Below are 257,457 nucleotides of genomic sequence, written 5' to 3'. Positions count from 1 at the left end.
TAAAAGAAAAGAAGGGATTGTTTTTATTTTAAAAGGAAGGAATTGTAAGGATAAACTTTGAAAAAAAAATAGCTTGGTATTTGTCTGGAAGAGGGCTTCCAGATCCACTGTTTTGAAAATGAAAATTCATTTCAAAATTCAGATAGGAGAATAATTTTACTTGGAATTATACATACTGTACTTTTCAGAGTATAAAATGTACCTCCCCCCACAAAAGAGCGTGGAAATGTTGGTGCATCTTATACACCGAATACAGCCATTTTTGGCCTCCCAAAGCCCCGCTCCTGCATCCCATTTTTGTGAAAAATGGGTGAAAAATGGATCGTTTTTTGCAAAAACAGGCAGGCTTCAGCAGGGCTGGGGGAAGGGAAAAATCCCCTCATTTTGGTGAAAAACAGGTCATTTTTCATCAAACCTGGGGTGTTTTTCCCTCCCCCCCCCCCAGGAACACTCTGCAGGCTTCAGCAGGACTGAGGGAAGGGAAAAATTCTCCCGTTTTGGTGAAAAACAGAGGCATTTTTGCCTTGCCTCAGCCCTGCTGAAGCCTGCAGAGTGCTTCTGGGGGCCGGGGAGGACAAAAACTTTTTTTTTCTTACTTACCTCTTTGAACTCTTGGTACATCTTATACACTGGTGTGTCTTATAGTCCGAAAAATACAGTATTTAGATACATAATGAAGTTTTTTTAAAAAGGAACATCTAATGTCTTGATATACCACTGTGCTCAGAGGTATCCTCTTTCACAACCAGCAAAATCAAATACAGGCAAAAATTATGTGACTCTGAAAAGAAATAATTAGAGTGCTTTCTAACTTTAACATCATGTAGTTGTGGTTTTTTTGTTTTTTTAATCTCAATAAATGTCTTCCTCTGATGCCCATGTTTTGGATCGCTTGATTTTGAAGAATACGGAGAGACAGCCAGTGTGTTTAATTGCTATTTTTATATTGTCAATGCACATGTTCACTATGCCTTGTAATTTAAAAACACTGCATTTGCCTGAGACACAGAAGTCTGACTGATGGGTAATACGCTGCATGTTTTGTGAAATTTACAGATCAGAACAATGCAGGCATTATTAAGCAATTGCAATTATCTTTATTAAAGTAAAAACTGTAGAGAAGGAAACTGTCGTAAAACCTAAGATTTTGACAACTATCATTTCTCTTAAAAAGCATAAGGATGAAAGACTGTTTGTAATGTAACTTAATATATTTTCAATTAAGCAACACCAGCATGTCGAATATAAAAGTGTTAAACAAAGCCATGATCAGTGATTAGTGACAGAAAACTTTACTCACATTCTGGAGTTCTCTAAACCAGATCTTCCTACCACCAGAGCCTCCTTTCCCAATACTGGGAACTAGGCAGGGGTGGGATTGAAAAATGTTAGCAACCGGTTCTCTGCGCGGTTTCTGGGTGGGCATGGCCATAGTGGGCATGACCTACTCGGCCTCTTGCACCATGGTGGGGGGGGGGAGATGTTTTCACCATCCCTAGGCTCCGGAGACTTTCCTTGAGCCTCCGGAAGGACAAACATGGCCTACTCCGGGCTCCGGAGGCCCTCCAGAGGCCGGAAACAGGCCCATTTTTGGACTTTCGGTACTTTCGTTAGGACCATTTTCACCCTCCCAGAGCCTCCATGCAGGCCCTGCATTACCTGGCATGATGAAGGGGCCATGTAGAGAGTCCTGGGAGGGGTGGGTGGGTGGGGCCAGCCAGTCCTTGCAACTATTGGTTCAGCAAACTGGATATAAAATTAACCAGCTGAATCCCACCCCTGGAACAAGGCCAAGGTTTGGTGGTAGAGCAAAGATTTGAGGTCCTCTACATCTCTTCAATTGTCAGCATCCCTGGGTGTTTCCATTAGGCCTGGGGAAAAACTTACTCAGAATTCCAGACAGCCATTGCTAGGGAGTATGAATAATTGTGAGCTTGGTGGATTAATAGCAGTAGAAATGTTTGGCATGGGAATTTTGAGAAATAGAGTTCCAATTCTTCCTAATTCAGAGAAGCATTGAAACCCTTAGAATCTCAGATCCCAAGATTCTCCAATAGATGTATCACATAAGTCAGGGGTCCACGACCCCTGGGCTGCGGACAGGTACTGGCCCATGACTCCCTGGGAACCAGGCTGTGCAAGCGGTGGGCAAGCGTGAGAAGCCTCTGCGCATGTGCAGGACTTAGGTTGTGCTCATGAAAACATCCCCTCCCTCCTCCTCCCCCTCACTGCTGCCATGGCTTACGCTGCTGGTCCGGGAAGACAGAAAGGTTGGGGACTGCTGACACAAGTGAATAGACATTAACACTAAAATATTAACAATAGAAATACATCTCTCAGCATCATTTTTTTTTCTTTTATTGGTGCTTCTTCTTTATAATTGCTTTTGTTTCAAGAAATTACAACCATGACTCAATTTTTAAAGGGTCATTTTCCATATGGAAGTTTTGGTCCAACATTTCTAAATTTCAGTGGTTAAAATTCTCTGCTGCCACAATTTGTCAGTTACAAGCCTCTGACAGACGCTTATTTATTGTATCTACTTATTAATTTAAAAATTGTACACAAGTAATATCTAAATATTCCTCTTCTTGTTGATGAAGACCAGGGGTGTCAACTCAAATCCTGTGGGGTGCTTAGATCTGGCCTGCAGGCCACCCTGGAAACAGCAAAGGATTGGCCCATGGTGCCTCTGCCAGCAGAAATGGAACTCGGGACGGCCACCTGTAGTCCTGAGTTAATTTCCTACTAATGTTTAGTAGAATTTTGGCTCATTAGAAGTGTAAGAATAAATTATACAATCTATTGTCTAGTTGTGTTTTCCGTCTCACACACACAAAATGCATTTGAAAGGACAAGAGTCCAATCTTTCCTAGACTGCTCATTCACCCAGATAATAATGTCCAGGTTCCTCCTAAGAACTAAGAGTTAAAAATTGATCTTGTTAGAAGATATGGTTAACCCTTCTTTGTCCCAAATACTTTCTCTGCCGCTGCTTCAAGAGATAAGTTACAGCAAAGTTAAGTTTTTGTGGGCCCCGCACAAGTAGGATGTAAGAACTCTACTCTCTATGTCAGTCCTGGGATGATGCTATTAATAGTACAGCTGTTGTTTTCTTTTGTGGTTCTATTATGGGCTCCAATTTCTGATACTGGCACGTTTTAGAGCTGTTTAGTCACTTCAGAATACACACACACACACACACACACACACTGCAAACTGTAGGAAGAGATTTTGACATTTGATGACATTATTTCGGAAGAAAAGGATTTGAGCTGGCTGCAAAGTTTTTGTAGGCTGAGAAGATAATTGCGGCAGACTAGGCTCAAATTCCATGCAGTCTTTGAAACCTTTTGTGATGCTGCTGCTATCAATATACCTGCAAGTCAAGTTAGTACATAACAATGTGGGTACTATAAGAAGGCAATTTTTAATGACTGCTCATGCTAGCTTAATCTGTTATCCCACTTGGAGACATTATGGAAAGACCCAACTCCATGGAGAAGGCTCTAATGCTGGGGAAAATGGAAAGAAGAGATGGTGAAGCATGATGGCTGGCCTCAGTTATATTGGCAACAGGTGCAACATTGGAAGACCTGAAAGACCATGTTAGGGACAGATTATTATGAGGTAGTCTCCAAGAGTCATCACTGACTTGAAGGCACATAATTAATCAATCAATGGTATCTGTGAATTGTGAAAGTTTTTTTTTAAAGCTAATACTTGAAACATCCCTAGTGGTTAACAGTCACATTTATTTCTATTATATCATAGATATATGATATATATACAGTATATCCCTATGCCACCAGGCTTGAAATTTTGAGCTTGGACAACCTGGAACTGCGCCGCCTGTGGTTCGATCTAAACATAGTACACAAAATTGTCTGCTACAACGTCTTGCCTGACAACGACTTCTTCAGCTTCAACCACAATAATACACGAGCGAACAATCGATACAAACTCAAGGTAAACCACTTCAAACTCGATTGCAGAAAATGTGACTTCAGCAACAGAGTGGAATTCAACACCTGGAATGCTCTACCCGACTCCATTGTTACAGCCTCAAACCCTCACAGCTTCAATCTCAAACTGTCTACTGTGGACCTCACCCCATTCTTAAGAGGTCCATAAAGGAGGCATGCATAAGCGCACCAGTGTGTCTACCGTCCCTGTCTTACTGTCTTCATTTATCTGTATTTATTTTTTTTGTTCATGTTTATGTTCATACCTATACTTGTTATCTTGTACATGTTTGACAAACAAACCAATAAAATAAATATCAACCTCTGTTATTCCATACAAATTTTCCTGGAAGATGACAAACTGAATTATCACGTTGTATTTAAGCACAGTTTGTTGAATCTTGTATCACAATAAACTAGGTTTACTAAACTTACTAAGCAAAAGTCATGGACTATTCAGCACACTGTCCTGTTACAGATTACAGTTTTACGCACTGATGATGATGCTATCTGTTAATCATGCCTAATAAGTCTCAACAGTTCTATGGACCAGCAGTGATGTGTGGTTTATTTCACTTGTTTTATTCTCTGGCTGGTGTTAATTTGGATGTTGTTATAGCCTCTGCGCCTTTTGGGCAGCCTCATTCCTTTTTCCCACTGACCAATCTGAGCATAACTGCCTTTCCAGTGAATTTGATCCCATGACATAGCTGAAATAAGTAAGACACAATTTTGTGATTTTGCCTTACTGTGATACGTCTGGTTTTATATACCCTCTAACTTGATGGTTTGCCACCTTTGCTGTCCAGGGAATGCACAGGAGCCTTCTCCAACACCATCACTCAAATGAGTCGATTTTCCTCCTGTCTAATTTTTTCATGAGCCAACTCTTGCAACCAGAGGTAGTGATTGAAAATCATGGACTAATCTGCATTTAGTTGCCAGGCTGGTGTCAATTCTTTGTTTTCAACTGTATGACCCAGTGTGACTTGATGCTTTATTTCTGGACTACATTCACAGCTTTGATCTTTCATTTGATTTCTTCACTGGCAGTTGTCGTTTTGACATTTCCATTCCTCACAGATGTCATGGGTTTCCTTTTCCTTTTGATATTTAAGAAGAGACCCAGTTTCTCACTTTCTTTTTTTAATCCGTTTGATCAGATGTTTCAGACCTCTTTTGGATTCTGACAGGAGAGCTGTGTCATTAGAATATCAAAGATTGTTTATGTTCCTTCCTCCAAACTTTACTAGCCAAAGCAAATGCCATTTTAGGGCCTGGTTGAAAGATGCCCAAGCTTTTCAGGCCAGTGAGAAGCCTTTGAGGGTATGTTTTCAGCACAATCACAAAATTATTACCGTAATGGAATGGCTATACATAAAATACACATCTTTAGGTAAATTTAAAGGTTCCCCTCATACATGTGTGATAGTCGTTCCCAACTCTAGGGAGCAGTGCTCATCTCTGTTTCAAACTTGAAGAGCCAGAGCTATCCGAAGATGTCTCCATGGTCATGTGGCTGCCATGACTAAATGCCAAAAGTGAACGGAACGCCGTTACCTTCCCACCAACAGTGGTCCATATTTTTCTACTTGCATTTTTACATGCGTTCAAACTGCTAGGTTGGCAGAAGCTGGGACAAGTGACGGGAGCTCACTTGGTCACATGGCACTGGGGATTAGAACCGCTGAACTTCCGAACCTTTCTGATCGACAAGCTCAGTGTCTTAGCCACAGAGCCACTGCGTCCCTGTTTACACATCTTTATTAGAAAAGAAAACATTAAAATTGCTCCCCACAAATACTTGCAACCTTTTAGGATATCATTCTATCATTGAGCTTCCGTATCCATGCCTTTTTCTAGGCAAGTAGATACTCCTTCAAATACTACTGTGGGCTGGAATATCATTTTTCCTAAGTCCTCATATGGGGTCTGTTCAGATACCATGAGCATTCTTGAAAATAAAGAGGATATTTGAGGTGGTGCTTCAGAATGCTAGCATTCATTTTAAAATACAACAGTGTTTAAAAAAATGAAATAAAATAAGGTTATACATGGAACCTAGGAGATAGCCTGGGATTAGTTTCATGAATACCTATAGATACCATAATGAGAATTTAGGCTTTAACCCATCTATAAGTCTATCTACTATATAAAATACTGAGACTAATTCTTCATGTATAGCATTCTGAACTACAGTCAAAATACCTAAACACTGGAGGGCCTTTACTCTGGGACGATGTCATGACCTCCCCTTCAGCTGTCTTTGAAAACTGATACCGAAACATTCCTTACCTGGAGAGACAATGTCCCTGTGACTCTGGATGTATAGAAACAATAGAGCATGTGAGTCTTCATTAGCTACACTGCAGAGACATTCATAATAGTCTCATCTTACCATTATCCATTAAACACCCAGAGTGCACCAAACCATTCTACATCTTCCTGCTGCTTTCAGATATCAACCATGCTACAATATACCATTGTTACTAGGTTCAGTGCAACACCACTTAAAATCTGTTGGATTACTGTGCCATAAACTAGATTTAATAATCATCCAGTTTGACATACTAGAATGCTCTATTGCTCTACTACTTGACATACTAGAATGTAATTTGATAGTTGCTAATCTTTATGTTTCCCTATACCCATCCAATGTTCCTAGCCCATCTTTTATATTTTAGGCTCTTTTTAATATATATTTTAATATATTTTATATCTTTTAGCTTTTCATAATTGTTACGTTTAGACTCCCATGTATCTTTTCAACTCTCTGCACCCCATCCTTCTAAACCATCATAAAGATTTGATTTGATTAGGCTGATTATAAAATATTTTTCAGATTAATAACAAAGCTTCTTTTGGCTTAAGCTTTCACAGCGTCTATCTGCTTCTTCAGGTATATAAAAGATTAGCTTTAGGAGGGATTTTAATGCTGTAGTGTGGAGAATAATCAAAGAAGTTCACTGTTTAATTTTTAATAAATTGTGTTAAGCTTCCAATCAATTCAGGTTCAGCAATCTTGTGATAAAACAAACCTTTGTTCACAAATAAACATCTGAAGGACAATAACAGTTTGTACAATGATTACATATACATCTCAGGTGTTAAATTTGTGTGTATACTTTCATTCATTGCTGGCCAGTTTATCCTAAACAGAGTGGAATGAGGCAGGAAGATTATGGACTGGATTAAAGTAGAAAATGACTTAATATATCAAGTCTTCCCTTGCGAATAAGGCTATTAGGTCCTGCTGCCAAGGTAGACATAGCAAGGGAGCTGTGTAATTTGAGGAAAATATTCTTCAGTTCCAGATTTTATAATTTGAGCCAGCAAAATAATAATGACTAATTGGCGATTGAATCATTACTTTCATGATCAGATATTGCATTTTCATGGTCACTACCAGAAGTGGTATTCAGCCGTTTCGGACCGGTTCACCTCAGCTCTATGCTGTCCTATTTAGGCATATTTTGAAGCTGGGCATATGCACGAAAGACCTGTGTGTGAGCAAAGCACATGCACAAAAATGCGCAAGTGTGGAAGGCATGTGTGCGAAGAGAGCATGCACACACAGGGCGAACCTGTGGTAACAAAATGTGAAACCCACCTCTATTCACTACTGTTTACTTGCTTTAGTAAGATGCTGTACAATCTAGAAGTAACGCTATTCACCATAGGAATCTTTTTCTAACCATCATGATCCCCAAATATGATTATATATGCATCATGATCTTATAATTCAAGCTCTTCTGTTTTGTACTTGTGTCACAAAGTCAAAGTCAAATATTCAAGGAGTGGAATTTCTGCTGCAGTGTATGCCCATCCTTGCCCATCATCCATAAATGTCTATATTCTTTATTTAATAAAGGCACTATAAGTTAATTAACATCAGAGCATTTTGTATTATTTCTGGGATCCTCTTTATGGAGCAGGAGGGTTGAGCATGGTTTGCAAAGGAGATTCAAAAAGGTGTTTTGGAAAATGTAATACATAGCTTCCAAACTTCACAAGCCCTACTTTTTACTATAAATTCAATAAACTACAAGAAATTCAGAGGGGTTGTATTTTTTCATCGTTTTGTTTTCACAGCAACTCTACGGTTAAGATGCTCCAAGAGGTAGTGAGTTAAGCAACTCACTACCTCTTGCAGCATCTTAACTGTAGAGTGTTTCAATGAATTTCAGAGTTGTGTACCGATTTCCCAGTCCTAATCTGATTCTTTGATATACGGCATATAAATTCTGCTTGCAGGACCAGAAACATCCATGGACTTCAGTGGCTTTTTCAAGTCAAACAACAGTGATATTCAGACTGCCTGTCCACCCCTGCTTCCAGTTCAGCAGCTTATTTTGTGATTAATTAATTAGATCAGGAGTGTCCAAAAAGGAAGTGAATAGAGATCATTTATGCACTAGCTAACCAAGAACAATGCACTCTTTCTAGTTGCTGCGAGAAAGTTGGAAAGAAAAATCTCTTTTATGAGTAGAAAGACAATATTGATGGCTACTGGACAAAATTTTAAACGCTTTTTGGGTTGCTAAAAATTGTCTCCCGAACCCAGACTTTAGATTTCCAAAGTTTGGAGATGACCAGGTCATTTAACTTTTGTTTAAAAGAGGCTTATGAGAAGAAGTCTACTAATAGTCAAATAATTTCCTCACCACTGTCAAACTATTTACTAAGGCTGCATTACTATTAATCTTCTCATCGTTCCTATCACTCATCTCCTCCCACTTATGACTGCAGGACTGTAACTTTGTTACTTGTATCCTTAACAGTTGCTCCCAGCATTATTGCCAGTTTGGTGTGCGCATGCACATTTGCACAAAAATAGGTCTGCGCATGTGCAAAACTTTAAAAAAGAAAAAAAATAAATTTGTGCAATTACAATTGTTCTGCGCATGCACAGAACCAAAAATCAAGATGGCGGCCCCATCGGAGAACCGGTTTGGGGGCACGGCAGGCCTGGGTTGCTGCCAGTTCTAGTGACCCAGGCCACCAAACCACTACCAGTTCGGCCAAACTGGGCCAAACCAGAAGGAACCCACCTCTGATCCTTATGGTTTATATTGATATTGATTGTTTCCTGATTGCTTATTTGTACTCTATGACTAAGTGTTGTACCTTATGATTCTTGATGAATGTATCTTGTCTTTTTATGTACACTGAGAGCATAAGCACCCAAGACAAATTCCTGGTGTGTCCAATCACGCTTGGCCAATAAAAAAATATAATAATCAGATGGCCTTCTGCAGTTCCTTCAGAATTTCCTACAGGCAATGCCCAGTTTTGCTTCAATATGTTAGAAATAGTGTTAGATCAGGTGAATGGATGAGACAGGATTCAGGCTTCAGTGACAAACAATAGCTCTTTATTAGACAACTATTTACAAATCCAGCGCTGGCATGGAGGACCTTGGTAGAGCCTATTTCTCTGCTGTCAATATGTAACAAATATTGCCGGCAAAGATTTGGTTTTGTTTTGGTTTTGTTTTAGAAAGCATTACAAAAATAATTGCTTTAAGTAGTTGACTTATCAGTAATTCTCATCCTTTTTTTCCCTTTTTTTCTTTCTCCAAATATAATTACTTAATGTAGTAAGGCTTTAGTAAGACAACTCAGAAAAATTGAACAGGTTTGTCTGTTTAAGCTGTGGGTTTTTTTTAACCATATAGGTTCTAATCACATGGAAAATTTGTGATCGATTAAGCTATTTAACATCAAAGAGTTTAACACATGGGAAAGTACACATGCCAAATGTTACAATATGATTTGAGCACCAGTTGGTTTCAAGACTCTTTATTCCATTCTCAAAAACTTAAAAAGGGCCAGGGCCAGTTGCTGTCTTGGCAGGAACCTACTAGAGACTGGGAAGTTGCAAAAATAGTAACAACTTCAAATCGTGTCTACATTTTTGGCCAAAACTCCCTACATGGATGTCAAGCTCAGCTTAAAGAAGATTTGACCCAGAATTTTTCAGGGCTACTTAATTTTGTTGCATCGGACAGTACCAAGATGACCTTATCTGTGCTCAGAAGCTAAGCAGGGCTATATCGATGGTTGTTTTAACATGTAGATCACCAAGAAATCCCAGGCTAATTTAGGAATTTAAAATTATATTATAGAAAAATGCAAAGGCAAACATTTTTTTTTCTTCCATTCAATCGTGTCCAGTTCTCAGAGACTGCCTGGATTTCTTTGGCAAGGGTTTCAGATGTGATTTGCCTTCTTCCTAGGAGGCTGAGAGAAATTGATTGGCCTAAGATCATCTAGCACAGGGCTGTTAAACTCCCAGCTGATGGATTGGAGATGTCACTTGCTGGTCATACCCATACCCGGTTTCGTGAAGGAGGAAAAGTCCCGGTAGGCCATGTGATGCTGCCGTGATGATGTGCATTTGGCACCCCTGATCTAGCTGGATTTGTACCCAAGGCAGCACTAAAAGTCATGGTCTCCCAGTTTCTAACTTGATGCCTTAAACACTACACCAAACTGGCTTCTACATTACATTACATTATTACTTTATTGCCAAAAATCTTCATGGGACATTATATTCGGAAGATTTTGATGGGGGTCTGGGAAAAGATGAGGAAAAAATACTATCTTAGGGTTCCGTGCTGGTTGACACCTTAACGCATCCCAGTGTATTTAATTGGACAAGAAACATAACATATAAAGACATCATGACAGAAGATGGCAACATGAAAACAAAGATGGAATTAGAGCAGCAGGGCAGTTATCTGGAATGGTGGGAATATTTACAGGTTAGAAACAGGTTTAAAAGTGATAAGGTACGTTTTGGGATCTACCCAAACTCTCAGGGGCTAGATAAGATTTTGTTTGGTGGAGACAAGAAAATGTTATTGAAGATTTACCAATTTTTGACCTGCCAAGATGCTAATGAAGAACTGGACAAAAGCCTTCTAATAGCATGGGAGAGAAACTTTGGCTATGAAATTGAAATGGGCAAATGGTGGGATCTATGGAGTAAGACTATTAAACTTACAATATCTACAGCATTCAAAGAAAACATATACAATATGGTTTATAGGTGGCACTTCCCCCCAACGAGGTTAGCCAAGATGTTCCCTGGGTTATCTCCATTGTGTTGGAAATGTGGAAGAAAGGATGGCACATTCTACCATATTTGGTGGTCCTGTACTGAGGCCACGAAATATTGGAAAAGGATTAAAAAATGGCTAAAAGAGGTTACCGGGCAAACATCGAATGGAGACCCGAGAACCTTCTACTAAGCATTAAACCAGAAAACATAGGCAGTTCAATATGGCATTTGAGCCTACATATAATTGTGGCCGCAAGAATAACTTATGCACAATTTTGGAAATCCACTACCATACCGTCGGAAGATGCTATAATTAAAAAGATCTATGAATGTGCAGAAATGGACAGAATGACAGGTTGGCTGAAGGACAAAGGAGAAACGGAACATTATCTTAGCTGGAACTTATGGTATATGTGGGCGACAAGGAGAACAGCAGGGACTTAAAATGGGGAAAGTTAAAAGTGAACATGGGTATTGTAATAGATCCCTGAACTTTGTAATGAGAACATGTGGCTTAGAGACCTAACAATGAGGAAGGAAAGAAAAAAGTTGGGCTGTGAATGACTGTCACCGCGGGCGGGGGGAGGGGGGGTTGTATGTTTAAAATTGTATTTGTATCTGTATGTTTTACTCTTAAAAAAATGTATAACTAATGAATGCCGATACAAAAGGCTGTATATTTACTTTATATTGTTATGTATGTTTTGTCTTTTCTTATGTTGTTGTGTTTTTCTTTCTGTTTTTAAAGGTAATAATGTTTAATAAAAACTATTTAAAAAAAACTCTTCTTGAACCTAGCTAACTGAAGAAAATGATGGAGAACCTTAACAGATGTCAAATTGACCAGCATTTCCTCTGCTTTCCCATTTATATCCGTTGGGAAAGAAATTGATGTGTAGCCTAACAAGTGTGTATTTTACCTACACACTAGTTGATAACCTGGCGTTGCCCGAGTATTTATTTATAGGGGGGAATGTCCGAACCAAAAGTAATTTCTAATGTTGGATTTTTCCCCTTACTAGAGGGAGCCACCTTGTGGAGTACTGTGAAGCCATTACCATGGCAACTCCTCTGCACTGTACAGTAGAAGCCATTTTACCACAGTGCAGGAGAAGCCATTTGAAGGCACACACGCTGTATTGTATATGTATATATATATTTGTAGATTTTCATGGGTGTAGGTATGCTGGTCTTGTTGTATTCGGGTCTTTTCCCATGTAAGATTGAGATTGTCATGAAAAGTTTCAGCGAGGTCCCACTTGCCATCTTCAGGCTGGTGTTTTCGGCTTCATGCTTGCACAAACGTTGTAACCTGCCACATTGGTAGAAACATGATGAAATACCCCTGATGTCAAAATTTATGGTATTCTATGTTGCTGTCTTCATAGCTTTCCAGCTTTTAAGTATCTTTTTCCTCCAGAGGAATAATGGCTTCATTGGAAATGCATACACACGTAATGAAAATGTCAATTTGGGGCTAAATGGATATTTTGTGGGTCTAGAACTATATATTTGGATGCTCTGGGATAAGTAACTCATGCTTTGATTACCATCCAGAGGGATTATTATGATGCACAATATGGGAAACTCTTTAGAGACAACCTGGAAGCTATTCCAGAAGGCGTAAACAAGAGTATTGGAAAGTCAGTCTCATCACTGCATGGCAACATCTCCTCTGAAGCTGTTCCATTTAACAACTGGGTGACACATGAAGTTTTATATGGTGTATAACACTAAGTTGCATCAGACACTGTTGTCAGAACTGAATCTTCTTGTCCAGTGAACCCCCATTAGCAAGGACTATTAAGAAATTGGGACTGTGTAAAGAACTCAACAGGCTTTCTCTATGGGATTACTCATAATTTAAAAGTCTGTACCTCTAAAAGACCATAAATATACTTTGTTTTTAGGAGAATGTTTAAGACATTATTCTTCACTGTGTTTTCATTCCTTGATGAGTTTTATTGATATCCATCTTATGGATTAAAGTTGCTTGACATTGTTTTTATTATTACTGGTTTTTTAAATATTTTTTAGATTAGTTCTATTGTTATATTTATAATAATAGATTAATTAGAATTAATAGCCAGCTGGAGAGAAAGCACTGACTGATTTGTGTACTCAGAATCCCAAAGTTATATGGCAGAAATAAATTTATATCCCACTTTAAATTCCTTTGGAAAAAATGGGAAACAAAAATTGTATTTTGTGGAACAGTCTCATCCATTCTCACTGTAAATGATGGCTAAAAGAGAACACCAAAAAGGAGATCTATCAGATTTAGCAAAACAGCAAAAAAAAAAAATCTTGAGCTAGTAACTCATAGAAGTTTTGAACAGTTAAGACTTATAGCTGTTAAATGTCTTTCTTTTTTGACACCTGAGTAATCTTGGAATGGAACACAAGTACTGAGGTGAGATAAATATTGTAATAATACCTTGGCAGAATGTTTGGCTATTTTACTTCTATTCATGATTTTTTTTTTTTAAAAGGAATTAGCTTTTAAAGAAATAATTTGGCATTCCATGTGAGAAGTTAAAATGACAGGACCTACAAGTTAGTTTCCTGCATCAAATAATTCCTGTTTATTTAACAGCCCTGTGAAAGTAAGTTGGTTACTCATGCCAGAATGAACATCCAGGAAATTATATATATGTATATATATATCCCAAGGACACAAAAATGATGTTATTGTTCAACATTGGATCAGATATAGCACACATTAAGATAATGAGCTGCAAAGATAAACTCTTAATTTTTAAATACACACCCTTGTGTATTAAAGCTTTAATAAATCTTTTTCACACTTCTTTAAACTGTGTGTTTCTTTTATCACCGCCATAAATCATGGCAAAAAATTCCATATAGAGCCATAAATGCTTGGCCTTCTCAAGAAGTTTAGTATAAGGTGGGCTCATTAACCTTTAATGAAATAATAGATAGGAATAGTCTCTTGGCATTATTATTTATTTTAAATACCCCCCCCACACACATACACTGTACCATACATAATTCCAGGTAAATTGTAATAGATAGCAATATAGCTTTAGCCTAAATACAAAACAGCAGCAGGATAACCTATCATTCCTGATGTTGTCTGTTCTAGACATCTAGACCAGTCTCAACTTTGACAGCTTGAGGAGTGTAGACTTCAACTCCCAGAATTCCCCAGCCAGGCAAATGCTGGCTGAGGAATTCTAGAAATTGAAATCCAAACTTCGTGAAGTTTCTAAGGTTGAGAAACACCAAAGCTTTATCCTTCGAAAGCAGCTCTTCAAATCACATTTCATTGCCTGCAGTGATATTATTGGCAATGCTGAGTTCTTTACATTAACTTTCATGTCTTCTTCAAATGAACCTTCAGTCCTCAGGCAACAGGGGTGGGTTTCAACCGGTTCGCGGCGGTCCCCGCGAACTGGTTGGTCGGCGAACCCGGAAGTAAGTAACTTCCGGGAACGGCGAAGAGCCCATCCGCCCGCCCGCGCTCCTTACCGGTCTTTGAAGGCTTCTGCGCTTCCACGCAGGTGCATGGCACATACAGCGCCTGCGCGATTCTCCACGAGCAGCTGGATGGCACATACAGCGCCTGCGCGAGTCTCCGTGAGCAGCTGGAGCATCGCGCAGGTGCTAAGACGCATGCGTGAACTGTGCACATGCATGAGGATGCCGCCGGCCCCGTTCCAACCGAACCGTTTGGAATGGGATTAGCAACCCACCCCTGTCAGGCACCTACTGACTTAAAACACTAGACAGCCCTGTACTAGAAGTTCTACTTGGTGATGGTGAGATCCAGCTAATTGGGATGTGAAGACGACTTTTCTCGCCATGATTACATAGTTGAGTGCTATATTCTGGATGCTCACTTGGCCCTTTCTCTCTGCTCTATATTATTGTTGTCAATGATTAATTATTGTTTTTACAATATTGGACTTTATTTTTATTGGTTCCATTGGAACACTAACTTTTCTTCATTATTGAAAAAAGGGAGCAGATATCCTAAAAATGGTGGCAGAATGTTGCGTATTCTGCCATAGAATACCCAACATTTATCCTTATTTGAAATTAATAAAGCAACTTTCTTTAATGCTATATCATAGAGAGCAAAATTGTCTCTAAGTAAAATATTCAAATAAATGCATTCATTTTCAAAGAGCACAGGTTCAGTTGACATGAGAACAAGGGTTATGTACATTCTCTACTGTATGTAAAAATGAAAAGATTATGGGAAAGACTGAGGTCAGCATTCTTTTCATTAGCAGCATCTTGATCAATCACTTTTCCATCATTTTGGAATTGCAAATACCTGAACTTAGATTTAGAATAACTTTATTGTCACTTCGAATGTACACCAATCTGCACACATTAAAATGAAATTTCATTGCATACTGCAGTATAATCCACTAGCATCGATGTCCCAAAGGTGCTTTTTCAAGAGGCAACTGGATTTTCTTGTTTTCCTTTGAAGACGTTTCACTCCTCATCCAAGAAGTCTCTTCAGCTCTGACTGGATGGTGGAGAATGGAAGGATTTATACTCCTTGCAGAAGCTGGTCATTAAACTTTATAGCACCAGTAGCATTGATGTTTCAAATGTTAAGTTGGCTTTTCTGAATTTCCTGCTAGTGGTACTACATTAATAAAAGTTTAGGCATCTAATTCCAGAATTCAAATTCCTCTTTCCAGAGCTTCAAGATACAATAGTTTACAGGGGGGTTTTCCATACCAAAAAGTAAAGTAAAGTTCTGCCTTAGTTGATAACTTGATTACCAACCGCACAACTATATATTTCCAAAAAAACACTCTGAAGGCATATACCATATTTTTCAGAGTATAAGATGCAGTGGAGTATAAGATGCACCAAGATTTTGAAGAGGCAAATTTAAAAAAAAGTTTTTGCACTCTGCAGACCATGTGAAAACGGCCATTGTTTTTTAAAAAATGGCATGAATAGCCGTTAGGAGGCTTGTAGAGTGCTCTTGGGGGAAGGCAAAAATGAGCAAAAAATGGCCCTTTTTCGTGAAAATGGGCCCGGTTTTTGTCAAAAAAAAAAAGGGGCATGCATAGCCTTTAGGAGGCTTATAGAGTGCTCCTGGGGGCTGAGGGGGCAAAAAACGGCCTGTTTTTCACTCATTGCTGCCCCTTCCTAGCCCCCAGGAGCACTCTGGAATGGCTATGCATGACCATTTTGGTGAAGGGAGCAGGGTTTCAGGAGGCAAAACATGCTGTATTCAGTGTATAAGATGCACCCAGATTTTCAGCCCCTTTTTTGAGCCGAGCCGAGGTGGCGCAGTGCAGTACTGCAGGCCACTTCAGCTGACTGTTATCTGCAGTTCAGCGGTTCTAATCTCACCGGCTCAAGGTTGACTCAGCCTTCCATCCTTCCGAGGTGGGTGAAATGAGGACCCAGACTGTGGGGGCAATATGCTGACTCTGTAAACCACTTAGAGAGGGCTGAAAGCCCTATGAAGTCTATATAAGGCTATATAAGTCTAACTGTTATGGCTATTGCTATTGCTATTTTGAGGGGAAAAGGTGTGTCTTATACTCCAAAAAGTATATATCAGCTACATAGCCATTTATTTATTTACAGACTACTCCAATCACAAGATTCTGCACACTGTATAACAAAGCCAGAAAAGCAGAAAATAATAGAAACAAATAATAATCCAAAAATGAAATGATCACAATTAATTGATTAGCACCAATCAATTCAGTGTCGGCTGGCAACCACAAGGAGGAGGGCCTTCTCAGCAGTAGCCCCGGCCCTTTGGAACGAGCTCCCTGTGGAGATCCGTACCCTCTCCACCGTCCAAGCCTTCCGCACAGCCCTGAAGAACTGGCTCGCCCGTCAGGCCTGGGGATAAGGATAATTGCCCCTCCCGAATGTTGTATGGATGTTGCCTACTATTTTTAGTATATGTCTCTATTTTGTTGTCTGTATCCCCCCTTCCTAGTTTTATGTGAGCCGCCCTGAGTCCCCTCAGGGAAAAGGGCGGCCTACAAATTCTAATAAAACTACATAAAAAAAAAAAAAAAACTACACCAGTGGCACAGTAGAATAAGAATGTTTTCACCAGCTTGCGGAATTCAAGAAAAAAGCACTACATATGTGTACTTCTGGGGAAAGATATTATAGAGCATTGGGGCCACCACACACATCAAGTCTGCCATCTGATTCAGGTCTCATGTGTTTTCTGTGAGCAAGAGGTCTCTCAACAGAGTCATTTGATATATTTGGACCAGATGGACAAGATCAATTTGAATAACACAGATGTAATCCATTAATATGCTGCAGTAGGTCTTTGTAGGGAACAATTTTGAATTGGACAGAGAAGCTTATTAGGAGCCAATGCAGGAATGAAATCAATGTTATCTTGAAATGGTGGAGACCAGCTGTCTGGCTACCACAGCTTCCACATTGCCTTCAAAAGCTGCCTCATGTGCATTGCAGTACATTTGTTTGATAATTCATTTATTAAAAACATTTCCATGCTATCAGTCAAAATAACTCTTGGTGGCCCACCTAGAAAATACTATTTACTATAAAACCTATCCAATATACAAGCACAACAACAGAGTAACAATAGACAGCAGCTAGAAAAGCTGGCAACATCAAATCAAACCAAATCAGATTGTCTAGAATAGATTGGTCTTTAAGAAGTTTTGAATGACCAGCAAAGACAAAGCTAGCCTGATCAAGAGGAGGCCATTTCAGTGTCCATGACCAACAGAACAACATTGCCTTCTTGCCTCAGCTCCCTGAATCTTCTGAAAATGTAGGTTTTGCAGAAGCTTCTTCCTGGTAGATCTAATCAAGCCAAAACCAGTTAGTGAAGACAGTCGTGTAGTATCTGGGTACCAAGTCCTTTAAACTCGGCCCAGAAAGTAATTGGCAACCAATGCAGGGTCAATAAAATTGGTCTTAGATATTCTCAACATCGTGTTTCCAAAAGGGCATGAGCTTTTAAACAACTGTAGTTTCTGAACAATATTTAAGGGCATCCCCATGTAAAGTGCCTTAAAGCACTGTAGGGTGATGGTAATGGGTTTGTGTTAGCTGAGTGCCCAAAAAGAGCCAATCATGTAAGGAACAAGCATATTTTTGGCCCTTTTGAATGTAATTTCATTTCCTCCGCAGCCGCTGTTGCTGATTTTAGGGAAGTTAAAAAATAAATATCGATACAACACAACTGGAAAAAACTAGAGAAAATGGACTGTAGAGCAAGGTTAATAAATTTTTTTAAATGTGAGGATTTCCTGCTTTTTTACCATATTCATATCAATTTTCCTTCTTATCTACACACAAGTGACATGTGCATGGTGGTTGATCAAAAATGTTGTGCTCTCATGCGGCTTCACGGTGTTTTCCAGTTACAAAATATATTGCCTCTACTCCATGCAGGGAAACCTGTAGTTCAAAATTACTTTTTTTTCTTTATAATTCATCCATTCACAGCGACATTCAACTCTTCCCATGATTCTCTTGTATGTTACCTTTTAGCCTCTATTTAATTGTCCAAATTAAATTAAGTCCAAAGTCACAAAACGCCACCAATCCTGCAAAGATATTGGTTCACAGCCTGCATAATGTTTTAATGCACAATTAATTTAATGGCTCCCTCTTGAAGAAATTAGAAACCAGCACTGCCATTCAAGCAGCCATAATATCTCAATTATAAACAAGGCAAGCTGATAGAATGGTAGATGGAGGTGGCTGTTTCATTCAGTCATGGTTTAATGGGGCTCATAAATACTGTAATAAAGTCAATGTGTCTGGCTTTTATGTAAATTGCAGCCCAGGTTCTTTTCTGCCTTTAGCTTGAATTACATAACGCTTTTTATAAGTATGCTAGATTTTTCAGCACGGACACGTGGGAAATACCATTTGGTTAGTACTGCCAATGCCCCCCATTAAATATGAAGAATTAAGTATGTCATCTGTCCAAGGAAATTTCCTGTAGAGATTTTGCAAATTGTTTTTTCTGGCTCACAACCATTTCTCAGCTGGTCTAGGGCAAGAGTAGGGTAGAAAGACTTGAGCTGCAGCTGCAATGTATTCATTTTTGCCATGTATAAAATCTGTGACATTTCTGCTTCTTACTACATTTGTCTCCCTGTCAGACTATCATAGTATGGTATGGTATGGTATGGTATGGTATGGTATGGTATGGTATGGTATGGTATGGTATGGTATGGTATGGTATGGTATAGTATAGTATAGTATAGTATAGCATAACATAGCATAGCATAGCCTTTATTGTCATTGTACATCATGTATACAATGGAATTGGTTTTAATCTCACTGGTCCAATCCATGACAACAAATAAAAACAACACAAATAGTATAAAGAATAATCCCTATGCAAGTAATTGGGGGGGGGGGAATGATTACACTCCTGTATGCTCTTGCATTGTTATAATCCAAAATTGTAACCCACTGTCAGAATTTTGTATCTAAAGCACAATAATTCAACATTTGGCTCCACACAATTCATAAAGTTCACCCATTATAGTAATATTTTTTTAAAAGCAGGCTTATTTAGCAGTCTGGGGGTGGGTGGGTAAGTCATATCTTCCTTATTTCTTGCAATTAATCTCAGCCTGATTTGGAATTACTGAAAGGAATGAAGAAGCATCTGCTTGCCTAGAACTTCACATATTTCTAGAGTTTTGATTGAAATAATGTGTGCTACAACTATTTATTTGAGATTATGGTAAAAAGAACACTTAAGAAATGTAAGCTCTTTAGAAATGTCACCTGAAGCCCAGCACAGCATTTAGCGTGCTGAAGCCTATTCAAGATCATGATTCTTAAGCTTAAAATATACAATTGGGAACTATATGCCTGAGGAAATAGCCTCATTAGCAATTTTTAGAAAACCATTGCAGCCAATTTATGTGTAATAGAATTAATGTTTCCAGAGTTATTGCTTCACTTAAATTGGTTATACTTTTATATCAACAGGCATGCTCACAAACCAATCCAAAACAATGAAGAATAAAACTTTCTTTGGTTTTAGCAATTTTATCATAATTTTTTATATTGTTGCTGTAAATGGAGTTCATTTCTTCAAACTTATATATCCTCTGTAGCAGCCCTCCCCCCCTCTCTCTCACACACATTTTCTTCTTCTGAGAGAAAGGAAGAGAGATGAAGAAGAAGGGAGAGAGACAATATTCATGAATACACAGCATTTCTTCTATATCCAAAATAACAATCTTGGAACTCCATGAAACTTTTTTCTTTGCCTCTTCGAAAGCCTGTCCTTCTTATAGAGATTAAAAGTTGATGGCACTTTGTTCTGCCATTTTGAGTACAAAATGTCATTCTAAAAACAGTTCTACTAACCTTTAAAAAGACAAAAGTAATCCAACCTTAATTCAACCCACGTTCCATTATTCTTCTTCTACTATCATCTTCATTCCAAAGCACAGTAACAAGTACCACATCATCTTCATCATTTTGGGCAAAGATCAAAGGAAAATCAAGCAACTGGCCCTGCAACCCTTACAGTAACTCTTCAAACAATAGTTGAGGAAGAAGAAAATAGTCTGTGATAGAAATAAATGAATTTTAATTCAAAAGGCTTAAAAACTGGATGAGCAATTGAAGAACTAACCTCCCATTACTGCAAGACAAAACTTAATCAAGAAGTATAATTTAAGAAATACTATTGATTTTATGGTATCTTTTGGTTGTATCCTTCATCCTTCAACCCAACATATAAAACAAATGAAACTATGTTATGTTAGAGCCTTATTCCCACCAATAAAGGAAATAAGAACATCAGGACATTGATATTAATTTCCATGTATTGGCTAGCCTAAAGTTAAGATAGAATGTGTTGCTATGTGCATGGATATTGCATATTCTTTGAACTGATTCCATTTTTAATACTCATATATAATCCAGACATACTTAATACCTATCCACATATAGATTGTGTTTGCATATAGGGAGAAATTCTTAGTATATTGTTTTGTATAAAATTCCTGTGCCAGTTCATGGTTTATGAATGTGTCACGAACAACTGAATAGGACATAATTAGATTAAACAAGGATACCATATCATTTTAATAGGTTGTGAATATCAGAAAACTATTTTGACAGTTATGAAGACAGTAATCAAAATAAGAAATGATAGATAAGTTATTATATAGATGTGCCTAGGTGCCATTAATTAATCATGGACTTTAGGCATGTTTAAATACTAACATTTATAAAAAAAAAAAAGAATATATGCCAATTAAATATAGATGAAAGATTCAGATGTGCATCTTTTATGTATAGCTCAATTTATTGCTTTGGAGCATTTTCTCACCTTCATAAATGATGATTTAAAGATCCATCTGCTGCATGTAACATACTTTCTTAGACCACGCGTATATGGTGAGTCAGGTAGGTCTATATAAATTATCATAAATATTGTGTGACACAACACTGTGTTCCTTAAATACATATGTATTATACTTATTTATTTATTTACCTCCACAAATATACTTAGGAATAATAGCTTACATGAAAATCCATGATTGCTGCTTTTATGAATTTGAAGCATAACAAATAATTTTAGAAATGGCTTTGATGCGTTAACCTGTCACAAGGAGTTTTCAGAAAATAATTCTCAACAGAAAATCTTTTGACAACTCAACAGACACTGAACCAAATATATGCATGTGACTTTAGCATCTGCTCTTCACATTGGGTTTGATCATTCAAAGGGAAGGGCATTTCTCCAAACATGAAGTCCATTAGTTATCTTTGCATATGGTGCTCATGTGACTCATTTGAGATTTATGAGTTCCTATTTTGCTATGATTCTAGAAGCGGGACAACCAAATATGGAAGCAATTCATGCTTCTATGAGTTACATTTTACTTTTCAGAAGCCAATCTCTTTCAGTTCATTGCTATTAGAAGTAGTATCTTTATTGGGGAATTGTTCCCATCTAGAAAATAGTTAACAAATTTGCCTATTAAAAAAGGAGCCTAATGTAGATGAGGTGTATCTGGGCTGAATCATGACACCTTCATCTTAAATTGCCTACATATTACAACACAAGCATGACATTCCTAGCTTATATCTTATTCACTTCTATAGAAGCCCATTAAGTGGAATTAAGATTGAGTAGATTCATTGGAAAGTCAGGGAAGATATTAATAAAAAAAGTATACATTCTTATTTAATTAAATAATTTATATGCATAGCTTTAGAAAATATAAAAATTCATATAGTTTTCATATAGCACGATCAAGGCATTATTTAAAGAGTGTATTATTTAATACTGCCAGCATAATTCAGAAATAATGTAGAAGTATTTGGCCAAATGTGAAGCAGTTCCTCATTGTATATCCAGTTGTCAAGTGAAGATTTCTTTTTCCATTGCTTTTAATAAAACCAATTCACTTAAGAGGATTTTGGACAGGGCTGTTCTCCTGTAGCTTGCATTCTAAATCTATTTACTCTACAAAATGCTTGGTTTACTCCATTACAATTATCATGTCAAAAATGTTAAGTTTTTGAATATTCTGAATTCCCCATAATATATTTTGTGGACTGCAGGTTTCAACTCTGTGAAAGAGGACAAAACTCTTACTTTTCTAGAATGATAGTTGATCCGCTATGCAAATCCACTGACACTGACTACCGCTAGTTTGATTCAGAGTTGCAAGTCCATCTCCTCTGCACTGTAGTGAGTAGCAATAAATCTGTGGCCTCTAGGGCTTCTATTGAGCTGTACATGTCGAAGGACTTTAAAGACTTATTTCTGTTTATAAACATGTAGCTTTTGTTATTGTTTCATTTGATATATAAATTTAAATTGATTTTTTTCTTTTAATGACCCTTTAATCTCTTGCATTGAGTAGAGTAGGAACGACTAAACAGAGTTCAAGCATTTACTGGCCAGATGCCTTTCCTGATGCCTACATGGAGTTCACAGCAGACAATTATGCATTGCGCCCAGAGAGAGAAAATCTCTGCCGCTACTTAAGTTCAAACTCACAGCCTTCAGATTGTGAGGCGAGAGCTCCACCTCTAGGCTACCATGCCCTCATGAATTAAACTTGATTGCAATATTACTATATTACTATTACAACTCTAACTCCAAAGAAATCATTATACAGATCTGTACGGGGTTCATTTATTATTTTTAGAGGTTTACGCTTGCTGGTCTTATAATATTATAATATTGAAACCTAACAACTTTACTTTTTTTAAAGGTTTAAAAGAAAAATTCTTTATTTGTCCAACTGAAAAAATACATTTAGGGTCTTAGTTTTTTCTGATAGCATTATTTTGATCAGAGAAATGTAATTGTCATATTGACATTCTACATGCCGTATTTTGGAAAGCCATACGATTAGAAGAAACATTTTGCCAATAGTTAGAGTAGGTCTAAGACAGGGAAAAACTTGTAACGGCACGTCATCACGTGACATATCACATTTTCCTCCTTCGCTAAACTGGGGTGGGTGTGGCCAGCGCATGGTGCATCCGGCCTGTGGGCCGTGGATTTGACACACCCCGTCTAAGATACTTCTGCTAAAACATTGTCTTGACTAATCAGGGAAATTGCAATTACAATTAGGAAAGAAAACCTGCTCAGCTATGCCAACGGTTGTAATGGAATGTATTAAAGATCATCAATTTACTTTTACAGTGTTTCTTTTCAAAGTACTATGCCTTAAAAAGCAATATTTCTGTCAAAAATTATCATATCTATAAATGGTTTAGTCTGAATGTTGCAAACTTTTAATAGCTGAAAAATTGTAATGTCTTTAACACTTAGATATCCTGCAATCTTACCCAAGAATGCCCCTGTGAACTAATGAGACTTTGATCCTTGAATATGTTTTAGAAATAAATATATATAATTAATTGGGTGAGAGGGGTGGTTGAACAGTTTTTAGGAGCACCATATTGTTGACCCCTGGAGTATTGTGAGAAATACAGGAAGAAACCAAATGTGAGTTAAGAAGCAATTTCAGATATGGAGTAAGTTGAGAAATTGAGCTAAATTATTTTGGACTTATAAAAAGTGATAGGTTGGCCACCTGTTTTGTTTCTATCAAGCCACACTGTGAACAGCTGAAGATATACTCATTTTGAGGCAACAAGACAATTTTCCATGGCAGTCCCCATACCTAGGTAGCTTCTTGGGAAGATTAACATGCCAACCATGTGATTGTAATCTGAATGCAAGGGGAGACGTTTTAAATTTTTGCAAATAAGAATTAAAAGATCCAAATTCTAAGCCACTGCAAACTCTCTTTGGATTTTCTACCTCATTCTGCTGCATTTTTGTTGAGTGTTTTTCTCTATGCTATACTGGGCAAGACGGAGTTTTGATCAATCTGAAACGGAACCATTTTGCAAGCCTCCTGCTATGTTCAGGAAACAGTTTTTCTTCCTTATTATGTGGGTTATATCATCTGTCCAGAAATAAAGACAACACCATCTGAAAAGAGGAGAGTGTAGATATAATTTATGCAATAATGTACAGGCAGTCCTCGACTTACGATCACAATTGAGCCCAAAGCTACTGTTGCTAAGTGAAACACATGTTAAGTGAATTTTGCCCCATTTTACGTCTTTTCTTGACACAATTGTTAAGTGAATCACTTCAGTTATTAAGTTAGTAACGCAATGGTTAAGTGAATCTGGCTTTCCCTTTGACTTTGCTTGGAAGGAGACTGGAAAAGGTGACACTGCAACCGTCATAAATATGAGTCAGTGGCCAAGCATCTGAATTTTCATCGGGGATGCTGCAACGGTTGTGAGTATGAAAAATGGCCAAAGTCACATCTTTTAATGCTGTTGTAACTTTGAATGGTCATTAAATGTACCCGTTGGTTGAGGACTACCTATTTAATTCTGGTTAATACATGACTAGTTGTTGTGCATTTCTTTGCTTATGCATCCCAAAACCTATTTTGTTTCTTATTAGTGTCTGAATAAGAGAGGAAAAACTCCTATCATACAAACTTTCCTTGGAAAAATATATATATGATCATATATAAATGATCATATATAAATATGGCTGTGTATGTTCCAGCATAATTCTTGGACACCTCGAACAATTTCAACCAAACACAGATGGCTTTCTGGGAACAAATACGGTAGGGTTAGGGTCCCTAACACGCCTCGAAATCTGTATGCGTGTGTTCCAGCATAACTCTGGAATGACTGGGCTGCTGAAATGAAAAGGACTGAATTATATCTATAGTGTCAAGTCACAGTACTTTTGACAGTGATACGGTGCCTTTTGGATTCAAGTTCTGTTAAGATATAACCTGTTGTGCCTTAAAATGGCTTCTACTCTACAGCACAGTGGAGTTTCCATGGTAACGGCTTCGTAGTACTCCACAAGGAGGCTCACTCTAATACAGGATTGGGATAAATATATACTCGGGCTACGCTGGGTTATCAGCTAGTATATTAAAAAAATAAAAATCCATCAATGCCAAGTTGTGCTGCTGATACCAGTCATGAATGCTTTTCTTTTCAGAAAAGGATTGTTGAAGTCTAATTCTCCTGAATCTGGTAATACTCACATTATACTCATTTTTGCAATTGTGTAAAATATTCTGCAGATGGGGTTTAGAAAGGCAAGGAAAATTACTGGGTCTTAGATATTTTAAAAAGAACTTGCTATTGAACTACCAACTTCTTTTGCTAGTTTAACTATAATGTGTGCAAATGTTATTTCCTCTTACATCTAGAGTTTGCAAATATACAACATATATAAATACATTAACAATAATAATACATATTTATACAGAACACAGCACTACCTATATTAAGAATTGCAGTGCTACTCTTTAACTGCCTTTTGCAATAAGATAATGGGATAAATGTTATTTATACACAGAGAGACACACAAAACACTCTACTTTAAAATTGATGCAGTACAATAATAATGGGTGTATCTTCAACTTGTGACACAAAAGGAGCCATAATCAGCCAATGGAAAACACAAGAAGACATGGATTCAGATGTTGACTCTTTTTAAGGACATTTAGGCAGTTTTTCTTCATAAAGGACGTGTATATCCTCCAATCAGAACCTCCTAAAGCACAGACAATGTTAACCAATGTTAATGGCTTCTTCTGTTTAAGCTTTCCTTGCTATTACAGGAAATTTGAATTATTTATATGGAGATCCACCGTGATTTCACAAAGACAAAGGAGAAGTTATCGATCATCCACGTGTCTCAAATAATATCTATGGACAACAAAAGTCTGTTCTTGTCACCCATCTGTACCACTAATGGTCCTGAGAACATCGGCCTTTCCTCAAACTTATATCATCCAAACCAATTTCCCCAGTTCTTCCTTTTCCTTTTTCTCCTTTAAAAATAACCTGAGAGAGGAAATAAAAAAGACATATGAGATTGATTGGGTTCATATATCACTAACCTGTTGCTTACTTAATAAGTAACAATTGTGACTCATCAAATGCGCGCCCGACAAAAGCGAGACAACAAAACCGTGACAAGAAAAGAGCGAAGACAAAATCGCGCCCACAGAAGTGCGCCGCTAAATGCGCGCCGACGAAAGCGCGATTAAGGTTAAGGTAAGGGTTAGAGTTAGGGTTAGGTTTAGGGTTAGGTTTAGGGTTAGGGTTAGGGTTAGGTTTATGGTTAGGGTTATTACGTTGTTTTCGTGTTGTTTCTTGATGGCACGCTTTCGTCGGCGCACATTTATCGGCGTGCTTCTGTGGGTGCAATTTAGACCTCACTCTTTTCTCGTTGCGGTTTTGTCAACGCACTTTTGTCGAGCGCGCATTTGTCGATGAACCAGTAACAATGGCTTTAGCTATACATAACACCAAACTATGAACCATGATTTATGAAACACAACAATTATGATCACACATTATACTAAGTAACACTGCATTTTAGATAAGTGTAATGTGTGAACTTGGCAACTTTCAGTTTATATATATACCCTAACCTTTTGTTTATTATATGATCTAGGATGTTCAGAGAAATATGGAATATTTTTGAATAGGAATATCCTGTTTCCATAAAAATAAGACCTCCCTGGATAATATGCCTAATTGGTCTTCTGAGTGCATGTGCTAAAATAAGCCCTCCCTGAAAATAAGCCCTACCCCGTAAATATTGCAAAACAGCAGCAGCCATGAGGTGACCATGTTCACCGCCTCCTGCACCTCAGAAATAATAAGATCTCCCTGAAAATAAGGCCAAGTGCTTATTTCGGGGGTCAAAAGAAAATAAGACCCTGTCTTAGTTTTGGGGAAACATGGTACTATGATTGGCATTTACTTATGATGTACATTTGTTCAGGTTTAGCTCTAAGTTAATCACAGATTATGAATGGATTTATAACAGTAAGGGAGGTTTCTAAAGCTATAAAAAGATTAAACTAGGAAAGGTGCCTGGACCAGATGAATGATCAAGTTCTTCTTATAAATGATTTGAGGATGAACTTTTACAACCTTTACGAAACATGATTAATCTTATAGAGAGGGAAGATGCCAGAGAATTGGAAAGAGGCCAATAAAACATTAACATCATTCTAACATCAGAGGGACAAAATTTGCCTTTAAGAGGAAACTATAGGTCGATATCATTATTGAATAATAAAAACTACAAGTTGTTTGCAATTTTTTTGGCTGATAGATTGAAAATAATTTTGCACTGATTTCTTCATTTCTTCATGGAGATCAACATGGGATTTTACTTGAAAGAGAGTTAAAGGACAACCTTAGAAAACAACCCACCAATCTTTCCATAAAGTAATTTTGTGCAGTAATTTTGCTGTGGTTATCATATGTAAGGTTCCCTTAATTTTTCCAAATGTTGGTCCATTGGTCCCAATGGACCTTTGCTCTCAATTGTATATTCATCTTTAAAATCTTCTAAATCAGTCTATATACTTGAATCCACAATATTGTAGGGTTTTTTTTACATGTCCACCAAATACGATAAAACGTCTTTGCTGTTCCTATTTCCAACATGTATTTGAAATGCTTTCACACATTTTAGACAATTTTTCTGTTATCATATACCAGCAGTACGTAATTTTGTAAAAATTCTCTTTAAGATTATAATATAATGTAATTATATTTCAATCCTTTCAACCACTTATTTAACCCATTGTTCCATATATATATATATTAATTACTCTCAAAAGTTTAACTCCCTGTAAACGTCATTCTTTTGTCATTCTTTCACTTGCTTTGTTTAAAATTTCAATTGAAGTGTATACATTTTAAAATTCCAGGTTCATCTTTTGTACACAATTCCATTTCAAACTCTGTCTTACAATATTCAAAATAATGAACTCCTTTTTGTCTAATTTAACTATTTCTACCAACTGTAAATAAGAAAACCATTGGCAATGTCCAGAGGTGGGTTGTTCCCGGTTTGGCCCAAATCGGCCAAACCGGTAGTAACAGCAGCAGGAAGCTCCGCCCACCCACCCGGACACTTCTGCACATGTGCAGAAATGTCACCCGTGAGCGTGCCCCCCACCGGAACCAGTAGTAAAAAAATTGGCAACCCACCACTGCAACTGTCTCTCTGTCATCAATTGCTCTTTTGATTTTATTTTGTACTCTCCTTGACAAATTTCTAATATTTCACGATAAGTTAGCCATTTATATCTGTTTATTCTTTCTTGTCTATCAAATGCTTCTTATTCTGAGAGCCACAGAAGTGTTTTAGGCACAACCTGAAATTTTATCTCTTCAATTTTCTCAATAGGGCACATCTAACATAATTATTTTTAAAATCCACATTAATCTTTCTTCTATCATACCACAAATAACCATGCCACCCAAATTTTGCGCACAAAGAAAAAGTGTTGTAAATTTTATAATCATGAAATCTTGAGATTGAAGTAGGGAACTGCAATTTAAGTAATGCTTTCAAATCTAATCAATACCAAAGAAAAATGGTTATTGTGGAAAAATCAATATTTTGAGGAATATGGGGAAGAAGATATGCTTTATATGTTTCAAGCTCAACCCTTAAGAATTCAACAGGGAATTTAATCCAATACTGGTAACAGCGGGGAAGATTTTTACTTATTAAAAAGCATAATAATTAAGATGATTTAATTTTTATCATGGTTCATAGAAAAAGATGCAATGCAGATACTATTTTGATAATTAACATTAAGCAATCAAGACATTCCACTGAAGAAATTGTAACTCATATATAGATTAACAGAAGGAAATGTAACTCTATTGAATATATTAAATATAAATAATATTGTGTGCTCTCTCTCCCTCCCCCCTCCCTCCCCCCCTCCCTCTCCTTAGATCCCAGAATTGTACTCACGCTTTTGATGCCAGGTCCTTTCAATGTTATATGCGTCTGACTCCAACCGTGACCTCTGTTCCTTCCCCAAATTGCTGGCCCATGAATACCAGTCTTTCTTAGAAAGACTTGAAGCAAACCGGAGTGTAATCCAGACACTTTATGCCTAAAGGATAAACACAGATCTTCGGAGCGAGCTAAATGGCCAAGTGGGAGAACCAAGCGGGCAAATCGACCTGCCTTCCCTTTGGGTTGAGAAATAGATAAGTATTGTCCACCTGTTTAAAACAAAGTGGGAGGAGAAAACAAACTATTTCAACATGCCCTTGAAAAAAGGAACATGATAATAAGAAATTAAATTTGTGGCTGCCAGAAAAGGCTAATACTGACCACCCAGCTGTAACACTGTAAGTAATGTGAATGTAGCACTGAATTGATTGATTTTAAATTATTTATATATTTCCAGGATATGGTCTACCCTAAAGGCTAGATAGATAGATAGAAACATAGATAGATAGATAGATAGATAGATAGATAGATGGATGGATGGATGGATGGATGGATGGATGGATGGATGGATGGATGGATGGATATAAAATTTAGTTAAAAATAATAGAAAAATTGACTCAGATCTGAGAAAGCATAAGTAGAATAACATACTATGTATATGAGTGCTATCATCTACATTTTTCTATAATGTTGCAGAAGATATTTTATCCAATTCAGATAATTGGTAAATGATAAACACTTTAAAAAAATTCCAAGCTGTAATAACTAAATGTTGGGTCTTGAGAAACATTTTTTGCAAAAAAAAAAATCTTTTCTCATCAAAATTCTTTACTTATATCTGATCCTATGATTTCCCATTGATGGAAGGACCCTTTGGGGTTCATATTTCCCAAACAAAACTAGGGCTGCAACTAAAGAAATGATACCAAAGTATTAATAAATCTGCATTCATTCAGTGAACTTCCATTGTTTACTTTAGAATTTTCATACACCATTTATTTTAAGAGGGAAGATAAGATCTTTGCATTTGAAACTGTAATCTTAAAATGTTTATTGCTGGGACAATTCCCCTTTTTTGTATATATACAAACCTGCACGGATCTTTTGGATGCATGCAGGTTTGTATCCATAGATTTCAGATAACTTGTCTATTTATGAAAACTTCATCCCACTTCCTGTAAGCATAGTGTCTAGAGCCATAATTCTAGAAATATACCTAACATTTGCCATTAATTACTCATCCATGCACATCTTCATGCCATGATAAATAATATGTTGTGCAAAACCTATCAATTGTGAGAGGAGAACTGGAAGACTGGAATGAGTCAAAAAGGTAGTAATTTATTTCACCGATGTCTTTTGAGAATTCAAAAGTCTATTAAAGTTGCCATGCCACATAAACATGCCATCAATATAATAAATGCATATATATTTTGAATTTATTTTTAATATTTCAAGTTTGAAAAGTTCTCTAAAGAGTGTATACTTTTATACAAATGTGATACTAACAAAACAAAGGCATAATATTAAAAGGCATAACATCTTAGCTAGCCTTCCACATATACTGTTCTTACTGTACTTGTAGTGTGGCTATATAATTTAGTTGTGATGCCCAAAGAGATTTTTTTCTGACCCCCTTTCAAGTGATTTGAGATGTCTCAATGCAACTAATTATATAAATCTGTATTGAGAATCACAAATTATTAGTAAGTAGTTTTCCCAAGCTTCAGCTTCATAATAGGCCATACATACAGTATTTAGATTTAGTTATACAGCTCTCATCAAACATTATCAATTACAAAGAAAAGAAGTAAATGTTAATATGATTTAGAATCAAAAATATGAATGAATATGCAAGAAAATTTCCTTAAGAGGCATATTACCCTGTCATTCACACACTGCTTTTCATTTTTTTTCCATTCAGGGAACAGTCCAAAGAAAATGGCCCTTGAACATTTACATACACAGGAAAGCTAAAATAAAACTTTACATTCTAACAGAAACACTCCTCAATGCCAAAAAAATCAATTGCCAGAAACTATATGCCAAGATTTTTTTTTCTTATTTCTGATTCTTTGCCTATCATATAACACTATCTTAAATGGAAGGAAATCAAGCAATACCTGAGGAGTCTTTAACAGGTTCCCAGTGTAAATCATCATTTCTTTCCTTGATCCATCGACACAAACCACCATCAAAGTTGCAACTATGAATCAGAAGACCTACAGAGATCAAGAAAAAGGCCTTCAGACTTTAGGCAGGTTAACTCACTCCTCTGTAAACATGCTTTCATTCCAATACTTTGAAGGTACTAGACTGGTAGAGGCTAAGCTAAGTGTGAGGTTATTACGTGGAGTCACTGTTCACACAAATAATGTAAAGAATATATCTATCACATTTGCAAAAAGGAGAAGCTTTTATTAATCCATTAGTTGATGGAATTCTAAGCCATTTTCTTGCTGTGCTCTTCTCTTTATTTCTACTTTTAGAAAAGTATGGGTTACCCACTTTAGTTAAAATTTGCCATATTGGGGCAAATTATAAAGTTGTGTAGATTTCATTAGAGTTATCCTATGACTTTCATTCTGTCATACCACAAATATCCATCCCACCCACATTTTGTGCACAAAGAGGAAGTGTTCTGGATTTTAAAATCACGAATTCTCGCAATTGAAGTGGGGCACTGCAATTTAAGTAGTGGTTTCAAATCTAATCAATACCTGAAGAAAAATGGTTATTGTGGAAAAAATCAATATTTTGAGGAATTTGGGGAAGAATATATGCTTTATATTTACTATATACTGTATATACTTATAATAGATAAAACACACAAATCATTAAAAATACCTGAATAAAATATCAATAATTAGCCTGTCTTATAATATATACTATATATTTACTTGATATATACTTTCAGAATTCAAGGAATGGCTTTCAGTAAGTAGAGTTCTCATTTTATACTGCAAGCACAACTGGTTTGTACCCATAAGTATTAAAGTACACATATGCTCGGTGGAACACATATTCTTAGGAATGTGCTACATAACAAACAGAAATGCTTCCGCCTTAACAGCGCTTTCTAGAATGCTAGCTAGATCCAAAGTGACAAAATGCTTACCTGGATCATCATTTGCTTCATCTTCATTGGCACTTATCCCTTGTTCAATTTCAAACGTTTCTAAGAGATGATTGCTCACTCCAGGCTGGCGGGGAACTGGAAGAGGAAACCATCAAGCCGTTAAAAAGAAACCATAAAATAGACAAGGAAGTCAACTGCAGATTATTACATAGATTACCTACCAGCCTATTGTTAAGCTTCACTGCAAAAGCCATTTGGGTGAGCTTGTAAGAAACACAAGGGGGGAGCAGTTGAAGTCGCGACGACATGGCGTGCGATCTCAATGCTCTGAGATTGCAGTCGACACTTTTGTCTCTGGGTGGTCTAAACAGACCTAAACCGTCCCGTAGAGATGGTGAACAGGAAGAATACATCTTGCTGATCACAGAGGCATCGCAAAGTCTCTGATTGATCCAAGAGAAGCTCTTCAAGCCGTGACAAAAAATACAGCCAAATGGCTGATGAGGTCGGGGTGGCTCCAAAACGGAAGGATACGGAAAGAGAAAGTGTTTTCAGCTGGTGAGGAATTTTTACTGTTTTAAAAGTGACTGCCTACAAAAAAAACCTTAAAACTAATTTAAATTGGAGAACAGAAGAAATAAGCGGCAGAATTAAATTTGGACTGGTTTTGAACAGTGGGTTATCTTACTTTTTAAATGCTATCTTTATGGATGGAATTTATGCAAGCCTTTTTAAATGAATGGATTAAGTTTCCTTCTTCTATTTTTTTTTCTTTGACTATTCTCCATAATATATGGATTTAAACTTTCCTCCTTCATTACTGTGGGTGTTTTTCTAACTCATTTAAGAATCGGACCTTTTTTAAAAAACTTGAAATACAAAGAGATACAAAAATAAACAAAGAAGTGGTAACATTCTAACATTATAACGCTGCTCTCGGAAGCTAGGCTGTTTGTGTATTGGAAATGAAACACTTTTTTCACTGATTATCCTGGCTTGGCACTTCAAGGACTCACAGCTTGTTTATAGAGTGATAAGAAGAAGAAGAAAGGCACACAGACTGTTCCTTTAGAAGTAGATTCTTGGCCAGAGAGGGGTGAAATGTTATTGTGATGCTTAATTCTGCTAAAACCTTCTAAGCTACAGTAGCAGTTTGTCAGCTGGAAATATGGTGCAATTTCAGCATCAGAAAGAAGTTTTAAATCTGCAAAAGATATTCTCAGAAATACAGAAATTATCAAATACAAATAAGAGGATAGAGAAGAAGTTGGATTACTTAGTGCATCTAACAGTAAAATATGATGGAGAAGTTGAAGATGTTCATCAAATGGAAAAAGTGGCGGTCAAAATCCAGAAAATCTAAGAGGAAAATGAATATAAAGAAATTAAAATTGCTGATACTTATGGTGATTGGTTTGTTTCTGAAAATGGAAAGAGTGGAATACTGAAAGAGGAATTAAATGGAGGGGAAACTTACCCCAGATGGAATGATACAGAAGAGGAAAAAATAAAAGAATTTATGGACTTAAAGAGACAAACCTTATAGCAATAGTTTTGATAACACCACCGACAATCAAAGATAAGCAGATTAAGGAACAGAAGAGGGGCATCGAAATTATATGAGAGATCTTATAAGCAAAGAGTTGCTAAGAGGAGTCCATACAAAGCTGATTAAGGAGATGATCAGAGGACTGATGCCACAAATGGCAAAAGAGATGACATGGTTTTGTTATTGGAAAGATACTGGTTGATAGATGGAAGAGTATAATTTAAAACTAGCTAAACCTAGTGAAATTTAGTGATAATAGATATAGTTAAATAAATAATTGATAATGATAATAATGTATACAACGTGTAGTGTTATGATAAGTAATAACTGGATATGAATATTGAATGGCACCCATGAAAGGAAGATTAGAAACCCTTTTGGATTATATCTAAAGGTTAATAATAATAAAAGAATTAAGTTAGATTTAGTTAAGTCTTGATTACTAGGGGGGGGGGGAAATGATACGAGGCAGGATATAGTCAAATAAAGGAGGGATAATGAATATATATATACATACATACATATACATATACATATACAGGGCGGGGCATAACCTTTTCCTAGGGGGTCACAGCAAGATAGACAGCAGTTTACAACTTCCGCGACACCTCATTTTAAAGCCCATAAAAAACTGAATTGAATGAGCTATTAAATGTTAAATTTGCTTTAAGAATGGCTGGAAAATTCGATTCGGAAGAACAAAGGATCATTGACAGAATAAAATGCATTGCCTTTCGAGAGGCTCGCGATGCTGGAGCCAGATCTCAATTCGCCAGATCTCAATCCGGCAGAGAACATTGGGGCCATAATTAAGGATGAAGTGGAAGCTCTGATGATTCAGGAGCAAGGTCAAAATCGATATTCGGTTGAAACTTTGAGAATGAATTTGGAAACTGTGTTGAAAAATCTGGAAAATCGAACGGAACTGTTTGAAGATTTGTTGTGTTCTTATCCACCTCGTTTGAATGCTGTTCGAAGGGCTAATGGTGGTCATACTGACTATTAAATCGTGTCAATAAACTCAGTTTTTGATGGGCTTTCGAATGATGTATGAATTATTTGTGTTGTTATTACAAGTGTTGCTGTGACCCCCTAGGAAAAGGTTATGCCCCGCCCTGTACATACACACACACACACACACACACACACACACACACACACACACACACACACACATATATATATATATATATATATATATATATATATATATATATATATATGTGCATGGGAAAACCAAAACAATTATTTTTGTGGTTGTTTTTTACCAGTAAGGAAAATCAACCAAAAAGTGGAAAAGAACATGCTACAAGAAATAGAAATATTTCAAATTTTGTACAACGTGATACAGATGTTTACACGGTTCTTCCACAAAATGTGTTCTCATTTTTTAATTATTTGACATTTAGTTGTTTGGGAACATTTGTTTTTATATAAGTATAGAAGTCCCCAAGGGGATAAACAGCTTTGTAAAGTTTCAGACATAGATTATCTGTTGACACATAAATAGGGAAGGTGAAGTCATGAATCTTGTCACTTGGCCAGACCAATGAGTTAAAGCAGTTACCAAAATATTATTACTCAGATAAGAAACCCGGGAATAGGGATTCCGGGGGAGGAGGCACAAAGGAGCTGCCCTCAGAGTTCTGGTCTGTATATCTAAAAGATCTATAGATATCTCTCCTTTCAGGCAAGAAAGGGGCAGGGAGGAACTCAGTCGTTAGAATCTCTTTGTAGTTCACAGCCTTTTGTTTTTTGCTGTGAACGGAGAAGAGGTTCAACAAAAGCTGAGTTTTTTTTTTACTCCAGCCAGATCTTCTCAGCTGTTTTCTTCAGCTCAAGGCAGGTCGTCCCCCCCCCCCTCATGACAAATCTAAGCTATTTAAAATCAATCCGAGCAGCGACCATTCCTGAGAACTTTTTTTTTATTATTACTCAAAATACCAGCTTCAATTTTATAAAAAACTCCTTTGTCTAACTGCTTTTCAAAATGGCGATTTTATAGCTTCCGCATTTGATATATGACATATTTAATTAGCCCTGTTTTCCTGAAGACTTCTCTTTACTAATTGCCAAAAGTTTATTGAAAGTATTTTATCTTAAATCAAGGTGAGCAGAGACTTTGTTTGTTTTCTTTTTTTCTTTTATAATGGCTCCCAAGTCAAAGCAATCTAAACGTTTTTTCAACAATACATCCCAAGCAATTGCTATAAAGCCGCAGCTTTTGCCTTCTACGCCCTCTACTGGAGATTTGTTAATGAAAGAATTTCTTTTTGAAACTCTTAAAGAATTTAGAGAGGAAATGAAGCAACTTGTTTCAGAATTATGTGATAAGCTTGATGCCAAGATTGCTCAAACAAAGGAGAATATGATCGAGGTTATAACTGTAATGACAGATTATATTGCAGGAATGGAAGATAAACTGGAACTTTTGGAAGAAGCTAATTCTAATCTGACATCTAAAATTGAAATGTTGCAACAGGAAGTTGAAAATGCAGAAAGACAACTTGTTATGTCAAATTATAAAAAGACTGCGTTTGCAATAAGAGTTAGGGGATTGCGTGAAAATGAACAGGAGAATTTGAAACAGACCTTTTTTGAGGCTTTCAGTCGTTTGGTGGGAAGTCCGGGACTCAACTTTGATTGGCAGATCCAAAAAATTTACCGCCATAATTCGTGGACAGCAAAACAGAGACAGCTTCCGAGAGATATAATTATATATTTTGCTACCAAAGAATCCAGAAACGTGATACTACAAGAGTTTTACAATAACAGGCTGCGAATTGATGGACAGGACTTGATCGTCTTCAAAGAAATACCGCCCCAAATGTTAAGAGCCAGGAGAGACTATGCCTTTCTAACTTAATGTAGAGAATTTATTGATTTTTCCCTTTTTTCCTTTTTTTGTTTTTTTTTATTCCTTTCTTTTTTCCTTTCTTTTTTATCTTTTAATTCTTAATCTATTTGGTTTTAATATACTCCAGACTGTGCTTGATAAAGAGTTATGCCTGGAATGGGATCTGGGAAGTCGGAAGGGGGCTAGGGAGGGGGGTTCATGGGGGGGAGGGGGGAGGGTGGAGATATAGTTTCAATTTTCAAAATAATAACAATGCACTTGTATACTGTTGCTCTTTTTTTTCCTTTTATTTTCCCTTTTTTTTTCTTTTCTTATAATTTTAGTGTAAAATAATGAATAGTAGAAATACACCAAAGAGAGGAGTAGAGGGAAAGAAGAGGGAGGAGTCAAGAGGGAGTGAGAGGGGAATGTAAGGAGGGTGAGATGGAGGGAAGGGGAGAAAGGAATGTCTGAGGGGGAGGGGAAGTAGAAGAGGGGAATGCTGGAGGGGAGAAATGAAAGTTGGAGGGGGAGAAGAAAGGGTGTATGGAGGATTGAAGTGTTATGTTGGTTTTCCATGGTGGAATAGAAGATGTGTTGTGTTTATTTCTCTCTTAATTGCACAGTATATAAGTGATTGTATAAAAAGGAAAATGAAAATGAAATAAAACAGTTTTCAAACATTAAAAAAAAAAGAAACCCGGGAATACACACACACACACACACACACACACACACACACACACACACACACAAAATATAAGAAAATGAGATGTAAACTGCAAACAATGATTTGGAAAGAAGGATAGAAAACCTTGTTATTAAACATTATGGATGTTTAGCTAGAGTAGAATATAAGGAGTTAGTGTCATTGGAGGATTTTAGAAATAGTAAATGAAATGCCAGTATGTGGTTATGTATTAAATCTTGATATATTTTATGATGAAGTACGTTTAAACAATTACAGTCAAATGAAAATGGAGGTATGATGATGGTAACATGTATAAATATCTGAGTTAAAATACTTGAGTTAATCTGAATTGTGCTTGATGACTGTGGAAGAGATGCACAAAAATCTTTTGTAACCAACTGATACACTTTCTATAAGAAAGGAAGATTGTATGTGTTGTGTTTGTTTTGAAAATAAAAAAAACTTATTAAAAAAAAGAAACACAAGGATTTCAGATAAATAATAATTATAGAGGCCACAACCAACTGCTATGACTCACGAAGAAGACGATAGAGCACCGGTGTCAAACTCGTGGTGTCAGGTTGCTGTCACATGACGTATCGTGAAGTTTTTCCCCTTCACTGACCTGGGGTAGGTGTACCCTGAGTGTGACACATCTACCCCGTGGGCCATCAGTTTGACACCCCTGCTATAGAGAGAGAACCATATTCAGGCCCTCTTGCATTTCCGTTCTAACAGCTTTTAAACAGGCTAGTTTGCTTCAATCTTTGTTTCCGCTTCCATTGGCAAACTGCTCTGTTTTCACTTTTTCCTAACATCCATCCACATTACAGATAATCAGCCATCTTGCTAGAAATATTCTTATACAAGTGTGATGTGTCTTCTGATCAATAAATGAATGAATGAATGAATCTTTTTGATGCTTCAACAACTAAGATGACCTTTCCTCACTCTGAAAGAGAAGCGATGATAATTTAAACAACACAATAGTGATGTTTTAATGAAATACTGAATATTGAGATAGACGTTGCTTACGAATTTTGAGCTTGTCAACACAAAGGAAGAAATTATTGTACTTATGCCATTTTAATTTTCTGAAAAAAAAACACCATGAATATTATGATTACAGTACAGCAATGATATTGAATTTGTTTTTGGTGGCACATAGCATTATTTATTTCTTAGATATATGTGCTGTCAGCACAATCTGCAAGGTAGTTTGCAATAAATATAATTGATACTAAAACCAGAAGTAAATAATAAAATCAACTTCTGATATTTAAAATGATGGAAGGTAGTTTGCAATAAATATATCAGTATATAGCCTGCCTTAAAAGTATTGTATAAAATATATATTTTTAAAGATGGAGAGAAAAAAATCTGGAACATCTGCTGTTCTTGCTACTAAAAAGAAAAACTTGAATGATGCCAAGGCCCAGATAATTCATGGAAACTCTTCTTTCATTAAGATAGTTTTGGTTTTTAATTGGAACTGTTCAGAGCAGGCCTGAACATCTAATACCTGATGGGTGTTTTATTTGGTATCTGGGTATGAATTTTGATCTTTAGTGTCCCCCACTATGATGTAATGTGAAGCACAATAGTTTTATTTTACATTATTTTGTATAGCATGCATTTATGTGTTTAAATTAAGATGCGAAAGACAAAATGTACTGTCAGGCTTGGAAGCCATCTTTGTATTGGGATTCATGCCTGCCACATATTCAAACATATTCTACATATTCATATATGGTGGAGGATGCTATTTAGAACCCTGACTTGCCCATCCTATGAACCATTTTAAACAGCAAAGTTTTTCTAGCAAAAACTAGAGAATCAATTGCCTGTGGGCCTTCTCCCTTCCAGGACAATCCCTGCTCTCTAATGCTCCAATCTTCCAATTGTCAAGGGAAAGGAGAGGGACTGTTCCTACTCTACTCCATATGCAGGAATGATCAAATCCCAATCCTGCAATATTCCTCTGAATTTCTCTTTAGTTTCTCCAGTAACAATTAACAGATGGATTTTCTACAGGGAAAAGGAGAATGGAAGGCTGCTAGCTACAGTGACCACTGCTACTTTTCTCTTTTGCCAGTAATGTCTTGAACCTTCTCTAGAGTAAAACTGTATGGAGTTGGCAAACAGACATTTTGGAATTCAATTTATATCAGCTAGTACAAGTATGCTTGTTTTACAATCATTTGTTTAGATCCCTGGTAGCACAGTGGTTAGAATGTAGTACTGCAGGCTAACTCTGCCCACAGTCTGGAGTTCATCTTTCCATCCTTCCAGTAAAATGAGGACCTAGATTGTTAGGGACAATATGTTGACACTATAAATCACTCAAAGAGTGCTGTAAAGTACTATGGAGTGGTATTTAAGTCTAAGTGCTATTGCTATCGGTTTAGCAACCATTCAAGGTTATGACACTATTGAAAAAAATAATTTACAACCAATCCTCACACTTAACAATTGTTGCAGTGGCCCTGTAATCATGTAAACAAAATTTGGGTGCTTGGCAACCAGCATGTATTTACAATGGTTTCAGCATTCTGTGTTCATGTGCCTGCCATTTGAAACCTTCCCAATCAGTTTCTGACAAAGCTTTCCTTCTGATTCAAAGTTAATGCTAGTGTGGGTGCTCCATCATTGGAAGCTTTTAAGAAGAGCTTGGATGACCATTTGTATAGTGCTGGGGTCGGCAACCTTAAACACTCAAAGAGCCACAAAGGTCCTAACAGGAAGCCCCCCCATTGAATTCTGGAGCTGACCGGAAGTCTGGTTCCCTCATCATAGAGTTTCTTCCTAGCACAGCATCCTTTTTCCTCTACCTGTTCTAACTGAAAGCCCTATCAATTGTGGAGACGATCGGCGACAGCAGAAGGATGAAACAGCCACCTGTGGTTCCAGAGCCACAGGTTGCTGACCCCTGGTAAAGGGTCTCCTGCTTGAGCATGGGGTTGGACTAGAAGACAAACCCTAAGCTCCCTTCCAACTCTGTTATTATATTATTTGCTTAACAATTGTGTGATTTGTTTAACAATCATGGCAGAAAGGTAACATAAACTAGTGTGACCCTCTTAATGATTGTCTTAAAGACAGGAGTTGTGGTTCCAAATGTGGTTTTAAGCCAAGAATTACCTGTACAGTAAAACTAACCCTCATCATATGTAACATATTCCCTTATACATGGTCATCATAAAGTTTGTGAATTTGTTAGGAATCCAGATCTGTGTATGAAAAAAGTATACTTGCTAAAGCTAAATTCTTATTGACAATACTATAGAAGAGCAAGCAATACTACAGATAAGTAGAGAGAACACCTTTCCCAATTAAATCATTATGACATTCTCTTTGGGGAAAAAAATCTAGCATCAACACACTTAAATTTAAAATTACTTTTCAATGTCCACAACTTTTATCTCAAAGTTCCTCCTAATTTGGATCTAGGCCTACAAAAGGATCTAAATCTTTTGAAAGAATAATGCCTTAGGCTGTTTGCCACATGAAAGCTTGACAAATTGATGTAATCCAAAACACGAAAGGAATTTCACGTGGCAACTGTAGAGTTGGGCCTTTGATTTCATGTACAACAACTAAAGAATAACATGCAATTATTATACTTTAGACTACTCATATCAATATCTCTAAATGCCAAACTATTTGTGCTGTGTAACTAATATTTCCCAGAGAAACCAGCAAAAAACATGAGCATTGAGACCTTGATATTAAGGTTGTAATTCTTTCAGATTTACAGTCTGGATTTTTAACTTCTGAGCAGACCTGCCTAGGATCTTACAGCCTATGCTGAAATGTATAGTATAATGAAGCCTTTACCAAAAAAAAAATCCCTTTTCCTTTGGCTATAAAGGTAAAGGTTCCCTTGTACATGTGTACTAGTCATTCCCAACTCTAGGGGGCAGTGCTCATCTCCGTTTCTAAGCCGAAGAGCCAGGCTGTCTGAAGACGTCTCTGTAGTCTTGTGGCCAACATGACTCAATGCCAAAGGTGCACAGAGCGCTTTTCTCGTCCCATCAAGGGTGGTTCCTATTTTTATACATTTTTATGTGCTTTCGAAATGCTAGGTTGGCAGAAGCTGGGACAAATAACAGGAGCTCACTCCATTATGTGGCACTAGAGATTCGAACCGCTGAACTGCTGACCTTCTGATTGACAAGCTCTGAGGAATTAGCCACTGAGGAATTCACTATTCTGCACTAAAGACCACTGTAGGTAAAGAGCACCTAGCTATATATAAAAAGGAGAAGACTGTAGAATGAATTAATTTGAGTGATTTATTAGTTAACATTCATTAAAAGGGTTTCCTCAATTAATTAAGCATCCTTGCATCTGTAAGCAATTTAATGGATTTCTAAGTAGCAGGCCATTTCTTCCCCTCTCCCCCACCCTTCAGGCCCTGTTATTTCACCTCATTCTGGTATCAAGTTTCTGGGGCTATGAATGAAAAACACAAGGAGTATATACCAAAAATAAAATCTGGTATGAGAATTCACCTATAGTATAAAGGTCATCCCAGCTGCCTAGCTAAAGCAAGCAGGCCCCCATATTAGACAGTAGCAATGTGGGAAGATGCAGGAGGCATATGGACTTTTTAGAGACAACAGTAAATCTATTATTTGAATTGGTATAAGGGTCACAAGGTAAATGATTCAGAGAAGAAAAAACAGGATGGAAGCACGGTGAAACACTGTATGGTAGAGATGTCAACATCCAAGATACTTTAGAACAGTGTTTCTCAACCTTGGCAATTTGAAGATGTCCGGACTTCAACTCCCAGAATTCCCCAGCCAGCATTTGCGTGTGTGTGTGCATTTGCTGGCTGGGGAATTCTGGGAGTTGAAGTCCAGACATCTTCAAGTTGCCAAGGTTGAGAAACACTGCTTTAGAAGATATTCTCTATTCACAAGACCTGTACAGATGAAAGATGTAATTTGATTGACATTTTGATTATTACCAAGTTAATGACGAGAGAGGAAAAAATGTTCAACAACAAAAGTACATGGATATACGTAATTACAGCAGGATAGGTATATTGTTAGGCAACCTGAAAACTTCAGATGTAAGCAGATTATTCTGGTGGATGTCTACATGTGTGGTTATCAAGATTAGATGCTGACAAGGATGCATCATCAATTGATAAGTCAAAGCATTTCCAGTTTTTCCAACCTCATCCTAGTCTGCCTGGATAAACAGAAAACGACAAATCTTAATGTTCATCCATTACGAAGCAGGATCATCTACACCCATGGAATTGGAAAGATAAACTACTGTCAGTTGTAAGCATTTCAAAAGGCCGAGTATAGTTCATTTCACTGCCCTTCATTTTGAAGGAAAACATTTGCTTAGATTCAGAAAATCAGTCAGAAACTTAAATTGTGAGTTGCAAACCTGTTCCAACTTGATATGTTCTCTTTCCAGAGGCTATAATATATATTATATTGAGACAAAATGTGTGTGTGTGTGATTTTTTTTAACCCAATATAGTGCATGTACCTTCCCTTTTTTTCTTGTTCAGTTATGTCTAATTCTCAGACCCCACCTGGACACATCCTGCAGTTTTCTTAGCAATGTTTTTCAGAAGCGGTTTGCCATTGCCTCCTTCCTAGGACTGAGGCAAACTGACTGGCTCAAGGTCACCCAGCTGGTATTGGGTCTAAGGCAGAACTAGAACTCATGGTCTCCCAGTTTCTAGCCTGATGCCTTAACCACTACACCAAACTGGCTCTTTGACATGTACCTATTCTGCCCCCAAAAACATGATTTACAAACCAGTGGATATATTTATACAGCCTGGTAAACAGAAAATATATATACTGTATTACAAACTCAAGCTTTGATTTTAATATAGCATTTTATCATTTGAAGATAAGAAGCTATATATTAAATTCTGGAAAACTGAATGAATGATTGCAAGATATGCACATGATGAAAGATTAGAGCAAGTAAATGAAATTGTGTACCTATGTGGGATGCTTATTAAAAACAGGGAAATGGGTAGAGAATTTTTTTAAAGGTATCAATATTGATAGAAAGGAATGGGTAGCAACAACTTATTTGATTTATTATTTATGTATTGTCCAAATTCAATATTGGACTAAACTGGAATAGTATGATTAGCATGTACTGTATGTATGCAAGTATAATTAAAGAGCAGTAGGATAGGGGAAATATTGTGATTCTCCTGCATCAAATGAAAATATTTTATAGAGTGCCCAGATTTTAGCTTTACAGATAGAATAGACTAAAATAACAGAGTTGGAAGGGACCTTGGAGGTTTCTAGTTCAACCCCCTGCCTAGGCAGGAAACCCTACACCACTTCAGGCAAATGGTTATTCAACATCCTCTTAAAAACTTCCAGTATTCACAACTTCTGGAGGCAAGTTGTTCCACTGATTAATTGTTCTAACTGTCAGGAAATTTATCCTTAGTTCTAAGTTGCTTATCTCCTTGATTAGTTTCCACCCATTGCTTCTTGTCCTGCCTTCAGGTTCCTTGGAAAATAGTTTGACTCCCTCTTCTTTGTGGCAATCCTTGAGATATCGGAACACTGCTATCATCTCTCCCCTAGTCCTTTTTTTCATTAAGCTAGACACAACCAGTTCCTGCAACCGTTCTTCATGTTTTAGCCTCCAGGCCCCTAATCATCTTTGTTCTTCTTCTATGTACTCTTTCTAGAGTCTCAACATCTTTTTTACATCGGTTTATGTCTGTCTGTCCGTCCAACTATCCAGCCATCCATTTATCTATCTGTAGTTTATATAACCATCCATCTCACAAGCAATGAGCCTGGGTGGCATATAGCAAAACTAAAACAAAACATATCTAAAAATCATTAAAAATATTAAAACCATTAAAGAATTGTAAAAAAAAAACACTAAAAACCAGACTGATAGATGCAGGGATGTTAATAATAATGGAGCTACCTCATTAGTTCACTGTCTCCTGTGGCCTCAGGCCTCTTGGCATAACCAGATCTTCAGGGACCTTCAGAAACTTAGATATGATGAAGCCATCCTTACCTCAGGAGGGAGGGAGACAGTGCAGGGATTGTAAATATTCCAACAGATTTTCCTGAACATTAGCTATTTTGTGAAAATGCCATATTGCCAGTCATAGTTAAGATTTTTTCTATCATAAATACAAAATAAGCATCGACTCATGTTGCATATTAGACAACATGCAGAACAAAACGATGATATCTGTGAAATTTACATAGCATTCATTTTTCATTTGCTGGATTTATTTATTTTATTTTATTTGTTTATAAATTTTATTTGCTGACCATCTTGTATCCAACAACTTTGGGTGGCAGAGTCCTATCCTGAATGTTTAGTAGCAATGTTTGCAAAATAATTTTTAAGAACCCTTAATAATTCTTACAGAGGATTATGATGTAATAGATCTTTTTAAAAAAAAACCTGGATATTCTTAGATAACATCTTCATCTTCTGTAAGCTTAACTGCTGCATTTTCTGTCCCTAATTTATGAGGACTTTATACCTATAATATATATTAAAGGTGGGAGATTCAAACAAACTGTCTTTTTGGGGAAGAAGAAAACTTTTTAAGAAAGTATTCTACTAGGAGTTGCTGAAATACAGCCAAAATCACTCCCAAAGTTATTCAGGAATGCACTTGTCCATGCAAGATAACAAAATTCACATTCTATTAGCTATGCAATGTAACTGTTCTGGGCACCAAATACTTTTTGAGATACACTACAAACTCTATAATTAACATCAGTTGTTAAAGATGCTAAAGATGAAACAGAGCACTGGAGTATTTCTTGGCATGCATTCCAAAACATGCAAGTTATCAAATGTAATTTGTGGCATGAAGCTGGCTTGGCATAAAAGTACTGCAATATTTGTAAGGCATCTCTCTAAATGAGGCTCCCTAATGAAGGAGAACCTTTAGACCCATGAAGCCTAAATGTCTCCCATTTGATGAGCAGGTTCCATAAAGCAGAAATCAACAATTAGTTTTAACTTGACTTTCCATTTGATTCTTGAGCAAGTAGCCACAAGATGATTTTGAGAATTCTCATGATACAACACGTCTCTCAAAAACTAAATTAAACTTGGGTCCAAAATATTAACCCACTACATACTTGGTATTAATTTTGCTTTATTTAATTCATAGCCAAATTTCCCATATCACAGCATTCCATTCAATTTTCAAATGTGCATCTGTTATGATTGGACATGTGATTTAGATTTTCCTAGAACAGACCGCAAGCTACAAGTCCAGCATTCTATTCCCACAAATGAACAATGTCGGAGGGAAGTCAACATGCAAACAAAACATGATGAAAGTAACAGCATCCCCAACACGTGTCCCTTACTACATAATTTTCACATTGCCTCTGATATTGGAAGTATAAAACTATCAAGATTAGCTGCTATAGATTATCTTATTCTCCATAAATGTGTCTACACTGCTTGTGGCAGTATGGGAAATCTTATTCTGAGCACCAGGAGAACATCAAGTTCTATAAGATCATGTGATACAATATTCCAAATAGTAATTATGTGCTTTTAAAACCATCCTCCCAATTGCAATGTATGGCTGTGAAAGTTGGAACATAAGAAAGGATGAACGCCAAAGAATTGAGGTCTTTGAACTATGATGCTGGAGAAGACTACTATGAGTCCCTTGGACTGCAAGGCGATCAAACCAGTCAGTCCTAGAGATCAACCTTGACTGCTCTCTAGAAGGCCAGATCCTGAAGATGAAACTCAAATATTTGGGCCACCTATTGAGAAGGAAGGAGTTACTGGAGAAAAGCCTGGTGCTGGGAAAGATTGAGGACAGAAGAAGAAAAAAGGGATGACAGAGAATGAGGTGGCTGGATGGAGTCGCTGAAGCAGTAGGCGTGAGCTTAAATGGACTTCAGAGGATGGTAGAAGACAGGAGGGCCTGGAGGAACATTGTCCATAGAGTCGTGATGGGTTGGACACGACTTCGCAACTAACAACAACAAAACCATCCTTCAGTGCATAATCCTGGTTTGTACTAGAAGGGGTAGAGAAAAGGGTTTTGCCACGCCAGACATAAATGTATTCATTTTGATTATTCCTATCTTATGCATTCTTTAAAAGTAGTTTGTAACAATAATAGTGATAGTATAGGAAATACCCTGAGACACAATTTAGAATTTTAGATTCTAAAATGTCACATTGTGGAACAATATTAAAAACATGTTGTTTAACCCCCACAAATAGTTTTTGTCCTAACCCATCTCTTTCTCCCTTTCTTTTTCCTATTCCTGCCCCCTGTCTGATGAATTTAGTCTAGTTAATTAACTAGATTTCACATGAACACATAAGAAAATCTAGTGTTACTTACTAAATACATCTCCTCTGGGTTTCTGTGGCTCAATTGGGATCCAATTGTTAACTGTAGGTCCTGGTTGTGGTGTAGTTTCACTAGGAAAAGGCAGTGGCTCCTGAGTTACTACTTTTGGCATTGTTGTTGTTCTTGTTGTTGTTGCTGCTGCTGTTGTTGTTACAGGCTTAAATAATACTGTGGGTTGTTGAGGAGGATTTGTCACTGGTGGAGATCTTGTCACTGGTCTGAAAGCTGGTCTTGTTGTGGCAGGTTGTGTTGCCAATCTGGTGTATGGTTTGTATGTTGGTTTCACGGTTGGTCTTCCTGTTGTCTTCACATAAGACTTTGGTGTATTTGCATATGGTATATATGGCAACTGGATGGGATATCTTGTACCCCCAGATTCAGGTATTCTGTTGTTCATGCCATTGCTTCCTTTCAGAAAAGTTGAATTGCTTTTAAACACACTGTAGGGGTTAGATGGATCAATCATAACTTTAGGAATCCCTGGAAAGAAAGAACCGAGAAATGTGCAAAGTTAAGAAATGATGCAGCATTAACTCTAACAAAAGCAACCACAAAACAAAACAAAAAAGCAGATAAATAAAAGTATTACGATGCTTGCTTATAGCACTGTGGATATCATTTTCTGTCTTTAATTCATGAGTACAATTTCCATATCTACGGTATATGGAATTATCAAATATTCAAAGGGATGCATTTTTTCCCCATAAGTTGGATATGTAGTCTTCAAAATAAACAGGACTTCTACTTCTGTAGTTCCAACAAAACTAGACAGCACCAATTTGTAGAATTGTCTTGAAAGCTACTGCATTTTAACAGTAACAGAAACTATTCAGGTGTATGCTTGTAAATATAGTGGAGGCTTCACAGTTTTAAACTGTAAAACATATAAGCAAATACTCATGGGCTTAAATATTATCTAAATTAAGTGATATTGAGGTATTTGTTCAATAGAAGAAAGCATATTCTTGGTGCGTACATTACTCAAATTATCTGATCACAGAACCTTAGTATTCCAACCACTAAAAATACCCTACCAACTTTGGAAAACATATTTGTACACCAGCCTTTTAATGTTGCTACCAAAATGGTACAGATGTCCTGGTAGCCTCCAGATAACAGCAAAGATTTGGAGTGTACAGTGTTTCCCTATGACTACCCTGTGGTTATCTGGATTTAAGTAGTCCAAATGTCAAAGCCCTAATATTAAGGCTCTTCAAACTTTCAGAATACGCTTCTTTTCTTTACAAGTGTTCTTGAAACTGAGATAACCACAAATGGATCTAAAAATTAGCTTCACAAAGAGGCCATGTCTCATTTGGATTCAGAATACAAGATTAAAAGGATCATTACATACTTATGCAGTTTAATCCATCACCTCTGTACCCTTCTTTGCATTTACATTTGTAAGACCCTAGTGTATTGTAACACTGGGAATAACCGCCACACTGATATTGGCCAAGAGAGCATTCATCTATGTCTGTAACAGGGGGGGGGGGGGAAGACAAATACCATTTTAATCATTACAATCACACATTTGCATTTTCAAATTAACATTCTTTCTTGTAAAAAAATTGAAATAAATCCCATTGCTGTATTAAAATGCTAACAGTGAAAATTAAGATAGTAGGCAAATTATTTGAAGAGCCTTGAATGAATCTGAAATTTTAAGAAGGTCTCAGTGGACTTATACAAGCAACAAAGGTTTGAAGTTTTAGATACTTGAGTTTTGACTTATAAGCTTTTCTGTGATAATAGAATACTGAAGGCTACAAAAAAAAGAACCACATATTCTAGGATGAATCCACATTGCTTGAAATTAACAGCCATGCTGTCTGGTGATCTTAAAAGTTGAATCTTAAATATCTAGATTGCTGGGAAAAATTCTATGAACTATGGTTTAATAAGTATAGCGGCTGGGTTTCCAGTTGATGCTATGCAAAATCAAATATAACCACACTTTATCTTTTTGAGATATTTGAATCCAGCCAAAAAGTTGCCTCACCCCCCACCAGCCCGGTTCTAATAGGACTAGTTTTTAAGTTCCCCTTCACTTCCTCCATAATTCAGGTCTGTCAGATCTGGGCAGAAAAAGCCCATATAATCAGTAGATGGTGATAATGAGTTTAAGTCTTCTATAGCCTAAATGGCTATCATGAATTTTACAGAGTTACATCCTACAACTCTCAACTTAGTTCTAGCATAGATAAATGTGAGTTCACACTGACAATTCAAAAGACTGGCTATAATGGAGATCCAGTGAGTGTAATCACAGAATTCTACAGTTCCATAGCAATTAAAATAATGAAGCGGGCAAGAGATGATGGATAGATGATTCTTTGGGAGGGGGGGTGTTGTTCTGATTTGCTTTTCCTTTTCTCTTTCTTTAAAGCAGTGTTTCTCAACCTTGGCCACTTGAAGATGTCTGGACTTCAACTCCCAGAATTCCCCAGCCAGCGAATGCTTGGGAGTTGAAGTCCAGACATCTTCAAGTGGCCAAGGTTGAGAAACACTGTTTTAAAGCATAGCAGTTAAAGTACTGAAGCGGGCAAGAGATGATGGATAAATGATTTCTCTTTTTTGTTATTGTTCTGATTTGTTTTTCATTTTCTTTTTTTTAAGTGGGTAACATAATTAGAAATTAGATAGGATAGAAAGATAAAGCCTTTTAATAAAGGGTGATAGGACTAAAGCTAGAATAAGTGATAGAAATAAGAGAAGGGAGAATATTGGTGTATACATTTTTACATAATAAAAGTAACAACAAGAGAAAACATGGAATAATTGAATAACGATAGATGGCAGCCTAATATAAATGTATTATTATTATTAAAATATAAGTTGATTTAAACATAATAATTATGATTAACTTTATCAATTTTACTTGTATTAGAATGTATGACACCCAAGTACCATAATGTTCACACATTAATTTGATATATTTTTAAAAAATAAAAAACTTGGGGAAAAAAAGAAAAAAGAATTCTGCAATTTATGAAAGGTGAAGTGAAGTTGCAAATTTGGCTAACATGGTTTGTGGATTTTTGTAGAAGAGGGGTCTCTGATTATACAAAAGACAATGACAATATTCAGGCAAATACAGGTATCAAATCCCTTCAGAGCTTCCCTGTTGCACATGGCAGTTGAAGACAGAAAGAGCAAAGCAATCCTGTTTTCTTATATTTTTCAAACGTGTGAAGTTGTCTTTGGTGCAACAAATGTCTATAAATGGTTTTCTTTTATTGAATGATTTTCATTACCATGGCATTGGTATCTGCCTCCAATGTACATCAAATCAAAGCCTTTATGACACTTGCAAATATAACTTCCAAAAGTGTTGACACATTTCCTGAATCGGGGACAGGTAACGCTCCCAGTGATGCATTCATCCACATCTACAAACAGAAGTCCATTAATAATCTGTAACAATGGGTTTCATATATTCAAATTCAAAAACACATTTATCTTGGATAACCTGAAAGGCTAATAGTCTTCTGGAACATTACTTCTTATGCATTATTAGTGCTGCGCAGAAATTACAGTTAAATTGTAAGATGAATGTATGGATAACTCTACTTTTCCTACATAATATCCATCTTTTCAAATGGAATCTCTCACCCCTAATGTGGCGTAACTTTATGAAAAAGCGGTTTTAAATCCTGTGAAGAACAATTATGTGCAAAACATTCTGAATGTTAGAAAAGGAGTGATAAAGGAAGAATTGGAATGCTGAAATGTTTAATTTAGAAAAAGGTAACTAAAATCTAGTATCTTTCAAAAGGACAATTTATTCTTTTATTCAATTCCCTGTTCTATTATGAATCCAACTGAAAATATCTGTATCTTTATCCAGTTTCTATCTGAACACAATAATATTAACACCATCAAGCAACAACATCTGCCTTTTAATTATCTGTAGTGGTCCCCGTGGCTTTTGGCACACTGGGTGCTATAATAAAAACAGCACTTGGAAAATCAGTGTATTGACAAAATTTCCATCTGTCAATTGCAAAAGGCCACAGTGTTTGGATCCGTATACATATACTACCCTGATACATTATGTTATCCTAGGTTCTTGGAATGAACTTGATATGTATGAAAACCAATAGCAATAGCACTTAGACTTATATACCACTTCATAGTGCTTTTACAGCCCCCTCTAAGCGGTTTACAGAGTCAGCATATTGTCCTCAATAATCTGGATCCTCATTTTACCTACCTCAGAAGGATGGAAGACTGAGTCAACCTTGAGCCTGGTGAGATTTGAACTGCCAAATTGCAGATAGTCAGCAGAAGTAGCTTGCAGTACTGCACTCTAAACACTGCACCACCTCAGCTCAATACCAACTAAATAACTGGCAACTCTGATTTCACATTGTTGTGTTTATAATATAATTTGGCTCACAGTGTGACCAACCACAATAATTTAACTTATATGTCATCTGACTCTAAATGACTCTGGGCTGCTCACAACAATCACACAAAGGAATTACAATAAAATTAATTAAAAAAATAAAAATAAAAGAGGGCTAGAGCGATGAAGGGAGGGGTCCCACTTTTCCTCACCAAAGGTCTGGGTAAAGAGTCATATCTTCATGTCTCTATTAATCAAGAGCAGGTAACTGGTTACTGGTAACTGGTTCTTTGAAGGAACCTCATTCCAAAGAGCAGGGGCTGCTACAAAGAAGGCACATTATACCTAAATCCTCACATCCTGGACATAAATTGTTTTAACGTCTATCCTCAAAACAACACTATAGGGCACTCCACACCAGAACAACTAGGCACAAGGACATTTTTTTTCCTGAATGCCACTCTGCTAAACAACTAATTCCCACAACACTGTCAAATTATTTACTAAGATTGTATTACTATTATTCTTCTCATCCTTCCTATTACCTATCTACGCCCACTTATGACTATAACCATGTTGCTTGTATTTTTATGATTTATATTGTTTTATTTGTTTCCTAATAAAATTTTATTGCTTATTAGTAACCTATGACTATCACTAAGTGTTGTGTCTTATGATTCTTGATGGTTTTTTTCCTTTTTATGTACACTGAGAGTATATGCATCAAAGACAAATTCCTTGTGTATCCAATCACACTTGGCTAATAAAGAATGAAGAATTATATAATTCAATGAATTCAAAGAATTCTTTAAATAATTCTATTCTATTCTATTCTATTCTATTCTAATTATAAGTGGTCATAAGAGGAAGCAAGAAGGAGGAAGGCATAAGATGAACCATACAATCACAAAGCAAACACTGTGCCCCTTGCATGTTACATCACAACACAAGTATAAAAAGGCAGAGATTTCATCTTGATGACCCAACACACATTTCATCATTTTGGCATCATCATAAGGAACAGATACCTATCTCTGCAAAAGTTTCTAAAAACAGTTAATTTTTACTTCTGACAAATATTGTGATATGGAGAAGGTACTTAAAACCATGTGATGATTTTCCTACAGTATTTAAAGTGAACCAATTCATTTCAGTGCTCAAGTGATGTTCTCCATTACCTTAGTATATTCTTTCAATCGTATAATGCTCTTTATTTCCAAAAACTTTTTCTGAATGAACTGTTCAGGTTGGTTATAAATATATGAAGATTCTTTACTTCTTAAAAATCATTCAGGTAATTTAACATTTTCAAGAACCAGAATGATTTTTTGTTTCTCTTTTTCCGCCCCACATCAATTGTGAATAATTCATTCATTACTGTGTTAAAACAAAAATGGCACTTTTTTCACTTTTATCACTACAGATATCACTAACTCTAAGAATGTTTGTATGATTTTTTTCCAATTTTATTCTTCGACACTGCTTTAAAAGTTCAACATGCCTAATAATTAACAGAATTCAAATGCCCAAGAATATTTTAAAAATCCACTAGGATATCAGGAAAGTAGAACTGTTGTTTCTAAGAATTTGATTTTGCTTGAGTATTATTTTGATACAAGTGTGATATGTGCTCAACATTTCCTAGTAAATAGATTATTATGAAGCATGAATATCCAACCTTGGGCACTTTAAAGTTTGTGGACTTCAACTCCCAAATTCCCCAGCCAGTATGAGTTAAAGTGGCCAAGCTTAGATACCCCTGTTATAAAGGCTCCTTTAGTTTCTAAAGTTCCCTCCTTCAAACAAAATTTATTCTGAAAGGCTGCCTAGAATTTCCCCATCTTGTGAAAGAGAGAACATAAATATTGTTTTACTCACCAATGCATGTTCTGCCATCTGGTGCTAGCTGTAACCCTGGTGAAGGACAGCGACAATGTATTTCCCCCTTAACCACATCACAGCCATACTGACAGTTTGCCATTGAACACGTGAGAGCGTCTGTGGAGAAATTAATATGCTAATCAAATGCTTCGGAATGTTCCACGCTGTCAAGTTATTTTTAAAATTGCCATGCACTTTAGCAACAGAAAAAGCCAATGGAAACATTGCTGTGCTTAGTTTGCTGAGATCTTTCCTTCCTGATTGCAGAGAAAACTCTATTATGTCTCTCATTCCTGATGTACTAAAATATAGTAGTCAAATTTATTTTAATAATAGAAAGGTGGAACTTCCTTTCTACTATTAAAACCTGTAGTACCATAGTGGTTAGAATGCCATATTGCAGGCTAACTCTGCATTCCCACTTCCAAGAGTTCGATTCTGAACTGCTCAAGGTTGACTCAGCCTTCCATCCTTTTGAAAACGGTAAAATGAGGATCCAGATTGTTGGGGAAAATATACCAGGACAAAATTTTTCACATTGAGTACCAAATTTGATGAGTTTCAAAGCAGTTGAGTAACAAGGCACCACTGTATTCATCTTTCATTGCTTCCAATCACTCTGAAAATGCATTCAGTTTTCCATTACTTTCTGGATTCTCAAACGTTCTCATTGCCACATGCACATCTCTATCCCACCCATCCTTTCTTGGTGGGAGAAAGGAAAAACACTCAGCACAAGTGCGGCAAGCCTGAATATTTGGAAAGGCTCAAGGACACAGAACATTCTTGGCAGAAAGTAGAAATCGGGTCTTTTGGTAGTTTTGCTTCTGATATCCTCTCAAGCCAAAAATTGCCTGACTGGTTGAGCTTTAAAGTTTTTAAACCTGATCAGGATGAATGAAGATTGAGAAGCAGCAGCAAAAGAGAAATAACTGCTGAGAAAAATACAGGGAATGTTTCACCTGAGACTGAAAGTCAAATTACTGAAATGTGTGTAGGGGGGAGGGAGTTCCTAATGAAGAAAAATAGAGATGGAAGAAGGGGACAATCCCTCACAGCGAGAAAGAGGGACAGGGCAAGTATTTTGTGAGTCATGAGGTGGCGGTGGAGAAGTCAGAGATAGAGAATAGACTTGAGGGTAGAGAGTAGTTAGTGGTTCTCTTGCCTAATATGATAGTCATATAATATAATTCCTTGGCTTCAAGGCTACTAAGCACTACTTTAAGAGTCTGTTAATTCTTGAGTTGGGCAGGAAGAAGAAATAAATTTATTTTATTGAATGTATATGCATAATTTGCAGAGTCTGACCAACAATGATTAACTACTTTGCATGGTTTCATTACCTTCTGCAACAAATATTTATAACTAGGGGAGATGTGAATCTACTGCCAAGATAAGCTAAGAAGCCAATCTGTGTAAAAAGATTAATCAATTACTGTCAAGCACTGACCATGGAATTCTGACAGCAATACTGCAACTTAACAAACACCATTAATTCTGGCTATGTTATTGCCTTCCAAATATGACAGTTGTGAGTCACATCAAAAATGACTTTTGTATCCTGTGAAAATAAAACAAATGGAATGCTATTCCTTCTTTTTGTTTTGTTTTATGGTCTCATTTAATAGAGTCCTTTGCTTAAGGCAAATTAACTCCTGCTTCCAAGGAATTCCACTATATTTTTTTAAAAAAAATGAAACAATGAGAACTTAACCTACTAGAACATGATCCGTCAGGCATAAGCATGTACCCATTCAGACAGTAACATTTGTAGCTTCCGTAAGTATTCATACATCGATGTTTGCAAGGCCTTGGTTTCAAGCCACATTCATTGAGATCTAAATAAGATATAGGGAGGGTGAGGAGGAAAAAATAAAAACAAAGCAAACATTAAATGCAAAGATTTTGAAGTTTCAGGAGTTTCAAAGTGTGTTCTTTTAGAAAAATAAGTCTGCTTTATATATTAGCTGACATTTTTTTTTTTAAATGTACTTATAATTTGTTAAATGAGTAGGCTACCTTGTACAGGATGCTAAGCAGTAAATGTTGGCTTGTATATTACACTAAATTCTAATTTTATTTTTTATATACTGTTTTCATATTTTGATGTTTTATTGTAGACCGCCCAGAGTCCCTCTTTGAAGGAGATGGGCAAAAATGTGATGAATAAATAAATAAATAAATAAATACATACATACATACATATATACATACATACATACATACATACCCCACAAGCCACATTGTAGCTTAGCATAACATCATCTGAGTTAAGGCTGGGGATAGTTTTAAGCTTGCTACCTTTGTGCAATATTCTCAATAACAAATGCTAATAAAATGTCTTTTATGGCAGTTCTGTTACTTATTCTTCGAACCAAGCATATGTTTAGATTTTGATGACTATGTTTAGTTAAACTGATGTAGTATGTTCTTTTAAAAAGAAATCTTCACTTTGGTTAAGTGGTTGTCATGAGGAATTCAATCATTACTGGATAACATAACCCAAACTTACTGAATAGATAAAAATATACACAATATATTGTAGGGAAAATGTAATAGCTTATTGAAGCTTTTACACTTTTCAGATTCAGAAAGTGTAGATTATGACGCACAGTTTGCTACATGTGGTTTGGTACACGAATTTAATGATTTTGGCAGTGTTAGAGCACAGTATTAAAATAAACCTTAATAGGGGAAATAGATTAACACTGTTTCACTAAGCTATTTATTGTTTGCTTAATTTTAATAAAACATTAATTGTATATTTTTGCTCAGTAACTTTTCAGTAACTTTAAGAAGAAGTCAAAAGTCTGGATTTTACTATTTTAAGGTTCAAATCTTACAGACTGCACTGGAAATAGGATGCTTTACATCAGCTTCATTGTTTCTGTACTGGTATTCAGTCAAAGGCTAGAAGTGTTGAATTAGGGTTCTACAATGTAATTTCATTAAAGAAAAAAAAATCTTTTTTTAACCCAACTTTAGATTGGGTTAAAAACAGAACAGAAACCCACCTTTCTGTTTATATTCCGTAACAGATTTCTAAGACTGAATATATACAGCAATATTTTTATCAGTAACATGGTATGATAATAATACAAATATTAAAAGCTCCACTGTAAATTTCAATCACAAATAAAAAAAACGTTAGCCTTTGGTAGGGATTTCTCAAGTAGAAACAATTGTCTATAAATGAACCATAGACTTATTTTGTGCATTCGGAAAATAATTTAAGGCCATTAAGGCAGGCATAAGGTCACAAAGGGTTTTATACAATAACAACAGGGCAACCTTTACTCTGACCTATGAGCCAAGGTGGCGCAGTGGTTAAATGCAGCACTGCAGGCTACTGCTAGATCAGCAGGTCAGCGGTTCAAATCTCACCGGCTCAGGGTTGACTCAGCCTTCCATCCTTCCGAGGTGGGTAAAATGAGGACCCAGATTGTTGGGGGCAATATGCTGACTCTCTGTAAACCGCTTAGAGAGGCCTGAAAGGCCTATGAAGCGGTATATAAGTCTACTGCTATTGACCTCAGCACCTTTGATCATTTACATGAACTATGCAGACAAAGCAACAGGAATGCACACATCCCCATGTGCCTTACAAATACACTAAATAGACATTTTAGAAACACAATCCAGTGCAGCATTTCAGATACAACCCTGCCACTCTCAGAACTAATTTTGAATCCTTTTCAATCTACAGTAGTTGTAATTATCTACATCATATAACCCTGGTTTGTTTGTTTTTAATCTATTCACACACAAAGCTGTAAGATACATCACATTCTTCTTCAATTCCAAGGCTTGCCTAAGATTGAAATAAGAATGATTAGGGCAAGATTAACCATTTTTATGGTACTGTTACATATTCTTCTCCCCAAAGTTTCCAGTTTTAACTCACTGTTTTAGCCAGTGATGCTATACCAGTACAGTGGAAACTATATAAAGGGAAGGACTAGTTAGAGATGTGATGGCAAACCTATGGCACACATACCAGAGGTGGCATGCAGAGTCCTCTCTGTGGCTACACGCGCCATCATCAGCTGCTCTTCTGCTTTCTGGCGCGCACATGCGTGCTGGCCAGCTGGCTTTCGCGGGTGCTGGAGAATGGCCTGAAAAATGCCCCCCAAACAGGTCATTTTTCAAGCCATTTTCTTGACTGTTTTCCAGGCCATTTTCGGGCTGTTTTTGGTCTGAAAAACAGCCCCCAAATGGCCAGGGAAATGGTCTGGAAAAAAGCCTCAAAACAGCCTGACCAATAGCCCAAAAACAGGCATGCACAGGCCAGCCAGCTGGTTTTCGGGTTTCTGGTGCTCCAGCGTGCATGCATGCACATTCCAGTTCGGGCACTCGGTGCCGAAAAGGTTTGCCATCACTGAGTTAGAGCTAAATATGTCAGTACTTAGTTTAGTCAAAAAAAGTGTAACTATTTTAATAAACCGCCATACATGTTGCGTTTTTCAAAAAGATTAGAAAATGTGTCCCCTAAACATCTTGCTGAGAATACTCTATGAACTTAAAAAGGGTAAATCTAGCAAGTTGGATCGAATATAACAAAAAGTTACAAAAACATTAATTATCAAAACCTTTTTTTAAAAAAAAATCCACTTCAGTCTACCGTTTCTTTGCACTTTGAAAACAATTTAATAAGAAATGCTTTTGTTGGTGGCTGAGATTTTTCTTCATAACCAGGGGCTATGGATACACACAAACAGGGTACCACTAAAATAATAACATGGGAATACTGTCATCATACAACTATATATTGAAGAGCGTATAGCGAAAGCTAGGTGCTGAAGCAGCCCTTTAAAAAAAGCCAGTCTCAAAAGCGCAGGCTGCCAAGCTTAGCTACTGCATTATAGGAAGAGGAATGGTTATTGCTTTTCTTAGAAAGCAAAGGGCTTATGTGTGCTATCATTGCAGAGCAGTTCCGAGCTAAAATATATAACGAAGACTTAACAGCTGCCCCCTAACAATGAAATACAACACTTGCTTCTAACAATGAAATATAAATCTGCTTTTTGGATTTCATAAAATCAAAACTTTTAATCACTTTCAACTGTCGGATCCGTGATGGCGACCCTATGGCATGCGTGCTCAAAGTGACACGCGAAGCCATGTCGCCCGGCACGCCCAGCTGTGCCTATTTGTCTTCTGGGTTTCTGACATGCATGCATGCATGACAATCAGCTGTCCATTGCATGTGCAGCAGAGTCAAAAACCAATGTGTACATGCGCACCAGTCAGCAGATTTTTGGGTGCGCATGTATGCTAGAATCTGAAAGTTCAGCTTTTCCAGATTGCTTCATGCGTGTGGCAATGCTGAAAACCAGCTTGCGCATGTGTGCAAGCCAGCTGATTGTTGGGTGCACATGAATGCTAGAATCTGGAAGTTCAGCTTTTCTGGAGTGCATGCGCGATGTTTCCGTGTGACCTTTTTGGCAGTCAGTGCCGAAAAGGTTCATCATCACTTTACTAGATTTCACACAGTGAAATTGTGCTTCCAGGATCAGGCTTGGAAACCTCATCCATGCTGAGATCCATCCACAGAGGTATGGAAGGACAGGGCAAGTCAGCAATATTTAAATTCTTTTCAACTTCTCTTTGTTCTTGCCTGCTCCATGCTCCAAACAAAAGTTCAGCTGGGGACAAGACAACCATCTTCCCAACCATCAAAGAACTCTAACTGTATGGGCCCATTCTCCCACTAATAATTACAGGCTGCAAGTGCACCAGCAGAAAACAAAGGAGCTATTTACCCTCAGTTCAGCAGGTAACAATATAAATGTTTAAAGAACCTTAAGGACAATTTCCTGGACCGGAAGATGTGGTAAAATATTGATCCCGGGTTAATTATTCATAATTAATAGCTTACATGGGTTATTACCTGAATCTTGTGAGTGATAGTTCCAGTTAGTATAATAACCCTTAACAAGCCACATTGTCTGATAGTTTCCCTGTTGCAAAAGTCACATTTTTCTGAATAAACTCTATCAAACAGGCAGCATTATTCTAAATGAACTTGCTATTCTCAAGATATGATGGGACTCCAGGAAGCCATGCTGGATGGGATTTCTAGAAGTATAATCCCAACAGATCTATAGAACTTCGGGCCTATAAGCATTCAGCTTCTGATTACTATTGTCCCATGTACACTGGTCTATCTGAAGAAATGCACCAAGGACATGCTCAATTGTCACAGCTAGCAGATTTCAGGAAATAATCTAATTATCTTTTTGAATAATATATTGCAAAGGGCTAGGAAGTCTGCTGTACCTCTTAATCAAATATAAGATCAGATCTATCCATTCTTCCAGCTCAAATTTTCCTATTCTGCAGAATCTTAGATGCAATATTGTCTTTCTTATCTCTTGATATTTGCTAGGTCTGACATTATCCAGATACAGCACTTTCTACTTATGTTCTACTCAATCTCTAGGTGGAGCATCAAATCCTGGATTTTCTGCAAATCATAAGCCTTTTTTCTTAAATGTGACAAGATATGTTTACAGTTAGCCTTTAAAGCTTCAGGATTGCCTGTAAGTTATATTATTATTGCCATTGCTCATACTATACGGTGCATGCATTTTACTTGCTAATACTAGCACGACTGTTCCTGGAAGAAGGACATTAACAATTATTACAATTATGATGCTTACTTAACCTTATAGAAGCAAGCAGCATGTTATCAATTAAAAAAAGAGTGTAGAAAAAGTAGCATACATCAGGAAGAAAGTTGTTGTGGAAGAGAATTGTTTGGAAGATCTTAAGGAAGTGTCAATGCTCAGTCTAATTGCATGCTGCCTAGATTGCAGGCTTCCTCATGGCAGCCAGAGGTTTGTTATCCTTTCAGCCTGTTTGCAAAAGAGGTTTCCGTTGGTATTGAAGCCGTGCAGGTGGACCACCTGAAATAAAAGGATTGTCCTCACCCCTCCAAGGCAAATATGTGGCATGATCTTCCGCAGTGGTGAAAAAAGATGGTTCACTGGACCAGTGTGGAGAGGTTGCAAACAGATGTGCAGCTTCACAATGGAGGAGAAGGCATAATAGAAGTCAAATGACTGAAACTCAGCAACACAACATGGCACTTTATTAGAGGAAATACCGTTTTTGCATATGACATTCAACTATCTCAGTTCTCTTTAAAAGAGGAGCAGCAGCAGTTTAGATTCAGGGGAAGAGACAATCAAGCTGAATTTGCTGAATAAATCCTGAATTTGCAGCATTTGCCTGAAAAAGCTGAACGCTAAACTGAGATATAGAGAAGTCGCTGCTATACAAATCTTGAGAAGATGAATCTTCTTGTAAATCCGAAGTCAGAAATTATTTGAACAGATGAGCACATCTTCTACTACTGGAGCACCAGAGGTGGTATTCAGCAGGTTCTGACCAGTTCTGGAGAACCGGTAGTGGAAATTTTGAGTAGTTCAGAGAACTGGTAAACACCACCTCTGACTTGCCCCGCCCCACCTATTCTCTGCCTCCCGAGTCCCTCATGTTGGTGCCTGTGGTGGCCCGAACACTTTACCAGTGAAATTGGCCTCTCAAGCTCCGTTTTCAGCTGCGATGGCCTCTTGCAACCCTCTGCCAGTGAAAACGGAGCTTGGGAGGGCCATCTGCAGTCCTCCCAAGCTCCGTTTTTGCTAGTAGAGGCAACATGGGCCAGTCCTTCACTGTTTCCAGGGTGGTCCCGCGGGCCAGATCTAAGCGCCCTGCAGGACGGATCTGGCCCCCAGGCCTTGAGTTTAACACTCCTGTCCTAGAGAATGAATGAAGCAGTACCTCTGCAGTATAAATTACTTTTCTTTTATAATTCTGATAAGGATTAGGCAATAGCTGTTAGCTACAATGAAAACAAAGCAATTAACTGAAGTTTTATAAAGAAATTTGAGTTTTATTTGTTTTTCTTTCTCTTTTTTTTTGTTTCCTTACCTTGGTTGCATATTTTCCCAGTGTATCCTGGATGACATTTGCATTTGTTTGGACCAATACATTCTCCATGCTTACATCCAGGTTGACAAACAGCTGTGAATACCCAAAAAGAAGGCTATTATTCTTCTCTCAAATTAAAATGCACACATAATTAAAGATATTAAATAAATGTTCCTGATCTTTGTAGCTGTTACCTGCTTTTATTGTTGTTGTTTTACAGTTTGCTTTGAGAAGTTAAAAAAAGAACAGCAAGGTCTTCACTAACTGTAATAAAATATATTAAATAGTATCCTTTATTAGAGTTAGAATAGTGTAGTAGTACTGCCTTTCAGTACTGTATGTTTCTACTACAAAACTCCACCTCTAGACACATTTTTCCAAAGAAAAAATAAATAAAGCTGAGTTATTTATAAAACAAACAATCATAAACAAAACTGGTTTCTTGCCCCAAAAATGTTATCTTTTTGCCACAATCTTTATTTGGTATATGTATTTAAATACAAAATCTTAGCTATATTTTGTCATGTAAAGAAATAAAAAATTTGTAACAATTGCAAGTTGCTAATCAAGGGTGTCAGAATTAAGACCCCTTGGGCTGGGTGGGTGGGTGGAGGGAGGGAGGGAGGGACAGGGGCTGCTCCCAGGAAAATTACTAGGAGGTTGCAGCCGTTAGTGCATAACGAATCCTTCTGCCATGGTGAATAAACAGAAACTTCAAGGAGATTGCTTTTAATTAAATGCAAAGTAAGCTTATCCTTCAACAACACTTTGTTAGGTTCACATTTTACAAGGTGGCAACTTCTGTCAAAAAAATCCCTATATATATGATACGAACAACAGAGAAAAATTAGAATACTGTGGATTGACAATGACCTTATTTAAATACTCTGTGAATATGACTGTACCATGTTTCCCCAAAAATTAGACGGGGTCTTATTTTCTTTTGACTCCCCCCCCCCAAATAAGCACTTGGCCTTATTTTTGGGGAGGTCTTATTTTTGAGGTCCAGGGGGTGGCGAGTGTGGTCACCTTATGGCTGCTGCTATGTTGCAATAGTCTTATTTTGGGGGGACATTTTTGGGAGCTACTTAAAGCAAGGACTGACCTTTGAAAACTGAATGTTTTTTTAAAAAATTATGGAGCTACCTGATAATCTTTGCTTGCTGACAAGAAATACCAATATAACAAATAATAATTTGTTTCGCTGATTAAATTTTAAATGGAATGTATGACCTTATAAAGAATATTCTTTATTCCAGGTAAGTTTATTATCCCAAAATTACAATGGCTGAAAGTGCATATTTACAGTTTGTTAATATGCTTTCAGAAATCTTTACTGCAGGCAGGTGGTTTTTAATCTTTGAGCAGTTCAATATGCAATCTTTTCTTCTATCATCTTGGAATGACAGTGCCAAATGCAAGGAAAATAATATTCTGTCTATTTTAAATATAGCAGGCATTAGGATTCCAGAGAGATTTTCAACTGGTTAAATCACTGCCACTTTAGATTAGAGTTGTGTATGAACCAATCCCAGCAAATAATGCACTTCTTTACATTTTGAAAGTGTTATTTCATTGCACTCATGGACAAAAATATCTCCAATGCCCAGAAGTTAAACTACTTGGATTTTTCATGTAATAGTACATCTATACTGTAAATCAAGATAATATATGGTGAACATTCCTTAGTGTAGTACATAATATTGGAATGTCTCCAGAAAGTTCAGTGGAATTATTCAGACAGTAATGTCTGAAGCAGATTCTCAAATACTATGGCAGGCAAACAAGTTGCCACAAGGGAGGTTGACACTGATTTGGAAACAAAGCCACCCATAATTTTGGCCTGAGAAATGGAAATATCCAGATAACTTAAAACTTAATTTTCTCTCGAAATATATGGGCATGGACTTCAGCCCATATAAACCCTGGGCTGAAGTCCATTCTAGGATTCCTTGCTTTATCTTCTGCAGCAATTAGAAGATTGGGAAAAATCTCAAAATTATGAACATAGTCCATAAAGGAACAACATTATCTCTATATAGAATCCTCATCTCAACTTCTTTATTAAATGTCAATGTAATTTTTAAAAAAGAATAATCATTATAGCAGCATCCTAGATGGGTGGAAGGATATGGACTGATTCCAGTCACAGGAAGTCTCCTTCCCCAGAAAATGCTGGGTATTCTTCTTCTACATTCAGTCCAAATGGCACCCTTGGTGGTAGCAACCCTATTCTATACATAATTATATGTTTGTAAGCCAAATTCCAAGATTCACTTGGATGTATAAAAAGAATAGTGTAAAGAATCTTTCAGAGGAATATAACCCAGATATCAAATCTGTTGGGACACCTTAATGTGAAGCAAACATGTTGAGAAGTAAATCTTTAGTGAGTGCCTAGATAGATATTTGCTTAGGAACTTTTAAAGAGCTATTGTGATTAGAAATATTCTGAATCCTTGTCAATTAGTTTTAATTGAATTAGTAAATATATTTTAGATTCCACAGCAGAGGGTCTTGTCTTGAGTTATATGCCTGCATTACATAAATCAAGGCACAGGGCAGCTAGATTAATTTTATGTGCACTGGGTTTTCTCTTTCTAGATGTGTTGGGACTGCAACTCCTAGAAATTCAATCCTAACAGATCTGGAAATCCACTGGCTGAGCATAGCTATTGAATGTTGCTGGGCAGTTGCAAATGTCATGGGGTTAATAGCTATTAGCTGGATGGCAGCGTGACCACCACTGAAGGCCAACTGTGGGCTTTCCCATGTAGTTGGCTGGCGAGTGTTGGAAGAGTCTGCTGTATAGATGGGCCAACAGTACAATCCAATAGGACACCACATATGCTATGTTCTCCTCTGGATTTTGGACGCCTAGATGGGACCCAGCTAGATACCATCAGAAATATTTCTAAGGAAACATGCATAGAGGTGCAGTGCAATCCTAACAAGATTTGTTCATAAGGAAGTTTCATGGTATTCCCAGGTAAGCATATAGAACATTGCTAGCTTGGTCACTATTTCTGACAGTGATTCATTTGCATACAACAACACTGAAATAAATGACCATGTTACAGTATAGCATTGTTTAACATTGTAAATTGATAAACAATGTAGAACAGACTTTCCTAATATCTTATCTATAAAACTGAAAATGATGCCACAATTGATTCATATTAGTTATGAAATCCTCCACTGTATGGGAATGCTTAAAAAAAAAAGAGTTTCATTGCCTTAAAATAATAAATAAAACAAATACACATTTCTTCTGAATTTACATGAATAATATTATTTCCCCAAATTATCAGTTATAGCTCCAAAACACCATTGTGCCAAAATTATTTTAAGAAATATGTTCAGCTAACCTTTGGGTTGGCACCTTATCCTGGCTATTCTCTGCCTTAAGATGTAGAAAGCTGCAAAACAAATTTCCATAAAAAGCAATTCAAGCTGTTTTTAAAAAATATTCCTGAAAGGAGGGTGAACTTGGATGGGATTTTATCAACTTGCTACATTCCTGCAGACTTAACACACACTGAACATTCTTAAAAAAATTTTCTGAAGCAAAAAAAATAATAAACTGGGACACATGTAAAAAAAAAGAATACCTTATATGTCATTAACTTGCTATGAGGGTTTGCAATGAGATACATTCTGTATAAAATTAACAAAAAGACATTGTGTCATGCGGCTCCTTTTTGACCTATTTAACTCCAAAGGTAGTGAAATAGGCTTCCTAATCTCACCACACAATACATTGTGGTAAAACAGTTTATTTCAAAATCCCAGTTCAAATGCAATTGAAATATTCAGAATATTTTTTTTTTCTTTTAAAGAAACAGTGTCCTTTTCTATCCAACTATAGTATCCATTTTGGGGCTAATTGACATCACTTATAAATTTAGCAAACATAAAAAGAACCTTTGGGCATCTTAGAGACTACAAGTGCACAAAAGCTCAAGACAACAAACTTAATGACTACTAAGATGCCATAAAACCCTTGACAGTTTCTGCTGTAGATTAACACAGCCATTCATTTAGCAATAGCAATAGCACTTAGACTTATATAGTGCTTCATAGTGCTTTACAGCCCATTCTAAGCGGTTTTTCAGAGTCAGCTTATTGCCCCCCAACAATCTGGGTCCTCATTTTACCGACCTTGGAAGGATGGAAGGCTGAGTCAACCTTGAGCCTGGTGAGATTTGAACTGCCAAATTACAGATAGTCGGCAGTCAGCAGAAGTAGCTTGCAGTACTGCACTTTAACCACTATGCAACCGAGGCTCATAAATTTCGGAATTTAAGTAGAATGTTTTATCAATTGTGAGACAATTGATAATTAAAATTGTTGCATTTTTAATACATTGGATTACAGCAGTTTATAGATTGGGGGCTTTTTTATTTGTTTGGCGTTGGCTTGTGTGATATATGAACTTAACCATTGTTGTTTGTAAACTATGATTTATGCTTTAGTATTTTTCCTGAACTAGGCTATTATGGCTTATTCAACAATTTATAAGTTTGCCATTATTAAAAAGCCAAGATTTAAGATGTTTGTCTGGAATTGGGAAGGTCCAGCATCAATTGATGCTAAGATGTCCATGAAATTTCACCTTGAGCTCAGGGGTGAAATCCACTTACCTTTGCTACCGGTTCGGTAACAGTGTGAGTGTGCGTGCCCACCTCCGTGCATGCACAGTATCTCCCGCGCATGCGCAAAGCATGAAAAATGGTGTGATGATGTCTGGGTGGGTGGGCGGAGCCTGCTACCGAGCGCGCCTACAAAGGTAAGCGAACAGCGAGGGGGGAGAATCCGCTGTGCCACGTGATTTAGATTAGCTAGAAAGCAGGAAATCCTGCTTTCTACCTGATATAAATCATGCATCACAGCTGATCGTCAGAAAAACTAGTTCACCCGAACTGGTTTCATTTCTTTAAACTACCGGTTCGGGCTAACCAGTAGCACTTTTACTATCGGTTCGGGCGAACCAGTCCGAACCGGTAGCATTTCACCCACTGCTTGAGCTCCTAGAGATAAAGTGGGATAAAAATCAAAATCATGTTAGCAGTAATGATAATAAGGCACTCCAAGAACAAGGGGGCCTGCAACCCAAAGTAGTTTAAAAGGTTGCAATAATTAATTTGCTGAAGTTGTAGCATTGGGTGATTTTAACCTTTCAAGCCACGATGTTCCAAAATTGAAATTAAACTGAAATGCTAGAGAAGAAACACAACAGCAATAGCATTTGGACTTATATACCATTCCATAATGCTTTACAGCTCTCTCTAAGCAGTTTACAGAGTCAGCATATTACCCCCAACCATCTGGTTTTACCCACCTTGGAAGGATGGAAGGCTGAGTCAACCCTGAGCTGTCACAATCGAACTGCCAGCAGTGGGCTGAATTAGTCTGTAATATTGCATTCTAACCACTTTGCCACCACAGCTCGGTAGCATTTCAGTTTCATTTCAATTTCAGTTATTTAAAATAATGTAATTCAAGATCCAGGGACAAAAAGAGTAAGTTCTGACCTAAATCTTGTTTAGGTCGAATAGCAAACCATGGTCCAATGTTATATGAACTAGCAACGAAGAAAAGGCAGTTGCCTGTTCTCCTTCCCTCTCATGTATGAAGAGAGTTTGCTTGCTCCTGTTGTTCACTTGTGCATCATGAAAGTAAGAGAGAAAAGCAAAATTCCTAATGAGCACAAATTTTGTCACAATGGATACTGTTTCCTTAAAAATGCAATGCATATTCCCTTTGAAATTTTGCCATCAGCCTTTTTCAAGCTATCATTAGAGAGGAGGAAAAAAGGAATAACAGAATCTCATTCTTTTCTGGGCAAACAAAATAATGCAATTCTGTATTAGTTCAGCTTATAATATTTCAGATTCATAAACTAAAACTTAAGAGAGTGAAAATAACCACCCCATATTGTACCACTACTTTTTTTTTTGTAATGGAAAAGTTTTATACTCTGGAACCGAGCATGATCAGGGCCAAAAACCTGATTCTCAGAATAAGCTACCTTAAATTAATATACAGAATTGCATTAAAAACATAATAATTCTTCTCCCCACCAAAATAATGTTTTCCCCTTCCATGATATCTTTTGGCAACACTCAAAAACAAATTCCACAGTTAATAATAAACATGCATTAAAAGGAACATTAATGTTTTGAAAGGGCAGAATTTAACAAGTAGTTTTAGCCCCAAAGCATAAAAAAGAAACAGTATTTTCTCAAGCATTTTTTTTTTCTGCAGCTGTAGCGAGAGGGCAGAAGCATGCAAAGGGTTGAGTTGCAATGTTTCCTGGGCTCTTTTTGATGAAGCTCCCTATAAATTTTGTCTGTGTTTTAGTGAAGTAGTTAAACAAAGTCAGTGTTTTGGAAGCATTTTCATGATCAAAGGGGTTTTCATGATGTTGGCTTAGAAAGTAATTTTAGGAACAGAAGTGGAAGATGAGCATTCTTTGAAGCTGAAAGCAGTTTTCTGACTGTGGCAAACTACTGTAGTCCAGCAATATATTATCTTATATTTCTGGGCTGGCAATGAAGTCTTTAAATCTGATCACAGGTAATCCTCACTTACCATCCACAAGAGAGGCCGGCAACCCTATTATTAAATAGCATAGCCATTAAATGTGGTATCACGTGACTTGCAACTTTCTGCTAGCTTCCCTATCGAATTTGCTTGTTGGAAAATGGCTCTGAATGTTTCAAATGGCGAGCACATGACCACAAGATTCTACATGCATATTGGTTGCCAAGCATCTAAATCAGGGGTGTTGAGTTCGCGGCTCACGGACCAGATGCGGTCCGTGCTAGCCACGCCCACTCCCCATTTAACAAAGGGAGGGTTGTGATACATCACGTGATGTCATCATGAGTTTGACACCCCTGATCTAAATCATAATCACTGTAACAGCCACAAGATCTTATTTGAAGCACTGTCATCATTTCAAATGGTCACTAAATTATGGTTGGTAAACCAAGGACTATCTGCAATGTCTGTGGACCTTAAAACATATGAAAAATTCTTAAGATACTTGTATTAATGTGAAAGTGAGAATGCTTTCTGTGCTTTTACTACAAAGTGTGCATCATTAACCATGCAATCTTAAACAGTTTTGTTCAGAAGGAAGTTTTAACAATTATATTCACTTATCTTGTTTAGACTTGGTTTGTTAAGCTACAATTTGTTGAGTAGAGTATACACATGTTAAAGTCAACCACATGGGTTATAACTTTTAATAGTTGGGTTCATGCAACACAGAGCAAGCGAAACCAATCAAACAAATGAACCATATTTGTGTTAGCATACTTTACTTCTTTATCATTTGCATTTCAGTAATATACATGCTTCACCAAAACAAATAAACCGTATTCGAGATTGGAGTGTTCTATAACTGAAGCCACTTGGTCTTTGTAGCTTCTTCTCTAAGTGTTTAGCTAGATGTAAATTAAAAAAAGATGCAATTTTATTCTGCAGCACTGTCGATATTGTCAATAAGTGGGGTTTTGTTCTAAAAAAGAAAAATATCAGTAGAAGAAAAAGCTAAAAAAAAATTAAAAACATCAGAAACTAAACTGACTATTTCCTATACATATTTGCTTTCCACAAATTACTTTAGCCAACTCAGAGTTATCTTTAAATGAGGCAGAGAATCACACTAAAAGTAGGATTGATCGATTGACAAGCATGGAAAGTATACAATTCAGGATTTTATAATAAAGTGAGCAAAACTACATCCTATGATAACTCTTCATAGGAGGGGGTACAATGAATCAGAGCTTATTAGGGAGCCATGGTTATGCAGTGGTTAAAAATGCAGTATTGCAGGCTAACTCTACCCACTGCCAGCAGTTTGATTCTCACCAGGCTCAAAGTTGACTCAGACTTCCCTCCTTCTGAAGTTGGTAAAATGAGGACCCCGATTGTTGGGGGCAATATGCTGATTCTATAAACTGCTTAGAGAGGGCTGCACTATGAAGCAGTATATAAGTGCTATAGCTATTGCTATTTCACTCTTTCTAAATTTTTGTAAACTTCTTGCTTATCTGAATGGAGTTGTACCTTTAAAATTATCATCTCTGCAAACTGAATAATCTGTCATGAATCATAAAAGCTAAATCCTGCTAATGTAATTTATTTATTTTTTTGAGCTGGCTTTAATAATTGTGAGAACATCTGTCTCTAAAGAGTTTTCAATATCCTTTCAAACCAATCAACGGTCTTTGACCAAATTAACAGACATCACAGAGGTCTTTGCACACATTCATAGACACAAATGTGCTGCAAAAATAAACAATCTGCATGTAGCTGAGTAACCCAGAAGGTAAGTTTTAAGAGTTTGAAAACCACATTCCCAGCCACAAAAAAAAGACTTTTCCAGAGGTTATAATCACAGCCAACTACAAAGAACAGATGATAATTATCTTGAGATAAATTAGCCCCCAAACATAACTTAGATATTGTTCTCAGCCCCTTTTATCTTTCTGAAGTATTTTAAATGAAGCCATCTTGTATTTTAAAATAACTGATTATGTATTTTTAAATTCCTAAATCTAAAGGCTACCCTATTATGCTGAAGTTTTAAAAGGAAACATCTTACACCTCTGTTATTGCTGTACTTTCAGAGTACGTAGAGAAGAGATTGCATGTAACAATGCTTAATGTTTGTTTAAGATGGTATACATAAAAGAGCAGCAATCAAGTTTATTAAGAATATGTTAAGTGATACATCAAAAGCAAATATCTGCTCTATGGATTGTGGAATAAAGAATGGTGTGGAGGCCATGTACTTGGGATATATCCAACTTTTTTCATGACACATTGGGATTCTTTAAGAAAACATGGAAGGGTTCCAATACTTTGGATCACATCTGTAAGTACATAACACCAAAGCATCAAGGAAATTAAACCCAACTCATATCATATTTAGGACACCTATTTACAGGTAATCCTCAACATACAACCACATTTGAGCTCAAAATTTCTGCTGCTAAGCGAAAATTGAGTCCTGCCCCATGTTACCACCTTTCTTGCCACAGTGATTAAGTGAATCACTGCAGTCATTAAGTTAGTAACATGGTTGTAAAGTGAATCTGGCTTCCCCATTGACTTTCCTTGTCAGAAGGTCTCAAAAGTTGATCACATGACCCCGGGACACTGCAACCATGTGTGTCTGAATTTTGATCACATGATGCTGCAAAGGTCGTAAATGTGAAAAAGAGTCATACATCACTTTTGTCAACGTTGTTGTAACCTCAATCATCAAATGAATGGTTCTAAGTCAAGGACTACCTGTACTGATAAGTGATCCAGGCTCTCTACATTTTCCTAGTAATAATGTTTATCTAACCTACCTTTGAATTGTTGATCTAACAATCAGCAGAAAACTCATAATAAGGTCGAACGGTTGGAAAGGCATGAAGGGCATAGCAAATGCAGCTGCTATAATCTAGATTTCACTGTTATTTCTTTTTCTGTACTCCATGTCTTTCATTTCTTCAATGTATTAGCCATTACTACATAGCTACACTTTGTATTGTGTTGTCCATCCCAAAAGAGAATACTGTAGTCAGTGGTGGGTTTCACTTATTTTTACTACCAGTTCACCCGGCGTGTGCATACTCATTTTGTGTGCCTTCTGCGCATGCACCTGGCCTTCTGCGCATACACATTGCTCTCTCTCTCATGCCTTCCACATATGCGTCCAGCCCCAGCCTAAAAAAAAATGTGGCTAAAGAGGACGGCATAGCACCAGGGGAGGTGGACAGGGCCACCTGTGATCTCTGCTACCGGTGCCCCTAAACCGGTCTGAACCAGCTGAATACCACCTCTGATTGTAGTGTGATATAAATGTATGTATACTATTTCCTGCAAAAACAATGAAGCTAAATTAAATGCTTTTATTTACAGCCACCCAGTTAATAGTTCTGCATTTTACTATTAACTTCAAGATGTATAATCCAAATTGCCAGCCTAATTATATTAGCAAAAGTTCCCTGCTCCTTAGGAGTGATTTGGCTGGGTTACCTCTGCCTTAAGGAACCAAATTGGCTCCAAAATGGCATATGACTTAAATAACACCTGTTTATTACATAGAAAACAACAACAATTGTGCCTTTGGGCTTTTCATATTAACCGCATCAAATTTGCTACTTCGATTTTCTTTCATTTTAATAGAGTTATTGTCAACTTTACTAGTTCAGACAAGAAACCCAACCCGATGAGCTAATTCTATTTTATTGTAAAGCTACCTTAACAGAACTCTATAAGTTTGAAAGTACAATTTCCTCCCCATCTCCTTTACAGACGAGGAAATTAGAGAGGGTCTCTTTTGAAACTCTTGCTCTAATCACTATCTAGTTGCAATCTATGCTGGGTCTTATCTGGGCATTTCCTAGGTAGTATCCCCAGGCCTAATTTTGCAAGAACTTTCCCATATTCTATTGGTTCCTTGCTTGCCACAGTTGTTATGTGAATCACTTTAGATGTTAAGTGAGTAACACTTAAGTGAATCTGGCTTCCTCAGTACACTGCAAGCATAATAAACATGAGTCAGCTGTCAAGCATCCAAATTCTGATCACATGACTGCAACAGTTGTAAATGTGAGAAATTGTCGTTACACTTTTTCTGTGCTGTTGTAACTTTGAAAGTTCACTAAACGAACTGTTTTAAATTTAGGTCTGTCTGCCATACGTACAGTTTGAACTGAAATGCAGGGGTTTTTTTTAACAGTCCTGATTTTTTCTACTACCTAATGCCTCTCTACACCTCCATGGATTGCAACTCTCCTCTGGAGGGAATTGTGATGAATTCCCCAAAGCTGCTTACAGATGTCATTTTGGGGAGTTCAGAGTCCCTTCTATCATGTTTCCCCAAAAATAAGACAGGGTCTTATTTTCTTTTGATCCCTGACATAAGCACTTCGCCTTATTTTCGGGGAGGCCTTATTATTTTTGAGGTGCAGGAGGCAGCGAGCATGGTCACCTTGTGGCTGCTGCTGCGTTGCAATATTTTCAAGGAGGGCTTATTCTTGGGGGAGGGCTTATTTTAGTGCATGCGCTTAAAAGCCTGATTGGGCTTATTATCTGGGGGAGGTCTTATTTTCAGGGAGACAGGGTAGGAATCTCTGGAATTAATTAACCCTGAAAAACAGACACATCCTGTTTCCGGTGTGCCTATCTCTACAGAGTTACTACATAAATGCACAGTCAGAAACCCAAATTAAGCCTGTAGGATACAAGCTCCTGAACTGCAGCTTGCAAGGTTATTTCTTCAACTTTAGTAAAGTTACTATCAAACAAATCTTTCTGATCATTCCAAAGAATATTTTTAAATCAGAGCAGGCTAGGCTGATATGGTATAAATAAACCAACCAGCCAAATACTGCAAAGTATTTCTATAAGAAGTAACTAAGAGTTGGATGCTCAGGCTGTGATCTTAACAGGGATCTTGCAAATAAGCAGAATGATCCCTCCTTCCTTATGTTACATATCCAATGTCTCTTTTCCAGAGTAATTTTTCCTGCCTTTCGTAGGCAGGAAAAATAAAGGAGAATATTTGTAGCTCAGGGTTGAAATGGGGGGTCCTTGGTGCTTTCTGAGCTTGCTTGTTTTCTTGCAAACATGTGAATACCCTAACTAGGTACTATTGAGCACTGATGATGTTACCTAGTTCGGGTAATGAAATGTTTGCAAGAAAACAAGCAGGCTGAGAGAGTACCAAGGACCCCTCAATTATATATGTACCTACACCCATATACAAAGAGCAATCCTCAACATGCCAGCCATTAACCTCTTCATCCTTAATTATCTTTAAAGGGAAAATTGTTACACAACCCAAATTAATATCTTCCAATGATTAACAGAATTTAAAAAAAAGTTTATATATCCAGAATCTCCCCAGTTATCCAATTCATCCACTGCTATGCTATGTTGCTTTACTATGAAAGAGTGTGCTGAGCTGCTAATAAAATTAGTTAAAATCCCAAGATAGGTTCAATTCAGTTAGTCCTCAAGGTACGACCAGACCCGAGCCCAAAATTTATCTTGCTAAGTGAGACATTTCCCATATTTTTACAACCTTTCTAGACACAGTTGCTAAGTGAATCACTGCAGCAATTAAGTTAGTGACAAAGTTGTTAAGTGAATCTGGCTTTGCTTGTCAGAAGGTCACAAAAAGGGAACTACACAATTCTGGGACACTGCAATCCACATAAAAATGAGTCAGTTGCCAAGTATCTGAATTTTGATCACATGACCATGGGAATGTTGGTTTTTTTCAATGCCCTTGTAACTTTGAACTGTCACTAAATGAACAGTTGTAAGTCGAGGACTAGATGTAGGTATAAAAAATAGCTTTCACATGCACATGCACGCACACACACACACATACTATATACAAATCACAGCTACCAATTTTAATTTCTCATGTACTGTTCTGTGTCTATATTAGAATTCTTTTTCCTTTTCGACTCTTTTCAAATTCTTAGATAAAATCTAAGATCTATAAAACACTATCTAATCTTTACCCCTTTCCTTTACTTTTGATGTGAATAGTCACATAAAACTGGGAACGGTTGGGGGGTGAGCTCTTTCAGACAGCACTAATTTGTTGCTAAAACAAATAATAAAACTTTGCTTTTAACATTAAGGATTTCTAAGTCGAACCGATCCAAAGCTGGCTGTCGTATGGCCAAAAATGAGAAGGATATTATGGTGATCAGTGTCAGCCTACAATTGCCATTCAGACTGCATGCCACAATACCCATCACCTGTTACTTTCTAGTGATCACTAAAGAGGATGCTTCAATTGTCACAGTTTTGATTCCTAGGCCAAGCTACTTCTTGGAACTGGAAGATCATATTGCACAAAGGGAGCATTTGTTTCTTTGCATCTCTTGCTTTGAAGTCAATGAAATCCTTTCTCCTCTGAAGCTTCCAGTCTTGAAAAGCATAAGTGGAAATTTCAGTAGTATGAAGATAGGAGGGCAAACTTTTAAAACAGCTCCCATTTTTTGATACCCATCCACTGTTCTGTTTCTACTGATGTTATTTAGTTTGGATAATTAAACATCTGCAAGAAAACAACTAAATTCAGACAGCACCAAGGACACCTCTTTTTAATCCTAGGGTACAAATATTCTCTATCAGTATTTCCATATCTTTTAATTAGAAAAAAATGCTGCTTTCCTTTTGAGCTGTATACAATAATTACATTTTGATATAAACTATGCAACTTATACAGAACTTGAAACCTTTATCAGGGCTGTGGCTTTTTAATTTAAACAGACACACACACACACACACACACACAAACACACACACACAGAGAAAGATATGAAAAGGCAATTTTCATATTAAACTCAAGTCAGGAAATCAGAATAGTTTTGTTTTTCTTTTATTTTGTTTCATTCTACTGAGAACTTTATCCTCACCCATTATTGGAACCAAGCTGAATGCATAAAATCCAAATAGATTTTTAAAATGTTTTTCATTATAAATTATGATGACTTCTATACCAGTAATTTGTCTTCTCACAGGAAATAAGTGGGCTAGTAGTGCTGGAAATAGGTGCAAGATGAAGATAAGAGTGATTGCTGTTCCTGCTTTTACAAAGACCTCAATATGTGTCCTAAATTGTCATTCTGTGCTGACTGGAGAATATAGAGATAGCTGAACTATGAAGATACAAGGGCTTGGAAAACTACATTCCTGTGGAAGTTAGGAGTTTCCTTCCTCTTTAGTTTTTCAGCTGTTGTGAAGCAGTGGGAAAAGCAGACATTCAGATGAGTGCAATTATGAGACCATAATTATATACATTTTGTGGTACAAATCCATGACTGGATCAAGCTTGAATCACCCTCTGAACCTTGGCTCACCTCAAACCCTGATTGTTTTCTAATCAAACAGAAATAGCTTACCAAATAATAAAACCCACTACATCTAGTTGAAATCTTGAAAAAAAACATTAAGAATTAAATTTCCAGCCAGGACAAAGGCAAAATAAATCTACATAAATATATGGAATTAATCAGAATTGTCTATCAGGATTTAGTGAACTATTCTGCCGTTATTGTCTTCGGGATGATTAATGCACTGTATATAATACAGATGGATAATCTGTTCAGTAAAATTTAAAATTGGAACAATACTAGAATTTTCACACAGATTTGATTGCTATCATCAGCTTTCTGGAAAGACTAAGAAGAAGAAAGTAGCCAATATAGAATTGAAAGTGAGGTGGGAACTATTCATATATGCATGCAAGAAAATAAAGAATATCCAATATGAGCCGTCCTTGGTGCTCTCAGAGCCTTGAGTGTTTTCTTGCAGATATTTCATTATCCAAAATAGGCAATATTATCAATGCACTGATGATGCAGAGCACCAATGATGCTATCTAGTTTGAGTAATGAAATGTCTGCAAGAAAGCAACCAAGTTCAGAGAGCATCAAAGAGACCTCTTTTCAAACCTAAGGTATAAATATTCTTTATCAACATCTAATATTTCCATATCTTTTAGTAATAAAAAATTAAATGCTGTTGCCTTCTTCTTGAGTTATATACAGGAATTAAATTCTGACTATACAGGAATTAAATTCTGAGCTACTTATACAGACCATGACACCTTAATCAGGGCTATAGCCTTGGAGAGAGAGAGAGGGAGAGGGAGGGAGAGGGAGATTTATGTATTGAATAGATAGATAGATGATAGATGGATGGATGGATGGATGGATGGATGGATGGAAGGATGGATGGATAGATAGATAGATAGATAGATAGATATAGTTGTGTTAAGCCCTGCTAAAGTGAAAGTAACCTTTAGATGACTCTAGTTGTTAACTGCAACTGTTTTGGAGGGAAACTTAGAACATTCATATTTGGGCGGGCTTTTTCATGTACTGCAGTGGTGGGTTGCAGGCAGTATGCCCCAGTATGGGCAAACGGGTACAGTTCTGGTATGGTGCTCCGGAGGGCCCACCCACCCACCCACCCGTAGTCCTTACTTGTCTTTAAGCTCATTGGTGCTTCCGCGCACATGCATGGCATGTACAGCACCTGCGCGACTCTCCGCCGAACAGCTGGAGCATCGCAGAGGCATCTGCTGCTGCCACCACCACCACCACTATCCCAGCATGGGTTTTTTGGTGGCTTCCAAACTGAGTCTTCCAGCAATGGCCACTCTGGGTGTACGCTCTATGGTTGTGGACCAGCTGCTGGCAGAGTGTACAACCATAGAGCATATGCCCAGAGCGGCCATTGCTGGAAGACTCAGTTTGGAAGCTGCCAAAAAAGCCACGCTGGGATGGCAGTGGCGGCAGCGGAGGCAAAGGAGGTTCTCTAGCTCTGCAGGGAGAGCTGGGCCAGGACATCATGAGGCTGGAGGGATGTGAGTGAGAACGGAACAGCCGCTCGTGCAACCCCCCTCTCCAGCCGTGCAGAGTGCCATTCTCTGGCATTTCGAAGGCGCCAAGTCACGGGAGCCGGGCAGCAGCAAACAAGTGCTCACGCAGCTTGGCGATACCCCTAGGTCAGTGAATGGCACTGTGCCCGGCTGGAAAGGGGGTTTGCTGGGTGGCTGCTCGTGAGCGTGGTCGCTTCATGGTTGTTGTGTTGCGCTGCTGTGACAGCGCAACACAGCTGTTCGCCCATGAGGCTGTGCCTGGCTCTTTGGGAGCCCACTCACAAGGGAGCAGCTGCCTGGCAAACCCAAAAACAATAAACCCTCTCCTCATAATAAGGCCCAAGCCATATTTTGTGAGTAAAAAGAAAATAAGACCCTGTCTTGTTTTTGGGAAAACACGGTAGCAAATAGTTCGCCATGATTATCCTGTAGAATAAAGAGACCAACCAAGAACAACCTCACCAGCTTGTCTTATAATAAATCAGTCTCCCCGGGAAAGCTGGATCAGCTGTGCTAGCCATTTTGTGAATCGGTGTGCATTTGTGCCAACCATTTCTTTGATTACAGAAGATAGCCTTAAAATTTCAAATATATCAAAAGATTACAGTTTTCTGGTCCTTTTCCTGGAAAGGTTAATACTAAGATTAGATGGACCTGTAATCTGGCTAAGTCAGCCATTCCCCAACCTCGAGCTATTAATTTGCTTACTTACATCGCATTTTAAAGAGTAAACATGAATAAGAACATAGGAAATGGATACAAATAAATGGACAGGGACAGGGATATTAGGCACGCTGGTGCGCTTATGCACACCCCTACTGACCTCTTAGGAATGAGGTGTGGTCAACATTGAAGCATTCTCTTGTAATTTAGCCTTTTGCCAAGTGTTGGAGGTTACTGTGTAGTTAGTAATTCTGGGAGCTTTGGTCCCTGTAGATGAAGAAGTTTACCAAGTTGGAGAAGGACAGACTAAGAGCATTTTCACCTTTGGTAATGGATGGTTTTGAGGCAACATTATATGCATCCCAATATCCAGAAGAATCCTTGCAAAGATTTACAACACCTTTGTCAAATCTCAGATCTCTTCTGCCAGAGATTACTTTTATAGAAACTGAGATATTGATCAGTCAAACAGTTTAACCTCTACTAATTTCAATGGGAATCCAATAAGAAAATAAAAGAAGAGAGAGAGAAATCAAAAGAATATCTTGCTATTGTATAATAGCAACAGCAAACCCACAGTATTTTGATGTATAACCCAATCCTTCAACTCGGCATTATCCAGGTATTATTTGAAAAGCACCTGAAAGAAAACTGCGAATCTCTGTAATTTGTTTAGTGCCCCACCTAAGAGACTGGAGTTCTCTTTCCATCCCATAGCACAAGGTTGCATATTAACTTTAAAGTGATGTGCTAGTCTTAGGCAGACTATGCCAAATGCCAAAACATACAGTTTGTTTGCTAAGATATTCTGCTTAGATATTCTACTCTAAAGTTCAAAAACCCAGTTATCTCCCAGGCATGATAAGAAAAAAATTATGCCCTCTGCCTTTGGTGTGATTGATTGAGCAAGTGATATAGAAATTCACATCTCATATCTGCTTCATGACTCATCCGCCATGGAGAGTGGGTCCCAACATACTCTGGGTATTTTAAAGAGAATAGAATAACAGTGTTGGAAGGGACCTTGGAGGTCTTCTAGTCCAACTCCCTGCCTAGGCAGGAAACCCTACACCACTTCAGACAAATGGTTATCCAATATCTTTTTAAAAACTTCCAATGTTGGAGCATTGACAACTTCTGGAGGCAAGCGGTTCCACTGATTAATTGTTCTAATTGTCAGGAAATTTATCCTTAGTTCTAGGTTGCCTCTGTCCTTGATTGGTTTCCACCCATTGCTTCTTGTTCTATCCTCAGGTCCCTTGGAAAATAGTTTGACTCCCTCAATCATATAAAGCATAAGCAATCAGATCCCCAGCCTAACTATATCTTGATACAGATTTAAAAATACAGTGAATTTTTGTCATTTTTTCCTTCTATAATATTGTTTTGCCAAAATAAGGCAAGCTCTCTCTCACCTCCATTCTACAGTAGTGTCCTGTATATCACCTGGGGCTACTTTTAAAAGTGGCTTGGAAATTGTAGCTGGTCAAAGGAATTCCCAACTTTATTGATGTGATTGAATGTTTTTTTTAATATTTTTTTATTTTTTATTTAAAACAAATACAGCATCCTTCTTTACATGCTATAGAAAATGTATCAGTTGGTTACAAAAAAAAAACTTCCGTGCATCTTTTCCACAGTCAACAAACATAATTCATATTAACTTAAGTATTTTAACTCAAATATTTATACATGTCACCATCATTACATCTATGATTGAATGTTTTAATCACACTGTATCCATAGTGTCAGATAAACAGTCTTCCACACTGTTCTCCACAGGTCCGAATTTATAAAGCCCTGGAGAACTTTAATGCATACAGGGAGTCGTCGACTTATTTAGTGACATTCATATTTATAATGGTTGCAGTGTCCCGGGGTCATATGATCACATTCTGTAACCTTCTGATAAGCAAAATGAATGGGGAAGTCAGATTCACTTAACAACTGTGTGACTAACTGAACAACTGCAGTGATTCACTTAACAACTGTGGCAAGAAAGGTTGTAAAATGAGGCAAAAGTCAGTTAATAAATGTCTCACTTAGCAACAGAAATTTTGGGCTCAATTGTGGTCGTATGCCAAGGTCTACCTGTAGTTGAAGAACTCCCTTCTCCATCTTTTCCTTCTTCCTAGTAAGCAAGCTAGCTAACCAGCCAGCCAGCCAGTCAGCGTTTCTGAATTTTAAGATCTTTTTTAAGACCTCAGTGTGCCAAATCATTAGTCCTCCTTAAGTGATCACATTTGGGACCGGAACAGTGGTGGGTTATGACCGGTATCCTCCAGTATGGGTGTACTGATGCCTGCCAGGAGCACCGGATACCGTTCCGGTATGGTGCTTTGGAGGGCCCCACCAGCCCGTCCATCATCCTTACCTATATTTGAGTTCTTCGGGGCTTCCGCGTCTGCTGAGCAGCTGGAGTGCTGCAGAGGCATCACAGAGCGTCGCAGGAGGTAAGGACGCATGTACGCACTGCACACGTTCATGTGGAGGATGCCGGGCCCCGTTGCACTTTAGCGGTTGCAACGGGATCCAGAACCCACCACTGGACTGGAACTTGATTGTTATGTGAAATGATTGCTAAGTGAAGCTACTATTGTGTTTGAAATAGAACCTTAGCTTTCCTGTTACTTTACAGACCTGCGAAGGTCATAAATGTGAGAATTGACTCAAACTAATGAATACTACCTTTTTACCACCATCATTATTGCACACTGTCACTGTCTGTGTCAGTTGCTAAGCGAGGACTATCTCTGAAGAGATATTTGACCACATGAAACAGGCGTTAGTGGGGTAGGCACCTGATCTGGTGAAATCCTGTTTATTTATGAAGCCTCTTTAAATTATATCTTACTTAATTTTTTCCAAAATTTAAAATATTTTGTTTGTTTTCCCAGAGCCTAAACAACAGCTATTATAGATGGTCTATATAAAATACAATATGCATATCGTATGGCTTGAAAAATGAGACTTGTTCATGCTGGATTTTGATTGTTTCAATGAAAATGCTACTGGATCAGATAGATGCATTCCAATTTATTTCTACTTCGCTCTCATCAGTTGTACTATTCTGCAATTATAAACAAGTCTAAACAGAAGTCAGCTTTAATTTACAGAAATTAATATTCAAGCAGCACCACAATTAGGAAAACATTCACAAAGACGCATATATAAGGCAAGCAATCCCGCCCTCTCATACTCTCAAATAGATATATATTGGTATGGGAAGAATAAGCAAATATTGATTTTTTGCTTTTTCTAAATATTTTTGCTGCTTCTTAGTTTTTCCTCTTTTTTATTTAACTTTTCATTTATTTTAAGAGGCTTACGTTGCCAGATTTGCATGTAAATTAACTTGTAATTTGTAGAAGAGGCTAAGTAAAAAAAGAGGAAAAAAGACGAAAAAGAAGAAAGAAGAAAAAAGGCATTCAATGATTAAGTATTTAAAATTCAAATTGATTTCAGTAGATAATTAAACTTAAATGCTGTTTGTTTCATTTTTAAAAAAAAACATGAGAGATGCAGTTCTGAAGTCTTGACTGCACTGATGTACATTGGTGAATAACATTCGGATAAGGCAACTACCAAATGTCGGTCAAGAAAAGAATATATTAATTTGGCCAGGAGAAAAGCTGATATCTGCCTCATATGTAACTTATCTCAATGGGAACTAGTTCACCCCACACAGGCTGGCAGAGAGGGCCGACTGGGGATCCTGTCGGTCAAGGGATTTCAGCTGGGTTCAGCAGAAGAGCCTTCTTGCTGTGGCTCCTGCCCTCTGGAACAGCATACCCTCAAAGTGAGCTTGGGTCCCACCCTCCTGACTTTTAATAAGAGCTTTAAGACCTGATTCTGCCAGATGGCAGTGGGAGACCTTCACACTGGAAGTGGTTGACTAATTAAAAGCTAATCCTCCGTCTCCCTCCCCTGTATCTAGCTCCCTCCTTTGCCATCTTGTGTTCATAATTTTAATTTATCTACATTTTCATTTTATATCTGGTGATTTTAATGCTTTTATAGTAGTGTGACACATCATCATCATCATCATCATCATCATCATCATCATTATTATCATTAATACTTATTCATTAAACATGAAACTCAGCCAACTGAACATTCAAAAATGCATCACAAATACCATTGACTGGTGTTAATGGTTGATACGGGTTGCTGCCAGTGTCCTAGGTATCAATTAAGTATCTTCTTAAGATATAAGATGTTCTGAGTAGCGCAGTTTTTTGTAGTTCTGCTGGTGTTATTGCAGGAAGCTGCAATTTGTTGGTGTATCTTATAAAATTCTTGGACATGTACAAAGTGCCCCGATGACTACGGGTATCACTGTTACATGTTTCATCCATAGTCATGTACTTTCGATGGTTGTTGTTGTTGTTGTTGTTGTTGTTAGCATATGGCATAGTTATAGTAGCCAGGGGACCACAATGCTATTGCAGAGTAGTAGTCTGGCTGTCCAAGGTACTAGCCCTGTGATAGGACAAACCTGTGTACTTCCCAAGGTGCACCACAGGAAGGCCAGCTGGCTTTTCACCACAGAATGGTTCTTCCTGCAGCATCACCCAAGGCCCTGTCTCTTCCCAGAGCAGGCTTGCAAACAGGAGCTACAACTGGGAAGGTTCAGAGTCGTCAGGATTCTGACTGCATGATCAAAGCACAGTTCATCTCCCGATCAATGTGGTACCTATCAATCTACTTTCACAGAACATACTTTCAAACTGTTAGGTGGACAGAAGCTGAGGCAAGTGACAGAAGTTCACCCTCCTCACAGTACCTGGGCTTGAATGGCCAGAGCTGAGACCAGCATCATGAAGCCATTGAGTTCCATCCTACTTTGATGAGGGTGAAAAAAGTGACCTATAGATTACTAGATGATTATGACTGTCATATGCTTCATAATGTGGGGATTTATGAAGATCCCATAAATAACTTTGCAACAGTTTGTCAAAAGTATAAATATCTAATATGTGTATTTGCTGTGTGAAGACTATAATGATTTAACAAGCTAACTGTCTTAATTCAATTAATAGCCAGCATTTCTGTATCTTTATCACTTCCATAGCTTCTAACATACCATTTCAGAGTGGCAGTTTATAGGGTTGATAGAACAATGAAAAAGTGAGAAATGTTATTAATAAATGACCACTACAGGACACTGTCAGGATAAACAGAAAAATGAAAGATAAAAGATGAGCTGGATTGTTTTTGTTGTATTTTTTTTTAAAAAATTAGGTAGGATACTTCCACAAAATTCCATTTAAAGAGCAATTGTTCACACACAGAACAGGTGAATTGAAGATTTAAGTTTCAAATAAAAAATAATTGGACAATTAAAGCCGATAGACCAAATTTAATACTGAGGTTAAAAAAAAAAAGTTGATTCCATTATTTATTTCTGCCACTTACAATACTTGGATACTTGGGAGTTTACAATGGGCAGAGTTTTTAACCTGTCAGTGTCCCTCCAGGAAAAAGAAATAGCCAGTATGTATTATAAGCCCTTCATCAAGTGAGTGTTCAGGATTTCAGAAAAGCTATTACAGTATTAGAGGTGTCCAAGCCCCATGAGGAATGGCACAAAGCCCCAGCAGTGGCGATACTCACGTTGGCAGTGGCCCCAGGCGTGGCGAGCCCAGCCCCAGCAGCAATCCACTCTGCTCCCAAAACGACACAATCCAGTTGTGGGAAGGATCTGCCTAGGCCACCTGCACCAGCACCAAAAATAAGCTTTAAAGAGTAAGCCCAATGAATCAATTCACATTAAGTTACAGATCAAGGGTGTTAAACTCAAGGACCGCAGGCCAGATCCGGCTGGTGAGGTGTTTAGACCTGGCCCTTGGGGCTGACCTGGAAACAGTGAAGGACTAGCCCTTGGTGCCTCTGCCAGATGGAGCTTGGGAGGCCTGCATGCGGCCCTCCCAAGCTCCGTTTTCACTGGCAGAGGATTGCAGGAGGCCGTTTCAGCTGAAAACAGAGCTCGGGAGCCCATTTTCACTGGCAGAACGCTCGGGCCACCACAGTTGCCCCCAAAACGAGTGATGTTGAGCTGGTGATGTCTCCCCCCCCCCCGGGGTCAAAAATAACCCTGATGTAGTGGTGAGATTCGATTTTTTTTTACTACCAGTTCTGTGGGTGTGGCTTGATGGGCATGGCAGGGGAAAGATACTGCAAAATCTTCCTTCCTACCCCATTTCAGGGGAAGGATACTGCAAAATCTCCATTCCCACCCCACTCTGCTGGCATCCAGAGGTGGCATTTGCCGGTTCTCCAAACTACTCAAAATTTCTGCTACTGATTCTCCAGAACCTGTCAGAACCTGCTGGATTTCACCCCTGCCCTGATGTGGCCCTCAACGAAATCAAGTTTGACACAGATGGTCCAGTGGTGCTGAACTGAATAAACCTCAATTGGTTGGGTTCACACAACATACTAACTTATGATACTAGAAACCAAATGGCTGAGTTTACTCAATATGCCAACCAGAACTATATGCACAACACTTGGTTTTGTATAATGTTTGGATCCAATTTTCACCCTGACTGAAAGGAAATGAGTGCACTGCGACCTTTTGTTCAATTACATTACACCAATATTTTTTCCCAGTTTTTTTTTAAATTATTATCAACATTCAAGAAATAAACTAATCATTGCATTTCTGGGTCCTTATTCTATCCTATTCTATTTTTATGAGTTTTTCTTCTTGCAGAAGAGATATCTTACTGCTTAACTCCTATATATACCCTATACCGTGGCAACTTGAAGAGGCATGGATTTAACTTCCAGAATTCTACTGTCAGCTCTGGGGAATTCTGGGAGTTGAAGTCCATGCCTCTTAAAGTTGCCAAGGCTGAGGCACACTGCCCTGCTGGATAACTGCAACATCAAGTAACAGGACACATGTAGTATATGATGGTTATTGCAGATGTTAATTCAATAGGCAGAACTTTCAAACAATTTCATTGCATCCCAGATGCTGTATTTTTAATTGGAAGTGGTTCAGACATTCAGCTGTCATTTATTAAATAATATTTTTAAGCTTCCAGATTTTATCATTATATGGAAAGCATGTTTTTATACTGCTTGTTATCTCGATATGCCATCTTGAAACCATCTGTCATAAAGTTTTCATATGTTTTTGAACTACTGTTTCATCCCATCTTTAAAAGATCTGGGAAATTATTTTTCCCTCTTAAGCTTTTTTGTTTGTTTGTTTGTTTCTCTTTCCTTCCATCTCTTATTAGCTCAACATATCCAATGCCATGTAGGTTTACCATGTGAATCAAAACTTTATGGTGCTTTTGTGTAAAGGTAACTTAACCACATGAGCCAAAGTTTCATAAGGGATCTTAAAACACAAGTTGCATGCAAACTCTTCTCGGTAATCAGCCTTTATTTCTAGCTATTCACCACAAAATCAACAACTTAGCTACAAGATATTGATTTCTAGGCAATTCCTCAGATTTAAAACTAGGATAAGATCGACATTCTGTGTATCATCCTGTACTCTAATTATATATTGGACATACAACATGCCAGAGATAAGATCAGACATTCTATCTATGGAGTTGAGCTAGAAAATGTTTCTTCCAACATGCTAAAAATTACAACTGCAACACATATTCAAGATGAAGGCACCATATATCAGTAATTTGGAGTAGCTACAAAACATTAGGATTATGTGTTGTCCTTTGATTAGCTATAGTAATATCCCTTTGATTACCAATGCTATTCAAAGTTTGCCACCTTTCCTGTAAAAGCACTATAAAGTAATAGTAAAGTGTGCTTTACCTGAGCAAATCCATTGACTCCATGGAATAAATATTGATTATTCAACAAATGGTGAAAAGGATAAATAAAGTAAAGGGTAAGTTTTAAACTAAGATCCTATCCAGCATATTTTCTTCTAGTCTGCATGACTTATTCCCTAATTTGCATCAGCGTTTTTCATCAAATTTTGACACATTATAACTGTAGCAATTACATGCACATTCCTGCTTTTCAGCCTTTGCTTTCAGATTTCATTTATCTGCATTCATGTTTAAACTTGAGCTGCAAACTTGTCAGCATGCTATTTCGTTAACTTTGTGCTCAAATCATTAACTTCTGACTTATTCAGCATTGAGATTTTTTACTATTTGATAGACCTACTTGATAGCAGCAATAGGAGTTACAAAGACATTTACATTGTTCTTCCTGTAATATTCCTGCAATCTGTGTGTGTGTGCGTGTGTTTGTGTTTGTTATACACACAATAAAGATCTGATGGCAGCAATTTAGCACCTTCCAAATGCCTTGGATTCTCATAGTCCTCAACAGACATGTGCCTTTTCCTGAGCCATCATAGTATCTTTAGTAAACTGCTTGTTTAAAATCAGGGACAGTGGGAAAGATTCATTTAACCTACATAGGCAAACAGATTTCTAGATGAGCATCCTATAGTTGTCAAAACCAAGAGCCAGAGGCATAAATTTGATGCTCATCCAAAGGTGACATTTAAACTGTCAAGAGTTTCTGATACAGAAGGTTCAAACAGTTAAGTGTATTAAATTTGGAAAGGGATATAAACAAAAGAATTATTTGTGTAACAGCATCCCAATATCTTCCCATGTAATATATGTTAATAAAGGTAAAGGTATCCTCTGTGTGTCCAATGGTGTCTGACGCTAGGGGGCAGTGCCCATCTCTGTTTCTTAGACAAAGAAGTGAGAGTTCTCTGAAGACACTTTCGTGTTCATGTGGCCAGCATGTCCCTACACTGAGGTGCACAGAATGCTGTTACCTTCCCTCCTAAGTGGTACCTGTTTATCTACTTGCATTTGCCTGCTTTTGAACTGCTAGGTGGGCAGGAGTTGGGGCAGGAACAGGAGCTCAACCCATTGTGCAGTGCTCGGGTTTTCAAATCCAGGTTGTCAGCTTTCCAGCTGACAAACTCAGTGCCTTTAATTGATGAGCCATCACATCCCTTTTAATAGCCAGATTTAAATCCTGGGTTTCTTCCATTTGCCTTTTTAGGAAAATCTCCCTTCTCTGGTCAAAAGAGTGGGGAGCTATGAAAAAGAAACTATGACACTCCTTTAATTCCCATTATTTTGTCAACTAGAAAACCGTTAATCCCACGGGTGGGCTTCAAAAGTTTTAGCAAGGGGTTCTCTGCCCGGTTGGTGGGTGGGCATGGCCATGATAGGCATGGCCTAGTTGGCCTCCTGCACCATGGTGGGAAGGGGGCATTTTTGCCCTCCCTGGGCTCTGGAGGCTTTCCTCAATCCTCCAGCAGGGCGAAAACGTTCTCCCTAGGCTCTGGAGACCCACGGAGGCTGGAAACGTGCCCATTTCCAGTCTTCCTGAATGTCCGGTAGACCTGTTTTCTGCCCTTCCCAAGCCTCGGTGCGCCCTGCACTTATCTGCATCCAAAATGGGCCACATGGGGAATCCTGGGGGATGGGGCAGGGTGGAGCCAGCCAGGAGTGGAATTTGGGGGTTCTCCGAACTGCATAGAACCTTGGCTAAAGGTTCTCCTGAATCCCTGTGAACCCCCAGTAGCCCACCCCTAGTTAACCCTTTGAATCCTGTCCTGATCTTGGCCAAGGATCTCGAAAAGAACCAATTCCTAACTCCTTTCTTAGGTGGAGTGGAAATGATTCTAATAATAAATAAATTATGGATCACATTCTCTCCCTTCCCTTCTTTCAACTCTTTCAAGCTGCCCCTTCCTAAGATCTGTGGAGAGAGAGGGATGTCCATTACTACTTCTGGAAATAATTTTTCCTCCACACGCATTCACTCTTGCACCTTCTTGTCAGGAACTTGTCTATTCCTGAATTCATCCCTCCATTATAAGGGGGTTAATCAGTGTAATTATATCTTCCCCATTCCCAAATCACCCCTCTTCTATCTCAGAATCAAAGCTGCTACCATGCACCAAAGGTGAAGGATATAATCAATTAGATCTGAATTGGTGAGGGCAATGTACTATATTTTTCGGACTATAGACTTCTGGGAGTATAAGACGCATCAAGATTTTGAAGAGGACAGCTAGAAAAAAAATAGTTTTTGCCCTCCCTGGCCCCCAGGAGCACTCTGCAGGCCTTCTAAATCCTCTGTGCACCCCATTTTTGCAAAAAACGGACCCATTTTTGGCCTCCCAAACCCCCCATGCATCCCATTTTTGCCTTCCCTAGTCCCCAGGAGCACTCTGCAGGCCTCCCAAACCCTCTGCATGCCCCATTTTTGGCAAAAACAGGACACGCAGGGTGGGTTTGGGGAGGTAAAAAATGGCCATATTTGGTGTATATCACCGACACTTCCATCCTCTTTTAGGGTGGAAAAAAGTGCATCTTATATTCCAAAAATACAGTATTTATTATTTTGATAACTTAATTTAAATGCCTAACACTCCTTTCTACTTTTATTTTCCCCACAACAGCCTTGCAATGAGAGTATGTGACTGGCCCAAGGTGAAACAGCCAGTGTTCACTACTAACGTGGGACTAGAACTCAAAATCTCCTAGTTTCTATCCTGATGCCTTAAGTACTGCACTACCTATTTCCCAGGATATGTCTCTTCTAAGTATCTTTCCAATGAATAGCAATAGCAATAGCACTTAGACTTATATACCACTTCATAGTGCTTTCACAGCCCTCTCTAAGCAGTTTACAGAGTCAGCATATTGCCCCCAATAATCTGGGTCCTCATTTTACCCACCTTGGAAGGATGGAAGGCTGAGTCAACCTTGAGCCTGCTGAGATTTGATTTGCTGAACTGCAGCTAGCAGTCAGCTGAAGTAGCCTACAGTACTGCACTCTCACTACTGTGCCACCTGAGCTCTTTATCAAATACAACAGATCACATTTCATGCATCGGGAACTTCCACCTTGAATTCTCCATCCCTACTTGCAGAGATGGGAGCAAGCATAATAGAACAGTGATACATAAGCCTGATGTTCCAAGCTCAAATGGTATCAAACAGATGATACAGATGTATGTTCAGTGCAGTTTGAAGCGGCTGATAAAAGCCTGCAGGATTGGTCTGTGTATGTACAGGAAAGGGTGTCATATGAATGGTCATATGACAGAGATAAATCTGGTAAGATTTCTTGCCAGACAAGGAAGAGGCTTCAGCAATGCAGGGACCCACTTAGCGATGTCAGTTAGCAGAACATTTGTCAGTGGTTTGGCTTGCTACAACTCATCCTTGAGCAGATGTTGATCTGTCTGCTACTCTGGAGAAAATAGAAGCTCTCAAGAAAAGGGGACAAGCAGGAAACATTAAGCCACAGTCATGGATAATAACTGTGTATGATCTAAAATGGCAAACTGGTGTAGAGACATAAACTGACGTATTAAATGAGAAACAGTCACAAGCAAAATATCAGTCCAATGATGCTGGTGGTTAAGGCAGCAACGGGGGAATTCTGTTTCATCATCTAAATATAGGTGATAGGCAGGGGATCATTGGAACTGTTCAGCCAACAGATGAAACAAAATGAAGTCATGAATTGTTGGCTTTTATCAGAAATTAAATTCATAACATTTGGTTTTGGAAAATCTGAATGAGCCGATAATCTCTTTTCCCGAGCAAAGGAAAGACCCTAACAGGAAATGAAACGGGCTATTGTGGAGGAAAAATAAACACCGCTAGAATGGCATCCAGATCCTTGACATAAGATCATTCTTATGAAATTGTGTCTCAAGGCCCCTGAAAGAGACAAACAGTGCAGGCAGCTTCTGGTAAGAGATCTGGAAAGTTGACAAGTGTAGCAAAAAGAAATGTTGACTTTCATACATGCCATTCCAAGAAGCCAGAAAAGCCACAGAGTCACAGAAAGAAGATAAGTGGTTTTAAATAGAATGAAATGTCCAGAGCAACAATTCTTCCCTCAAGGAAGAAGAATGTGTTACTGATCATCGTGAAGCAATTCTCTTCAGAAGATGACAGAGGCCTCTTTAAAGACCTCTGTTTGAGCCCGCATGCGTGGTTTCTGCTACAGTGCAGCTATGCAGGAGGCCAGTTAGGGAAGGCATCTTCCATCTTCCTCCAAGTCACTCACGTAGGGCAGGGAAGATGCTAGAAGGAAGGGAATTATGTTTTTTAGGAGTCGAATGGATACGGTAAGAGGGCTTCGGGGTTAATAAATAATTATGTGGCAGAAGATCAAACCACTTGTTTTCCAAGCTAGGTATATAAGAGATACGTATAGAATGGGGGAAAAATTGTGTTCTCCTGGTCTGATGATATATAACAGAAGTCACCAACTGGTGGTCTGTGAGAAAATTTTGGTGGTCTGCAGAAAAATTATTTGCATTTTTTATATTCCACTAAATCAGGGGTCCTCAAACTACGGACCTGGGCTGGATACATGTAGTGAATGTTTATGTTGCTGCAGAGAGTCTCCCCCTTCTGGGTCTTTTTGTGTGGGTCAGAGAGGGACAGAAATTCCAACTTGGAGTCTGCTTCAGCCTCCTGATGTGGGGCTTTGGGCGAAGACTGCAGGGAAGTGACACTGGTGGCGAAGAGCCAGAGGGCCTCGTTCCAGTTGGACTGCATCATGGCCTGGAACTGGCTGACCATCTTAGCCCGCTGAGCCTCCAGGCACTGGTATCTGGCCTTGCAATCCCACAGGTCTTCCCTCTGCTTGGAAAGCCTATGCTCTTAGTCCGCAGTGAGGTGCTTCTGCTGAGCCTCCTTCTTGGTCAGATCCAATTTGAACTGAGCCAGCTGTTTTGCCAACTCTTTCTCATGGTGGCTGCTTAAGTCTAGCAACTGCTTCCTGTTGGGGCCCTAAGGAGCCCGGGAGGGCAGGCAAGTACTGGCGAGTAGAGGCTGGCGAGGCACCCCTCGACATGAGTGACATGGAGTTGGCCATGCCCACCCAGTCATATGACCACCTTGCCATGCCCACCCAGCCAGTCATTAGGCAGATCACATTAGTGGTCCGCGGGATTTAAAATTATGAATTTAGCAGTCCCTGAGGTCCGAAAGGTTGGTGACCCCTGATATACAGTGTAAGTCTATGAGAAGTTTGTAAATGTATTGGTTACTGTGATCAATTTGAATCTCAATAGAACGTGTTGTGCCTTCAGACACAATAGCAATTCCAGTGTTGGAAACTATCCCTGGTAGCCAAAGGCTTCTTTTTTTTTTAAAGAAACTTCAGTTTTCTTGGCAGAAAAAGATTTGGGAAGAAAAATGTACAGCAAGCTCTCATTAAACTTTTAATCAGATTATAAAAGCACAGCACTCAAAGCAGAATCAGAGGTATCAGACTAAGCCGTAGAGAGACATAAGGGATCTAGATAATGAAGGGTACACTGAAAAGTGAATGTTCACTTGAATAGACAAAAGCTCACCTTTCTTAGTAAAACACACAAACAGTGTGTGTATATCAGCGCAACTGCCAACAATTAACAGATTTTTTAAAATGACAAAGTCCACTACAGGTAGTCCTTGACTTACCACGACAATTGAGCTCAAAATTTCTGTGGCTGAGACAGTTGTTAAGTGAATTTTGCCCCATTTTGTGACTTCTCTTTCCACATTCGTTAACTGAATCGCTGCAGTTGTTCAATTAGTAACACTGTTGTTAAGTAAATCTGGCTTCCTCATTGTCTTTGCTAATCAGAAGATCACAAAAAGGATCACCTGACCCCGGGACACTGCAACCGTTGTAAATATGAGCCAGTTGCCAAGTGTCTTATTTTTGATGAGGTGACCATGGCGATGCTACAACAGTTGTAAGTGTGAAAAACTGTGATAAGTCACTTTTTTTCAGTGAGGTTGTAACTTCAAACCATCATTAAACGAACTGTTGTTAAGTTGAGGACTACCTGTAACAGAGTGTGTATGTGTACAGGATGGGAGGTTTCCAAAATAGACTAAATTCATCTTTAACAGAATCCATCTAAATTCTCCTTGAGGAAATGTAATAGCTTTGACCAGGACCATCAAACTCGTGGACCACAAGCCTGATGAGTCACGTACTAGCCATGCCCACCCCCAGCAAAAGGAGGGGGAGTCACTATACATCACATGACAACAATGTGACACTGCGAGTTTGACACCCTTGGCTTAGACGGATAGGTCAAAGAAAGGCTCGTTTCTTCAGCATAGTATAGAGCGGAATTCCCCAACCTTTTTGGTTTGGGGGACCGATGGGGGAAGGGAGAGGGGATGGTTCCAGACAAGTGGTGGGCAAGCACAGACACCTGCATGGGTCCATTTGCACAAGCGGCAGGCATGCACACCAACCCCTCATGCAAATGGAGCATGCTTGCTTGCTCTTGCCTGCTTCTCATGCAAATACGCTTGCTGACTACTCACGCCAGTGGGGATATGCGTGGACTTCCATAGCCCAGTTCTGAATGGATCAAGGCCCAGTAGTGGGCTGCAGCCAGAGATTGGTGATCCTTGGTATAGAGGGTATGTTTTTATAGGCATTGCAGAATTGCACAAACTTCTCTTGTGTGGGCTGCATGCAGCCCTCCTGAACTCCATTTTCACTGGCAGAGGGTTGCAGGCTGTGGTAGTCAAAAACGGAGCTTGGCAGCCCGTTTTCACTGGCAGGCACCCCAACAGTGACATAGAGCTGGCCATGCCCACCCTGCCCCTTCCACCCTCTCCGAGGTCAAACACAACCCTGACACAGCCCACGATGAAATTGAGTTTGACACCCCTGTGCTAGAGCATGCAATGTGGGTGGTTTAAGGTCCTTCAGGCTGTTAAGCTTGTAGGTAGGTGGTGTATCAAAGGTTAAGTCATTCTAGTTCTAATTAATATATGGATTATGAGTTTGAAGCCAGTCCATCCCCAGAACTATTAGAAAAAGTGATGGCAAGGCTAAATCAAATCTAGCCTACAGGTTCTCAATATTAAATAGCAAAGATTCAGTTGTATTTAGAGATGGGCTTTGGACACAAAAAGTCAACCATTAATAGCTTCAACTTGAAGTAGAAATCAGCTGATTTTGTAGGGTGCATACTTATTGTGATGATGGATTCTATGAATCCATCATACTAGGGTCTGCAGTTGCGTTTCCAAGTCTATTGGTATAACCAGAATATTTTGTGTTGGAGGTCTGGGCTTCCCTTAATTTCTGGGTCCCCGAGCCTCTGACTCTTTGGAGACTGGAACATACTCCATACCCAGAGACCAAAAGGGCTAGTATAATATTAAAGAAAGATTTGTTTTTTACAGTGAGATTTGCCTACTGATATAGCCATAAGGTCTGCTATTCTTCACCATTCCTAAATGTCTTCATGAATTACAAAAACCAAGTAAGTCTGGAGACTTATATCAGCTCCAGTCAATAAACAGAGCAGGTGTGCATTCTTTTCATGGCTTCAAATCACAGGGAGAGATAAACACTTCTCATGTACAGGATCCCATTTAGATTTGTTTGCATTGCGATACCCGGTTAAAAAGCAGCTCCATATCTATTATTCGGTGTTCCAATGAAAATGGTTTAATAAATGAGGTCAAAGTACTGTAGTTATGATCTATTCAGTAATTGCACAAAGATAATATTCTTAATAGGTCTATCAGTTACAGAAGGGTTGCGGCAACTAAGCAATGTATTTCAAAAGAAACTTGGACTGCCTAAACCTGTCAAGGCTTGCCTATCATGCATCTTTGCACAACTGAACTATTTGCATTGAATGGTGGAATATAATTGTGCCCTTAATGTTACAGCCTGTCTGATTAATGTTTATTTTGCATATGTGTTCAGAGATAGCCAAGCATTCCTGGAAAACATACAGGTATAAAAATAAATTAAAAGTCTTACAAGATTATAAATAGTCCTTGTTTTACTGTCAACTGCATAATTTATCTGACAAGAGATAGCCATTCTCATCTCATGTCACCCTGAAACACTGAAGCTACACGGATGCTAAACGTAAGAGTTCTGGAGTCTGCAGTTACTTGGTATGACAATCCATATAATTATACATGAACAATGGGGAAATCACTACTTCAACAATTAAAGTATTTTGTTTTAAAGCTTTTTCTTCCATGTTTACCTTTTGTGAACATGTTATTTTCACAAAGTACAAGCAACAGAATATGATTAATATCCATATAATATAATCATATGTTATGTTTACCATCCCTACAGATGTAGTAACACAGTTCTCAATAGCCTAGCAATTAAACCAGAACAATTTTTATTGCTAGTATCCTTCCTGCACCTTTAAATGCAGATCAGATTCTTTCCATCTACACTAATGTGTAAAATTCCCAACCCTATCAAAAATCTACTGCACTCTTGGTTTTTGTTGCTAGCAAGGATGTTTAAAGCAAAATACTAAACTTGATGGGTTATTTACAGAAGATTGTAGACTTAAGCCCTGACATCTTCAGGTGAGTCTATAACAGAGAGTTCCTATCAGTCAGTTTAGACATTTAAAATAATTCAACTGTCCAATGATCTGTTTAGAACTACCACAGCTACCTGTGTCAAAAAAGAATCAGTTCAGATTAGGACTCAGAGCTGTTCACATTTAATTAGAGGTAAGTTCCATTGGAAGGGATGAATTTACTTTCAAATAAATGCCAAGATGCCAGCTGTAAACCTTCCTAGTTTTAGATGGTTTCCTCCCCAGTGACAATCAGTGCAATGCAGCCGTTTAGAGACCAAGCTACAAACCAGAAAACCTGGCGCTGAATTAGTCTCCTGTTCACCAAGTGGCTTTTCCTCTGTGTTAGGAATTTGAAACTGACCAACTTCAAAGGCTTGCTGGAATCCTTGTAACAATTCAAGGTTTATGATTTCCAGAGGGGGGTAGCCTTAAAATAGTGGAAGACCCAAACCAAACAAAAAAATGCTAAATAACAAACAGGAGTCTTCGTTCCAGAAACTTTAAAGAGGTGCATTATTAAGGCATGCATTTGATCAAATGGACTACTTATATGGAAGCATGTGCCAATCGTTATGCCACAAGTCTTTTAGGCATCTGAACTGCTTCCTGCACCTAAAGGCTATGCTTTATTACAAAAAAAAAAAAAAGCGCAAAAATAAAACAAGCTGTTTCATTTATCTAATGTAGGGTTATTGGGGTCTTGCAAACGTCCTACTGCAGGTGCCTCTGCTACTGATACCTCCCAGCTCTGCTTCCTCAAGCAAGGGAAAACTTTGTTTGTATTTTGTGCAAAGTGCTAAGATTTTGAACCGAGCAAGTTCTGGATCCTGTGCAAAGAAAACGGAGGGCAGACCGATTCCACCAGCAACAGGTTTTCTGCCCCGCCTGAGCCACTCTTAGATGTTCGTGAGGAAAACAGAAGGGAGCGTCAAAGGTTGCGAACTGTTTCCTTCCCTTAGCAAATTGGACGCTTTCTCGTTCTCCCCCAGCTCGGAAAAGAAGCGTGGGCTTCGGATCGCCCCCCTTTCTCTCGTTTCCCCTCAACCTTTTCCTTCCAGGGGAACCCGGTCGACTTACCTTCCGTCGAAGTCCCCTAAAGTCTCCAGGTAAAGCCAGGATAAAACCAAGAGCCTCAAAGAGAAATCCATGTCGAGAAGAAGGGAAGGCAGACAGACAGACAGACACAGACAAGGGGAGAAAAGACAAGAGAGGGAGAACAGCCCCTGGGTCTCCCGACCGCCGGCGGCAACGGCAGGTTGTGAGGAGAAGATGCAAGAGGGGAAGGCGCCGGAGCGGCCCCCACCCCGGCTCTTCTAGGAGGCGCCCTCAACTCAGCCCAGCGCGCCGGGAACTAAACGCCAGCGGGGGCCTCCGGGGGCGCCCGGCTGCAGCTAATCCGAGTCCTCTCAGGAGGCGAAGAGAAGAGGTCGGCAACAAGGCAAGCGGCAGGAGGGAGCCTCCCCCCCCCCAACCCGCGCTCCCCTGCGCGTCCCAGCCTGGCGCTCCCCTCCCCTCTCCTCGGAGGCGGTCTGGGGCGCAGGCGTGCGCGTCTCGGCTCGCCCTTCGGGGTAGCGTGGGAGAAGCGCGGCGGAGAGCCTTTGGCCGAGCCCAGCGCCGGGTTCCCTGCAGAAGGGAGAGGGAGAGGGAGAGAGAGACACGGCGGCCGTTTTCAGGGGGCTTTCTTGGAAGCAAACGGAGGAGGGGCAGCAAAAGCGCGGGGCCTCGGATCGTGTTTATTGGTGGGTGTCCCAAAGGAAGCTCAACTTCGATGAAGATCTTAATTGCCCGTGTCGGGGTCTGTTTCTTTTTTTGGAGGGGCGGGGGGGAGATCAGCCTCGTTACACTTCGTGGGGGAGCATGAAGTACCGTTCATCCAAGGCAATAAATCAATAAGCTAAAATATAATGGGAAGGAAATAATGGGTAACCAGCACGTTATTTTATTTCATGTATATTGCAACGCTTCAGATGGGTCCCCCCCCCCCCGCCCGCCCCGTTTCTTTCCAGTCAGTTTCTGACTCCTGGTGAGCGCCTGAATGAATCTCTGCGGTTTTCCTATCAAGATCAAGATTTCGGAAGTGATTTGACGTTGTCTGCTTCTTAGGGCTGAGGAAAAAGTGACTGGCGGAAAAAGTCATCGGGCTGTCTAATAATTCAGGGTGTCCCAAGTTTCTAGCCTGATGCTTTAACTACTTACTACTACACCAAACTGGCTCTCTGGATGTCTTCTTACCATGATGTAAAAACTAGAAGTGTAAATAAATGTAACAACATTAAATAAGTGAAAATGAAAGCCAATTGTCAAAACAATTGAAAATGAAAAACTTGATGAAGAGGTGCTGTGGGCTGTCTTCCTAAAAGTTTTGAGTGTAGGAGTCAACTAGGTCAATAGGGAGTACATTCCATAACTTCAGAGCTGAAGGAGATGATGCTTTCCCACATTCCTATAGTAAAGGTTCAAGCAGGATGAGAAGGCATCTTCAGAAGAGTTCCAGCAGATTTGTGTAAGCAGGACAGGAACAAATGAGGCCCTAAGCTACTAAGAGCTTTAAAGGTCCCTACGAAGACCTTAAATTGTGCCCTATGAGCAATACACATCAGTCCAGATCAGGGGTCTCCAACTTTGACAACTTTAACTTCAACTCCCAGAGGGGTTGCTGAGGAATTCTGGGAATTGAAATCCACAAGACTTAAAGTTGCCAAGGTTGGAGACTCCTGGTCCAGATCATACACCACAGAATCCATATTATAGTAGCTTGACCACATCATCTCTACTTGCTCAGTCAATAGCCAGTTCTAATTTCCAGTTACTTTAAAGTGTAACCTACAAAAGGAGCTTCACACTAATCAAGATGGGTTGTAACTTAGGCGTGGATCCAGCATTTTTGTGTCAAAGCAGCATAGAAAGTATTGCACTTGATGCGCTGAGTATAATTATGCAAATGTGCACCTTAGCAAAGCTGGCACTTGCAAATCCACAGTCAGCTAGAGATGAAGAAGCAATCCCAAACTGTGAACCTGGTTTTTATGGGGGATGCATTCCCACCCAGAACAAGTTTTACTTTGATCCCAAGTTTAGCAACTCATTGTTCTTGGAATTTAATTTTGGCTGTTCCTTATGCAGCCCATCACTGAGACAGCATTCAAGGGTACTGATTGTTTCTTTGGAGTTAAAAAGTAGGTAGAAGGATAGAATTGCCATGGGGGTCCTGTTAAGATTTCTCCAAAAAGATTAGATATCTTAGATATTAAACAGAATGAAAGAACCATGAAAGACATAAAAGAACCATGTAGCATTCCATAGGTCAATATCTAGTGGTCAAACGATATTCTTCCAGCACCACCTGCTGGACACTGAAATAAAGTTTGGTGTCCTTCCAAAACCATGTCCCCAAGGCCCAACTCATTAGAAAGCCGGAAGGTAGAAAGCAACCAAGAGATCCAATAAAAGGTGCATAGCATCAGCTATGATCTCTGACATAAATCATTTTTCCAGATGACAAAGTTATCTCACTATTTTATCTTGGAAGGAACACTATTAAAATGAGTATGGTGCATCTGGAATTGTGATGTCATCACTTCATCAATATCTTATCCAAGAGTAGAATATTTGAGTAACCTATCATAAAGATTTTTCAAGTTTAGTATGCAGGTCACATTCCACACTCAGGAAAGAATTGATCACCTGCCTTAATTATGAAGTCTATTGAAAGTGGCTTTTTTATTCTGCTTGGAAGAATAAGGAATGAACAAGTAAGTGGTAGCTTTCATTGCCACACATCCTGTCCATATCCTCAGATGAAAAGAATATGAACATGACTTGTCTCAAGAGTAGAGTCCAAATAGAAGCAGACCTGATTAGCTTTATTTGCAGAAGCAAACAAACCAGTGAAAATTCCTGAGCTGGATTCTGAATTTGGCACTCTCCCAAAATCCTGATGGAGTTGCAGCATTTTTTCCTAAAGCCTAGGACTGTTTTGTGCAGACATAATAGAGGGAGGCATATCCTTATGGCAATTGCTGCCGCAGATATTATTTAAAGTGTCTTAAGAGTGCAGCAGTCTAAAAATTAAATGATAAATGGGCCTAAAAACCCCTATGGTTTGGCCTGATTGCTCATATTTCCTCTATTTGTTCTTTTGTTTACTTAATTGTTCTCACTTTTCTGAAAACCAAGATGTCAACTGACTTCTAAAGAGAAGAGAGCATTTAGATGCTATAGTACCAACTATTTAGGCCATTACTATTTTCTACGGCTCAGAATTTTGATAATAATAAAGACCGATTAGATGGGAAATTGTCCAAGTTCATCCCATATGCATACATACATACATGCATGCATGCATACATACATACATTACATACATACAAAACAAAGGTTTATAGCAGCTGCTACTCTAAAGTATGCCCAGAGAATGATCTGCCCAGTAACCTGGAGTTACGGAATGATCCTTTAGCACAGTGTTGTCACGTGACATATCGTGACTTCACACACACACCCTTTGCTAAATTGGGGAAAATGCATCTGGGCCATGGGCCGCAAGTTTGACACCCCTGCTCTAGCAGATCATTAGCACACTAGCCAAACAGAATAGCCAAACATAAATCCCTTTTGCATCCTGCTGGGTATGCAGAGTCAAATACCAAACAGGTCCATGAAATCTTAACCATTTCTCATGGGGCAACCTCAGCATGGATATTGAAATTCTCAAGATAAAAAAATGGTATTCCAGAGCGATAACAACTATCATCCTGGATAGAGTTTGTTGTTCAATGGTGCACTGAGTGTATCCTTACATTTTCTTAGCTGCCTGAATACAGCAGCAAATATAGAAAATTGGCAGATGTGTTGGATGGAGCTTGACCAATAAAATGAATATAGTTGCTGCACCTCCTGGCACCTTTTTAAAGAGTCTATGTCTTTCTTTGGGTTTGTGTGATAGCTGCATCATCCCAGGAAAATGTTTTCATTACTTAAAAAGACACATGCCTTTGCCACCACATCCTTAACACTTCTTTAACTCAAAACACATTCTTTCCTGATATCAGGAAAAGGTGCAGCAAGCCATTACCATATCCCTTCCCAAGCATTTCTTCTATAATTTGGATCTGAATAGCTGCACAATCCTGTAAGATTCCCATAACATCTAGTGTGATCAGACTAGCTTTGAAATAAAGACTCTTCTAAAACTCATCGCCCCTAAAAGGAGACCCATGTTAAACTGTCTGGAATTGATTGAAATTGCAGTCCCCAAACATCTGAAGGCACCAGATTGCCGCAGATAAAACAAATCTATCCCACTGACAAATTTCATATCTGCACATCTTTGGGCCATACTGTTTACTATTTCCCTATTCTACCCTCCTCTATTATTCATTTAGCTTACTGTACTAACTTTAATTTTCTGCCGCTTTTCAGTTATCTGATATACAAAGCAGTTCGCATCAGTAAAAGGTAGACCACTGACATAAAATAAGAACTGTGCACATCTTGAACAACAGGAAATCAAGTCAAGAGGTGCAGCTGTCTTTTCCAGAAAGAGATGGGTTAAGCAACTGCAGCAATGATGGTGTCATAGACAGAACTTGGAAAAAATAGTACCAAATCCTGCAGCTGCTTTTGACAGAATCTCTATCCTTCGTGCCATTTCTTACTCTGAAAATTTAGCAAATTCCATTAAGCCTTCTTCAAGTTAAGCTCAACTTCTGGACAAACATCATCCACTTTTGTTACTGTCTTTTTTCTTGGGGGTGGTGGTGGTGGTTTTTGACTTCCAGAGTAAATTATGGCTGGTATTTCTGGTCATCTAGATCCAATACTACTTAGCTTTTAGAACAGCCAGTAGCTGGGCAGACTCCTTGGTAATTTTTAAACCATTCTCAAGGTTGTAAACGTGCAAAGATTGTACAGTACATAAAGGAGATGCTGACTGGGAGTGGAGTTGTGCTTATGCTCAAAGGACTGGTGTGTAGTTAGGGAGTGTTTTTTAACCCGTGCTTTCATTCAGTTTGTAGGTCAGAGCAATGGTTTTCTAAGATGTATTTGGTTCCTATCTTCCCAGCATGCAGGAAGTTGGCAAAACACATCTTTTTCTACATTTTATTTCATGATTTAAGTTTGGTTTTACTTTGGTAAGCACCTATTTTATTGTCATTCTTTATTCTCTCCACATTTGTTGCAAAATGTTTTGAGTACTGGAGTTAATGGAATAGTAGGGCATCAATGCAATAATAATGTGGTAGCCACACTTACCTTAAAACTTTCACGGTTGCCATCATGATAAAGACTTATGACAAAGTTCAGTTTTCACACTAATCATTTGGCTGATTTTGATAGAGTTGCACCAAATTAACTACTGTGGTTTAGTCCATATGAGTCCAAAGACTGAAAGTGACTCTAAAATGCCTGGATAGTTGAGTCAATCTTCTGATTTGCCAATACCTATGATTTTTGACATTGCTAAGAGAATGAGTGAGTTCTGGTTTGTATAGTAGACCTTGGTTAAACAACATAGGTTATTGTGAACTCTTAAAAATACAAAGGCATATTTGGTCATCTGTTTTAAAATTTATGGAAGTGGATTCTATAATACACGTTTTATAGCATCTACCGGACGATAAAAGAGCATAGATGAACAGGGCAGGAACTTACTGATATTCTCTGTAATGAATACTCATGTGGTTTTAACTTATATCTTGGTACAAAATTATGGATATGATTTCCTAAGAATCCACATACAGTTGTTTGGAAGTAAGAATATAGGTATACCAAGGAGAGATTTAACCCTTCCCTCCCCCTTCTAAATCCTTAATGAAAATCATTCTATAAAAGCATCATTTGAATTAAGAAAAAAATTCCATTGGCATCAACTGAAATTTTATCCAGGTGGAAACCCACAATTCAGAAGAGTAATTTTCATGAGGGTTGCGGGAAGGAATATTAAATTCTCCATCTTGTCTGCTGAATTTTTGATAACTGCTGCTATTCCACAGCAATTATTTGCATGTTAAAGGTCATGCATGTTACATACAAAAAATAATTAATAAATTATTTGGATTCCATGTTAGAGCTGAAAAGAGTTACGTAAGTATATAAATGCCATTGTGGAATTTATTTACAATCCAGCCTGCCATAAAAATGCAAATATAAATTGTTACACAATTATTGAAGAATAATTTGAAGATTAATTTTATCCAGCTTTTTGTATTATCCTAAAAATCTCTTCCAATACCAGAATTGGAATGAAGTAGTTAAATGTACTTGTTTATTCAGCAACAACATTCTTAACAAATTGACATATAAAAGACCTCTAAGAGCAGGAAAGTGAAATATGTTCAGACCTCCCTTTCCTCTTATTGCATTGCAATCCCTTGATGTAGTTTTTATTTAAAATAGTTTATGTAAATAAGTTGGTAAACTGAAAATAGCTGCTTTTAATTTTAAAAAAAGTACAAATCCATCTGATAATATGAAATACTAAACCATACTCTTGATACATGGGGCCTGGGGAAACTGCCTATTTTTTTTTAAAAAAAACCTAGCTTAAATCTGCCATGTACACGTACAGCATTTAAGTAACTGGGTATTGCAATTTTAGAAAAACAAATTAGGAGACCTAGTCTGAGTTCTGTGACTCTGTTATTTGGTCTTTACCAGATAAATTTGGCAGGGTTGTCACATCGGTTTCTATAACACATACTTGCACTACTAAACTTTATGCCAGCAAGAAAGTTAAGATGCTAAAAATAAAGAATGGAAAGTGTTGTGACCTTTTTGAAGAGAAAACAAGAATGAATGCATGAAAGCCTATTTGCCAATTTGAAAACAATTTGGAATGCTTTGTTAACACACCCTAAACCATGACCCCAGTTGGAACATTACAATCTTAAAGAATAAATTAGAAACCACAGTTGAGCAGATAAAATTACAAGTAGCATAGATTTGGAAACTATATAATAAGGTATGCATCGGCTCTAGTTGTTGATACCCAATGGTGAACAATGCTGAACAAATCTCAAAGACCTTCCAATAATAGTTTTGAAAAGAGAAGAATGACTTAGGGGCATCCTGAAAAGTTTGTGGCTTCATATTGATTTTCATCTATTTATTTTGATAATATACAGCAGATGATGATTACTAAACTATTACTTTTAGAGAAAATGTTTATTTCTACTCCCAAATAGCTCTCCCTAACCTAACCATTCAGACTGAAATAAAGGGAAATTTATTTAGGTTAAATATATGGGAAGATTTGTCATCATAGGAAGACGAGGTAATATTGGCAAGATTCTCTGTTGGCTCCTTATTCACATATCAAATTAGATTGTTTTTGCCCAGTTTAAAAAAGGTATAATATAGTAAAACGATAATCCTGCCCAGAAACACTTATGACTGGGCAGGATTCTAATAGATGATTGTAACCAATTTCTGATCAATACTTATTTGGAGCAAGCAATGCACTTTGAAGCTACTATTAAGGATGACCCAGAAGTTATAACAATGTAGCGGATATGTTTCCTGATAGGCCAACTCCATCATGTGAGAATAACTTATCTGTTAAGAGGCCCAATTGAAATCAAATCTGCAATTTGCCAAAATCTTATCGCCTCACCTTGTCTGGTCATCTTCATAAGGAGGTAATAATGGTCACTCCTCATGAAGTTTTTGAGCCAAGGAAGCCTCCAAAAGGCGAAAAACGGCCAAAAATCAGCTGGCCAGCACACACATGCACGCTGGAGCTGACAGGGCAACGCCTTGCGTGCCCTCAGAAAGAGCTCCGTGTGCCACCTGTGGCACACTTGCCATAGGTTCACCATCGCGGCTCAACACTAAAGGCATTTCTAAAACTAAGCAAAAAAATGTTGTTCCAAAAGATATTTAGCCCTTACTATAGTTTAACTGAATGGTACTTACAACTTGCTAGATTGGTATTAACTATCATCTTTAATATGTTTGGATTATGGCAGATTAAAAATATTGTTAAATAAATAAATATTTGTTATATGAGGTATCCACAACCAAGTCTCTGATTCATTTTTCTGTGTTGTATCACTGTTGTGTATCTTGGATAGGCTGTGATCAATGTACAGGAAATCCTCTCACTAGTATCTACTGAAGAACTTCCAGAGCACTTGTAGACTTGATTTTCTCCAACCATGATCTTGCCTCTTATGAAACTTCATTATCAGCTCATAAAATGTCTTTTGCACCCTTTTGCTTCTTTCTCTTTCTCCCACTGACTAGGGAGAAATGACATGGGTACTTTTCAGGGCTACCAACTGCTTCCAAATTCCAGCATTTTTCCATTTCAATGCGTGAGGTTGTTTTGGGTAATAAGCTTTTAGAGTCTTTTTTTTAAAAAGCTGATCTTAGTAATTACCTAACAAATTTCTCTCTGAAGCAGTCAGTTCTGTAACACTGTATTCACTCTTTTGTCACTTATGGTTTGGCAATGAAACAGAATGGTAGTACCAAGGATATTTCCTTTAAATTTGGTTCGTTTATATTATGGAATATCAAAGATGCACACAGTGGGGCCTTCTGTCTTTTATCTTCACAGGAGTAAACTGAACAAATAGCCTTGGGACTGTGTATCTTGAAATTCAGTTGTAAACTCTCTTAAACATACAATATAAAGTATTACAAGCAAAAACTATCATTAAATATGCAAGGGACCATCTTAAATGTTAAAATAGTAAATGTTAAAATTTCTTATTGAAAGTATGCAAGTGTTTCAAAAATACATTACACTGATATTATACTGACATTATAAAGCCAACATAATATAATAAGAAAAAGATATATTCATTGGTTATGGACCACCATAATAGTAAACTGTTATAAAAACCACTCAAAACGAAATGTTTCTTAACAGAAGTTGCTCTCTCCCTGATTAGCGTTGAGCAATCTGTTTAATTTTTCAGACAAGAACTATGACAGAACAAACATAATCAAGCCTGAAATATTAGAGATTTCTGAGCTCTGTATAGGATAAGGACTTTGAACATTTTATCCAGCCCTGCCATTAAGGGAGGAACAACTAAGTCTACTCAAATAAATTAATTCTGGGGGAGGTTTACAATTCATTGCTTGAGTAAGCCAAACAGAACCTAAACATTGTAATAATTTGGAAAGTGTTATAAATCTGATTACACTACTTCACCTTTTGAAGAATTTGTCTGTTAAAATGAGGGGTTTTTTTTAAAAAAAAAAGAAAAATGAGCTGAAGCCTGAAAAAAGGAGTGCTATTTCAGTGTTTTTTCAAGTTACCAAACTGTAATTTACACCTGACCACATATCTCAAAATAAAAACAATTAGTTTTCTTAGAGAAACAGATATCATGGGAAAAAAGTAAAATACGGGCATGTGGCTTTTTTCTACTGAAATTGTCATTCCACAGTTGTTTTCTTTTCCCTATCCTCTTCCTCCCCAGCATTCATGGCCAAAGCAAAACATAATCCTCACAGAAAAACATTAAACAATCCTCACACTGAAGAAGATAAAGAGAAATAACAGGTAAGCGTACATATGCACATTTAAATAATTTCTTTCAAGTTCGCTTTGTCCTACAAAAGACAGTAATCAAAGTTAATGTATAAACCTACTTGTAAATTACATACTGTAAATACAGTGAGTAATTTGACCCGAAGCATTTTCTAGATGACCTTGGCTATCTTGAAATAAGTTAAGATGTTGTGGACCTGGTTAGTACTTTAATGGGAGACTGCCAAAAATATTAAAAAGCTTAAGCTAGGCTAGGAAATTGCAAATAATCAAACCACAATTATACAGTTGTTAAGAAAACTACGTTGATGTTGACCACACAGTCATCATAAATTGTCTGCAGCGTGAGATTTTATATAGAACATATTTTTATAAAAAAAAAATTAAAATATCTGAGCAAAGTGATACTTTGTTATTTACAGCAATACAGTTGTAACTGAGCACAGAAAGTATAATTGTAAAATATTGAAAAAAAGATACTGTGATCTGTTCTTTAGATCAATATGGATGAGCCCAGAACCCTTGCAAAATATGTTTTCCAACATGCAAGACCAATTTTCATAGAAAAGGAAATCATTCTTCCAAGGATGTATTGGTTGCTCTTATAATGTAGACTGATTAACATTTTGGGAGAGCCAGATGTCATTTAATCATATATTTCAAGCAGGAATTAGGAAGCTTTGCAAGATAGCCCCTACTGTGTTTCCTTCCTTTTTCTGGAGACAACTGATTCAAGATGTACAGTATTTCCTTTCCAGTCTCCAAAATGTTATTTGCGCTTTGATCAAGAGAACTAAATATTAATTCAACTTGATAGAAAAACCTTTGAACTAAACTGGGATACCAGCTATCAAATTATTCTTTGGGGAACATGACTGTGGTTCCATGGTTATCACTTGGACTGAATAATTGCTTTGTTCCACACTCCAAGCCCGGTCAAGGTCCACCAGTCCCATGCATTGTTTACCTAAAATATATGAACAGAATATATGTATATATTTGTAATTGTTACAATATTATGTATAGAAACAAGCACTTTGGCAGCAATTATATTATAACATTTTTAATGAGACACTTCTCCTGTAGGAATATTGCTTTCTCTGTATCCTAGGCCCACACTCCAAAGGCCTTTGCAGTAGTTAAAGCAATCCAAATGGCGTTGTATCTACTATTCTTTTAAAATTCTGAAAGCCAGTAAAGATGTTACACTTAGACTTGGAGAGACCCAAATTCCAGATCTCCCACAATCATAGTAGCTTACTGGTTAACATGGGCCAGAAATCTCTCATCGTCACCTGTCCTATAGGGTTATAGTTGGAAGGAAATTGGAATGTATTTTGGGTTTCTGGAGGTATATAACAATAATATTATAATAATTGACAAAATACTAATACCTTTGAATGCTACTTTGTAATCTATCTTTGGTCTAAATAAAGTTTTACACATTGACTAATTTTATACATCTGGTAACTACCATGCTTTATATTGTATACAGAGGTAAATCCCTGTGATAGTCATATCCAGAGACAGAATGGTATGGAAATTATTTTCATTTTGTCAAGAAATTGAGAAAGTAGAAGTAACAGATGAGATTTTTTTTAAAAAATGTATGGTTTGAAAGAGTAATTTGGGTTGGAAACATAACAAAAGTCTTAAAGGGAGGGAGTAGACAGCACAAATTTAAGCATTCCTTGGTAAATATTTTAAACTGAGTCCCACCAGTTCAAAAAACATTACTTTCAGGGAGGACTAGTTAAGATTAAGCTTAACTGTGGCCAAGTGTATTTCAGTACCTGTTTTTAGGGAACATATGTTTCGTGCTAATCCGATCTGACCTTCCCCCCACCCCACCCCCAGTCATCTGAAAATAAAACTACACACCCATTTGCAAGTTTAAAAGGTGAAGAAAGACGACTGAAATAGAAAATACTTTTAATGGAGCCTAATGTCAAGTATCACATCAGAACTAACAAGACAAGTATAAGAGCACAAAAGTTAGAGGGAGGGAAAGAAGGAGTTTTCAGAAATATATCCTTTCCTTATTTTATCTGTGAAGGGACTGCTGAAATGCTGAATCAACATTTAAAAGCGCACAAAGACACAGCCATTCCACCCATCCTTATGTGACACATTTCCTTTCTATATCACCAAAGTATTGGAAAAGGTGCTCACTCCCAATTGGTGAATGACACCTTTCAAAGGCACAGCTGTGTTGATAACAGCATAATTGGGCTAACTTTAAAATCTGTCAGATTTACTGAGAGATACAAAAGGTTAAAATATCTTGGAATTTCCTTATGTACTCTGAACCACAGAGACTAAATATTTTATGCAGGTGTCAAAGCAAATACTTGTACTGTTGTTAACACCTCTGTTATACAACCTGTAACTAAACACTTAATTGTTAGAACAATTAATCAGTGGAACAACTTGCTTCCAGAAGGTGTGAATGTTCTAACACTGGAAGTTTCTAAGAAGAGACTGGACAACCATTTGTCTGAAGTGGTATAAGGTTTCCTGCCTGATCATGGGGTTGGACTAGAAGACCTCCAAGGTCCCTTCCAACTCTTTTATTCTATTCCTTTCATTAATATCCATCCTCATTTTTTCTCCTGATTAATTATGCACCATCAAGGCATTGCTTTATCTTAACAATCAGATAATTTTTTCTGTTACTCATTGCAAATATTTTATGTCAAATATTTATGGTTCACTTTTGGATCACATGGCTTCCTTAGATATTTAATAATAATTAAAAATAATATAAGCTAGAATAAAACTATAGAACTTCATTTAAAGTTTTAAAAATAGTCAAAATTAGCATTAGAATTTAGTCAACAGTCAGTTTTTCAAGGCAAAACAATTAGCTTTGATATAATCAAACAATCACCAAGCTCCAAGACTAATAGGCATAAAGCAAAGAGTTTGTTACAGAAAGCATAAGAGATAGGAGAAAGAAGTAACTAAAATTAGAGTGGGGATAAATAGGGAGCTGTATCTTCATGCTAACAGACAGCAATCAGTCCATAGTGAGTTACTGGTATGCCATAAAGATTCCTAACTAGCTATGCCTGTCATATGTCTTAAAGACATAAACTAAGGATGAACCTAGAGCCTGGTCAAGCTATGCCATCAACTATTTGAAAATTGCCTGGATCTTACCAGTAAAATCAATATTTTCTGTTCCGTTCTGCCTTACAGTGAACCTAATAATTTGTGTTGGTTGGCCTACCAGTCTTTTGTAATTGTAAATAATGCCTCATTTTATTTTTTAAAAACTTTATAGTGCTATGTCTGATTTATTGATTTAGATAGTATGATTTCTATACTATCCATACTAAAAGCACATTATTGTTTGCTTTTTATGAGTCATTGACCACTTTGGATATCTATCTATATATTATACATAATTAAATTGTTCAATGTTATAAATGTTTAGCACAAGGAACAGTCTGTGGTTGAGTGTGATATTATTACCAGAAAATCAATTTCACAGATAGCACTTATTGTACATCTATCAGAAGAATCAGGAAATAGATTTTGCAGAGAGAAGGAGAGAGGAGGCATGGTTGATAAGAGATTGGAATAGCACATACACTATTATAACTTCTTTTTAATAAATATGTCACAACCACCCATTAATAGCAAGCTAATCACATCACCAAATACAGTGCACATAATCTCCACAACAGCTGTTCTGCAGAAAAGCATACCTATTTGCCTGCGTTCAGGGGGCAACTGGACAGCTGTCTGATCAGCAAATCTGCAAAGAATCATGTGCTCCTAGAATAAAACACACACGCACACACACACAAAAGGTCACAGGGATTTCTTTTTACTCTACAAAAATAATTATTTTAAAAGGAGTATCCAAAAATGAAGGTTTATCTGTAGTTCTATTTAAAATTATTATCAGAAGGTTTTGGGTTACACTGAAAGTCAATGAAAGAAGGCAAGGGAAAATTAACCCAATGTTTCTCTCACTCAGTCAAAACTGGATACAGCTACTATAACTGCAAATGAAAACAGCAGGATTTCTCCACTGGTAAATATTCTTTGGAAAATGGAAGGCTTGCTTCAGGAAACATATCCGGACTGTATTTTTTTATCTTTGCTTTTACTGTTAAAACAGTAAATGACTTTAGCCCACTTGTAATGCCTTTTGTATTATTATTTTGTGCCTTCACCTTCATTATTCTTGACTCTTAGATAGGCATACTACTTTGAGATTCAGTACAAAACTCCCAGATGAATTCATAATGCTGTACTATGAGCTTTTGAAGATTTGATTTGTTTGGCTATTAATCTCTACCAATAGAGATTAACTTTCTCCCTAGAGTCTGGAACTGGGATTCATCAATGCCAGCCACGTGCTGTAATTGACTGAATACATTGTGCATAACATGCTTCCTGCAGAGAAGACCTTAGAAGTGGGTATATATAAGGTCTACTCCCTGTTAAATGAAATGGTAAAGGTTAATGCCATGACAGTATTTGTATTATTTTTATTTTTTTCAATGTATGCTTTAGTTTATAGAACAACTGTTTATTTTTTGTTTTTAAAACTACACTGTTTGACGCTACATTGATTTAGGTATGAATTATTAGCTCTGAGATCAACATAGATAAAATTTGAAATCAGTAAATTAAGAGGGAAATGTATTGTAAATATAGACATAGGAAGACATATCAATGCTCCTACAAAAAAGATGCCAGGCTACCACATCAGCAATGGACAATTCTGAATAGAATTAGCACCTCACATGGTGTCTGCCAAGATTCTCTGTATAAATGGGGCATAGCATTCTCCCCTCAGAGTGACTGCACGGTCCCATGTCAAACTGTAGGTCACATCATGATTGGCTGTAAGCAGGGGGCATATACTGGTCCAGTATCTGATTTTTTTTAAATGTAAATGATGCTGTGCTTCAATGACTAGTTGGCTTAGTCCTGTGATGGGGAACTTATGACACGTGTGCCAGAAGTGGCACACAGAGCCATCTCTCAGGGCACACCAGCTGTCGCCCGTGGATCTCCCGGGTTGGTCTTCACGCACGCATGGATGCCAGAAACCAAAAGACCAGCTGACCAGAGTACATGAGCACACTGGAAACTGTAAGCTCAGCTTCCCAGTGCGCGCACTGCTCTTCTGGTTTTCGGCGCTCCTTTGCACGCACGCTACTCGGTGCCGAAAGGCTCACCAACACTGGCCTAGACATTGGTATTTGAACATTTATATTTTATTGCGTTTTATTAATCTAGGTGAAATGTTTATATTGCTAGTTCCCTGTATGAAATGACACACACACAATGTACACATACCCTGATCACAGTGTTTTTGTTTGTATGTTTATTTAACAGTGTAATTTAAAATAGAATTAAATAGAAATAGAATTTGATTTCCCTACCATTGGCAGAAATAACACTAACTAACTATTTTCAATTCTAAATGTCTGGGAAACAGAAGATAAATGTAATATTTAGAAAACTGCCATAATTGGAATGAAGCCACCCTAGATACGTTAATGGATTTAGGTGTGTAAAGTGCTTCCTCTTAGGAAACATTAGCTTAAGTGAGGAAACTGGTTATTTAAACCAAGACTTTCTATTCAAAAAAAAAAGTTTTATCATCTGGATATTTATTCCCTTAATGGAACAAAATCATTTTATTAAGTTGTACAGCACATTTTCCTAATTTCTCTGGTATCCTCTGCATACAGTCATGATATCACATAGCTCATGCTCTAAGTGAAAAAAAAACTGATTGAATGCCTCTATTCCCAAGTATATATCTTAAGATGAGTCAATATTTGACTCATCAATGCAAATAGGGAGACCACTTTATCTGAAAGGCCTGTAAGTGAAAAAAATGGCAGTTTAATAAAAAGTTAATCATTCCATCATGTTTCCCTTGCTCCTCTTTTCTAAATAGTTCTATGTTACATATATGTGCATTTAAAATTTAAACAATATAAGGATACAAGGAATTTTCTATAAGAAAATTCACATACTCTCAGTGACCTCAATTTACTCTGGGTTGTTGTTAATACCATTTTGAACAAAAAAAAGGATATAAATGCTTTTAGTTTCATTTGATAAATTAAAAAAAAAACAGGTTGGGATAAACTATGGCGTGTGTGACAATGTCTAGACACCAAGTTGGCTTCATAGGAATAATTAAAAGCATATCAATCCAAACTGGAAGGGTTCTCATTAGGGCTGATACTACCAAGTTGTAAGATATAAACTTGGAATTGAGACACCATCTGGTGTAGATTCACATAAAATGCTACAAATAAATTGGACTGATTTTGGAATGTCTTCCTGGCACAAATGTCCTTTTTAAAAAAAAAACTGTTGTACATTTATGAAAACAATCTGTTTCTTAAAACCTGCAATGTGTCACTATGACACATTTTCTTAACTTCTGAATTTGCTATTTTCTTATCATTGCAATATTCAATGAATTCAATGAAAGAGGAATTTTTAGAAATTTTAAAAGTGGAAAAATATACCGTACTCATGATAGAAAAAAGTTTAAAATAATTTACATTAGTAATGTTTTATTTATTTTTACTTAAATAATACTTCCAGTCCAAACATGTGTGAAGTAAAATGTTGTCAAAACACAAAAAGAAATGTAGAATGTAAGTCTACATCTTTTTTTATTTTTATTTCAGGACATGTTAAGGTTATGGACATGCCCATTGCAGTGAATGTATCTAGAAAATAACTTTTGTAAATGAAATGCCTTTTAAGTGGTTTCATCTAAATAAATGTTCAGAATAAATTAATAAATTATGTGAAAAGATTAATTCTCTGTTCTTCGTCCCACTTCCTTAGTTGTGAAATTTATCTATATCTATATCTATATTTATATCTATATATATATATATATATATTCATTTATTAGAAACTTTAAAACTATCCATTAATATGGTTCAATTTCATTTTTTATTATGGTCAGAGACTAACAAATGAAAGCATTAAAACAATAAGAATAGTAAAAAATAAAAATATAAGAATAATATATGACGATTGGTGATAGATTATGGTGGGCAGTTCAAGTCTATCTAATTTTACATACAGCATAGCAGAATTTGGCCACTTTCAAAGAAACTATTTCATACTAATCTGATAACAGTTGCACATAAAAAAGATTAATATTTCTCAGATATTTTATTAGGCAAGGTGTAATGAATTGAATCCATGAGTCCTTACAGAAGATGCAGTATAGCAGGATGTGAGCTTTTTTCAATGCCCATTGTCCACAGGAGTGCAGTCTCAGATCATATGGTATTTTTTTATATCAGTTCTCCAACACTGCTATGGGAAGTATGTTGCAGCGTGCTAAAGTTAATGCCCTTCGGATTTGTGGGATGGTTATTTGATACAAATATCTCACAGCTTTAAAAGCGAGATCATTAATGTGTTATATGCAGCTCTTTAAATAAGCATCTGACGTACAACACCAGGGGTGGTTTTCACTTACCTTCCCTACCGGTTCGCAAATGTGCGTGTGCTATTTGCGCATGCGCCCAGTGAAAAAAACGTCCCTAAATAGGACGACATAGAGCCAGAGCGGGTGGCCGGACCCACCCACGATTTCCACTACCGGTTCAAGTGAACCGGCTGAATACCACCTCTGTACAACTCCAAATACCGTAGCATCTAATTGAGAAATACTTATTAAGAAACAATCACTGTCCAATTTCAGCAGGAGAGAAGATCAGGAGGGAAAGAACAAAACCATATGGAAGCAAAATGGTTGTTAAAACAGGAAATTGTTTCAAAGATGCACAGATCTGTATCTGGCCTAATAACTATTGGATGGGCTCAAACTGACTCCAGACATATTTAAGATACCATAGAAGACATTAAGAAGAAATTTCCTATTTGACAGCTATTCTTTATACGTACAATTGATGGATGAATATAGTTTTTTTAATACCAAAACTAAGGGGTTTTTTGGCCCATGTTTTAAATCATTAATAGCTTTTCTAAACTCTTATTTTATGATCTGCCTTAGAGATTCTTGGATTTGAAAAACAAGAAAATAAATTAAAAATAAATTTATATTTACTAAATGTTTATCCCATTAGTAAAAGGAGAACAAGAAATGTATATTTTAAAGTTTTCTATTTTGATATATTTTTAATGGGAGATTTTTTTTTACAATAAAACTAAACTAAATAAAAAAGATACGCACAATGAAATTCTAAACCCAAGCCCTTATCTTTTCCTTACCTTGTATGACAGAACTTTCTTGAACTGATGGCTACAACAGAAAAGAAGATCTTATTTTAAATGCTAAACAAACTTTTAATCAAGTGATTATGTTGTTGCACATAATATAAGAGAAAAGCACCCAAAACATGTTTTATTTAGTACACTATCCTCTAAAAATGGATCAGTTTGTTTTTAACTATGTTGCACTCTTAAAAACTTACATTGGAAATGTTCCTGAAAAAACAAGAATACTTTAGAATAGTTGCACTTATTGCTTTATCTTTCCATAGCTCACAGACATGATAACATCTGCAAAAATTACATTTCCCCAAAGATTGCAACAGAAGAGTCTGGAGAGGAAAATTAGAAAACCACAAGTGAAATGGTGAAATGGCTATGCAAATGGTGTTGACAGGAAAAAAAATGGTTTAGGGGATCACAATCTGAATTATCTAAATAATGGACTGCTGGCACAAGGTCTAACAACTCTCAAGAAGTGGTAAAAAAGTACTTTGAATTTTTATTTGATTAAAGGAGCTTTAAAACTGAATCCTGGGGTGGGATGGGTTAAAATGTGAATATTTATAGCTCGGTTAAATATTTATGTGCTGTAGAAGGAACAGAAGTAATGAAGTATTCACTCCTCTGTCCAAGTGAATCAACATGGCAATGCTATAGAGACCATATTGATTAAAATAAGGGTTAGAGGGTTCTGCAAAGCACCATGAAGCGGTATATGTCTATTGACATTATTGTTCTTGGTGTCTCCAAATGTCTACCAATTCAAAGAGAAAATGTGAACAACTTCTTCTAAAATAAATCTCAAATCTTTCAGAGAGTAATAATAGGATTTCAACCTTCCAGACATCTGTTGGAAGACTATGGTCATTCCAGAAGACTCTTAACTTATCTTACTAATAGATTTTTTTCTTCAAAGGGAGGAAACCCTTCCTAAGTTCATACCAACCAATAGGGAACATTTTTCAGGAAATAATAGGAGGAGGAACATGGAAGAAAGTGACCCTGAAGTATAAATGAGGTGACATGACTAAAAGAAAAAGGGCAACGTAATTTTAGGCTGCCTCAACAGATGAATTTCCAAATAGCAGGAAAGAATACTCTGCCATACTATACACTGGTCCAACCACACTTTAAATATTGTACCTAGTTCTAGGCATCACACTTTATGAAGGAATGGGTTCTGAGAAGGAATGATCAGAGGATCCCCTAAGCCTGTGATGGCGAACCTATGGCACGCATGCCGGAATTGGCACGCAGAGCCATCTCTCTGGGCATGCGAGCCATCTCCTGTTACTCTTTTGGGTTCCAGCATGCCAGCCAGCTGGTCTTCACATGTGTGGGAGTGCCAGAAACCGAAGGAGCAGCCACCCGGTGTCCATGTGCATGCCGGGAAGATGAGCTTCTGGTTTCTGGTGTGTGCATGCGCACTGACCACCTGGTCTTCACACACACATGCGCAGCAGAAATCAGAAGACCAGGTGGCCAGTGCACATGCAAATTGAGTGGCTGCTCTTCCAGTTTCTGGTGTTCGCAGACTCCCATTTTTGCGCTTGTGCCAAAAAGGTTCGCCAACATTGCCCTAAGCCTCCTCTGAGATTTTAAATTAGGCCTGTTTAGCTTTGAGAAGACAGTGTAAGGATAGCCTCTATTCTTCGTAAACATGAAAATACATCACAAAGAGAGGCAAGGATCTGTTGGTTCTAATTGCAGGACCCAGATGAACAGATATAAGGTACAGGAAGGTAAAATCTAACTGAAAGTTAGAAAAAGATTTCTCAAAAATAAGACCAATGAGGTACACTGGATCTCTTCAATTGGAAGGCAGATAGACATTTATCAGGATGCTTTAATCAAGATTTCACCATTGAGCACATGGATTTTATAAACAAAATGACTCTTTCCAACTGTATGTTTTGGGATTCTGTGATTTGGGACTACGGTATGTATTTCTTTTCTACATAACACACAGCACTAGTAACTTGTATTTTCTTAAGTAACACAAGCTGAAATATTTGATACAATTTATAAGCAACTTTAAACATTTTAAAATACTAGTTGTTAAACATAATGCTTGGAGTTGCTGTTTTCTCTATTATGTGAGAAAGCTTTTACCAGTGTACCCAAAATGCAGTTTCGGATGTTTGATAAAATGGTATACATTTTAACAAATTGGAAAGGCGACTGACCTTTGTGGAAATGCAAACTTGGATGTATTCTGTATGAAACCATAACAGCAAGGAGAGATAACAAATGCTGCACGAACTTTGATACAGTGTTCAATGACCATGTCTGTTGCCACTCCACAAGCATGCAGTGCCACCTGAAAAAAAAAACACTATTTATTGTTCAATTTCTATGGCCACCCATCTCAATCAATAACTCAAATATGAGTGGAATATAATGCTCTACTAGCAAACTTCCATGAGCAATAAAGGCTTCCTATTCATATTCTACAAAATTAGAGGGTGCAGTGAGCATATTTGATGGGTGCATGAATCAGATAGGGAAAAGTCTCAGTGTCAGTGATAAATGTTTCCATGAATGAAAGCATATAATGAATATTACTCCTTAAGGAATCAATCATTCCCATGTCATTTTCTCAGCAGCCAAGTTATTTACTGGAACATCAGCTCTCATTAATTGTGCTTTTATTATTCATACTTAAAAGTAGAGTTAGGGTTAGGGTTAGGTTAAGTTATATAGAAGTTAACATGAGAATGAATGTCAACATGAACTCAAATTAAGCCAACATGGAGTAGTCTATATTCCAGCCATTGACCAACATTCCACAAATTTAACAAAATAAACCTATTTCCTCAAACCTGGTAGTGACACAGTCTTTAAAAAATGCCTAGATTTGGTTGGTAACATAAGATAGTTTGAACGTCCTCCCCCATTCCTGAAGCGTATAGTACACGTTTGCAGTTTACAAATTATGTTTCAACTAATTTGTAAGAAAAGAATTTCCTTATGGTAGTCCTTGAGTACCAGAACAACATTATTGGGATCAGAATCGCTTTTGCTAAGCAATGCAACATTGTAGACTGAATCACTTAGCATGGTTTTAAACTTTTAATCTACTTCAATAGTTTAAAAGCTCTTTAGCTACCTAAATAAGAGACATAGGTTTGTACAATGAGCATAATGTTGGAGAATCAATAATTTAATAGCAGTTCCTTTCTGAATTTTGAATCTAAAAGTTTGAAATTTCTCAATTGTCATTATTCCAGGTTTAACAAAATTTAAACTCCCAAGTATTTTAGAAATTTGTAAACTTTTATATTTTTTTCTAAATAAACTTTGTTTTAAGAGAGTATCTTTAGTTTTCAAGGGCAAACAAGGTCATAGTTATAATTCTAAAGTAGCTTACCCCAATATTAAAACTTCCTTTAAAATTGTCCATATTTGCTTGGATGAACCAAATATTTTGTAATCCTAATTCATCACTTCTTTTTTCGGCACTCATAAGTGACTGTTCTTTATTTTCCACCAAAATTATCTACATTAAAAAAGAAAAAAATCATTTTGGTCAATTTCTGGATTAAAAAACAACACACATATATATTTACAATCAAAAGACTGAAGCGCTTGCACAGTTTCCTTGAACAGAAATGTTTCCAATATAAACATAAGTGAAATGCAATTAAGCTTGACCTGAAATAGTTTAAAAAAAAAAAAGCATTGTTCTGGGCATGTCACAAAAATCAGATACATCATTTAACTAAAATCTCACTGTTTTCATAGTTTAAAATTATACTAATTCTAAAGAATGGATTTTCTAATCTAACACATATAGCAATATAAGCATGAGGGTGGCCTCTCCAAAAAGGATAGTGTGTTTCCTAAGATCAAAGGGTTAAGGAATATTTTAGCTGCAGTTCTCAGAACTTACTATTTATTCTTGTGTGCAGTTATTATTCTCCAGTGCCGTCCAAGACCATTGTAATAAACACAATATAAGTGCCAAACCTACAAATGTTTTATCCGGTTAGCTTATAAAAACAAAGAATAGATGTTTGCTAGTTATTATATGCGCTGTCTTTCAAATCAAGCACCCATGACCACATTTGTACCAGATGGGCCCAGTTAAGATCATTTTCACGTTTTGCAGAATTTTGCAACTGCAGTTCCAAAATAATTTGTGAGCCGGCCTCTTTGGTTCATTTTCAAGCATTTGGAAAGAAGCTGTTTTTTTCAGGTTCGCTTGTAGGCTTCAGAATGAACAACAGAGATTTCCAAGGGAAAATTTTTCCGAGGCTTAAGACAGAGACATATCATTCACAGAGAAGCAGCACAGTTCTGTGAGCTAGTAACTAAACCACACTATTTCTCAGATTTCTTCTATATTTAAGAATATTGAATAAGAACAGAGATTTATATTTTTAAAAAACTGAGGTTTTTTTAAATACTGTTACAAAACTATTACATGTTTTCCATTACAATAATACTTCAAAAAATTAAACTGAAATTAAGATTTCCAGTTTGCCAACAGGTTTGAGATTATGTAAAGTTTTAGAATGGACTAAGCTATGAGCTATATTCAGGCAATTACTTCAACATTTTATTAAGATTTATATAAATTTATTTAAAAGTTTTACAAGTATCATGTAGGATACACAATTATATGATATTTTACAATAACTGTAGAAGTTGTACTAATAGCAAAAGAGAATGTATCAGAGAAAGATCCAACTTAAGTTTAATAAAGCACAACACAAAGGAAGGACACTAACACAATGGACCACTTCCAAAGTCAAGATGTTAAAGGGCACAAAAGGAAAAATGTACAACTAATGTCCCAAAGGTGCTTTCCCAAAAGGCAATTGGACTTTCTTGGGTTTTTTCCTTGAAAACACTTCACCTCATCCAGAACTGAAGAAGCTTCTTGGATGAAAAGTGAAATGTTTTCAAGGAAAAAAACCAAGAAAATCCAGTTGCCTTCTGGAAAAGCACCTTTGGGACAACCATGACCTTTGGATGATTGAGAATCTCCATAGATGGATGGAGGGAGGAGTAGAAGGAAAGATAGGAAGGAGAGGAGAAAGGAGAGGAATAGGAGAAAGGGAAAGGCAGAGGAAGAATGGGAGGGAATGTAAGAGTAGGAAAGAGGGGAGGAATGGGAAGAAGAGGGGAAGGGTAAAGGGGAGGAAGGGGAAGGAGAGAAGGGAAAGGAGAGGAGGAAGGAAGGAGAGAAGAAAGAAAAGAAAGGGGGTAGGAAGGAGGGAGGGAAGGAAGGAGGGAAGGAAGGAGAGAAGGAGAGAAGAAAGGAGGGAAGGAAGGAGGGAAGGAAGGAGAGAAGGAGAGAAGAAAGGAGGGAAGGAAGGAGGGAATGTAGGAGAGAAGGAAGGGGGAAGGAAGGAGGGAAGGAAGGGGGAAAGGAAGGAGAGAAGGAGAAAAGAAAGGATGGAAGGAAGGAAGGAGGGAAGGAAGGAGGGAAGGAGAGAAGGAGGGAAGGGGAAGGAGGGAGGGAAGGAAGGAGGGAAGGAAGGGGAGTAGGAGAGAAGAAACGAGGGAAGGAAAGAGGGAGGGAGGGAAGAAGAAGTAGGACCGTTGTAAGATAAGATGGATCTATGGGATGTTAAGAAAGCAATCTTCAAGTATATTGTCAACTCTAGGGAAAAATTGTTATAAATACATATTATTAATAACAGTTATGAGATCATATAATTGTGAATGTATATATGTAATTGATAAAATAAAATAAAAAATTAAAAAAAAAGAGAATGTCCATAGACTTTTATAAGTAAGGACTGAAGGCAATGGATATTTTTAGCCTGCCCCACTCAAAAAAAAGAAAAAAAAGAGAAGACTACAAGGAGACTTGATATCTGTACTAAAGTATATGAAGAACCATCTTGGGGAAAAAATGGGTAGAATGTCTTCAAAAGACAAGACAATAAACAGTTCATTAAAATTATAACCAAAATACAGAATCCTTGGTGTTCTCTGAGCTCAGTTGCTTGCTCGGTTGCTTGCCTGCAGATGTTTCACTACCCAACTAGGTAACATCATCAGTACTGGTAAGTGTGAGATTTGCTTCCTTTTTACAGTAACAGCATTGTTGGAATTGTGTGATTTTCTCCTTGATAGTTCCTTAACAAATGCAGCAGGGAAACAGTATTTTGTTGGACATATTGTATTTACATAGACAGTTGCTCCAGGTTGTGAGAGGACTGATCTCCAAAGTTTTATTAGAGAATTTTCTGAGCTTGTTCTAATATTTCTAATTAATTAATTATTAAATTGCTATCTTCCCATAATCCGCTGATCATTTATGGATAAAATATGTCATATTTAGGTTAACTTAAATGTTACCTTTGCTTTTGGCCTGGATATACTGATTTTGTATTTTTCACTCACTACCTTTAGGGATTACTTTAAATGGAAATTGCATATTTGAAGTTTTGAATTAACAATATTTATTTTATTGATACTTTACCTGACACAGTGGTAATATATAAGCAAGAACAATTCCAACATGGCCCTGTTCAAGAGAAGAAATGAAGAAGTAAATCTCAATTCTACACAGCCACTATTTTACAATTGTGCGTGTGCTTGAAATGGAAAATACACTTTATTCTGAAATTAACACTACAGAAATTCCAGAAGAATTTTGGATTAGCCATGGTTCATTATAAAAAAAAATAATCTGGAATGTTTTGGTTATTTATGGAAACAAAATCTGGAGGGATCCCAAAGTGATGTTATAGGATACTAGTTGATAACTTGACGTTGCCCGGGTATTTATTTATCCCAATCCTGTATTTCCTGTCTAATACAGGAGATTTGACACTATATATATAATTCATTCCTTTTCATGTCAGCGGCCCAGGCATTCCAGAGTTATGCTGGAACAGACACCCTGACACACACACACAAACACACACACACACACACACACGAAGGGGTATTAGGGGTGTCTTACCCCCACAGTATTTTTTTTTTCAGAGAGTAAGTCACCTGTGTACCAAGTTTGGTTGAAATTGCTCCAGGTGTTCCAGAGTTATGCTGGAACACACACACACACACACACACACATACACACACAGCCAATCATCTTACTCTGGCCTTCAACTTTCTTAAGAGTCTCTTCCTTTCCCCAGACACCTTCAGTGCCAATATACTGGCCTGTGCATTTGTTCCTTCTGGCAATTATTTTTTACTGTGTATTTCCATATTACTTCTGCTCTGAACCTCAGAACAACCTCTGTCTCTGAAAAAAATACAGTCTTTTGCTCAATGTATGGATCGAGAGATGTATGTTTCAGCTTGGGCATGGAATATTGAATTCTGTGCTAAAGGTATGGAACATTTTGCATATCCTTATATGCAATATATTGCAACAAAATATCAATAGAGACATAAAAGCCAATGAATCACTAATTAGTTCGCCTGTGTCTTGTAGGTTGGTGGTATACTTGTATGTATACATGTATATGTGAAAAGTAATTGAGATTGCATGTTACTACCTTACCCCACCACTGCAAAAATCCACAATTACATCTCCAGGTTTAGCCAGATTTGTCACTAAAGCGATTAGATTGTTCAGCTGCTGCTGTTTCCTTAAAGCACGATCAGCAGACATCTTTCCTAAGAATGAGAAAAAGAAATATAAAGACTGAGCAAAAAAAAAAAAAGGTTTCTTTTTAGAATCACTTAACTACTTATTCTGATTTGCAATCGATTTATTTTTAAAGTTTAGTAGGAGTAGTTCGGATTTCATCTGGTGAAAAAAAGGAGAAAAGAATAAACTTGCTGAAAACGGCTTGCACCATAAGTCAGCTTTCCAAGTAAGCTTAAATTCTGTTGATTTCTCTGACACATCAGTGTAATTTTCTGTGCCAAAATGAAAGTAGTTTGCCACTGCATTGTTCCAAGATATCTACTGACTCCCAGTTTGGCCTACATCCTTATTATTTTCTGTACAATCCCCACACAAATATATAAGTGTGATCCCGATTAGCAATTGACAGAACTTCCTTCTCTCTGTTACTCTGGTTTCTTCTGACAATGTAAACTGATACGAGAACAATCTGCACACAAATAAGTCTATTTATGTGCTTTCAGTTTACTAAGGATTAAATTAAATCTACTATTGTTGGTTCCTTGTGCAATATTCAGAAGTCACAAAAAGCGCTACATGGCAGATTACTATATTTTCTATTTTATTTTTAAAAAGAAATGTTTGTTCCTCAAAATTAAGTTCCAGTTCACTTCGATTTCTTTTATTCAAGAAACCCACAATTAACAAGAAAACTAGAAACTATTTATCTCCAGCAGAGCTCCCACTCCGCGTAAGTTCTTTTTCATCAAAGAAGCCAAGTTTTGGCTGTATCAAGGTTGGCATGAAGCATATAGTTTGCACTTAATTATAAAGGTAGTCCTCGAGTGACGACCACAATTGAGCCCAAAATTTATATTGCTAAGTGAAACATTTGTTAAGTGAGTTTTGCCCCGTTTAACAACCTTTCTTGCCACAGTTGTTAAATGAATCACTGCAGCTGTTAAGCAAGTAAGATGGTTGTTAAGTGTATCTGGCTTGCCCCATTGACTTTGCTTGTCAGAGGGTCACAAAAGGGGATCACGTGACCCTGGGACACTGCAAACATCATAAATGTGAGTCAGTTGCCAAGGGTCTGAATTTTGATCACATGACCCAGGGGATACTGCAACGGTCATAAGTGTGAAGAATGGTCCTAAGCAGAGGTGGATTGCTCCCAGCATTACTGCCGGTTCGGTGTGCGCAAAAATTTTGCGCAGAAGCAAAATCAAGATGGCGCCACCATAGGAGAACCGGCTGGGGGGAATAGCAGGCCTGGGTCGCTATCCAGGTTCCAGCGACCCAGGCCGCCAAACCACTACCGGTTCAGCCGAACCAGTCCGAACCAATAGAAACCCACCACTGGTCCTAAGTCACTTTTTCAGTGCCATTGTAATTTTGAGCAGCCGTAAATTAACTGTTGTTAAGTCGAGGACTACCTGTAATCACTCCACTGAAGCTTATGTTTCATACAGGAAGCTTCCAACACTACTGAACAATAATGGCTTACAAAAAGATCCTCAGAAAAGATGGAATGGGTATATTTGGGTTCCAAATATATCTATTTCATGTCCCTAGCACTGTCATTGTAGCAATAAGCATATTATAGAATATAATTCAAAACTATTTATTTTAAAAATGCAAAATGTATTGAGGCAGCAGAAACAATATGAATATTATAAAACAGATTTTAAATCCCTATAAATACAAATCTGATAAAATATCAGAGCCAGATAAAAAATGATGGCAACAGCAACAGTAGATTTAAAAAAAACCCTTCCAGAGCAGCCTCAATAGGTTTTCTTTTCTCTCCTGTTGGCTTTATGAAACTCTATCCTTTTACTATGCTTGGCAGTGTTCTGCAAATGGCTATAACTTATTGCAAAACACAACCTGTATTTAATGTCTAGATTTTTTGTGAAAAGCAGAATTTTCCTTCACAAACACACAGCAATTTAGGCAATGACAATAAACAGGAACTGTAATTTAAATTATAAGAATAAAATCCAGACTTGCATATTAAAAAAATAATTTGTGCCCTAAGATAAAACATTTTACTTCTGTAATTCCTTCTGCTTTAAGTTGTCCTGCAAGAACAACAGCCAATACATCTGAATTAACTATATGTTGTTACTGTCTTTAACAATTTGGGGAATAACCCTTAAATTGGTACCACACCTCCTAAGATATGGAAGAGGGACCATGACAGACAATCAATGCTGGAAAAGTTGATTTAAAATGTAATTCAGGATAGAATGGCATTACAGTGAGTCTGTTTTTCTTAACTCTTATTGTTTGCTTTAGCTCTTCTAGCCAAATTGTTTTCTATTAAGATAAGGTCTTAAAAGATTTCAAGCAAGAGAAAAATGCCTTTTCTTATACAGCTTTTTCAATTATTTCCTGGAAAGGCCAAATGGCTATTAAAATGCCATGAAACATTAAGAAAGAGAAGAGTATAACTCTAACAAATAAAATAAAATAATGTCCTGACTAGGTTCTCTTTCATAAGCTTTATTTTTAATCTGGGAAACTATCATATTTTTCAGAGAATAAGATGCACCAAAGTATAAGATGCACAAGGTTTTGAAGAGGCAAATTTAAAAAAAAAGTTTTTGCACTCTGCAAACCTCCCCAAAACAGCCCGTTTTTCGTGAAAACAGGCCCTTTTTTTCTGTAAAGGGCATGACTTAGGAGGCTTGTAGAGTGCTCCTCGGAGGTAGGAGGGGGCAAAAGCAAGCAGAAAACGGGCTCGTTTTTTGTCAAAAAAAAAAGGGCAGATAGCCTTTAGGAGGCTTATAGAGTACTCCTGGGCGCTGTGGGGGGGCAAAATTGAGCAAAACCTGCCTGTTTTTTGCTCATTTCTGCCCTCCCCAGCTCCCAGGAGCTCCCTGAAAGCCTCCTACAAGCTCTGCACGGCCATTTTGGTGAAGGGGCGGGGTTGCGGGAGGCAAAAAATGCTATATTCAGTGTATAAGACCAGACTTAGAGCCTCTTTTTTGAGTGAAAAAGGTGCGTCTTATACTCTGAAAAATACAATAATTGAAATAAAATCAAAACAAACTTTATGAAAATAGCAATCAGTGAGAACTTCATTGAAGGGACAGTTTAATCAATTTTCTCCCCTTTGGTACATAATTTTATTTAATTCTCAAGAGACATTTCTATAACATCTGATAAAAGCAATACATAGCAACAAAATAATAATGCTAATTTGAATCATTCAATCAAATGCTTTTAATTTAAAAGTCCAAAAAGAAATGAACTTTCCTTCTAATGCTTTCTATTTAAAAATATTTGCAGATCTGATGTTAAAAGAGTTTTTAAAATACTTTTGTTTTCCTTTTTTGTATTTCTTACTAACAATTCTTCATATTCCTAAGGTTTAGGTTTAGATTTAGGTAGTTTTATTTATATGCCGCCCTTTTCCCTGGGGGGACTCAGGGCGGCTTACAGTTCAAAAGGAAGGGAGGACATACAAATTAAACACATGAGACAGTACATCGTTAAAAAACACAACATTCATACAATTCGGGTGGGTTGAGATCTTTAGTCCCAGGCCTGTCGGGACAGCCAGGTTTTGAGGGCTATGCGGAAGGTCTGTCCATTATAACCAAGATCAAACAATAAAACATTTCCTTTTTCTGATTTGCTATACTTATTATACAGTAAATGAATATATATTTTAGGCAATAAGTCTATCTTAGATGTCATAGGTTATTATTTATAGTTATAAATAATAGAAAATAATAAAACAGTTGTAAAGTTTCACAAATGATATCCCTTCAGTTACTCATCTTCCCTCTCACTTTAGAATTGAAATTAAAAATAGAAGAGAGAATCACTAACGGATCATTTGAAAACTGAGGGAATTCCTAGCCACTGTGGTTAATCATGTTTTGTTAGGTAGTTAAAAAGCATTTTCAAATTCTATGGGAAAGAACAATTCACCTTGTGGGAGTCATTTTACAATGAGTACCATTTTAACTCACCATACTCTTAAGAGTGTAAGACAAAATAGTATGGTGAAGAATACAATCTCTAAAATTCTGTCACTGAGAGTCAAGTAATGTTTTCACTGACAACAGCCAAAAATAAAATGATATTGTTATCATAATTAGTAACAAAATATCCCTACAGTGCCAGCAACCTCTAACATCCCAAATCCAACTGTCATAAGGAAAGATTGTTTCTGGATGAACTTTGGCTAGATATAAACAGCTGATTTTAACAGATATACATAAAACCAAGGATAACATAAATCAAAATGATTGATTGATGCTTCTTTCAAGACTTTCAGTGCCAGAGAAAAAAAAAATTACCACAAAAGCAGAGACCTTTAATGGCATTTTGAGCTCTCTCTCTCTCTCTTGATCATAACAATACTATGATCAAGACATACAAAGTAATTAAAATGTTGAATGGCTAGTGTAATAGTTAAAAAGTTCTGCTTTTCACTATTCATAAGACTGTAAATAGAATATATATTTATTCTAAGAATGTAGAATATACATATATTACTTATACTTCCAAATGACAGCTACATTTTATCTCGATTGTTTTATAAATGTTTTAACATTCAGATGGATTTGCAGAAAACATGACAAAGTGGAATGATATTATACTGCAGCACAAAACAGTATCTGAGGCAAGTTACACACACACAAAGCTCTTCTCAAACCCAGGGTGGTGTTTCTAAATTGAATTATGAAATCTCAGCCAAGAACCTGCTTATTCCTGAATGTTCCGTACATGCAGTAGTAATTTATGATATGAATATAGTATAGTTACAATTACTAACTGGTTTCCTAAGAACTAGCCAAAAATGTAGATTCCAATTGTATGCACGGCCTACGTTTTAAAAGCAATAGCTCTACAGGTACTCCTTGACTTATGAAAACAATTAACTCCCAAATTTATGTTGCTAAGCGAGAGTGAGTTTTGCGTCATGTTATGAGCTTCCTTGCCCAATTATTAGGGGCATCACTGCAGTTGTTGAATTAGTAACAGAGTTGTTAGGTGGATCTGGTTTCCCTACTGACTTTGATTGTCAGAATGCCACAAAAGGTGATCACATGACTTATGGAACACGGCAACCATCATAAATACGAGTCAGTTGTCAAGTGTCTGAATTTTGATTATGTTAACCACAGTGGTACTGCAAAGGTCACAAGTGTGAAAAACAATCATAAGTCCCGTTTTTCAGTGCTGTTGTAACTTTGAATAGTTACTAAATGAATTGTTGTAAGTAGAGGTCTACTACCTGTATTAGACTTCAGCAGTAACAAATACTTGTGAATGACCTACAGTCCTGTGGCTTAAGTAGACTTAACTTATAACACTGAACAACTATATGGCCTTTCTGTTTCTAATCTGATCTATAAGGTATATATTAAAATGCTTTTCTTTTACTTATACTAATAGAACCAATAATTTATTACTGTAAACTCTGAGTAGATATCTCACAAATACACATAAGACGATACTCATTGTTTGTAAACACCAATAAAAAATTCACAAAATGTTATTTTAATTATATGCGTGTTATATCTACTTCATCTATTTCCTGTGTTAGCCTTTTAAATATGTTCAGTCTGTTTTGTAACTACTTTTCAGGGCACTAATCTAAACGGGATTGCTAAATGTTAACTGGCTGTATTTAAATTAATAGTACATTCTGTTCTTTCAGATATTAGGACATGACTACAATAAAAAGTAACTATTTTGGAAGTTTGGGATATCTAGTTAGTTTAATATTCAATTTACATACTAAAATAAAGAGTTAAGTTTGGTATTTCTTAATCTTTTTACAGTCTAAACTCGACAAGATACTGATAATCCCACTGATTTGGTCTGTAGTCCTATTTCATATCAGAAACACAATGCAAGAGACATTTTAATGCTTTCCCTAATGCTATTTCTAAATAAAAAAATCCATTCCTTGAAGCTATTTTTTTCCATTTTGTAAACTTAAAGGCAGTTTTGGAAACCAAACAAAAACAACCTACTTAGGCTTCTAGATCATTCTATTTTAAAGCACCATAGCATTTAATCCTGCTTATACTTGAATAGCTAATATGAAAGACAGAATCAAACTTGCCAACTATGATGTTATTGTGTGACCTTTTGCTGCTGTGCTGATGAATCTTTTTTTAAAAAGCAGGAAATTGTGTGAAGACAATATGCCAAGAGATTTCTTTCTCCTTAAGAGAGGTAGACATGAATATATTGGTTAACTGCTGTATAACTGGGGTTATATCAAGGATTCAACTAGATATTGATAATTATCCTGTACTTGCATTGATTATAAAAATTATAAAGCTGAACTGCATTTGGGTAGACGCAGATATTTGCTTTCTCCAGTGCATGTGTGGGGAATCTTAACAATAATAACAAAACAACAATCCACATAAATTCAGCATATATCAAGCTCCTGTGCCCAGTTGATAATGTTTAATAAAAGATTAGGCCAAGCCCAAAGAGCAGCTTTCAAGATGTCAAGTAACAAAATACCTCAAAGAGCAGCAATAGATGTAATGTAATGACATACCTAGGAAAAGAGATCCTCTATTGCCGTGATGGGGAACCTATGGCATGCGGAGCCATTTCTGAGGGCACGCAAGGCATTGCCCTGCCAGCTCCAGCGCGTATGCATGCGCTGGCCAGCTGATTTTCAGCTTTGATTTTTGACCGCCCAACCCGCAAACCGGAAGTTCGGGAGCAGAGGGGGCACAGCACAGGGGGGCATTAAATTATGGAGGTGGGTACGCAAACGTGCGCAATAGCACATGTGCGTGTGTGCTTTTGGCACCCGAGGCAAAAAAGGTTCGCCATCACTGGTCTATTGTATGAGTAGCGGACAATTGGATAATAGAAGATTCTGCAAATGTTTAACTCAACCAAGATATTATATGCTGTGGTAAAACTGATTAGGCATGCCATGACAAACAAAAAGATGCCCTAACCCTAACCCTAGCCCTAAATTGGAAACAACTTCAGCAGAAAATTAATGAGTAGTCACAAGTCCACTTTTCTCTTTAAAAATTCATAGGGTCTGTTCTTAATCCACAAACTCTCATTACTGGTTATGCAAAGGCAATCCCTAGTAAAAAAACAAAACAAAACCTAACCTTTGTGAAAACAGATACATGTCTGATAAACTCCAAGCTGGAGAAACTTGGCTAGACATTTTGCAAACCTTTTTAAAAAGTGCTGTGGAAAGGAATGGAGAAAGCCGTGGACTATAATGCTCCATAACAGCATAAAATGTACTGTATTTTTCACCCCATAAAATGCAGCTGACCATAAAATGCACCTAGGTTTAGAGAAGGAGAATAAGAAAAAAAATATCAGCCTGAGTGGACCACAGATATGTGTCCTTTCAATGTGCCAGCTCTGCCTATAGACTCCTGCACTGTGGAAAAGAGACAGAAAAGGCAGGCGATGACAAAGAGGCAGGGTTTAGCATTGTAAAAGGACCCTGCCGCTGTGGCCCAGCTGCTATTTACCAAGACTGGCACCGTACACTTTTTTTGGGAGGGGAAGTGTGTCTTATGGAGCAAAAATACAGTAATTGCTAAAAGGTAAATTGAAATAGATAAAAAAATTAGTTTATGAGAATCGTGAATGGAAATCTTTTGTTTCACATAAAGTCTGTGAAAAGTTTCCAGCTGGCATCATCAATGGACTGAGTTTTAATTTAGATTCAGTCATAAATTTACAAAATATCATTTATGAAAATATGGGAACTTGGATATCACTGCTGTCAAATATAAGGAAGAGTGCTTGATAATATTTTGATTCTCAATGGACTGTGTGAGAATGGGGCTGATTGAATAATTTTATTCTTATAGACCAGAGAAAAGTATGGTTATGGATCACCATGAGTTACCATAACATGTCTTGACCTTGTAAGCCAGTTTTATAAAATCCTGGCAATGAATATCAGAGTGTTACAAATAATTCTCTTTCAATAAAATTGCATAAAATGACACCTAAATGAATCCCACTGCATATTTTTTGAGCAGTCATAACCTATCATCAGATGCACTATAATGTTGGCCATACAGAAGAACTGGCACTAATAGGAACATTTTTGTTAGACAACATGATAACAGAAATAATGGACCAGAATAATTAAAAGGAAATAAACAGCTCAAATGAAATGAATTATTAAAGAGAAAAGAGAGACTTCTTTCATGTATAGCATGGCTATCTCTAATCAATTGTCCTTTGTATTCACTTTGTCACATGAAATAGTCTTGGATGAGAGATTGAGCAAAAGACTAGTATTAAATTTCAAATCCTTTAAATGGAAACGGAAAAGAATAATCCCTGAATGAGATTAGTTATCTTCATAATAGTATGTGGGTCCTTATTTTAAGATATTAAACTATTGTGACATAGTTTACTCATAGTGTATATCACATGACACAGCCTGCACAGTGGTTATGTTGATTTCTTGTTTCTTTTATCCTGACCATAGTTAAAGACCATTTGTACTGTATGCTGTTTTTATTGTTACATGGTTTTGTACAGTTTGTTGTTAGATATGCAGTCATGAATTTGCAATGGGAAGCTACATGATTTGAAATAATAATTGAATAATATAATTTGAAAAATCCATTACAGGACAACATAGTGGCATTATGAGATCCCTAAGATTGTGACTAGTCACTATGTAAGACTAGTCACTATGTAAAACAATCTTTGGTCTGATTGTAGAACAATGATCTTATTACAATCATGAACATCATGTAATGTCCCAATCGCAAAATACAAAGATTCTATTTAAACCTTGTCTCAGTTACACTTGAAAATAAATTAGGGCAACAGACTTTAATAAATCAGAACTCTCTAATTTCACAGTCTGGGTGGAATTCAAGCCCTAGAGTTCTCATCAATAGCTATTCTACTCAGAGATGCTAATAATTGATGTTCAAAACACAACACTCAAGGATTGTTATTAAGAATTATGAACTATTTCTTAAAATCATTAAAATGCCAATTTTTTAAAATAATCCTATGTATGATTATGTGGGGTGGTGGCTCAGTGATTAAGATGCTGGGCTTGTAGGTGGCTCAGTGATTAAGATGCTGGGCTTGTAGGCTGCCAGCCCAGGTTTGAGATCTGAGTGCCACGTGATAGAGTGAGCTCCCATTCTCACCCCAGCTCCTGCCAACCTTACAGTTGGTAAGCATGCAAATGTGAGTAGATAAATAGATACCACTTCAGTCGGAGGGTAACAGAGTTTTGTGACATCATGCTGGCCACATGATTGTGGAGCTCTGGCTCAATGGTCTTGAACCAGAGATTCACAACCCCATAGTCAGTAGTGGATTACCAGAGTAAAATCCGCAGGGACTCCTTTACTTTTACATATATAATAAAGGATAAATAACTCATCATTTAATGGCTTGTATGTGTCCATTAAACATCTGAATATTAATACACACAATTCTTGGAAACAGTTGGAAACAAACTTGATTTTTTTTTATAGAAAATATTGTGGTTTGGGACAGGCTGTTTTTTTTAGGAAATATTCTTGCCTTTTTTTACTTTGGCTGACACCTAGAAGTTCATAATAAGACCACAACTAAAAATGGCAATAAGGATATGTTATGCTAAATCAATTGGGTTATATCCAACTTTACATGAATAAACGTTTGCAGGTGCCACAGAATTTCCTCTCTCTCTGTTCCTCCCGGCTTAACCATCTAACTTAAGCAGAAATAAACTCAAATCTTGCTACCACAAAATTGTGCAATACAGACTTGGAAGTGACTTTGCATTTTACAGGTTGCCAGTTAAAATAACAGAGAACTAATCTCTCCAGGAACATTTTATCTGATTCTATCAAACTTGCTGAAATGCAGCAAAAAAAAAAAAAATCAAACAAGCAAACAAAAACTTCTACTCTTTTAGGAGATTTGATCCATGATGGTGATGAAAATATAAGAATGCTAACATGAGTCTGGAATTTTTTTAAGAAGTATAGAATTAAATTATTGAGTGAAATATGACAAATTCAAAATTTATGGGCATCCTTATTCAGAAGTGATAAGGTGGAACCATGGAAATGTCCTTCTAAATGCATAATGCATAACTACAGATGCTGTTCCCTGATTCTGCTCTTCTGTAAACCAAAGATACGAAAAAATTGTACAGAATTGTACGAAATATAAGCCACTTTTAGTTTCTCATTCCTCTTGTACCAGGAGAGGCAAAATACTTCAGACTATAATACCAAGGAAATGTTGGGTGCATGTAGACAGTTTTTAAGGGATTTTCCTGGATTTTTGGGGGAGTTACTGTTCTGACCTAGGCTTCCCCAGCAGCATGAAGCCTTGTCCTAATAAACCCCTTTTATTTAATTTACAGTGAATTCCTCTCCAGCAAAGTTCCGGCCCACAGTCTTTCAAGATAGTTCACAATTACCGACTTTTATCAGGCTTGGAGAGTGGCCAGGCCGTTATCTTTCAGATGCCGCAATACTTGGCCAGAATGCAGGAATGAACTAATTGTCTCCTGCAAACATCCCTCCCCTTTCACTCCTCTTTTATTCCCTATGAGGGGCCATTCATCGCCCACATGTGGCTTTACTCCAAGTCAACCCTTGTTCCTTAACTGGTCCCTTTGTCTGGCAACTCTGCGCATGCGCACTGGAAACAGGCTCCAGCTGTTCGTCTGTCTCACTGATGTCTTATTCCGAAGGCAGCTGATAACTGTCAGACAACCCTGGGCCCATCTCTGTCTCCCACGCAGAGCACTCGTCAGAGCCTTACCTAGACTCCTGGACTGCTCCATGTTCCTCCTCAACCTCCTCTGTCCAAATTTGCTGCCAGCTCTGCTGGCTGCTGGCAGGCCACAAGTTTCTCATCTCCTGCTCTTACATTTGCATTAAGCTTAACTTGCCAACATGACCTTATGTGACAAAAGAGAGAATGCTACAAGTAACTCACCATTGAGAGATATGAAAAAAGAGTCTGGAACTAAGCATTGCTTATGACAATCTCTTTGAGCATTACTTAAGACACACAAAAATTGCAATAGTTTGCAATTGGTGGCCTCATCCCTAATATCTAAAATAGTGTTAAAGCACTGCATTTCTGCAATCTTTGAGTACTGAGAATGTTTTTACAACTAACATAGAAACTTTCAGCTGTTATGAGTGTTGGGTTATTTGGATTCGTATATTAAAGTAAATTACCAATGTTCTGATTGATTATAGAGTCCATTATTGATTATGTTTATATTGCATTGTATTGGATTGTGTAAGTTTCTTAGGAATCACATGAGTAACATCGTGTTTAAGACTTAATGATAAATAGCACATAAAATGTAATGTGACTATGAAAAAAGGCAATGCCTAACTTTGGATTCAATAAACGGTTTTACCATTTTTAGCTGTGACAACTGCAACCAGATGCTTACTATAATTGATGAGTATTCTCTAACACAGAAAAAATCATGTTGCAGGATCTCCCTTTATTTCATTCTCACAAAAATAAGTCTGTGAGTTGGACTGGATTAAGGGAGTATCATTGGCCCCAAACTACTCAATATACTTTTATGGTTAAGGGTGGGCACACACCTATTTTTAAAGTTAATCCTTCATCAATGTTATTAATTTCAAAATTGTGCTATCTTATGGATACAGTTGTGTGTATTTGTACTTTCCTGCTAACTATTTTAGTACATTAAAAAAATCTTAATCACTATATCCTATTATTAATGTAATTTATCTTTATTGAAAAATATACTGATTAATATAAAAAATGGTTCATAGGAACCTTCAAAATGTATTTTTATGACACTGGAGTAATTAATTACTTTTCTCCTGGCTTAATCTTGGCTCTATTTTCAATTTGGATTATTTTTTTACTTTTTGCTTTCTGGATACAGTTCTCTCTGGTGGTGTTATTTATTCATCATATTTACTACATGGGATACATCACTGATGATTACTGATGTAATTGCAGACATCTGTAATAGAATCTGCTCCAATAAATGATTTGGAGAAAAGATGAGGAAGCTTCATGTCAGTTGTCCCAGGAGAATTACACATTTCTCAGTGGATTCAATGGATTCTAAAATTATAAGTATTAATCAAGGAATTCACAACAGCACATCCATCTTTTAAGATTGTTTTATTTCCCTGAAAAGATACCGCCAGTTGAAGAACTTAGAGGGTACAGTTAGAGAAGACACAATTCTTTATTCCATGTCACGTCACCACCCTTTACAATTATTTGCATGCTTGAAGACAAAGGGTGCTGACATTTATCAGCTTTTTCTTATTTACAACAGAAGTGAAATTTGCTTGATCAAAAAGTTTCTTGGGAGCTGTACCTGAATCTGTATCATACAGTCTACTACATGCTGTGCTACTACAATACCTGCTTAATTTTATTCTACTAATCTAAGGATTTAGTTGGGATTATGCTTAGCACAGTTAAATATTTTAAAATGACCAGCTACTTTACAAAAGTATATGAATATCTATTTTAAATATTTATATTTTATAACGTGTGGGAGTAAATGAGCTTTGAGGTTAACCATTTTTATTTAATCTTTGTATATACAGTATTTTTCGGCATATATGATGCACCGGAGTATAAGACGCACCAATGTTTTGAAGAGGAAAATTAAAAAAAAGTTTTTGCACTCTGCAGACTTCCCCAAAAAAGGGCATAAATAGCCTTTAGGAGACTTGTAAAGTGCTCCGGGGGGGGGGGGGGGCAGGTCGAGCAAAAAACAACCCATTTTTTGTCAAAAAAATGCATAGCCTTTAGGAGCCTTGCAGAGTGCTCCTGGGGGCTGGGGGGGGGGCAAAATTGAGCAAAACCCAGCCCATTTTTCATTCATTTCTGCCCTTTCCAGACACCAGGAACATTCTGCAAGGCTCCTAAAGGCTATGCATGGCCATTTTGGTGAAGGGGGCAGGGTTTCGGGAAGCAAAAAATGCTGTATTCAGTGTATAAGATGCACCCAGATTTTCAGCCTCTTTTTTGAGGGAAAAAGCTGCGTCTTATACTCCAAAACATATGGTATACAGTTGTCTAACTTTAAATTAGAATAATGAAAAACCTTAAAGCAATGTTGCCTCTTCAGAATCTGCTAATAAATTTTATGAAATTGGATTTACATTATCAGACAATATAATTTTTAAACTTTAATAGATTTTAAATATGAAGGAAGAATGAAGATAAATGTCTTGATGTTGTTAAACACTGAATTGGTTCCAATTTGCATTTTTTAATTTGGATTGCTAAACCTGCTACAAAGGCAGATGGAAACAACAACTGAAGCAGATGTGATTTCCTTTATCTCTGTTTTAACTCTAAATTCCTGAAGACCAACATACAATGACAGAGTGCCAAAATAGAGCCTATAATGGAGACTTTGCAGATTTCCTGGCTGAGACAAATGAAGCAAAATTTTATATATGTAATCAAGATATATCTTTATAATAGTTTAGATCTATATTGCACATTTTATATTTTTATCTCTTGTGCTTTTTAATCAAAATGTGATACAAATGTGCCATATGATAAAAAATATACCATATTATAATAAATATACTGTTCTCCTCCTGCCAAAATATTCTAACTGGCTTTAAAGTTCTTTTTAATCATTTTTAAGCAAAAATCTAAAAATCATAATTAGTTTCTATTGTTGTGTTCTGTCAAAGAAATTAGAGGCTTCCAACATGGTTAAAGTACTTCTGAATCAGGAGTTGTAAAGTGACAATGGTCATAACTTGCTGAATCTCATCATGTTTTTTACTTTCCAGAGATAACAAAAAACTTACAGACCACAAAGAGCTTAGTTGAAGTCAATGATTCTTGATTTTCCATTTTAGTTTGGAAAACTTGTTCAATCCAGTTTTTAGAATCAGCCACGACAACAACAAAAAATTATTTATACTTGATCTGTAATCTAATTAAAATCATTAGAAGGAACATTTGCTCTTATATAAAGTGTACAAACTTGCCAATGTTTCTCTGATTGATGAATTCTGATCCTATCTAGGATATAAACAAAAAGCCATTTAGGGAAAATCACACTATTTATGATGGATTAATAGAATGCTAATGTGTTTACAGTAATTTATAGAGAGTTTCTGATCCATCTAAGCTTACACACATGGACTGTACCTCACATGACTTTTCTCCATTTCCTTTTCTTACACACTCAAAATTTGCTCCAGACGGTCCCCAACTCCACTGAAATAGGCAATGGGCTACATAGACTAAGGAGGGTGAAGAGGCATCTTTCTTGCTAGATAGAGCATTCTGTGAGTGGATGACTACCATTGGACATAATACAATGTTTTTATATAGTATTCACTGTGCTATAACATATCTGTATATTTTGTATCACTTTTATATCACATTTTGTATCACAATTCTATTTCTGTAATACAATTATAGAACGGAACTCAGCTTAGAATACTACATCGTTTTAGAAGATATTTTATTTCTAGGAGTTCATTTGCCATAATAAAACAAGGCATTAGAAACTGTTGCCAAATAGGAAATTCTTGTGTTTATTTCATTAATATCAGTCAAAAATCATACAATTCCTGACATGCTACAAATTATTATTTTTTTAAAAAAATCAGTGTATCTCATGATTTTGAATCTTTTGATGCAGCACTTTTTTCCTATTTTTAACTAAATTCAAAGAGTTTGCATCAACCAGTTCTTTGGTGTTAATCTTATCAAATGTTATTTATTTTAGGAATACTGTAATTAGAAGGAATAACTACAAGGAATAAGATACTACTTCTACATATTTTACTGCCCTCTAGCGGTCTACAAATGGTGCAAAATGGTAAGAAAATAAAACAGCAATGATTTGTCTCAAAAATCCAATAAAGAGAAATTATACTTTCAAAAATTCTGTAAATCATCTCTGAAAATTTACTACCTTACTTCCAAAGGTATTTTTTATTGTTTTCTTTGACTTAAGTCTATCTACAAGTTATTGTAACTCAAGGTGTAAGCCTGATGCTCCTTTGAACCATCCACAAATTAGCAACCCACTTATGGTGGCTTCGTTAAATTCTTAATAACATGAATATTTTCAATTAACAGACCATTAATTTTGGAAGACATAATGAACTTCACTAACCAGAAGACAAAAAATATTCACAGCAAATGCTGTGAAACCAGAGTTTTGCAGTCAGCGAAAAAATTTTTTTAATGATAATGTAGTGGAATATAATAAGGAGGTTGATTCCCAGAAAGGAGGGGATGCATTCCATAAGAAGCAACTCAGCCCAAATATTATGTGTGAGAGTTGGCTTCCTCCCATGGTTGGGGCTCACCAGGGGTTGTAAAAATCTAATAGATACCTTTCACCCTGGCTTCGCTGATAACGGATAAGAGCCTGTGGCCTAATGGCTAAGAAGTCTGCCTAGTATGTAATATAGCCCAGGTTCAAATCCCAGCAAGGGTATGGCTAGCTGATGAGAGCTAAATAGCTTGAAATAGATCTATACTAGTCTCCCTTTATTTATTTATCAGCACAAATTAAAAAAAAACCACAAATATAACAAAGGCAACAGTAAAAATGTTGGGTTTCTGTCGTGATGGACTCTTGTGACGAGCCGATTGACAGATGATGGAAGCAGTTGGCTTCCTTCCATGGTTGGGGCTTACCAGGGGTTGTAAAAATCTAATACACACACACACACACACACACATATTCAAAAAACAGTTTATGTGAGTGTGGAATCATCATTTTACAAATGAATAAAAAAAATAAGATTTTATAGGAATATCAAGATTCTTACCTTTTCCTGGGTTGACTGAATCAGGTAAACTGTCCCAATCTAGGGCCCATTTAGGACAAGGATGAGGAGAAAACATTGCTTCAATCCCTTTTTCCTGCATTTCAAAGAAAAGAAAGCATCAATTCAGAAATCTGCTTGAAATTCAAAATACTTTATCTGTACAATGTAAAGCATTATGCATTAATGATATCCTGATATTGGTTGTATTTGAAATACAGGACTATTATAGACAAATTATGTTCTGGCTTTTCTATCTATCGAAGTAGATGCCCCAGAAAAGATTTACACTTGAGCTATCTAAATCTGGCATTGTTTTCTTACAACAGGAACCAAAATATTTTCTGTTCAAATCATCACTCAGTTGGTGCTCAAATTATGTTTCTGCTTTATAAAGTATAGAAATTTAAGTTCAAATAAAATATTTTTATCACTTAAATGGATGCAGTTATGTAATTAAGCAAGTAATACTTTTCTCCTCTTCCATTATAGTGCAAGAATTTCTAAAGCAACCCAAACTCAACCCATTTTCTGGTTAAAGTTTCATTGTCATTGATGCAGAAACAAATTATTTTATTTTGCAGTGAATAATTTCACAAAAAACTAAAAACATTGCAAACATGATAAAATATCAATTCTCCAAAATATTTTTTCTCATAAACTTACTTACTGGCAAGTTTTAAAACATAAAGAAATATTTTTATAGTTAATATATGTAACCTAATAAAATTAATTACCTACCATTAATTTTGTTATTGTTGGTCTTGGTCCACCTATAAACTGAATTTCCTCTGGAACATTTTCTGGCTCTTTAAAAACTGTGAAAGTATTCTGCTGGCATTCATTTGGTAAAGGGTGTAATCGACAATCCAGGATATTTTTTATATTGCATTTGACAGTGGCTTGCTTTATTCCAGGTACTTGTAGAACCCTTTTGTACCAGCTCAATATTAAAGGCAGCTGTAATATGTTGTTTTGGTGTTTCTTGCAGGCAGCCTTAAAGTGATAAATGAAAAGTTTATGCCCTAATTTAATGTACAAAGAGTGCCTTTCGTACTAAATATATATATATATTATATGTACAATATATAGCTATGGATGTTGGTTTTCTTGATAAACATTCTCACAAATGGTCAACAATGTAGGCAGACAAAAGATCTAAAATTTTAAACACACTTACCATGTATTTCGGAGTATAAGATGCTCTGGACTATAAGATGCAACTAACTTTTTTTGAAAACAAGACAAAAAAATTCTGCCTCTGCCTACCAGCATCCATCGGTATTCATTTGGCTAGTGTCCTTGCAGCAAATAGCAAACAGCCTCGTCAGCTTCAGCATAGAGCCGAGGTGGCACAGTGGTTAGAGTGCAGTACTGCAGGCCACTTCAGCTGACTGCTATCTGCAGTTCGGCGGTTCAAATCTCACCGGCTCAAGGTTGACTCAGCCTTCCATCCTTCTGAGGTAGGTGAAATGAGGACCCAGACTGTGGGGGCAATATGCTGACTCTGTAAACCACTTAGAGAGGGCTGAAAGCCCTATGAAGCGGTATATAAGTCTAACTGCTATTGCTATTATATTATCACAGCCTGATTTAGCCCAAACAGCTGATTGACGGTTGGATGGGCCCTGCCAATAAGCTGTTCCAGGCTGCGAGGATCACCAGATCCCATCGCCGCCTCCACACGTCACGTTTTTGGCCTCCGCATGCTCCATTTTAGACCTGTTCCAAGCTGCAGGAATTGCCATAGCACATTGACGCCAATCAATTCCTCTGCACGTCATGTTTTCAGCCTCTGCGCATCACGGTTTTGGCCTCCGCATGCCCCATTTTTGGCCTCAGTGTGTCACATTTTTGACTAGTTCCAGGCTGAAAATGCGATGTGTGAAGGCAGTGATCGGCAGCGATGTGCTGTGGTGATCTCTGCAGCCTGGAACGGGTCTAAAATGGAGTGCACAGAGGCTGAAAATGTGACACATGGAGGCCAAAAATGGCTGAAGGGTGGGGACCAGCAGATGGGTGGGGTTTCTGCAATATTCGGTGTATAAGACGCACCACCATTTTCACCCACTTTTAGAGGGGTGGGAAGTGAATCTTATACTCCGAAAAGTACGGTATTTAGAAGCTACATTTTAGTAGACTAGTACTTATCACTCTTTACTTTCAGATGTGAACATATAGAGGGAAGAGACTATCTATAGCAGGGCTATCAAACTCCTGGCCCATGGGCCGGATGCATCACATGCTGGCCATGCCCATGCCGTTTAGGGAAAGGGAAAAAAGTTCTGATATGTCATGTGACGACGCCTTGACAACGTGAGCTTCACATCCCTGATCTATAGGCTAAAGATGAACAAATCCAGGAACAGGCTGCAAAGGTTGAACACTTCCCACTTCCCGCATCATTGTTCAGCTTTTACTTAAAAAAAACAGAGATAAATTATTCATTCTTACCAAAAAATAATGGATGCATGGCAAGAGAACTATGTCTGTCAAAGTGAAATAAAGTCCTTCAGCAAATATATGCTCCAGAGGTGGAAGTTCAGATGTTTTTATTTTCCTAATGTGAGAGGGCTCCCTGTTGGTAGCAAGTGGCATCTTCTGCAAAGTTAGTTTAGAGAAAGCTGTCCTCAGTTCCAAATCTGCAGAAGTAAGTTCCTGGTTTTCCATAGTCCAATCTTCTTTTGAGGAAATATCAGTGCTTGCTGTGTTGTCAAGCATCTTTTGCTGTTGAACTTTCTGTCTTCTAATTTTATCATCGTTGTGGACTCTTACAGGTTCTCCCAATTTGTTTTCAAACAGCAGTATCTCTTTTGGAATATTCTCATGTGGATCCTGAGATACTTTTAGAAAGTTTTCAACTGCCAGAGGAATACTGATCTCACAAAGCCTGGTCCATTCACTAACCTAGAAATAGATAAAGTTGATGCAACAGTTAAAGTGCTGGATTACAACTGGGAATATTCAGTTTCTACCCTACTTTCAACTAAATAAATTCAATAGGTGACTTTGGAGTAGACTTTGTCACTCAATCCAACCTACAGAAAGGTATACAGAATAAAATGAAGGCAGGTGTAAATCGTGAGAGCCTGGAAAAAATATTGGATATGTCATCATCACCATCATCACCACCACCACCACAACCACTGATGTTATAAAGACACTGACCATGTAGCTGAGGATTAGTTATGATAGTAACAATCAATTGTTAAACATAAGCATTCCAACAAATGGATTGAAATGGCATACATACATTATTAGTTTTTGAAGCTACAGAAATAAATATCTACTGCATACTGAATCAGATTCAATTGCTAGCATTGTAAACCTAAAATAACTCCAAGTTTGTATTCCTCAAAAAATAGTTTTGTTTTACCATACAAGAAGTTGGTTTTGAAGATTTTTAAGATATAGCATTAAGTCTAATATTCAAAGAAAAACAGGACTCCAGGGGATATTCCATGATAGTATAGTTAACTATTTTGTACAGTTTGTTCTTGACATCTATGGATGTGCTATATAGATATATCTTTTGCTTTTACATAGTTTAGAAATATACTTGATCTTGATTGCAAAGTACATTCTAGATTTTAATAATACTCACTTCAGCACAAGCTTTCAAACAGGTCCTTTTGAAACCCAAAAGTTCCAAAATGCCTTTGATTGATGGATCCGCCTCATAGATTTTCTGTACTATGTACCTCAATACCACAGCAAGTCCTGCACGACAAAATCTTCCATTCTTTTCAACAACAGCAGGTAAACAGCAGCTTTGAACCATCACAGGAATTTCAGATCTTTTGATGAAGCTAATCTCTGGATACTTTGACAATATTTCCTCTGTCTGTTGTACATCAGAAGTTATGTCATTTGGAGTTACTAAAAATATCCTGAAGATCTTGCAATCACAATATGCCAACAGAAACAAGGATATAGATGTGTGCAGAGGGTAGATACAATCTTCATTGTGACCAAAGTAGTCTAGATATATGTGGTCTTCGTTTTCACTTTTCATTTTTTCCTTAAAGCAAGAAGTGTAATTTAAAAAAATAAGAGGTAGAAAATTATCTATTTACAAATCAATGTGCTATATCCTATAATTACAGACCTCAAGGAAAATAGATCATTTGGAGGTGTTTTTTTTAGAACATGTAAACTAGAATTGATTCATGCTATGTATGGACAGCAATCCAATGCTGAATTCTCTTCCCTGAAACATTTAGGATTTTTTTATTAGTATAATACCGTTACCTTGTGTTGTTTCACTCTTCATATTACTGGTAACTATCAGAATCAAATTTTAAAAATTTAGGTAAAAATTTAAAAAACATGGGTATATCCTTGGACATTTCTAGGAAGGTAGAAAACTCATTATTCAGTGGTGTATTAACATTTTACAACTTTCAAATGGTAATATTTTAACACTAGATGGCATACCTTCTAAACAATTTTAGTTTAAAAATGTAAAATGCCAATATAACAAGGCCAGTTACCATTTGCAGAATATGTTTTATGCTTAAGATACTGTGAAGTTGTTTATCAGCCAACCATATGGTACACTAATAAGGTGTGAGAGGCATCACACCTATGTGCATACAATACTGGAATAGTAATTTATTATATTGTTTATATATTGTAAGAGCATCTCATTCAAATGCTATTGACATTTTACTATAAATAAGGAATTTAAATCGCCTGGGGAGAATGGCCTATTCACAATATGGCTGTGATATGAGTATGGTCAGCCACAAAAACACATGGCTGACATGTATGATTTCTTTCAATTGAGATTATGATTTGAAAAACTGCTCAGCAGTACCTCACTATTTTTATTTTACCAAGCATATTCAAGAAGCCTGAGGAGGAAGGAGGTATTTTTAGAAATAAAGAATGGAATGAACCCTAACTTCATGACAAATTTATAGCAGCTTGCTATAATTAAAATATCAATAACACATTATTTTAAAAATAAAGTTTTAAAAATAATATTGGCTAGAAGTAAGGGAATCACTGGTTTTAGTGAGGGGTATTTATAGACCTACTGAGGCCAAGGAACAAAGTTTGCTTACTCCAACATGTACAATACATAACTGTTCTTAAACATTGCTCATAAAACATTTTTTATGGTTTTTCAGAACTTCACTACATGATATTGCAATTCTAATTACTTTTAAGTCCCCATAAATATTACAACATTTATTCGTGAATAAATATGCTCAGAACGTGTACAGGGAAATAAGAGCAAATAAATCGCATTATGGTTTTATATGTAATGTAGTGTGAATAATCACTCCATTAGTTGCCAAAAGTCATTCCGCCCTCATACCCCAGCCTCAGGGATCACTTGATGAAGTCTTTGTACAAAAATTAAATAAATCCTCAAATTGAGGTTTACTTAAATTAAACAAAATTAAATAAATTGCTAAACCTCAATGACTAGCAACAGCTTTATAGCTTTTTTGAATAGTCAGCACATTACACCAGCTAAATACACGCTATACACCGTATGGCTTACCACAACAGGTATGCTCAGCCAATGTGAGTTTAATAATTATCCTGGTAATCTTATGGTGCTCAGAACTTCAACTTTACTTCAATCTGAATCCACAATCACATTTGAAAAACAAAATAGAGTCATCTTCCTGAGTATTCTCAATCTTGGCTGATATGGAAAACAGGATCAGAGCCGGTCATTATCTGGATGGGTGGCCACAAGGAAATCTTGCAAGTATCAGCTAGACTAGAAGAGGTTTAAAAAAAAAAAAAAACAGAAAAGAGCAATAATAAACCATTTTTGTTGCAAAAAAAATGTAAACAGAAGGCATCAGCTCAGCTTAAAGGAGACATTACCTATATGAGAAAACTCTCCTCCCCCCCCCAAAAAATCGATGGTTAAAGGAAGAAAGATAATTGTAGCAGATAGTTAAAAATAAGAAATTAGATTTTAATTTCCATTTTAAACTTCCACTGGCCATCAAGCATGCAGACAACAAAATAAATAAAGCACATGGAATATTCACGCTTCTTTTTATCAGGGATGGCAAGACTGACCCCGATTGGGCAACCATCTGTCTGGAATGGTACAAAGTCTCCTGCTCGAATAGGAGGTTGGACTAGAGGACCTCCGAGGTCCCTTCCCATGCTATGATCCTCTTCTACATGCTTTTAAAACGTATTTTATTATTACTATTAATCCAAATGACATGTGGCGATGGGCATGGGGGGGGGCAAAAAACACGCTCTGCAGGCGATCAGGAGACTCCTAATCGAGCGGCGCTCCAGGCGCCGTTCAGTTCCTAACCCAAAAGCGGGTCAGGACGGGGGTCCGGCTCGGGGACAGAGAACCGCTGTTCTCCCGCCGGGTATCTCTTACCAAACGGCTTCTCGTCCCACTCAAAGCTCCTCCCCTTCCTCCGCTTTGTCCGGGTTGGAGATCGCCGCTTCCGGTGCCAGGCCGAGGAAAAGCGGCCGACCGGCATCGGAGGGGAGCTTCCCAAGCGGGAACCTGCCTGGGGCGGCCGGCCGCGATTTTGGCGGGAAAAAAAAGAGGGCGGCCTTGTAGTGTTCTCGTAAGTCAGAGCGAAGCGTGAGGCGTTGGGGGCCGTTTAGGGATAGCCGCGGCCGGGGGAAACGGCGCGAACGAACGATCGGCTCCTGCGGTCGCTGCCCCTCCGTTGTTATGAATGAAGATGGTTCATTTAAAAAAAAATGTTGTACCCCTGATGGGTAATGAACTTAGCAAACAGAAAGTCATGGGAAAATGCCCCTTTTTATGAGAATGACAGGTGTCTGGGGATGGATGGGTTGGTTGGTAGGTAGGTAGGTAGGAAGGTAGGTAGGTAGGTAGGTAGGTAGGTAGGTAGATAGATAGATAGATAGATAGATAGATAGATAGATAGATAGATAGATAGATAGATAGACAGATAGATGATAGATCAGACAGACAGACAAATATATAAATATTTCAGAAGATGCTGTTGAAAAGGTACTACACAACCTAAAACCATCTTTATCTATTGGCCCTGATGGATTAGGTGCCTACTTCTTTAAAAAGCTCTCAACCACCATAGCAGAAGCTCTTAGCATAATCTATGAAATGTCCTTCAGAACCAGCTCCTTGCCTCACTTATGTCTCTAGCCACCGTCATCCCTATCTTCAAAAAGGGTGACCCCAGCCTAGTTGAAAATTACAGACCAATCTCATACATAAAATGTATACGTTTCATGTACTCATAACCGTGTATATACATATATCTGTTGTTTAATTCATGCTTGACGAAATAAATTAAAGAAAGAAAGAAAATAAACCAAAGGTTATTTGGCCTTTGTGAGACAGAACTGTGGTTATTTATGTGGTTTGTTCAGCATCTTGGGTAAATCCAACCCTTTATTATTCAGCATTTCTGGCTTGGCAGAAGGGGAGAATCCAGATCAGCTTTTAAGATGTATTATAGTTAACCAGGCCAGGAATCGGCAAGGGGAAAGATTTTTATTCCCCAAATAGTAGATATTGTTATGAAATGAAAAATGATAAGATTTCTATTATGAAATCTTACGTATGGTGAGATTGGCAAAATGTATAGATATATAAAATAGCTATAATTGTATCAGACTGTAATATTTGACAGACCATGAGCAACCTCGCTTTTCAGAGTTCAGGAGGGAACTGTCAAATTTCTGCCGTTCTGTAATTGAGACTTTTAAAAATCTTAATAAGTATTCAAATTCTGTGGCAGCTCTATCATCACCCCAAAACAGATGTAAGATAAAATGCATTGAAAGTGAAATCTCTATATGGCAAGACCAAGTGTATTATGTGCATATTTCACACTGATGAATGTTTTATTCCCTCTGCTGTTGCTAACTCTAGCTTCCAGATGAGCCTTAGTTAAGACTATCCTATTTTCTGAAATCAACATTGGGTTTCTTAAATTTATGAAATCAGAAATTGTATCTAAACTGAAGAATGAATTGCTTGCATTACTTTAAGCTGTAAAAAATAAAGTAACGGAAGAAACCTGCTTTTCTTCAAACAAACAACCTGGAATGATTTTACTAATGTAATTGTTTCCAAACCTCTTAAAAATGTGTGAGATCTGAAGACCAATTGCATACTGGAAATTGACTTTTTTTTTTTTTTTTAGTTAAAGATTCTACTATGGCTGCTACTGTGAATTTGGAACTTGACCCTGTATTTTTGAAAGCTCTGGGTTTCTTGCATTCAAAGAGCAAAGATTCTGCTGAGAAGTTAAAAGCACTTCTTGATGAATCTTTATCTAGGGGAATTGATTCATGTTATCGTCCACAACAAAAGGTATTTTATTTATGAATAAAAGTATGTGTTGTCTTACATGGCATATATTGTAACAGTAAATGTGACCCATTTTGATTTAGTAGTTAGTTTAGTACTCCCAGACTAGAAACGGGGGACTATTCTAATGCTACTTTAGACAGACACAAAACTAGTTAGATGACTTTGAGTCAGTCATGTACTTTCAGCTGTAGGAAGGAGGAAATGGCAAACCATTCTGAAAATCCTCCAAGAAAACTGCAGAGACTAGTTCAGGAAGTCTCCAGGAATCAATATTGATTCAAAGATGGATAAATAATGTGCCTTGTACTATGCTATGTTTTCTTATCCTACCGACTCTATCCAGAATATACTGTAGCCATGTTAAAAGACCAGGTTTAAGACAAATCATTCGGGGTGGGGTGGGGGGACTATGATAGATTTATTTATTACCTATTTCAGAAGAAGATCTGGTTTACATACCACTTTAGTCCATAAAAAAAAAATAATTTGGCAAGTTCTGTGAACACGGCCATTTTGATTTATTCATATATAGTATATTATCAGCCTTAAGAATCCATGTTTTTATGAGATGTATTTATTATCTCCAGTTTTATTTTTAATGTAACATGTTGTGCATTTTTCAGGAAGTAGATCAGCCCAAAGTATCCATTCCAAAACCAGTTTCTGTTAAGACCACTCCAAGCCTCCCTACAAGTAACAATAATGGGAAACCCATTGTAGTTGAAAAGGTCAAAAAAGAGGTGGAAAAGAGAATTGTGGATAAGGTAAGTTCCCTTGTTACACTTTGAACATTACATCCATTCCTCATTTAGTAACTGAGTTGTATTCCAGCAATCAGGTTGTAAGCAGAATGGTTTTTAAGTGAACATTAGAGAGAGAGAGAAAAAAAATGCTATAAAGATCACTGGTTGCTACCTCCTCATTCATTTAAAGCTCTCTCACACACTTATGCCAGCAGTACACTCACTCTGTTGTTAGGCATCCAAAATTAACAGTGGCAAGAAAATGATTTTTTATTACTATTGTATTTGCAAATGGTCACTAAATGCAAAATAAAAAGTGGGTGTATTGAGGAAAGAGGTTCTAATAAAGTTAAATATTTTTAAAAATAAAAATATTTTTCAAGCTTTCAATCAGAAGTTTTCAACCACTTTATAATGCACATTTGTGTGCTGCAAAAAGTCCACAAGAGCACTTCAGTGAGCCAAAATATATAACTGGAAATGCTGTGCACTGAGAATCCTGTTCCATGACATTACCTTGATAGACTCTCTTATTTCATAACCTGGAAGTCCCACCTATGAGATACGTGTATGAGATGAAAGAGGCTGAAAACTGCAGTACTGCTCTAAATACATATTTTTGTTTTGCAAGTTATGTTGTTCCCATATGTTACATAACAATAGTTAATTTATTTCAGAAGTATAGAATGTGCTTTCCTCTGCCAGTCATTTAGTTTTAAAAGGGTGCTCTTCTCCTTGTCTATATGTTATTTTGTTCCTTTTCAATGATCAAGAGAACATCTTACTTTATTCAAACTGTTTATTTAGTCTTCCCTTCCAATTTCACTTTGCTATTTTAACAGCAGACTTTCAACTTTATAGCAGACTAATTAAATTAGCTTGTCTTATGGTGGTTTTTTGATTGGGATATTGTTTGTATTAATCCTGATGCTAATCTCAGTTCAACTGAATGTTGATTGCTGGTGAAAAGCTGCTGTCGTCTTCTAGCTTTTTGACTATCCCTTTTGAATGATGTGTAGATGTAGTTTATCTCCATGTACCTGTTGATGGCTGATTTGTCAAAGTATCAGGTTTCCCAGAATTCTCTAGTGTTTTTACACATAGTGGCTGTTGCAAGCCTTACATGGTATATTGTAAAATGACTTTATTTTCTGGGGCTACTGGGTCTTTTGGATTCAAAGGTATCTATTATTAGTACCACATACATCTTCAGTTTTCCTTATTGATGAGAAGGGCAGCATATAAATTTAATAAATACAAATAAATAATTGTACCCTTTTGTTCCTTTGTTATCAGCAGCTTCTTTTAGTTTATATAAGATACTTTCTCTTCCCCTAAACACAGATAATTACTTGGGACAAGTATGAGACAGAATGTATTAAATATTTATTTGCTCAGAGTTTACATTTTGTTTGTTATGTGAATATCGTTTGTTAGGTAAAAGTGGAAATCAGTGAAGGAATTGACATTCCTTCAAAAAAACCAAGACTAGAAAAGGCAGAAGCTCATGCCTCATCAATTACAGTGCAGACAAGCAAAGATTTGCCCATGGCAGACCTTTCTAGTTTTGAAGAAACTAGTGCTGATGATTTTGCAATGGAGATGGGTCTGGCTTGTGTTGTTTGCAGGTAAGTTTTTTAAATTTAGTACTTATAGCATATATGAAGACCACAATTAAATATTAATTATAAATTGATTTTTTGTCTAAATAGAGATCTTGACTCTTAAACAATTCTCATAAGTTGCGAGATCTAAATACTCATACAGCACATTTGTTAGAAGATATTCATATTCCATGTCAGTGAGATTATAAATACATTACTTACCAAAAGGTGAAGTTTATACATAGAAAGGTTTCTAAATCATAACTTGTATTTTAACCTGTCTTCAGGATTTATGACCATTTTAATTGTGTCCACTTGAAAGGCAACTTTAAAAATGGCTTTGAAAGATTTTCTTTATATTCCATTTAATTTTTAAGTTTGTCAAAATTATCCTTTATATTATTTATTTTATTCTCTTCTATTATATTACTGGGAAATAATCATTCTTACTGATTCAATTAATTTTGAAAAAAACTTCAGTTATATTTTGAATAGCAGTTAGACTTATATACCGCTTCATAGGGCTTTCAGCCCTCTCTAAGCGGTTTACAGAGTCAGCATATTGCCCCCAACAACAATCCGGGTCCTCATTTTACCCACCTCGGAAGGATGGAAGGCTGAGTCAACCCTGAGCCGGTGAGATTTGAACAGCCGAACTGCAGAACTGCAGTCAGCTGAAGTAGCCTGCAGTGCTGCATTTAACCACTGCGCCACCTGGAATCTTAGTTGATGTTCCTAAGACCAATTACTACAGAATCAAAGCTGCTTACTCCTGAGTAAAGTTATGTAGAATCACATACTACGTGGGAGGAATTTTTTTCCTTAATTTGGTTTTTATAGCAGCAAAATGTTCCCCAAACCATCTATACAGTATGCTAACACTAATTTTCCTATTAAATGTAAAAATCATTTTACCTAGCCTTCTGCAAATAGTTTCCATGGTTATCTATGTACCTGTCCAATGGGGATATATACAAAAGCAATTTAGTAATTAAGTAACCTGATTTGTTATCTAAAAATAATAGCCATTAGGGAAATGGTGTTTTGCTAATCTGGTTAAGGTACATTTCCATTCATATATAGGATTAATACTGTAACATATATATTTCCAGTATTTAATATATATTATTTTCCTACTCATCTACTACATCCTTATCTGATTATCCTTATTCTTATGATTTAAAGACCTAATTTTTCTTCTGATTTAGTAGGCAATTATAAACTATTTATCTTTATAATTGTTTATGTTTACTGTAAGTTGAAGAAATATGGTTTGGACAATGTCATTGCACAATTTAACATTTAGAATTCCCCATTAAATATATGTTGCAATTGGGATTCATTTCCTTTTTGAATTAATCGGGACTTGGAAGAATGCTCACTTTGATTTTGTTGACATTCAGTCATTGACCATTCTGGCTGAGACTACTGGAACATTTAGAGAGCAACAACTTTTTACACATCTGCTTTAAGTTAAAACCTTTGGCTTACAATTTTGTTGATAATTGTTGATTTTGTTGATTTTGTTTTGTGTGTATCTAAGATAGAAAGAGAAGAGCATATCTTCTCGCTTATCTACCAGGTACCCTGTCTTGTGCCATATATTCCCTTGAAGCTTTCATATATGCTTAAGAGGAAGAAGCTAAGAGTCACTATCAACTGTAAGATAGGTGGCATATAAATGTAATAATAAAATTCCAAAATAGCATGATAAATTTTGGTAACTATAATGTTGCTTTCATCTGTAAATATTAGATTATATCTGACAGGTAATAAACATTATACCCATTGATAAACGTATGGTAGACCATTGGTTGAAAGAACTTGGCCTAGGCTTGCAGGTTTATTATGTGGAATTAGAAAGCACTAATTTGGCCTCCACTGCTCATCCTATACACACCAGTATCTGTCCATCTTTTTCAGTTTCACACTATTGTGATCTTGAGGCTACTTCTAATTCTCTACAGATAAAGCTACAGAATCAAAGAATCATAGAGCTGGAAGCTTGGAGGTCTTCTAGTTCAACTCTCTGCCCAAGGCAGGAGCTCTTATTGTATCCTGGAAAAATGGCTGTCCAATCTTGAAGACCTCCAGCGATGGAGCACTCACAACTCCAGGAGGCAAGCAGTTCCATTAATAAATTATTCTCACTGTCTGGAAATATCTCCTTAATTCCAGATTGTATCCTTCTTTAATGAGCTTCTACCCATTGCTTCTTGCCCTGCCCTCAGGTTCTTTGGAGAATAAATCAACCTCCTCCTCCCTGCAACAGTTCCTCAAATATCAAGAGACAGCCATTCCATCACATCTAATATTTCTCTTTGTTAGACTAGACATGCCTAGTTCCCTAATTTCCCTTCATATAGTTTAGCCTCTAGACCTCTTATCATACTTGTTGCTTTTCTCTGCACTCTTTCTAGAGTCTCAGCATCTTTTTTGTACTTGGCAACCAGAATTGGTTGCAGTATTCCTAGTGTGGTCTCACTAGTGCAGTATAGAGCAATACTATCACTTTTTTGTAATCTTGATGCTATCCCTCTATACAGACAAAATTGTAAAAATATGATGTTTCAAGACATCGTTTGAAGAAATGATGTTTAATTGACTACTTGTGTTTTATAGACAAATAACAGTAACTTCTGGAAATCCATTAGTGGAATGCCAGGAATGTCATAATCTCTATCACCAAGACTGCCACAAACCTCAAGTGACAGACAAGGAAATGAATGATCCACGGGTTGTGTGGTATTGTGCCCGATGTACCAGGCAACTTAAAAAAATGGTAAGATTTTTTTTGTATATCTGTGAGGAAATATTAATTTACTGTATTTTTTGAAGTATAAGACTCACCAGAGTATAAGACGCACCAAGGTTTTGAAGAGGCAATTCTTTTTTAAAAATTAGGTAGATAGATAGAGGGATAGAGAGGGAGAGAAAGAGAGAGAAATACAGTAGGTAGGTAGGGAGAGAGAGAATAGTTAGGTAGGTAGATAGGTAGATAAAGGGAGAGAGAGAGAGAGAGAAATAGAGATAGAGAAATACAGTAGGTAGGTAGGGAGAGAGAGAGAGTGTGTGTAGGTAGGTAGGTAGGTAGGTAGGTAGAGGGATAGAGAGAGAAATAGAAAGAGAGTAGATAGGTAGGGAGAGAGGGTAGGTAGGTAGGTAGGTAGGTAGGTAGGTAGGTAGGTAGGTAGGTAGGTAGGTGGAGAGAGGGAGAGGGAGAAATACAGTAGGTAGGTAGGGAGAGAGAGAGAGTAGTTAGGTAGGTAGGTGTTTCTAGGTGTATTTATCCATGTGCTGGAGAAGGAAATTGCTGGCAATCTGCAGCACCTAACTTTGTTCCTGCTGGCATAGCACTTGATCAATGTAATTCTCATCAATCAGTTAAAGAGCTTTCCAAAAGGAAAAAAAAAGTTTTTGCACTATGCAAACCTCCCAAAAATGGCCCATTTTTCACGAAAAGGGGCCCCTTTGTTTCAAATAAAAGGCATGAATAGCCTTGGGGGAGCTTGCAGAGTGCTCCTAGGAGAGTGGGGACGGGGCAAAAATGAGCAAAAACGGCCCTTTTTTGCAAAAACAGGCCTGTTTTTTGTCAAAAATATTGCATGCATAGCCTTATGGAGGCTTATAGAGTGCTGCTGGGGAGGGGGGGCAAAAGCAGTCCGTTTTTTGCTTATTTCTCTCTTCCCCAGCCCCCAGGAGCTCTCTGAAAGCCTCCATAAGGCTATGCACAACCATTTTGGTGAAGGGGCGGGGCTTCAGGAGGCAAAAAGTGCTGTATTCGATGTATAAGACGCACCCAGATTTTCAGCCTTTTTTGAGGAAAAAAGGTGCGTCATATACTCTGAAAAATATGGTAACCATTTAAGGAAGAGATTCCTTAATTGACTAGAAAATGAAGATTAGAAAGAAGAAGAGTTTGCTTTAATGAATTAGGCTGACAGCTATAGGATTCTTTTTTCCTAATGTTTATTATAAAATTAAACAATATCCTTAAAATGTTTTGAAATATGCTGTTGTCTTTTTAAGCTGCTGTTGTTTTGATTTTAATAGTTTAATGCCACCTTTACAAAAATAGTCACAGCAATAATATTTTTTTAAAAAATAATTAAAGTGATAATTACACTGGATAAAATAATTCAGCTGAAAAAGTTTATGCTAAATCTGATTCACCAGCCCATGTTCTTAAAACCAGTAATGATGATGATTTCATAAACTACTTTAATAAAAGACTGATTTTTATTAGATCAGATTAAGAATATTTAAATCTCATAACAAATGAAATACTTTCCTATATTGATTTTCCTGAAAATTCTTTATTTTCATATGTTATTGTTGTTCACATGTATTCTATTTATATTGCTAAAATTGAGATATAAGGAGAACCATTTTATTATTAGTGAAAATACAGAGTATTTTTTGAAAAAAATCAAAATTTTATGAGAAAATGTTTCAAAGGAGAGATGAACTCTTGTATCTTCATTTGGAATAATGTAGAATATTTTGTCTAACAAGGTCTAGCTTTTTTTAAATATAAAATAATTTCCCCTGTCCTCTCACCATCATATTCTACCAGCTAATAAACTACTGTTAAATTATGCAAATTTTTCAAGGTCTCAAGTAAGGTGTCTTTGGAATTAATAGTTTAAAAACTAGGTATACTGTAGGTTCATATTCCATTTTGTCAAATCAATTGATAAAATTTTATTAAATTTTAAATATTTATTTCCATATATGTAAATTTAAATATGTACATTAGATATATAAATTAGCAGCTGCCTAGTTGTATGAAGCAAATGAAATATGTTAATGAATAAATATTGTAATAAATAGTTGTTATAGTAATATAACAATTATTGGTTAAGGCATTAGGCAACATTTCTAGTCCCACTTAAATGCTGGCTGGATGATTTTGGGCCAGTCATTCTTTCTCTGCCCACATCAGACGGGCAACCAGCTGTTTGGTCAATTCCAAGTCCAGTCACAACAAATGGATCAACACTTAATACCAAATAATAATAATAATAATGGACCTTGCACTTTGTGGGAAATTCTCAGAAGAAAAAAAAAAGTAGTAATTCATTAGGTTGTTATATAAGATCTCCTGCCTACCTCTTAAGTTCCTTTATTGTGATTTCCCAATGTTACTTACCAGAATGTTCAGTAGATAGTAGTGTTAAAGCAGAAAGCTATTTTTTATTTTAATATTTTTTCTTATCTACAAAATGTAATTTACACAGGCTCAGAAAACACAGAAGCCTTCCCAGAAGCCAGCTCCTGCTGTAGTGTCAGTAGCTCCAGCTGTGAAAGATCCACTAATAAAGAAACCAGAAATTAAGCTAAAATTGGAGACTACACCAGCTTTTCTAGCATTTAAGAGGACAGAGGTCAAGGTACTGTGCAGAGTGTACTGTGAAATATTGATAGATTGATTGAATTTATAGGTGTGTTTTTAGTTTAATTTTGTTTTGTTTTTCTAATGAGGAGTGTTTTGTTTTGGTAATGTTCCTAACCTCCACTCTCACTTAGAATTCCACATTAAATATTTTTATCCTTAATTTTGTTCCATTTTGTTACTGATTTTGAATAAATAACATAATTTAAGTAACATTAGCAATAAAATTACATTTAATAAGATTTTGTATTTCAATTTAAAAACAGAATGCTGCAGGTTATTTTCAGAAATACCTATATTTATTTCTAGGTTTAGATAGGATATAATAGTAATGTTATCTCTGTAAGATTGCAATTGTTCTTTCTTTGCATTCAGCTTAAAGAAAGCTACTGTAGTAGGATGTTTATTTATAGGGGAAATCACATTTTTACACCTAAAAGTTGGATAAAGTAAAATAGGTTTTAACAAAAATGTTAAAATGTTATGATTCTCTTTTAGTGCAGTATTAGTTACAGATGAAGGAAAGCAAAGATTACAAAAGGAAATAACCAACAAAGTTTGTGCTAAAGTTACAAGTCGTTCTTGATTTAAGACCTTTTAATGACTGTTTGAAGTTATGACAGCCTTTGAAAAAGTGACTTACGGCCTATCCTTCAAATTCCAACCATAGCACCACCCCTATGAGACAAGCAAAGTCAAATGGAGGAACTGGATTTGTTTAATAACCACATGATTCATTTAATGACAATGAAAAATCAGATCCAGTTGCGATAACTCAGTTAATGACTGTATCACTTAGCTACTGAAATTCCACTCCCAGTTGTGATTGTAAATCAAGGATTTGCCTCTGTATTTGCCTCTGCTATTGCAATTTAGAAAGCTTCTAGACAAATTCCAGGGCCATGGTAGTTAAGTTTCTTGAAAGTTTGGAAATATCACTGGCCTTGACTACCAGCCACAAAAAATACAGAACCAAAATTAATGTGTGTTACTTTAGGTGGAAAAAAAAGGATAGTATTTTAAACCAATCAATATGCAGGACATATGGTTGAATTTTGTAGGAGTTCTTTTATATTTGTAATAGATAAGAAAATTCTGAATCAGTTTGGCAGGATTCTGCCCTTCTCATCAAAATTAAAAAGCGCAATCCATCTTTTCATCTTGTGTCATTTAGAAAACACTTCATGCAGTCCTAACAATTTTAATGAGACTTGTACAGCACTATTTGTGGTTGACTGTATCACACAATTGGAGATAACTGTGATGGAACCCTATACATGTACTACGGAAACCTATGTACTATGGTAACTTATACATGTACTATTAATGTGCCCTATTACATCTAAATGCTTAAAGCACTGCTAATTTTGTCCTAATAACTACAAATTATATTCCTTAGATCCACCATTTTTCATATTAAAAATAATTTTTGATTTATAAAAAGGTATGGATCCAGCAAGTTTTCTTACTTGAATAATTCTGAGATTTTTGGCATATAAAGATGGATCATTGAGCTACTGTATATTGTACATACAAGAAAAAAGTTGAAGCTATGGTTATGATTGGCCTGGAACATTGCAAAGCTTCTTTTTGTATTCTGAGACTGAATAAATATAAGAGTCCACTGAGGTTTTCATGTAATAATGATAGGAAGGTAAATGCTTGGCCCTTTTGTTTTGCATGCTTATCTCTGCTGAATTGCATGTAAGGTAACACTTGTTTCTGTCTGATTTTAGACTTCGGCAACAATGTCAGGGAACTCAACCACCACCAGCGTTTCCTCCTCCTCAAACAGTGGCCTTACAGGATGGGCAGCTTTTGCAAAGACATCTTCTGCAGGCCCGTCAACAGCTAAGATGGGGTCTGCCACCCAGAGTATCAGTGGCAAGCCTGTCACTGGCTCAAACAATCAGAAACCCACTGGTTTGTCAGGGCTGGCCACAACCAAAGGAGTAGGGTCAAAGATAACATCTGCCGGTAGCACAAACCCTAGCCAGTTGAAGCCATTACCACCTCTGACATTGGGGAAAGTTGGTCTCTCTCGGTCTGTGAGCAGTGACAACGTAAGCAAAATAGGCCTTCCTAATGCAGGCAGTTCAACCCCAGGCAACAGCCAAACTATTGGTGGAAATGGCAGCAGTGTGGCAGCAGGGAGCAGTGCTAGCAAATCAAGTACAGAATCAGGCAATCAATCCCCATCGCTGAAAGGTCCAACTTCACAAGAATCACAGCTTAATGCTATGAAGAGGTTACAGATGGTAAAAAAGAAAGCAGCTCAGAAGAAGCTCAAAAAATAACAGGTCTATTTTTAAAACAATAGATAATGATATCATTAGTTCTAGTCTGCAAAGTGCAAACATGTTGTTCAACTCTACCAGATAACAGTAAAATCAATGCTCTATAAATTACTGTTGTGTTTTCATTTGGCATCCTTGTGTGTATTCACAAGAATTAATATATTAGTAAAAAGTCCTTTTAGTTAGCTGCCTTATTCGTACCTTGCTCATTAAATTAGAGCTACAAAAATCCAGATTACTACTAGATGGTAGTAATTAGAGTTCGTAGTCTATGAACCATAGTTCTAATTAAATACAGTTATTAAATACAATTTAACAATATTTGTTCTTTTAAAATATATTTGATGCTTTACTCTTCTCCAAATATAAACCTAAAAACCATTATGAATTCTAAGAAATTTGTATATTTGTATATGTGGCCCCGGGGGGGGGGGCATCCTTTACAATGGTGATACATTCAGCCGTATTTGCCATTTCCAGTGGAATAAACAAGGTTGTGTGTCAGTCCCAGTCCTACTCAATCTGTTCTTCATTTGATGTTGTCACTTGCTGTCTAGGTTCTGAAGGAGGGAATGTATGTATATCAGGTACGAGTTGCAAAACACTTTTTGACCTACGCCACTTGAATGCAAACAGTGACTCCATAGAGTCATTCAAGGAACCCTCTTTACTGATGATTGTACACTCCTGTTGCACAAGGACAGTGAACCTGAACAAATTCTCAGATGCTGTTTTGGCCTGATTATCAGCCTGAGAAACACTGAAATACTTATCAGCCTATGCCAAATCCCAAGACCATAGAATCACTGTTGATAACACCTAGCTGACAAATGTAAACAGCTTCAAATATATTTTGGAGGCATCATCTCGAGTGAAGGGTCTTTGGACAAAGAAATTGAAGTCAGGATCAGCAGAGCAAGCCAAGCACTAGGGATACCAGAGTGCTCCATCAACACAACATCCATCTCTCCAGAAAGCTGGCATTTCACATGTGTGCTCATCCTCAACATTTGCTGGCTAAGAGCATGTCTTATTTTACATTTTATAGCCTATCTTTTAAGTTACACATCTTTCCAAAGAATATCTCACATATATGCTGTATATGCAATCTCTTAATACCAAAATCTTGTCTCCCTTTTCTTTTGTGCTCTATAGAAGTCAGGTAAGCTGATGTTTTCAATCTATTTGAAATTTAAGCTTTAGCCAACATTACCAATTGTAATTTTGGAAATTTATCCAAACTAGTTTACCAACTCTTGGTATTATGATACAAAATTTCACTTTACACTATTTTTAGCCACTTGCACAACTCGGGTACTTCTGGAAGGCAGATCCATGTTAATAATTTTATATGTAAAATATGTAAAATATCTTCAAGGAAGTGATTCTATTCATAAAAATAAAAGATTGGTCAAGGTAGGAGTACCCAATTTGGAGGCTACTTCACTCAACTGCATCAGTTGCAATAAGTGACAAAGCAGAAGTGAAGCAATATCTACTTCTGGCTTTCTTGCTGTTTCTTCATAGAAAGACAGGAAACATTTAGAACTTTGGAGTGATGTTTATGGTAAAAGAAAAGGCAGTGCTGCAAGCATTTTATTATGGTAGTCACAAAATTGGGGGGGAAAAAGCTTATGCACCACACAAATAAGGTATCGATGTCTGTTGGTCTGAAAAAATCAGAGAAAACAATAGATCAATTATTTGTGGAGTATTTGCCACCTTATATGAGGGATCACTGAAAAAAGGTTTATTGCTGAAGCTCTCAACCTAGCAATGAAATATAAAGGAATGAATGAATATATATCCCAGTTCAATGTTGCAAGAACCAATCTGATTCAGTAATTGGGACCAGAGATTTAGTTTTCCAAGCTTTCAGCCTTGTGTTGGAGGCCGAGACTGATTCTAAAGACCATTTGTAAACTATCCTTAGAGGATTGATCCTAGAGACTGTTTATAAATAGCTTCTTGAACTTACTGACATATACTTCATTAATTCTAGATACACAGGAAATAACAATAGATTTAGTGATTTCTGTCTTTTTATTTTTTAAATGATTTGGAAATTGCTAGGAGGATATCATCATGAATCAAGGCAAATATATGTGACCGTGCTGTCCTGCTCACTCACACACACATATCTGGTTTAGTTGGTTTATTAATATTCCCCAGCAATTCCCGTTATCAAAAACCCAGAACTGTCACAGTTAGGTCCAGCCACAAGCAGACCAATTGTGATGCCTGCCTCACTTTAGCTATGGAGCAATAGCCAAAGAGTACACAAGAAACTTGGAAGTTTCTCAATCATCGTAACCAGGCAAATTTAAATACACAACAAAAGAGGTTACAAGGCAGGAAAAGTTGAGAGTTTCCAAGGCCAAGTCAAGGCATGGTGTCAAACCAAAGTGGGGCAGGCATCACAATGACCACAAAACACACAGCTAGGAAACAAACATTCCCAGCATCGCCTGTGCAGTGCATCTGGCTGATCTTTCTGCTCCTGCCTTTTCTGTGCCCTATGTATCCTTGGATCAGGTCCAGAAGGCATTTCCTCTTCCTCATCACTGACCAGCTGCAGCTGCATGCTTTCCCCACCCGGAGGAAGCCTCAGGATTGTTCTGTTGCAGCTGTGCTTCAGCCAAATCCCTCACAGACAGCTGCTCAGAGCCATCAATCAACTCAGCTCCTGACGTGCCAGGAATGGTTCATCCTCCCCCAAGCGGACATCTAGAGAGGTATTTGGGAAAGCATCTGGGGGAGTCATCGCAGTGTCCCAGGATAATGTTGCAGGAGCCAAGCTGAGTCGGTCACCAGAACCAGAAGTTTTGTCTCCTGATGTTTTGGACTCATGCTGGAGCCCAATCTCAGGGACCTTCTCTTTGACAGTCCGAAAGCTCAGAAAAAAAACCTCTGGTCCTGGTGACTGACCCAATCATTTATGATATCTGGATATCATTTATGTGTATATTCTATTAATTCAGGAGTGCACATAAATTTTGCTTTTCAAATAACCTCATGGTTTGGGGCATACAATATTGTGTTAATTTAGACATCTGGTTTAAAGAGAATACTGAGATTTCATTCTAATGACTGCCTTGATCCGGTGCTCCAGAACTTGGTTCCCGGAGCATGTAAGTTTGCTTCTATCCTGTTACTTGCTCTTGTCCTCTGTGCATTGCAGAATACGTAAACACAGTATAATCCTATAGATGCTTCATTGGAAGCGAGCACTGCTAAATACAGTGGGATTTATCCAGTGGTGGGTTCCGGATCCCGTTCCAACCGGTATGGCCCGGTGTTGCTCACATGGACGTGCATGGTGCATGCATGCATCGTACCTGCCTGTGATGCCTCTGCGACATTCCAGCTGCTCGGCAGAGCATCATGCAGGCGCCATATGTGCCATGCGCATGCGCGGAAGCGCCAAAGGCTTAAAAGACAGGTAAGGAGCTCGGGCGGGCGGGTGGGCCCTCTGGAGCATGGTACCGGAATGGTGTCTGGTGCTCTGGGCAGGCTCCGGTACACCAGTACCAGGGCGTACCGCCTGCAACCCACCACTGGATTTATCCTTAAAAAACAGTTCTGAAACAAGAAATGGCTCCCATTAGAATTGATAGAGCATAATTCCTGGTGAGTGTATACCAAACTGCATTTATCTCTCCATTGAGGCTAACCGCTGTCACTTAAAATACGTTTCAGGAAGCATTTTCAGCAGAATTACAGTTCTGAGATTACAGTTCTTAATCTGAGATTAAGAACTAATATTCTATTGAAAGATCAGCAAAAAGTGCATTCAGTTCTTGAAATCTTTATAAGCTTGGATCTAGACATGTCTTATATAACCAAAAAGGCACTTCCATGTGCAAGTAATCTCCGGTGAATTTTCTCAACTCCTCTGTACCACTTCAGTTCCTTATTCCTGAGTCTAAACTGTTTTTAAGAGTATTTAGAAAACTGAGAACATTCTTCGACCATATAGGGTTCTCCTTGCCCATCCTTGATTCATTCACAAATCTACAAAAGTCAAACTCTGAATTTTATAGCTGGCATAGTTGGATTACTTGTATTAGGCTTTTGCAACCAAGATCAACAAGACATTTTGTGGCCCCCAAGGGACCAACTAGATTATTATGTCATGAGATCTTTGTCGTGTAGAGCAGCGATCCCCAACCTTTGCGGCTTGTCCAGTGTGACAAAAGTTTAAAAGCAAATATACGCATTCCATCAAAAACTCTTCTTCACAAGTACTTCAATTCCGGTTTTTAGAAGCTCTTAGCTTATTGCATTTTTTAAGGCACAGAAATTCACAGGTGAAAATATCGCAATAAAAGTCTTCTGGCTTTCAGAATTTATTCTGTAAGCTAAATCTGGTATTTACGTGTATGTCATCTTCCCAAGATAATTAGCTGGTACGTATCCTTTTTGTCCTTCGGCTTCAGCTAACCACCATTCTTTATTGCCACTCAGGTCCGAAAAACAAAGGATTTGAACTCGCTGATATTCGTGAAGACTGAGTTCCTGCTTACTCCTTGCTTGAAATGCATGAACGGCATAGAAAGTCTAAGAGATAGGAAACATAAGAGAGAGAGAGAGAGAGAGAGGGAGGGAGGGAGGGAGGGAGGGAGAGAGAGAGAGAGAGAGAGAGAGAGAGAGAGAGAGAGAGAGAGAGAGAGAGAGAGAGAGAGAGAGAGAGAATTAATGAATGTTCAACTCTACTGCTGCCTATTTCAGTAAAAAAAAATTGGGGGGAAAGCAGTCGACCAAATCAGCTCAGCTAATGAAGCAACTTGCTTGTTTCATTACATATCTGGCATCAGATTTGGAATAATGTGTTTGAGTAATGTCACTAATATTAGGCCCAAAATCCCTAAATTTATAAACTGTATTCTTATTCCCAATGAGATAAGTATGAAGCCATAAAACAGTGGCATATTAAAGTTACCTCCTGGGTCTTTGAATGTTTTTCTTGATTATCACTGAAAACCCTAAAATATGACATGCTCTAACTTAAAATAATTTTGCAGCAGTATAGTATCTGCTCCAGATTTGGGGGAAAAACAAGACTTAGACCACATGTTTTAAGACTACATGCACAGAGAGGAACCCACCCCACTGTATATCGAGGGGGGCTGTGTGGAGAGGGTTCCCTCTTTTAATTCTTGGGAGTGCTTATTAGTCAAGATTTGGTGATTGGCAAGGCGGATGACCTCTTTTTATCGGTCCACCATAGAAAATGTCCTCACATATTGCATTATATGTATGGTACGCTGGTTTAACTGCTGCGGGCAGGAAGGCATTACAGAGTGATCAATTCAGCACAAGAAACCATTGGTTGCCCTCTAATACCACTGGATGACATCGCCAGATCTCACTGCTTTACCAGAGTAAAGAAGATACTCAGAGATTATTCATACCCTGGTCAGTGTCTCTTCGCACTTCTACCATCGGGCAGAAGACAAGCATACCCAGCCAAACAAATAGGTTTAAAAATAGTTTCTATCCTTGGGCAGTCAGATTCTTAAACACAACCACAATCACTCCACGCACACGTGGAAACATATGACTAGTTTTTCTTTTTCTTTCTTCTTTTCCCCTAATTACTTGCATTTTATTCTTTATATTTTTTACTATGTTGTTTGTATTTGTTGTCATGGATTGTACCAGTGGACTAAAACCCATTCTTTTCTGAGATCAGACTATACAAAAAAGAATTGGCAAGATTAGTAGATGCTGCAATTCATTTATCTGGAGAAGAAAAATGAATGGGCAGCTACAGTTAAAAAGTGGTGGCCAGCAACTACATTCATCCCTGAATTCATCCCCTCTCCTTTTTTTAAATAAAAGGACTGGTTATGAAATCATGCTTACCTGTTGCTCATCTGTTTCATAAAAGCTCTCCAATTCTGAGCTATTCACAGATTCTTTTTCACAAAGGCTATTATAGGAAGAGTCACTGCCACTTCTTTTGTGTCCTGTGGGTTTTGTAATGTTGTCATCCAGTGATCGTGAAGAGACAAAAAGGCTGATGTTATCAAAGTCACCATCACAGAAATCGTTTTCCCCAGGAGTTTTTTGTGCCTTGGCTGGTTTATAGGGTTTCAGGAAGGAAGAATAAACGTATCCTTTTAGAACTATACGTAGGGAAGAGAAGAAGAAAAAGGCCAAGAGTATCAAAACGTTGGGTTTTTTATTTTATTGTAAGGAACCTTAAATTATTGCAAGTTAAAAGGAGAAACAGAGAGATATTGCAATCTGAAAACCCAGTGAAAGTTGAAGGAGTCATGAAAATGCTCTAAAACATTGCAAACAAAACAATCTAATTAACATTATAATATCAATTGTATTTTGTCCTGTTTTGGCAAGTCCTTATCCCAAACCAGTATTCAGGTTAGCTAGGCTTAGTACTTGTGATGCAAACTCTGACATGTAGACTAGAATATTTCTTCCAAGTTCTACAAGGCACTGCCATAAAGTTGCAAAGAAGACAGTCACTAAAGATGGGTAAGAAAGAGGCGTAAAGGTTCGATAGTTTATATGGACTGCCTTCTAGTTAAGTCAGGAAATTTCACATAAATCTCAAGACAGTGGCTGCCAGGAAGTAGAAATTCATGAATCTTAAAATTGCAGGGGATGAGAAATATGGCTCTAGAGCAGGAGTGTCAAAGTTGATTTCATTGAGGGATGCATCAGGGTTGTGTCTGACCTTAGGGCACCGGGGGGGGGGGGCATGGGGACCTGGACAGCATGCTCTTACTTGTGTCAGGGGGCTCCTGTGGTGGCCTGAGTGCTCTGCCAGAAAAAACAGGCTCCTGAGCTTCATTTTTGGCTGTGATGGCCTCTTGCAACCTTTTGCCAGTGAAAATGGAGCTCGGGGGGGGGGGGGGGGCACATGCGGCCTTTGTAACCTCTGTCAGCTGGCAAAGGCGCCATGGGCCGGTCCTTTACTGTTTCCACGGCAGCCTCATGGGCCAGATCTAAGCATCCCGTGGGCCGGATCCAGCCTCTAGTCCTTGAGTTTGACACCCCTGCTCTAGAGAGCTGAATACTTTAAAACTTTGAAAAAATCCAAATGCATGTTGAACTGGATTCAGAAGAATTGGAAGATTAGTTAAGATGATTTGACTACCTTATTTGTTTTAATGTATTTAATTGTTGGACATTCACTTTCGCTGGACAGATGGATAGCACAAACAAACAATTATTATTTAAGTCAAAAACCCATAGCCATTTAGGAATAGCAATATAGAAATGAAAATAATAAGAGGTGAATCAGTGATTAAATGGAATTGTCCATTAATCCCTATTAATGGACCCTTCCTATAGTCTCTGCAACTAGGGCATATCTATACTAAGAGTACAATGTGAAGTACTTACTTCCAGTATCAACAAGCCACCTGCCTGTACAGCCAAAAGGATCCTTTTGGTCTATGACAGCCACCACATCTCCTTCATAAAGATCAATATCCAACTCCTGTGTAGCATTGCAGTTACGCTTGGCTTGGTATAGCAAGTCCACATTGTACATAGAAAGTAGCATTAATCGGTGGACTTCTTTCTGACGGGGAAATTCAGGCTGGAAACAAAAAGCTGATTGAAAAAACTAATGTACCATGGAACAGCATCCTCACTATTAATTGCAATTTTCTACATAGTGTGATTTCAGTCCTAGCCTGGTTTAAAATAAGAAAAGCCTTATTTAGCTATGACTTGTCAAATAAACCACAATTAGCCAAAGCCAAACTCAAGACCAAAATCACATTATAGTTTAGCCCAATATACGAATCCAGTCTTACTATTCACATACTTGTACTGGTTCATATTTTTGAAGCTATACAGTTCCTCTTCCACAAAGCATAATAAATTTGCCTTGTTTCTCTCGGTTTTAATACATTCATTCGGTGAATTAATATAAGGCATTTGAACTTATCCTATAGTAATTCACATCACAAGGCACATCCTTTAGAAATTAGCTATCCATGATAATACTATTTTATGCATGGAATGATATACATCAAATTGTAGATATACTGTACATCAAGACTTAGCTGCTACTTCCTAAGCATCTGATATTGTTAGCATGAAGCAGATCGGAGTGGAAACTGGGATCCATACATCACCAAAAGTAATGTTTATTTGTTAGAATTGTATCTGCTTCAGTGCAGGCTACTCAGTCATGGTTTAGCTTGTATGCACTTAGCCATAGTAGGTTTTTGGTTTTACAGTATACCCAAAGGAGATCTCTAGATTGAATATTAAGATGGTGAATCCCTAGCTCACGGGTGTCAAACTCGCAGAATTATGTGATGTTTCATGAAGTTTTCCCCTGCACAGAGCTGGGGTGGGCGTGTCCTGCATGCGACACATCTGGCCACGTGGGCTACCAGTTTGATACCCCTGCCCTAGCTTGACATAATTACTCAATTTAATAGCCAGTTGCATACCTGGAGAGAGACAGGCCTCTTTTTTTCAAAACTCAGCTTTCTTTCAATAAAAGTTGCACAGTGGTTTTCCTTGATACAATTCAAATTGTGAACATCTTCAAGAACCTGGTCATGTATTTCACTAATAGTTGGAGACGTTTTCTGCAAATGGTAAAAGAGACTCAAGGTTACCTAACCATTCATCAGCTGCATGTATGATGAAGCTTCTACTAAGAGCTATATCTCTATCAGAGATTATAATAGACACATATTAACACAATTAACACATTGTACCTACCTGTGCTTACCGGCCATTGTGCAAGCACATTTCCAGGTTTCCAACATCTTATTGCCTAACAGTGCTGAATCAGAAAACATTGGATAGCAAAAGACCCAGCTGAGTAAATTTAAATGTCATATGCAAGGGATATGCCACTTCCAGATAATGCAATTTGCTTTGCTTACTTAATTGGAGCTTAATCACCAAAGGGATGTGCAGAGAATTGATCTCATAATTTATTAGCCCCTAGATTTAAATATGGTTCATATACTGATGTGCACCTTCCCTATAAGAACACAGTGGTTCACGTGGTTGGAACTCTGTGGAGGAGATTAGCAAGCCCATGTTTGAGATCCAAGGGCTGTCATGGTGCAGGGTTGAGCTCTCGTCCTTCACTCCAGCTCTTGCCAAGGACATGAAAAGGAGTGCCAAACTAGGTGTGCCCAAGGTAGCGGTGATGACATCAGCTAATAGCACTAGTAATAACACTTAGAATTATATACTGCTTTACAGTGCTTGACAGCCCTCTCTAAGCAGTTTACAGAGTCAGCATATTTCCCCTAACAATTTTGGTCCTTATTTTACCCACCTCAGAAGAATGGAAGGCTGAGTCAACCATGAGCCTGGTGATATTTGAACTGCTGAACTGCAGTCAGCTGGCAGTCAGCAGAAGTAGCCTGCAATACTGCACTCTAACCACTGGCCCACCATAGCTCATCGTTGAGCATAAATACAGTATGTGAGGTTTAATATTGGGATGTGTCCAATCTTGGCAGCTTTAAGACTTGTGGACTTCAACTCCCAGAATTCCCCAGCCAGCCATGTTGAAGTCCAGAAGTCTTAAAGTTGCCAAGATTGGATACATCCCAATATTAAACCTCATATATTGTATTTATGCTCAGATTGGAAGTGTGTGTAGCCAGGGACACCTTGGAATGATGGAAAATATGTAACAGAAGCAACAACATCAATATTAATCCTTCCCCCAACTAATTACCTTTGAAAAAAATTGCATAGGTGAAACTACCAGTGATGCCTTTGACAATGGAAAGTGCAGACCCAATCTAAAAAAAACCCACACTCCAGCCCTATCAACATTTCATCTACCAGCAATGTAATACCACATCTTCAAAAAGGTCTCCAGTATTTTTTTATTATTCAATTGGATGAAGGTGAATTTACAATCTGGAACTGCGCCGCCTGTGGTCAGACCTAAGCGTAGTACACAAAATTGTCTGCTACAATGTCCTGCCTGTCAACGACTTCTTCAGCTTCAACTGCAATAATGCACGGGCAAACAATCAATACAAACTCAAGGTAAACCGCTCCAAACTCAATTGTAGAAAATACGACTTCAGCAACAGAGTGGTCAACGCCTGGAATGCTCTACCTGACTCCATTGTTACATCCTCAAACCCCCACAGCTTCAACCCCAAACTGTCTACCATGGACCTCACCCCATTCCTAAGAGGTCCGTAAAGGGGGTTCCGTGCATAAGCGCACCAGCGTACCTACCGTCCCTGTCCTCCTGTCCCCATTTATTTGTATTCATTTCTTTCGTTCATGTTTATACTTACACCTGCTATCTTGAACATGTTTGACAAACTAATAAATAAATATTTTTTTTCTTCAGAGACAATCATTTCAGCTCAAACGTCACCAGTTAAAACATGAAAGGCATTTTGAATTGCAAATATAAGAAGCCACCTTCAGAGAATAAAGAATCACAAACTACTTTCAGCAGGGTGTCAGTACCTCCGGTTTAATTGCTAGTAATTGGGATTCGTTGGTTGAAAAGGATTGTGATGCCGATGACATCATGTCTTTCAGGAGAGTGATGAGACAACATAGGCAACTGGTTACAATTTTCTTTGCTGCTTCATTGAATCGCTGGAGCTCCTCCACCAGCTGTGCATTGAGGGCCTCGTATTCTTTCCTGGCCAGATCAGTATCATCCCCTGAAGCCTTTTGATACAAGCTGTTATAATCCAGAAGTTTGTCATAACGCTTTTGGATAAGCTTCTGGGGGCCGAGGAAGAGAGTCTGCAGGGCAGTTAGTGGCGTCAACACCAACTTCTCCACTTGATTCAGCTTCATGCATTGGAAGAAAGAAAGGCAAAAGATATACATCAGAGCAAAGAAATCAGCAACATTCCCATTCGTTAAACATTAGCATAACTTTTTTTTTCAATTTAAGTTTTTTTTTTAAAAAAACACAAATAATACAAAAAGTACATATAGATCTGAATACAAAAAAAAAAGAATGAAAAAAGAAAAAAGCATATTACAATGCACCCCCACCTCCCAGAGACTTTTCCCCCCTTATATTTCTTCATCTATAACAACTAAAAGATATATTCCAATTGTGCCATTATCCCCTCCAAAACAGTGTATATTCTTGAGTAGGTTTATTCCCTTTGCCTTCCATCAAGACTGGTTTTATAAAATCCCCCGATATTTCATTATAATTATTTGCTTTGATCATCCCCCTTTTTAAATTTAATTTCTGTTGTTAATTTATCATTTGTTGCCATACTCCAAATTTCATTATACCACTCATTTCTTTGAATACTCCAATTTCATCCACAGTATTTATATTAGATTTAGATTTAGATTTTATTCAGTTTGTATGCCGCCCTATTCCCGAGAGACTCAGGGCGGCTAACAATCAGAAAGGGGAAGGGGGGTACAAAATAAAAATAAAAAGACAAACAATTTAAAAAACACACAACAGTTGTAACCTCAGCTGGGGCTAAAAGATTTAACTGCCCCAGGCCTGCTGGAACAGCCAGGTCTTAGTAGCTTTGCGGAAAGCCGGAAGGGTGGTAAGGGTCCGGATCTCAACAGGGAGATCGTTCCAGAAGGCCGGAGCAGCCACAGAAAAGGCCCTCCCCCGAGGAGTTGCCAGTCGACACTGACCGGCAGATGGAATTCGGAGGAGGCCTAATCTGTGGGATCTGATAGGTCTTTGGGAGGTAATCGGCAGGAGGCAGCTATCACTAATCTAGCTGCCATTATCAAATATACAATCAATTCCTTTTTTTGTTTCATTTATATCATGTTTTTCCACCAGCAACAGTAATGCAATTCTTGGTGACATGTCTAAATTTACATTCAAAAGTGCTCTAATTTCTCTAAACACCAGTTCCCATATTTTTTGTGCACTATTAGCATAACTTTGATGTAAGGATTGCATCTCAGTCCTTATCTCCTATATTTCCAAGTATGTCAGCACACTCAAAGCGCCTCCTAGTTGAGCACTACAGACAACAGTATAGTCCCAAACAAGGCAATTTATGTCTTGCATATATTAGCCAAATTTGCAGATGACATCAAGCTGGCAGGAATAGCCAACACTCCAGAAGACAGGCTTAAGATACAGAAGGATCTTGACAAACTTGAACATTGGGCACTATCTAATAAAATGAAATTCAATGGTGAAAAGAGTAAGGTTCTACATTTAGGCAACAAAAACGAAATGCACAGGTACGGTATAGGTGGTATCTTGCTCAATAGTAGTAACTGTGAAAGGGATCTTGGAGTCCTAGTGGACAACCATTTAAATATGAGCCAGAAGTGTGCAGTAGCTGCCAAAAAAGCCAACACAGTTCTAGGCTGCATAAACAGAGGGATAGAATCAAGATCACGTGAAGGGTTAATACCACTTTATAATGCCTTGGTAAGGCCACACTTGGAATACTAGATTCATTTTTGGTCACCATGATGTAGAAAAGATGTGGAGACTCTGACAAGAGTGCAGAGAAGAGCAACAAAGATGATTAGGGGACTGGAGGCTAAAACATATGAGGAACGGTTGCAGGAACTGGGTATGTCTAGTTTAATGAAAAGAAGGACTAGGGGAGACATGATAGCAGTGTTCCAATATGTCAGGGGCTGCCACAAAGAAGAGGAAGTCAAACTATTCTCCAAAGCACCTGAGGGTAGAACAAGAAGCAATGGGTGGAAACTAATCAAGGAGAGAAGCAACTTAGAACTGAGGAGAATTTTCCTGACAATTAGAACAATTAATCAGTGGAACAACTTGCCTCCAGAAGTTGTGAATGCCCCAACACTGGAAGTCTTTAAGAAGATGTTGGATAGCCATTTGTCTGAAACGGTATAGGGTTTCCTCCCTAGGTAGGGGGTTGGACTAGAAGACCTCCACGGTCCCTTCCAACTCTGCTATTGTATTGTATTGTATTGTAAGGTGTAATTGAACTTTGTATTTATGGCATACTAGTCAGAATACATGTAGTCCTTGACTTACAACAGGTCATTTAGTGACCGTTCAAACTTACAACAGCATTGAAAAAAGTGATTTATGACCATTTTTCATACTTATGACTGTAGTAGCATCCCCTTGGTCATGTGATCAAAATTCAGATGCTTGGCAACTGACTCATATTTATGACAGCTGGAGTTTCCCAGGGTTATGTTCCCAGGGTTATGTTCCCAGGGTTACCTTTTGCGAACTTCTGACAAACAAAGTGAATGGGCAAGCCAGATTCACTTAACAACCCTAACCCTAACTTAAAACTGCAATGATTCACTTAACAACTGTGGCAAGAAAACTCATAAAGTAGGACAGAACTCACTTGACAAATGTCTCACTTAGCAACATAAATTTTGGGCTCCATTGTGGTCGTACGTTAAAGACTACCTGTATATCCTAACTGAATAGTATCAGAGGTGGATTCTTACCAGTTCGCACCAGTTCGGTAGAGCTGGTAGTGGAACTGGTGAGTGGGTTGCTGAACCAATAGGGGCATGTTCACCATGCCTCCAAATCAGTTCCTGCGACATCTTTTTTGGACATTTTTAATGTTCTGCACATGCGCAGACCTATTTACAGCTAACTGCACACGAGTGCAGAGTGTGTGCACTGAACCGGCAATAATGCTGGCAGAAACCCACCTCCGATTAGTACCACCTTTATAATTAGTGGGGAGAGATACATGTGGCATAGAGACAATTAAGGTTCGTATTCAACTTTAATCTTGTCTATCTTGCTAAAAAGTATTGTGTGAAAGTCTGAACTGAACCCTGGATGGCAGCAGAGATAAATATCTGTGGGATCCTATCATGAAAAGAATGTCACATGCAGAATTATAACTTAAAGTATGAGAGAATTAAGTGACAAAAAGGGAAGGACGGACGGACGGACGGAAGGAAGGAAGGAAGGAAGGAAGGAAGGAAGGAAGGAAGGAAGGACGGACGGAAGGAAGGAAGGAAGGAAGGAAGGATGGAAGGAAGGAAATGTTCTATGTATCCAGGAAACTAAGAGAAAGGACAATGTAGCTGAATAAAGATATAAAGAAAAATAAAATGGAATACATTCACCAAGAATCATAAGATACAACACTTAGTGATAGTCATAGGTTACTAATAAGCAGTCAAATTATACTAGGAAACAAATAAAACAATATAAATTTTAGAGATACAAGCAACATGGTTAGAGTCATAAGTGGGAAAAGAGTCTCCCTAATCTACATTCTTCATTTACCTTCAATTCATTTTCAATTCATACCTTTTGAATTATTCTTCCGATATGGAAGAATTTTGTATATACTTACAAGCAGGGATGTCAAACTCGTGGCTTGCAGGCCAGATGCATCATGCACTGGCCACGCCCACACCCAGTTCAGTGAAGGGGGGAAAAGTTGCGATACATCATGTGACGATGCTGTGATGATGCAAGTTTGACACCCCTGACTTACAGTAAATTGGAATCTGTGGTAACTAAGCTAAAAAACAAAGTACTTTCTCTTAGATTCGTTATGCAATAATACAAACAGCAGATTGCACAAAATCTATTACAATTCTTTGAAATCTATGTATTCAAGAACTTACAAACAGTTTGCTGGGATGCCCAGCATTAATCAATGCATCTGAAGATCTGTTTGCTCCATCTTCATTCTCATGTAGCAGATCCTGAAGATCAGTTATGCACTGTGCTCCAAGAAATACAGAGTCCTGAAAAAAATGAAATAGGCAAAAGAATGTTACATATACGCACAAACCACCACCCTTATGCATGTACACTGGTTCAATACTTGCAGTAAGAATTGAATACTTATTTATGATACAATCTGCTTGCTACCATTTGCTGCAATATTTATAAAGCTGCTATGTAGATTTGTGTGTTAATAATCCAATTTGCCTTGAATTCGTGAAATGAATGAAATGCCTTTTTGGGTAGGTATACAAACGCGCACAGTTAAACCTCTATTTTTTTTATTTTTGTGTGTGTGCCTACAAGTTATTCTTGACTCCTGGTAACTGCTTGGACTTGTCTCTACAGTTTTCTTGGCAAAACCTCAGAAGTGGTTTGCCACTGTCTAATTCATAGGGCTGAGAAATAACGACTGGGCCAAGTTCACCCATTTGGCTTTGTTCCTAAGACACAGGATTAGAATTCATAGTCTCCCAGTTTCTACCCTGGTGCTCTAACCACAACACCAAACTGGCTCTCTAAAGCCCTAACTACATAAGCGAAAACAAAACAAAAATCCAGCACTTCGTCCCCTTTCGTTTTGTTTCGACGTGTAAAAATGCAAGAAAAAGAGAGTGGCAAAGATGATAATCAGACAGTGCATGTTAAAAAGCTGATAACCTGTCCTTTCAAAGACATTAAAGCCACAGAATTATTCAAATGAGTCCATTAGGCCAAAGCAAACACCCAGCCACCTATAGCCTCATTTCACAAATTTGATGGTCGTATAAATCATTTAAATAAATACATTAATAATAATAATTTCTGAACTAGATACAAAAGGCACCAAATCAGAAGATAATAATAGTCAAGATCAGAGGTGTCAAACTCAAGGCCTGTGGGCCGGATCCAGCTGCTTAGATCTGGCCTGCGGGGCCTCCCTGGAAACAACGAAGGACTGGCCTAGGGTGTCTCTGCCAGAAAAGACGGAATTCGGGAGGGCCGTGTGTGGCCCTCCTGAACTCTGTTTTTGCTGGCAGAGGGTTGCAGGAGGGCATCACAGCTGAAAACAGAGCTCATGTGGGCTGCCCACAGCCCTCCCAAGCTCCATTTTCACTGGCAGAGGGTTGCTGGAGGTCTTCACAGCCAAAACCAGAGCTCACGTGGGCCACCCACAGCGCTTCTAATCTCTGTTTTCACTGGCAGAGGGCTGCAGCAGGCCATCACAGCTGAAAACGGAGCTCACATGGGATGCCCGCAGCCCTCCCGAGCTTCATTTTCACTGGCAGAGGGTTGCAGGAGGTCCTCACAGCTGAAAACGGAGCTCACATGGGCCGCCCACAGACCTCCCAAGCTCCATTTTCACTGGGAGAGGGTTGCAGGAGGCCCTCACAGCCAAAACCAGAGCTCATGTGAGCTACCCGCAGCTCTTCTGAACTCTGCTTTTGATGGCAGAGGGCTGCAGGAGGGTGTCACAGCCAAAAATGGAGCTCATGTGGACCACCCACGGTCCTCCTGAGCTTTGTTGGCAGAGGGTTGTAGGAGGCCGTTGCAGCCAAAAACGGAACTCAGGAGCCCATTTTCACTGGCAAAGTGTTAGAGCCACCACAGCTGCCCACGACATGAGTTATGTCAAGCTGGCCACACCCACCTTGGCCCCCGAGGTCAAACATAACCCTGATGTGGCCCTCAATGAAATTGAGTTTGACACCTCTGATCTAGACGAAGATCAATACATCTAGAAAACGTCTCACAGACACAGGGTAGGAATACAGGTAACCAAAGCAGGATAAAAAGAATGTTGTGAATAGATATTGCATCTATGTCAGCTTTTGATCCTGTTTTCCATATTTCTTTGCAGCTGGACTCCAGTTTGGTAACTCTGACTTCTGCAGAGGAGTCTTATCCAGAGCCTGTAAGGATGTGATTAGTCTATGAAAATGATCTCTTGGATGAGACCTGAAACATACAGTAGATCTATAAAGAAATTGACTGGAGATTTCAGATTTCAAATGGAAGATTATGTTTTTTCAATAGTACATTATCAGTAATAACTTATGTAATACATAATACATAAATCTGAAAACTTTCTCTGATTATTTATTGTATCCACCATTCAGCATTCTCATACCACACAGGCCCAAAGATTTATGGTCTGACTTGCATATTAAAGTAAGCCATGAGTTACTTAACAATTGTTTGTAATAACTGAACAAACCATAATTGATTGCACAACAGATAGCCAAACTATTTTTAACAATGGCTTCAAATCCTGTACAAACAATATAATCCAGGGGTGGTTCCGGCTGGCTTTACTGCCGGTTCAGTCATCCGCGCACTGGATGCACGCTGCGCACACATGCGTAGTTCTATTAAAATTGTTCTCTGCATGCGCAGAACTAAAAAATCCAGCGACCCAGGCCGCCATACCACTACAGGTTCAGCCGAACCAGGCTGAACCGGTAGAAACCCACCACTGATATAATCTAAAAGTGTGCATTTCCCAGTAGACGCACTAAGTGAAGTTTAAATCTTTACATAATGGTTCGAGAATTCATTTCAAAATACTGTTTCTGACATTTTTAATATGGATTAAGAGGAGAGCTTCAGTATTTTCTTCCCATCCATGAGATCAATTCAGGATTTGAATCAGGTTTGACCAGTCAAAATGTTGATTTGCAACTTGTGAACGGTGAGCAATATTGTTACATAACACTTACTTCTAAATGCTGAAGAGACAATGGAATGTTCTTCACACATAGTTTGACTGTCTTTTCTAAGCTTTTGAATAACTTCTCCTCTTTATTAAAAACTTCATCTTTCACCTAAAGCCACAAAAATATTATAGTTAGGATAAGAACGTAATTGCTAATAGTAATGTTGAAATGACTTGGAGTTTCTTTCCAGTGGTCTGTTGAGGCATAACAATAAATAACAGTTTAAGGGAATATTAAAATACCTTCACTGCCATTCTGGTTTCATTTCTTTAATTTCAATCCTGTGGGGTCCTTGTTGCTCTCTGAGCTTGGTGTTTCTTGCAGACATTTTATTACCAACCTCAGTAGCATCAGCAGTGCCCTGAGTACGTTATCTAGTTTGGTAATGAAATGTCCACAAGAAAGAACAAAAGAAAAAAAAAAGAAAAGAAAAGAACTCAAGAGACCAACAAGTATCCCACAGTTCACCTCACTGCTACAAATATTCTCTTCCATCATTTTAAGGCCTCTTCATCATTATCCAACAATGAATATTGACATGTTTCATAGACAGGCATTTTTAACTTCCCCGCATTGTTGGGGGCAATAGGCTGACTCTGTAAACTGCTTCGAGAGGGCTGTAAAGCACTGTGAAGTGGTATATAAGTGCTATTGCTATTGCATGGGAGGTTTCATTGTGTTAGCTGCCTAGAGCTATTTAAGTGACATGGACAATTGTATACATCTAATAAATAAATACATACATACATCTACTTAATAAATAAAAATATCATTAAAAAATAAGGGAGGGTTTTCTGGGATTGTTTTCATTTCTTTAATGACAGGTGAGATCTTGAGGGAAGCGTATAAAGTCATAATTTCTGTTAAAAAGATACTTAATTTAAGAATCTTGTGTCTTTGGGATCTTTCTGTGAAATAGTAATTTTGTGCTTTCAATGAGCAAATATGAAATTGCTAATTGAGTTTAGCCTTATCTAATTTGGCCAAATTAGGTCGTACATGCACTCGCAAACCTTTGGAATGCTTGCGATTCGTACACTATAAAATACGTCTGTTAAAAGCTTTTATGGAAAACAAAATCCTACTAGGACTGATAGAACTTATTTTGCCAAACAGAAGAGGGTCAGTAATTGATTAAAGAAGTTAGAAGCTGCTGCAAATGTCAGCAATGGAAAATGTGACCTGAAGCAATAACTTAGAACTAGTGACGTGCGGTGAGGTTTATGGCTGGTGAGGCACTGATGTCACACACACACACACACACACACACACACACACACAGGCAGATGTCACACAAGGGCTCTCATCATGAGAGCGTTATCAAGCTGCACAGATTTTTTTTTGACCGTATCATTCCACACAGCTGATAAGAACTGGCACAGAATCAAGATCTACAAACTTTTATTGTCAGTTCAGATTTCTGAATTTCATTGTTAACAAGTAGGGCAGGTTGTGTTAGAGAATCAGAATGGCTGCCGCATGCTAATAAGTGTCGATACTGGCTGAGATGGAGAAGCAGTTAACTAAACTGAAGGTAGTTTCCTCTATTTTTAGGCATTGATCCAAATGTGAACTAGTAAAGCTTTGAAATTAATCGAGCTGCCAACTACAATAACCTCATCTGAAGCCCCATTTTGTCTTCTGTATTGTGTGTTTGAAGTCCCATCTAGGGCAGAAGATTTGACAGATACTTTGTTTAGTTCTGGCTTTCATTAAAAGTAGTAGGCCACAGAAAAATGGAATTGCTTTTTTGTAGTCAGATGCATTCTCATCAATAAGTAGCCCATACTTATGAAGTCAGTCACAGGCCCTAACAAAATATATATTTCATGAGTAAGGTACTGGTTAGCACCACTTTGCTAAGGAAACTGGTTGGGATCAGAAAGCAATGAATTAAGCAAACAACCTGATCACAGTCGCTAATTTGTATATAGCAACTGCAGAATTGTGGCATATAAAAACATTCTCGTTAAAGTAAATTATGTGCTCCAGGTTTCCCAACACCTTGAGAAATGCATGGGCCATTGATAAAACCTGTTTTGGAATGGGCAAATAGTAAGAACATAATAGGAGGAAAAGGAAGGATACCCAACAAATGAAAATGCTTAGTACTCTGAACAATAACTCTCTTAAAAGCCTTGTAAAGCAATGGCTGGATTTACGTGATGCACTAAGCCAGGGGTGTCAAACTCAAGGCCCACAAGCCGGATCTGATCCAGGGAGCCGACCTGCAAATATCAAAGGACTAGCCCATGGTGCCTGTGGCAGCCAAAATGTTCTGGCCAGCAAAGTGCTGCAGGAGGCCGTCCAGGCCAAAAAAGGGCCATGGGGGACCCATGCCCCACTTTAGCTGGCAGGATGCTACAGGAGGCATCCATCCCGTCTCCCCGCACCTGGCTGGCCCGCAGAGAATTACAATGCTGATCTGGCCCTCAAAGAAATCCAGTTTGACACCTCTGCACTAAGCTGTAACAAAGTTGACTTAGTTGTGGCTTAAGCATGTTGCATGAAATCGGCCACTGTGGATTGCAAATTATTGATATGAGTAAATCCAGCAAAGGTTTGATTACTCAAGAAATCACATCTAAATGCACCATAGTTTAGTATGATGTGCAAACACAATGAGTGATTTACCTGAGGCTCTCCTCCTGTCAGAATCTTCAGGTGACCGGTCACTCTCTTGGACTTTTTACTAATTGAGTGAATATTTAACCTTGAAAATTTATCCTTCAAAGATTCATCTTCATCATTCTTCTTATACTTAAGCACTGTAATCAGACAAATCGCATTAAAAATAACAATGTACTGATAAGGCACCAGAGAAATTCTATCTACTTTTTAAAAAATGCTATCACAGATTACAGAAATAAAGAAACAGAGGCTACAATTTGTTCTACCAATGCAAAGAAGAGATAATTAAGTCCTGATGACTACATAAACTTTTTAAAAGTTTAGTTTCACTAAATGTTACTGTCATTTTCAATAGCAGCCTTTATTCTATTTATTGCGAAATGCATAGATGCTTGAATTCTATAGCAATTATCATGTGTTTGCAAAGCAAAATTCTTAGTGAATCTATCAGGGAGAAGTTCAGATACAATAAGAAAAACATGCTTAATTTTATTTATATGCCTTAAGCAAATGCAAGCATCTTATACTAGAGCTGTAGCAATTTTTCAAATCTTCTCATGCAGTAAGATAAATAAAATGGGAACAAAATGTTCTGGGATTTAATGATTTTTTTCGTCTATGAATAAGCATATATTGCTCTTTATGAAGAACAATAGCCCAAGGAATTCCCATATAAAGTGATGAGAAACCCATGAAATCTAAATGCAGGGAATGTTTATCACTTTGAAGCTAGTAATTGTTGAAAACTGAATTGTGAACCAGATGAATATTGCTTTGATCCTACAAAGAATATGTAGATGCTATAATATGTTTAAACATGCTATAATATGTTTAATGATCCAGTCAAATATTATGGCCATTGTCTATATTTCAACATCACAATAAACCAGTGATGGGCAACCTTTTTGACGTGGTGTGTCAAAAATCGGCAAAAAATCGAGCATAACTCGCGTTGTGTGTCACTTCGACAAAAACATAATTTTGCGCAATTTATAGTTTAAACTACAAAAATGTATAATTGCAATATAATTGTATTTAATAAACCAAAAACAAATTATTTAACATACCTGCTTAGTAACTTCTTTGTTCATCAGTCGATTTCGTATGTTGCCCTTGATATTATTGAACTTGTTTGGGGTGCCGTGAACCAGGGCTGTGGAGTTATTGAACTTGTTTGGGGTGCCGTGAACCAGGGCTGTGGAGTCGGCTGCCGTGAACTGAGATAAGTGAGGGGGAGGGCGAATTCTTTAACTAACCTGCCTATTAGTGACTTTTTTGTTGCTGAATTTCATTGGCTAAATCTTCAATTGAAGGTTGGTATTTTGTACACTTCAGGCCCAAGAAAGCGCTACTAACCTCATCTGTCAATCTGTTTCTTTTGTTGGTTTTGATATTATTTAATGCTGAGAATAAGGTCTCACAAAAGTACGTAGAAGGAAAAATTGTGAGTAAAGCTGTTGCTATATTTGTCAGGGTGCTAAAAGTATCTGGTAGTCTGTTCCAGGCACTCCAAATTTCCTGTTCGTAGTGGCATTCATCTTTATTCTCCAAGCGGCCCCTTTCCAGATTCTCAAGCTTTGACCTCAAGTCGACAAACACCTGAGCCCAGATGCTGTCTTGAAATTCTGCAAGCTGCATCTCCAAATCATCTATTTGCATCCATTGGAAACCATTTAATTCCAAACTATTGTAGACTATTACATCAGGATACTTAATTATTTTCATGGTCTGTTCTAGGCTTCTAAATTGACTAAATCTATCAGTAAACTGGTCAAGTAACGAGTCTAAAACATGCTGGTACTTCATATGCAAGAGTTCCACTTCATTTCGTACAGCTGCACTGGCCTTCTCAAAATGCTTTTGTACTCGAGGAAAATACTTATACGTTTTAGTTTCTACATCTCGCTTGAAAATTTTTACTTTACTTTCAAAAGCTTTTATGTATCCAAACATAACATCAATACTTTTGCCAAAACCTTGTAAGTTTAAGTTCAGTTCATTAACATGAACAGAGAGATCTGTAAAAAACATCAGGGTGTTGACCCACTTATCATCATTGAGCTGAGGAAAGTTTCCCAGATCCTTCTCTTCAAGAAATACCTTAATTTCTTCAAAGCACTCCACAAAGCGCTCAAGAACCTTGCCTCGGCTCAGCCATCTTACATTATTGTACATCAGCAGTCCACTGTAGGTGGAATCAACCTCCTGTAAAAGTGCTGAAAATTCTCGCTTGTGAAGGGGGCGAGCAGCTATTAAATTAACTATTTTTTTTAGAACTGACATTAAGTCATTTAAGTCAGTGAATCCTGCCTTGGCACATAAAGCGTCCTGATGGATAATACAATGAAAAGGCACAATCGCATGTCCAATAGCTTCTGTAAACAATTTCACAAATCCAACGTTTTCCCCCACCATGTTTGGGGCACCATCTGTCGTCACTGACACAACTTTAGATATATCAATGCTTAGGTCGCAGAATGTTTGCATAACAACCTTACATATTTCGCTTCCTGATGTACTTGTTGGCACTGATACTAACTTTATCAACTCTTCTCTCATTGTGTGACCATCAGAATATCGACCAATAATGGCCAACTGAGCATGCGATGTGACATCAGTAGTTTCATCAAGAGAGATGGAAAAATATTTACAATTCCTTATGTCTCTCTTTAATTGCTGTTGTACGTTTGTGTTCAGTCTCATTATTCGGTCTTTTATGATATTTCTACTGAGTGGTAACTCAGATATTCTCTTAATAATTGCATCTTTATTCTGCATATCGTGAAATAGAACTGGCGCACATCTTAGGAGAGTTTCTTTAATAAATTCTCCCTCATTAAGCGCTTTTGCATGCTGAGCTATGGAGTGAGCAATGCTCAAACTTGCAGAGTTTAAATTTGTAGAGCCTTTCATAAATTTAAGGATGGAGTTAGATTGGCTCTTATAAAGGTGTAGCTTCCTGGAAATGTATTCCCTCCTTTCATCCTCACTTTTTTCCAAGAGCTGGGAATGATTAGTTTCAAAATGTCTATTTATATTCCACGTTCTGCTTACTACCGTTTCAGAACATAGAACGCAAAATGATCTGCCATTTTTTTCTATAATGCCATACATCTCGCTCCATGTCTCTTGAAAGGGTCGGCCACTGCCACTACCACTCCCTTTACTTAACCTTTGTTTTTTATTTTTTGGGTGCTCCATCAGTGGGCCAGTGACAGCAGATAGAATTATAGATAGCCAATTAGGGGTTAACTAGCCTAACAAGCTAACACAACCTCCCCCTCACTTATCTCAGTTATTGTGGGCAATTACAAGTCCATGGCACCCCAATAGTTGCTGCTAATGGCGCTCACAGTTCCTGTTGGCACTCCGCTGTTCCCTGCTGTGGTGTGGTCATAACCGACAGTCCCAGGAGTAGACTCTCTGTGCCGGCCTGACTGGAGAGAGGCGCGCACTGTTCCCGCGCTCCTCTCCTGCGGGTCCTCCCTCGCCGCGCTGATGACGTGTGTGCGCACGGCACGCACGCCTTACCAGCAGCCCCTGCGCTCAGAAAGGGGCGGCAGCGATACAGTAAGTGAGTGTGGGCGGGGGAGATCACACGTCCCGCGCCCCCCCCCCCGTTCCTCCAGCACAGATTCTTTCATCCTCGGCAGCCGTGCAGGAGCCGAGGATGAATCGCATGAAATCCTGAAATCCTGTGCGTGTCACCCCAAATGGCTACGCGTGTCAGCACTTTTACCCACCTCGGAAGGATGGAAGGCTGAGTCAACCCTGAGCCAGTGAGATTTGAACCGCTGAACTGCAGATAGCAGTCAGCTGAAGTGGCCTGCAGTACTGCACTCACTGTACCCACTGTGCCACCTCTTGGAATTGTGAAATTCCAACCAATGTGTTGATGGATAGAAACAGAGAGTTAGAGATAATGCTAATAATTTGCTGCCATCTAATAGTTGTTTAGATTTTTGCAGCCCTACTTTGTGGTCAGATTAAGTTCTGTGTATGGTGTCCAAATACAGAATATGCCTATCCAAAAATAAGCCAAAGTGTAGATTATTGTCATATTAAATGTGTGCTGAATTTACAAATCATATTAATACAAAATGGGATTAATTTGATTTTAACTTACCATACCATATATGACATATGAATGGACACTATATGTGAAACCAGCCAATTGTAGGTTCTTCAATAGTTAAACAGATTAGGGCGCTTGTACAGGTAATACTCAGTTCAGGACCACAGTTGAGAGCAAAATTATAGTCATATGTCATTGTGGTCATTAAGCAAGATGCCCACCGAATTCCAGCAACGCCTACTGCAGTTGTTATTTTGGTGCATGTGGTGGTGCCTCAAGTAGTGGGTGTGGCCCTGGATTGCTGAATGGTCATAAATCGAGGAGAACCTGTATAACATTTGGAAAGGTCTCTGAATCCTGATCTTATGTCTCGCTACATTTTGGGGCTTAATAAGTGGATGTTGATTCTTTCATATTTCTTTCAGCAATGCTTTGTTCAAACCAAATGAATTTTAAAATTTAATGCTATGCGTAATTATTGTAGCTTGAATTTGACTTAAGTTCCTATCTGAATGCCTTTATTTCAACAATCTATCCTTCTGTAGGATGTATTACCTCTGCAAATGCATTTGGCATACTTTCCCTATGCAGAACAATCATTCTGAAATCAGACAATTAATTATTAAAGTGACGGAATTTCTTTCCTAAAATTAAAGATCCCATAACATAAGAATCCTATAGGAACAGGTCCACTGTCTTCAGAGGTGGCATTCAGTTGGTTCAGACCAGTTCTAGCCATCTGGTAGTGGAAATTTTGAGTAGTTCAGAGAACTGGCAAATACCACCTCTGGTTGGTCCTGCCCTCCCGTTCCTGCCCTTCCTGTCCTATACTCCCTCGTTTTGTTTAGCTCAGCTGATTCACAGGGCAGAGTGAATTGTTTAGCTCAGCTGAGCTAAACAACAGCTCAGCTCACCAGTGCTGACACCGAGGGAGGACTTTGAGTGCTGCGTGCATGGGAAGCATGTGAGTGCATGCAAAGCACTCTCTCATAGTACCGGTAGGAAAAGATTTGGAATCCCACCGCAGACAGTCTTTTTCCAAACACATTGCTCATATTAGTTATAAATCAGCGGTTCTCAACCTGTGGGTTGCAACCCCTTTTGGGGTCGAACGACCGTTTCACAGGGGTCGCTGAGACCAGCACAACTCTAAAGTTTAGAGTCGCATTCCTTGAAATCCCTGCGGATGGGCTCCGGAATGACTGCGCAAAGCGTCACCGCGGCGCCACGCTGTAAAAAACATAGGTGAGTGCGCACACCCCGTACAATTAGCCCCAGAGACTTCGTAATGGAAGGAAAGTGTTCCTGCGAGGGAGGCTTAGGTCCTGCTCTGGGCTGTAATTGTGCGGGGCATGCGCTCGGCTCTGTTTTCCACACCGCTGCGAGGTACTTTTAACTATATCCAAATCCACAACCAGAGCTGTCATCAAGAGCCAAGCTCAGGAGCCCGAATTGGCCCCCATTCACACAATGAAAATCTGCTTGCTAAAAGTACCATAAACCATGCAGAAAGGAAAAGAGCAACAAAAAAAAAATGCAATGCAAGTAAACAATTTTAAAAATGATACAAGTGGAATTATTATTATTATTAGCTCGGTCCCAGCCCTTGGATGTGTGTGTCGAACGGCCTGCCGATGAATTCGGCGGCATAGGGAGAGGGTGGTGGGACCACAGATGTGGGAGTGGGCCGGAACATTGGGGTCATAATGGGGAGGGGCAGATATGGCGGGAACTTCAGGGCTAGCCATTACCGGGGAAGGAGGGTTCCCTATATCAGAGGTATCCCTCCTTCCGGCCCTGTGAGTTCCACTCCAAGGCCAGATGGCGTGAGTAGTCAGCACCCTGGTCTCAGGTTGCTGATGCTAAATGCCAGGTCTGTGGTTCACAAGGCTCCCCTCGTCCAGGACTTAATTATAGACGAGGGGGCAGACCTGGCATGTATTACTGAAACCTGGCTGGGCCCGGAGGGAGGCGTCCCCCTCACAGAGATGTGCCCAGACCCCAGAGAAGGGGCGGGGGAGTGGCCATTGTTATCCGACAGTCCTTAGCTCCTCGTAGGATCCCTGCTCCGGAGTTTGTCGGGTGTGAGTCCTTGCTGGTGAAGATGGACCTTGCAGGTCAAGTGGGCTTGTTGTTAACGTACCTGCCTCCCAACAGCGTGGCAACAGCCCTCCCCTTGCTCCTCGAGTCAATAGCTGAGCTGGCGGTTGAGTTCCCCAGACTTATGGTACTGGGGGACTTCAATTTGCCTTCGCTCGGTGAACGCTCTGATGGAGCACAGGAGTTCATGGCTTCCATGACAGCCATGGGCTTGACCCAAGTAATCCAGGGTCCGACTCACTCAGCGGGCCACACACTCGACCTCGTATTTCTCTCGGAGCAGTGGAGTTGTGATCTTGGTCTGAGGGGTAGTGAGATCTTGCCCCTGTCATGGTCGGACCACTTCCTATTGAGGCTTGACTTTCGGAGACCAATCCCCCACTGTAGGGAGGAGGAACCGATTAGGTGGTTCCACCCCAGGCGTCTTATGGATCCCCAGGGTTTCCAGACGGCGCTTGGCGTTATGCCTGATACTCTCGCCCGCAGTTCGGTGGAGACCTTAGTCACTACTTGGAACTCGGTAGCGTCTGAGGCTCTCCACCGAATTGCACCTTTACGGCCGATCTGCGGCAGTGGATCCAGGAGGGCTCCTTGGTTTACCGAGAACCTCCGGGAGATGAAGCGCCAAAAGAGACGCCTAGAGCGCCGCTGGAGGACCAGTAAATCCGAGTCAGACCGAGCTCTCTTAAAAGCCTGCATCGGAGCATATCTATCGGCATTACGGACAGCAAAGAACAACCACATTGCCGCTCTGATTGCATCTGCTGAGTCCCGCCCTGCCGCCTTGTTTCGGGTGACCCGCTCCCTCTTAAACACGAGGGTTGCGGGGAACCCTTTACAAGGTAGAGCAGAGGAATATGTCCAGTTCCTCATGGACAAAGTTGCTCGGCTTCGGATGGACCTGGACTCCAATTGTGCAGAGCCAGCCGAGGTACCGGGGGAAGGTCTTGAACGACACCTCTGGACTGATTTTCAACCTGTTGCTCCTGATGAAGTGGACAAGGCCATGGGAGCGGTGAGTGCCTCCACATGTGTACTGGACCCGTGCCCCTCCTGGCTGGTCGCGAACAGCAGGGAGGTGACGCGGGGCTGGATCCAGGCGATGGTGAATGCCTCTCTTCGGGAGGGTTTCTTTCCACCGGCATTGAAGGTAGCGGTGGTGAGACCCCTCCTGAAGAAGCCATCACTGGACCCAGCCAGTTTGAACAACTACCGTCCAGTCTCCAACCTCCCCTTCATTGGGAAGGTTGTTGAGAAAGTGGTGGCCTCGCAACTCCGGCGGTCCTTGGATGAAGCCGATTATCTAGACGCCTTTCAGTCTGGTTTCAGGCCTGGCTACAGCACGGAAACTGCTTTGGTCGCACTGACCGATGATCTCTGGAGAGCCAGGGATGAAGGTAATTCCTCCATCCTAGTGCTCCTTGACCTCTCAGCGGCCTTCGATACCATCGACCATGGTATCCTTCTGCGACGACTGCGAGAGGTGGGGGTGGGAGGCACCGTTTTTCGGTGGTTCTCCTCCTACCTCTCGGACAGGTCGCAGTCGGTGTTAGTTGGGGAGGAGAGGTCGACCCCTAGGCCCCAGAATTACGGGGTTCCTCAGGGTTCGGTCCTGTCCCCCCTGCTATTTAATATCTACATGAAGCCACTGGGTGAGATCATTCAACGGCACGGGATAAAACACCATCAATATGCGGATGATACACAGTTGTATCTGTCCGCCCCGTGCCAACTCAGTGAAGCAGTTGACATGATGTGCCAGTGCCTGGAGGCTGTTAGGGTCTGGATGGGGGTTAACAAGCTTGTACTCAATCCGGACAAGACCGAGTGGCTGTTGTGTTTTCCTCCCAAAAACTTGGTCAATTTTCCATCACTCAGGCTGGGGGGTGAAAACCTACGCCCCTCAGACAGGGCTCGCAACTTGGGGGTCCTCCTGGATCCACAGCTGACTTTAGAACACCATTTGTCAGCTGTGACCAGGGGGGCATTTGCCCAGGTTCGCCTGGTGCACCAGTTGCGTCCCTACCTGGACCGGGAGGCACTCGCAACAGTCACTCACGCCCTCGTGACCTCAAGACTGGACTACTGCAATGCGCTCTACATGGGGCAGCCCTTGAAGAGTATTCGGAGACTTCAACTCGTCCAGAACGCAGCCGCGCGAGCGATTGTGGGTGCACCTCGGTACACCCACGTTACACCTATCCTCCACGAGCTGCACTGGTTACCGATCAGTCTCCGGATACGCTTCAAGGTGCTAGTCGTAACTTATAAAGCCCTTCATGGTATTGGATCTGGGTACTTGAGAGACCGCCTGCTGCCAATTACCTCCCACAGACCCATTAGATCTCACAGGGTTGGCCTCCTCCGGGTGCCATCTACCAGCCAATGCCACCTGGCTATTACCCGGGGGAGGGCCTTCTCTGTGGCAGCTCCGGCCCTCTGGAATGAACTCCCCGCAGGGATTCGGACCCTCACCTCTCTCCAGGCCTTCCGAAAAGCCGTCAAAACCTGGCTGTGCTGGCAGGCCTGGGGGTGATGAGTTCCCTCCCCTCTCGACATGTATGGTTGTGCGACTGTTGTCTACTTTTATTATTTGTATTTTGTCTTTTATGTTCCCCCTTTTTTTCCCCCTTTGAATTGTTCGCCGCCCTGAGTCCTCCCGGAGAAGGGCGGCATACAAATAATAAAATACAATACAAATACAATACAATTATTAGAAATAAAATGTAACAGAGAAATGATATGTATGAAAATATAAAGTTGGGTTTCCTGAAATGCCACCCCGAGAACCCATCAGAGAAAGTAAATAAGCAAGGGCAACAACTGAAAGGAGGAAAGATGAGGCGCGAAAGGAAGAAAGGGTAAAGCAGAGGGAGTAAAGGAGGGGAATCAAGAGGAGGAGAGAGGATAAGAGGGAGGAGAAGAGAGGAGGAGGGGAGGAAAGAGAGGGGAAGAAGAAGACATTTTATGGTTGGGGGTCACCACAATGTGAGGAGCTGTGTTAAAGGGTCATGGCATTAGGAAGGTTGAGAATCACTGTCATAAATCAATCCATGGCTTAATTTGTAAACAAATAATTTGGTCAGCTCTTTAGATCAACCCAGATTAATGTGGGATGAAACAACCCACCCAGGAAAGGCATTTCAGTTGTATATCTACAACTCTGTTTTCACAGTGGCCAGCTAAATTTATTGAAAGCTCACAAGAATGGAAACGAGGAGAATGATGCTTTTTCACAGTCATTCCTCAGGTACTTATATTTAAAACAAAGCTGCTTGCTGCTGCTGCTTGCCAAGCTTCAAATTTCATTCCATACAGGGGGGAAATCAATATGGTCCAGCATCTTATTTTCTATCATGGTCATTTCATTGTTCTGAAAAGGTCATACAAGCACCGAGATATCCCATATTGTTGACTTTCTCTTACCTATATCCTTTCTCCTTTTAAGTTCATTTATATTCATATTCATCTCTTTCATAGCAACCAAGGCATCCTGCAAGGCTTTGTGGTCGGGGTGAGACCTAGGGGTGGCATTTAAGAGCTCACACAATAACAAAGGGTACTTCATTACACGTTGTATTGGCTTGATCATCAGAGATCCCATATCTAGAAGATTTGGTTTCCCCCTGAAATTTAAATTAAGCCATGTTAAGTACAAAGGAGAGTTCTTGCAAAATAGGGAAGAAGAATAAGAATGTATTTCCTTGTAATAATTAGCTTTCACAACAACCTTACACTAACAGCAATTCTTACCGTAACAAGCTTAGGAGTACTGGGGAAATGTTAGCATGAGTATTTGATTATTACAATTGCAGATACGCCTAGTTCTGCAAAGGCTGTTGTTTAATGGGCCAAATAGTCAACAACTTCCATGGTTTTATGAATGAATTTCAAAAGAAATCTAATCCCCTTCTGTTATAATTATGACTCATCTACATTTCAATGACTGTGCTATCATATAACACACCAAACCACAAACAGAGAACTGCATTTCAGATCAGCATGGTGTACTGTAGGAACCCCTTTCCCAGAAAAATGAAATATCCTGGGAAATATTGAAAAGGCAGAATGTTATATTTCCCTGGATCGGAAATGGAGAAACATGTTTTTAGGCAGGAAGCAGACTCACTCTTAATAGCTCCTACCTTTGTCAATACGCTATTAAAAAAGCCTGGGCCAGTCTGTTCTACATAACATAGATCTCCCCCCTTCAGCTCCAGGGTGATGGGATTAAGGCATGATAGTATTAGCTCTTTACCCATCTCACCACGCGGCATCTGGGAGCCATGTGATCCTGTTTGCCATTAAGAGCCAAGGTGGCGCAGTGGTTAAATGCAGCACTGCAGGCTACTGCTAGATCAGCAGGTCAGCGGTTCAAATCTCACCGGCTCAGGGTTGACTCAGCCTTCCATCCTTCCGAGGTGGGTAAAATGAGGACCCAGATTGTTGGGGGCAATATGCTGACTCTCTGTAAACCGCTTAGAGAGGCCTGAAAGGCCTATGAAGCGGTATATAAGTCTACTGCTATTGCTATTGGGAAGAAGCAATGCTCAACCAAATGTGGATTCACAACTTACAAAGTTGCCCCTGCATGGCCCCACGGGAGTCTGACAACCAGTCAGAATACAAGATCAAGATCAAAGGCCAGAGAGGGCATAAAACCAGGAACTTTCAGCATCTTGCTCTCTTTTTTTCTTCTTCACCCAACATCTGGAAGCATGTGATCCCCCTTTTCTGTTCAGGAGCTCAAGCCATGTGATCCTGTTTGCCATTAAACCATCTTTCCAAGGAGCCTCCATGTTTCCAGTGTCTTTTTCCCCACTTGGAGCTGAACCCACAAGGACATGTCTTCCAACAGTACCAAGCCAGCTTTTTGGCTAAAGATAGATAAAGGTTTCCCTTTTCCATTCATGTCTGATTCCAGTGCTCATCTCTGTTTCTTAGCAAAGGATCCAGCACTTGGGTGGTTATGTGGCCAGTACATGCTGAGGCACATGGAACGGTGTTATCTTCTCTCTGAAGTGGTACCTATTTATCTACTCGCATTTGCATGCTTTCGAACTACTAGGTGGGCAGGAGCTAAGTAACAGGAGCTCACCCTCTCACGCAGTTGACTCATTGGAACATACAGTATAGCACAGTAATGACTAACCTTTTTCTAAAGGTGTGCCAAAATTCTGCACTTGTGCACTATTGCACGTGCGCCCACCCACCTGCGCATGCGTGCATAACCTTCCCCTACATGGGGGGGGACTTTTCGCCCTCCCCAGGCTCTGGAGGTTTTCCTGATGCCCGGGGAGGGTGAAAAGGGCCTCCGCTGGCCCTCTGGAAAGCCAAAAATCAGCTGGAGCTGAGGGCTGCCATACCGGCAAATATGGTTCCGTGTGCCACCTGTGGCACGCGTTCCATCAGTTCGCCATCACGGGTATAGCATATTTTATTTGCTTTTTAAAGTTGGGGTTGCTATTATTTTTCCCAGGTATACATCTTATCTTGGCAGGCTCATTTCCTAAATAACATGACTGCAAACCGTAGTAGGAAACAACAAAATTGCAGACATTAGTGGGAAGCCACTTCTATATTATCTCCAGGAAAACTACAAAATGACTATGAAGTCATCAGGATTGAAGCTCAACGTGAAGAAGACTTTACTTAAAAGCAAAACAAAATAAAAGGATCAATGCTGCAGAATAAGGGAATTAATTTCTGCCAGGAACTCAGTTGTTCGAGCAGAGTTATTCAAGCCAGATCTGACAGCTTGGGGGAGCTCCTACTTCATAATGCAGAGAATTCTGTTTTTCTCTTTAAACTAAAATGCAAAAGCTTCACACAGAAGGCTTCTCATTTCTTTGCAGCTATATATGTGTGTGCATGCCTAAACGACTCTCAAAATTATTCATAGGATGTCATAGAGCTATTATTCTGCTAATCGCCAACATACTGTCTCTGCTATGAGTTAAGGGCTCTGGGTAGAGCTTAAAGAAAAGGGTTATTGTAGAGCTGAAACATCTAGTAGACAGATGTGCAGAAATCCACATGCCAAAATGCTCATTAGGATTCCTAAAAAGAACAGAGCCTGTTATTGTGTCTAAATGCTTGGAGGTTACATGAATCCCCTGTATCTAGTTCAAACAGCACCATCTATAAATTGTATTTTGAAAGACTAATGAATTATTGACCAATTTATAATCAGTGCAATTCACAGCTTTTGGCCTATACTATAACAACGATAAGGGCACATGAATTGTCAGAAATTCAGCACGAGTAATTTAATGTACATCTGCTATTGGTACGCCTAGGTAAGATCTCTTTTTCTCTTTTGATATTATTGGTATAAGCACAACCTTAACTACATTTGATTGTGAAAAGAGCTTTATTATGCCAACTCAAGATCATAAAATCATGCAAGTTTTCTAATTAAGGAGTTTTCATTGGCCAAGGGAAGGTAGGTGAGCTGCTGAAACTGTGTCTGTGTTTTGTTATAAGACGTGTGTGAGTGTGTGTGTGTGTGTATTGTGTCCCAATCCCTGGTATGCCCAAATATGGGAGGGAGCATACTGCTTCCCTTTTCTGACTTTCAACTCACCCTAGGAGCCATCAAGGCAGAAAGCCATATATATATATATATATATATATATATATATATATATATATATATATGTGTGTGTGTGTGTGTGTGTGTGTGTGTGTGTGTGTGTGTGTGTGTGTGTGTTTTATTTGTGCTGATAAATAAATAAAGGGAGACTAGTATAGGAAGCATACACAGACACAGACACACACAGACACATATGCCAGGTGACTAACAAGTTTCATTCGTGACCAGAGGTACTACACCAATAATGATTACGTTAAATTGGGTAAGCTGAAAAGTGTTTCCTGATTTTTTTTTCTTTAATTATATGGATGCTGTATTTAGAGTTCAAAACTACGGTATACACACCCAATCGTGCAACAATCAACAAAAAACTGGGTTTACCAAAGTTGTTAAGCTAGAACATTATTTATTTATTTATTTATTTATTATTTATTTATTTATTTATTTATTTATTTGGGTTACATATGTTGTGTGAAGCCAACAAACTGCACTTTATTAAATAAATCTTTGTTTAAACCAGCACTGTATGTGGAGGTCATGAGCAGAAGGCAACAAAGTGACTGAGAAAAAAAAAAAGGAAGTCACTGGAAACGTATCTTATCCTGCCTATCTTTGACATCACCACTTCTATGATCATCAGTCCCCATCGCTTTTGTAGCAGTCAGACTGGACTTAAGAACAGAATGAGGATATGGACAGCAAGTCTCCACTACCCATTCCTAAAGGTCTTTATCCTCCAGCTACTGATATCATTACAGGCAGATTCCATGTAGAGCTTCATGGATAGCATGGCCTCATGGATGTTTAATGCTTTAAAGTAGACATGAGGGGGCATGAAGGTGTGAGACGGCCCCATCAGAGCTCAGGTCCGAGGAGGATGAAACAGAGCTAGGGCTGATGGAGGAATGACCAGAGGAGCAGGACGAAGCAGTGCCAGATCCCTCAGGCCTGTGAAGGATCGCCAGTGAAGGAGACAGGTAGCAGGATGACCAAGCAAAGGGGGGGGGGGCAAGGGAAGAGGGCATGAAGTAGAGCAGAGGTGTGGCGGAGCTGCGGCAATGAGCAATTACCACTCCTCCCTGATTCCCGAGCACGGAGAATGGAGAGGAGGAGGGATCAGCGCAGGGCAATCCGATGACTATAGAAGAGGGTACCATGCCCCTCTCTGCAAGGCTCACCTGGGGAATGAGATTTAAAGAGACACTGTCGGGAGGGGCACTTGTTGGGAGCAAGCCTTGTCTTTTTCCAGTCTCACGTGCTGTTACCAACATCTGGATACTTTGCTTGCCTTGCCCTGTTTGCCTTGCCCTATTTGTCTTGCCCTGCTTGCATGGCTTCCCTTGCTTGCCTCGCCATGCTTGCTTGCTATGTGCCAGTTCTCAGCGACCCAGTTCTGCTGTGGGTGGTGTTGCAATCCCAGTGAACTCTTCCTGTGATGAGGACTCCTTGGAACCACATTCCCTGAACTGTGGCTGCTCTCAGAACTGTGCTGCTCCTCTGGACTAATAGCAGCCAGGAACTATGGGAGCTGCATGTTTAGAGCTAAGCAGAGAGAGTGGAAGGGTGGCGAGAAGAGGAGGGGAAGAGAGGGGATAAGAGAGAAGGAAGCAGAGGTGAGGAAAAGAGTAGGGGAGAGAGAAGGAGCGGAAAGAGGAGGGAGGAGAAGCAGAGGGGAAGTAGAGAAAAGAGAGATGGTAGAGGGAAGATAGGAGGTAGTGAGGAGGAGAGAGGGAGAGGTGGTAGTGTGGTTGTGGAACAGAGTATAATATGGTGTATGGAAAGCAGAAGAACAAATGAGAGTTATTTCTGGGTAGGTGGTGAGAAGAATTGATATAATATTGGATAATACATGTGTTTGTCAAAATGTAATGGTATACTTGTGGATATTTATATGAAAATTAAAAAAAAACACCTTTTTTAAAAAAGAGATTTGTTCCTGGGCTTGCAGTGAACAGTGGAACTTTTGGGGCAAAGTTGGAGCAATAAAAGGGAGTTAAGCATTCATTCCGGCTGTGTTGCTTCTATGCCCAGCCCTGGGTCCTCACAGGACGTCTTCTGTATTTTCGGAGGATGAGAGTGAGCTAGTTTATCCAGGCCTTTCATATACTGTATGAATGCTGGATTGAGATTTTAAATTTTTTTTATTATTATGTTCTATCAAGTCATTTTTTTTATTCTTAGTCCTCAAAGGACTATTGTACTCCTCACCACATAGATATGTTTTCTGAATGAACTGCCCCTAACCTGCTCAGTTTAATGTTTCTTTTAGTTTAATGGGGGGAAAAGAATCATGATAGCAATGTTCCAGTGTCTGCCACAAAGAAAAGGGGGGCAGCCTAGTCTCCAAAGCACCTGAAGGCTGAACAAGAAGCAATGGATGGGAACTAATCAAGGAGAGAACCGACCTAGAAATAAGAAGACATTTCCTGGCAGTTAGAACAATTAATCAGTTGAACGGCTTCCCTTCAGAAGTTGCTTCGGTGCTCCATCACTGGAGGTTTTTAAGAAGAGATTGGACAACTATTTATCTGAAAGGGTATAGGGGCGTGATGGTGAACCTATGGCACGGGTGCCAGAGGTGGCATGCAGCGCCCTCTCTGTGGGCACATGAGCCATTGCCCCAGTTCAGTTCTGCTGCGCATGTGTGCGCATCTCCTGCCAGCCATTTGGTCTTTGGGGCTCTGCTGCACATGCACGAGGGGTGGGGCACCCAAGGGGGTACATGCACGGGGGGTACATGCGCAGGGCCCACATGCACATTGCATTTTGGGGGTTGGGCACACGCATGCTTTGGGCACTTAGCCCGGAAAGTTAGCCACCACTGGTATAGGGTCTCCTGCTTGAGCAGGGGGTTGGATTAGGTCGCTTCCAACTCTGTTATTCTGTTATGCCGCTGTAAGTCCATCCACCTTGCTCTTGGCCATCCTCTTCTTTCCTTTCCTTCCGCCTTTACCACTATTACAGCCTTTTCAAAGTAGGATAATTTGAGCCTGTTCATTTGTGCCTATAACAAGAACTCGGGACTGATTTGATTGACAATCCCTTTGTTTGTTTTCTTGGCTGGCCATGGTTTTCTCTATACTCTTATTGATTTCCCCCAAAATAGTGGAATACAATAACATATTCATTGATTTATGTACATAATAAGATATAATAAGCATCTTACAGGTAGTCCTGGACTTTCAACTCCAACTGAGCCCCAAATTTATGACATTTGTTAAATGAGTTTTGCCCCATTTTATGACATTCGTACAATTGTTAAGTGAATCTGGCTTCCTCATTGACTTTTCGTGTCAGAAGGTCGTAAAAGGAGATCACATGACTCCAGGACGCTGCAACAATCATAAGTATGAACCAGTTGCCAAGCATCTGAATTTTGAGTACATGATCATGGCGATGTTGCAGCGATCATAAGTGTGAAAAATGGACATTTTTTTCAGTGCCGTTGTAAGCTTGAACGGTCACTAAATAAACTGTTGTAAGTATTATACATATACATAGGGTTCACAATTAGCCATGCCAAATGCAGGGCAGAGGTAATACTGCAATACATCTAAATAAATGTACTAAATAAACTTACCCTTCTTCATAGATCTTTCTGCAAAAAGAAAAAAGAAATATGGAATCATTAGCAGTCTCTTAAGAAAAGCAATAGCAATAGCACTTAGACTTATATATTGCTTCACAGTGCTTTACATCCCTTTCTAAGTGGTTGACAGTCAACATATTGCCTCCAATAATCATTTTACTGACCTCAGAAGGATGGAGGGCTGAGTCAACCTTCAGTCTGGTGAAATTCGAACCGCTGAACTGCTGACAGTCAGCAAAATTAACTGAATTAGAGAATATTAGTACGCTGATCCTAGTTCAGGAATCTCTGATTGTTGGTTGTTTTTTTTTTAGCCAGTGGGCGTTAAGTATCGTATTTTTTGGAGTATAAGATGCACCCTCAAAAAAGAGGCTGAAAATCTGGGTGCATCCTATACACTGAATACAGCATTTTTGGCCTCCTGAAACCCCACCCCCTTCACCAAAATGCAGTGTATATCTAGTAGGAGGCTTTCAGAGAGCTCCTGGGGGCTGGGGAGGGCAGAAATGAACAAAAAATGGGCCGTTTTTTGCTCAATTTTGTCCCCCCCCCAGCCCCCAGGAGCACTCTATAAGCTTCCTAATGCCCTTTTTTTGGAACAAAATTGGGCCTGTTTTCACAAAAACGGGTTGATTTTTTGCTCATTTTTGCCTCTCCCCCAGGAACACACTACAAGCCTCCTAAGGGCAATTCATGCCCTTTAAAAAAAAAAACAGGTCCGTTTTCATGAAAAATGGGCCATTTTGGGGAGGTTTGTAGAGTGCAAAAACCTTTTTTGTTTAATTTGCCTCTTCAAAACCTTGCTGTGTCTTATACTCTGGTGCATCTTATACTCCAAAAAATACGGTATTTTGAGAACTGTCCCAGGCATCTAATGAAATGGTTATCACAGAGAATTTAACTCATCACAACATACCAATTTTCCAGAACTGTTGAAATTATTTTTCCATGACACAGAAGTGCATCTTTAAGTCTCCCAGATGCATTCTATCACCTCAGCTTACCTTTGCATTTTTTCTTGGCAGATAAACACACATCCTAACAAATTACAGGCAGGAGCCACCCACTGCTTTTATTGTTAAGATGAATAAAAGAATATATAAATGAATAAGAATAAAGTATTTATTGTTAAAAATAAAACCTTAAAGACCCACGAGGAATCCAGAAGCCGTACTGTAGACCCTAAGTGCTTAAACCAAACTATATCTTGATTTAGTGTTACTATAATAAGGCAGTAACTTTTTGAATATTACATATCCCTTCTAGCACAATGGGACTTTTGGATCTTCACTTCAATTTTAGATTCATTACAGTTTGATACTATATTGTCATGTTGTGGGAATAAAATAAAGGGAAAGTTTTTTTGTGTGGTCCTAAGGAAAGATGAGGCATTTAACAAATGAATAAATAAATATTGATGAATAAATAACTTCTAAGTACTGCTTTGTTGAAGGACAATTGAGTATCAGTTAGATCGTGCAGTTTTCTAAAAGGTGTTTCACTTTATTGATTCCTCAATGTCACCCTGAAGCTGGCCTGACTGAGGCCATTTTGAGACTTCAATGCTGACACGCTGGACAAGAGGGATAGGGAGGGGGGAATAGAGGAGGGCATTGCAGTCAAAACAAAATATTTTCTTGGCTTCCTGGGGGCGTGGCCTGTTGCCGAGGAGGGCTCCACCGAGCTCCTCAGAGATCTGGTCTGTATATCTAAATAAGATCATAGATAGCACCCCTTTTTGGCTAAGAAAGGGGCAGGGAGGATAGCTCCGTAGACTAGGGTCTATTCGTAAGCCACAGCCTTTTTCTTTTTTTGGCTGTGGAAGAGATTAGATCCAGCCGAAGCGGAGCTTTTATCTCCGGCCAGTTCTTCTCAGCTGCCTTTTTTTTTTTGGCAGCCCCAGACAGGCTAGCCCCCCCCAGGACAAAACAAAGTTTTCTCAAGCTAGATTTGATACGGGAGGGTACCACCCCTGTGAGATTTATGCTTTTATTACTATCTTAAATACCAGCACCATTCGTCTTAAAGACTTCTTTGTTTAAATAGACTTCAAAATGGCGATTTCTCTCCGTGGATGATTACTGGATGTACTTAGCCGGGTTTATCTTCCTGCAGACCGCTCCTTAACAAATAAACTCTTTTTCTTTGGAAATAGAGGGGAGCGAAGCGCTGCTTACTTGTTTATTTATTATGGCACCCAGATCAAAGAAGCGTCTTGCTACAAATGTGTCTAAAGAATTTAAAGAATCTTTTTTGGAAACACAGCCTTTGTCTCCTACGCCCTCTACTGGAGAAGTTTTAACACAGGAATATCTCTTTAAAATATTTAATACCTTTAAGCAAGAAATTAAGGAATTTGTATTGCAACTTTATGATGATCTAAAATCTAAAGTTAATCAAATGAAGGTGAATACGTTTGCAGCCGTGTCTGCCCTGTCAGATTACTCTGCTGAAATAGAGAACAAATTGGAAAGTCTGGAGAAGGCTAATTTTAACTTGACTACCAATATTCAAATTTTACAAGAAAAAATTAGAAATAACGAAGAACAGCTTATGATGCTAAATTTTGATAGGAAGGCATTTTCAATAAGAGTCAGAGGATTCCGTGAAAAGGAGCAAGAGAATTTGAAACAGACCTTTGCTGAAGCCTTCAGCCATGCGCTGGGAAGCCCGGGACTTAACTTTGATGGGCAGATTCGGAAAATCTATCGCCAGAACTCATTGATAGCGGAACAGCGACAGCTCCCGAGGGACATAATTATACATTTCTTTACAAAAGAATCTAGAAACGCGATTGTGCAAAAGTTTCATAATAACAGTCTCCGAGTTGATGACCAGGACGTGATTGTCTTCAAAGATATACCTTTCCAGATGTTGAAAGCAAGAAGGGACTACACTTTTTTAACTAAAGAGCTTAGGAGTCAACAGATTCGATACAGATGGGAGGCCCCTGCCGGCATCACGGTTACATTTGAGAATCAAAGATTTCGTCTTAACTCTGTTTCGGAGGCTCAAGATTTCTATTGTAGGATTCTGAAGGCGGGACTTCCTGACGCGCTTGGAAGAGAGGAGAGACAAGCGGAAGGAGAAAGCAAACGGCTGGCCATGCGGCTGCAAGATGGAGGGGGTAGCCCCTCCTCCCTCGGAGAAGCAGAAGAACGCAGATCGAGAATTTAGATACTTCAAAAGACTTCCTAAAGTTGAGGACTGAATGGGGGTTTGAGACCTCTCTCCGGTAGAAAAAGTGGACTAATTTTTATCAGAAGGGAAAGCTGGGTGAAACTACTTTGAGCTAGATTCTAAAGTAACGTTAGCATAAATTTGATAGTGGTTAAAAGAATGCGGAATGATTTATGTTGTTTAAACTTTGTTAGATGGGACTATTTTAAAATAGAAGGTTAACTGACTCTTGCTGAAAGTATTATTTGAATATGATCCATGCTATTTAACTTTTATTTGAAGGGAAAGTTGGTTGTAATAGTTCTGAGTTATTTTTCAAATAAACGCTAGTATAAATTTGATAGTGGTAAATATTAGACAAGCAAGAGATGAGGGTAAAATGCATGTGGAATGAACTACGTTATTTGAGGTAAATATCAGACAAGCAAGGGAAGAGGGCAAAATTTACGTTGTTTAAAGCTTATTAGAACAGGAAGCCGCTTGGGATTATCTTAAGATAACTGTAAAAAGAATGCGGAATGATTTATGTTGTTTAAACTTTGTTAGAAGCGACTACCTTAAAATAGAAGGTTAACTGACTCTTGCTGAAAGTATTATTGGAATATGTGGAATGATTCATGCTACAAATCGCTCTGAGTTATATCTTAAACAAATGGTAGTATAAATTTGATAGTGGTAAATATCAGACAAGTGGGGGATGAGGGTAAAATACATGTGGAATGAACTAAGTTATTTAAATCCTATTAGAAGGGGAAGTCGGTTGGAATTATCTTAAGATAGAAATTGATTCCTGTGTAAGGTAATATCTGATCTACGCTGCTTAACCTTACTAAGAAGGGGAAATCTGGTTAGATTATTTTGAATTATTGTTTGAAAAAGGGGTAAAGAAAGATCATTTACGTTGTTTAAATTTTACTAGAAGGGAAAGTTTGATTACTTGTCTGTAAAGTTATATTTGAATATATGGCATGAACCACGCTGCTTAAATCTTATTGGAAGGGATCATGAGGTTTAGGAAGGGAACGGGAGAGCCTACAGAAGGTCGGGGTAAATAGCAAAGAAGTAAGAGATGAGAATAAAACATAGATAGAATGATTTATACTATTTAAGCATAGATAAAGATGGGGGGCTGAGATCAACACAAAGAGTGGTTTCTTTTTTTTCTTTTTTCTCTTTTCTCTTTTCTTTTTTTTCCTTTTTTTTTTCTTTCTCTGCTTTTCTTTTTTTTTTTTTTTTGATATATTACTTTTATTTTTTAATCCATATGTATACAAGATATTTTAGATAGAAGGTAGTGCCAGGTGTGGGCCCTGGGAAGTCGGGAGGATTAGGGATGGGGATTGTGGGGGGTGGGGTGGGGGGTGTTAACATAGTCTTAACAAGAACAAGAATGTATTTATATACGGTGGTTCTTTTTTTTTATTATTATTATTATTTTTTTTTCCTTGGTTCATTTTACTTTTATCAGATCAAACAACACTCGAATAAAGGCATACACCAAGGAGGGAGGTAGAGGGAAGGAAGAGGGAGGAGTAAGGAAGGAGTAAGGGGAATGTAAGGAGTAAGGGGAATGTAAGGAGGGTGTCTGGGGAGTAAGGGGAGAAGGAAGGTTTGAGGGGAAAGGGAAGTAGGAGGGGAGTGTTAGAGGGAGAAAGGAAAGTTGGAGGGGGTAGATGGGGTGTATGGAGGATGCAAGGGTTAGGTGGGATTGTGAATGATGAGTTGTGTTTCCTTTTTACTTGTTCGTTTTATTCCCTTTTTCTTTTTTTTTCTTTTTTTTCTTTTCTTATAGTAAATACCCTGTATATAAATGATTGCAAATGGAATGTGAAAATTGAATAAAATATTTTGTAAAAAAAAAAAAAAAAAAAAAAAAAATTTTCTTTTGGGAACCAAGGCCCTTCCTGCAGGTGCTCGGAAGAAAGGGACTGGAGTCACCTAGCAAGTGGACAGTATTCTGATTGGACCATGTGATAGATTGTTTTGAGAAAGTGGAAATTTTTACTTTTAATTAGGTGAAAACCACAGGAATAATCAGAGTTGGTTTTCACCAGCCTTTGCCAATATGACATATCCAATAAACTTATTATTTGAGGGCTCTACCTACCTCTGAATTTTGTTTGCTATGAGTATGTTACTTGGAACTCTGACATTATTCCTTTCCAATCTACTTCATGAAGCCATACATTCCACTTGCTTCTAAGAGTCAAGCAAAATGCCCACCCTTATGGCTTCACCTCACTGTCTTGTATTAACCCTTCCAAAAATTCCAAAAGATGGAACAGGCTAATGCCCAGGTGTTTCCATTCCATTGCTGGAATTTTCATGACCCCAGTAAATAGAAACTGTGGTGAAGTACTTAAACATATGTAATTCTATTCTGGATGAGGAGAATTCCTCAAATCACCCAGAAGTTCTCCTTAGAGTTGCTTCTTGCGAGGAGACTGCAAGACAGTGGTCTTTGGCATGTTTATGCTCTGGATGATAAGGGAATAGGCATCTTGCTCGACCCATGGTTGGCACCTTTAAGGGCACTGGATTTATATACTTTTCTAATCACTTTTGGAAATTGCTTGTTAAGTGATTTTCAGATATTAGAAATCTTTGGATTGATATGTTTTACAGCGTCAGTGACAGACATTTTAAGTATAAGTTTAAGGACTTTTTAAAAAATAAACAGCAAAGGGGTAATTAGAATTTTGATTTTGGAAAGTTACAAACAGACCAGATGAATTTGAAGTAAGGTTTTGAAATTAATTATTCCTGTGGGAAAATACTTTTGTTTTGAATTATTAAAAAAACATTCCAGTAATAAGACTTTAACTTTTTTTTTTGAACAATCAATTAATTTTAAAAGTATGAGCCTCTATGGAATATATTTAAAAGATGCTATGCTATGGAAGTGGAACAAGTGTTACCTGAGATGATGACAATTGATTTAAATTTGATTTTATACTGACAGGTTTTGACATAGAAAAACATGTTACACATGGACATATTAAAAAATTGGCTGATATCTTAATAATGAAAAGGTACTGTAGATATAAATAACAAACGAAGAGAATAACCTGGATAATTTTCCTATATTGCAAAGGTTAAACCTTTGAAGAATTTTGTGAGAAGAAAGAAAAGAAATCAAATTCCAGGACATTATTTGAAGAGACTAAAGATCAAAATTATTAAAAGGGAGGAATATAGTGTTGATTTATTTGATTAAGGTTAAATAAATATCTTATCTCTGATAATCCTTAATGAACTCTTGCTGATCAGTACTGAAACAATGAAGCTTTAAGGATTGTTTATAGATAAGATATGGGATATGAGAAAAAGAGATCATTTGTTGCATTTTATGAGAAAGTGATAAGTTATTGAAATTGTTTATACTCGTGAAGGGTAAGTCATTTCTTTATGTATCTTTTCTTTTTTACTGTTTTCTTTCCTCTTTTCTACTTTTCTGCACTTTATGTTTTATTTTTATACTTTCATTTTTAGTTTGTATTAGTTTTTTATCTTTATAATAATAAAGCAAAAGTAAAATAAAGATAAAAAGTAATATTGTATTTTTGCTAACATTTTAAATTTTTTGAAATCATGCAAAAGGAATCAAAAGCATTAGATAAATCTAATCAAGTAACTTATTGAAAAAACAGGAGCACCCTTAATAAAGCAAACTTTTGAAAATATAATCCACTCCAACTCTCCCATAATTTAGGATTTATACTAAACATTAGCTCTCGCAAATGCAGTACAACAGACAAAAAATGAAAACATCTTCTAAAAATCTTACTTCAAGGACTGTAGACAGTCTTTTATACACTGTTTCAATTCCTCGTCCTTTTCATAGAATTCCAGAAGAAGGTGAGCATCATCGTGGTGGTAACAGTAGATTTTGTATGCTTCTTCTAGTACATCTTTAATCTGTAGGAACACTTGACCTGGGAAAGTCAAATATATATATATAAGTCAAAATAAAACCACTGTCAGATGATACATGGTCTCTCTAAAATTTGTAACGTGATTTATTGTCTCCTTTAAAATCTGCAGGACACTTAACAATTGATCTTGGAAACTCTGTTTCTTGATTTGTCTACCTAGGAGTTGGAATCTCAGTTGGCCTTCTCAGTGGTAGTGCTGCAATTATTGAATATTGCTCTAAATCAGTGGTGTCAAGCCCCTATTTGACCTTAGAAGCGGGGTGGATGTGGCCATCTTGAAAACAGAGCTCCATTTTCACTGGCAGAGGAGGGCAGCTGAAAATGGAGGGTCACACGTGGCCCTCCAGAGCTTCGTTTTCACTGTCAGAGACACCGCAGGCTAGTTCTTTGCTGTTTCTAGGGATCTAAGCACCCCATGGGCTGGATCTGGCCCCCGAGCCTTGAGTTTGACACCCCTGCTCTAAATGACACCCATTAAGGTCCCACTTTTTAAAAGAACTTACACAGGACAACTAGTTGGCTCAAGTTAACTTTGGAGAAATATAAGGTCGAAGAGTTGTCCATGATTTTAGTCCTTCAGCAATAGGAATTATTTCTTTAAGGTGTTAGCTGCATTAAGAATCTTTCCATGTCATTCTCAGTTAAGTCGTGATGTGCAAACCAATAATTATTTATTTTCTTAGTTTGAAAATAAAGCACAGCACTGTTGGGCTCCTTGATTTATACTGGACATTAAATTAAATCATTTTTCGTTTGTTCAATAGTCACAATAATGGTAGGAATCCAGTGATACCAGCTTCAGGGGCACTTTTCCTGATTTTGAGACATCAAGCTGTTATGAAAGGTAAGCCCTCAACAAAGAAAAGCACAAAAGGAAGGCAGTCTTTGACTTCTTGAAAGCAACTAGAAAGAAACTTCTTGAAAGAATTTACTTCTCATTAAGAGAACGATGCAGGTACAGAAATTGGAAAGCATAAAGCATGGTCTCATGCGATACTTCAGCTGCAAAAACCTATCTGTAAAAAGCAGCACCTCTGTGCAATGCATTTATTTTGCCTTCTAGCTAATTTGGAGACAAAACAATTCAGTATTTGATTTTTCCTTTGTGTCTAGTAACTAAGATAAATGCCAAACACGGAAAGGTGAACTGGGTTGACAAGAGGCTAAATGCACAGCTTTCATTACAGATAACGTGCCCATGGATATGATTAAATGGAGCCATGTCCTTTTTACTGCATGCGTAAAAAAAGGAAACCTTCTCTTCCCTCCACCACTCACATCATTTATTTTAATAACACTATTAAGAATATGAATCAACAACCTACCAAAGGCCTTCAATCAGAGTGTCCTTGGATGCTGCAGAAGGCTGTCTCAAAAAAGCTATTCAACTTATAATTAGCTATAATGAAACATGATTAGTTTTCTACCCTGTTGCCTCTGAATCAGGAATCACATAGCAACTCTTACAGTCAACAATACCATTCTTGTTTCTTCTCAGATTAACTATACATTGGCTGGTTTCATTAATCCCTTTAAATCATGAAGCACTAATGTCAACTCATAAAGTTGACATGGTGAGGAAGGGGGGAAACGCATTCCACGCATACCTTCAGCTAGATTTGGATCTCAGATTACTACAGCAGGCTTGTGAGGGGTGCACTTCATTGGAGAATGTGATTTGTGATACAGACTGAGGGGAGGGAAGGAACGGGGTAAAGTTCAGCTATAATTCAAATGAGGCTCAGATCTGATTGCAATAGGGTATTGCCAAAATGGTGCTCCTAATAAATGACTGGTTTTCTTTTGAAACTTGGCTTGAGGCTCATGAATCAATTAGGGCATCTTTCAGAAACTTAACTTCTTTTTGTTTTAGTGTTCTGTGTCATGTGTGCTAAGACCTAACTTTAGGGTGTAACATGTTGTTTAAACTCAGCCAATATCCCAGTCAACAAATCATGATTTGTTATGTTTTATTTGTTTTTTTTTAAAGACAAAGCAAAACTTTATGTAGTGTGAATACACAAACACTCAGAAAGCTACATGTTACATAAAGCACTGTGGACATTTTGATGCTTTTCCACTGCAGCATAAGTTTGATATATTTATGAATTACCTCTTCCAACTCAAATGCTCCAAAGTAAATCTTGCTATCTTCAGATCACCAATCAAAATTTGGATGTCTATTTTGAACCAGATCTTCACCCTATACTTGTATGTGTGTGTCACTTGTGCATGTGCATGCAAGCTCATGGAGGTTAAACACTCATTCAATGTGACTAAACCTTCAGCTTTGGTTCTGTTTACAATTTGGATGGGTGATTATCTGAAATCTAAGCGCTATAGGCTAGACTAGTGATGGCTAATCTTTTTTGGATCGCGTGCCAAAAGCAGGGGGAGTGCACGGGGGATCGTGCACAGCGTGCCCACACCCATAATGCTATGCATGCGACCCAAACGTGCATGCATGCACAACCAGCGCCCTCCCCCTTGCTTTTGGCGTGCTTTTTTCACCCTCCCCAGGCTCCAGGGACTTTCTAGGAGCCCGGGGAGGGTGAAAACAGCCTCCCCGCCCTCACGGAGGCCTTCCAGATGCTTCCCTGAAGCCTTCAGAGGATGAAAAATGACCCTATGGGCAACCCAGAAATTCGGGAACAGAACTGGAGCTGGAGCTGAGAGGGCAATGCCTGGCATGCCCTAACAAATGGCTCCGCATGCCACCTGTGGCACACGTGCCATACGTTCGCCATCACGGGGCTAGACTGAGGAGTTGAAAAAACATAGGAGGATGACAATGACAATTTATTCCTCATAGCAAGAAAACGCATGAATGTATTCTAGGTATGTGTTAGCTCATCCCTCCTGATCTAACATATTATTTATAGAATATTGAATTACATCATTGCATAAATGATGACCAACTAAAAGATCAAAAGGTTATTTAGCTTTTGCATTCATAGGAAAAAAGCAAAAACAAAAAACAAAAAACAAACAATAAAAAAACTCAGGGTGAAGTCAAACATTGTGAGGAATATTAGATATTATAATTCAGAAATACATATGGAAGGTCAGTTATGTTTGCTTTATATGACATCAAATAAAGCACCGTTTGGGAAACTCTAAAAACCTTTGTTTTAATCTGTGTGAAGATGTTGCTTTTATGCAGCTTTGTCCTTTTTTTTCCTAGGCAGACCCAGTGGGATGGAGTAACTGAGATGTTGGACTGGAGCTGCAGGGACCCAAATTTAAGCCCAGTCTTAGCCATTGAAAGACACCTTTGCTGTGAAAGTAAAATAAAAATACCCATATACTTTAAGTTGCTTTGAGCTCCTGGACGAAAAACAGAATATAATCTAATAAATATACAGAGTTAGTGGAGCTTTAAAGGTAAAGGTAAAGGTTCCCCTCGCACATATGTGCTAGTCATTCCCGACTCTAGGGGGCAGTGCTCATCTCCGTTTCAAAGCCAAAGAGCCAGCTCTGTCTGAAGACGTCTCTGTGGTCATGTGGCCAGCATGACTAAATGCCGAAGGTTCACGGAATGCTGTTACCTTCCCACCAAAGGTGGTTCCTATTTTTCTACTTGCATTTTTACATGCTTTCGAACTGCTAGGTTGGCAGAAGCTGGCACAAGTAACGGGAGTTCACTCCGTTATGCGGCGCTAGGGATTTGAACCGTCGAACTGCCGATCTTTCTGATCGATAAGCTCAGCATCTTAGCCACTGAGTTAGAGCAAGACAGCTAATCTCTGGGTGGTTCATTTGAAAAGGGTTAGATAACACAGTCCAGTCACCTGTATCCTGGAAACACCTAGAGCCAGTCAATTGATCTGTTTGCATATCCTCTAAGGAAAAGAGCTACAAAGCAACCCTCTCCATTACAGAACATACTTGAATGCCAAGTAATATGAAACACAGCTCTGGACAGCCACATCCTGAGCAGGAGGTCAAAAAAGGGAAGATGACAATTTAGCAGTGCAAAATAACACCCATTTGTTTCAGCCCCAGATAATTGTTCTGCTATGTGTTGTCTTTTTAGGCCCCCTGTATGTGGATAGCTCTGCTCTCAAACACTGATTGGCAAAGTGACCTACTGTTTCCAGCCTGACAAATCGGAAAGGGCCCAGTAATGACAATGCCTTGTTAGAGCTACCTAATGCATGGGGCCTTCCCACATCCTGGGGCCAGGGCTCCCCAAAATAAAAGATATTTGACCCAGTTAGTACAATTACATGCTGCTGGAAGAGCATCCGTAAGAAAGTCTGATAGGAGCTGTTGCCACCTGGATGAAGCTAGGTGGGTGTGATTTGCCAGTTGATTATGGGCCTGATTCTCCATCTTTCATTTGCACACTACTTGGAATGGTAGTTTGGAAAAGTAAACAGGTAGGTTTGACTGTGGCTGGGGCAATGGGCAAATTATTGCAGCATTATTATTACAATTGTTGTTATTGCTGCATGTAGCACTGTAGAAGTCAGGAAGACAACAACATACCAATTTCTTGCATGTCTGGTTCCACATCTGATGTTGCTTCTTCCAACAATGACAACAGTTTGGATGATATTTCATGGACCGATTCAATGTTGCTGAATAAGCTGTCCACATCAAGTCGCGCAATCTAATGAAACCAAAACAATGGGCAAAAACTGGGGAAAAAATGAGGTGCTACTATTGTCAAGCTACTCTTTTGCTCACAAACACACTCTAAATACCCACATTTTGATGAGTTTTCTCAGATGAGAATCAGATGAAAGAGAGGTTTAAATAAAAGGACAATTGAAATAAAAACAAAACAAAACTGAATTTGAAATAGTTATATACAAATGATGACTATATAATAAGCCAAAATGTATACATTGCTACTAAGATTTGAACCCAACAGGTTAAGGACTAGATGATGAAATAGATTGCACTTTTTATTATTATATAAATACATAATTAATTTTTTTAAGCAGTGAATTCAAAATTACACTGACTGGAAGATTAGGAGGCTGAGGGACAATACAAATAAGTAACACAAGGTTGGAGAATGGCAAATACTTTCCTTCCCCATTAGCAACCTCCCTGTAAAGAAAGTTGTCCTATCTTAAGTTTGTTTCTCAAACAAAAATGTGACAAAACGAAAGGTAACGATGTAAATAATTTAGATTATCAGCTTGATTATTAATTCCTAATGTCTATACTTTTAAAAATAGAAAAGTTATCTTTTTTGTTGCAATGCTACAGTATATACAAAGCAGCTATACAAATCCATTTAATAATAAAAATGTGCAAAAAATAATAAAAATATTTTAATAGAGTGGGCTGCCTGTTTTGCTTGAAAATAAAACTCAGAATATGCTGTTTAAGTGGTAGCCAGACATTTTTGAAGTGCCTTCTGAACAACAAACTGACAGAATAAACCTGCATGAAAAGATACAATTGTAATAAGCACTTCCATTAGCATCACAATCTGAGATGCAGTACCCTGCAGTCTGGGTTTACAAAGCAAAATACTATAAGATTAATTAATTAACTATCTGCATGTGCAAATACAGCCTCTATGTCTCTCTGGCTGTTATTTATTAAATTTCTTCACTGCTCACCTCAACTAAGTGACTCTGGGTAATTTACAACAATGTAACAAATGAAACCTGAACAAAGGGACAGATAAAAAGTTAAAACTTAAAAATCAAAGGTAAAAATTCGGAAGGCTAAAAAGTTAATGAGAGTGTGGGAGTAGCCTCAAGTCACAAGCTGTCCCCAGGGCTGCCTCACACTTCAGAAGATTGAGGGTAAAATTTCTAAAGAACAGAGGTAACAGCAGAGAAGGCCTTCCTCCTGGTTCCACAAGTTTTGCCAGTTGAAACTCCTTGACTAATGAGATATGACACATGACCTCTTTGCTTGACTGGGTGGGATGGGCTGATGCAGTTGGGACTATATGTTCCTCAGGTAACTTGGTCCCTTGCCATTAAGTGCTTGAAAGGGGGTGACTAACACCTTGAATTGGACCTGGAAGCAAACTGGCACCTACTACAGCTCATGTAGCAGAGATGTTACAGGCACACATGCATTTTGCACGACACACCACCAGTTAACTGAATGTTGGCTTCCTCAATTTGAGTTCCTGTGTACACACAACTGACTGAACCATAAATTTATCACTAAGTTCTCACATCATCACACTAAGTAAAATTCAATTACCAGTCCCTAGTTTATGCTTCATTTATCTTGTGAACACAACTAGTTTTTCTTTCTTCTGGACCCTGCCAGTCAAAATTGTTTGGCTGACACGATCCAAAGTAGGACCTTTTCACTGGAATGAGTGGGACAAGTTATGGGGAAAGCCAGTTCCTCTGATATCCTGGGCCCATGTCATAAAGGGATTTCAAGATAATGACCTGAAAGTAAACTAGCAATTGCATCCAGCTTCTTTGCTTTTCTCAGATAAAGGTAGAAAAAGAGCAGAAAGGAAGGAAGGAAGGAAGGAAGGAAGGAAGGAAGGAAGGAAGGAAGGAAGGGAAGGAAGAGAAGGAAGGAAAGGAAGGACCAAAATTTCCTTACCTGCCTTTTTTTCAAGGGCTCAACCACTATTCTGATGCAGAGTTCCAGGTCACCAAGATAATCTCTTTCTGTTTGGAGTATTTCTGCAATTATCTTTTGCCTTCTGGCCATCATTCGCTTAATCAGTTGTTCTTCAGTTTCCAGGGGTAAACCAACTGGTCCTACAGATCCTGAATGGGGCGCCATCTTTTCTGTAAACAAACAAACAAAACAAACTTGTTTTAAAAACAGATTAACAACTTGTTTAGGGCTAAACGACCCATGCAAAGGAACAGCTGCACATGCATGGAAAGGGCACATAAAACCAGAAGTTTTGCAACTGATATTCTATCAATGGTCATGAGCATGATGTAGTGGCTTACTTCAGCCCCAGCTTGGAATTAGCATCATATGCAAACATGTTTATTGGCTTAGTTTATACATACCAACTGTAGCACTAAGCCCTACTGTGCTTTTTAAAAAATTTTTAATTAACAAACATGTGAAATACACACAGACAAAACTTAGACGTACACCACCTTTACACAATACAATATGAACAGGAGCTTCCTGTTCTTTATAATAGCAATTATCAATTAATACCGCTCACCTTCTATTATTTCCCCTTCTATTGTATTTCATTTGGATTTCACCATTCTTAACCCTCTTATTTTACTCATAACTATTATTTTTTGAGTTTCGTTATATTCCTTCATTGATTTTTGTTTCTTTCCTCCATCCACCTATACCATTTATCCCATATATGGTAGAATTCTGATTCTTCTTTTCCCTGTATTTCTTTAGTTAGTTTATCCATTTCAGCACAGTCCACAACCTTTCTTATTATTTCATCTTCGCTTGGAATTAATTTGTTTTTCCATTTCTCGGCAACGGCAATCCTTGCCGCCGTAATTATATGTAGTATTAGATACTGGATTTCTTTTTTGTATTTCGCAGACATTATTCCTAATAAACAAAAATTCAGGTTTCCATTCTATTTTAACCCGTTATTGCCTCCAGCCAATTTTTGATCCTTTTCCAAAAAATTTTAGTCTCTTCGCAGGTCCACCATAAATGGTAATATGTTCCATGTATTGATTTTGTGCTTTTATTTGATTAGATTCATCAAGTGAAGCCAGATACTAAAACTTGCTGACCATGAATTATGGCACCTAACTACTCGGGTATTGTTCCATAAAACATGGTTAATGAAAACATGGTTTGGCTATATATATATATATTTAATAGGAACTTTCATATGAACAGAACAGATGTTTCTGAGTTCAGAGATAAGTACAAGTAGTCCTAGTTTAGTGACTGTCTCATTTAGTGATACTTTGCAGTTGTAACAATGATGAAAAAGTAACTTTATGACCAATTGTCACATTACAACTCTCACAGATCTGCAAAGGAAAGCTGAAGTAAGATCACAAGGACAGTTGCTGTTTCACTTAATGCCCACTTCACTTAACAATCAAATGATCAGTCCTAATTGTAATTGCTAAATGAGGACCACCTGGACACATTTATGGCTACAGTCTCATGAAATGAAAGCTAATCTTACCTTCCTGTTTCTTTCCTGACTGTATGTTATACTGATCTTTCTGCTCTAATAATTTTAAACAATACTCAGGATATTCAATATTATTTTTATGCGGTTACTTGGATTTAACACCTTGGTCTTCATTGTGAAATGAACATCTAGGTTTCTCTACTGGAATTATTTATTGTTTATTGTTTCCCCTCCAATCTGAATTTATATTTTTCAGTACAGAAAAGTATTTTCTTCATGTTACTTTATAAAGCACAAGTAGTGTAAATGAGGAGCATCTATTGTCAAAGAGAGGGCCTTATTTTGTATTGCATAAATTAAACATTTGAAAGAAAGTCAGCAAGGATATCTTGAAAAAAGATATTCTTGAAAAACCAATATTGCAACGAAGAAGGTGCACTTAAAACTCTGCCTATATTCTCTGTCTGGGACACGGTGGCTCAGTGGCTAAGACCTTGAGCTTGTCGACCAGAAAGTTCAGCAGTCCGGTGATTCGAATCCCTAGCGCCATGTAATGGAGTGAGCTCCCGTTACTTGTCCCAACTTCTGCCAACCTAGCAGTTTGAAAGCATGCAAAAATGCAAGTAGAAAAATAGGGACCACTTTGGTGGGAAGGCAACAGTATTCTGTGTGCCTTCAGTGTTGAGACATGCTGGCCACATGACCACGGAGACGTCTTTGGACAGTGCTGGCTCTTTGGCTTTGAAACAGATGAGCACTGCCCCCTAGAGTTGGGAACGACTAGCACATATGTGCGAGGGGAACATTTACCTTTATCTTTACTATATTCTCTGTCAGACATCCCTGTAAATGAGTTCCCATCTGTTCCAGTATTTTATTTTATTTTTAAGTTTATATTTTTTATCCCATGTTTATTGTTTTTAGAAACAATTCAAGGCAGAGAACATACCTAATGCTTCTTTCTCTGCCTATTTGCTCCATAACCACAACCCTGTAATGTGAATTGGAATGAGAGAGAGAGTAACTGGTCCCAAGTCACCCAGCTGGCTTTCATGCTTAATGCTGGCCACACCATAATACAGAAGAGTGCTGATTGGCTGTCACATAAGACAACTAAAATAATTATCTGAGTGAAGTATATATTAATTTATTAAATTTTAAAGCTGATCAACAGCTTCAGTTTTCCAATGAGAAGAATATTGTGTTTAAAAATGCAGTGTTAAACAAATCAATGTAATAAAACCACAGGAAGCATTCATACAATTAAAAGCAACAGCACCATTCCTAAAATGCCAAAAACTAAAGAGATAATCATCTCAGTTACCACGGCCCTGGTAATTAAATCTCAGCTCACTTCTATAAAAGACTTTGGCACTAGTGTGGTGCTTCTATGATTAGATGTCATTGTCACTTATGGACTATTGAGTCTATTTACTTCCCAATCACCTGCAATACAGCAGAAAGGGCAGGTTTTATGAGATGCTGCAACAGGGAGTCAGAATTTCTGCTTTTCCTGATCTCTTCCAATCTCTGTCAGCATCTTGGGAAAGTTTGGGCTGAACAGCCATTGTTGACTGGGATTTCCCATTGTTGAGTCCCATCCACTCACCTCTAGCAACTGCAGGGATATTTTACCCTGCCAATAAAGAAAAACTGAAGGGGGGAGCCGAGACCGGATTTTCCCCACCAACGGTGACCTTGAAGGAATTCTGGGGGACTTAGGTTTGCAGGCTGAGAACAAGTGGCAGTCAGTCTCGAGTGTTTCTTAAGGGGAGTGAAAATTGTGGCACTTTGAAAATTGTAAATTGGACTCATTTGGCAGTGTAATAAAATATGTAATGTTATTATCTTATCCACTTTTGAAGATTAAACATTTTAATTGTGACTTAGATTAAACATTTTAATTGTGACTTTGACTTGGATGAATGTTGATGCTTAGCAGCCATTTGAAATGACGATGGCCCTCCCAAGAGCTATTTCCCAAGAAAATTTGAAACTCTGACCCAATTTCAAAGTTCCAATGTCCCCAACCCCTGTAGTCACATGATCATTTTGTGTCCTTGGCACCCTGCTCAGATTTATGACTGTTTGCACTGCCTGGTGGTCATGTGACTGTAATTTGTGAGGGTTTTTTTTGCCAGATATTGGTGTTTATTTTGGTATAATGGGTTCATTTAAGGACTGGGCCATTTGTTCAATGATTACGACATTCATTTAATGACTATGGCATTTGCTTAACTGCTACAAAAAGGATTGTAAAATTGGGCACAGTCACATGTTGACCCACTTAATGACCAGAACTTACAACTGTAATTCTCGGCTCAATTACAATCATGAGTTGAGGAGTACCTGTATCACTCTCTCTCTCTTACACACACACAGTGGTGGGCTGCTGGGGGTTCACAGGGGTTCGGGAGAACCTCTAGCTAAGGTTCTGTGCAGTTCCGAGAACCCCAAAATCCCACTCCTGGCTGGCCCTGCCCACCCCGCTCTTCCCAGGAGTCCCCAAGCAGCCCGTTTGGATGCAGGTAAGTGCAGGGCGCGTGTAGAGGCTCAGGGAGGTGAAAAATGGGCCTACTGGAAGTTCAGGAAGGCTGGAAATGGGCCTGTTTCCAGCCTCCAGAAAGCCTCTAGAGCCTGGGAAAGCCATTTTTGCCTTCTCGGAGGCTCAAAGGAACCCTCTGCAGCCTGGGAAGGGCAAAAACACCTCCCTTTCCCAGCCATCGTGCAGGAAGCCGACTAGTCCACGCCCACCATGTCCACACCCACCCAACAACCGGGCAGAGAACCCCTTGCTAAAAATTTTGAAGCCCACCCTGGCAACACACACACACACACACACAGACAAATCTACAAAAGAGAAACATCTTCTGTAATACTGGATTACACGCCCTATCTGTAGGGATACGAATATTGTTATGCTGGGAGTAGAAGGTGTGATTTCTACATTCAGATAAGATTGGGGATACCAAGGGAATTGCTGAAAATGTTAAAGCATGAAATTTGGGCAAATGCCTATTGCAAGCCTAAGTGCCTATTGCAAAGGCAAAGCAGGAAGCCACCTCTCCCTCCTTTTGTTCTCAGCAGAGAACACTGGAAGAAGGTGAGATTAGCGGTGGCCACCTTCTGTTGTGAAATACAGCTTGCTTGTCCTTGGAGGTGCCAGGTTACCTGCCTGTCAAGCTTTCCCTGGAGGAACTACATTACAAATAAGAAGCCTCGGGGAAACATAAAGAGAGCTTTGTGTCAGGAATCAGGCTAGATTTTAATAACAAAACCATTCCCTACATTTTTCTTAACAGGTTCAAAGGAAGAGGGGTATACCTGAGCAAGGATAGGGCAAAGAAAAGGGCAGGGGAGGGCAAGTGGGTTGCCAGGTGGGAAACTCCAGGTTCTGCAACATTTCTGTGGGAATCCGCTTGAGAGATTTGTCTGAGGGATGACAAGAGCTCACATGGGCCCCCGAGGGAAGGCTTCTCCAGAGGAGAAATACAAAGGGTGTGGATTTTCTACTCTTTTGAAAAGAGGAATTAGTAAATTGCAGAGGAATATACTTCCAGTCCAAAGAAAACAAATATGCAAAGAACTTTTTTTCCTTCAAAAAACAACACTAGACTCCTTTGATAATGTAATATTTGAAAACATATATGAAAAAATAGATATATTTGTCTAGCCATTTTCCCCTTTTTTTGAAAGACACATAGTTTACAGGAAAATCAGTTTTTGTGACTTATGTTTGCTTTTTAACATTAATGATTTAGTGCTTTGAACTATATATAGAATTTATTTCACTGGTAACATGAACAGTTATATTCCACATTAATTTCTCCTAGAATATAGTCCTTAGCAAGCTATTAGTCTATTGGTCTTTCTCGCTAGTACTGTGGTAGTTGGAAGTATTATACATCCTAATACATTCTGGTATTATTTATTGAATTAGCCACAAATGATTAACGTCATAAATAATCCTATTAACTATGATTTACCAACCTGCCCTGATTTGGTTCGATCAACTTGTTATCCAAAAACAAACTAACTGCATAATTAGTTTAATGTGGCATGGGAACCCAGTTGACTACCAACAACAATCCAGGGTGTCATATCGAAATTTTGCAACCTTAAATGTTTATTTTCTTACTTCCACAATGTTTACACTCCCTCAGTTATAAAAAGCATCTGAGCAATATACAAAGATTTGTTGTGATACCCTGTGCAGACAAATGCATAATAAATAACCAAAAGAATGTAAATCCAAAATTGCATTATCTATTATGATTAACAGTTTCATGTTCACACAACTGTTATAAATGTTTACCAGCTTGTAGAGACGCACAAGAATAGGAGACAGCTTTGAGAAGGGGAGAATGGAAGGGTAAGCTCTTCTAAAGGAAGAAAAGGACTTCATCTTTCTGTCTCTTACTAGGCAACCTCTCTCTCTCTCTCTCTCTCTCTCTCTCTCTCTCTCTCTCTCTCTCAATCTCAATCTCAATCTCAATCTCAATCTCTCTGTTCCTTCAAATTGGGCAGACAGAAAATCTGTGGAATAGAAAACCAGACTCTGATCCACAGAAGATCTTATGGAGGTACCAGAAATTGAATCTGAGATTGTCTACATGAAAAAATATGCACTGTGCACTAAGTTATGAATTTCCTTTCCAGAGCTGAAAGTACTCAGCTCCAGAAAGTAATTCTGAACTAGCAGAAATACAGAGCATGAACATGATTGGAAATCATAACTAAATAGATTTCATTTGCAGAATATCCTATACCAGTGGTGGCTAATCTTTTTGGCACCAAGTGCCAACACAGGAGTGTGCGTGCGCTGGACCACTGAAACCAGGAAGAGAGCAGCTGGCTAGTGCACATGTGCGTGTGGCCAGCCGTTCTCTTCTGAGTTCCCGTGTGCTCATGCATACAAGCCAGCTGGTCTTTGCGCATGCACCCAATAGAACCCGGAAGAGAGCGACTGGTCGTACGTGCATGCATGCCGGACCATCTGGTCTTCACGCATACATGCAACGGAACCCAGAAGTGCAGCTGATGATGGCACACATGCCCACAGAGAAAGCCCTGTGTGCCACCTGTGGCACGTGTGCCATAGGTTCACCATCACAATCCTATACAGTATGCTTGAAATGTTTACGCAAATGAACTGTGTGTCTGAATTGTAGGAATATATGCAAATTCTCCACCTTCTTAACTCCTATTCATAAATGTCTTTCCCTTCCTGGGTGACGCAAAGATTGACTGATTGACTGACTGATTTCATCATGATATGATTGACACAGTGACTTGGTTTACATATAAATCTAATTCATAATGATGGTCATAAAAGCAGCCTTAATGAAGGAAGCAAACCATATCATGAGTTAACACAATGGGTGAAACACCTTATGGGGAGTGTTTCACCTCACAAACAGTAATAATGGCTAAATGCAAATAGGTAGGTTCTCTTTGAAGGAAAGCTTGAACTAGAATGGAGAAACCTTGCTAGTCTTAACCTCATTAATATAACTGTTGATGGAACTAATTAAGACCAAAGAAGGTAATGTTTTGCACATGTGAGAATTTGAGGAGGATGGCAACTTCTGATTTCTCAACCGCATTTCAATGATATAAAGAGTTCAGAGGTAATTACGTTGCCTATGGTCTGATCTAAGCATAGCACACAATTGTCTACTACAATCTCCTACCTGTCAATGACTTCTTCAGCTTCAACCACAATAATACACGGGCAAATAATAAATACAAACCAGGGGTGGGTTCCTGCCAGTTCTAACCTCTTCTATAGAAGAGGTTCCACAAATCTACAGTGCCATTTAGAACCGGTTCCAGCTCCCTCCCCCTGCCCATCCGCACATCATCAAGATGAAGAGCGAGAGGAGGAATTCTGGGAGTTGAAGTCCACAAGTCTTAAAGCTGTCAAGTTTGAACACCCCTTGTTTTTTTTTCTAAAGGGTTAGGGGTGCAAGGGTCTTGTAACTTGACAGCTTTAAGACTTGCATGCTTCAAATGCCAGAGTTTCTGAGCCAACTTTTTGGTTGCTAAGCAAGAGCATTGTTAAATGAGTTTCACCACATTTTGCAAGTTGGCCATGCCCACCCAGTCACATGACTGCCAAGCCACTCCCACTCAGTCACCTGGCTGGCAAGCCACTCCCACCCAGTCACATGGCCAGCAAGCCACTCCCACAAAGCAGGCCACATCTATAGAAGAGTTCTAAAAAAATTTGAAATCCACCACTGATACAAACTCGATCGCAGAAAAGATGACTCCAGCAACAGAGAGGTCAATGCTTGGAATGCTCTACCTGACTCTGTTGTTACTTCCTCTAACCCCCATAGCTTAGACCTTAAACTGTCTACCGTGGACTTCACCCCATTCCTAAGAGGTCCGTAAAGGGGATATGCATAAGTGCACCTGTGTGCCTAACGTCCCTGTCCTACTGTCCCCATCTATTTGTAATCATTTCATGTGCTCATGTCCATGTTTATACTTATACCTGTTATCTCGTACATGTTTGACAAACTAAATAAATAAAATAAAATAAATAAATTCTGGCTTAGTAGCTTTCATGTAGTTCCCTGTTATCTGACTCCCTTCAGAAGAAAATGCTGAAATTTATGCCATCTAAGAAAGTTTCCCCTCAGTATCAGATTTCCTATGTATTTCAGGCAAAGAAACATTATAGTCACTATAACCTTGCACAAACCGTTAGAGAATTTGACACTGCTCAACTATTATCAAGTCTATCAACCGATACCTATTTAAGTAATCCAAAACACCATTTTTTTTGTTGAACCATATATTGCAAGTAGCTATGAAAAAGGCATCTAACTTTTACAGGAAATATTTGATTTCCATTCCTCAACTTCAGATTCTTTTAATATTTGAATGAATGTTTTTCTGGAATATTGAAAAAAATTCAATAAATAATTATCAAAGAAGAAATAATATCCTTATTGTGAATGCTTCTGATGGGCTCAGGTGGGTAATATACTATATCTCCTACTTGGGTTATGAATTCTAAAGTTACTACATAAAACAATTTCTGAATTAATTCTGCAATATACTGTAATTCCTTCCAAAGTGTGATTCCTGTAGCATCTTCAGGGGATACTTTTCAAAGCATAGCAACCAAAAAATATTAATATTCTAAATCTTCCAAGTAAAATATAAAATGATTCATCCCTATAGTAATAGGATAAAACTGTGAACCATTAACTGAAAATACACTGGGATCAGAGGTGGGTGAACTGGTTGTTCCAACCAGCGATTGAGCCCGCCCACCCGCCCCAGCGCCATCCCATCCTATATAATCATGTTTTTGAGGCCACACACATGTGCACAAAGTGGAAGGCGCATGCGCACACTCACATTTTCGGTTCTGGCCAAACTGGTTGTTACATTATGTGATGCCCACCTCTGACCATGATCTGTTAGGTGCAAATCTTCTCTACTATAGTTGCCAACAGTAACCATTTATAACCTTCAAATAACTATAAGATGGATAAAAGGGTAGTTAAAAGACCCATCTAATCTAAAACCAGCCATTTCAGTTAGGCTCTGCGGCAGTCAAATGCTACTAATGGAATAAATGTTAAGCCAATATTAATTTCTTAACAGCATCTCAACATAGTTAGGAAAGGCAAAGATATTTTTTGATACTGGTTCCTTGGCTCATCTAATCTACTCTAGAAGCTATTCAGTATGTTGCAGACTAGAATGGTCCATCTCCTAATACGGGACTATGTTTACATGTCTTGCAGGGGTATCTGCAGACTATGTTTACATGTCTTGCAGGGGTATCTGCAGACTATGTTCAAAAATGTTAAGATTGCAGCTGTGATACTACAGCCAAAATTCCACATTAAAAAAGCAAAAAAAAACCCAGGCAGAATTTGACTGCACTTGTTGCCCTCTTGATTTTATTTTTACTACATTCTGTGGATACCTTTGCAGTCTTGAACCTCATAAGTATCACTAAAGGCTTTAGTATCTTCTGAAGCATCCTGCAGTTTCCAACTAAAATGGATATCACAAACATATCACATAACATAATCCTATCCGTACATTAGTCAATTCACTTGGATTGCGAAGGGATGATTGAAAATGATTTAGAAATATAAAACAATATAAAACACAGTTGCTGGGAGGCAGATTAAGATAGAGATACACAATCTACAACTATCTAAAATTTACAATACCTTTCCAGAAATTATGACTAGATTGCAATCTTAATTCATGCACTCATTTGAATTATATCCAAGTTACCTTTAGGAGACATCATCTCAAGGATTTCCCCTGTATTTTATCCTCACCATAGCATTCTCTTGAGGTAGGTTTGTCTAAAAGAGACTGACTGGCTGAAATCATCCAGTGAGTTTTTGGGACTGAAGGTACATTTCAACCAAGTCTCCTTATCCTGTACCAACATCTTAATCACTATAACCCCCGGCTACATGATGAAAAAAGGGCACTATTAAATATAGAGGAGTAATTCATTATATGTATTTAATCAATGAAATCACATAAACACTTGTTGTGGTCTGCCAGCGGCCTGTGGAGCTGGCAACAGAGTCGGACAGCGAGGAGGATGGGGAGGAACATGGGCCAGTCCTGGAGTCTGGGGAAGGCTCAGACGAGGGCTCTGCGCCAAAGCAGAGAAAGGGCCAGGGCTATCTGGGAGTTTTGTGCGGCCTCCGGAGCCTCCAGAGCCAGACAGTAACGAGGCAGAGGAACAAGCTCCCCTTGCTCCCAGTGTGCGCATGCGCAGAGCTGCCAGAAGGCAAGAACAGTTAAAACAGAAGGGATGACTCGGGAGTAACGCTTGGAAGTGATTGCCCCTCCCATAGGACATAAAGGAGGAGCAAAGGCACATGAGCCTTTGCAGAAAGCAACTTGGTTCATGTTGGTCAGTTTACCTTCTGAAGCTCCGTTTTGACTCTTTGCTCTGTGTGACCTTGCCAAGCTACTTGCCAATTAAGTCTATGGCAGCATTTCAAAAAAGATAAAGGTGGGTGCTTATCAGTCTGATCCCGAAGGACTTTGGCAGCCTACTCTAGGACTCTTTACAACTCTTTACAACTCATTATGGGCTGTGAATGAACATAATCCAGAGCCTTTGATATAAAAAGAGGGCTTTGGGGATTAAGTGTGTGCTTTTTACTGTATTAGGAAGCCTAGGCCAGAACAACACTATACCACCCCAAATCCATTGGAGTGGGGCAGCTAACCCATTTAAGTAAATAAATAAAATTGTTTATCTGACTGTTCCCATAAGACTTGAAGGTTGGTTCATAGGTATGCATTTGGCATACATTACGAGTTAAAAAGTAAGGTAAGTTGCCTTCATTGTACTGCATTTGAAAGAATACATAATCAAAATGGTAAATATACCAATTCCCACTTTTGAATCAAGTTTAGATTGATGATAGGGTGGAAGATGTATAAATAGATGCTACATTGCTTCAGAATCAAACTTCAAGTCATACTCATTGTTTTTTTTAATCTTAACATCTTATTTTGTACAATTATTAAGTTCTACTACATACAGTATATCTATTTGATTAATAGGATATTTAAGGATCAGTTTTGACAGGGAGTTTAGTCATACAATATAAGTATTTGCTACCTTAAAAAAACCAGGGAAAGTTTTTAGGCTTTTGAAAATACTAACCAATTTAATTAACTATGATTACCTAAAGCTCCAAGGGAATGACATCTGAATAGAGCTTTTAACATGAAAAAGGAAGTTATAAAGGCCGACAGATATTTATGTAAGCATTGTTTTTCCACTGTGATAATTATGTCTTGCTATATTCCTATTTGTAACTTGATCCATCCAGACCAAAAAAAACATCCAGTCCTTATATTCCTACAGAGTTGGTACATTAAACAATAAATAAAAATGTGGTAAATAATTTATAGGAGAGTTAGACATAATGAATGGCAACTAATATATAAAAAAAGGATCACTATACATCCATCTAGGCCACAAATAACAAAAAAGTCCTGCCTTATGCAAACATTGGCTTAAGGAGGAAAGGTGTTCAAGTAATCCATTATGTTATTTTACTAACTCTAGTAGATTCAGTTCCTGTTTAAATTGCTCATGGGATCACCATTTGCAACCTTCTGACAAGAAAAGTCAGAATTGTTAGCAATTGTGTTACTAACTTAACAAGTGCAGTGATTCACTTAACAACTATGGCAAAAAATGAGGCAAACTCACTTAACAACTGTCTCGCTTAGCAACAGAAATTTTGGGCTCAATCGTGGCTGTACTACCTGTACTATGAAGCTGAGAATGTTGTCAAACCTGGTTAGAATTATTTACATATAATATGCTTTTTAAGCCAGGCAGTTGAGTAAGTCCAAGCAACTAACATTATCCAGAGGTTACTTGGTTGTGAAAATCCAGCCACAAGAGATTTCCTATTCTGAGGAAATCCAACGGGAGGGGCTGATAGCAAGAGTAGTGAGGAGAACTGAGTCTAAATCCGATAAACAGGCAATGTAGCTCAAGGCAACTTTTTCATCCAGAGGCCTCACTAGAATCTGAACAAATTTTATGATTTCTCTTCAGGGACACCAAATATTTTTAGTAACTAATTATATTGATAAGAATTAAGTTTGCACGTTGTCCTAACCCTCTTGGCCTTATTCACATACACTTGGTAAAGGTTCCCCTCGCACATATATGCTAGTCGTTCCCGACTCTAGGGGGTGGTGCTCCTCTCCGTTTCAAAGCCGAAGAGCCAGCATTGACTGAAGATGTCTCCATGGTCATGTGGCCGGCATGACTAAATGCCGAAGGCACATGGAACACTGTTACCTTCCCACCAAAGGTGATCCCTATTTCTCTATTTGCATTTTACATGCTTTCAAACTACTAGGTTGGCAGAAGCTGGGACAAGTAATGGGAGCTCACTCTGTTACGCAGTACTAGGGATTCGAACCACAGAACTGACAACCTTTTTGATCGATAAGTTCAGCATCTTAGCCATTGAGCCACTGTGTCCCATCACATACACTACTAAGCCATAATCCATCAACTATAATGGCTGGTGCCACACATCACTCTAAAATCAAAGCAAATAAAACAGATTATGGTTTGTTACAAATGCCCATATTATGTCCAACAAAAGGGTCTCCTTTTCCATCCCTCCAGTCACTTCATGTGCAGAATGGAGGAGGGATCACCTTTTCTCCTATTTTCCATCTCTATTCTGCTGTCATTAGATACATAAAAGGGTTAAAGCTAGAATAACTGAAGGTCAGTTATTTTGGGACCATCCAGTGATTACCCAAAGTATTGTTTACAGCAGTTCAGGAAAGATCTGTGCTTTTGAGATATAGATGTAAGAATAATGTAAATTATATTCCTGTTTTTTCCTGCCTTTCTATTACTAATGGAATTTACTGTCAATCCTATAAAATGATCTTGTGTATATTGACTAAAGCTGGGAACTGGAAATGGGCAGAAAAAACTATTTTCCACTATTGCCTTAACAAAGGAAGCATCTAGCAATTCTTTTGTCACAGGGAAATTCTTCCTGACTAATTGCTCTGTCAATACCATACAATCCCTTTGCATATAGGGAAATGCAGCCTGCATCCTACAGGAAGGTTCCGCAAATGGAAAGGATGAGTTTTACATCCCAGGCTACTGTTTGTCCCTGAATTCCACTGTTCCTGGGACTGTAATGCTCCTGTGAGGCTGCTTTAGGGCAAGGTTACAAACCTGTTCAGCATTTATAACCTACATTCCACCTGCAGAGTGAATGCGAATTACAGATGCACCATTATTTAAGCCACTTTGGCAGCAATCCAAAATGATTATTATGTAGCCTAACCTTCTCATACAGAATCAGGAAAGGTACTTTTTAAGAGTAGGAAACACCCCCCCCCCTTTATACAGGGAGTTCACAACTTATGACCATTTGCTTAATGATTCAAAGACACAATGGCATTGAAAAACTTACCATGGGTTCATGCATTTATGACTGTTGTGGCATTTCTATGGCCAGGTGATCATGATCTCAGTGTTTGGCAACTGGCAAATGTTTACAACGGTGGCAGTGTCTCAGAATTATGTGATCACTATTTATGACCTTCCCGAGGACTTTCCGACAAGCAAAATCAATGGAGGAAGCCAGAGTCGATTAACAATAAGGTGATTCCCTTATGGCAAAAATTCAGGCGAGACGCAATGACAGTGTCATTTATCAATGAATATTCTGGTCCCGACTGTAGTTGTAAATTGAGGACTACCTGTATATCTGTATCTGTATCTGTACATACACCCACACCTGCACACAGTTATTTTAAATGCATAGCGGTTAGAGTTGGACTTGCCTTGTTCTGCAAATAACAAATTAGTGTTTTCTTCATGTCATAGTGTTGTCTTCAGGGACATAAGCCTGGAAAAATCAATATGCTCCCTTCACTTGTTTAAGATCCAAACATGAACATAATGAAGCAAAACCTTTTTTTCCTCTTTCCTAGACAAACCTTCCCCTGCTTGCTTCCTATTATTTCACTTCACGTGTAGCCTGTCCCATAAAGTCTGTACTTTTAGCAAAACGCATTTTCCACACTGAGAATAGGGTACTTCGCACCTGTCTAAAATATGACTTTAAAGCATTGTATACTCGTAAACAAAGCTAATGTGGCCTTTAATTAAAATCTTCCCTTCGGTGTAATGAGATAAATTAAGCACCTTTCTCGGTATTTCTACCTTATTACTCTTTCTGAAGCAATAATATATATAAAAAAGTATTTGTTGACTTAAGAATCTTCCAAGTAGAACATCCTCCTCCTGATCATTGTTTCCAAGTATATGGATTACTTCTGCCCATCGTTGCCCATTGCTTTGAGATGGTTTGGGCTAAATATTAAGAAAAGCAGCGTGGATTTTTCCTTTTTCCTCCCTCCCCTGCCCAATTTTTACCTTGCAATTTCAGGTTGTATTCGCTCCTATCTGACTGGCTCCTCCTCAAAGGTGCAGAGCTGCTGTTGAGGTCTCCTGCAATGCTGCTCTCCACCACCGTGTCCGTCTTCCTCCTCTCCAGCATGTACAATCTCTGCTTCAGGAAAGTGAGGTTCTTTTTCCTGACCCCGGCACTTTCTTTTCCAGTAGGATCTTTGGTTTCCATTTCCAAGCAGGTGTTCCTTTTCCCGGTGTTTGGGAAAACAATAATAATACAAGGAGCTTAGCAGGGAGGTGTGCCTGTGCTTGTTGCGTGGGCAACAGGATCAGCTTCCTTCAAGGAACAGCTGACGTGCTGAAGAGACCCGCATAAGTTCACTTCTTACCTGGCTCACCTGAGTGCCACCTTTACAGTGCAACCGGGCTCCACCCCTATGAAGTCATCTTTTAGTACACTGACTGGGGAACCAGACACCTGTTACCTGAGAGGTTTGCGGCAGCAGGTATAACATAGCAGCAGGGACCAAATCTCCCTTATTAACTCCTTTTTAGAAGTTGCTGTTCATGTATTTGCGTTCCTCCTTTTCATTTACTTTCCTTCATTTTTTGTTTTTTTTTACAAGTTGCAGAATATCTGTTTGGGGTTTTTTTTTTTTTAATTCATGCAAAAAACAGACCAGGCATGCTTTGAAGGCTGCTGGCCAGAAAGTCCACCTAAGGCCCTATTTATTTTCCCCTGGAGGTAAAATGTATGGAGGTCTCTGAAGCTATTTCTGCAGGAAGGGTCACTGTTATGTAGATCAAACTGAGAGCTCCTCCATTGTCCTACTTAAAGGACTTTATTAAAAGAAAGAAGTTAATTCCTTGAGGATCAAGGGATTTTGCTGTCAGGATTGAGCAATAAATCTCCCCCCACCCTTCAAATATGTAAAACATTAAAAAAAAATGAAATTGCCAATCGGGAGGCAGATCTTTCTTCCTCTCCCTCTCCCCGTCCTTCCTCCCCCCTCTCTCATCAAGAAATCAAAACGCATGAAACCCCTCCCCCCAAATTTTGTGGCACTACCAAAGTTACCTCAAAGGAGGGCAGTGCTGAAAGCCCAGGTGTGGGTTTAAAGACCTGGAAGCCAGTTTTTCTCCAGAGAAAGAAGTATGAATGATGGGAAGCCTTCGCCCATCTGATCCTCACAAAACCCCAATCACCCCCTTGATCTTTGTAGGACAGGGTTGTTCAAATTCAATGAAATTGAGTTTTAAAGGGCCGTATCAGGATTGGGTTTCACCTTGGGGACTGGGGTGGGCATGGCCAGCTCAATGTCCCTCATGTCAGGTGGGGGAGGGCATCTGTGGTGGCCTGAGAACTCTGCCAGCAAAAACAGGCTCCTGAGCTCCAATTTTGACTGTGACAGCCTCCTGCAACCCTCTGCTAGTGAAAATGGAAATTTTCTCTTGCAGAGGCACTTTGCTGCTTCCAGGGCAGCCCCGCAGGCCAGATCTAAGCACACCGTAGGCCAGATCCAGTCCCTGGGTCTTGAGTTTGACACACACCCCCCCCGTTGTAGGGGGACTAGATTTTGAATCTGTATCATCATTATTTTAATGTGACCCAACATGCCTGACTGTTCTGCAGATGTATTAGCAAAAAGTGAATCAATAACATGGTGTGATCAGGAAAAGCAGCATGGGAAGATTAACTTAATGAGCTAATTGAGATGATGATGATGACTACTATTATTTCATCTCTCCCTCTCTGGTGGGGACAGCAGTATAAAAAAAGTAACTTCAGTCCAAGAAAAAAAGCCTTTGAAATGCTGATTTTGATCACTTGAAGCTTGCGTAAATGAGGGAGCACTTTTCTCATTAAGAAGCGGAGGACAACATCCTGTGTTGTTCTGAAATAGCGAAACATATTTTCTTCTGTAGTGATGATTCATCCTTTCTATTACTACTTTCAGAAAACGTGTCAGAATCCTTTTAAATTCAGTTTTAAAATCCAGCTTTTCAAATTTGTAGCATTTAGTTGTTTTTTTAAAGAAACAAAGTGGATTCTAATTTCTTACGTGAAACAGTCAATTTGGTAGAGTGGTTTAGGAACCAGGCTGGAAATGGCAGGCTAGTCCTGCCTTAGGTGCCAATGGCCAGTCACTCCCTTTCAGCCCTAGGAAAATGGCAATGGCAAACCACTTCTGAAAAACCCTGCCAAGAAAACTTCAAAGACTAGTCCAGGGAGTTGCTAGGAGTCAAAAATTGACTTGAAGACAACACACACACACACACACACAGACAAAAACACACACATTACATAATACTTCATTTTCAAAAAGACAGAATACAAATTGTCTAAGTAAATAAACTATTAAAGTATTAGTTGGATTATTTTTCAGTTTTCCCCAATGTAATTTATAGAGAATTGACACAACATAACGGCTCTTTTTTACCCTACCTTCTACTAACCCATGACTGATCTGATGAGGCAAGATTAACTTGGATCTAGTGACTAGAATGAAAGAGCACTAAGAAATCTCAGGACTGTAATCTAGACTGGGAAATTGAAAATAAACATCCTAGAAAAATGTTGTTCTTTTGTTTGCCAGAAAACTGCATGGATGTACCCATGAAGTCAGCAGTAACTGACGTTGGCTACAAGAAGTCTTATTTCACATTATTTGCCTTCCTTCTAAATATTTGTACATAAGATCTAAAACAAACAGGCCTGACCTCTCAGTAGGTATAGAAACATCACAATACCTGGATATATTTTCTAAGGTCTTCATGGCTACTCTGCAGGGTACTTCTTTGTTGATTGTTGATCCTGTTGTTGATGCTATAGATTATGAGATCCCAGAGATCTCCATGGTGGGGCTCCTCAGAAGAAGAAAAAAAGTGATTTCCCTATTGACTTTGCTTGTAAGAAACCAGCTGGTAAAGTCACAAATGGCAAACATGTCACTGAGGGGATGATATGACAGTCAGAATTCTGAGGATTCATCATAGGTACTCCTAATTCCAGCTCCACTGTAACTTTGAATGGTTGCTAAACAAGTACTCTTAACCCAAGGACTACCTCTAAAAAATGCTAATAAAAATATGCTGTTCTCTTCCGAGCTTTTGGACTCATGGTGGAGCCCATTTTCTGGAATCTTCCATGTTCCCTGAGGATGGGCTCCAAGAAGAGTCTGAAAGCTCAGAAGACAAAACCTCTGGTCCCAGTGACCAGCCCAGATTGGATCCTGTAACATTATCCTGGGACACATATATCCTTCATTCGTAAAATACTGTTTCTTCTTCCTTTTTTATCTGAGTAATAAACAACGTGATTTTCTGACAAAGTGTCTAATTCCAGTCCAACACAATTTGCTGTTTCCTAAAAATGTGACTTTGTAGTTGTTGCATTTCATTTGTAGTTCTGTTGAGCGTCCTTTCCGCGAGTACTTCTTACATTCCATGTTCTTACTATAATTCTATCTTTGCAGCTTCGGATGTTCTTTTCCTGTATGGCAACATCAGTAACTAGATGGCCTGAAAGCTTTAATCTAACCACACCATAAACACCATTAGTACTCTGAAAAACTCTTAGCTCTTCCTTTATAGTATGTTGAGTGCCATCCAACCTGAAGGACCCTTTATCTGCATTCTATCATCAATCATTTTATATTACAAGTAATCCTTAACGTACGCCCATAATTGAGCCCAGCATTTCCCACATCTCAGTTGATGCCTAAGTTAAAAATAAATTAAAATGCATGTAAGCAAAACAACTCTTACCAGTTATCTCAAACATATACTGTACTCTCCCAGATATGTACAACAGAATACACACAGAGAGAGACACAAAGAGATGTCAGGCTGAAAGTTTATTGTTGGTGGACAATGAAACTTGGGAGAACACAGAAGCCACATGTCCAGTATTCTAGTTTGCAGAGGATGGTCAGAAAGTCACAATCTGTGGAGTGAAACAGTGCAATCAAAATGCTGTCTGTTTTTTTATGTGCATTAAACATCATTCCAGGCTGATTTGCATGAACTCTTTGGAATAGAAATATGGAAAAATAGTAATGACTCTGTCTGGTACCTCTGTTACATTTAAGCAATATGCTGTAAAATCATACTTAGTCAGAAATAAGTCCTACAGTATTTAGCAGAGCTTGCCTCTAAGTGAAGCTGGGCTCACTTTATTAAGCCTTTATTTAAGCAATTGTTGGAAGAAATATCCATCTGGTTCAGTTCCAAGTGGGGAGAAAGGCACTGGAAACATGGAGGCTGATTGGCAAGATGGTTTAATGGTGAAGCAGAACCACCAAGCACATGTGATTCTGGGTAGCTGAACACATGGAATGGAAAATGAGAGTTATTTATACTCTCTCTGGGCTTTGAACTTGAGCTTCCTGTTCCTGTGGCAAGAGCATGTATTCTATTGGTTGCTGTCAGACTTCCATGGGACTATGCATGGGTCATAGCTGAAGTTTATTTATTTATTTGTCAACAAGTACAAGAAAACAAGTATCAGTATAGATATAGATATGGACACATGAAAAAATGGTACAAAAATGGATATAAATAAGCAAAACATAGCCATAAACATATAAAACATACAAAAACATACAACAGCAGAGTTGGAAGGGACCTTGGAGGTCTTCTAGTCCAACCCCCTGCCTAGGCAGGAAACCCTACACCGTTTCAGACAAATGGCTATCCAACATCTTCTTAAAGACTTCCAGTGTTGGGGCATTCACAACTTCTGGAGGCAAGCTGTTCCACTGATTAATTGTTCTAACTGTCAGGAAATTTCTCCTCAGTTCTAAGTTGCTTCTCTCCTTGATTAGTTTCCACCCGCAGGTGCCTTGGAGAATAGAATAAAATGAGTACATATAAATGGGGACAGTAGGATAGGGACGGTAGGCACGCTGGTGTGCTTATGCACGCCCCCTTAGGGACCTCTTAAGAAACACATAAGATCCATGGTAGACAGTTTAAGGTAAAAGGGTTAGAGGAACTAGCAATAGTGTTCCACAGATTTACTATTCTATTGCTGAAATTCGTTTTTTCTGCAATCAAGATTAGAGCAGATTACATTTAGTTTGTATCAATTGATAGCCCTTGTGTTATTGCAGTTGAAGTAAAAGTAGTCATTAATAGGTAGGATGTTATGGCAGATAATCTTGTATACTAAGCTTAGGTCAGCATAGTTCAAGGTTATCCAGGCCTAAAATTTCAAGCCTGGTGGTATAAGGAATTTTATTATGAGCAGAGGAGTAGAGTACTCTTCTTGTAAAATACCTCGGTACCCTCTCTAATGTTTTAATGTCCGAAATGCAGAGTGATGAGGTATTGAAGAGGCTTGTGTTCTGTGGACAATTCATATTGTGTCTTAATGGCTTTTTCCTGCTTTGGATCTTGAGTGAAGGTTAATCCTACCATTCTATGTTTGTTCAAAGTAGCCTGTCTTGAATGGATTACCAAATCTGTATTTCTAAAACCTGGCCTCAGCTTTGTATCTGCTTGGGAGCAGGGAACTGTGGCTCTGAGCTTCTGTCTCCTTTTAAGGGTTTAATTTCTCTTTTAGAGGAAATATAACATTCTGCCAAAATTTCTCAAAATATTTCATTTTTCTAGGAGAGAGGGGGTTGCCACAAGCACTGGGTCTAACTGTGCTAAGTGAGAAACCATTATTTGCAAACTCCAACCCTACAGTTCTAAAACCAAATTAAGGATATCATGACAATGTGCAATGTGAGAACCCAACCAGTATGTTATAAGATTCTAACCTTACTTTTACTTTATTCATGTTCTTTCAAGCACCATTGATTTCAATGGGATTTTAGTATCTGATTAACGGCTAGGATTTCTTAGGATATTTGTATTGTTTTTTGTCATAGATATGGAGATCTAGAGAAAGTAAGTATGCATAGTGAATGAAATTTATTACTTATTTTCAATGTTAATAAATTTGCCTCTTATGCAAATGGATGCTTGCCAGTTCATAAATTTGACTTCAATGGCTGCAAAGGAGGAAAGAAGGGAAAAAAAGAACTGGCAGTTCAAATGCCTGAAGCCAGAATATCAAGTTCTTTTATTCTATCAAATCCTCCACACTTGGACCTCTTTTTAATTTTTTTTTTATTTTCAAAGTTAAAATACAAACTCCAAAAGGAACAACACTAAATAAAACAAAAATGTGCATAAAAACAAGACAAGAGACATACATAGATGCCCTCCCAGCTGAATACTGATGTATATTTCAACAATGGTTTCTCTAAACTGCCCCCCTCCCCCACAAAACAGGTCTACAATTTATATATTTCTAAAGTTCTATTTTCCCAACCATTTTGACCTTCTATCTATCTATCTATCTATCTATCTATCTATCTATCTATCTATCTATCTATCTATCTATCTAAAAATGGCTCCCTCCCACCCTCTGTGTGTGTATGTGTGTGTGTGTGTGTGTTGTGTGTCTGTGTGTGTTTTCCAGCATAACTCTGGATCGCCTCGAGCAATTTCAACCACTTGGTACACAGATGACTTACTTTCTGGAAACAAATACTGTGGCAGTAGGACACCCCTAACACTTCTTGAGGTGTGTGTTGTTATACGAGACAGCCTGTTGTGCCTTCAAATGGCTTCTACTGTACAGCGCAGTGGAGGTGCCATGGTAATGGCTTCACAGTATTCCACAAGGGGGCTCCCTCTGGTAAGGGGAAAAATCCAACATTAGAAATTACGTTTGGTCTGGACATTTCCCCCCCTATGAATAAATACTGGGACAATGCTGGGTTATCAGCTAATATACTATAAAAAATAACAGGTAACAGTAAACCCAAGAAAAAAACTAATCTTATTTCACATCTTAATAGACTCCAATGTATATAAACACCGCTTTCCCACTTTAGAAATACTGTTCCAAGATTTTGGCTTGTTCTCACTAGACACAGATAAGACCCCAAAGAGTTGGGTTAAAAATAAACCCAATGATAGGAAAATAGGAAATTCTCATTTTACTATTTTATGCACATGCTATGTATGTATAAATCTTTATAGAAGATTATATTTCCATTTTGCACAGACAGTGAACCCTTGAATAGGTACAAATGAACATCATCTGGTAGAGAAAATGGACTTAAAACATCAGAAATAACAGACTTTGTCTTTGGGGAAGAGTAATAAAATAACCATTAACCAGCTAAACAAATTACTAGGAATGGAAGATAAGATGCAGTACACTGAACAATGTGTTTACTGGCTTCTACAAAATAGTCATATTTCAGAGTGAGACTATAAATCCAAGCAAGAGCAAGAATATATTGTCTTCCAATTAATTTCAGCCCCACTGATGACGCTTATATAAATGTTCAAAACAGGATCTCCCTAAGTGCAGAAGCAGGAGCTAAACTCCACATAGAAAATATAGATAATATGTTCCTAAGCAACACTATTAGAAGCCTATCAGTTGCAATTGTTCTATGACCTTATACTATCTGCATCTCCACTGATGACTGCGCCAAAAGCATTATAGTACTTCCAGTGCTTGTTGAATAAACCAAAGGTTCCTTGTTCTTTGAAAGGAACCGCTTCAATACATGTTATTAAAAAAATAACCTTTTAGTGTGATGCAAGTATTTAATTTTCAAAGTAATTCTAATCTGGTGACTCCATTTGCAAAATTAGATACATCATTTAAAAAATCTAATGATCATTAAGCCCAATAAAGCATGAAAATATAAAGAGAGACTTCTCTCTCCACATTGAAACTCTACTTTCTTAAGATGTAGGAAGGTTTTCAATTTGAGTTTATTAATTATTGGATTAATTGCTTGAGGCTACTGCTCCAGCATATGAATCAATCAAGTGCCTTAATTATCTGTTGAAATTTTGCAGAGGACAAAACTCAAACATGCAAAGGTCTACAGTACCCAGAAGAAGTAATGTGTATTTTTAGGCTTCTATGAAAAAGGACTTGTATGTTTACCCATATACAAGTACTGAATGTACTGTATATATATAGACAGAAAGCGATCTGATTATCAAAATAAACAATAAAGGAAAGAAACACATCAGATGCTCAGAGGCAGAGAGAAACATGGGGCCAAATTACCTCAAAAAACTTAATGGAACATTTTATTTGTAGAGCTTGAAAAAATAATAATAATTACCCCTTGGGAAAGGAGTACTAAAAAAGCAAAGCCACTAAAATATGATGCAAACTAATTTCTGAATTACTGTAGATCTGCACTTGCAAGAATGCAGTGTGTTATGTGTGAAAGAGAATGTATGTATACTTAGCTCTTTCTATACAATTTTTAAAACAGCAAATGTTGCTTCATATTCCCCCATTGACCTACAGAAACCCAAAGGGGACATTTCTTTCCAATCAGTTTTGACTGCTCATAGCAATAGCAGTAATAGCAATAGCAGTGGACTTATATACCGCTTCATAGGCCTTTCAGGCCTCTCTAAGCGGTTTACAGAGAGTCAGCATATTGCCCCCAACAATCTGGGTCCTCATTTTACCCACCTCGGAAGGATGGAAGGCTGAGTCAACCCTGAGCCGGTGAGATTTGAACCGCTGACCTGCTGATCTAGCAGTAGCCTGCAGTGCTGCATTTAACCACTGCGCCACCTTGCTCATGAGTTTCTTTGGAACAATACAGTGCAGTTGGCCACTGCTTGCTCCCAGAATTTTAAAATTGCCTAACCCTGAAATTTCTTAATGTTCCATAGTTCCAAGTAATAGCTACTGGTAGGTGTGACTTGATTTAGTTTTTTATAATCAGTCAAGATCTGATAGGTACTATCACCTATCAAGGTAATAAACATAGTACTTTAAGTCCTTTTACCAGATTGTGTCCAAAGTCCTAATTTTTAGGTTTAAATCCTGATCTGAATACATTTCCCAGGTCCACAACTACAATATTCTTCAATGTTTAGCAGGTATTGCAATAATATGTAGAATTACAAAGTTGGATTATTGTTGTGAGATGCATTCATCTGATTTATCCAATTTCAAGAGAAGAGTAATCAAACTTACATCGTTTAGGTATATATAAGGTGACCAGATTTTCAGATTGGTAAAGAGGGACACCTTTGACCGGGGAGGGGGGGGGGTGATTAAAAATTTTATACGGAGCAACAAAAAATTTCATACAATGCAAAAATAGTATTGTAATATTTTTTTTATTTCAACATAACTACAATTTACAAATATAAATTGTAACTGTTGCCAAACATCAAAATTTTGATCACGTGACCATGAGGATGCTGCAATGGTAGCTAAGTGTGAAAATGGTCACTAAGTGTGAAAATGGTCATCAGTCACTTTTTTCAATGCCATTGTAACTTTGGTCACTTTACCACCTTTCTTGCCACAGTTCTTAAGTGAATAACTGCAGCTGGTATTTTGAATTTGGGATAGAATCTTTTTTAAAATAGTCTAAGACAATCCACACAGAATAAATTGAAATAAAACATTTCAAACTATTCCACACAGAATGAATTGAAGTAAAATTATTTTTAAAAATTCTATGCACAATATATTTCAAAGTATTGTGCATAGAATTTTTAAAAATGGTTTCATTTCAATTTATTTTGGATAGAATCTTTTTTTAAATAGTCTAAGACAATTTAAAAAAAGAATCCACACAGAATAAAACTATTTTAAAAATTCCTATGCACAATAAATAAAATATTTTTATAAAATACATTAAAAAAATAAAAGAAAAAACCCAGCTCACTTACCAGCAGGCACAAGTGAGCACTCCAAGTCAATCCAGAATGATGTAGATGTTAATACAAAGAACTGAGCAAATTAAAATGGTGAAATTAGTCAGGGAAATATTTTTCAAAGAAACTTTGCCACCATTTTTTCCACACGAGCCGACCTCCAACCTCCGTGCCCCTCCACTCCGGAAAATCCAGGAATGAACACTCACGACTTCTCTAGTCAAGTATTTCCTGGAGCTCTATAGAACTGGGTCATTTTTTTCTTATAAAAGGAGCTAAGAGGGCGGGGCTGGGTGGGTCCGTTTTTTTACTTTAACGTTTTAATATCTTCAATGAAAGTACTGAGACAGAGAGAGAGGTAGTTAGACAGAGTGTCTTTTGTCTTGCCCCGGTTAGGATTTCTTAAGCAAATCCACTGGGCTTTCAACATGAAGCCAGAAAATTGGGACTTTTTTAAAACGCCCCGAGACACGGGACAAACTGTTATAAATCGTGACTGTCCCACAGAAATCGGGACATCTGATTACCTTAGGTATATATCTGGATTTTAGATTTTAGGCTTTTATCCGAGTCTACACAGCTCTTTTTGCTGTTCATGAAGATACAGAATTGTTCTGGATATAATTATTGTGTATGGATAAAATCCTGGTCCAGATTAATGACTCGGGCTGGCTGGTTTTTCTTCTGTGGCCTTACTATATTTTTTTCCAGTTTTTGTCATTAATAGAATTAAATGCTAGTAAAACTAAGTTACATGTGCAAAAATAACTGGAATTTTCCACCTTTTATAAAAAAAATAATCAAAAAATATAATTTAAGATGGAAAACATCCTTGATACTCTTGCTTCCTATTTCCCCTGCAAAAAAATAATAAAAATCTTGTGAAGTGGTTGGATTGAGAATGACTGGCCCAGTAAACCAGTCGGCTTTCATACCTAGCATTCCCAGTCTTCTAATTTCTAAGCCAGTATCTTAACCACTACATCAAACTGTCTTTTCTCTCTCCTTGAATGGGAGTAGTTATACTTTTATTTGACAATACCACTTTTCTGATAGGAAAGTTAGGCAATTGTTGCCTAAACTAATTCAATTTGTAGCAATTACCACCTAATGAAATTGAAGGGAGTTTTCCTTACAGCCCTGACAAGGCCATGAAAGGAAACTGCAAATAACTGGAATTAAGCATATTCTGGGGAAAAAAATTAAAATAGTACAGATGCTCGTGGCTAGAGACAAATGTCCTGTCCATTCAAGAGAATAAAATCTCTGCAGCTGCCTATCTATGCAACAAATTTGTTACAAGGCCCTCTCCACTTCCTTTTTGAGGACAAATAGTACTTCCAAAGTCCAACAGTACTTCCAGCGGTTACAAGCTTACATTTTGGCACCAAACCTCTATGTTATGTCAGCTGATAAACTCTTGATGTTGTCCAGATATCATTTAGTCAAGATTGCTTGCACTACCAGGCCCAAAGGATCAGTATTCAGGAAATGTTCCATTTTAATACAGAAAGTTCAGTTCTGGGTACAGTATTGGGTATTGAGAATAGATATTTAGCTGTGGCAAAGCTGCTCTTCACTCAATTCCAAAACGGAAGAAATTTCCATTTGAACTTCTTGCAACTGGCAGAAATTACCAGGATTTGTGCAGTACTTTACTTGCCTATTTTCATGAACAGTTCAACAAAAGGATGTGTCTTGGCTTGGCCCTTGGTGTTAACTGATCAGGTTCTGATTTAAGTTCTGACATAGTTCTCTTCATTGACCAGGGCTTATTGTGAGGGCATCAACCTACTGTGTGGTCAGAATGTGGTGGTCAGAAATTGCTTTCAGAGAACTGGGCACTATCCATAATTACATGCTGTATTGCACTTTCTTCTTTATCCTGCCACTGTCTTATTGCTGTATGCTCTGACAAACTTGATGAGGATGGTATTGCTTTCATTTATTTGATTTCTATGTTTTTTTCTTAAAAGGCAGCGTAAAAGACTGTAGTGTTCCACAAGCCAGGAACTCTCCGTCCTGCCTTTTATCGAGAAGAGTTGACGTTTTTATATTGGCTTCATCTTCAGTGACCTAGAGTGCAATGTTAAGTCAACAGTGTGTGGTTTATTAACCAAAGTTTATGGCATAGTACGCTATCTGAATGTAAACAAACGGATCACCCACCTATCACTCCTGATTAAATGGGGTCAGGAGGGCCTTTTTTTTCCTTTCTCAACCTATAAAATCTTATATGTGGGAAATGCCTTTCAAGCAAAAGTGTTTTGCTAGCAGATCTGTCTGTCTGTCTGTCTGTCTATCTATCTATCTATCTATCTATCTATCTATCTATCATCTATCTATCTATCTGCATCAGCGTGCCTAAGGTCCCTGTCCTACTGTCCCCATTTATTTGTACCCATTTCCTGTGTTCTTATTCGTATTTATTCTTATTCGTGTTATCTTGTACTACATGAATGACAAACTAACTTAACTAAATATTTTCCGCGTGCTTCGTCTGCAAGCTCCCGTCTGCGGCGCCAGGACGCCACAATGCAGAGAACCGAGAATTTCCAGAGAGAATGGCTTCTTTTGGGCTCCGCGCAAACCTTAGGCCAGCGTGGCGATAGCGACCGCAGCTACCTGCACCCGAGGAAAAGGAGCAGGTGTTCCCAACCTTTCCCCGCCAACTATAGCTTTGCCTGCCTTCCCCTTTCCTTTCCCGCCGCTTTGCAACGCCTCGAACTCTGCGCTCCTTGCAGGTCTGCCCAGGATTTTCTGGTTCGGTTGTAAAGTAAGCCAGGCAAGTCCAGAGGGTTTTGCTGGGCATGCTCGAACTCCACCCGCCGCGCCGGAGGAGGGACTAGCTCCGCAGAAGCGGAGAGCAGAAGGATGCGTGCGGGTGCCGCTCTGGGTTGGCTCCTACGGCTGTCTTGGGCAGCTCAGCAGGGCAGCGTTTCCGGCAGGGGAAAGGCAGCCACGCGGCTTCTGCAAGCCCGGCCGCTGAGTTGCCGCGGATATCCACGCGGATTCATGGCTCAGGCTCAGTACGACACGGAGCAAAGGGGGCGGCTGCATTCGGCCGAGTTTCGCCTCTATTTTAGTAAGTAGTTCCCGGCGGTGGAGAAGAACCCGCGGCGGAGGCCCTGGGATTCCTTTGGAGCGCGCCCGCAGGGGGTTTCCCCTGGCTGGTGACGCTTTTTGATGACGTTGTACGGACCCGTTCCGGTCTGTCCAATGGAACGGCGTTGAAGGCGGGTCTTTCTCTTTATTGGTAGAGGCATAATATAAGCAGGTCCCTTGAAGAAGTAGTTTAGGTGACTTTGGTCGTCTCTTTTTGGAGCGTTCTCCGCTTTAGTGATATGAATAATTAAAGTTCTTTTTTCAATCAATTTTTTATTTTTTATATTCTTTATACATATCAATGCATGAATTGTGTGGTATCTGGGTATCATACATTTCAGTATACATAAACATAATCTTATTACTCCTAAATATTACATTTCTTTTATTTCATATTATTTATACATGCCTTTTATTATCAGCCTTCATTTCTAAACCTCCTTTCTGTCCTTTTGTACATCTTAACATATTAATATATAGTTACTATTCCCCTCTATTTTCTATCCCTATTTTAACTCCCCCCTTCATATCACTATAATAATCAAATACGTGTTTTTCACCTGTTTTGTTATTCAAGTTTCATTAATTAAATCAGAAATTCATCCTTCATTCTTCCATTATTAAAGTTCTTCTATGTGAATCTTTGTTCCTCTGGTTGTTGTGTGGGTGTAAAATAGATCTCGGGATTGACCCTTGTCTGCCTGGAATTGTATGTTCAAATTTCACTACTCCTAGTCTGTGTAAAATGTCACATGTCAGATATCCCATGCGGCAGCTATATAACAATTTAGAGAGGGGTTTTTTTGGGGGGGGCAGTGAAGGCTAATAATATTTATGCACTTCCACAGATTCCCTTAGCTGAATATGGGAGTGAATTCAGTTGCACAGTCTTGAACCTGATTGCATTTTCCTCTCCATTGTGTCCTGAAATGAAAGACAGGGCTGTGATATCCTTGGGAATAGTGTTGAGATACAGAGCAGATGGAAAGGCAAGACCAGTGGAAATGTGTATTATCTCTGATAATAAGGATGGTGCAGCACTTTAGAATCTGCCTTGATCCACAAGTTATGTTATCACTATCCATTCCTTGCTTTCAATTTTGTCAGGATGACTGAAGATCGGTTTGGATGTGTTTGTGGTTTCATCTGAATGTCTAGCACCAGCCCTCTCCCTAAGCCTGGAGTCTAGCTTGCTATTCTAGACAAGACAAGAAATCATGGTACATTAAAGATCATTAAAGATTTGTTTCTACCAAGGGGTATGGGTAAAAGACTCAAACTTGTTTTGCGTAATTCAATAAAACAGTGGTGTCTGAACATGGCCAACATGTATATTTGAACATGTCTAATGTGTATATTTTAGCTAAACAAATAGTTTCTGCAGTTGAGCACTATGAGTTCTGTTAAGATGAAATCAGCTGAAATGATCCAGTGTTTTTTTCTGTTTGCATATAATGTTATTTCCTCTTGCAGAGAACTCAAAGGGAAAATATATTTCTCCATTCCATGACATCCCTCTATTTGTTGACCCAAATGAGGTAACTAAATATGAAAGATATCCTTTTTGTTGAAGTACTGACTCTTCAGCACCCCCAAAAAAGGTGTGAATTAATCTCTGGACTTCTAGTTTTTAGTTTCTACAATCATATAATTATAATTAAAGTCTGATATCATCCACTTCTTAGGATATTATATGGCAAAAATTGGGTTCCAAAATATATTCCCATGTTAGAAAATGTTAGAAATCAAATGTATAATAGCCATGTCAGACTATTTTAGCATTACAGCAAATTTGTTTCCTTTTGCTTATATCAGCCAATGAAATATTTGTTTTGAAAAGCTACATTTTGCTATGCTGTAGTCAAAATAGTGGAGGAAAGGCAATTTATTTTAAAAAATCAGTAGTCCTTAACTTTATTAACACCTGTGCTTCTCCAATCTTTTCAAAACTACCGATTAAGACAATGTGCCTTGCCAGAATTTATCATCTGGCAGAAAAACATCTGTCAATCACAATTTCTCAAGACTCAGTCCAAATTTAGTTCCCCATATTGTCTGCACATGTCTGATATTGAGGCAAAGAGGGAACAAGTTCTCATGCTGCTTTGCTTTTGCCTGTGCAAGCCCAATCAGCTTTCAATAAATTCTGCAGCCCCATCTAAGTTGCTAGTGATCACAGTTTGAGAAATCTTGGTTTCATCATTAGGTGATTCTGAAAAGATACTGTTTACTACAGATTTGATGTAAGCAAACCTTCCTTCATTTTAACTAAGTGTGTTGTAGAAATGCAGCTGCTGGGAATTATAGACCATAGTTCATAGCCTAATGTCACTTGTAAATCTAGTTATTGTTGAACATACTACCTACTAATATATACTACACAAATTATGATTTGTGTGACTTGTAAAAAGGATAGCAGACTTAATTTTTTTAAGGTTTGAATTTGATAATTTTTGACAGACTATTTCGCTTAGTATCATATTTGAGATCTGCATATTTATGAATGAGCACTGATTCTGTATTGATTTCTTGCACAGGATGAGGAGGTTCCTTCAAAACGGTCAAAGAACAATGGAAATGAGGTACAATTGTAGACCATTTTTTAGATTATTTATAATGTGATTTGTGAGTAAGAAATTTAGAAGATGATTATTTTCTATCAAAGCTGAGCTACATTCTACAGCTTATTCCATTTCATGCAATAAAATATGTAAATTGGAGTCTTCTATCTTTAATTTAATGGAGTTATGATTATTATAGAAAGTTATATGGATTATGAAGTTAGATTTTTATTATTTTATTTTCCAATTATTAAGTTTTGTGCATCACCTTGGATCAATGGAAGTAAGTGGTAAACAAGAAATTATAATCATTTCTTAAATTCTGTAACCTCTTCAGTGGTACCTATTGTTTGGAAGAATAATGGTGACTTCTCTAGTTTTATACAAGAGATCTCCTAGGCATTTTGTGTGCTGTAGAAATGAAGAGAAACCTTTTCTGCTCATTCTTTGGTTCTTTTTGTAAGTGGGGGGGTGGAACAGAATTGTAAGAGTATTCATCCTGTCATCAATCCATTGGAACCCAATTCCAATTTTGTTGCCAGGGTAATCTGTGGTGATATTGTGCTTAATACACATCAAGTACTTGTGCATTTATCATGCCCAATATGATCTGATGCCCCACTTTTGTTCTCAATATTTGTTTTCATAAAAAGATTAATAGCTGAATTGTTCAGAAAAATAAAGTCCATGAAACAAGGCATTGTTGTCTCTTACTGAACCCTGGACATTATATAACGCAATAGAATATTTAATATATAAATTACATGGAAGGAAAAACCACTTAGGGACAGCTAAGTTTTCTTTTTGGTTGTATCCCTCTACTTCAGGGGTGTCAAACTCAAGGCCCACGGGCCGGATCCAGTCCATGAGGTGCTCAGATTTGGCCCGAGAGGCCGCCCTGGAAACAGTAAAGGATCTGCCCATAGTGTTTCCGCCAGCAAAAATGGAGTTTGGGAGGCCCCTGTGCAGCCCTTCCAAGAGCCGTTTTTGCTGGTAGAGCGCTGCAGGAGGCCGTCGCAGCCGAAAACGGAACCTGAGATGGGTGCCCCCAACATGAGTTATGTTAGCTGGTGACATCGACCCGGCCCCCGAGGTCAAATCTGATGCAGCCGTCAATGAAATTGAATTTGACACCCCTGCTCTACCGTGCAAACTTAAGATGTGACTCAGAAAGAGAGAGAATCATTTGTCTTCTCTAGATCTAAAGAAGAAAACAGCTTTTGCTGGGCAGTGCATTTTATATGTTAACCTGTTTTGGTATTTTTTTTAAATGTTACTTTTCTTTATTTTTCCTACTAGGTTGTTTTTAATATGATTGTAGAAGTGCCTCGATGGACAAATGCTAAAATGGAGGTAATTTGAAATTTTTACTCTAGAAGATTGTAAAGCAGCTTCCAAATAAAGGAAGTAAAAGTTGCGACAAAGCATTGTATGAGCATCCATTCATAGTGTCTTCCAAATATCAGAGGTTTGTCTCTTTTTAAACAGATGCTCTCTTAATGTCTTAATAGAGGTTCTTATAAACTCTGGTGTTTGGACTTGGAAAGCAGCCATACAAGTTGAATGAATATCCTTTACATTTATATCCAGTGCTTGATTGGCATGTTTGACTACTGTATATTTGAAAGAGGAATCTTCATGCGATTGTTTCTTCCTAGACATAGGAAGGCATCACATTTGGGGAATCTCTTTGAAGTGTTTGATGCTGCTCTTCTTTATATTGAACACACAAATAGCAGATAGCTTTTGAATTCCCCGCTTGTCTGTTATGAGTAGTGACTACACATGGGTGGTTCAGTGGCACTTGAGAAGCTGTATGGTATTGTTCTTCTTGTGCACATTTTTTTTAAAAAAAGTGTTGTTCTGGAACATGGAACAACCAATCCCACACAAAATATTTTGGCAGGTTATTTTGAGTAAGTCATGTTCCAGTGGAACAAAACTGAAAATATTTCCAATGTCCCTCTACAGAGAACAGTGGAAATTCAAAATTTGCTTTCTAATGAAATGGCTGCAAATATAATGGAGTGGTAACCTATGCTGAGTGCTACTTACCTCCAACCTATGGGAAATTGCTTTTAAAAAAAGCCTTTAATATTAATGATACAATTTCTCCTCAATTTCCCGTTTATACTTCCCATCCAGTTTCACACGACTTAATAGTCCTCTGAACTCAGAAATTAACAATCTATTGTTATTTCATGTACATCGTGCTGAGTAAGTCTTCTTCCAAATCTCACCCTAAAGTTCTCTTTAGCATTCTACTTTAATATTCTAAAATTTTAGAAACTAGAATAAGAAGAAATTCCCATCTGCAGATCCATGTTTTTTTCTTATGTTACAAACTTTGTCTAAGTATTCTGTTTTAATCTTCTACTTTTAGAAATTAACTAAACTATAAATTGAAATATAAAGTCTGAACTGTGTTGAGTTTTTTAAGTATGGGAGTAAATTGTTCAGCCATTTATTCACAATCTCTCCCAATTTTTCTCCATCCTGATTTATATTACCTTCAGATTGCCACCAAGGAACCAATGAATCCTATTAAGCAAGATGTAAAGAAAGGCAAGCTGCGATATGTAGCAAACATTTTTCCCCATAAAGGCTACATTTGGAACTATGGGGCCCTCCCACAGGTAATGTTTTGGGATTTGTTCATTTAGGGAATTTATAAATTGGGAATGAGGGCATGTTCTGCAACACCGCATTCACAATAGAATTGAGTTCAAAGTGGAACATATACTGCTGTCTCATTATCAGAATGGGAAAAGAAAACTTTGGGTATAAACTGGATTTAATCCAAAGTATTTTTTGCAAGATGCATATGCAGTATAGGCCAATTTTTTTGGCAGATTAAAAAAAATAATGTAAAAAAGAAAATGATATCTTCTTCAGCCTTCTTGAGCTTCACTCCTAATTTTATTATTAGAATGATATAATAATTTGAGATTTAATTGGTATTTACACCTCAAAGTTTATAGATCCCCTGTGTTGGCCCAGTTTCAGATGTATGCAGGTCTGCAGTTCTTAAAGAGTTCCAAAATAGTGCACAATTCTGGAAATGGTAGTCCTGATGTATCCAGAGGATGCCAAGATTTGAGAAGACTATTCCAACTAACCTGGAACATAGAATCGTTGACCCTCTGGATGCTTTTGAAATACAACTTATAATAGCATAGAGGTCTGGCATAGAGGGCATCAAGTCCAATCATCTTCTGGTCAGTGCAGGAAACCAGGTTAAAACATTCCTGATAGATGGGTGTTTTGTCTCTCCTTGATAGATCCAAGAGAGGGAAGCTCAGCATTTCACTTGATAACCTTTTTACTGTTAGAAAATTTTGCTAATATGTAACTAGAATCTTCCTTTCTATAACTTAAATCCGTTATCTGTTTTTCTACACTTTGGCCTCAATTCTCTGGGTGACAACCCTTCAGATATTCATTCAAGAATTTGAAGAGCACTAGTCCTCTCCTTGTCTCATCTTTTCTCAAATATAGACATACCCAATTCCTTTCAAAAGACTTAGTGACAGCTTCCCTGATCATTCTTATCACTATTTTCTGAATTTGTTTCAGTTTTCCTGATTTTTTTTTAAATGTTATGCTCAGTACTAATACATTACTTGACACTGAGCTGTCAATCAGAAAGGTCGGCAGTTCGGGGGTTCGAATCCCTAGCACCGCGTAATGGAGTGAGCTCCTGTTAATTGTCCCAGCTTCTGCCAACCTAGCAATTCAAAAGCATGTAAAATGCAAGTAGAAAAATAGGGACCACTTTAGTGGGAAGTTAGTAACGTTGCGTCTGCCTTCTGCGTTTAGTCATGGCAGCCACATGACCACGGAAACGTCTTCGGACAGCGCTGGCTCTTCGGCTTTGAAACAGAGATGAGCACCGCCCCCTAGAGTCAGGAATGACTAGCACGTATGTGCAAGGGGAATCTACCTTTACCTTTAGTCCTTTCTGAAAAGTGGAATCTATATTGTATTGTAGTTTTTGCAGCTGTGTCAGATTGCTGCATTGTGTTCATCATGAAGTGACATGAAATTTATTTGAAAGCTTAATTCTTGACAAATCTAAAAACTGATTTGGGAAACCAATTGGTAACCATTTTGAAAATGTTAACAGATTTTGCAACCTGTTCTTACTTTTCCAAATATCGATGTCAGAATGATGGTCTATATCAGCTCCTAAAGAACAGGAAAACATTTGTCTTTCCCCAGTAATCTGGTCTTTAATACTGCTTTAGATTTGTTAAAGTTAAGATAGATAGAGATTTGCTCAGGCCATTGTCCATGAAAATGTGTACTTATTCAGTCACAGTTGGCATTCCCTGACTCTATTTCTGTCATGCTCAAGCTGAAATTCTCTTCTTTAAACCAACTTTAAACAAATATCTGTTAGAACACCTTTTTAAAAAAATATGACAGGTAAAATAACAAATGAATAGTTCTGAGTTGTTTGTTATATTTTTATCACTCTTTAAAACAATAATTTGGCCATTATTCAGTTATGCCAGGAATGGTAATTTAGAAATATTTGGAAGGCCACAGGGTTTTCACTATTGCATAAACGTATTATAATAGTGTATCATTTTCAAAGAATGTAGCACACATTAAAAAAAAAACTTGACCCTCCCTTCTCAGAATGCCAGTAATGTGTACAAATGAACAAAGCAATAATAACCAACTATAAATGGTACCGTTTATTTCCCTTTTTCCTCCCCTACAGACTTGGGAAGATCCAGGGCATACAGATGATAATACAGGATGCTGTGGTGACAATGATCCTATTGATGTTTGTGAAATTGGTGCCCAGGTCTGTTTGAATTACCACAGAAGTATACTTTAGTTGTTTCAACCATTTGTTTCCTAACATAATGATAAAGCTTGTCTAGGAAAGTTGCTGGTTATCTGGTTCGACAACTGGACACAAGTTTCCAGACAGTTAGTTCTTGGTTTCTCAATGAAACCTGACAGGAGAAGTCTTTGAAACAAGATGGGTAGATTAGAATATTGCAGCTAGAATAAAGCCTCAAACTGATTGATTGCTCGCTACAGTGCAAAAAGTAAACAACAATTATATATTTCTTAGGCTTGAAATGCCAGACTATTTAGTGGGTCATTTTGTAACTTGAAGCAGTTGAGATATCTTTATATAATGACCTTCTCTAGCCTCAGAGGGGCAGCTTCAGGCTTTATTCCTATGATTCAGCTGAAATATAAAACTTTGGTGCAGCGTTATTGTAGAAAAATATCGCCTGTCATAAAAACACGCAGTATAGCCTTGATACTAGAATGCTCTCTCCTCCAATTATGTTTTCCTCCAGAATGTTCTTCCTGTCTCTCTTTGTTCCCCATCCTACCTCAACCTATTTTCAGTTCTGTTCCAGCTGATTTTTCACCTTAAATAGCGTCTTGGAAACAAACAAATTGTGCAGCCTCTTCTATGTTTTAAGGTTCGGACACTTGGTGAAGTTGTTAAGGTGAAGGCCCTTGGAATTATCGGTCTTATTGATGAAGGAGAAACTGACTGGAAGGTCATAGCTATCAGTGTGGATGACCCCCATGCTCAGAAAATCCATGGTATTTAATAATAATGAATAATAATAATAATCCATTTTGTCTGGTTGAAAAACCCAATCGCTCTGGTTTCTCCTTTTAGGGGCTTTGGGATATGGCTTTCTGCAGGGTGCTAAAGTTTGCTAATTAAATGATCTCAGCTTGCCACCACCACCTTTAACTGCATGAATCCTTTGGGGGAATTTTTCTGCCTCTTTCTCTGACCTTTAAACCACTCGGGGCTTCCAGGTTATCTCTTTTCTGATTGTTTCCTAGGCAGCATCTCCTCCCTCTTACTCCAAAGTCATTCCTATATTCCAGGGATGTCAAACTCGATTTCACTGAGGTCCCTCGTGTCGGGGGTGTCTGTAGTGGCCAGAGCACTCTGCCAGAGAAATTAGGCTCCTAAGTTCCGTTTTTGGCTATGATGGCCTCTTGCAACCCTCTGCCAGTGAAAACAGCTTGGGAGGGCTACATGCAGTTCTCTCAAGCTCTGTTTTCACTGGCAGAGGCACCAAGGGGCCTTTGCTGTTTCCAGAGTGGCCCTTTGGCCGCAGGCCAAAGCACCCCGCAGGCCAGATGTGGCCCCAGGGCCTTGAGTTTGACACCCCTGCTATATCCCATTACAGTGGGGCCAATGGACATCCCTTCCATATGGTGCCTACCATACCTACAGCTCCATTTGATATTTTACTTTAAAAAAAATACATTTCAGTTTGAAAAAGCAACTTTTAGTGACCATATTCTTCTGCAGGGAAGAGACACCCTTTGGAAGGGTTGACGGCTGCCCATGGCCTTTAGGTTTAAGTAAATGATTGTATGCCAAAAAATAGGATAAGGAAGTGGGTAGGATGACAATCTCTAATTTTAACTTGAAATAATGATTACCTGTGACTTTAATGATTTACTCCCCATATATGCACTTGGTTTGAAGGCAATTTTTGCAGAGATTCTTGGAAGTTTGAAAGCAAACAAAGTATTCAGTCTGTGTATACCAAGCTGGGTCTTCTGAGTGATTTCCTGAATTATATAGATTAGTATTAGCAGATTAGTATTCATTCCTTTGGTTGGAGAGATGCTTTTCTGTTCTAAATCAGTATCATTAATTGGATTGACATACTAAAGCCGTGATGGCGAACCTATGGCATGTGTGCCACAGGTGGCACACAGAGCCATATTTGCGGGCACAGCAGCCCTCAGCTCTGATGTGCCAGCCAGCTGATTTTCGGTCTTCCGGGGAAGGCTGTTTTTGCTCTCCCCAGGCTTCAGGAAAGCCTCCGGAGACTAGAGATGGTGAAAAACAGGCCCAGCGGCCCAACCGGGAACAAACTTCTGGTTGGCCCATTGGGCCTCTTTTTCACCCTTCCCAGGCTCCAGAGGCTTTCTTAAAGTCTGGGGAGGGCAAAAAAACGATCCAATGGGCAAATCAGAATTTCGTTCCCAAACTTCCGGTTGGGCCATTTTTCGCCCTACCCAGGCTTCAAGAAAGCCTCCGGAGCCTGGGGAGGGCGAAAATCACCTCTCTGCACTCATGCATGCATGATGGGTGTCACTCGCGCATGCGCAGGTGGAGGGGACACATGCACACACACACACAGAGTTTTGCCACATCTTTAGAAAAAGGTTAGCCATCACTGTACTAAAGTATACTTAAGTTCAGTGTGTTTTATGAACTATTGTGATTTTATTGCTTAATACGCTTTGTTTAAGTAACGGACCATGTTTAGCTCAGACCATTCCACAGACTATGGCTGAACAAAAGGTTGCTGCATTCTGTGTTTCACAATAGATGTTTTTTAGATGTTTTAGCTGCTCTGGCTTCTTAAATCCCTCGCCATGGAGACAAAAATAAGTGGCTGTGTCTCCAATCACAACTTTAGAACACTGAGCTTTTTAAGGAAAGATTTGCATTACAAGGTGCTTAATCGGTAGCCAGGTTATCAAATTTTCCAGTCTGCTTCATCCAATCTATCTTCAATTTGTATAAGAGCCTGTGTGATTGTTTTTATAATCCAGTGTAAGCTAAATGCATTCAACAATTACTGAATTACATTCAGAATTTTTGTATGATATTTCTGTATGTAACGCTCTGTGTAAGCAGAGGATTAAATCTGTAACCCATGCACTTGGGTTTTCATAAGCTCACCCATTGAAATATTTATGACAGATTTATTGCCATATTAGAATCTTGTACATGTATATTTAGAATGGTGGATTTGGAAGAAGCTGTTAATTTTTTTTAATACGTTTTTTAACCTATTGTAGATATTGATGATGTCAGGAAGTTTTTCCCGGGTTACCTTGAAGCTACTGTTGACTGGCTCAGAAGATATAAAGTCCCAGATGGGAAGCCGGAAAATAAGTTTGCTTTTAATAGCACATTTAAAGACAAGGTGAAAAATTGCTTACTTTAAGATGATAAACTTTCTATAGGAAACATTTATTCTCTGGATTAATGCTCTGTAAAATCGTACAGAATTCCAATCAAGAATATGTAAAGAAGCCATTACTGCAAAATGTTTCATAGTAACTCCAAAATATTTTCCTTCACTTCAAAATGTCATGAAGGTACAAACAACACTGTTCTTTTGTCAAAATATCTGACATGTTTTTTTTCCCACCTAGATTCTTTTGAAACTCTGATAGCCCTATCAAACATGAACTAAGTCTTCTCTAAAAGATCTTCAACTTTATTACAACTTGTAATCTGAATGCAGTCCTTGTAGCATCTGAGGTCTCACTGTGGGATATTCAGTGACAAAATGATCCAATTTTAGCAGTGCTGTTTTTTTTACTAACACTTCCCTCCCCTAATATTGGAATACAAGACCTTCAAGAGTTAAAATCTTCCATTTTCTTAAAAGACTCTGATTTTTTTTTTAAAGATCAAAATCAATCCATATAGAAACATCTTCAGATATTGGCTTGTTGGGAGATAGAGTTTTAGCTTCTGCATTAAAAAGAACATTTTGGAAATAATGAGGAATAACGTAACCTCCCCAGTTGCAGTAATTTTCTAAGACTGTCCAAGGAAAATCTGGTGATGTCCAATTTACAGTGCAACTTCAATACAAGTGAGTTTGGGGCTATCTCTGGTCTTCAGGTAGTTCCTGGAGACTAAAGTTCTCCCTACCCACAAACTCACTTGGTAAGATATCTTCTGCGACTTTCCTTAAAGTTTGACCTTTATGATTACCAGTGTTCTTGACTGTGGTGGCGCAGTGATTATTGCAGACTGCTATATTGCTAACTCTGCCCACAGCCAGGAGTTCAATCCTGACCAGATCAAGGTTGACTCATCCTTCCATCCTTCCGAGGCTGGTAAAATGGGAACCAGATTGTTGGGGACAATATGCTGACAATTATAAACCACACAGAGCGGGCTTTTAAAGTACTATAGTGCAGTGTATAAATCAAAATGCTATTGGTATTTCCAACTATCCTTTATCCTGAATCGTTTGGGGAGAAAAAAAAAACCCTTCTGGCTCCAGTCATAATCTGGCTCTTCTGTGACCTTATTTAGATGTTTTCCAAGATTTCCACGATATCAGCCAAAGAGCTGATATTTTTAACTTCAGCATATGCTGAGCAGCTTTGCTTTAAACACAGCCAAAACAAGAACATAATTCACGAGTTTTTGTCACAACAGTTTTTTTTTCCCAAAAGCAGTTTTTCAAAAGCTAAGCAGAGTTACTTTTTCCCAGATAAAGTGTAGTCCCCACTGATTTACTTAAACCACCATAATATGGTGGTTCTATTGTTATGGAATGCACATTATATTTATTGAAATTTTCTTCCCCCATTTCTATCTCATGATGGTGAGAAATGCCAGTTACCTATATCTGAGAGCTTTGAAGTTTGAAGGTCAAGTAGAAATGCTTAAACAAAATTTCAACATTTACTTCTGTCTCTTCTCCTCTCAATATTGTTTTAAATAGGCATTTGCTTTAGACATAATCAAGTCCACCCACGAGTGCTGGAAAGCTTTGGTTCACAAAAAGGCTGATGGAGGAGCCATAAAATGGTATGCATCTATTGTGGTTTGGTCAAAATCCAATTTGAATTACAGGCAGTCCTCAATTAAGGTAACATCATTACTAAGTGATGCGGTCATAAAGCATAATGTTACAAGACCATTCCAGTGTACAATGGCAATTATGGCATGTATGGTTGCCTTCATTAAGCAAATCCTATGCAGTCAAGCCACAACATTATATGATCACCATTTGTGATCTGCTGATTTCCTCATTGACTTTGCTTTTCTGCAATGAAGGTTTCAAACAGCAATTACATGTCAATAGGACATTATGAAATGTGGCCAGATCACAATCACGTGATCACAGGTTTTTAATAAGAAACTATGTAAACCACAAAGTGCAGTGCAACAGGGCCGTGCGTCCACCACATGAACGTGCGCAGTACGCACACACAAGGGCGAGCGTGCGCATGCAACACCTCCACAACACTCAAGCTGCTTGGCAGAGCATCACATAGGCGCCGTATGCTCTGTGTGCATACGCGGAAGTCCCGAACAGCTCAAAAACAGGTAAGGAGCGCCGGTAGGCGCTCCGTAGCACCATACTGAAACGGTACCTGGTGCTCCCAGCAGGCCCTGGTACACCCGTACCTGGGCATACTGGTCGTATCCCACCACTGGTGCAGAGATACCCAGTTTAATCTATAAACTTTCCATGTTAGATTGGACAAAATATCTCAAAATACTGTTCTGCACTCTTATTTTGTTCTTTTCTTATTTGTGCTCTAAATAACAGTTGTTTTCCCTACTCTCCAAGTCTTAATAATTGTATTCTCTTTCCAGCACCAACCTTCTGGTGGGCACTAGCCCATACTGTTGCAACGAAGAAGACATCCAATCAATTGTGCAATCTGTAAGGGAATTTATACATTTTTTTTCTCCTTTCCAGTCCCCTTTTCAATATTGGCCATTGAATGGAAGCACAGGCAATTGAGAGTTAATGCTGTTATAATCTAAAATGCTAGCTTGGAAATGAAATAGCAGATGCAGGTTTCTCATGATCTTAGAAGCTGAGGTCAGTTTGGAAAAGAAGGAAGCAGAGAGGAATATGTAATAAGTCTTAACAAATTTTTTTGGTGCAATATAAAACACATTTTCCCATTTTTTAAAATCAACCAACATTCAACAATATTAGATTCATTGTTATCTTTAAAAGTAAAACAAGAACTAAAATTGCACATGCCTGCTTATATCCTAAAACATTCCCACACATACACAACCAAAACTGCAAATGGTGATCTGTTTACAGTATAAGTTAACTTTGCATCAGTAAAGTTAAAGTATTTTTCAAAAACATTCCCAGCTGTTCTGAAAAGCTCCCTTTTAACTATTAATGAACTGCCAAATGAGCTGCCAAAAAAGCCAACACAGTTCTAGGCTGCATAAACAGAGGGATAGAATCAAGACCATGTGAAGTGTTAATACCACTTTATAAAGCCTTGGTAAAGCCACACTTCAAATACTGCCTTCAGTTTTGGTTGCCACGATGTAAAAAAGATGTGGAGACTCTAGAAAGAGTGCAGAGAAGAGCAACAGATAAGATTAGGGGACAAGAGGCTAAAACATATGAGGAACGGTTGCAGGAACTGGTTATGTCTAGCTTGATGAAAAGAAGGACTAGGGGAGACATGATAGCAGTCTTCCAATATCTCAGGGGTTGCCACAAAGAAGAGGGAGTCAAGCTATTCTCCCAAGCACCTGAAGGCAGGACAAGAAGCAATGGGTGGAAACTAATCAAGGAGAGAAGCAACTTAGAACTGAGGAGAAATTTCCTGACAATTAGAACAATTAATCAGTGGAACAACTTGCCTCTAGAAGTTGTGAATGCTCCAACCCTAAAAGTTTTTAAGTAGATGTTGGATAACCATTTGTCTGAAGTGGTGTAGGGTTTCCTGCCTAGGCAGGGGGTTGGACTAGAAGACCTCCAAGGTCCCTTCCAACTCTGTTATTCTATTCTATGCTACTCTATCCTATTCTAATCTATCCTATCCTATAACTAAAACACCCATTTGATGCACACAGACATTTCAGTTGTGCAACTGGAGGAAATGAGACCTGAACTTCTTTATAAAAGAAAAAAAAAGTTTTTGGATGAGCTGGTTTCCATTTGGTTTTTTCGCAAGAGCGAATCTTTAAAAATGGTTTCTGAAATGGCCTAAATGTGTTCTGTTTTCAGGGCCAATTTTCTAACTTTTTGAAGAACTTTTAGTCTTCAACTTTAGGAGCCCACCCAATACTAGTATGAAACTGCAAACCACACATCCAGGATCCAAAATACATACAGCTGGTGTTTGTTTGTTTTAATGCACAGATAGGCTTTTGTACTAATTACGTTAAACTGTAATTTCAAAAGTGAGATGAAGCTTCAAAGGAAGCAGATTTTAATATCATTCAAAGAAGACTATTTAAAGAAACAAGCTACAACAACAACACGAGAATTTAAATCCCAGAAGGACAAAGGTTCCCTGTCACCAGGTCATTTTTATAAGGCCATTTTTCAGGTCCACCCTGAAATTATTTGCAAAGTCTTTAACAGAAGCACTTAGTTCCTCTGGGATTAAACCCAACTACATATAAGTAAATTGATTATATTTTCCTGTATATTTATCTCCCTAACTTTTTTCTCTTTGCTATATGGAGCTTTAACCTTCAGATTTTAGATCATATCAATTTTTTGTATTTTTTTTTGTATTTACAGCACATTGCATTTTACAAAATAATTTATTTCTTTTCTGTAGGCTCCACCACTCGTGGAAGAGCCTTCTGTTTCCAAAGAAGGTGAGAACTATTTTCAGATTATTTAAATGTGTTCCTAACAAGTACTTAAACAATTCATATTGAGTTTTAAATGATTTACAGTATAAATTTGTTGCTATATAGAGTACGGTAATGTAGATGCTGAAGTATGAGCATATCTGTGCATGTCCGTCCTGGGCCCTATGAGCTCTCTGACCTCTAGGGCAGTGGCCTCCAACCTTTTGGGCACCAGAGACCGGTTCCGTGGAGAAAGCTTTTTTCCACGGACCAAAAGGGGCGTGTTTTTGCATGCTGCCTGTATCCTGTGGGTGGGTCTTTGCTTCTTTGTGTGGCCTGGTTTCTGCATGCTGCGGCCCGATGCCAGTCCATGGACAAGGGTTTGTGGTCTGCTGCTGTAGTGTATCATTGTCTCTCAGCAAAAGCTAACCTAGAGAGCTATTGAGATAAAACAGAAGGGAGAACTTGATGCCTTGAGCAACTGGAAGACAGGAACAATTACATTATTATTGTTGTTGTTGTTGTTCTTGTTATTATATACTTTATTCATTAAACATGAAACTCAGCCAACTGAACATTCAAAAATACATTACAAATACCAGTGACTGGTGCTAATGGTTGATAGGGTATGCTGCCAGCGTCCTAGGTATCAACCAAGTACTGTATTATACCTAATAATATAATTATTGTTGTTATTGTTATTGCTATTGTTGTTATTGTTATTGCTATTGTTATTGTTATGATTGTTGTTGTTATTTTTATTGTCATTTTTATTATTATTATTATTATTTTGTGTGTGTGTTTGTGTGTGTGTGTGTGTGTGTGTGTGTGTGTACCAGCATAACTCTTGAACGCCTCGAGCAATTTCAACCAAACTTGGTACACAGATTACTTATTCTCTGGAAACAAATACTATGTGGGGGGGACACCCCTAACACCCCTTGGTGTGTGTGTTCTGTTTTAAGATACAGCCTGTTGTGCCTTAAAATGGCTTCTACTGTACAGTGCTGTGGAGTTGCCATGGTAACAGCTTCATAGTACTCCACAAGGGGGCTCCCTCTAGTAAGGGGGAAAATCCAACATTAGAAATTGTGGTGACATTCATGAAAGGAGGGTTGGGATAAATAAATACCTGGGCAGCACCAGGTTATCAGCTAGTATTCTATAATTATTAAGAAGTAAACCACTGTGATTTCAGTGAGATTCTTAGTAGAACACAATCTCTTAAGTGTACCTAGCATGTATATGTGTAAATCCAAAGGTATTTCTTAAGATTCTTTCTTTACAATTACCCATGGAATAGTTTAGCATTCGAGATGAATAGAAGAGTTCACATTCTCACCCACCCATGAGGTTTTTTTTTGTGTGTGAAGATATTATTTATTCCAATTCATTGCGATATTTTCAGCAATTATTCGTATACAGTAACCATAGCATGAGAAATATAAAGTTAGCATTTAACAGGATCTATGTATCTTTTTAAAAATTGAATAGAGCTTTGTTGGAGTGAGTTAAATATTCAGAGACTGTTTTGCTGATGGAATGTAGCCTTTTCAAGAATTAATGAACGTTTACTAACTGAAGTTTTAAAAGTGATTTTCCTGCAGGCTTTTAAAACAATTAAATTCCTTGTGATGATGTTCTTTTTGTGTTATCAAGCATGCATGCATGTATGTATGTATGTATGTATGTATGTATGTATATGTATGTAACAAAAGGTAAATGTAACAAAAAGGCAACAATAAAAATATTTGGGTTTCTGTCTGGATGGTCTCTTGTGACGAGCCGAAGGAGAGAGAATGGAAGTAGTGATCTTCCTCCCATATTTGGGCATACTGGGGGTTGTAAATCTAAATAGATACCTTTCACCCTGGCTTGGCTGATAAGGAGTCGAGCTCTATGGCTTAGTGGTTAACACATCTGCCTAAGATGCAATACAGCACAGATTCGATTCCCAGTAAGGGTATGGCTAGCTGATGAGAGCTGAATAGCTTGAAATAAATCTATACTAGTCTCCCTTTATTTATTTATCAGCACAAATACAAAACACACACACTTTTATTTATTTATTTATTTGTATGCACATGGTAGAAACTTCAGTGATTTTGATGGGATTATTTTTTTCAGTTGGGTAATTCTGTCAAACATGCTAAATGTCTGGAGTGCAGCACCCAGAAGCTGCAGAGCCATTGAATGCCTTATCTATATCCAGATGCCACCCAGATGTGTTCACTATCAATACACATCTGGAAAGTGATGACGTTAGGAAAAAATGGGATGAGCAGCATCTCAGTAGATATGTTATCAAAATGGAAAGTGATACCAACTCTCATTTTTGGAAACGTTACCTTGTATTCAGTTTTGTTTTTGATACTGCTACAGTTAGAAATATTTATCATTTTGAGGCATACGTTTAAGGGCAAGTTATCAGCAACTAGACATATGTTGTATAATGTCATGAGCTAGAATAGAGAAGAACAGTTTAGACGATAGAATCTAATACTATCGTAACTTGGGAGTTAAATATCATGGCAGAAGAATAATTTTCAAATTTGTTCTTGTTTCCTATTACTTGACTAAACAAAGAAAATATAAAAATAAGGGAAGGGGGGAAGAAAGAAGAAGGGAGAAGGAAGAGGGAAGGAAAAAGAAGAAGGAAGGAAGGAAGGAAGGAAGGTAGGTTATAATGAGAGTGAGGTCTGAGGGAAGTCCTGCCTTAGCACTTGGCCACCACAGGTGCCCCTGATACGAGTGACATCAAGCTGGCCATGGCCACTCCCATCCCCAGCCAGCCCTACACCCCCAGCCCTCCAAGGTCAAACATAACCTTGATGTGGCCCTCAATGAAATCGAGTTTAACAGCCCTGCTATAGAATAACTGATTTGGATTTTGAATTCTTATAATCCAAACTTCTTATAATTGTTAAGTGTTGATAATTAATTATCATTTCTTATCTTAGTTGATAGATGGCATTTTCTTGGACAGTGAACATTACTGTTGTCTGAAATCATGCTACAAGATTGTACAGTATACCATTTGGCACATGTGTGCACACACTTCACTGAAGAAATGGAAATGAAGCCACCAATGACTGGAATCTATTGCACTGTAGATTTTCTGTCCTGTAAATAAAATGGATTTTTACAATTTTCCTCTGAATTGTACTCTATTATTAATGGATACAACTCCATAAGTAATGTGGACACAGTTTGTGGACCACTGTTTTAGGTCTGGAATATGAATAGCAGGATACTAATATAAATAAAGCTTTCTTAACCATGGTTTATGAATAAAACACAATAGACTGGTTGCTGCAAAGTGTTAATGAAAAAGATCAGAATTCTTATGATTTGTATAAGAGTTAAGCAGCATTTTAAATTTTAATCACTAGAATAAGGGCTTCTTGTGAACTATTATTAGTATACATAGATTGTATTATAACTACAGTAGAAATGTGAACACAGAAAATGAAATGTTTTATAATAATTCTGTATGAAGTTTTATTTACATTGCCTAAAGTTCAAAAATACATCCTTATATAGATTACAGGTTCAACTGAGGCCTGCGTGAAATTATATCATGTTTTTTACTGAAAGAAAGGCCATGCCACCAAGAAACTCTTCTTCCCAATTTTAAGCGGGTAGTCCTAAATTGAGAGAATATGTCCAACATTAACTCAACAAATTTGGCAATAACTTATTATTCTACACGGGGTAGTTATTTATAGAATCAAACATTAAACAGGAGAGGAAAAATCTTCAAAGAAATGGTCAAGTGTCTTGTCTTATGAAGATGAATAATTAACCTGAAGCAAAGAAATATACAGAGAGGAATGTGATGTTAAGATATAACTTAGGAGCAAATAAGGAGCTCTGGGTTCCCTCATTCCAGGACATTTCTTCTAATCAAAGTTCCCTAAGGGTTGTTGGTTTGGACAGCCCAAGTCAAACAAAGGCTCTCTGGAAATTAATTAAGTCTCTGATTAGAGGTTAACTAACTTCCAAGGGTCTCATGGACTCATTGGCCATTGCTTTCTGGACTAGCATTGGTCTCCTTGTGCCTGGACTTAATTGGGACAGTTCCGGGTTTTTGATGTAGGGAATTGCTAGGGAATATTAATAAACCCACTAAAATGGGGGGGGAGTGTATGTGAGAGGGGGGGACAGCACAATTGTGGACCATGTCACCTAAAGAATTCTGACTGACTGGGTCCAGGAAGAGCGCCTTCTCTGCCATTGTTCACATCCTGTAGAATATTCTCTCCTTAGAGGTGATAGGGCCCCCCACTATCTTGGTTAAAATGTGATTCTATGGCCTTGCTTGGAGGTCGCAGAAGAGCATGTAGCTATAGGGCTGGTTACTGCCTTGAAAGTCCTCCTCCCCACCATTTAATGAACTTTAATATTAATTTTATCCTATCCTTAATTGTATCCTACAATTTTTAAATTGTAAATTCTATGCACAGTTTTAATGTTTTTATATTTTTTGCTTGTACACCACCCAGAGTCCTCTATCAGATGGATCCGTGATGGCGAACTTATGGCACGCATACCACGGGTGGCATACGGAGCCATATTTGCCGACATGGCAGCCCTCAGCTCTGGCATGCGCCAGCTGATTTTCAGCTTTCCGGGGGGGGGGGAAGGCCGTTTTCACCTTCCCCAGGCTTCAGGGAAGCCTCTGGAGCCTGGGGAGGGCAAAAACTCCCCCCACATAGTGGGGTCGCACACGCATACGCGGTGGGTGGGGCATGCGCATGTGGGCTATAGCCCGCACACAAACAATTTTGGCGCGCCTTTAGAAAAAAGGTTAGCCATCACTGAGATAGATGGACGGTTTAAAAAAACTGATTAAACAATAGGTCTATGAATGGAAATGCCGAACCACCTTGGTTTTGGGTACTTTAGTTCTCTATCCAAGCTCAAATATTGTTAATAGCCAGGCACTGAGGCAAATACTTTGTGCCTCAGGCAGTTCTGAATTTTCAGCCTCTTCACAGTCAAGAACCTCTACTGTTTTACTGAGGGGAGTTAAGTGTGCCAATCTGGTGAACTCCACTTCCAAGCAGGCTAGTAAAGAACTCTAGGAGGCATCATTAGAACTTGAGAATGAAGTAATTTGCCACCTAACATTGTCGCTGCCAGGACAGCAAAGGTTTCTTTTGGAGGCAAATTCTCCATATAGGATTTTCTGGCCCATAATGGCATTTTTTTTAAAACTGCCTTCGTTAGAACCAAACAAACTTGCCTCAACTGTCGATGACATAAAACGGTCGTGGTGATTTCTGAGAGAATGGGATACCTTGGGGGGCCAATTATAACTGCAGTAGGAAGAATTCAAAAATATAATTTTGGCTTCCTCCCTTGCCTTCCTGTTGGCCCTTGAACAAGCAATGATTCTGCTGCTTTCAGGTTCTCAGTGGAAAGCACATTAATGGACTTTTTACTGGCTCATGTCTGTGCCTGTTGAAATTCTGAGATTTCCCCCCACCCCCTCTGCTTCTGCTAAAACAAATGAGTTGTACTTATTTAAAAGCTAGCTTTTTCTGCATTTATATTTCAAATGACCACACTTGTATTCTTTGCTCCTTGAAATAACAAAAAGCAAAAGCAAAGCAATTGATTTATACTTTCTCTTTCATGGGAATTTTGAGCACAATGCAATCAAGAAGAAGGGGAAAACATGGGCTCTTTGATACAGGAGCAGTGGTGTTTCAAACTTCACAGTGTGATAACAGGACAGCACAAAAATATTGACAAGGATTGCAAAGTTTGCTGTTGGTTTAGAAGTCACTAGGAACACCCTTTTCTCTCCAGCTGTCAAAGTAAAAGATGATTCAGGATAAAAATTTATCAAATCAAATCAAGGAGATGCTAGAACTGATATAGATAGTAGCTTTCCATCAGAAAAAACCCTAAAAAAAAGGGCAAGCCAACTCAACAAGAGTGAAGATCAGAAACAAAAGACGTAAAAATATTGTATAGCTTAGAAATTTCCAAGGCCTAATAGGAGGGGGAAAAAAACATATAATCCTATGGAAGAAAACAAGTCACTGCAGAACAGGAGACAGGAAAGTGAAGTATGGAGTATTCCATCAGCCAATAATGAGAATCAATCAGGCACCATACCTGTAAAACGTATATATTTCCATGCTGGAGGTGATAAATGGACTAGAAGAAAGATTCAACTTCTACCCCATTATATTTTGGTTTTTAACTCATTTAATCTTTATTTTATTATTTAATGTTATAACATTTCATACTTGCTTTTATGATGTTGTAAGCTGCTTGATAGTGAGATGGGCAACACGTAAATTTAATAAATAAAAAAAATAGTAAAGGTATCCATTATTAATAAAACATGTGAATACAAATGAACCTGGAAAGAAACTACTGTAACATCACTGACTTTGAACATCTAGGTAAGGTAAAGGTTCCCCTCGCACATGTGTGCTAGTCATTCCCAACTCTAGGGGGCGGTGTTCATCTCCATTTCAAAGCCAAAGAGCCAGCACTGTCCAAAGACCTCTCCGTGGTCATGTGGCCAGCATGACTAAACACCGAAGGCACATGGAACACTGTTGCCTTCCCACCAAAGGTGGTTCCTATTTTTCTACTTGCACTTTTACATGCTTTCGAACTGCTAGATTGGCAGAAGCTGGGACAAGTAATGGGAGCTCACACCGTTATGCAGCGCTAGGGATTCGAACCGCTGAATTGCCAACTTTTCTGATCAACAAGCTCAGCGTCTTAGCCACTGAGCCACCTGAAGATCTAGGGAGGAAGGTCAGAAACCTAGAGCTTCCTTCTATCCTTTCACTGTACTAAAGAACATTGGAAAGGCAACTGAATGAGGGTTTTCCTGTCATTTTCAATTATTTTTGACTTTTTTTCCTTGATAGACTTGGAAAGCTACCTATCACTTCACCTCCCACCCAAAAAGAATGTCTTTAAAATATATTGAAACCCAGAGACATCCTTGGCAGTAAAGCTGATGCTAAAGGGTTAATCTTTGCTTTGTATTTGGCCGGATATCTCTTAAAATATTTTAATGCTGTAATTAAGTCAGGAGAACAAGAAACCTTATTTGGAGTGTGTCTATTGATGACTTATTTTCAGTGCCAAATTGCTACTATTGCTTCATTGACACGGCCTATGGAGAGTCATTGACATAACTCTCTTCTAGAGTTCTGAGAGCAATAACGCCCTGGGAACTGGCATTTACATATTTAATTATGGTTGATTGGCAGTGGAGAAGATGGGAACAAGACACCTGAGAACTAAGCAAGCTGATTCGCACACACCAATTCACAGAATTTTAACACTTCAGAAATGTGCTCACAAATTTGAACACTGTGACCGTTGTTACGTTTTATAATCACAAAGGATTTGGCATTTTTATCCTTGTGGTTTTTATGTGGTGGGCACACTTTAAAAAATTGGCACAAAAGTTGCCCCCAAAACCATTCCCTTGACACTAGTGGTGGGATTCAGAAATCTTTACTACCGGTTCTGTGGGTGTGGCTTGGTGGGCGTGGCTTGGTGGGCGTAGCAGAGAAAGAAGAGTGTAAAATCTCCATTCTCACCCCACTCCAGGGGAAGGTTACTGCAAAATCCCCATTTCCTTCCGATCAGCTGGGACTCGGGAGGCAGAGAATAGACGGTGGTGGGGCCAGTCACAGCTGGTATTTACCAGTTCTCCTCCTTCACTTTGCTTAAGGCTTTATGGATGAGTTTACTAAGCCAGAAATACCTATGCATAAACCAAACCACTGAAAATAAAGGCCATATTTATCTTTTAAAAAATTGATATGATCAAAGTTTTCTTCCATCCCTTCTAATTTCATTCTGTTCCAAATAATAACAGTGTTGCTATTAAGCATCTTTAGTAGTCTTCTCGATGTCAGATTCTCTTAGATATGCAGTCCTCAAATTCCAGAAAGCTCTGCAATGGCTATGAATTTGGGAATTCCAAAACGGATATACACTTACCAGGAAGGAGTCCAATTTGACGAAGTCTACTCCATGGTTGCAATTGTGGTTCTGGTTCCTTGTATGTCTGAACATTTGGAAGCATTTCATATTGAAACCAGAATGCTGGTAAGCCTAGGACTGGGGTGCCTGTTATTGTAGGACATCAATAACAAGCAACCACCTTTGGGGTAGTGGTGAGTTCCGGCAGCCACTACTGCAACGTTCGTGCTTCACGTGCACACACATGCTTGATGTGTGCAGTGTGTGCATGCGCAGTACAACAAAAATTGCTCTGCGCATGTACAGAAGCCAAAAACAAGGTGGCGGCGCCTATGGTGCCACCAGGAGAACTGGTTCTGGGGTGTGGCAGGCCTGGGTCACTGCCGGTTCCAGCGACCCACGGCACCAAACTACTACAGGTTCGTCCAAACTGGTCTGAACTGGTAGAAACCCATCTCTGATTTGGGGTATCCCATTAGTTATGATGCCTGTTGCATTTCACTCACATACTTCTTTTATTGTATTCAACAGCCAACCTGCAACTCTGCAATTTCATGAAACATGTTCACTTTACCATGTACTTCTCAAAATCAATAAATGTGAGAAGAAAAACCTTCCTATCAAACATACAAGTTCACCACTTTTCGTAGTTTTGGTTCATTGCTGTTTCTTATATCCTTTTCTTCAAGTTCTGCCAAATACTTTCCCAGACACACTACTAAACTCCCAGTAGTTTCTGCATACATTTTTGTCACATTTCCCATTGTATAAAGGAAGAACTAGATGATTATTCTAATCATCAGTTACAGATGCATTCTCAGTACAAATATTAAATAAACAATACCACCACTTCACAGACCAACAGCCCCCAACCTTATGGGCACCAGGGACCGGTTCTGTGAAGTTTTTTTTGCAACCCGAAAGGGGTATGGTTTTGTGTGCTACCTACATCCTGTGGATAGCGCTTCCCTTGTTTGCACAGCCTGGTTTCTAGCATGTTGTGACCAGATGCTAGTCCATGGACGGGGCAGTGGTGGGTTCCTACCAGTTCGGACCGGTTCTCCCAAACTGGTACTGCTGCCTTCAAACAGAGAGCGAACTGGTTCTCTGTTTCTTTTTAAAGTGGCCCCATTCACCCACCCACCCCTGGGTTATACTTACCTTTATTCCAGCTTCCAAAGCCCACCTGATCTGGGGTGGCAGATTGAAATGCTGCTCCTCAGCTGTTTGCCTTTTTTCTGAGTAATTTTCGTTCAATACTCCTGCAGCAAATCAGTAGTAAATAGGTTAGGAATGCACCAGTGACTCAGAGGTTAGGGATCCCCATCACAGACAAACTGTACTTTTCTCTAGGCAGCACTGCCGGTTCACCGACAGGGCGAACGACAAAAGCACGCCCGACTAAACCATGGTGACAAAACCGCAAGTTCTAAAGAGCACTGACAAATGAGCGCTGAAGCACGGCGACAACAGCACAGTGACACAAGCGCGCTGTAAACCTAACCCTAACCCTAACCCTAACCCTAACCCTAACCCTAACCCTAACCCTAACCCTAACCCTTACCTTAACTTAAATCGTGTTTCTGTCGGCGCGCTGTTGTCGCCGCTTTGATGACATCGTAGTTTTAGTGCCGCAGTTTTGTCAGTGCACTTTTGTCGTGCGCGCCTTTGTCGGGTCACGAGCACTGCCATGTTTAACCTTGTCCTACTATTTATAACATAAAAACTTTAATCTAAATTTAGTATCTTGGGTAGCATTTATTTTGACTCTACTGTTTGAAATATCATTATCATTTCCATAAATCAGACTAAGATGGCATAACACTTTCTTCCCCATAAAAATCTATAATGTATTTCCAGTGTTCCTTCAGAGCCGTAGTGCCTTCTTCTGCTTGCCTGCAGTTTGGCACCAAAATCTCACCAGGCTCAAGGTGGACTCAGCCTTCCATCCTTCCAAGGTCGGTAAAATGAGGACCCAAATTGTTGGGGGCAATTTGCTGACCCTGTAAGCCACTTAGAGAGGGCTGGAAAGCACCATGGAGTGGTATATAAGTCTAAGTGCTGTTGCTATTTCAATTTCACCTCAAATTACTTCATTTTTAACCTCATTTACTTTGCTGGATGCTTCCTATTTGATCGACCCCCTCCCCCTTCAACTTCAAAAACAATATTTTATTTCTATCAAAATTGGTCTGAATTTTCCTGTCTCTTTTAACCTAAACAGTTCCTTGTTCTTTGACTATTTTCTTTCCACATTACATTGCCTTTATTGATTTTACAAAATCTTTTATCTCATTCACATTTTTTGTAGCAATGTTGTATATGCAATTTACGGATTCACACCCTCAACTAAGCTTGATTTTTCATTCTTTGCACTAGTGTAACTCCACAAACCTTTTTTGCACTCTGTAATTATTTTCCTGCTGTTCGAAGAAACTTCCACAACCTCTTTTTATGTCTGTTTTCTATTTCTCCTGTCTATCTACCTACTGACACTTTTCATACAGGACCTGCGCCTGTTATTACTGAAGTCATTCATGTTGCATCTTTCACACTTCATTTCCATGCTCATTTTTTTTCTTAAGGTTCACCTTGGTGACTATTAAAAAGTGGTCTGTCCCATCTTCTAAATTCTCACCAGTCATGTAGGTACTCTTCACTAATTCTCTGAAGTTTCCATCAGAAAAAATAATAATTTTAAATGTACATTCATTGCAGTTTTGTGAATAGATTTACATGTAGCCACATATTTGAAGCAGTGCTACTGGCAGATGTCATTAAACAGTTACCATTCTCATTCAGCCATTGGATTCTTGGAAGGCTCAATCACTTTTTAAAATTACTAATTACTGAATAAATGAAAGTAGAGGAGGATTGAATCTGGCAAGCATGTTCTCACAAGACAGAGTGCATTAAATAAATATAAATTTTATTAAAAACACCCACATTTCAGCATTATCAGGAATGATATAATAAAACAGCTTTTCAAATAACCTGCATTCATTACAATACTTACAATATTTATAACCATTCTCAGATTTTTAATGGACAAAATAAAATTTAAGTGAGAGTAAACAAACAAATACCCAAACAGCAGAACATAAACTTAGAAATGCACACATAAAAAAGTCAATAATCTTAGTGTCAAACTGTTGGGAATTTCTCTATAAAAGATAGCCACTATGTTTAATAGTGAACTTTAATGCTGCTGCACATTAATCAAGTTGAAGAAAACAATCATTCAAGTAGAGTTGACACCACTCAGAAACATTTCAAGTATGGCTATAATCAACCTGATATAATCAATCCTATACAAGCTACGTTGTCTTTCTGTCTCACTCTTGTGGAAGTTTTCATTAGTATCACAATTTTCATTCACAGGATACATTTCTCCTCCTCACC

General features: G+C 38.3%; 5 protein-coding genes across 11 annotated transcripts; 2 read left to right on the top strand and 3 right to left on the bottom strand.

The window, feature by feature from the left end:
• Positions 1–25,393: 25,393 nt before the first annotated feature.
• On the bottom strand, positions 25,394–94,959 carry NPNT (nephronectin). Of its 6 annotated transcripts, none has more exons than XM_032224560.1 (14): positions 94,560–94,959; positions 82,733–82,833; positions 64,401–64,451; positions 61,033–61,125; positions 60,006–60,122; positions 54,816–54,935; positions 53,095–53,214; positions 50,123–50,257; positions 48,220–48,342; positions 46,857–47,345; positions 32,450–32,545; positions 31,455–31,553; positions 29,344–29,600; positions 25,394–26,393 (listed from the first exon to the last, which is right to left on the bottom strand). In XM_032224560.1, the coding sequence occupies exons 1-14, from the start codon at positions 94,628–94,630 to the stop codon at positions 26,298–26,300; spliced, it is 1,968 nt and encodes a 655-aa protein (XP_032080451.1). In that variant the 5' UTR covers positions 94,631–94,959; the 3' UTR covers positions 25,394–26,297. The 6 variants fall into 6 exon arrangements, with proteins under 6 accessions (XP_032080451.1, XP_032080455.1, XP_032080452.1 ...); XM_032224561.1 differs by having other exon boundaries at positions 25,395–26,393; positions 60,030–60,122; XM_032224564.1 differs by lacking the exon at positions 48,220–48,342.
• A 5,618-nt stretch (positions 94,960–100,577) lies between these two features.
• GSTCD (glutathione S-transferase C-terminal domain containing) lies at positions 100,578–142,020 on the bottom strand. Of its 2 annotated transcripts, none has more exons than XM_032224103.1 (13): positions 141,947–142,020; positions 141,089–141,313; positions 139,178–139,594; positions 138,028–138,480; positions 136,315–136,569; positions 135,577–135,670; positions 119,711–119,826; positions 118,676–118,720; positions 115,607–115,735; positions 114,423–114,556; positions 112,234–112,264; positions 107,700–107,769; positions 100,578–104,953 (listed from the first exon to the last, which is right to left on the bottom strand). In XM_032224103.1, exons 3-13 carry the CDS (start codon positions 139,586–139,588, stop codon positions 104,817–104,819), a joined length of 1,875 nt encoding a protein of 624 aa, XP_032079994.1. In that variant the 5' UTR covers positions 139,589–139,594; positions 141,089–141,313; positions 141,947–142,020; the 3' UTR covers positions 100,578–104,816. The 2 variants fall into 2 exon arrangements, with proteins under 2 accessions (XP_032079994.1, XP_032079995.1); XM_032224104.1 differs by lacking the exon at positions 141,947–142,020 and adding an exon at positions 141,625–141,925.
• INTS12 (integrator complex subunit 12) lies at positions 142,006–154,034 on the top strand. The gene is made up of 7 exons (XM_032224105.1): positions 142,006–142,142; positions 143,718–143,887; positions 144,511–144,651; positions 146,068–146,258; positions 148,857–149,016; positions 151,475–151,627; positions 153,366–154,034. The coding sequence occupies exons 2-7, from the start codon at positions 143,732–143,734 to the stop codon at positions 153,924–153,926; spliced, it is 1,362 nt and encodes a 453-aa protein (XP_032079996.1). The 5' UTR covers positions 142,006–142,142; positions 143,718–143,731; the 3' UTR covers positions 153,927–154,034.
• A 3,401-nt stretch (positions 154,035–157,435) lies between these two features.
• Positions 157,436–218,728, bottom strand: ARHGEF38 (Rho guanine nucleotide exchange factor 38). The gene is made up of 14 exons (XM_032223585.1): positions 218,371–218,728; positions 203,924–204,114; positions 201,872–201,995; positions 197,233–197,380; positions 190,257–190,274; positions 183,508–183,707; positions 173,910–174,043; positions 171,279–171,383; positions 168,477–168,599; positions 164,382–164,717; positions 162,368–162,508; positions 161,301–161,499; positions 159,795–160,057; positions 157,436–158,486 (listed from the first exon to the last, which is right to left on the bottom strand). The coding sequence occupies exons 1-14, from the start codon at positions 218,573–218,575 to the stop codon at positions 158,301–158,303; spliced, it is 2,373 nt and encodes a 790-aa protein (XP_032079476.1). The 5' UTR covers positions 218,576–218,728; the 3' UTR covers positions 157,436–158,300.
• Positions 218,729–230,435: 11,707 nt separating this feature from the next.
• Positions 230,436–249,234, top strand: PPA2 (inorganic pyrophosphatase 2). The gene is made up of 12 exons (XM_032224089.1): positions 230,436–231,151; positions 232,645–232,709; positions 233,709–233,753; positions 235,032–235,085; positions 236,249–236,368; positions 238,462–238,548; positions 239,189–239,315; positions 241,557–241,684; positions 243,230–243,315; positions 244,111–244,180; positions 246,066–246,105; positions 249,042–249,234. The coding sequence occupies exons 1-12, from the start codon at positions 230,941–230,943 to the stop codon at positions 249,068–249,070; spliced, it is 1,062 nt and encodes a 353-aa protein (XP_032079980.1). The 5' UTR covers positions 230,436–230,940; the 3' UTR covers positions 249,071–249,234.
• The last annotated feature ends 8,223 nt before the right edge of the window (positions 249,235–257,457 follow it).

Source organism: Thamnophis elegans, chromosome 9 (assembly GCF_009769535.1).
Source record: "Thamnophis elegans isolate rThaEle1 chromosome 9, rThaEle1.pri, whole genome shotgun sequence".
In the NCBI taxonomy this organism is placed as follows: domain Eukaryota; kingdom Metazoa; phylum Chordata; class Lepidosauria; order Squamata; family Colubridae; genus Thamnophis; species Thamnophis elegans.
The sequence above is the reverse complement of the archived record's forward strand: the minus strand, read 5'-3'. Positions and strand labels throughout refer to the sequence as shown.

Excerpts from the sequence above, each read along its gene's own strand:
- NPNT (XM_032224560.1), bottom strand. The coding sequence starts at position 94,630 with ATGGATTTCTCTTTGAGGCTCTTGGTTTTATCCTGGCTTTACCTGGAG. Across the intron at positions 61,126-64,400 it reads GATAAGGTGCCAACCCAAAG|CTGTTTGTCAACCTGGATGT; the intron begins GTTAGCTGAACA and ends GGGTATTCACAG. Across the intron at positions 47,346-48,219 it reads TGATGGATTAAACTGCATAA|GGATTCCTAAAGTTATGATT; the intron begins GTATGTAATGAT and ends CTTTCTTTCCAG.
- GSTCD (XM_032224103.1), bottom strand. The coding sequence starts at position 139,588 with ATGAAAAGTGAAAACGAAGACCACATATATCTAGACTACTTTGGTCAC. Across the intron at positions 118,721-119,710 it reads TGGATTTTTGCAGTGGTGGG|GGCCATGTTGGAATTGTTCT; the intron begins GTAAGGTAGTAA and ends TCTCTTGAACAG. Across the intron at positions 114,557-115,606 it reads AAGGAAGTTTTAATATTGGG|GTGGCACTGCATGCTTGTGG; the intron begins GTAAGCTACTTT and ends TTTTTTTTTCAG.
- INTS12 (XM_032224105.1), top strand. The coding sequence starts at position 143,732 with ATGGCTGCTACTGTGAATTTGGAACTTGACCCTGTATTTTTGAAAGCT. Across the intron at positions 146,259-148,856 it reads CTGGCTTGTGTTGTTTGCAG|ACAAATAACAGTAACTTCTG; the intron begins GTAAGTTTTTTA and ends TGTGTTTTATAG. Across the intron at positions 149,017-151,474 it reads CCAGGCAACTTAAAAAAATG|GCTCAGAAAACACAGAAGCC; the intron begins GTAAGATTTTTT and ends TAATTTACACAG.
- ARHGEF38 (XM_032223585.1), bottom strand. The coding sequence starts at position 218,575 with ATGGAAACCAAAGATCCTACTGGAAAAGAAAGTGCCGGGGTCAGGAAA. Across the intron at positions 197,381-201,871 it reads ACCAGACATGCAAGAAATTG|GTCAAGTGTTCCTACAGATT; the intron begins GTATGTTGTTGT and ends TGACTTTCCCAG. Across the intron at positions 161,500-162,367 it reads AGAGGCCTGTCTCTCTCCAG|CCTGAATTTCCCCGTCAGAA; the intron begins GTATGCAACTGG and ends TTTTGTTTCCAG.
- PPA2 (XM_032224089.1), top strand. The coding sequence starts at position 230,941 with ATGCGTGCGGGTGCCGCTCTGGGTTGGCTCCTACGGCTGTCTTGGGCA. Across the intron at positions 236,369-238,461 it reads ACTATGGGGCCCTCCCACAG|ACTTGGGAAGATCCAGGGCA; the intron begins GTAATGTTTTGG and ends CCTCCCCTACAG. Across the intron at positions 241,685-243,229 it reads ATAGCACATTTAAAGACAAG|GCATTTGCTTTAGACATAAT; the intron begins GTGAAAAATTGC and ends TGTTTTAAATAG.